General features: G+C 42.8%; 1 protein-coding gene across 30 annotated transcripts; it reads left to right on the plus strand.

Annotated features, from left to right (window-relative positions):
* Positions 1–12,712: 12,712 nt before the first annotated feature.
* Positions 12,713–231,129, plus strand: BBX (BBX high mobility group box domain containing). 30 transcript variants are annotated; one of them, XM_053311680.1, is made up of 20 exons: positions 12,714–12,810; positions 16,181–16,253; positions 16,890–16,961; positions 84,117–84,175; positions 100,702–100,798; positions 115,452–115,531; positions 135,227–135,397; positions 136,562–136,804; positions 160,683–160,881; positions 168,880–168,947; positions 175,275–175,352; positions 177,262–177,342; positions 188,026–188,085; positions 190,862–190,942; positions 196,000–196,915; positions 203,286–203,424; positions 206,110–206,258; positions 208,894–209,013; positions 211,491–211,683; positions 226,199–231,129. In XM_053311680.1, exons 6-20 carry the CDS (start codon positions 115,508–115,510, stop codon positions 226,284–226,286), a joined length of 2,610 nt encoding a protein of 869 aa, XP_053167655.1. In that variant the 5' UTR covers positions 12,714–12,810; positions 16,181–16,253; positions 16,890–16,961; positions 84,117–84,175; positions 100,702–100,798; positions 115,452–115,507; the 3' UTR covers positions 226,287–231,129. The 30 variants fall into 30 exon arrangements, with proteins under 30 accessions (XP_053167671.1, XP_053167676.1, XP_053167678.1 ...); XM_053311682.1 differs by lacking the exon at positions 12,714–12,810 and adding an exon at positions 13,834–13,984; XM_053311687.1 differs by lacking the exon at positions 12,714–12,810 and adding an exon at positions 15,027–15,198.
* Positions 231,130–288,358: the final 57,229 nt, after the last annotated feature.

Consider the following 288,358-nt stretch of genomic DNA (forward strand, 5'->3'; position numbering starts at 1 on the left):
AACTATAATAATTCAGGTGTTATAGTAAGTGCGGAGGCTGTACCCTGGTACAGCCCTGGGACAGCCCTGGGACCCTGGTACAGCCTCCACAAGAGCATGCTAGCAAGCTCTCCCACACACCAGGCTCACTTGCAAGACCAATTTTGTTTGCTTCAGTGCACCCCACAAACCTGAAACATTGCCACTGTCTTAGCCTGCTCAGAAGAGCAGCTTTACCTGGCTGCATTCAATAAATTACAGTTCGTTCTGATAAGGTGTTTTCCTGGTGTCCCCAAATCATTGCAAGATTGCAAATGGACTAGAGAGATACTCTTCTGATCATACAGTATCTGAGCATATGCAGAGATTCAGGTACAAATCAGAGGTACAAAAGAGACAAAAGGCGATGGGATGCTGGCTTCCTTCCTCCACAATGAGCCTTTGCTGATAAGGAGACCTCAAAGATGATTTTCTCAGTATCATTTATGCTCCCCTTTTCCATTAACAAGATTTGGTGAGATACCAGAGAGAGAGACATTCTTCCCTCCCATTTCTATTCAGAGTGCTACTTTCAGCAATCAACCTGCAAAATGATTCCTTTGTTTATGGAGCACACAGGAAGCAACATCCAGGACGATGTTCAAGCTGCTCAGGGCAGACTGTGTTCTTCACAATGACACTGACTGTGGTGGTCAGGCATGGGGGAGGACGTGGTCAGGAACTACAGTCTCAACGGGAATGGGCTTGATGTGAGTCTCTGCCTCCTAATGGCCGGAGTGGATGGCCTAATTTGTGTCAATATCGGGAAATTCATACTTTATATGGATCAAGCATTCCAAAACACTTTAGTTTTCCAAACCATATCAATTGTCCCCCAAGGGACTAAAATCATGCCTTCAGGTTATCTTTTTGACTATAAAAGCTGCTCCCAAGAGAGCATCTCTCTCTTGCACTCTTGCACCCTCACTATTAAGGACGTGCAGAATGTTCTGAGCTCAGAATGTTCTCACTCGAAATGGGCCATTATGGGTGGTCTGTTCTGAAATTGAGTGCCAGGGCTCATTGAGTTGAAACACCAGCTCAATGGAATGTTCCAGGCATTTGTATTCCACAGAAATGCCTGAAATTTTCTGTCAGAACAACCAGTTGAATGGGACCTTCATTTGAAGGATGTTCCGTTTCGGAACAGAACACTCACAATGGCCTGTTTCAAGTTAGAATGTTCTGAGCTTGGGACGTTCTGCACATCCCTATTCACTATACCTTGGCACACTACTCCTGTGCACTCCTGTACCTCATAGTTGCCACATGCTTAGTGAACTGAAGAGAAGGACCCCATCCAGGTAGATATGAAAAACATCTTTGCCCTTGCTCTTTCCCTCTTCCACCCCTAAATCTCTATCACCCTTCCTAGTGCTATGCCATGGTGTAACCCAAGCAATCTCCAGAGAGTATTAGGAGTAACCCAAGCAATCTCCAGAGAATCTGCCAACCCCTTAGACAAAGACTGTTTTTGGCAAGCTTGCTAGGTGCTGATTTCTGCTTAAATACCCTCTTTTCACTTCTATACCCCTATTACCCTCAATAAATCAACTCTTTGTTTTCAAGGCACATCTACACTCTTTGTCTTTTGTCTACATGCCTACACCATGATCAACTTTTCCAGATACTTTAAGACACCCATTTGAAGCTAATTTTCCCCACTTTGAGCCAAGCACAGTTACCAAGGGTGGTAACTACCACACTTCAGAGCAGATCTGCTAACACCCCGCCCCCCAATGCATTCATTAGAGTCCAAGCAAGACTCATGAGACAAACACTATACACAGGGAGAAATTTTTCTTGTGATAAGGAGAGATTCAGGGACAGACTCTTTCTGTGATGTTTCCCAGCATTCCACATCACAGAGAGAATCTCTCATGGAGTAAAGTGTTTGTCTCCTGAGTTTGTCTTGTCAGACAAACACGGTACTTGGGTGTTGGGGAGAGGGGCTAACAAGCATGTTGAAATGGGGGCAGGGCTAACAAGTATGCTTTTTTGGGAAGTTGATTAGGGGATAGAGCTTAATGAAATTGAATGGCAGTAGATTCAGAACAGACAAAAGAAAGTACTTGACAGAACTCATAACCAACTTATGGAATTTCCTACCTCAGGATGTAGTAGATGGAGGCCACTAGCTTTGATGGCTTCAAAAGGGGATCAAACTAGTTCACAGAAGATAGGTCTATCAGCAGCTATTAGTCATGACAGCTAAATGGAACCTCCAGGTTCAGACACAGTATGCTTCTAAATACCAGCTACAAACAGTGGGGGGGGGGGACCTTATGACCTGCTTATAGGCTTGCAAGAACCAGCTGGCTGGCTACTGTGGGAAATGCTCTACTAGGTGGTTCCTGGGGTGATTCAGCAGAAATCTTCCTATGTTATATATAACCATTGCCAATAAAACTTTTATTTAAAATAATAATAATAATAACAATAACAACAACAATAATGTCACCTTTTCTTATTTGGCTGACATAATTTGATCTGTTTTACTGACACCTCCCCCACCCCCGTATTTTACAACTTTTGTACAGAATGTTGTTAATTATCAACGTGTTGGTGTCGGAATGAAATGTTGTGTACTCTAACACACTAGTAAGTCACCTGGTTTCAGTGTAAAAAATTCCATGTTCATTCTCTAATATTTGCAATTAAATGATCTCTTGTAGCAAGTCTAGCAAACAGTTCTCACTGAAGCCTTTGAGAGCCATGGCTAGTCAAGGTTGATATGGCTGGGCAAGATGGATCATTGGTCTGTTTGGTAAAAGGCAGATTTGTATATTCTAAAATTATGACATTAAGATGTGCAGATGTGTTTTTTTGGATTCTATGGAAATGTCTGAAGTTAATGTTTCAGAAATTATTTGGCCGGGCATGTCACCAATCCCCATGGAGATGGCTCATTTATTTCACTTGCTCATTATCATAATATGAACCTTTTCCTGAACACTAGAAAAATACACCCTTTTCTTCTGTCAGATGTCAGAGTCTATGTGAAATGGCATGTCCACTTACATTAAGAACTATAGTCTGAGATTCTGATTCTTCTCATGGGCAGATGCCTCTTAATAGTCAGGGTCCACCTAACGCAGCAATATGCCTCACAGCCCATAAAGATCACAGTGGAGTATTTGGAACTTAATAATAAAAAATGATCTATCAACAAATCAGTACATTGTATATGCTTGTAGCCATTACAGTCAAGGATCCAACTGAAAAATAAAATACATATGCCATTAGAGAGGAGAGCTGGTCTTGTGGTAGCAAGCCTGACTTGCTCCCTTAGCTAAGCAGGATCCACCCTGGTTGCATATGAATGGGAGACTTGCTATTTGAGCACTGTAAGATATTCCCTTAGGGGATGGAGCTGCTTTGGGAAGAGCAGAAGGTTCCAAGTTCCCTCCCTGGCATCTCCAAGATAGGCCTGAGAGAGATTTCTGCCTGCGACCTTGGAGAAGCCACTGCCAGTCTGTGTAGAAAATACTGAGCCAGATGGACCTATGGTCTGACTCAGTATATGGCAGCTTCCTATGTTCCTATGCACTAGACATTAAAAGAAAGCACTGTACCAGTTACTGTTTCCAAAGTTTATAGAAATCAATTAAAAACATAAGAATTTAGTAACAATACAAATAATTTAAAAAGAGAAAATAAAAAAATGCAATATGGCCCATACATACAAAGAACTATGACTAAGTATTTCAAGAGTGATTAACAATTTTAGGGTGTCTCAATATCTGAATATTCGACTTGAAATTCCTATGTTGGTTTGGTTTTCAAAATGAAGTTGTTAAGTTCTTTTAGTACTTATGAAAGTCAAGATTATATTAAACTTACAGCTGATACACACGGTACTTATTGATTGATTGATTGATTGATTGAATGAACACATTTTTATACCTCCCAAAATGCAAGTTCTCTGGGCAGTTTGCAGCATACAACATATGCTGGTAACCTCCAGGCTTGAGTACCATAATGCACTCTATGTGGGGCTGCATTTATGTATGTATGTATGTATGTATTACATTTATATCCCGCTCTTCTTCCAAGGAGCCCAGAGCGGTGTACTACATACTTGAGTTGCTCCTCACAACAACCATGTGAAGTAGGTTAGGCTGAGAGAGGACCCAGCTAGTATCATGGCTGAATGGGGATTTGAACTGGTGTCTCCCCGGTCCTAGTCCAGCACTCTAACCACTACACCACGCTGGCTTTGTATGTAGTACAGAAACTACAATTGGTACAGAATGTGACAGACAGATTGGTCTCCAGGACAACATGAAGGGACTACATAACACTGGTTTTAAAAGAACTACACTGGGTGCCGATATATTTGGGGGCGAAATACTAAGTGTTGGTTATTACCTATAAAGCTCTTAATGGCTTGGGCCCAGAGTTTTTAAGAGAGCACCTTCTTTGTCATGAACCTGCCGCCTGTTATGATCTTCTGGAGAGGTCCGGTTACTGTTGTCGCTGGCTTGTCTGGTGGCGAAACAGGACCGGGCTTTCTCTGTGGCTGCCCCAGAGAAATATGCTTTGGAATATGCTCCCGCTGAAATAAGAGCATCTTCTTCTCTGTTTGTTTTCAGGAAGACCCTCAAGACTCACCTGTTCTCACAGGCTTTTAATTAGAATTAATTTTATTTATTTATTTATTTAAAAGATTTCTATACCGCCCAAAACTTGCATCTCTGGGTGGTTTACAATTAAAATTTTAATAATTTGTTTTAATAACTGTTTTATGCTATTGTTTTATTGTGTTTTGTGGATTTTAATCTGTGACTTTTTATACTGTTTTAAATTTTCTACACTGCCTAGAGATGTATATATTAGGCAGTACAAGAATAAGAATATAAAATAAATGAATAGCATGGTGTAGTGGTTAGAGTGCTGGACTAGGATCGGGGAGACCCAAGTTCAAATCCCCATTCAGCCATGATACTTGCTGGGTGACTCTGAGCCAGTCACTTCTCTCTCAGCCTAACTTACTTCACAAGATTGTTGTGAGGAGAAACTTAAGTATGTAGTACACTGCTCTGGGTTCCTTGGAGGAAGAGCGGGATATAAAATGTAAATAAATAAATAAATAAGAACTTTTTGCATTGTGTCCTGTGAGATGAAGCCAGAGTAAAGGCCTGGTTGAAGTTCACTTCTAAAACAAAATACATTAAAAATTGATGTATAAGCTATTGTGAGGTTTGGTAAAATATTAGTGTATTTAAAACTAAAAGAGCAATTTATATACTCTGATTAACAAGCCTGAAGATTATAAAAAGAGACAATGAGGACTAGTATCACACTCGACATATATGCATATAATAAGCATTTTCGCAAATCCCATTATGCACACCCACCCACAATAAACGTAGCAAATTCTATTGAATTATTAGAACATTGGGGGGATATAACATTGAGTTCAAATGTGTTTAGTTTTTCAATGATCAGAATTATACCCCAGGCCAAAACCACTGATCTTGAGAAATTTCCAAATATAGATAGATAGATAGATAGATAGATAGATAGATAGATAGATATAGATAGATAGATAGATAGATAGACACACACACACACACACACACACTCACATTTATATCCCGCTCTTCCTCCGAGGAGCTCAGAGAGGTGTATATGGTTATTTTTAAATGGGCAGCCATGTTAGTTTGTTGCCAAAAAAAGAGAAAGAGAAAGACTTAAGGCAGAAAGAAGAAATTCAAAGACAAAGACACTTCTAGATGTGTTCCTTGTAGTGCCATCATTTTTCCACTTGCAGTCACATGTGGAATTGCAACATTCCTGCCATATGGCAATGGATGATAGCTGTTTGGGGGCATTTACATTACACTACGTTCTAACTACACAAGAGGGGGTAAATAGCAGACCATCACTGGGACACAGTTGATTGACCCTCTTTTTACCACCCTTCTCAGAAAAAGGTGGACCTGTTGCACTAACAGTCTACACGTGAGGACACTGTGCTGCTGTACTGGATTAATAAATGCAACGATAAAGGTGTAGGGAAAATGCAGGTGAACAACAGATCGATAACACAGTAATGTGAACAAAGTGTTTTTATCACAGACTAAATATTCTGTATGGAAGTGCCCTAAGAGATTTATTGTGGTATACACTTTTGTGGGCCAATGCCCACTTTTAAGTCTTTTAAAGATGTCACAAGACTCTGTTGTTTTGACTGATAAAAATGCATGTATAGACATGGAAGGTGTGCACTCCTTGGACAGTGTCTATGCAGATGGAATTGCCATGCGAGAAGTTTTGCATAAGTATATATGAAGGGAAAATACTGTGATAAATATGAGGACCCAGAATAGTCTTTTTACTATTTTTACTGGTCTTCTCCCCAACACACAGACATTTAGCAGATTACGTTTTCCCCACCACCTTGCTAGGGAGAACCTCACCTGCTAAATTTCTGTGTACCCTTATGCTTTAAGTTTATTGTTTTTATATTGCCATTAGTGCACTTCATATTACCACTCCCAAAACCAAAGGACAAAAACCACTCCTTGCCCAAACCACTTTTAATTGAAACAGCTCTGTTATATAAGACACCCTTGTTAAAATGGTAGCTCATAGGTCTTAATCAGCTTTAATGTGACATGGCCTTAGCTGTAATCTCTTTCTCTCCCTATCTCCCTGTGGCCCTCATTGTTATGTTGATATAAGAGGGAAATAGGCTGGCCATTTAAAAGCAAATGGACTGGGTGAGCTTTCCATTGGCCAGAGGGATAGGCTCAAAATGTCCATCTTTCAAAATAAGAAGAGCTTCTGTCCCTTTAGGAACACCAAGAGAGACAAGTTCTATACATTGAGCTTCTCTCGTACAGTTCTGCTGGACACATTAAAGTGTACTTTTAAAGAGTAAACCTAACGATTTAGGCCAAGATCCAAAGGGCTGCCTTAGACTCACCCAAGGAATACTCAGTTAGGTTTTTTACTTCCCTCCCTTTAAATAGCGACCCCCTGTGATCACAGCAATCACAAACTGCTTTTGGAAGTCCCCTTAGTTTCAGCAGCAGTTTGCCAGCTTGTATGGGAATTTCTTTTCAAGAAACAAACAGAAGTCCTTTGTTGTGCAGTTCTTTGGATTCAGCAACAGACATGTACATGTGACAAATGCATGTTTTTAAGCTTGTGTACCATACAGGTATACAAGCTAGAGAGCTGGGATGAGATCAACTCCTCAGTGAATGAGTATATACACAGGGGCAAATGATTGTTTGTTGGCACACAGTTTGTGAAGTGGCTCACAGTGCTGCAGTGATGACAATGAATGTTAGGCTTTTAGGTATAAGCTGCTCCCTCTAGCTTCTAGGCTCTGTCTTCTTATCCTTAGTTGCCTATTCCCATCTGTTACTACTTTTTCCATTTGCCTGTTGAAGGGTGGCATGTCGAAGGTGGCATAACCCCTGCTAACTTCGCAAAGAGGCACCTTTTAATGTGGTGATTCTCTTTATTTAGCAGAGGGAGAGTAACTGGCCCTATTCACCCCCAGCACAGTACCTCCAGTGACTGTTGCTGGTATCTATCGTATGTTTCTTTTTAGATTGTGAGCCCTTTGGGGACAGGGATCCATTTTATTTGTTATTTCTCTGGGTAAACCGCCCTGGGCCATTTTTGGAAAGGCGGTATAGAAATGGAATTAATAATAACTAGCTGACCCTGCACAGAGCACCTGTGTGGTTGTGCACTGAGCCTGTGGCATCCCCGCCCCCAATAACACTCTCGCCCCCCCCAACTCTCTCTCTTGCTCTCGCCGCTCCCCAACTCTCTCGCTGCACCACACAACGATCTGCCCCTCCACAACTCTCACTCACTCTCGCCCTCAACTCTCTCATTCGTTCTCAATGCCCCTCAACGCTCTCATCGCCCCCCAACACTCTCACTTGCTCTCGCTGCCCCAATGCTCTCGCTCACTCTCGCTGCCCCCCACAACACTCTTGCTGCCCCCACAACGCTCTTGCTCACTCACGCCTCCAACTCTCTTGCTCGCTCTCACCGCTCTCCACAACTCTCACACTCGCTCTCACCACCCCCAATGCTCTCGCTCGCCCCACAACTCTTGCTCTCGCACCCCCACAACTTTCACGCTTGCTCTTGCCCCCTCACAACACTCGCACTCGCTCATCCCTTCCGCAACTCTCACGCTCACTCTTCCCCTGCAACTCTCTCACTTGCTCTCCCCTTGCACCTTGCTTGCTCTCTCCCCCCCACAACTCTCTCACTCGCTCTCTCCCTCCCACAACTCTCTCTCTCACTCGCTCTCTCCCCACCACAACTCTCTCGCTCGTGCTCTCCCCCCCAACTCTCTTGCTCACTCTCCCCACAGCCCCCTCCTCCATCTTTCTATCTCTGTCTCACAGTCCTTGCTTCCCTCTGCCACTGCCAGGGACTGTCGCCCGTTCGCCTGACAGCCTCCGAGCTCCCTGCCACTTCACGGTGCAGCTCAGCCAACCATCTGCCACCCGCAGCCCCCAGAGCCAACTGTCCAGCCCCTGAAGCTGCCCCCAGCCTTCAAGCTCCCTGCTGCTTCACGGTGCCCACGAGCCAACTGTCAAACTGCTTTCCAGACACCCCACAAAACTCCCTGCTGCTCCAGAACTCTCTCCCCCTCTGTCAGCCAATCACCTCCTCCTATTCTGACAGCTAATCACCTCCTTTCTGCCACGTCCCCATGCATGGCCCATCTTGGAGAATTAATAATATAGATCATCATCATCATCATCATCATCATCATCATCATCATCATCATCATCATCCCAGTGGTAATTGACACCCTAGGTGCAATTCCAAAACAACCTGAAGAGCACCTCAACACCATAGGGGCCACAGAAATCGCCATCAGCCGATTACAAAAAGCAACTTTACTAGGAACAGCCTATATTTTGTGACAATATCTATAATAACCAACAGTATTGATGATAAAATTCAGCCATCCTAGGTCCTTGGGAAAGACTCAATGTCTGGATAAAACAAACCAGTCAATAACACCTGTCTGACTGTATAAACAAGAAATAATAGTAATAATGTTGGGGGATAGAAACTTCAACACAAAATTCCATATTCCGAAGAAGTACCCTAAAACAAAATTTTGTTATTTAGAATATTTATATTTCACTTTTCAGCAAAATACATATACTAATAAAAAGTCTCAAAATAGCAAAAAGAATGAGAAGATAGTTTCTTCTTCCAAAGAAGTTGGAGTGACCAGCAAAGTGGCTAAATTTACTGATGACACTAAACTATTTAGGGTAGTGAAATCCACAGTGGATTGTGAGGAACTCCAAAAAGATCTCTCCAAACTTGGAGACTGGGCAACAAAATGGCATATGCAGTTTAATGTAAGCAAGTGTAAAGTGATGCACACTGAAGCAAAAAAACACCAACTTTACATATACTCAGAGGGGAGGGATCTGAGCTGTTGGTGACTGACTAGGAGAGAGATCTTGGGGTCGTGGTGGACAGCTCATTGAAAGTGTTGTCTCAGTGCACGGCAGCTGTGAAAAAAGCTAATTTCATGTTAAGAATTATTAGGAGGGGGGTTGAAAATAAAAATGCTAATATTATAATGCCCTTATACAAATCTATGGTTCGGCCACATCTGGAGTACTGCATACAGCTTTGGTCACCGTATCTTAAGAAGAATATTGCAGAACTGGAAAAGGTGCAGAAGAGGGCAACCAAAATGATCAGGGGCCTGGAGCACCTTCCTTATGAGACTAGGCTACAGCATCTGGGGAGACAACTTATTAAGGTGAGACATGATCGAGGTGTATAAAATTATGCATGAGTAGAGAGGATAGACGGAGAGAAATTTTTCTCCCTCTCTCACAACACTAGAATCAGGGGTCACCCCATGAAACTGAAGGTTAGGAAATTTAGGACTGACAAGTGGAACTACTTTCTCACACAGCACATAATTAATCCATGGAATTCCTTGACATGGGATGTGGTGATGACCACAAGCTTAGATGGCTTTAAAAGGGGTTTAGACAGATTCATGGAGGACAGGTCTATCAATGGCTACTAATCTGATGGCTGTGGGCCATCTCCAGCCTCAGAGGCACGATGCCTCTCAATACCAGTTGCAGGGGAGCCACAACATGGGAGAGGGCATGCACATACCTCTTGTCTGTGGGGTAGCCAGAGGCATCTGGTGGGCCACTGTGTGAAACAGGATGCTGGACTAGATGGGCCTTGTGCCTGATCCAGCAGGTCTGTTCTTATGTAAAAAGACTGCTATTCTCCCTGCTAAATATAAAAGACTTAGTACTTTAAAATGTCTCTTTTGGCTCACTTAGCAGGGGTTAGCAAATGTTGCGACTAGGCAAATCTTGTAAGGAAATAAAATTAAGTATATAAATACCAAGCTGCAGTGCACAATTTACACAATTCATTCCAGTTGAAGAATAAGTTCTGTGTGACTGAAGAACTGAGGAATTTTATCATGGAGGTTGCTTCTCATATAAATTTTTTAATGCACTTTGGTAAGTTGAAGGTATGGGAAGTTGAAAGGGAAGAACCAGTGTCCAAGAATATATTTACAAAGAAAACCTGTGCACTTGAGAGTTGATTCAAAATTTGCTATTTCTAGATCTTCAACTGGTATGTGACACTTTACATTACAATTGCATTACATGTTCCTCCTTTATTTCCATATCCTCAGATAAGGAAACATGAATTTGGAGAGAGTGCACCCCATCTTAAAATGTGATGGGACATAAGGCTCCATGTGTTCGGAACCAGGGCTGTCAACTGATGAAGAACTGGCTGAAGCTCTTCAGTAATAAAATTATATTTAAACAAAAACAGAAACAAAAATGGACCTTGGAAAAGAAGCCTAGTCAAAACTATATGTCAACAGTATTCCCACTGTTAGCTACAATTGTACTGGCAAGCAGAGGTGCACTTAGGTAATTTTAGAGTCTGGATCTAAAGGCCTTTAGAAACCACCCCCCCCCCGGCTGCAGCCCCCTCGCCAAGTTAAGCATAATCCCCCTACACACACACACACACACACACACACACACACACACACACACACAGGCATAACTACTATTAGGCAAGGCGAGGTGGCTGCCTGGGGGCCCCCACGCCTCGAGGGGCCCCCCAGAGGCAAGTCACATGTGAAGTGTGTGTATCAGCGAGGGGCCCATTTTAGAATTTTGTCTCTGGGCCCACTCCAGCCTTGTTACGCGCACACACACACACACACACACACACACACTATATTTAACATGTAGGTTCTTGAGGGCACAAACAGCAACTGAACTCACAATAATGAAAGAATATACAACAGGTATATTTATGCAAATATGCAATAGCAGAAACAGTTCAATACGCAACTTAACATATTCCCATCCCACATTTTTCTTTCCCCACTCCCCCGTCTCTAAAGCTCCCAGCACAGGTCATAATCACATTCGGCCACCGGGCACAGTGTGGGCCAGCAGCAACCACACCACCCAGGTCAGACTAAAGAAGATTTGGGGGACCCCAGGTGGTGTGGAGTTCCTGGACTTTGCAGCCCCCCACCACGAAGTCCAGGGGTAAGAGCACTATTGCTGGCAAGATTACTGTTATAGCATCTGCATGTCAGGTATAAATAAAGATAAACAAATGTATTCTTCAGACACACATCCATGCAACTTGCATAATGTCAAGCAATTTAACAGAACACCAAAACATGCGAAGGAACAGATCATAAGAATGGTTCATACTGTCACTATCTCATGGTGGTAATCATGAAATATTACTGTATTTTATTACAGTCAGCCAGCCATTTTAGTAATAACTTAATCAAGGGAGCGTTTATTTTAAGATAATATTGGCTTTTTAAGTGTGCTGTAGCTCCATGTTCTGGTTCACCAGTCCTTCCTGCAAACATTTTGCAGTGGTGCTGACGGATAAGCTTTTGACACATCAGCGAGTAAATCAGTATTTCAGGAGTGCTCAGCCTTCATCTCCGCCTCCCCCGCCCAGTCTGGAGTCAGTGGCCTGACTTTTCTGTAGGTAAGGATTCAGTTCTTCTCAGCTAGGCAGTGTCCCTACTGAAGCGTTTCAGGCTTTCTGAACTTCTCCGTTTCGTATTCTTGGCCTCTCCGTGGAATCAGTCCGAATAACCACCAGATCAGCAGCAGCCACTGAACTTCTGCCCCGTGGTAATTGTTCACCAGCTCCCCCCGGCAAGTTGTCACACAAAGCCCTGTTTTTCCGCGGGGCACTACACAGCGGCAACCAAATACCCCACTTCTGTGTCCAGTGGAGTTGGAGTTTATTGCCACAGAGCCCTCCCATGTCAGCCAATGGACACCAGTTTCGAGCATTTTTGCACTAGCGAGGACCTGCCTTTCTCTTTGCAACTTGAGTTTGCCCCTTCCTTCCACCTGCCCTGCCAAGCTACCCGCGGCTCCTGAAACACCGATTTCAAGATACGCGATGATATTTATTTGTGTGTATGAGTGTGAGTGTGCACGCACGCGCGTGTAAGTGTCCGCTTGCGCCTCTGTGTGTGAGTGTGGTTGCGTGCGTTTCTCTTTGGGTGTAACGGGCGAGCTGTATGGCTGGCCAACCTGTCCCTCAGCCCGCGAGCCAATGGCAGACTGCCTTATATAAAAATGAATGTTTTCAGTCTCTCCGGCTTGCATGTACTGTATGTGGAACAGTGTACAGTGGGCTCTGCTGAGAGCTTCTCTCCGCACTTTCACATAAAGAAACACTGACTGGCCACTGCTGCCAACACACACGCACACACACACACAGTGGGAGGTAAGTGCCCAGCCACCAGCCATCCCTCTTCCTGAGCGAGGCAGCAGAAGGGCTCCCCTTCCCAATACTTCCCTTCCTATTATTACTCACTTAAAAGCATTGGGGCAGCCCCCAAGGACTCCTCCAGCAGCAGTAGCGGCAGCCGCCTCAACCGGCAGGGTGGACTAAGAGGAAGGCGCAGACCTTTCGACGTCCCCTCTTGCCTGCCTGCCGCCGCTGCTGCTGCCACAATTCCCATTCACTTTTCCTGCCTCCGCGTTCGCCTGAAACTTTGGATGGGGGAAAAGAGAGAAGGTCAGTGGGCTTCTTCCACCTTCTGGGAGTGGAGCTAGTGGGCAGGGGTAGGGCGCGGGGAGCGGGGGGGGGAGGCGGAGGGAAGAGGTGAGTTCCCATGCAATGCAATGCATTAAAGCGCGGGGGGGGGGGGGCGGGGGAGAGAAGAGAGAGAGAGAAGCACCAACCCAAGGGTAGGCCAGCCAGTGCCAGGCTGCCTTTGAAACCAGCACCTCTCACCACACAGAGGCAAGAGCAGCGGCAGCAGCAACAACAACGAAGCCGGGGGTGGGGGAGAAAAGCCTGGAGCACCCAGGAGGCACGAAAACAACAAGCCAGACCCCCGCGTGTGTGTCTTGACAGGGGCAGCGAGAAACGAAACTTCATTGTAAGAGGGGACGGGGGAGGGGGAAGATGTGTTAGTGCGTTGATTTATTTGTGTTGCGCGGCTTGTTTTGTGTGTCACACGGTGGGCAGGGGGAAGGCAAGGGAGAGAGGTGTGTGTGGCGGCGCGGGTTGGAGGCTGGGGGTTGGGGAGGGAAAGCCCTCCAACGGGCTCCGTGGTTCGGCTTGAGAGTTGGGAATCGGCATTTTCCGGTAGAGAATCATGTCTTGCGAGGCACTTTCCCTCCCTGCCCCCTCCACACAAACAACCACCACCACACACAAAAATGTGCCATTCTTAGAGAGGTCGGGGAGAAAAGTGGTGATAGTGCAAGCCGGGAGGAAGGAAGAATAAAAGAGGAGGGGGGGAAGGGACGGAGGAGGAGAGAGGCTGTGTCAGGATTTTGCATGAATGTGGGATTATGTTGTGTCAATAAGTTTAAGGTGGAGAGAGAGCGAGAGCGAGGCTGGGGTGGGGGGAGGAAGGCCTTGGCAGTTTAAAGTCCTATTTCTGAAGGTAAGTTGTGACATTGGGTGGTCGCGATGACAGAAAACTTGCAGCTCATTTGCCCTGGGAGGGGGATGTGTGTCTTTCGGGGGGGTTACTGAGTCCCCAGCAAGCAGATGGGTGTTAAACTGTTATTTGCTGCTGCGAGATCGGGTCGCTGGTAAATTACAGAAATCAGACTCTCCTCCTGCTCCTCTTCCTCTAACCCTCCCCTCGCTCTCTTCCTCCTCTCTGTTTTATTTGCAAATGTATGAAACTTACATGGCTGGATCCGGCATAGCGGCTTTTTAAAATTTTTTAAAAAAATAATTTTGCTAGGGAGGGCGACAGAGAGAGAATGCTCATTAATCCTGAGATCTGGAAAGCAGTAGGTTTGTGTTAGGAATATATCTGTAACAATCCGCTGCCGCTGAATGAGGAAGGTAAAATGAAACGATGCAAAAAGAAGCTGAGACAACATGTACGACAGAGAGCGGGGGGTGGAGAGAGAGAAAGAGGCATAGACTATCTATTTTTTCCCCTTTCCTTTTCTGTCGGGGAAAAAAAAAAAAGAAAGTGGGGAGGTTAAGCAAATGCCCGGGTTGCGGCCACTCTTGTTGCGATCTGTGTCTGGTTTCTTGATATATATATATTTTTTCCTCTGAAAAGTGTGAGGGGCAAATTAGCGACTTCTCGCCGGTGGATCTTGTTGGAAAGTTTGTCAGAGGGAGGCTAGTGTGGGGAAGAAGCGTGGGGGGAAAGACCAGGCTGCTGAGGATGGTCACTTGGCCTGGGGCTTTGAAACCATTGCCTGTCCTGCTTATGACACGTTCAGATCCCCGGGTCCGTGCACATGCGAGATAGAGGGGAGAGCTTGCTACCCACCCAGACACCCACTTTCTTCGGTTCGGGCGTTTTATTTTGTTTCCCCCCCAAACGCTAGAGATGGAGCAGCCACAAGGATTCTGGGCTTCCATGTGGCTCCAGCAGCAGCAGCAGCAGCACCTCCTCCTCCTCCCCGGTGGCAGCAGCAGCAGCCGCGGGATCATCGCTCGGGCCCGCGGGGAGGAGGAGGGGAACAGCGGCAGTAGGGAGGTGTTTGCTGCCAGTCTGATTCACCAAATCTCGCTGGGGAGGCAAAGGGTGTGGAGGAGGAGGAGAGGGGCAGATCTCGCATCCCCCCTTCCGTGCCCCCTCCCCGTTTCTCCTTGACTGCCTTCTCCTGCTCTCGGCTCTCCTACAAGGTGTTGTGCAGACTTTTCACTCGGGGAGGTTGAGATTTGTATATTATATTATTGCTCTTCTCCTCCCACTAACGCCCCCCCACCCCAAGCAAGATGGACTCTCTCTCTCACTCCCTCTCTCTCTCTCTCTCTCCCTGTGTCTTGTCAGCCTTTAAGATCGACATTTTGTAACTAAGATGCAAACTTGATGGTGACCAGAAGGCAAAAGCAAAAGCTCTGGGCTTATCTTCCTAGCTGCTGCACTCCATGTTTAATAACCTTCGCTTTCACCCCCCAGACCCCGGTGGCCCTGCCTACACTTTGCATCGTGGGGTAGGTGGCTGGCCGGGTGGGGGTGGCTTGCAAGCGATTGCGCTTGCTTCCCCCTGTACTGGAGGGAGTCAGGTCTATCTAATATTTCTCTCTCTTTGGATTGCGATGGCGGGGGGGGGGAGGGGGATCTTAACCAGGAAGGATCGGCAAATGGGGATTACCTGAAAGTATGCTACAAGGTTTCACTCTCTCGTGTAGACCTTTATCTGCAGTCTGGGATAATTTAATTTGGAGGAGGAGGATGTTGCTTAAATTTGTCCAGGCAACTGATTGACCGATTACATGTGCACATCCTGTTTTGAGTCCCATTTGCAATTTGAGTTCAACTTTCTGTGTATTTGCCATCTTGGGTGCATTTTCTATATGGAGAAAGGGAGAAACCCACCCTGCTGATGCACCCTCCTATGATTTGTTGCACTTGCTCAGTCCCAATGCCCATTTTAAACATGGTGCTGCTTTCATTTGGTGTTTCAACTTTACAGTTTTTTGTTTTGTATTTTTAAGGCACAACCTTACTCAGATTTTAGTAAGAATTTACTGGGTAGCTAGTAGGAGAGAGGCAAAATTAAGTTGCAAGTTTGGAATTTCTCCAGCTTTGCAGTTGTGGGCCAGTTGCAATATTGTAAAATCATGGTGTGCTGATGATATGCCTTTATTTGATACTTTATAGGTCACTATCACATGACAAAGGCTTGGAGACAGCTTCATTTTCCTCTGCCTGTAATTTCCATTTGCCTTCCTGGGTAAGTATGTAAACACACAGGAAAAGAGGGTCATTGTTGTTAATAAGGGTAAAGGCTGTGTGGTTTTTCCTTTTCAGATGGAGGATGCTTCATTCATATGGCCCTCCAAGAAGTATGTCTCCTTTTGGTGCTATCAACAAATGTGACAGCCTGCATTTTTTCTTTTCTTTTGAGGAGGGCTGCAGCCCTATAGAGAAGTGGGGTTTGTTAATTCAGAAATATGAAGGTTCACAAATGTAGAGAACTTGCTTACAACATTTAAGCAAGCAAGAAAGAAAAATGTGGTCATATTTTATAACAGAATCTAGAGCTAGGTGCAGCAGAGTTTGAAGTATGTGAAACACTGAAGCTTTAGTTAGGTGAAAATTTTGAGAATAATCTAAGAATTATGTATTTTTAAATCAGTGGATAACTCTAGAGGAATATTCCAGAAGAATGTTGATTTAACAACAATGTTGTTAAACTTTAAAGTTTAATGTTGATTTAACTTTAAAGTTTAAAATACATAATGTTTCATCAGTTTCCCTTGAAAATTCCCCTTTCATATTTATTTTGCTGCAAATAGTTAATGTAAATCAAACAATAATAAAGATTTAAGTATTTTTATAGACATTTATAATAATATATATGTTTTAGGAGAATTTTGAACCATGGGGAAGTTCTCTGTTCAAAAACAGGCTATAACCTAGGACATGAAACTTCAGAATAGTGAGTGATCGTCCAGAGGCTATTCTCTTTGAACCTAATGATTATGCTTATTTAGTTGAACCTAATGATTATGCTTATGTTTTTAGTCATCAGTGGTGCAAAGCAAATAGAACTATCTATCCAGTCTTATGATTGTAACATGCAACTCCTAAGAAAAATGATGTTATGGCTCATGTTTCATATCCACTGCTCATAAAAAATAGTGATTAGCTACAATTGTTGCCCAGAACTTGTGGTCCTTTTGAGATTTATGGAACTCCTCCAAATGATCTTGTCTGTTAAGTTCCCCAACATGAGGACATGGAATGGGTATGGTGTCATACTGAGGCTATTGCAACCTCTGTGTGTTGACATTTCAATCATAGAATACTACGCTGCATACCTTGTTAAAAATTAGGGAAAGGACTGTCCCCCTTACTCCACTTTCTTACGCTTCACATTTTTCGGGAAGGATAGATCTCCACATCTCAAATTTTAAGCTGTTGAATTCACAAGGATATGAGTTGCATCTTGTGTCCTAACTTTCACTTTTGACAAAGCTGTCTTAGTAGAAAATTACTTCATATATTACAAGCAGTTGTCTCAGAAGTATAAGTCTCGAAAAATAGGTAGAGTTTGTAGTTCTAATATGAAGACACATTAGAGACCTAGAAGCTTGCTCGTCAGAATCAGGGGGAATTGAGGAATTTAGGCTAGTAGGGCAAGAATTTAATTTGTACCTACACAGGTAGAACTCTGTATGATGTATGTGGTGAATTATGAATCAGGAGATGCCTTATCCAAATATATCCCCTACCATTAACTTACTAGGTAACTTTTGGCAACCCACTATCACTTAGCCTGAGCCCCTGTTCTGCAGTATGAGAATGATGAGGCTAGCCTGTTGTACAACGTTGTTGTAAGAAACAATATAATGTATGTGAAGTGCTTTGAATACCCTAAAATGCTATAAAACACCAATTATTGATGTGATTACTATCCACAACAAATTGAATTGTCATTTTCCCTTAAAACTACTTTGACTATAGAATTCTGAAATAAATTTCAAATAATTATCCAGTATGAAATTGATTCCAGATGCTATGCTTGGGATCTGCAAGGGTGCTAACACTGAAGATGGGGTTTTCCTTTTTATTATCCTTGTATTAGTACAGAAGGCTGAGCATTAAAAACGTTATTGTAGGAAATGCAGTTGTAGACTGCAGTAGTAAAGGGATACATAGACTTCTGATTATTATGTAGCATAAACAACATTCTATTCATGTCTCCGTAAAGCCTGACAAAGGGGGAACATTTTCAGTTTGTGTGTCAAAGTAGAGTGAGTCTAAGGCCAGCTTAGTTCTAAAAAATACTAAAAAATACTAAAAGTACTAAAGTGGCACTGGTGTGTACAAATGAAGAAGCAACATGTTTGACACAAAATTAAAATGTCCTATTGAAAGAAAGGAGTAATTAAATTCTTAAAAGAAAGCACTAAGGGAATTTGCCTTGAAACTGAAAAAGTTATAGAAATGTGATCAAAAATGGTGTTCCCTTCAACTTTGATTCTGTTCAGTGGTTTTTGTATTCTCTATATAACTTTTTTGGTGTTAGGTTAAGAATTGCATTTAGTTTTTCCATAGATTTATTTGTCTAATAAATGTGGTGTTAAATAGACTTTAATAGCACAACTTTCAGATAAAGAAGAGCATCTAAGTTCCAAGTTCCCTCCCTGGCATCTCCAAGATAGGGCTGAGAGAGATTCCTGCCTGCACCCTTGGAGAAGCCGCTGCCAGTCTGTGAAGACAATACTGAGCTAGATGGACCTATGTTCTGACTCAGTATATGGCAGCTTCCTATGTTCCTATAAATCCCAGAGCTGGCTTTCATCCTGACAACTTTTACATGCTGTTCTAGTTGAATAAATGGACATTAATTTGTAGGCTTGAAGCCACTGGAATCCGTCTAGAGAAAGTTAGACATACTTACTGAAATTAGTGGGCTTTGAGAACATAGTCCAGAGATGTTTTCCACATTGATAGTCCATAGATGTTTTCCACATAGTCTACATTGATTTCATTTCAATTTATTTATTGATTCCTGAAATTTGCAGACAGCCCCAAACTTCCATCTCTGGGCGGTTAACTTAACTTAATGCTAGCTAAGTATACATAGGATTACAGCCTTTAAGTACTGGCTCCTTCCTCCTGTTCTGATGTATCCTCTTCTTCAAGAGAGGCACAGTCACCCAGAGACACAAGTTTTGGGCGAGATAAAAATATGTTAAATAAATAAATGTAAGGTCTCCCAGTCCCTTTGAATATGTTTTGAATTTGAAAATCCCTCCTTTTGTGTTCCCCCTTCCTACCTACCTCCCCCCAGCCAATGGGGGAATAGTTGCCCATGACAACACTTGATTTGTATGATAACAAGCCAACCTAGCAGCAAGGAGATTGCAAGCCAATCGGATTCTGCTGCTGGAAAACCAATCAGCAAGGGAAAAACCATTTCGATCGAAATGGGGGTTCTCCTCTAAGCTCGAAACAGGCCCTTTATTTAAAGGGTGTTCAGTTTCAACCTTGAAACACACAAAACAGCCTTTTTTTGATTGAAACATTTCACCGGTGAAATGTTCTGCACATCCCTATTAAATAATCAAGCAAATTTAAAGAACCAAGCAAGCAATATGCAGTGATTTTCTAAAATCCTGGGAAGAAAACATCCACTAGTCTCAATGGCCAGAGGAGAAAAAGTTTTAGGTTCAACCTAAAGGGAAGGCCTACCTAGAGAAGGGCTCAAGTAAAGTAGAAAAGTGATTATTAATCAGGTTTTCATATTCACCTTGCCTCATCCAAATTCAGTAGGGCTCTAGCTAAATGCCTATCTTCCTTCTCTCATCTAGGACTCTATCCTAACTTAACAAAAAGGAAACCTTTAACTTACCTCAGGATGAATGGTATGGAAACAGTAAAAGCAATTTGCTGACCCTTTGGAGCATCAGAGTCTAATGAGGCCTCAGTATTTGAGCATCAGACTCCCCGTCTTAGACTCTGCCTGCTAATCTCTACTGCCCCTTGTCTTCTTTTCAGATGACTTACTGAGAAGTATAATTTCCTTCATATATAACTGGAACAAAGGGGAGCCCTCAGCACTCCTTGACAAAGAATCTCTGAGTGCCCAATTATTGGACCACTTTTTCTGAACTGGCTACCACTTTTTTTGTTTAGGGTTTGTGTTCCAGTTCGGGTTCAAGTCAACCTTGAGAGTTCAGATTAAGGTTCAGTTCCAGTTCACTGAAATATCCTCTCTGAACTGGTTTTTCGGATTCATTTTAGCTCCCAGCAAGTTACAGTACTGTGCAATGCACCAATTCTACAACCGAGAGACATATTTGGGAATAGGAGAAAGCAAATATTTGGGAAATTTAGGAAGTAACTGTGCTTGTCTTTAATGAAAGGGAAATTGTTTTTAGATATCATGGAACTTCTTCTGAACAATTCCTTATTTAGACAAATTTAGGATAATTTTCCAGATATCTGAAAGTGGGTTTAGAGACTAAGTTTGAAAACTGAGGCCTTTATCTACCTGTATTAAGGTTTGTCAAGAATAAAATGGAGCAATGCACTTTATCTGTTGTATTACATGGCTCACTGGGGCATTATTATAAAACTGAATGTTTATAATGCCTAAATGAAGTGAATTATTAAAATAGATCATATCATGCTCTGTGAAAACTGTGTAAAAATTCTTAATCGTCCTGTTTTCATTCATTGTGTCTCTATAGTGCACTGTATAGTACAGTAATTCTTGATAATATATAAAGGCTTCTCATGAGCAGCTTAACCCAGGCTAGGGCAGTCCAGCCTGCTTGTGTGTAGTCCTGGGATTTGCGTGGATCCTGGTGTTGCCTGCCCACCTAACCCCACTTCGAAGCCTGACCTTTAGCCGAGGCAAACACCCTTAACCCTGGCACCAGTATCATGTGTGTACTCAGGCTGCTTGCCTGAGTACATACAGAGATAGGCACCTAGAGCGCCCATCTCATGGGGGTATTCCCCAATGCACCACACTTGTCATGCGGTACGTTGAGGGATATCTAGAGGCCGGGAAACAGGATATCTAGAGGCCAGCTTTAAATGATCCACATTACACAGAGCAGTAAGACTCAACAAAGGATTGTCTGGGGAGAAGGTAGGTGAAATCCTGCCTCCCCCTCCTGCCACCCTCCCCTTCTGAACGGTATCATGTGATGGCCTCATAATTTTCTGAATTCCTCATAAATATATAACTTTTGCTACTTAAATATGCCACTTAGCTTGATTCAAACAAAATAATTGCATTACATATTTGATAACCTGAGTATAAAAGCGAAACATTTTCATTTAAAATACTGTATATTGCTTATATTTTTATTGCTATGGTATTTTTCTTCTACTTCATTTTAAAAAGTAAAATATTAACAGATACAATGGTTTATTAGGTCCTTAGTAGCAATAAAATCTCCAATCTCATTTGATGTATTGAATAAACAAATAATTAAAAAGACCTCCATCTCATAATTAACATAGTCACACTCAATATTGGTCCCAATAAACACCAATATTGGTAAGAATTAAAGCATTATTTTGCTGAACAGATAAAAAGCATCAAAACAACATTGCAGGCTGCCAGTCAGATATCCCAGAATGATTCTTATACTTTATTCCTAAAACATTTGCACAAACAAATGCAAGAACAATACCAGTGTACCATCACTGATCTGTTTGATGAAACAACTTTATCTCTTTCTTCTCCCTACTGCACCATTGTCCCCATCAAAGTTTATTCAAGGTGTGATTAAAAAATGGTTGCCAGTCTACTTTTAAGGAAAAGTTGATTGGACTGTTCAGCCTCAAACAAATTGCCTGGAGAACAGAGTAGTCTTCAAGAATGCAGAAGTTTGCCATCTCTGTTCTAGTTTAGCTGGTATGAATATCCTAAGAGTGTGTGTACAGAAAGGTGTTGTTTTTTTTTTTTTTTTTTTGGAGTGGTTCCCTGTCTGGTTGCCTGGAGGTGATTCTTACATGCCACTGGTGACCAACAAAGTGGTTGTTTGTCATCCTGTAACAGTTATATGACATTCTCAGTATACAAAGTGCTTCCAATTCTAATTCATCTTCATAATAACTAAATGAGTTGTATTCTTAGTGTTCACATTTTGCTAATGAGGAATTGTGATTGAGAAGTTGTGACCAGGTTTTCCATATGATCTCACTGAGCTGACATTTGAATCCAGGCCCAAGCAGTCTGCCCACAGGTCTCCTGTAACAGACTGGCCAATCATTCAGTAACAAAATGCTATGCAGTTTTGATATGCTTTTCTCTACCATTTTAAGTTGAATATATATATATATATTTTATAAAATGTATGTGCATGGGTTTTCAATTACTTTTGTAAGGTAGAGTTTTGAGGTTAAAAACTATATGGATCGCATTAACATGTATGAATGTGATTCTGTAAGTATGCCTCTCTTACTGGATTTTTACATGCATGTTTTAAACATTAAATTACAAAGTGTGTTATTGTGAAATACTTAGGCTGAACAAAAAATTATCAATTAAAATAATTTGCAGAATTAGAATGAATGCAACATAAAACTTTATAATTAACTAGTTGGGCTGGCGCAGAGGATCTGCATGCTAGTTCTCCGGCCAGTCTGCTCGCCCTGCCTTCTCCCCTCCACCTTAACCCATCCCCTGCCATTTGTATAATCACGCAGAGCATAATATGTAATTCTCACATTATTACGTTTGATATTTGTAAACTTGGCTACAGAATAGAAATCAACAAAGTAATCAGTATACTTTGGTGGGATTTTTAGCCTACTTTCTAGTAGGCTTATGAGATCACCCAGCATTCCATGTGTATGTCCATATGTGTGTCCCCTGCTATCAACTTCGCAATGCCTGGACCAATATGAACCAAATTGGGTACAGTTGTAGGGACACATAGGGACACCTCAGTGGCATAGTTTGTGATGATGTCATCGACCCCAGTTCAAGATGGCGGACGCGTAAACGTTTGAGGCACAAGTGGGCTAACTTGTAGACTGTCTAACGGATTTGAACCAAATTTGGTACAGTTTTGGTGAGTAACACATAGAAAGAGCTCAGTGGTGTAATTTGTAATGATGTCATGCAACCCGATCAAAGATGGTGGACGTGTGAACGTAATTGGGCTAACTTGTGAATCACCTGAGTGATTTGAACCAATGTTTCTACAGATGTAGGGACACATATGGACACCTCAAGAGCATAGTTTGTAATGGTGTCATCAACCCTGATTCAAGATGGTGGACACATGAACGTTTGAGCTGCAAATGGGAACTTTACCAAATTTTGTACAGTTGTAGGGACACATATGTACACCTCAAACACATAGTTTATGATGATATCAGCCACCCCAGTTCAAGATGGCAGACATGTAAACATTTGAGACACAAGTGGGCTAACTTGTGAACTGCCTAACTGATTTCGAACAAATTTAGTCCAGTTGTGGGAATAGTGAAATGTAGGCAGATTAGTTCTTACTAGAACAACTTGTTCAACATTATGACTTTTTCTGTGGAAAAATATGCATGATATAAGGGCATGTACATTTTATGAATAAAATCTTTAGTAATAATGCCTGTATCAACATAATGATTTAGGATATATCTGCCCACCAAAACAAAAATCCAGTGCAACTAAAATTCTGTAACACGCAAGATAAAGAAAGCTCACTCACTTTTGTAGAGTAGGCTTAAACGAATCATTCTGAACATTACTCAGAAACAAACGCCAGTTTGCTATCAAGTATGTGCTCAACTGGCAGCACCAATGCTGCCATTGGTGTACCTGTTTGATATACATGTTTTGAAACAACAGTGTGTTGCATTCACCCTTTAAATTTCCTAATTGCTTACCTAAACGTTTAATGTGCAAATGGGTCCTTTACAATAGTTGCTTGGAAAAATATATATATGCCTGATTTAGACATTACAGAAAACTATGATTTCCAGCTAAGAGAATTACCCTAAGGGAGCCATGGGCTAGCACATTCCTCTTTCCCTTCTACTTTTTTGAACGCAAGTAGAAGAGAGTGAATGTATTTGCTTTTGGTTTGAAGTAAATCTCAGTTCCTAACTGTGTATGAACTTGGGGAACTGAGGTTTGTTAGGTAACAAATAAGGATCTGAAATTATGGTTTGATTCTGGTTTGTTTAATCCAAGTTCTGTTTACTTCAAATGGAAAGCAAAAGCTTCATTTGTACACAAAAGGGTAGGGGGATTGCATTCTCTTAGTGAAAAACCATGGTTTCTTGTTACCTCTGAACCCAGTCATAGGTTTATTGGTCTTATACTCATCAAACTAAACCTCTGTTTCTTTTTAATGGAAAAATAATTTCTTCGATGTGGTCTCTGTCTTTTACACTAAGCGGGGGGGGGGGGGGCGCTATGCGCTTTGGGCGGGAACCCTGCCCCCAGTCACTAAATGTGGCTGCGCCACTCCTCATCCCCTCAGTCTTTCTTCATTCGTGCTTCAGTGAACATCGTGGAGTCTGCAGCTCGACAGTGAGTAGGATCTATCTATCCCCTTGTGTTTTCTCTCGGCTTCTTCATTTTCTTTCTTAATTTCTTCGCGCAGTAGTGTTTTTTTCTTGGCGTTTTGGTTTTTACAGTCTTTCCCCTTTTTGGAGCTCCAATCCTGGTTGGAACGGAACATGATGGCTGGCTGGCCTTTGGTGTTTATGCTGGGCACAACAAACTTCAAAAATTGTGTTCGGTGTGGATCTAAAATTCCCTTCCCCCGAGACTCATACCGAGTGTCTCTTGTGTCTGGGGGAATCCAACATTGTCGAGACCTGTCTTGACTGTCAGAAGTTCACGAAGCAGGCTTGCAATAATAGGGCTGCTTGCCTGCGCACAGCCCTGTGGGACCTGTCTCTTCGTTCGTTGGAAGCCTTATCGTTGAAGTGATCCGTGAAAATGGCTTCATCGATGACATCGGACCGGGTCTAACGATCAGTGAGACCCAGTTTTAACCTGTGAGCGGGAAGAGCGGACTAAGCCCGCTCTCCCTGCTCACGAGCGGGCAGGGAGCCCTGGGTGGCCGGATCGGCCGCCCACACGATGGCCGGCCCCGAGATGGAGCCAGCGGGGGGTGGGGGGAGCGGGGGCTGCGCGGCCCCCGCAAGCCCCAATATGCCCTGCGTGAGCGCGCAGGGCATACTGGGGAGACCCCCGAGCTGGGAGGTGGCTTTTCGCCTCCCGGCCAGGGGTCTACTTGTGAGTAGGCGTGGCGTGAAGCCGCGCCGTGGCTACTCACGATGGTAAAAAGCAGGTTTGCTGGAGCGCTCGCTCCGCAAACCTGCTTTTTACCAGGGGTTCTCGAGCGGGTTTGCCACTCAAGAACTACCGGGCTCGGCTGCGAGCCCGGTGGTTTTTATGGTCACCGAAAATCGGGCTAGCCTCTGCTAGCCCGATTTTTGCTGTTCGTGAGAAGCCCCCCATCGGAGTGTTCTGTCTCTTCTCCTATAGAGGCCGAGAACCTGAGCTCGGTACCAGTATCGACGCCCCCTAAGGTTGTCCCTTCAACGACGTTGAGTGAGCCAGCGTGCTCAGAAGACCCTCTGCAGCATTCGGCTTCCGTGATACCGAAATCATCCTTGATTTCTGTGTCTTTGGTACCTAAGGTGAAGAAGAAGAAGCTGAAGTTGCATCGTGACTTGCCAGTGGGTTGACACCTCCCTCCTATACCCAAGAGGAAGAAAACAGTAAGTTCCTGCGTCGGAGTCCCCTGCAGCTAAGAAGACTACAGTAGCCTTGGATCGTCCTATACAGAAGTTGTCAGTGTCAACACAGCCTAGCCTGCCTGTGGTTGCGGAGTTGTTGGACTTGGCCCACAATCAGGCTAGATCGAATAGAGAACTTTTGGTGGCAACGGAAGAAGCGGAGTATGCTTCATTGGAGGAGGAGGAGGCCTATTCTGCACCCAAGCCTGCAGAAGATGCATTCTGGCTGCCTAGGCATTGGTTGCCCCCTCAAAGGCAACAGGAGCATATCCCCCTGAGGGACCGTGGTGCTCATTGGGAATCAGAAGAACGCTCCTCGACTTACAGATGGGATCGGTCCTGGGGTCGTCGTGATCAATAATATCTGGATCTATACCAAGCAGCAGAATATCACTCCTCGAGTGAAGTTGAGCCTTCTTATGGTGCTTGGCGCCAGGACTCTGAGTCATGCAATTGATACCAGGTGGATTATCGGTCTGACTAGTCGGACTATGTTTGGCCCTGCTGTAGGTCCCGTTACTAGGATGGTCGCACGTATGGGAAGCCCGTAACAATGAGGGGTTGGCGTGAACCCCCCTCACACTCGTAAGGGAGGCCGCGTTCCCACTCACTGCAGCACTCCTCAAGGGATTGAAACGAGCGCCACGATCCGCCACCTTCGGCCCCAGTGATACAACAGGCTACTGTGCCTATCCAAGTTTTGCCGGCAGTACTTTCCACTTTGGTATCAGACAATCTGGATAGCAAACTGGGCTCCTCTTCAGGTTCAACGCCCATTGCACAAGATCCTTTGGTTCCCCCTGAGCACAAGTATGAGAGCGATTCTAGCTCCCAAGACTCTGAAGTTGTTTCCCTGGGCTCGTCCCCACTCGACATACAGTCAGACTCGAAGCCTGTCTCCCCATCGGAGGACTTCAAGCTGTACTCTGCTTACGTGACCCGAATGGCTTCAACCTTGGGAGTGAGGCTTGGTACTGAGCTAAAGGGAGAACTAGACCCGTTATTCAGCCTTATTGATTCGGAGGCCTAGGTACCGGCCGCTTTGCCCCTGAACCCAGCGTTGTTGAGGGTCATGTGGGGTCAGTGGAAGAAGCCAGCGACGCTTTTCCAGCCTAACAGGCATTTTTATTTCTTTTTTACACAGTCAGACAGGTGTTATTGACTGGTTTGTTTTATCCAGACATCGAGTCCTTCCCAAGGACCTGGGATGCCAGAATTTTATTGTCAATGTTGTTGCTGCTGTTATAGATATCGTCGCAGAATATAGGCTGTTCCCAGTAAAACTGCTTTTTGTAATTGGCTGATGGTGATTTCTGTGGCCCCTATGGTGTTGAGGTGCTCTTCAAGGTCTTTTGGAACTGCACCCAGGGTGCCAATGACCACTGGGATTATTTTGGTCTTTTTCTGCCACAGCCTTTCCATTTCAATTTGTAGATCTTTGTATTTGGTGATTTTTTCTATTTCTTTTTCTTCTATTCTGCTATCCCCTGGTATTGCTATGTCGATTATTTTGACTTGTTTTTCTTTCTTCTCGACTACAGTTATGCCTAACAGGCATTATTATTATTATTATTATTATTATTATTATTATTAATTCAATTTCTTATACCGCCCTTCCAAAAATGGCTCAGGGTGGTTTACACAGAGAAATAATATATAAATAAAATGGATGGATTTAGAGAATTTCTACAGGGTGCAATTGCAGGATGATATGACCTTTTTGAAAAATCATCCCACCCCAGATTCGATTGTCGTGGAGGCGTCCTTGCAAAGGACCAGAGGTCAGAGCCAGTCAGCACCGAGAGACAGAGAGGGTAGAAATTTGGACTCCTTCAGGTGAAGGCTTTATTCGGCTTCAGCCTTCCACCTGAGGGTGACCAATTATCAGGCTTATAACGCCCAATATAACCACTTTTTGTGGGAAAAGGTGGGTCCTCTCCTGGATCTCCTCCCACAAGACAAGAGGGAACTGGCAAAAGCATTTTTCCGCAAGGTTATACAAGTGGCGAAGCAGGAACTTTATTCGGCCTGCCATTAGGTGGAATGTTTGGCTAAGGTGATGGCCATATCCATGGTGCTCAGACAACACTCTTGGCTGCGTTTGGCTGGACTGAACTATGAGGCCCATGCTAGGGTTGAGGACCTGCCCTTTGAGGTCTCTAGCTTTTTCTCTGAGCAAACTGATGACACACTCCACCAGACAGTTCAGAAGTTGAGGAGCACAGCGTGATCCATGTCATACGCTTCATCGGCTACCAAACCGCAGACAACTGCCAAGTGGTCACCTTATCAACCACAGAGGGATCCTTCCCAGCAGCAGTCACCTTCGGAACAGCCCTTTCATGGCAACCAATCCCAGTCAAGATACAAGTCGGGCACCCAGCCCGGTAAGCCGGCCTTTCAAAAACTGTGCCCGAATACCTTCCAAAAGAAGCAATGACTTGGGGCGCTTCAGGACTCACCTGGCCCCATACTTGGCAAGCTGGGACAAAATGACTGTGGACCAGTGGGTTCTTATAATCATACTTTTGGGCTATGCCCTAGAGTTTTACGGAACGCGGCCGGTGTCCGGAATTGTGGTGATGCCATGCACCCCGGAGTTGGAGGAGGTCGCTGCTCTCCTGTCAAAATATGCGACCGAGAAGGTCACCAATCCCACGACCCCCGAATTCTATTCCTGGTACTTTCTCGTACCAAAACCAGATGGTGGTCAGCGCCCCATACTGGACCTCCAGGCCCTGAACAAACATCTGGTCTACAAAGGATTCCGAATTCTGTCAGTACCGACCATTATGACCATCCTGGAAAAGAACATGTGGATGGTTTTCCTAGACTTAAAAGATCCCCTATCAATTCAAGGCCTTGCCGTTTGGTCTCACAATGGCACTGTGGGTTTTTATGAAATGCCTGGCCCCAGTGGTGGCTTTACTGCAGGAGCAAGGGTTGCAAGTTCTACTGTATTTAGATGATTGGCTCATTGTGGCGAGCACCAGATGTGTGGTCCTGGATGCCCTCATGATCATAGTAGATACTCTGCAGGTTCTGAATTTCCAAATAAATTTCAAAAAGTCTCAGTTGGAACCTACCCAAAGGATTCAGTTCATTGGGCTGATATTCGATATAACCTTGGAAAAGATCTTCCTTCCAATAGGCCACATAGGTACTCTCTGGAAGCTGGTGGCCACTGTTCGCCGGAGGCCCGCAGACTATGCGCTCAGTGCAGCGCCTGTTGGGTCATATGGCGGCTACTACATATGTGCAGCCTCAAGCACGTCTTTGAATGTGCATCATCCGTAGATGGTTTCTAGACGTGTTCTATCCCCTTCAGGATCCGGGCCATCTAGAATGCACGCCCCCCTCAACGGGTATGGGTGACGGTGGACTGGTGAATGGAGTTGTGGCACCTGAGTGTCGATGCTTCCTTTCAGGCCTCTCGATCCCATTGGGTGGTTATGATAGACGCCTCCACGCTTGATTGGGCTCCAACCTAGAAGGGTTTCATCTGGTCCCTCAAGGACAGGACTTCACACATCAATTATATGGAGCTGTTGGCCATTATCAATGCTCTCAAGGGCTTCCTGCCCATGATTGGGTTCATTCAGTAACAATACAAACAGACAATACGACAGCAAAAGCCTACGTCAATCGACAGGGCAGCATGTTCTCGAGGAGCCTTCTGTTTCTTTCTCTGGGCCTTTGGCATTGGTGTGTGGCACATGTGGTGTCGCCTCAGGCGATTCATATACAAGGTTTACTAGATGTCCAAGCGGACACACTGAGCAGAATGACGGTGGTCTCCCACCAGTGGGCATTGCATTGGGGTGTTCTCAGGGACATATTTGCAAATTGGGGGGTCCAACTCTGGACCTATTTGCTTCCTGGGACAATGCACAATGCACCCTCTATTGCTCCAGGAGAGCAGAGGGCGAGGGTTATCTAGGCGAAGGAATCTGGTTTAAAGCTTCCATCCCTTAAGGTGTATTTGGCTGCTGTTTTGGCACGTTCCCCCGCTAACTGGGCCTCATGGTTTAAAGATCCAGTAGTAAAAAATTTTCTAAAAGGTTTAACACATTTGTTCCCAGACGATCCTGTCATGTCACCAAGCTGGGACTTATCAGTGGTATTGGCTAGTCTGCTTGCTACGACCGCCATTTGAGCCTTTGGCTTCAATTGATCCCCGTCTCCTGACTTGGAAGGTCACCTTTTTGGTGGCCATTACCTCCGCCAGGAGGGTAAGTGATTTAAGGGCCCTGAGGGTTGACCAACCGTACCTTCAGTTCCATAAGGACAAGGTCGTACTCAGGACAAATGTCCAGTTCCTGCCCAAGGTGGTGTCTGTGTTTCATCGTTCATCCCCGCTCACTTTGCCCGTGTTTTTTCTGAATCCATCATCAGATGCGCAGAGAAGGTTACATCTTCTGGACCTTAGAAGGGTGTTATTCTTCTACGTTCAGAGGTCTGCTGAATGGAAAAAAAGTCTGCCTTGTTTGTTCTGTACGATGGGCCACATAAAGGTCTCTAAGTGTCGGCCCAGTCAATGTCCAGGTGGGTAGTTTCCACAATTGAGCTTCATCATCAGTTGGCTCATAAACAGTTACCTGCAATGGTTAAGGTGGATAGGTGGATGTCCAGGTGGATAGTGGATAGTTCTGGCTATTCGCTCCTCGGTCTCCATCACAGCTTTTAGAAAGAATGTTAAATCGTGGCTTTTTACCTAGACTTTTATTTGATTGTCTCTGCTGCTGCTCTTTGTACTCTGTATTGCTTTTATGCTTGTGTTTTAAATTTTTAATCAGATTTATTTTATATTTTTAGCTTAATATTTTAATTTTGTCTTTTTAAAAAAGTTGTTTTTAAATTTTGCTGTAAACTGCCTTGGGATTGTTTTAATGAAAGGCGGTATATAAATTTAACAATAAACAAATAAACAATAAAATAAAATAGTTTCCACAATTGAGCTTTGTTATCAATTGGCTCATATACAGTTGCCTGTGACGGTTAAGGCACACTCTGTTAGGTGTGTGGCGGCCTCTGTGGCCTTTGATTGTCCGGTCCCATTGGACTCTGTATGTCAGGCAGCTACCTGGGCTTCGCCCCATTCATTTACCCGTCACTATGCAATTGATGCCAGGACATGGAATGATGATGTATTTGGCAGGAGTGTCCTGCAATCCATTTTTGGTTGATGTACTTGTTCTGAAATAAAATTCTTCTGGCAGATTAAATATTGTTTCTGTCTTCCCTCCTCGGTGAGTGCTAGCTTCTTATGCGCCCATTAGTGTAAAAGACAGAGACCATGTTGAAGAACTACAGGTTACTCACCTGTAACTTTGGTTCTTCTAGTGGTCATTACTTTTGCACTAATGGGGGGGGGGGCTATGTGCCTGAGCAGAGACCTCATCGGAATCTAACAAGCTCAGTTCTCCTGCTTTGGGTAGGAACCACGCCCCCAGCCACTATATGCAGCTGCGCCACTCCTCATCCCCTCAGTGACAGAGTCCAGGTTCAGTGAACCCCGTGGGGAGGACAGGAGGGTGTATAAAAGACAGATGACCACTAGAAGAACCAAAGTTAGAGGTGACTAACCTGTAGTTACCATATAATTCTACATAGGTATAAGTTACTTTAAAAGTCAGAAATAATTATATGACATTTAAAGACAATGAATAAATACCTCTGGCCTAGAGTTTAGAGCTTGACTGAGATGTTTAAAATCTTACTTTTTTTCTTTTACACAAAGCCAATCTTACCTATTCAGTTATTTCCTTATTGCTCTTATGTGGGAAACAGGTTTCCCATGCAGTTTTGTGTATATGTGGTTTGTGTCTTTGCTTTAAGTTAGTGTGGCTGGCTAGAAGTAGCAGGACTTGCTTGAGAACGGTTTCAGAACTGTACTGCACTGAAATGCCAATTAGGACTATGCTGTATTCAGGGTGCTAAAAGATCAGTCAACTTCCATTTTGTTTCCTGTCTTGTTTATGAACAAGGAAACCTGTTTGTGACCTTGGATGGAATCTGACAGTGTCTTCATTTCTGATAAACAGCATGAAGATCTGTTGGAATCAGGAGGTTGCAGATAATTTGCACTTTTTGATGTAGATATAATTCATATAACCTTCATACTCTTTGCTGACAGTAGATTGTAAAGGTATTCACATGCGCAGCCTAACCCAGGCTAGGGCAGCCCAGCCTGGGCTAGGCTGTGCATATGAAGTGCTGGGAGTGAGGTTGCTTCTGGCACTGCGTCAGCACCAAGCCCCACTTTCAAATCCGGCATTTAACCAAGGTTATGTCAACCTGTGGTTCACTTAACTGCTGTTGGTGATTGTCTGTGTGATTGCCAACGGATTAAATGGCTTTCACCTGGCCCGCTGCCATTTCTGGAAGCAAGCCGGGTTAAGGAGTGGATGCTCTTAGCACGGTGGCTGCTCTAACAAGAGTAGCCACCGAGCTTGTGCCGTGGGGTACTCTGGGATGTGGGAGGGGGAAGTCCTCCTGCTCCCAGCATCTCACTAAGCTGTGCCGCCACTTGTGTGGGTGTGTGATGTGGTGGTGGTTGGGGGAAACAGCCACTTGTCTACTGGAGAAAGCAGGTGAACTCTGCAGCCTACCCCCCTACCCCCGGTGAGGTTGTGTGCACAACCTTGTTGTGTAGATGTCAAGGCACAATTTACAGGCATGTTTTATATTTACAGAGACACCTGAGCCATACAATTTTAAAATTGAAAAGTTTCACTTTGGGAAACAATTGGAGGCATTTTGAGATTTCCATTTAATTGAAGAGACCAATCAGACTGACATCACTAGTCCTAAGTTTTCAGTGTCATGAAGGCAGTTCCTCAGAATTCCGAACATAAAAAACATGAAGCTGTTCTTACGAGCAGCCAAGCCTGGGCATGGCTGCCCATGAGAATTGCCAGGATCTGTGCGGATCCCAGCGGTGTTGTGTTGCCAAACCCAGCGCCGTACCCCAGCTCTTAGCCGAGGTTTACTTCGCCCTGAGATTGTGTGTCAGCTTGCGCTGACACAGAAATGAGCACCTAGAGTATCCATTCCCTGGGAGAATCCCCCAGTGCACTGCACTCGGGAGAGACACCCCGCTCCCAAATCTAGCATTCTCAATATTCCCACAAGATTTCCCTTCATGGTTGAGCCACTGACATGAAGTCTGCAGACCATGTTCTTCTTACTACTTCTTTGGAAGAAAAATATGCCTACTAGAAGGGTTGAGATACTTGCTAGCAAAGTTGAGGCATAGCTTATTTCCCATAAAAAGAAAAGCCAGCAAATTATTCTGTTTTTCAAAATTTCTTTACTTTTTCCAGCCATCATTTTGTTGGGCATGTATGATAAAGAAAATTTTATTAATTCATAAAGCAGCCTTTGCTTTATGCAGGCCACGTCCTGTCAGGGTGCAGTTTGCTTGTGGTGGCAAACTTATTTGCAGACAAGATGATGGCCAGTACTAAATTGGTACCCTGACAATGGAATATCTTCCAAAACATGTTGGCCTGGCAACCACTTTACTTTCTTTTAGGTACCAGGTAAAAGCTGTTTTTGTTGTTCAAGCTTTTAATGGAATATAATTGTTTGTGTGGCTTATGTGGATGCTCTTCTGCTGTGGATTTTAGTTGATTTAATTAGTTTGTATTTTATTCTTGTATTGCTTTAATCTGTAGTAAACCACCTTGGAGATAATTTAATAAAATGCTGGGTATGCGTCTTTGAATAAATAAGTGAAATGCTTCTCAAATGTTACTTTATGGGTAAGGTCCTATTATAAGCAGATTTTGATAGAATTGCTTAGCTGTTGCATATATGCTCTGTGGGCTCCTTCCTATTCCCGTCCCTCTTGAGCATGAATTTCTTCAATTGTCCTATATCTGTCCTATTGTTAACCAAGGTTTATCTGAGGAATGTAAATAATAAGTTCTTTACACTGTTGAAAATATATTGTTTAACCATTAGTGTCACCCACCCCTATCTGTGCCGGAATGGTAGGATGTCTGGTGGGGAAATTTCCCATTTCCCATGAAACTGAAGGAAATGTTGGCTACTTCCTTGTTTCTGTGGCAATGGGGACATGTGACAAAGCACTTCCTGTTGGCTCAGCATCCCCCGGGTCCTGCTGCCCACTGTTTTGTTCCCTCATCTCATTTTCCAAACCTTTTAAAAACATGTAATACTTTAAGGCATTTTCTTACCAGTAAGACAGATCCTAACAGCTAATTTAAATGTTTAGTATTTTACATTCCTAGTTAATGCAAAGCAGGGGCTCCTTTTCTCTTAGAATCTTTAACTAGCTTCAGTTCCTGTAGCCTTCTTCCAAGTCCTTAACCATAGGTAAGGGCTGACTTGTGTTATATCTGCACTAGCCTTCAAATGCATGGAATAACCCTTGTTCTTTGTGATTGCATCTTTATAACTTGTCTACTTGGAATCAAAGAGGTCATTCACACAATCAAAACTGTGTTCTTTCCAGGTTTAGGAGCTGCATGTGCTCCCAGTTTTCGGTTATGTGGAGGCAAGGTAGGAAAACATGGGTAGAAGTGATTGTGTGGAAGCAAGGTAGGGCTATCCAGATTTTCCTCCTACCTTGCTTCCACACAATCACTTCTACTCAGGTTTTCCTCCTACCTTGCTTCCACACAACTGAAAATTGGAAGCACGCACAGCTCCCAAACCCAGGTAGAACACCGTTTTTAATTGTGTGAATGGCCTCAGTCCTTTTGATTCTAACCTCCTGATTAACCCCATTCATAAAACCATGAATTCCACACTCCATATCTCCCTTTAATCTTCAAGAATATTGAAATACTTCTTTCTCTAATACCTCCCGCACATTAGTTTCTCTGTGCAAGGGCCCTTGGATATGGCACTTCTAAACCTATTTTCTTCTTTTTGGTGTCTCTAGATTGCCATTTCCTTCTCATATTGTTGGCCATATCTGTCTATATCTTTTCTGAACTCTTTTGCTTATGCGTGAGTTTTAGTTGAATGATCTGTGTACATTTAATGATCACTACTGATCAGATTTGATGGCTCCTGCTGAAAATTTTAAAGGTTCCCCTTAGCATTGCAGTACAGAGCATTATCTGCAATATGAAATACACTCCCTCAGTAGGTGGAAGATATTTGGTGGCTAATATGAATCTGGAGCAGAATTATGTTTTGTGTTATGTTTTGTTTTCCTTTCTATACCAGTTATTTTATCTGAAATGCCAGGACTTTGACATCAAGTTTCGTGGGAACATACGTTACTCCAGATTATTTCACATATGTTTTGAAGTGAAAATATGATGGCTTGGATGCAAATTTGCTTCTCTGCTACCAGAATACCTGTTTTGCTCATGGAACAGTTGATTCTGACCTAAGAAAAGTGGCTCCAGATCCAGAGAATCTGGATCCAGAGGATCTTCTGTTTGCACAAGTTCTGAGTGTGACTAACAAGAAGTTTGGGCTAGTTGAAATCTTACTTTATGGAACCGGTTTTTGCATCAGTTCGAACTGAACAGCCAGTTTGTGAAACGATTCAGTTGAATTGATGGGCTATGTTTGTAAAGGGGAATCCAGTGAGGATTCACCTTTACCAGCAAAGGAGAATCTTGCCTTTAAAATGACTTCTAAGGGAGGCTGGAGGGAGCAGTGAGAGGGCACCTTACCTTCAGTAGCAGCTCCTCTAAAGCTCAGCTTTAGTTTAATTAATGGCATGCATGGAGCCATTTGCATGACCATTTGTGGAAGCCATAATTGCGCCATTGCCATGCAGGCCACATTGCTGCGGGGCAGCGCCTGGGCCACTGGTGGTGCCAGCAGTAAGGTGCCCTCTCTGCCCTCCTGGCTGCCTTAGAAGCCTTTTAAAGGTAGGATTCCCCTTTGTGTGTAAAGGGGAATCCTCACTGGATTCCCCTTTACATAGTCTGTCAAACTGGGTTGAACCAGTCCACAATGAACCAGGCCTGGTTTGGTTTGAACCCAGTTCCTACCAGCCACCTTTTTATGAGGCCAGTTCAGTTTGAGTTTGAACTGATTGAATTGGTTCGAATTGAGCTGGTTCTGCACACCCCTAATAGATGTAGCAGTGGTATCTTTTTTCTGTCTCCAGAAATATGTTGTCATTGTTTGCTTCAACCGGAACAATATGGAAGTGGAAATCATATAAAATTAAGAGTTGGGCTTTTGTTCTGCAAATCTCTCGGCTTGTAGTAGCCACAGTGCTGGGAACATAAAATAAATCTTTTTTCCAAATGATATTGGGCAACCAGATCTAATAAATAGATTTAAGATTTGGTGGTAGTGATAGTAGCTGACATCCAGACAAACACTGCACTTGCACAATCATGTTGCACTAGCGCAAGGATGCTGCACTAGCCAGATGTGCTAAGTCAGGCACTTGTGTTTCCAATTGTTTGTACTTGTGCTACAAAGTAGCATGCCTCCTGTAGTGAAAACTCTTCCTCATATGTTTCGCAGGGAACTTTTACTCAAAAGAACATCCCCACAACTTCAAACATTGTCACAACTTCATGTAGATAAACAGCTTTGTTCATTGAGCAAGTGCCATGTTCATCTGGATGTCAGACGTTGCCATTTCTGTCCCACTTAAAACAGCTTCTTACCCTGACAAGTGAGGCAGGACTAGAGATAATGCCCTGTGCAATGGAAATCTTCTAAATGGGTTATTACTTACAGAAGAGCCATGTGCAGTCTCCAGTGCTGTTTTACTTCTAGAATCATAAGTACTCTGGTATCCAGATTAGACTAACCCTGTCCCTAACCCAAACTGGCTCTACTGTCTGGGACTAGGATATACTAAGTACTGGCTCCTTCCATTTATACATGAGTGTACAGGTAAATTGAGTATGTGATAAACATCAGAGGCCTTGCTTCATGCACCCCACCTTCTAAGATAGATGTATATCTCCGGCTATAGATTGCACTCTATAGCCGGAGATAAGATCAGTACTGCAGTGGTGAAGGTTGCTTCAGTGCTGGATTCATGATGGCACCCAGTCTTAACAACCATGTTCTTGGTGAAGCAGTTTCTGTGATGGTTGGCAAGAACTTTAGGAAACAGTGTGATATGCCTTTATCTAGTTTACATAGCAATATTATATTAGCATCACACTATTTTTCAGTATCACAAAGTACAACTGAATTGTGGAATGTCTGCCCCAGGGAAGCCCAATGGGTGCCTACATTGTTGGCCTTATGTCGAATTTTGAATCTTTCCAAGGAAAATTCGAGTTGCATTTGTAGAGTTGCTGCTGCTTGTGTGTTTTTGCAGGTGTGATTTTCTTTTGCATAGGCTATTTGTTTTTGATTGTTTGATTCTTCTGTGTTGTATTTTATGATATTTTCCCTGCTTTGATTATTGTTGACTACCTCTGCAATAGAAAGGTAGGGCAAACCTGTTTTGATTAATAAATAATATATATAGTTTTAGAAATAATAAATAAAATATAGAAAAGGCATCTGTTACCCTGTTCCATATGCACCATGCAAATGCATTTGTGCAGTGATTGCACTCGGTCGTGAGGAATAAATCAGTGGTGAAGGTTGCTTTAGTACTGAATTTGTGGTGGTGGGGTGATAGCACTCTTATGAACCATATAATTGATAGAATAGTTCATATGAAGAATGGTAAAACTGTTAGGAAACAGAATAAAGATTGTCAATGTCTAGTTCGTTTTGAACTATTCAAGGAACATCATACTATTTTTCAGTATCACAACATGCCCTTTAACTTTTGAACTCCACTTGCAGCATGATAGAATACTGATTTGAGACAGGTGTAGAAATTAGTGTTTTAGTGTACATACTAAAATGTAATATTAATTTCTAGCTCTTTTATAGGAAATGGTATTTGATGGGGAAATGATGTCAAGTTTATAAATGGAAAGTGTCCATGATAGGAAAGGAAAATATTGGTGGTTATTACATATGCAACTATTAGTAGGCACATTGCATCTTGGGATTAGCTTCCAGTTCTTTAAAGTCTCTGAAACAATTAAAAGAAAATCTGTACTTACTAAACTTCTCCCTTCGTGCAGTTATTAGAAGCACAGCTGTACTGGCTATGTTGAGACTTGGCAGCCCTGCTTGTCAGTAGGTGCTTCTTGTAGCATATATTTTATTTTATTCAAAAATATAGCAAGAATGCTGCTAGATCAAACGAAGTGTATGTCTAGTCCAACAGTGGCTAGCCAGATGCTTTTGGGAAACTCACAAGCAGATCTTGTGAACAGAAGGATATGAAACCAAAATCTATAATTTTGTCCATCGTACATTCTGTTTGATCCTGCTCTGTTGTTTTTTGCTCTTTGTTTTTGCCAAATGATATTTCCCACATATTATCATATTTGCATAGTTCACATATTATCTGTATCATTTGTCCTCATACAATCTGGTGTGTGTCACTGGTGGGACTCAGAGGCATTGGTTGTAAACATCTCTTATCATGTTTAATGCCAGAGACAGTACAACCGCCGATTGAGCTTCTAGGCAGTTCCCAATGGTCTGATATTGGCACCATGTATATGCTAATACATATGGGCACCTTTATATGTATAGGCACCTTGAAATGTTTATATGGTGTTTATAATTCTGTGATGGAAATAATATATCTGATGAACTTTAAGATGCAACATAACTTATTACAGGTGTCCCTCGTCACACACGATTCCAGCAACCATGGTTTTGCTTATCTGCGGATGGGTCCTAAAGACCCAGTTTCTTTCTCTACAGTGTAAAAATAGGCTAAAATTCACCTATCGGTGTGAATTGGGCCAGCGTGGTGTAGTGGTTAGAGTGCTGGACTAGGACCGGGGAGACCCGAGTTCAAATCCCTATTCAGCCATGAAACTAACTGGGTGACTCTGGGCCAGTCACTTCTCTCTCAGCCTAACCTACTTCACAGGGTTGTTGTGAAAGAGAAACTCAAGTATGTAGTATACTGCTCTGGGCTCCTTGGAGGAAGAGCAGGATATAAATGTAATAATAATAATAATAATAATAATAATAATACTATTAATAATAATAAAGGCTGTGGCAGAAAAAGACCAAAATAATCCCAGTGGTAATTGGCGCCCTGGGTGCAGTTCCAAAAGGCCTTGAAGAGCACCTCAACACCATAGGGGTCACAGAAATCACCATCAGGCAATTACAAAAAGCAGCTTTACTGGGAACAGCCTATATTCTGCGATGATATCTATAGCAATTGACAATAAAATTCTGGCATCCCAGGTCCTTGGGAAGGACTCGATGTCTGGATAAAACAAACCAGTCAATAACACCTGTCTGACTGTGTAAACAAGAAATAATAATAATGTACATAAAGAAAAAGGTAAAGTGTCAAGCCGATTTCGATTCCTGATGCCCAGAGAACCCTGTGATTTTGTTTGGTAGAATACAGGAGGGGTTTACCATTGCCTCCTCCCTCGTAGTATGAAATGATGCCTTTCAGCATCTTCCTATATCGCTGCTGCCCAATATAATACCAGTAATTCGAACCGGCAACCTTCTGCTTGTTAGTCAAGCATTTCTCTGCTGTGCCACTTAAGGTGGACTCCCTAGGTATATAAAGGTATCTTGAGGTGGTTCATAAGCGAAACAGCCAAAAATTTGTCTTGTTAAAACATATTTCAAGTTCTGTAATATCCTGTGAAGTGATCCACCACAGTCAGTCTTGCGTATGATGTATACAGTATTATCATAGATTTTTTACATCATGACAAGGGAAAGATTAGGTAATTCCTTATAAAGACGTAAGTTTTGGGCAGTATCAAAATACGTTGAATAAATAAATAAATATAGTTTTGTGATCAATATTGTTGTTTTACAAATTTGGAGAGATTGTTTAGGATTAAGAATCTGAGGATTTCCCCACTGATTTTTATAATCCGGTAGTTCTGTTCTCTTACACAAACATAATATACTCCCCTGAATCCGAATTTGGAATCATCAGTTGCCCACTGTGACGCTTTTAATGAGTTTTTTGTGGATAAAGTGTCTTGTATTCGGGTAGATCTAGATTTAGACTCCACTGTTTTCGCAGTGTCAGATGCAGAGGTATCCAGCAACTCTTCTTGTGTGGTTAGACTGGATCAATTTCATTTGGGACTCCTGAGGATGTGGACAAGCTGCTCAGAATGGTTTGTCCTACCACCTGTCTGCTTGATCCTTGCCCAATGTGGCTTATACTATCTGGCAATGGGGTTGTTGTGGAGAGCCTGGTGGCAATTATAAATACCTCTCTGAGGGAGGGCAGGATGCCTCCTTGTTTAAAGGAGGCAATTATTAGACCTATTCTTAAGAAGCCTGCCTTGGACCCCTCGGAGTTTAATAGCTACAGGCCTGTCTCCAACCTCCCATGGTTGGGCAAGATGATTGAGAGGGTAGTGGCCTCCCAGCTGTCTTGGAGGAAACTGACTATCTAGACCCACTTCAAACTGGTTTTTGGACAGGCTATGGGGTGGAGACTGTCTTGGTCAACCTGATGAATAATCTCCAATTGGGACTTGACAGAGGAAGTGTGACTCTATTGGTTCTTTTGGCTCTCTCGGCGGCTTTCGATTCTATCGACCATAGTAGCCTTCTGGAACGTCTGGGGGAGTTGGGCGTGGGAGGCACTGCTTTGCAGTGGTTCTGCTCCTACCTTTCTGGCAGATTCCAGATGGTGTCGCTTGGAGACTGTTGCTCTTCAAAATCTGAGCTTCTTTAAGGGGTGCCTCAGGGCTCCATACTGTCTCCAATGCTTTTTAGTATCTACATGAAACTGTTGGGAGAGATCATCTGGAGATTTGATGCTGGGTGTTATCAGTATGCTGATGACACCCAAATCTATTTCTTCATGTCAACATCATCAGTAGAAGGCATATCCTCCCTGAATGCCTGCTTGGAAGCAATAATGGGCTGGATGAGGGATAACAAACTGAGACTGAATCCAGACAAGACAGAGGTACTTATTGTGCGGGGTTGTCACTCGGGAAGCAATATTGATCTCCCTGTTCTAGATGGGGGTCACACTTCCTCAGAAGGACAGGTACGCAGTCTGGGAGTGCTTCTAGATCTACACCTTTCCCTGGTTCCCCAGGTTGGGGCAGTGGCCAAAGCACTTTCTATCAGCTTCGGTTGATACGCCAGCTGAGTCTGTTTATTGAGGTTCATGATCTCAAAACAGTAGTACACTTGCTGGTAACCTCCAGACTTGATTATTGCAATGCGCTCTATGTGGGGCTGCCTTTGTATGTAGTCCGGAAACTACAATTAGTACAAAATGCGGCAGCCAGGTTGGTCTCCGGGTCATCTCGAAGAGACCATATTACTCCTATATTACAGGAGTTGCACTGGCTGCCAATAAGTTTCCGGGCAAAATACAAAGTGCTGGGTATAACCTATAAAGCCCTAAACAGCTTAGGCCCACGGTACTTAAGAGAGCATCTTCTTCTGTATGATCCCCATCGTCCGCTGCGTACATCAGGGGAGGCTTGTCTGTGGCTACCTTCATGTCGTCTGCTGGCCACCCAGTGATGGGCCTTCTCTGTTGTCACCCCGAGACTTTGTAACGCGCTTCCCGTGGGAATAAGAGTCTCCCCATCTCTAGCGGCTTTTAAATAGTATCTAAAGACTCATCCTTTTACCTAGGCCTTTTAGCTTTTTAACTTTTTAAATTTTGGATTATTTATTGATTTGTTTTAAACTGTTTTTAGTATTTAATTGATTTTAATGTTTTGTTTTTGTTTGTTGTGAACTGCCCTGAGACACTGGGTTGGGGCGGTATAAAAATGCACTAAATAAATAATCAATCAATCAAATCAATCAATATGTACCGCATTCAGCAGGCAAAGCAGACTCTTTTCTCATGTGATGAAAACTGTATCTAACACAATTTTTAAAAAACCCTAAAAAATAATGACCCATTTTTTGTTGTAGATGGAATTTATTAAACTGTTTTTTAAAAGTGTTTATGGTTTAATATTTTGCAAAGCACTTTGGGCTAAATTGACCTCTCAGCACTACACTTTGTGGGTGGCTGTACTCTAGACCAGAAATGTGAAAGTGTACATCCTAGCACTTATATACTGTTAGTAGATATAATTCTCAACTATGGTTATCAACAATCTAGTTGAACCCTGTCTCTAGATGCTATTTATAGGGGCAATACCATTAAAACCTGTTAGTTCTCTTGCAAGAAGATAGTGGGTTAAACTGCCTTGACTAAGGTTTGCTTTGTGCAGATGTAACACTTAACCTTAACCAATGAAAGCCATGGTTTATGCTACTCCGAAAAGTACTGTAGCTCTTAATAATCATATCACTAGTTTGGAAACTTAGATCAGTACTATTGCTGTAGTAAGGCAGTGCATAAGGACCCTGCAGTGATAGTTTCTAATCTTGATCTAAATTGAAACAATTTAGGGTTAGCTTAAAACCACATGGCTCTGTGGTCAGCAGGAGTCGACACCGACTCAATGGCACAACCTTCCCTTCCCTTTCTCTCTAACCAAATAGTCAACTGAGGACAGTCTTGCTGCAATTTTTGGGACAGCTCTTGAAGGCATTCTCACAAGCAGCCTAACTCAGGCTAGGACAGCCCAGCCTGGGTTAGGCTGCTCGTGTGCAGTGCCAGGATCAGGGCCGATCCTGATGCTGCTGCCTCGGCTTACGCTACTTTTGACCCCGGCCTTTAGCCAGGGTTTAAGGGTTCGAGCATGCCCTTATCCCTGGTGTTGGGGTCGTGTATATGCTTAAGCTGCATGCAGAGTCGGGCTGCATAGAGTCGGGCACCTAGAGCCTTCAACTCATGGGGGAATCCCTAAGTGCACCAGCTCACACAGTGCATTCTGGGATCCCTGGAGGCTGGGCAGTGTTTCCCTGGCCTCTGAAATGCTGTGTCGTTCACTGCCACGGCAGTAATAATCGGTGTGGTGTGGAATGGTGGATGGATGACTGCGTGGGGGAAGGTAGGTCTACTCCTGCCTTCCCCCCAGCCCTTCCTAGCCACTATTGACTTTGGTCGTGTGCATGACCTGAAAAAAGTTATTAGCAGTCTTAAATAATAGTACATGGCAAATGCCTTAACATCTCATGCTTTCAGTAACTTATAGAGGTTATGCTGACCTAAAGCCTGCTTTATAATTGCTATTCACCTGAACATACCTGCTCATTCCCCAGAATACTTTAATACTAAAAATTATTTTCCTCTTTCTTTTCTCCATGTTGAAGCTCATATTCTAACAGCTTCTGTGATACATTTTGAAATGATGAAACAACAAACCTCAGTCCATCCATGTCAGTCTTCTCAAAGTGAGACAGATTGTTTAAACTGTTAAAAGTTTCCATGATAGAAGTTTTGATGTGCAAAGCAAATTCCAAACCGTGTACCTTTTTTTGGAGGGAAGTTTTTCATGCTATTTAAAAGCTACTTTACCAGCAAAAATCTTCCCGTTTCCTTTTTTCTTCCACAATTACTGTAAAGAAATATTATATGGGTAGTGGTGGGTGAGTTGGAATTGAAATAGGGAATATTGTTAAATGTAGTAGTAGAAGCAGTAAATGAATGCAACAACAATATGCAGATTGCTTGTTTATCATCTTTTTCAATAAAATGTTGACAAAAACAATGACAACAAATGGCTGACATCCAGATTAAGCCAATTGCAGTCACTGAGAAGATAAGAACATAAGAACAGCCCTGCTGGATCAGGCCCAAGGCCCATCCAGTCCAGCACAGTGGCCTACCAGATGCCGCTGGAAGCCACAGGCAGGAGTTGAGGGCGTGCCCTCTCTCCTGCTGTTACTTCCCTGCAATGTGGCTGCACTGCTGAAGGTTTCCAGAGCTCTGCAGCATGGAAAGCACAGGGGGGATTTTTGCCAATCTTTGCTTCCCCCTAACTCCAACCCTCTAAAAATATGTTAGAGGGCTAACATATTTTTGAAGGACACAGGAGAAGCAGAGATCAGCAAAACCATCCCATCCTGTGTGCTCTATGCTGTGCAGCCCTGTAAACCTTCCATACTGCAGGCATATCTTCCCGGCACATTGCCGCTGCCTTTTCAGAATGCAATCCAATGGGTATTAAATCATTCCAAACTTTCTAAATTAGTATTGAATGTAAACACACAAACATACAGATCCCTTCAAGGAACATTCCACGAATATTGCAACTTACAGCTGTAGGCATGTGCAAAGAAATTTATTTCTGTTTACAGAATTAATATAATTCTTGAAAAAGTTGTATTGGTCATGCTTGTTATTGAGGCAACGTCTGTTAATGGCCTGAGCCTGTAGTTGCATAAATTTGGCCAGGCCTTCATTTCTGCATTTGTGGAAGCAGCAGTGGTGGCTAATTAGTGTAGAGACAATAGGTAATCAAGTTTTCAGTAGGTACTCTAATTTCAGATTTAAGGTTCAGTCTGTCTTGGTTTTCTAAGTTCTAGCAAAGTGAATTGGTGGCTCGCTTATAGCAATAGCAATAGCACTTACATTTATATACCGCTTTATAGCCAGAGCTCTTTAAGCGGTTTACAATGATTTAGCATATTGCCCCCAACATTCTGGGTACTCATTTTACCAACCTCGGGAGGATGGAAGGCTGAGTCAACCTTGAGCCCCTGGTCAGGATCGAACTTGTAACCTTCTGGTTACAGGGCAGCAGTTTTACCACTGTGCCACCAGGGGCTATGTTAGTCATAGAGGTGAATCTCATGATCAGTGAGACCCGCCTTGAGAGCGTTAGTGGGGAGAGCAGGCTTCAGCCTTGGGCAGCTGCATCAGCTGCCCACACGACTGCCGGCTCCGTCACGGAGCCGGTGGGGATTGGGGGCCACGTGGGGCATGCTGGCAACTGGGCTTGCCTGTGAGCCTGGTGTTTCTCACGGTCTCCAGAAAGCGGGCTAGGCTCCCTTAGGTCACTTTTTGGCGATCATGAGAACCGCCTCACTGTCTTACTCTTTCCAAAAATCGTAAGCTTACATCTTATACATAGCATTGAATAGGACTTTTCTGTTTGTTGTTTATAATTTTGGAAATATGACTTTGGAAATAGGGAGAGAAAAAATCCGGAGCATAGTGACAAATTATGAAAGAACTTCGATAATATGACTTGAGAATTGCCAGCATAAAATCAGCACAGAGAAAAGGTCGAGGAATTCCTTTGTTTTCAGACATTTTAATGAACTGCTCCAAAAATAAGGTTTTCTTTTAAGACCTCTTTTAGTTAAAGATAACAAATGTGAAAATCTTTTTTAAAGCCTGGATTATTAAAGTTTGGGAATCATCCTGAATATTTGCAAAGCAAATCACTGAACTAAAAAAGTGAAAGGCGTTGGCAGGTCTACTCTGAAGTGTGGTAGTAACCACGCGTCGTAGCTATGATTGGCTCAAAATGGGGAAATTAGCTTGAAATGATTTCAGACCAGCCCAAAGCTGTGTTAACCTTAAAATACCAGGGAAAGTTGACCACTGTATAGATGCACGGGAAGGAGGCAAAGAGAGTACAGACATCAGAGTTGCTTTATTGAGGGGTCAGTACGGAAAGTGAAAAGAGGGTGGTTAAGCAAAAGATTAGTGCCTAGCAAAATTGCTAACAAACCTAAGAGGTTTGGCAGACATTCTAGAGATGGCTTAGGTTACACCTAATACACATTCACCATGTCATAGCACTAGGAAGGAGGAAAGAGATTTAGAGGTGAAGAAAGAAAGAGCTGGAGCAAAAAAATACCTTTCTGATCTAAATGTGGTCCTTCTTTCCAGTTGGGTCAAGCACATGGTGAGGAGTAACGTGCCAGGATATAGTGAGGGTGCAAGAGGTCGGTGAATGAGATCAATGTCCTCTTGGGAACTGTATTTATAATCAAAAGATAGCCTGAAGGCATGATTTTAGTCCCTTGGGGAATAATTGATAGAGTTTCAAAAATTAAAGTGTTTTGGAATGCTTGCTCCATATAAAGTATGCATTTCTAGTATCAATTATGTTATGTCCTGGGTATTGCCTCTTGTGTGCTTCATAACCAAAGGAATCGCTTTTCAGGTTGCTGAAAGCAGCTATCTGAGTAGAAATGGGAGGGGGACAATCTTTTTCCCCTGTGTGGGAGCTCATCAGATAGGGTTGTATACTGAGCATGCTCGAGACAGAACTGCATCATGTGACTTAATTTGCTCCCAAAGGCACCTCCTAGCCCCAGTTCCAGTTTTGTCTTGCTCGAGATAGGATGCTAGTGGAGAGAGCTCTGTCTATCTTTGGCGTTTTTTGGCTGTTTGCTCCCGACTTTCTTCTTCTGCACCTTGGTGCTCTATTTCTCCTCTTCTCTCTATTTAGATTGTCTAAGGGTTGGAGGAGAGCTGTTCTCATTTCGGCTAATCTAAAAGCTTCCAAATTATACCCCCTTTTCCGTTCTAATTCAGCTAATTGGAGCAAGCAAAAGGTTTATTTTTCTTTCTGAGTTTTTTGGACAGAGAATTCTATGGAGCTGGCTCACGCCCAGGAGCTCCTGCAGGGCTCCCTTTCGGAGGGGTCCCAGCTGCTTCATGACCTGGGCAGCTCGGTGCTTATGGCTCCTGCTTGCACACTGCAAGTAGCGTTGGCTTCCTCCGCGCCCACCGTGCCTGAGGAGCAGATTTTCTCTAAGGCTCCCAAGAAGTCTAAGCATTGCAGGGGAGAGACCTCCCCAAAGAAAAAGAAGTGGCACAAGGAGTCAAGTTCTAGAGCTGAAAGCTTACGACTGAGCGAGAGGCTCCTAATTAAGGCAGTCGGCAAGAGATCAAAAATGAAAGCGCGCCATCACAAGCCGCTGCCTCCTGAGGGGGACAACCAGCGCCCTTCAGGCGATCTCCTGGCGTGCTTAGCCTCGCCCAATACGGGCTCAGTGTTTGGGGGGGAACCGGCTGTCCCGTGCATTCCCTCCCCACTGCCCAGGCTATCTTCTCTGCCTGTAGTTCCTTCTGACGTTTCTCCTGCATCTCCATCACCTGTGAGTACTCCAGCCCCTCCCTTCTCCCCGAGGGTTACCCACTGGTTGAGGGAGTTTTTTAAGAGGGAGCTCCTTCCCGATTGCCCTGCCACTGAGCCACCCGCAGCTCTGATTAATGAGCCACCTGCGGCTCCGAATTATCAGCCACATGTGGCTCCGACTAGCCTCTCACTGGTGGGACCATCTCATCAGCCACTTGCCGCACCGATCTCTGTGCTGGCAGCCCCTGCTCCTCTGGCACCTGGCCCTAGCCGACACCGGCTACCCTTTACAAGGGGCAGTGACTGGCTATCCTCCTCCTCCCCAGATTCTAGCCCACACAGGCAAGCCATCCCAATATCAGAACGGGGACTATTCGCGCCAAGGCCATTGCCTCCCAGGCGCAAAAGGAGGCGTAGACATTCCTCCTCCTCTCAGGAAGATAGGAGGCCCAAATGACCTAGGTACTCCCCTACACTTCCCCCTGTACTGGTCCCCATGGTACCTTACCTGCCTCCTTGCTCTCCCCCTGCTTCATCTCTACAACTCCCCTGATCCCTCTGACTGCTGACTGCCCCCCCTCCTGCCCCAGCCAGACTCTCCCACCTCTACCTCTGATTCCTCGCACTTGGAACCAGCAGAACCTGCGGCACCGATTGGCTTCAATAAGGAGGTTGGAGAACTCTCAGGTGAAGAGGTTGTGCCCCATATCCCTAACTCATCTAGGCTTTTTCTCTTCAGCACATTTCAACATTCTTTTATCCAAGGCAAAGAGAACTATTAATGATGTGGCACCTTCTGAATTCACAGAACCATTGGCCACCTTAGATCAAAATGTCTTTCCCTCGAATACCTCCATTTCTATAGCGGTGCCGTTCCCTCCTCTTTTTTGCAAGGTTATGTGTGCTGAGTGGCAACGCCCGGTATCCTCCAGACCAATTGGCAACCTCCTAAAGAAGCACTACCATCTCTCACAAGGGGTGATGACCCTACAGGATACTCCCCAAATAGACCCCCCAGTAGCCCAAGTGTTTCGGGCTCTATCCTGCATATGGAGGGCTAAGAGCAGCTAAAGTCCCAAGAGGATAGGAGGTGTGACACCCTTTTAAGAAAGGTCCACAACGCTGCAGCCACGACCATCAAAGCAGCTACTACTAATTCCATTTTTGCTTGGGCCTCCGTGCTCTGGGCTAAAGAACTTGTGGCCCTGGTTCCACCCGAAAACTCTAAGCTCTGCCAGGACATTAACAAAATGGCCAAAGCCGTGGCCCTTATGGCAGACTCCAGCTTGGACTGTATTCAGCAGTCCTCTAGGGCTATGGTTGCAGGAGTGGCGGTACGCAGGTCCTTGTGGCTCAAAAGTTGGAACATGGACTCTAAGTCCAAACTTGCCTTGACGTCAGCCCCCTTCTCGGGTACTAACCTGTTCGGCCCAGCCATAGACCCTATCCTAGTGGAAACTAAGAACAAAAAGAAGGCCATGCCCTCCAACTGCAGGGACTCACGCAGGTTCTTTCGAGCCTCAACTCACTCCTTTCATCCCAACAGGCAATTCTACAATCAGCCCTACACGCAGTTCCGGGACTATCATCCCCAAAACTCCAGAGGCATTGGCAGGCCACAGTGGCATCAGTGTTCCAGAGGCAACCCGGGGTGGGGGGTGGCAACAGACCCTCCCCCCACATCTGCTTCACATGGGCAATGACTCGATCGCAGTGGGCGGCAGGTTGTCAGAATTCGCAACGACCTGGATGTTCATGTCCACTGACAACTGGGTGATCAACACCGTATCCAATGGCTATGCCCTCAACGTCCTGTCTTACCCTCCCTAGCATTTCCTACCTTCACCACGATCCAACAATCCAGCCAAACATCTTCGGATGCTCCAAGCAGTTCAGCACCCCCAGCACAGTACTTCCAGTGACTATTGCTGGTATCTATCTTATTATACCATTTCATTTAGATTGTGAGCCCTTTGGGGACAGGGATCCATCTTATTTGTTTGTTATTTCTCTGTGTAAACCGCCCTGAGCCATTTTTGGAAGGATGTTATAGAAATAGAATTAATAATAATAATAATAATAATAATAATTATTATTATTATTATTATTATTATTATTATTATTATTATTTAATTAATTTGTTTATTAATTAATTTATTAATAATTTATGAATATAATAATATTAATTAATTAATAATTATAATCACTGCTAAGCACTGTCCGTATATTTAGTAGCGATATAGCAATGGAGTTTGGACTAGACAAGTGTGCTGCATTAATAATGAACAGAGGGAAAATAAGAAAAACAGGAATAGAACTGCCCAATGGAAGCAAGATCAAGAACCTGGAAGAGAAAGAACCTTACAAATACTTGGGCATTCTCCAGGCTGATAACATTGCACACACTGAAGTTAAAAGAAAGATTGGAAGTGAATACATCAGGAGAGTTAGAAAAATCCTCAAGTCCAAACTCAGTGGCGGGAACACCATACAAGCCATAAACACCTGGGCTATACCTGTTATCAGATACACTGCAGGAATAACAGACTGGACCCAGGCTGAGCTAGAGACGCTGGATCGTAAGACCAGGAAAATCATGACCATCAATCATGCTCTGCACCCTCGCAGTGATGTCGATAGGCTATACCTCCCTCGCAGCTCAGGTGGAAGAGGAATGCTGCAAGTCCATCAAACAGTAGAGAAAAGAGGCCTTGAAGAATGGTCAATATTTGCACAATATAAGTGGAAAATCAGACATCACCAAGACCTGGCAATGGCTTAAGAATGGCAACTTGAAGAAAGAAACAGAGGGTTTAATACTGGCTGCACAAGAACAGGCACTAAGAACAAATGCAATAAGAGCAAAAGTCGAAAAATCAACAACAAACAGCAAGTGCCGCCTTTGTAAAGAAGCAGATGAAACAGTGGACCACCTAATTAGCCGTTTTAAAAAGATCGCACAGACTGATTAAAAACAAAGGCATGACAAAGTAGCAGGGATGATACACTGGAACATCTGCAAAAAATACAAGCTACCTGTAGCCAAAAATTGATGGGACCATAAAATTGAAAAAGTTGAAGGAAATGAAGATGTAAAAATATTATGGGACTTCTGACTACAAACAGACAAACATCTGCCACACAATACACCAGATATAACTGTAGTCGAGAAGAAAGAAAAACAAGTCAAAATAATCGACATAGCAATACCAGGGGATACCAGAATAGAAGAAAAAGAAATAGAAAAAAATCACCAAATACAAAGATCTACAAATTGAAATGGAAAGGCTGTGGCAGAAAAAGACCAAAATAATCCCAGTGGTCATTGGCGCCCTGGGTGCAGTTCCAAAAGACCTTGAAGAGCACCTCAACACCATAGGGGCCACAGAAATCACCATCAGCCAATTACAAAAAGCAGCTTTACTGGGAACAGCCTATATTTTCTGACGATATCTATAATAACCAACAGTATTGATGATAAAATTCTGGCATCCCAGGTCCTTGGGAAGGACTCGATGTCTGGATAAAACAAACCAGTCAATAACACCTCTCTGACTGTGTAAACAAGAAATAACAACAACAACAACAACAACAACATCTTCTCCAGATTTGAGCGATAGAATACGTTCCATCTACTCAAATTTCAAGGCATGTACTCTGTCCTCTTCCATGTTCCCAAGAAGGATGGTTCTTGGAGGGCAGTTCTCAACTTGACGTTCCTCAGCTTCTTCATCCAAAAGAAAAAGTTCAGGATGGAATCCCTTCGGACAGTGAAAAAGACCATACACCCGGGGGTCTGCCTCGCCTCAGTAGACCTCTCGGAAGCGTACCTGCACATTCCCATCAGACCAGAGCAGAGAGTACTCCTCCGTTTTGCATACAACGGTCAACATTTCCAATACCACAACCTTCCATTCGGGCTCTCATCTGCACCTGGCGTATTCACGAAGATAATGATTTCTCTTTTTGCACATCTCTGCTTCTGGAGAATACACATCCATCTGTACCTCGACAATATCCTCATCAGATCTTGGTCCCTACATCAAGCCCAGGGGGACACTTCTCTGCCTGCAGAAACATGGCTTCGTGGTGAACACAGAAAAGAGTCACCTCATTCCTTCTTAGTCCCTAGTTCACCTGGGGGCCCTTTTCGACACTTCTCAGGGCTCCATCCTTCTTCCACCAGAAACGAGGGGAAAGATCTCCAACCAATTGCACCCTCTTCTTCACAGGAGCTTGTTGGATTTCATGGAGCTCTCCCAGGCCCTTGGCTCCATGATCACGTGTCTGGAATGCACTCTATGGGCTAGATGGCACTCCTGCCCCCTTCAATGGCTGCTCCTACCCTTTCAGGACATGATCATCGCTTCGACCCACCACGTCATTTCTCTGTCTCTGACACTCAGGCAATCTCTGCAGTGGTGGCTGTCCCTGGCTCTCCTCAGAGGCCTCCTACTCTCAGAACCACACCGCTTCGTGGTGACCACAGATGCCAGCCTCTCTGGCTGGGGAGCCCACTGCCTGGGCCATCTGGTGCAGGCCCCATGGTCACTCAAGGAGTCAAAAAGATCCATAAATTGGCTGGAACTCTGTGCAGCCCTTCTCGCACTCATCCAGTACCAACATCTCCTTGGAGGCCAGCATGTCCTGGTCAGGACAGACAACGTCACTGTCAAGGCACACATCAGTCGACAGGGCAGCACACAGTCCAAGTCACTGATGAAGGAGTCCAAATTCTTATTCCATTGGGTGGAGACCAATCTCAGATCCATAACCGCAGAACACCTCAAGGGGGAAGAAAACACACAAGCAGATTGGCTCAGTCAAAGATCCCTAGACCCAGCAGAATGGTCACTTATCCTGATGTGTTCCTTCAAATCTCTCAAATCTTCGGTCACCCACAGGTAGATTTGTTTGCCGCCTCCTCCAGCCATCTCCTCCCTCGCTTCTTCACGAGGTTCCACTTCCATCAAGCAGAGTCAACGGATGCCCTGAACTCCCCATGGCCGGACACTCTCCGCTACGCCTTTCCCCCCACAGCCATAATCACCAAGGTGCTCAGGAAGCTTGTCCAGGAAAGAGCGGAGATGATTCTCTTCACACTTCATTGGCTGTGCAGACCGTGGTTTTCCGACCTACTCGACCTGTCAGTAAGCCCCCCGTGGTGCCTACCCAGTCACCCAGACGTACTCCACCAGGGTCCTCTGGTCCACCCCGATCCCGAATGGCTTCAGCTCTCCGCATGGAAATTGAGCGCTCAAGGCTGGAGGCTCAAGGTTACTCCAAATCGGTACAAAATACTATTCTAGCCTCTTGAAGACAGTCCACCAAGAGGTTCTACCAAGCTACTTGGGCAGCCTTCCTGTGCTGGGTATGCGCCAACCACAAAGACCTGTTGTCTGCTGGCATTCCAGAAATTCTCGCATTCCTACAGGCCGGCCTAGTACCCTGAGGTGACAAGCTTCGGCACTTGCATTGGTTCTGCAGATCTCCTCTTCTGACGCGGGTTCATCTTCCCTTCATCCACATATATCCAGGTTCCTCAGAGGGGCCTTCAACCTAGCCCCTCCTCTTCTCAAGCGTTTCCCCTCATGGAACCTCAACAAGGTGCTCAGTGCCCTAATCAAATCACCCTTCAAACCCCTTTCTTCTATTCTCCTAAAAACCTTAACGTTCATAGGCACTCTGTTTCAGACAAAAAACTTTGTACCTGCCAATCTGACTCAGTTAACCTTTGGCTTGACCCTACCTTCCTCCTTAAGGTTAACACCGCCTTCCATAGGTCCCAAGTCATTGTCCTGCCTTCCTTTTGCTCTTCCCTGGCCCATCCCAAAGAAAAACTCTGGCACAAATTGGACATGCGTAAAGTATTACACATTTACATTTGGCGCACCAAGGACATTCACAAATCACAATCCCTTTTTGTTTCCTTTCATACACCCAAGTTGGGCAACAGGGTATCCAAGGCCACTCTTACCAATTGGATCAAGTCCTGCAGTCTCCTAGCCTATGCTTCCCTTAACCTCCCTCCCCCTGGAGGGGTAACCGCTCACTCCACCAGAAGTGTGGCCACCTCTGTGGCCTTTTCTGCACACGCACCACTCTCAGAGATTTGCTGGGCGGCTACCTGGTCTTCCATTATACCATTCATTCACCATTACAAGGTGTCATCCTTCTCCACTCCCCAGGCTGCCTTTGGCCACATGGCCCTTCAGCAAGTGGTCTGATACATCCTTCCCTCCCATTTGCCTTTACTCATTAGCTTGGGTACGTCCCTATCTGATAAGCTCCTACACAGGGGGAAAAGGAACATTGGCTTACCATGAAGGGTTCTTTCCCCCTGTGTTAGGAGCTCATCAGCCCCACCTGGATATGCTATTTCTTCTGACATTTTCAGGGAGGGAATTACTCCACAGTCCTTCAGAGGATTGCCTTATCTGATGGGGGAGACTGCTCTAAGGGTTACAGTTGCTAGGCTCCCTTTCCTCTCACCCTTTCTCTCTGCATACCTCTTAAATTATGTTTCTTGAACCTACGTTACCTACTCCTTACCAAGTTTTCTAGCTCTCTCCTTCATACAGATGCCTCCAAATCAGAGCAGCTCTCTCCACTTGACTCCTCTCACTCTTCACAACAGCCCTGGAACTGGCGCTGGGAGGCGCCTTCGGCAGCAAATTAAGTCACATGATCCAGTTCTGTCTCAAGCATGCTCAGTATACAACCCTATCTGATGAGCTCCTAACACAGGGGAAAAGAACCCTTCACAGTAAGCCAATGTTCCTGTCTCTGGCATTACTCTCCAAATCTTGTTAAAATTGAAAATGGGGAGAGAAAAGGGTGCTGAGAAAATCGCCATTGAGAACTTCTTATCAGTGAAGGCTCACAATGGAGGAAGGAAGCCAGCATTCCGTTGCCTCTTATCTCTTTTGTACCTCTGATTTGGTCTGCCCTGAATCTCTGCTTATGCTGAGAGGCAATCAGAAGGGCAGCTTCCTAGTCCCTTTGCAGTCCTGCAATGATTGCAGGCACCAGGAAAATGCCTTATCAGAGCACCCTGTAATTTCTGGAATGCAGCTAGCTTAAGTTTGTCTTCCAGGCTAAGACAATGAGCCTTTTCTCACAACCGGTGAGAAAGGCTCCAGAGCGGGCTCCAGGGAAGGTGGGTTAGATTTACCTTCCCCGCAGATGACCGCTCGTCCTGTGCTGTGCGTGCTCCCACCACACCTAGAAGGTCACCCTTGCGCCCAGGCAGCGAGGAAGCCATGATCCCAGCAGTTCACATGTACGTGCAAAACTGTGCTGGGCTCCCTTAGCCTGGTTTTGCACATGTGTGTGAATAGCCTCAATGGCTATGTTTCTGGTTTCTAGGTTGCATTGAAGCACACAAGAATGGCGAACTGAGCAAGCCTGGTAACAAAGGAGGTGAAGAAAATATTTGTATTAGAAATGACAATGGATTAGGTAATCATTAGTTGATTAATTATCTGCATTTTAACTGATTTAATCAATGAGGTCTCACACAGTCAAAAACTGTGTTCTGCCCAGGGGTCTCACACAATCAAAAACTGTGTTCTGCCCAGGTGTGTGCTTCCAATATTTGGTTGCATGAAAGCAAGGTAGGAGGAAAGCCTGGCTAGAAGTTATTGTGTGGAAGCAAGGTAGAAGGAAAACCTGGGTAGCTTTTCCTCCTAACTTGCTTCCACACAACCAAAAATTGTGGGAGCACACCCGGCTCTCTAACCCAGGTAGAACATAGTTTTTGATTGTGTGAGTGACCTCAATGAACTGCAACTCTTTAGAATTTTATTTTGTATGAAATGCAGCTGAAAGATAATGCTATAGCAATATAAAGGAGTTGAGGTTGAATCTTAATCTTTGAAATCTTTATCGCTGAAGCTACGAAACTGTGAAATCTTTATTGCTGAAGCTACTAAACTTTTATATTGTCTTATCCAAAAACACAGAGCTCTGTCAAATGTACTAAGAGCTTTAATTTTACTGTCTGATGTGTATAAATTTTATACAATAATTTAAAAAATAGACTGTTTTCAAAATTCAGTTAGCCTTTCTTGGATAGATAATTACCAAAATTTTGTCTTTCTATCTGCTGTGGAAGCACCTGAGTGATTTTGATACCTCCATGTGTCAGTCAGGCCTAAGTGGTTTTTATTAGTACTGTCAACCAATTCAAACATTGTAGTTAATTAAAATGACTTTTTAACTGACATTGATTAATCAGTTATGTTTGAAGAAATTGTTGCCAAAACCTCAGTATAGATGCCTTTTTGAGATACTGAAGTATGAGATAGCTTACAGTTATACAGGCAATGGCTATCTCTAGTATTTTCTTTTTAATTTATTATAGTAACTTCAGAACCAAAATAGACTTCTAAAAAACTATGCTTTAACTCATAGCTCTGTCAGTTAACATTTTGTTCGTACTGATTAAAAGTTGTTCCCATCAATATATCTGCTTAAGTTTTAGTTTATTAATATACCTGTTAAACTGACCTATAGTCTAGTCCTGTGAACACTAAATCAGACATCAAATCATCTAGGTTCAGTGGAACTCACATTGCAGTCCTAGACTGTACATTAAACAGTGTGATAGGATAGACATAGGACTTGCTCTGGTTAAAGTTTCTTAAGCTTATTCTTATTCAGTGCGATTAACAGTGCAATTCAAGATCCTTGCCTGAAATACTGGAGAGCCATTGTTTGTTAGTGTAGACCACGGATTCCCAACCTTTTAAAGAACAAGTGTACCCCATTCTGATGCAAACCTTCAGCTTAGATACCACCAAGAGATGGTTTTTTGTGTGTATGTCTGTGTTTACACACACATATTTAAATGTTACAGTTAGAAGACACTGTACTCCAGTCACTGGCTTACAGTCAGACTAAGTTACTCATGAGTACTCCCATTAAAATTAATAGGACAAGTAAACTTGTCCATGAATTTTAATAAGAATACTGTATTTTTGTGAATATGCTCCATGGGAAATACAAATTTTCACATCACGGGGAAGCGTGGGAATTAAGTGAGTGCGGGGTATAGCATATAATTTTTACATAGGAGGGGCTGGATTTAAATCCCCGTTTAAATCTCCATGCTCTGGAGCACTGTTATAAAAAATATCCCTTTATTGCACAGCAAATTGTAAATTGAAATAAAATTTAAATCAAAGTATGATAGGTGCAGGTAATATACAGCTGCAAGCAATAGAAGGGTTTTTTGTTTTTTGTTTTAAAACACAAGCAAGGATCAGCTGCAGGTTATACATGCGCGTGGGTTATACTTGTTTATGAATTATATTCATGATTATGTGGTATTTATGATCCAGATAACATATTTACATCTAGATAATTTAATTTGGATGTAAGCCAGTGGCTGGAGTAGCCCATTGTATAATTGTAATATTTAAATTTCTGTGCGTGTATGCAAAAACATATATACATAAAACACAAATTTTAATTAGGGAGACAGGCTACTCCAGTCACTGGCTCACCTCTACACTTAGACAAGCTCACTTGTCCCATTAATTTCAATGAGAGTACTCAGTGCTTACGACAGCAATGAATGCACCACTGAGAGACCTGAAAGGCCAAGTTGAAGACAGATCATCCTGAAAGGAACCTATCTATGTGGTCGCGAAGAGTCGACACTGACTTGATGGCACTTAATCACTCACTCACTCACTCACTCACTCAGTGCTAATTTTCTGAAGCCTGTCAGTCAGGCTGAGGGGTGGGGTGTGCTGAACGTCAACACTTAGCTAGCAAGTCAGTAGCAGAGGAGGAGGGTGTTCACTGTCTTTCCTCCCTTTCTGCAAATGGATACATGGCTGAGGATGCATTGGCTTCAAATCAGCGATCCTCAGATGGGGAACAAATAGTGTGGCTGAACTGTGGGGATACTGTGGGGAGGCAAGAGGGCTCTGTGAACAATTCTTCTTCAGAGTCCTTTTTATTGATTTGGGAACCTTTTATAAATATAATAAACAAGGTCATTGCTTATTTCCGAGATCTGGTTTTGATCTGTGATTTCTGGTTCCATGATTGTTACGATTTAGTCCAATCAGTGGAAGTTACCTTTTTGTTGTTGTTGTTGTTATTCCTTTTTTTCTATTTACTTTATTCTGGTAATCGATTTCTGGTATAAACAAACTTAGTATGTTTTGATTTCAAGAGATGGATTTATAATAATAAAAAACTTTTAATTAAAAGAGAGAGAGAGAAGGGTCCTGGGAGCCTTTCAGGTACCCCTAGGAATACTAATATCCCCTGCTGGGAATGCCTGGTGTAGGCAATACTGCCCTAGGTAGATCATTGGTCTGACATAGTAAATAGTGGCTTCATATGTTCATACGTACATGTATCAGGATCATGATGTGTAAGTGTGTATTTGTTAGAACTCTTACATAGTCATTGAGTAGGGGATAACATCTTTCCAAGATAAAAACAAAGATAATTTTCTTGCATTCAGGTATTTAAATAGAGCACTTTTAAAACACCATGTTGAGTATTTGATAAGCTGATTTTAGTTGCATTCTCTCTCACACACACACACACACACACACACACACACACACACACCAGTGTTTAACATAGGCTACATCTGTCTTGTAGCATTATTTTGATTTGTGGAATTGGTAACTAACAGTTTAATAAAAGGTGTGATTTTTGCAGAGAGTCATACTTGAGTATAAAAAAGCCACATTTGGAATGGGTTCACACATAATGGCAGCAAGTAAATAGGAGAAAACCACAGGTTCTCGATGAGCACATGCTTCTGGTATTGCCACCTTGTGTATTGTGTGAACGTGCCAGTTTCAAGCAGAGAATGTTGGGTTCTTCTGTGTGGTCACTGTACTCACTGTACCTCATACAAATGGGCTTCACACACACTCAAAAGCCCAGTTTGGGAACCTACCAAGCTTTGCTACATTTTGGGGGTAGCCCCCGCTGCAGCCTACATGAGATAGAGGCTATCTCCTCTTTCCAGTTCTTCCAGTACACTGCACATTGCCTAAGACTTGGAGAACTTTCCTGACTTGCTAAATTACTGTTTTCTGTCTCTCTTTTTTCTTGTATTCTCAGTTATTGCCAGTTTTTTCTTACTGCCTCTGCCTCCCCCCCACCTCATTCTTTTCTGCCTTTTGCCTTAGCCTTTGTTTTGTCCAGTCCCCCCACCCCCTTTCCCTCAGCCTCTCGTTGATAGTTTCGGCTCGTAAGTTTGTATGGGGCTGAAAGTGTCATTTAAAAAGTGTATTTATTGCGGGGCAAAAATTCCGTCTATCCACAGTCACCAAAGCTGCTTACTTTGCTTTGAGGAGGTGAAAGCGATGGAGCATTGTGCTCACTGCTTGAAATGTACAAAACAGGTGTGCTGTAACAGGGCCTCTCGTCTCCGTGCCCTATTTTGGGAGAAGGCTCTTAGAAGCGGAGACTGTTGGGTTCCCTCCAGTGCCTGACATCTGCCCAACATTTGTAACCAAAATTTGAAGTTGTGTGGAGAATGTCATGTGACTGAATGTATTATTTAAATACATCAGAAGCAGGAAATCTGCCAGAGGGACAGTTGGACTGTTAAATAATAAAGGAGTGAAAGGGATGCTCAAGGAGGTTATGAAGACTGCAGAGAAGCTGAATGAATTCTTTGAATCTGTTTTGACAACACCAGATATCCTTAGGATTGCATCCTTATTTGCGTGGACCATTGCAATGATGTGAATTACACATACACCCAGGTTGGTGCAGCATTGCATCCTAAATGAATATTTGATAGGGATGTACGAATTGATTTAGGTACAAATCTATTTGTACCCAAATCTAGCTGATTCAGACTATTTGGAGACAGAACAAATAGCCCCTGTGGTCCATTGGCAGGATTCAGGTCCAAAGTATCATGCCAGATTTGATTCGCACCGATTCAAGATTCGAATTCCTCCTATCATTTCCCCAGATTTCCAGCTTTCATTTAAAAGATAAAGCGAAGCTCTAGCTCTTGTAGAAGTGGAGTTATGGAGCAAAATGTGTGATCACTATTTTTCAAGTGTTTGGATTCTTTGGTGTTCTCAGTTAATCCCTATGAGGATTCATTACACACCTTCTTTTCTTCTATTCATTTTGACTGTCTTTGGACAGTGCCAACTGTCAGCTCACATGTGCCAACTACACCCCCGACCCACCCGCAAGAGAGTGATGTACTACTCAGTTTATGTTCTCGGAATCTTTTCAAGTGTTTAGACTCTTTGGTGTCTAATAACCTTTCTTCGTAATGAATCCCTATGAGGATTCATTACACAGCAAAGAGTCTAAACACCTCAGAAATCCCTAAATTATAAACTGAGTACCCAGTGGCTTTCAGGTTGTGGGGTTGTTGGCACATGGGATGTCACTAATTCCCCACCCCCACCTACAAAGCAGTGGAGTCAAAATGAACAGAAGACATGAAAGTGTGTAATGAAGACACACATGCCTATAGATTTCTGGGGAAAACACAAAGTGCTAGTTATAATTTATAAAGCCCTAAACGGCTTAGGCCCTGGGTATTTGAGAGAACGTCTTCTTCATTATGAGCCCCACCGTCCATTGTGGTTGTCTATGGAGGTCCGTCTCCAGTTGCCGCCAGTTCGTCTGGTGGCCACATGGAGATGGGCCTTCTCGGTTGCTGCCCCGGGACTATGGAATGTGCTCCCTATTGAGATAGATCCTCCCCATCTCTGAATTTTTTTAAAAAAATACTTAAAAATCCATCTTTTTACTCAGGCTTTTTCAGCTTTTTAATAGGTTTTTAATTCTGTGATTGACTTTTAAATTGTTAGCTTTTAATTGTTTTTAATTGTTTTTATGTGTGTTTTTAACTGTTTTATCATTGTGAACCGCCCAGAGACATGGGTTTGGGGCGGTATAAAAGTGAAATAAATAAATACATACATACATAAATAAGACACCAAAGAACCTAAACACTTCAAAAATTCCTAAAAAATAAATAAACTGAGTCCGTGTGTGTGTGTGTGTGTGTGTGTGTGTGTGTGTGGTAGTTGACACATGGCAGTTGACGGTGACAGTTAAAATGAACAGAAGAAATGAAGACGTATAATGAATCCTCATAGGGATTCATCATGAGGAAAGTTTATTAGACACCAAAGAATCTGAAATATCCCTAAAAAATAAAGTACCCCACTGAGTACCCCACTTCTTTGCAGGTGGTGGTGGAGGGGTGTAGTTGGCACATGGGAGTTGACAGTTGGCACTGTACAATGACAGTCAGAATGAACAGAAGACATGATGAAAGTGTTCAATGAATCCTCATAGGGATTCATTATGAGGAAAAGTTATTATACACCAAAGAATCCAAACACTTGAAAAATAGTGACAGCACATTTTGCTCTATAACTCCACTTCTACAAGGGCTAGAGCTTAGCTTTTATTCTTTTTTAAAAATGAAAGTTGGGGGTCCATGTTAGGGTTAGGATAGGGTGACTTCAAATCCCCATTATTACCTATGGTGGAACTATACAAAATCAGTAAAAACTAAAAAAATAAATAAATCATTAAATATCAACCAAGTGCCCCATTGCCTTGAAATTTGGGTGGTAGGTAGCAACCATGGGGACCTCCACCATCCACATCTTCTGCCCTAGGAGCTTTATAAGTGGTCCAAATTGATCTGAATTGAATTTGATCAAATCCATATAGAATCTGGGGTGACTGGGGGGGGCAGATTTGGACACAAAACAAACCAGGGGTGATTCAATTCAGGCACAAATCAAATTTTTAAAATTGATTTGTGCACATCCCTGATATTTGATCATTTTCAATGTTCTATATGAGTTTTCACTGAGGAGAGGGGGATAAAATTAGTAAAAATTAGTAAAATTAGTAAAAACAGATATCTGGTTAAGGTGTAAAAGGCAGAGAAAATAAGTGGAGATTTTTTGAGTAGGAGTAGTTGAAAGCAGAAATAATCGGTGTTAGATAATGTGTCACATGAAACTCTATTGTTATGCCCATCCTTATTGCTTGGCCCAAGGAAAGGATGTTTGAACTTCTACAAGAAGGATTCTGAAATCTTTGTATCGAGTGCGTTGGTATGTTTGCTTATAGGGACTTATGAAATTGTCATTTTGCCTTCTCTGTTCTTAGGGCTGCTTTAGTGTCCACAAGAATGTTGGATGAAAATGTACAAAAATCTCTTAATATAAATATGGCAAACATAAGAGCCCAGCTGGATTAGGCCCAATGCCTATCTAGTCCAGCATCCTCTTTCATACAGTGGCTTACCAGATCTGAGAAGCCCACTGGCAAGAGATGAGGGTATGCCCTCTCTCTTGCTGTTGATCCCTTGCAACTGGTGTTTGGAGGCATCTTGCCTCTGAGACTGGAAGTGGCCTGTAGCCACCAGACTAGTAGCTCTTTATAAACCTGCCCTCCATGAATTTGTTTAAGGCCCTTGTAAGCATTGTTGAATGTACTGTAAGCTGCAGAAACATACATTTGTAACATCAGCTGTGTATATTATACTGATCAGACACAAATGGCAAATGTGGAAAACCTCGTCTGAATCCAACAAAAATACCAGTTTCTCTAGCTAAAGTTTCTCAGTTTGTACCTTTTAATTTTAACCTGTACAAAATGAGAATAAAGTAGTACTTTTCAACTTTAAAATCTATTTTGATATGAAGCTGCCTTTGAGTGTAAATAAAATGTGAATTGGTAGCTGTTGTTTTCCTTAGCATCATTTATTCAAGGATAAATACTTTCAAAGATAATAACGTGCTTCATTCAGCCTAATGAAGAGACTGCCATACTACATGACACAAATGGTTTATCCGGCTTGATATCCTGTCCAGAACAGCAGCAGGTTCTAAGTGCCCCAGAGAAGGAAACGAGGGCAATTAGGAAATTACTCATGCTCTGTTGTTCACTCCAAGGTTCTAGCAATCAGATGTTTGGGGATACCTTGAGAATGAGAATACAGTCTCTCTTCATAATAACTGATAGCTATTTGTGTCTTCTGGGAATGTGGCTAATCCCTTTTGGGTTTCAGCTATGTTATTAGTCATCACAGTATCCCAGAGCATTGAGTTCCACAAGTTAATTTGTATATTGTGTACAAAAGTAATTTTCTTTCTTTTACACCTGCTGCTTTGCTAATCTCATAAGATATCTGCTCTGTCCCTGTGTATTGGTAGAGGCAATATCAATATATCATCTGTGTTTTGAATTCTAATTTCATTTATTTACTCAGTTTATTTCCTTAAACTAAGGAGGCAATTCTCACGAGCAAGCAAAACTAGGTGAAGGAAGCCCAGCCCAGTTTTGTTTGCTCATGGGAACCACAGGGCTAGCGGGCGAACTTAGAGGCTTCACCATGGCAAGCCCGCCTAAATACCCTCCCCCTTCAATAAAGTTTATGGAGCAAGTGCTTCGTTAACCTCATTTCAGCAATCGTGTGTCAGCCGTGGCTGCTTTCAGCTGCATCAATCACATTCGGGGGAGGGGGACCCAGAAATGCACCACACACTCATGCAGTGCATTACTGGGGCTCCGGGGGCGGGGCGCTGTGTGGTGGTGCTTCCCTTCGACTGCCCCCCGGAGCTGCCAGGCAAGCCGTGGCCACGTGTGGGAGCACCGGAACCAAGCCGCTGCTTGTCTGAGTAGGTGATCTGCCCACCCGAGGAGAGTTGAGTGATCGTCTGGGGAGAGCGAGTCAATCTCGGTCTCCCCACAGAACCCCTTTTGGCTCTGCACACTGATCGTGTGTAGAGCCTTAAGGAGTCTTAATTTTTAAAAACCTCTTCTATGGAAACTGTAAATAGGCCTGTTTTTGTGGTTGTTGTTATCCCAGCTTTTCTTTATCAGTGGTAAATTCAAACCTCTAATAAAAAATAACAAAAACATAATCAAGATAACAAAAATAAACTGTATAAAATGCAAACAAAACAAAAATCTTCAAACAGGAGCATTTTCACTGTTGTTTCCCATTAACTTAGAAAACACCTAGAAGATGTCTAAATTTCTTTTTGAAACTTCTTTACTAAAATTATTATGTAATGTACAGTTCTCACTGATAAGGGGAGTTATAAATCTGAATAACTGTCTCACCCGTCCACCATGCTGCCTTTTCCAGGATGACTAATGAATGTGTTGAAAATTTTCTTGGGGAATTTTACAAAACATCTTTTTGTTATATGGTCCTCTTCTTAAGGAGCATACCTTATTTGAAAGAGTTTTCCTTTATGAATGCCCCATAGGATGTATTCTCCTTATTGTAGTGTATGACTTCTTCAAGGGCTCTATACAAAAGATATCTCGGCTGCACAGTATCCCTTATCTTGATAGTTTGATATAATTATTAAGAATATTTAAATACCACTTTTCAACAACAAGACATTCTCAGAGCATTTGGCACAGAAAAAGGGAATAAGATGGTTTCCTTAATCAAAAGGGCTCACAATCTAAGCAGAAGCACAAGGTCAGCACCAGCAACCGCCACTGCAAAAATGCTGTGCTGTCCTGGGGTTGGGTTGGGGCAGTTGCTCTCCTCCTGCTAAATCTAAGGGAATCACCACTTTAAAAGGTACCTGTTTGCCCAATTATCAGGGCTAGAAAGCCAACTTGTATTGCGAATATTGCTTCTATCGTGGGCAAAATCCAGACTAAGACTTGTATAAGCAGAAGAACTTTTGCTTTTACACTGAGATGTGGGGGAGGGAGGGATGATTTCCACAGATTCCGCCCCCCCTTTCTCTGTAGCCCCTGTACTGCCTCATATTTGTTCCTCAGGGACATATTTTTGGGAGGCACAAGGAGCTGCAGAGGAAAGGAGGGGATTGGCCCATGCCGTGTATAAGTGAGAGTGTTCTGCCACTCAGTCTTAGTCTGGATGCTGCTGAGTATTTTTAAGAAAAGGAGGTCATTGATGGAAAAACATGAATGAATGAATGAAACTAATTTGATTCACAAAGAAGGCCTAAGACTGAATATTTTTGGTATTTAAAGAATGCTAACAATCTTATTTGCCTAAAATAAGTTGTCTATTATGTTAAAATATTCTCATTTCTTTCGATGACTTCGAAGACCCCAGCCATAGACACTCATGCACAGGAGCAGCTGCATGTGTGCACATCTACCAGTGTATCACCTATTAAGAGCAGGAAAAAGGAAGGGAGGAATTGATTGAATAATCACCTCAGTAGGATGATACAATATTTAGGTCAGTTGGGAAAACCCAAATGCCCAGTTACTTTTAATAAATGGCTTTGAACAATATAATGAGTTCTCACGAGCAGCCAAGCCCAGGCTTAGGCTGCCAAGCCTGGGCTTGACTGCCCGTGAGAACCACTGGGATCCATGTGGATCCCAGTCGTACCCTGGTGCCACACCTTTCTCCAAAGTCTGACTCTTAGCCAAGGTTAAGGGTACAAATGCACCCTTAACCCGGCTATCAGAATAGTCTCTCAGCATGAGTTACTTGCAGCTCATTCTGACACAGAGGCAGGCTCCTATAGTTTCTGTCCCATGGTGGAATCCCACAGTCCACTGTGCATGGTGCGTGGTACACTGTGGGATATGCAGAGGCCGAGACAACACATCCGGGTCTCAGAGCGATCCGCCCTGCTCTTTGCTGCATGGAGCAGCAGGAATCATGTGGGAGTGTGCTCTGTGCTACCACCAAGCAAAAAATGATTCTCTGGGTTGAAGGCAAAGTTTGAGAAGCCTTCCCCCCACCTGCCTACCTGGTAGGTCATGTGAATGGCTCCGCTGTCCTTGGTTTCAGGTTCATGTGCTCCCTTCTCCCTTTCATACTCCAATTTCCTTCTTTCCCCTCCCATTCAGTTTTGTGACAATCCATAATTTGCCTCCAGACAGTTCTTGGTTGGAACCAAACTGTGACTTGCCGGATTTAGACAAACTGGCAAACTCTCTACTTTGCTCAAGCCAGGAAAGGAGGGAGGGAATTAGAGCCTACAATGGAAGAAGGAAGCATGCAATCCTGAAGTCTGTTCAATAGAGCCAAACAGTGATTCAGCCTTAGCCTGTCCTATCCCATAGAGTAATGTTTGCCCTCTGTAGCAATTGTTGTATGTGTACATTTTCTCATTCTAGATTGGGGCAAAAACATTTAAGTAGCATCACTTAAATGTTTAACTTAAATGTCCAGCAAGTTATATATGTGACCAGTTACATATTAATAATTAAAACACAATTCTAACCTAACCTACCTCACAGGGAGAAACATAACTGTGTATCTCACTCTGGGCTCCTTAGAGGAAAAATGGAATATAAATCAAAAATAAATAAATAAAATAAATAAATTCTGTTGAATATTACACGATCATGTTTTCTTTGAAATCCACAGGTGTGTCTGGAGACACATAGGCTGACATCCAGACTAACAAGGTGTGCAAGGAGGAGCATATAGTTAGAAGTGTCAATGGGAATAACAAAAATGTATTCTTATTAATATATCAGAAGTAGAAAACCTGCTAGGGAGGCTGTTGGCCCTTAGATGATGTGAGTGTAAAAGGGATTATTAAGGAGAATAAGGAAATTGCGGAGAAGCTGAATGAGTTCTTTGCATCTGTCTTCACGGTGGAGGATACTGATCATATATTCTCTCCAGAATTGAGCTTTTCAGGTTTAGCGGCTGAAGAACTCGGCCAATTTGAGGTGACAAGGGAAGATGTTCTAAATTGTCTTGAAAAACTAAAGATAGAGTTCTGAAGGAACTCAAATGTGAAATTGCTGATCTCCTAGCAAAAATATTTAACTTGTCGCTATAATCAGGCTCTGTACAAGAAGACTGGAAAGTAGCCAATGTGACTCCAATTTTCAAGAATGGATCCAGGAAATTACAGGCTGGTTAGCTTAACTTTGGTGCCGGGTAAATTGATGGAAAGCATACTTAAGGACAAAATGGTTAAACATATAAAAGAAAAGGCCTTGATGAAAAAGAACTTGCATGGCTTCTACAAGGGAAAGTCTTGCCTCACTAACCTTTTGGAGTTCTTTGAAAGTCTCAACAGGCTTGTGGATAAAGATGACCTGGCTGACATAATATACTTGGATTTCCAAAAAGCATTTGACAAAGTTTCCCAACAAATGCTCTTGAGTAAACTTAGCATTCATGGGATAAGGGGATAGGTTCGTGTGTGGATCGGTAACTGGTTGAAGGATAGGAAACAGAGAGTAGGAATAAATGGACAATTTTCACAATGGAGGTAGGTAGGAAGTGGGGTCCCCCAGACATCGTTACTGGGACCAGTGCTCTTCAACTTGTTCATAAATAATCTAGAAGTTGGGGTAAGCAGCAAAGTGGCCAAATTCGCAGATGACACTAAACTATTTAGGGTAGTGAAATCCACAATGGATTGTGAGAAGCTGCAAAATATATCTCCAAACTGGGGGAGTGGGCGACAAAATGGCAAATGCAGTTCAATGCAAGCAAGTGTAAAGTGATGCCCATTGGAACAAAAAAACCACCAAATTCACATATACACAGATGGGATCTGAGCTGTTGGTGAGCGACCAGGAGATAGATCTTGGGGTCGTGGTGCACAGCTCACTGAAAATGTCGGCTCAATGCACGGCAGCTGTGAAAAAGGCTAATTCCATGCTAGGAAGCATTCGGAAAGAGATTGAAAATAGAACTGCTAATATTATAATGCCCTTATACAAATCTATGGTGCAGCCACATCTGAAGTACTGAGTATAGCTTTGGTCACCGTATTTTAAGAAGGATGTTGTAGAACTGGAAAATGTGCAGAAGAGGGCAATCAAGATGATCAGGGGCCTAGAGCACCTTCCTTATGAGGATAGGTTACAGCATCTGGGGCTCTTTACCTCAGAAAAGAGGTAACTAAGGGGAGACAAGATAAAGGTATATAAAATTATGCATGGAGTGGAGAGGATGGACAGAAAAATTTTTCTCCCTCTCTCACAACACTAGGACCACGGGTCACCCCATGAAACTGAAGGTTGGGAAATTTAGGAATGACAAGATAAAGTACTTTTTCACACACCACACAATTAATCTATGAAATTCTTTGCCATGGGATGTGGTGATGTCCACCAGCTTGGATGTCTTTAAAAGGGGCTTAGACAAATTGATGGAGGACAGGTCTATCAATGGCTACTAGTCTGGTGGCTGTGGGCCACCTCTAGCCTCAGAGAAACAATGCCTCTCAATACCAGTTGCAGGAGAGCAACAGTAGGAGAGAGGGCATGCACATACCTCTTTCCTGTGGACTCCCCAGAGGCATCTGGTGGGCCACTTTGTGAAACAGGATGCTGGATTAGATAGGCCTTGGTCCTGACCCAGCAGAGCTGTTCTTATGTAAGGTAAGGGTGCTGAGTTCCTGACTAACACAGCACTGGTGCTTGCATGAGGGAGGCAAATTTCTGTGACTTATGTCCTCGGGGACATATTTCCAAATGGTAAAGAGTGCTTTTGGGGGAAGGGGAGGTAATTGAAATTTGCATATACACATCCCTGGACAATTATCAGTGTTGTGTTAGTTGAAACTATTGACATCACCTGCACTTTCCAAGTGAATGAATGAAACTTTACTCGTATTTTGATCACAGACCAGAGAAAGGAAGTAAAAATAAATAATACTAACATAATGCTAATCTAATACTAATTGAACAGTTTAAGTATAACAACACAGTAAAACATACTCACAAACATTCCAGTCAACTTATCATCTTCTTTCAAATCTTCCCTGCTGTAAAATAAAACTTTGCAATACTTAAAGATAACATATCATTCATATCAGATAAAAGATAACTTACATAAAACATATCAGAATGCCCTTGATACTCTATTTAAAAAGGCAGCAAATAATAACTACAAATATCTTTATGAAAATTGAGGTATAACAAAAAATGAGCTGTTGCAACACTTCCTTTGTTACACAGACATAGATGCTCGCAGGGGTGTAGCTATAATTGAGCGAATGGGTTCAAAGAACCCAGGCCACCCCCAGGTCCACCCCTCCAGATTTTCTTCATTATCTCTCTTACTCCGAGGGGCCACCGAAGAGAGTGGTGAACACGGGCCCCCTCTCCCCTAGCTTCTTAAATCTTCTTAAGTACCTTCTTAAATCTTCCCTTAAACACAGCTGTACACAATGCATCTAAATGGGCTAACGAAAAAGCTTTACAATATTTGGGGGCAGTAATCTGACCAAGGTACCTGGCAGGCTTGATGTTAAAAACTTGCGTTCTTAACCACAGACTAGGGGGTGATTCATACAGTTGCCCTGGGAGGGCATGTGGGCTGGTGGGGAGGCTGCTTTCACCTTACCTTCTCCCCAGACAACCAAGCAGTTCCTCCGTGCAGTTCCGTGAACTACTCAGCAGGGTGGAGGGATCTGGGGCTGGAATTTGTTGCTCTGTCCTCCAGGCATTCCTCAATGTAATGCGCACCACGTGCATTGCATTGGGGATTTGTCCCTCAGATGGGTACTTTATGCGCCCGTCTTTCTGACTTCTTAGACTTCACACAGCCCGAGAAATCACACGACACCCGGTAGCTGGGTTAAGGATGCAAGAGCACCCTTAACCTTGGCTAAAAGCCAGGTTGATTAAGAGGGTTAGCACTAGCACTAGCAATAGCAATAGCACTTACATTTATATACCTCTCTATAGCCGGAGCTCTCTAAGCGGTTTACAATGATTTTAGCATATTGCCCCCAACATTCTGGGTACTCATTTTACCGACCTCGGAAGGATGGAAGGCTGTCTCAGCCTTGAGCCCCTGGTCAGGATCGAACTTGTAACCTTCTGGTTACAGGGTGGCAGTTTTACCACTGCACCACCAGGGGCTCAAACAGGTTAGGTGGGCGTGGAGCGGAGGGATCCGTGAGGACAGCTCAGGCAGGGTTAAGGTGGTCATGAGAACAGCCTCTTGGTCACATGGCTGAATTCTATTTTCCGTTCCATATCATCCACTCACTGTTTAATAGTTAATCTAGCCCTTTCATAGCACATTGACACAATAAAGGTTTCCAGCAAGATGAAAATTTATCTAGCAATACCAAGGGAGCTAGGCCAGTAGGATGTAATTTTAACTTTCACCACAATTCTGAAATACTAAGCCACTGACCCACTTCTGCTTTTGTGACACCCACTTCCAAGTAGAGTCTTGAATTTGTGTCACAATGGGGCTATTCACACAGGCATGCAAACCTGGGCTAGGAAATCCCAACCTGGTTTTACCAACGTATGTGAGCTGCCAGGAGCTGCATGGCTTCTGGCAGCAAACCCTGTTAGGCGCCTTAGCTGTTATCCAGCGTTTAGGGTGCAAGCACACCTGAAACCTGAGATAACAGATCGTGTATCGGTGCTGCGTGACTCCACAAGGCACCTACACATGAGTAGCCTCCTCGCCGGTGTCGGGAGACTCCCCATAATGCACTGTGCACATGCAAGGTTCATTATGGAAGTTCCAGGGGTCTCCCAGCCCCCTAAACCCTTTGCTGCCTCCCATCTAGCCATTGTCTGGCTGAGCAATCCGCCCAGGGATTGCAAGGGACAGCGGATTGTCTGCGGGGTAGGTAAGCATTTCAAGGCTTCCTCCCCTTGCCCCTTTTGAGCCCCTTTTCTGATCATGAGAAAGGGCTCGATGTGGTGGCTGCAATAAGCTCTTCAAGAATTTTGACTGTTGAGCTTCAAGCTTTACAGGATTTGTATATGGGCCCCCTCCCAACTGTTTACCGAACTTGGCTAAATATAATTTAGCTGCCACCGGGACAAATTGAGCACCCTTGGATTGATAGAATGTTTGAGCAGCCCTTTTAGACCCCTGGGCATTTTGAAGAACTTCATTTAAATGTGCTGTTCTACTGCCTGATGCTTGCAAAATATTTCAAGCAGGTAACCTGCTCCAACCTATGATTATTCAACAATCATTTTCTTATTTTAGGTCTTTCCCCAAATGCCATTATTTTTGTTTTATTTTTATTTCTAATGCCTGCTGATTACAATGCAAAGAAATAGCTTGCAAGACTCACTTGAAACCAGGGTCTGGGAAAGTGGAATAGCATCATCCAAATAAAGCAGAGTTGGTAAATGCCTATCAGCCAGCTTTGGTGGATGGTACCTCAAATCCTCCAGTTGGAAACAAGATAATTAATATAAAAATTAAATGGTATTGGTGCCAGTATACAGCCTGGTCTGACTCCTCTCTTGGTTGAAATTTCTTTTGTAAGATGTCATTGGCTTGCAGTGCTATCCAAAGGCACTGTATGAGGGCCATTTTGTATGTTACATTCCATATGTACCTTGTTACACATGCTAAAACATAAAAGTGTGTGTTCCAGAATATGTAAAATATGTTTTGTATGTACACATGTAAAGCATGTAATGTGGATTCTCGTCATAGCTAATTCTTGATTGGCTGTGACTCCCTATGGAATGTGCCCATATGGGAAGCATGTGCCTTTGACATAATATATGAAGTGTCCCTAAGATTTGTAAGAAATAAAACAATGTTTAACAACCAGTGATTCACAAGTCAACTTACTATATCCTATTTTCAGGTACAAATGTAATAGTGATATCATCCAAAGCAAATGTTTATTCAGGTGTGAGAAACCTCAAGTGAAATTATTCTCTGAAGGTGAAATGACCTGATTTTTAAAGTGAGGGCAGAGCTAATAAATGAATATACAAAATTATTCAGGTTTCTACTTTATTTCTAAGATTAAAAAAAATAAGGTGGACAGGTTTTCCAGATTACACCTGTACTATGAAGGAAACAAAAATGTAGACCACTATGTACTGAGAAAGCTACTGAATTTAGTTGTTCCTTAATTTTAGAAATTAGGTCCTTCTACTAAAATGACTAAAAACTGATAATTTAAAATAATCTGGGAACGACTAGGGAAGAAATCAGTGAGCAATCTTGTATTGATCTAAGAAAGGTCTTTGATTCATCCTCTATGATTCATGTAATTTGTATTTTGCTTGTCTTCCTGATTCCTTCCTGTCTTACTTTACATGTACTACTCTATGGAGAAGAAATAGAAGTGATAATTTACCACCAAGGCTTCCTAGTAACTTCTTAACCCACATTTTTAGTATTTAACAAGTAGTTGTATGTACAATTAATGGAGCCTATGTTCCATATATTTTAATATGGTGACTTGTACCTAGGACTCAGTCCCATGTGTTGTGAATTTGGCTTGTATCCAAAAACATATAGATTACAAATTGATGTTTTTTATAACTTGAAACAATATGGCAGATCAGCAGAAAAATAACCCACTTGTGTTCCCCTAGGATTTGGTTTGTATCTAATGGTAAATGCAAAAGTTATTGGAGACAAACACACAGATACCTGCAGAGACATGGTGATCATAGGAACATAGGAAGCTGCATTAATATACCACGTCAGAGCATTGGTTCATCTGGCTCAGGATTGTCTGCACTGACTGGCATCAGCTCTCTAATGTTCCAGACAGGAGTCTCTCTCAGCCCTACATGGAGACACCAGGGATTGAACCCAGGACCTTCTGTGTGGAAAGCAGATGCTCTGCCACTGAGCTTCAGCCCCATTCCCTATCTTATAATTTTATTATGATCTCACAAGCCTTCTTCCTTTTGGAAAGTAGGCTAAAAATCTTGTTAACCTTTTGATGGTACAGAGTAATATTTTTAACTGAAATGTCAAAGCTCTGCTTTAATTCTTCATAAAGTATGCTGTACAGTTTCAGAATGCAAGTGGATGCAAAGGTAGGTCATTTTGTAGATATCAATGATTCTTCAATGTGGTCTCTGTCTTTTACACTAATGGGCTATGTGCCTGTGCAGAGACCTCGTCGGAACCTAACAAGCTCAATTCTCCTGCTTTGGGCGGGAACCCCGCCCCCAGCTGCTATATGCGGCTGCGCCACTCCTCATCCCTTCAGTCTTTTGTTGTCCGCTCTTCAGTGAACATCATGGAGTCTGCAGCACAACAATGAGTAGGATCTGTCTGTCCCCTTGTTGTTTTTCTCCCTGCTTTTTCCTTTCTCTCCCTTTATTTTTTATTTCTTCATGTAGTAGCATTTTTTTCTTGGCTTTTTGGTTTTTTACGGGTCTTTCCCTTCTTTGGCGCTCCGGTCCCAGCTGGGATGGAGCGTGGTGGCCAGCCAGTCTTCTGCTTTTATGCCAGGCACAACGAACTTCAAAAAGTGTGTTAGGTGTGGATCTAAGATCCCTTCTCCCAATACTCATACCAAGTGTCTCTCGTGCCTGGGGGAATCCCACATAGTCAAGACCTGTCTTCACTGTCAGAAGTTTACAAAGCAGGCTCATAAGAATAGGGCTTCTCGCCTGCGCATAGCCCTGTGGGATCTGGCTCTCCATTCATCGGAGGCCTTATCGCTGAAGTGATCTATGAAAATGTCTTCATCAGTGACATCAGAGTATTCAGTATCTGCTCCTGTGGAGGCCGAAAATCTGGGCGCAATACTGGTATCGGCACCTCCTACCTGTTCCGTCAATGACTTCACATGAGCTGGCGCACTCAGAAGACCTCAAAAAGCGTTCTACGCCCATAGTACTGAAATCGTCCTTGATCCCTGTGGTTTCAGTACCCAAGAGGAAGAAGAAGAAGTCGCAGGTGCATCGTGATTTGCTGGCGAGTAGACATCTGCCTCCTCTACCAAAGAAAAAGGCGGCCTCGTGGGCTCTCATGTTGGAGGCCCCTGTGGCCAAGAAACCAAAGGTGGATCCAGATCATTCTACACCGAAGTCTTCAGTCTCGGCTAGGCCTTGCTCGGCTGTAGAGGAGGACTTGAACTTGGTCCCTGCTCGGGTTCGCCTGAGTAGAGAATGTTCGGTGGCATCGGATGAACCTGGTTACGCATCATCGGACAGGGAGGCATATTCCCCTAAGCATAGTTCGCCACCTCGGAGGCATCAGGAGCGCATCCCTCTTAGGGACCACAGTGCTCGTTGGGACTCAGAAGAGCGCTCATCAGATTACAGGTAGGATAGGGCCTGAGACCGTCTTGAGTCCACTTACTCAGATCAGCACCGAGCATCGGAGCACCATTCTCCCTTGGTTGAGCCATCCTATAATGCTTGGTGCTGGGACTCTGGATCATATGGTCGATATCAGGTGGACTATCGTTTGGACCATTCTGATTATGGTAGGCCTTGTTATGGCTCTCCTTACATGAAAAGGCTGGCATGAGCCCCCGGCACATTCGGAAGGGAGGCCGAGTTCCCGCTCTCTTCCCTACGGGTTCGACACCCTTGGCTCAGGACTCTCTGGCTCCTCCTGAGTTGGACTATGATTGCGAAACCAGCTCTCAGGAGTCAGAATGTGCTTCTCGAGGGTCGTCTCCACTCGATATACAATCAGGTTCGAAGCCGGTCTCCCCATCGGAGGACATTAAACAATACTCTGCTTATGTGGCACGCATGACTTCGGCCCTTGGTATCAGCCTCGTTACCCAACAAAAAGTGGAACTGGATCCATTGTTCAGCCTGATCAATTCTGAGGTCAAGGTACTGGCAGCTCTGCCCCTTAATTCAGCTTTACTGGGGTCATGAAGGGTCACTGGAAGAAACCGGCGACCCTTTCTCAGCCTAATAGGTGCCTGGAAAAATTTTATAGGTTGTAGTTGCAGGATGATATGGCCTAAAAAATCATCCTGCCCCTAATTCGATCGTTGTAGAGGGCCAGTCGGCACTGGGAGACAGAGTGGGCAGAAAATTGGACTTCTTTGGGAAAAGACTATACCCGACCTCAGCCCTCCACTTAAGGGTAGCTAACTATCAGACATATAACACCCGACATAACCATGGGGGTGGGGGGAGGAGGTGGGTCCATTCTTGGATCTCCTACCACAGGACAAGAGGGATCTAATCAAGGTGTTCCTTAGAGAGGCTATTCAAGTGGCCAAGCAGGAACTCTACTTGGGCAGGCACTCGGTGGAATGCGCAGCCAAGGTGATGGCCACGTCTTAGACGGCATGCTTGGCTACGATCGTCTGGACTGAACTGCGAGGCCTGTGCTAGGGTTGAGGACCTGCCCTTTGAGAGCTCTAGCCTGCTTGCAGAGCAGACAGATGATACGCTTCAAGAAAGTTCAGAAGTTAAGGAGCATGGCGTGTTCGATGTACTTGACCTCGAATACCAAGCCACAGAAAACCTCCAGGTGGTCGCCTTATCAGCCACAAAAAAACCCCTCTCAACAGCAATCTCCATCTGAATGTTCCTTTCGTGGTAACAAGTTCCACCAGAGATACAAGTTGGGCCTCCAGCCTAGTAAGCAGTCCTTTCAGAAACAGCGCCCAAGTACTTTCCAAAAGAAACAATGACTCAGGGCACTTCCGGACTCGCCTGGCTCAATTTTTGGTGAGCTGGGATAGAGTGACTACAGACCTGTGGGTCCTTATGATCATACGTTTGGGCTACGCCCTCGGTTCTGCGGTACGCTGCCTGTGTCCAGGGCCGTGACTACTATGTGCACTCCAGAGTTGGACCAGGAGGTCGCCGCTCTCCTATTAAAGGATACGATTGAGAAGGTCGCCAATCCAGACAGTCCCAGTTTCTACTCCTGGTACTTTATTGCACCAAAACCGGACAGAGGTCAGCATCCTATACTGGATCTCTGGGCCCTAAACAGGCATCTTATGTACAAAAGACTTCAGATTCTATTGATACCTAACATTATGACCATCCTGGAAAAAGACATGTGGATGGTTTGTCTAGCCTTAAAAGATGCGTATTACCATTTCTTGATACATCCCCAACATTGGCGCTTCCAAATCGGGGGGATCCCCTATGAATTCAAAGCCCTGCCGTTCGGTCTCATGACAGCGCTAAGGGTTTTTATGCAATGTCTGGCCCCGGTGGTGGCTTTCCTGTAGGAGAGAGGGATGCAGCTGCTGCCCTCTTTAGACGATTGGCTCATTCTGGCGAGCACCAGGTGGGCGGACCTGGACACCCTACAGGTGGTCATAGACACTCTACGGGGTTTGGGTTTCCAAATCAATTTCAAGAAATCGCAGTTGCAACCGACCTGCAGGATACAGTTCATAGGGCTGATAGTCAACACAACACTGGAAAAGGTTTTCCTTCCGAACGCCCACATATCTACGCTCAGGAGACTGGTCGTAGATTTCTTGGCTGGCAGCCCACAGACTATGCGCTCAGTACAGCGCCTATTGGGTCACATGGCAATGACTACTTACGTACTGCCCTAAGTGTGCCTTTGAATGCGCATTATTCAAAGGTGGTTTGTGGACGTGTTTGATCCCCTTCGGGATCCAGGCCATCTAGAGCGCACACACCCTCGATGGGTACGGGCGACGGTGGAGTGGTGGACCGAGTTTCAACACCTGAACGTAGGTGCCCCTTTCCAGGCTCCCTGATCCCAATGGGTGATCACCACAGACGCTTCGTAGCTTGGTTGTGGAGCAAACCTGGAAGGGTTTTGCCTGAGTGGACATTGGTCCCCCAGGGAGAGGACTTGGCACATCAATTATTTGGAGCTGTTGGCCCTTTTCAATGCTCTCAAGGGCTTCTTGCCCATGATTGGGGGTTGCTCCATGATGATACAGACAGATAATATGATGGCGAAAGCCTATGTCAATCAGTAGGACTTTGAGGAACCTTCTGTGCCTGTCTCTGGACCTTTGGTATTGGTGCATGGTACATGCAGTGTTGCCTCAGGCAATTCATATACAGGGTTCCCTGAATATCCAAGCGGGCACTTTGAGCAGGATGAAGGTGGTCTACCACGAGTGGGCAATGGACCGAGGTGATCTCAGGAACATATTTGAAAAATGGGGAGTCCCGACTCTGGACCTGTTTGCTTCCCAGGAAAATGCTCATTGTGCCTTGCATTGCTCCAGGGGAGGGGAAGGTGAGGACTCTATATGCTATGCCTTCGTTCTTTGTTGGATGGGTCCTCTTCTGTATGTGTTATCCCCGTTTCCCCTCATTTCGAGGGCCCTGCGCAAACTGATGGTGGATCAGACCAGCCCATCCTGATAGCCCCGTGGTTGCCCAGGAAGCCTTGGTTTCTGGTCCCGAGGCCCCTGGTAGTGGATTGGCTGTGCCTGACAGCCCTACAGGACCTGCTGTTGTGGGAGAGGGGACAGGTGCTCCACCCGGATGTTCGGTTCCTTCACCTGACAGCATGGAATATCCTGCCGACTTCCCACTAAGACTTAAGGAAGTTTTGGTTGCTGTCAGGAAGCAGTGCTGCCCGGAAGCAGTCCATGCAAAAGGCATATGATCACAAATGTACTCATTTCTGTACATTCACTTCATTGCACAAATTTGGTGCATTTAATCCATCTGTACAAGATGTATGTAATTATCTGTTGTCCCTTAAGGAGTCTGGTTTAAAACTGTCATCCCTTAATGTATATTTTGCTGCCATTGTGGCACATTCCCCCCAAAACTGGGCTTCATGGTTTAAGGACCCGGTGGTAAAAGGACTCACATGGTTTAAGGACCTGGTGGTAAAAGGACCCACATCCTGAGGATGTGGACAAGATCATGGGCAGTGTGCGGGCGACATCATATGCTCTTGACCCTTGCCCTTCAAGCCATCTTATTTGTTATTTCTCTTTGTAAACCGCCCTGAGCCATTTTTGGAAGGGCGGTATAGAAATATTATTATTATTATTATTATTATTATTATTATTATTATTATTATTATTATTAAAATCTGTCAGGGAGGGTACAGGCAGATGGTTGGAGGTGATTATTAATGCTTCATCAAGGGAGGGCAGGATGCCACCATTCCTCAGGGAGGCGGTGGTAAGACCATTATTAAAAAAAGCCCTCCCTTGATCCCTCCAACCTGGACAACTACCGGTATATTCTGGTCTCTAACCTGCCCAATTTTGGGCAAGGTGATAGAGCGTGTGGTGGCATCCCAGCTGCAGAGGGTCTTGGATGATACGGATTATCTGAACCCTTTTCAATCTGGCTTCTGCCCCGGGTATGGGACTGAGACTGCCTTGGTCACTCTAGTGGATGACCTATGCCGGGAAGTAGACAGAGGGAGTGTGGCCCTGTTGGTTCTGCTGGACCTTTCGGCGGCGTTCGATACCATTGACCATGGTATCCTTCTGGGCCGCCTCTCGAGTATGGGAGATGGAGGTACTGCGTTACAGTGGTTCCTGTCCTTTCTTGAGAGGAGGGTCCAGAAGGTGGTGCTGGGGGACTACTGCTCGGCTCCGTGGCCACTGGCCTGTGGGGTCCCGCAGGGTTTGGTCTTGTCCCCCGTGCTGTTTAACATCTACGTGAAACCGCTGGGAGAGTTCATCCGGGGACTTGGTCATCTGGGGATTTGTTGTTTCTCTTTGTAAACCGCCCTGAGCTATTTTTGGAAGGGCGGTATAGAAATCAAAATAATAATGATGATAATAATAATAATAATAATAATAATAATAATAATAATATGTGGATGACACTCGGCTCTATCTCTCCTTGTCATCTGATCCTAGGGAGTCGGTGGATGTCCTGAATCGGGGGCTGGAGGCTGTGATGGGTTGGATGTGGGCTAATAAACTGAAATTGAATCCGGACAAGACGGAGGTACTGTTGGTCAGTAGGAGAGCCAATCGGGATGAGGAGATTTTACCAGTTCTGGATGGGGTTGCACTCCGCTTGAAGGAGCAAGTATGCAGTTTGGGGGTACTACTGGACCCGGTTCTGCTTTTGGAAGCTCAGGTGGAGGCGGTGGCCAGGGGTGCCTCTGCACGGCTTCGGCTATTGCGCCAGCTGCATCCCTTTCTCAAGAAGGCAGATCTGGTCATGGTTACCCATGCCTTAGTCATGTCACGGCTGGATTACTATAACACACTCTACGTGGGGCTGCCCTTGAAGAATATCCGGAAACTGCAGCTAGTGCAAAACGTGGCAGCTAGGGTTTTATCTGGAGCTGCCCAATGGGAGCACATCACACCCATTCTGAAAGAGTTGCATGGGCTGCCAGTTCGTTTCCGGGTCCAATTCAAGGTGCTGGTTTTGGCCTTTAAAGCCCTTAACGGTTTGGGCCTGGGGTATTTGAGGGACCGCCTGCTCCCAAAGGTTGCTGTCTGCTTGACGAGGTCATCTGAGGGGGCTCTGCTCCGGATGCCGACATTGAGGGAGGCTCGGCTGTCGTGCACTCGGGACAGGGCCTTCTCTGTTGCTGTCCCCAAACTTTGGAATGCTCTCCCAGTGGCCATTCACTCTTCAGACTCCATCACAGTTTTTAGAAAGTTTGTTAAATCTTGGCTTTTTATCCAGGCTTTTACATGATTGTTTTTATTGCTGCTTCTATGTGTTTTTACCCATGTATAGTTTTTATGTTTGTATTTTATAGATTTTAAATTTGGTTTGTTTTTATATTTTTAGCTTAATATTTTTATTGTCATTTTCTTGTATGTTTTTTAACTTTTGTAAACTGCCTTGAGATTGTTTTTAATGAAAGGCAGTATATAAATTCAATAATAAATAAATTCAACAATAAATAAAAAGTTTCCTGAAAAGTTTGTCACACATTTTTCCAGATTATCCTGTCATGTCCCCAGCTTGGGATCTGTCTGTAGTTTTGGCCAGTCTGCTACGGCCCCTCTTTGAGCCCTTGGCTTCAATTGTTTCACATCTCCTGGCATGGAAGGTTGCTTTTTTGGTGGCCGTTACCTCTGCCAGGAAGGTAAGTGAGTTGAGGGCCATGAGGGTTGACCAACCATACCTTCAGTTCCACAAGGACAAGGTTGTATTCAGGACAGATGTCCAGTTCCTGCCCAAAGTGGTTTCCATGTTCCACCATTCATCGCCGCTCACTTTGCCAGTGTTTCCCCCCAAATTCTTCATTGGATGCGGAGAGGAGGCTACATCGTTTGGACGTTAGAAGGGCATTATCATTCTGTGTCCAGTGGTCTGCTGAATGGAGGAAAACTCCTTCCTTGTTCGTTCTGTACGATGGGCCATGTAAAGGTCTCCAAGTTTTGGCACAGTCCATGTCTAGATGGATAGTTTCCACAATTGAACTCTGCTATCAATTGGCTCATGAGCAGTTGCCTGCAACCATTAAGGCACACTCACTTAGGTCCATGGCGGCCTCTATTGCCTTTGATCATCTGGTCCCGTTGGACACGATATGCCAGGCAGCTATCTGGGCTTCGCCCCATTCATTTATCCGTCATTATGCTATTGATGTCAGGGCATGGAATGATGCTGTATTTTGCAGGAGTGTCCTGCAGTCGCTTTTCAAGTTGATGTGTTTGTTCTAAATAAAAGATTCTGGCAGATTACATTTGTTTCTGTCTTCCCTCCTCCTTGGGTGTTAACTTGTTATGCACCCATTAGTGTAAAAGACAGAGACCACGTTGAAGAACTACAGGTTACTCACCTGTAATGTTGGTTCTTCTAGTGGTCATCTGTTCTTTTACACACCCTGCCGCCCTCCCCATGGGGTTCACTGAAGCTGGACTCTGTGACTGAGGGGATGAGGAGTGGCGCGGCCGCATATAGTAGCTGGGGGTGAGGTCTCCCGCCCAAAGCAGGATAATTGAGCTTGCTATGTACTGTTGAGGTCTCTGCGCAGGCACATAGCATAGTGTAAAAGGACAGATGACCACTATAAGAACCAACGTTACAGGTGAGTAACCTGTAGTTTTACGTAGCCTCATGTTTCTTCTTAGGTTGCTTGTGAAAACTAGTTTGCATGTGAAACAAACAGAAAAAACTACCTGAATGCCTATCGTTATGTATCAGATAAAGACACTTGAGCCAAATTTTTTAGTCTGGATATGTGTATCTGTGTATGGCTGTAAGCACATTTCTAGGCTTCGTAATGGTGGATAAAGTTATAAAACATGTCAATTTATGCTGCAGATAGAGGGATGTAGTAAGTTTTTTGGAAGTGGGGTTGGCGTTGTGTTGGCCTCTCTCACTGGCTACTTGTGTGTCTCATATGCTCTTCTAGTTCAGTCTCCATTCCTTTTGCTGTTGTGTCCTTTCCTATCTGTTGCTTTCTGTGACTCCAGCCTTTGCTCACAGATTCCAAAATTCCATATAAATTTATATATTTATTTACTACCCATGGTCAGCTTATTAATCAACTAGAAATAGTAGAATAAAAGAGGTTAACAAGAGGCTAACAGTTGCTAGGAAATAATAAAACATCAATCACATACAGTACCAATCAAAAACTTAACTAGCAATTGCTAACAATAAAATATAAATATAAACTAAAAATTCAGGAAGAACATGTGCATGAAATAAAAAACTGGCATAACCACATAGCATTAGAGCAAAACTTTGCCACCTTATATGTAATAGATCTGCCAGAAGATCAGTAGTAAGATCTTACTCCTACAAGAGATGGAGAGAAGATAAGAAACACAAAAATCTTCTGAGCATCCTGAAAAGGGTTCCAGACAAGGAGAAATCAGGGAGTGTCTTAACTCTCGGTAAAACGGGCAACAGAGCAATACATGTTGGATGGTTTCAATCTCCCTATTACCACAAGGGCAGATTCTATCTTCCCTAGGTATACTCTTTATTCTCCCTGCCAGGACAGCCGACGGGAGCATGTTATACCTTGCTCTAAAGAAAACCCTCAGATAGCACGGGTTCTCTAGGGTATACAGATAAGTAGTGGTACCCCTGATAGCAATGCATAAACCCAGCCTCCTTCTCAAACATTCAGGGATCATGGAAAGCTCGTGTTGATTTTCAGTATCCAGGATTCTCTGCTTCAGAGCCTGTAGAGCTTGGTTATGGCACAACAAAACCAGATAATCCGCGGAGAATCCCATTGAAAGAATTTTAGCATGGATTGCCTGGGCCCAAGAAGATTGAAAACTATCAGCCCAAATTGCCCAAATCCATCCTTGAGGAAAGAAGTTTATCCTAAGCCAAAATGCTAGGATCAACATCCAAGCTCTAGCCTCATTTCTCAGAACACCCAGATCAAATCTCAACATCACAGAAGGAGCACATCTTGGTGCTCTTAGTATTGCCCTAAGAAATTTATTTTGCACAGCTTCCAGGGGTTTATAAGAAGGATAGAGGCCTAACTGCACGCCATACTGGAGATACTACTGACGCCTAGCTTTGGCCGCAAACAGCTTGAGAGGTACTGGGATGATCTCCCCTCCTCCAGTATAAAAAAACCCCCCTCCATATAGCCAGAGAACTTTTCTGAGCCATCAGTGTAACATATTCTATGTGAGCCTTCCAGGTCCCTCTGGCATTCAAAACCACTCCCAGATATTTGATTATCTATTGACTACTGTAATAGTCTGGATCTTCTCACAAAAACCATAACCTTCGACTTCCGATAGTTAATGGAGAGCTGGTTAGTTCTACAATAGAGAGCCAGACGTTTCAAGTCTCTTCTGAGGCCAACTGGCGATCTAGCCATAATGGCATCATCATCCGCATATAATAGTAGAGGCATGCTTACTCCTACAAGAGATGGAGAGTGAAAACTAGAGTCCCGTAAACAATGGGCAAGGTCATTAATAAAAATATTTAAAAGTGTAGGAGCTAAAATGCATCCTTGTCTGACTCTTTTATAGGTAGAAATTGACTGAGATAAAGCTCCTTTAGGATGAGGTCTTATTCTAATATTCGAATTTTCATGAAGCTGTTGTATTAAAAAAAGCAGCTGCTTATCAATGTTGGTTTGCCCCAGCTTCTTCCACAGAAGACATCTAGGTATAGAGTCAAAGACTAACTTAAAAATGATAAAGGCCACAAAAAAAGAGGACCCGGGCTTGCTTCCATATTTTTCAATAATAAATAAATAAATAAATAAAGCCTGACTGCACGTGCGCATGCTACGTCGCTCCCGCGCATATGTCTGACGTACGCAAGCATGCAACGCATAGATGTGACACCTGCATGCGATGTGCGCACGTGCAGTCAGGCTTTATGAAGCCCTTTGCCGAGGAACAGGAGAAGCGGCAGCAGGGAGGTATCCTGCCACCCAAAATGCTTTTTTTTAAAGGCGCCCCGTTGGGGGGAAAGCGGCGAGAGGGGTATGTACACCCTCCCCCCCTTAAAGAGCCCTCCTACCCAGTGCTGGACTGCAGAGGTGTGGTTCTGTGCACACCTCTACATCCAAACTGACCAATCCTGGCTTATTCTAGAAGTGGTTGAAATAAGCCACAATCAGAACCCAAGGTTTGAAGTTGGGTTAGTTTTGAGATTTATTTCAAACATTTGGTTTGAATAAGTGGGGTTAGGTCTGTTCAGAAGTCTCTAACAATTCTGGCTTGTTTCTTGTCACACTCAGAAGTAGAATTCTTTTGACTCTCATGTGGACAGTGGGAGGGTGAGTGTGCGTTCCCAGAGCTGAGTGTGCGCAAAGCCAAGGCTTTAATCTTGGCTCTGTGGGTGTCTGAACCTGCCTACTATGATCTCTTGTTTGAAAATATATTACTGGATGTAAGCTATTCTTAAATGTTCAATGTTGAGAAGACTCAAATGCATACAATTATTAATTATTAATTATTTTTTATTGATTGATTGATTGATTTTATTTTATTTTATTTTATTTTACTTTTATACCGCCCTTCCAAAATGGCTCAGGGCGGTTTACAATTAAACCATTAAAACAGTAAAGAGCTAAAACAAAAGTTTAAAAACAATATAACAACAATTAACTATTTAAAAACATTTTAAGCAACAATTAAACAATCGCAGTAATTAAAAACCCTGAAACCGGGTTAAAATATTAAAACCGATTTAAAAACCCTGGAAAGCCAGGCCGAACAAATACGTTTTAAGGGCTTTCCTGAAGGCTAATAGAGAATTCAAATTATGGATTTCCGCAGGGAGAGCATTCCACAGCCCAGGAACAGCTATAAAGAAGGCCCGCCTCTGAGTCGCCACCAGACAAGCTGGTGGTAACTGGAGACAAACCTCCTCAGATGACCTTAATGTGCGGTGGGAATCACGCAGAAGGCGGCGCTCTTTGAGGTAACTCAGGCCTAAGCTATTCAGGGCTTTGAAGGTAATAAACACCACTTTGTATTTTGCCCAGAAACTTATTGGCAGCCAGTGTAATTGTTTCAAAACAGGCGTAATATGGTCTCTCCAGGTTACCCAAGAGACCAATCTGGCTGTCGCATTCTGAACTAATTGAAGTTTCTGGACTACGTACAAAGGCAGCCCCATATAGAGCACATTGCAATAGTCAAGCCAGGAGGTTACCAGCTGATGCACCACTGTTTTGAGATCCACTTCAAGGAATGGGTGCAGCTGTCAAATCAGCCGAAGCTGATAGAAAGCACTCCTGGCCAGGGCCTCTACCTGAGATACCAGAGTGAGGCCTGGGTCCAGGAGTACTCCCAAGCTGCGCACCTGCTCCTTCTGGGGGAGTGTAAGCCCATCCAGCACAGGAAGATCTAACTCACCCCTCAGATTCTGAGCCCCCACAATGAGCATCTCCGTCTTGCTTGGATTCAGCTTCAGTTTGTTCTCCCTCATCCAGCCCATTACTGCCTGTAGGTAGGCATTTAGAGAATGAGTGCCATTTCCAGAAGAAAAAGGGAGAAGTAGATTTGGGTGTCATCCCCCCTGGAATATTAATGTTTATAAAATGCTGGCTGACATCCTGACTAAGGCTGCATGAATATTTCTAATAACAGTGCACATGCAGTTCTAGCCCCCGAGGTTCCAAAGTGCAGGTGAGATAGCACAAGGGTGCAGCTATTTTCTCCACGCTCCCCATGCACCGTAAGCACTGTGTTACAGTCGAAACATGTCCTTGAGGTCAGGGACATGTTTCTTCTGTAACAGAGCACTTCCTGACTGCAGGGAGAGCACCGAAAATAGTTGTACTCTTGAGCAAGAGTGCCTGTACTTTGGAAGTTTGGGCAGTTAGTGCTGTGTGCATACTATTGGTACAAGCACACACATAGTGTTAGGGAGTCAGTCTCCTTTTCTGCATTTTTGCATACAACAATATTAATGTTTATGTTAGATGTGTTATATGCAATATATAAATATTGTTTGACAATATTGAAAACTCTTTAATTTTTTTAAAGCTTATTTAACCAGCTTATAATAAACAAAACTTTCACGTTTGCAAATTTTCAGCTTAGCTTTAATTTTCAAAAAATTAAGTATTTGTTTTCCATTAATTGTTCTAATCTCTGGTTTTCTACAGCTTTGTAAATATATGGAAATGAATATTAGCTGAAAATGTATATCAGTAAAATATGCTGGTATGCTTAAAAGCAATTATCACTACTTCCCATTACATTTCCAAATGAGTTTTTGCCAAGTTTTTAAATATTATATATGATCTTCTTCCAGAAATAGATTTTAAAGGATATGTTTGAGTCAATGGTGCATTAGAAATAGTTATATTAAAAAAGGATTTTAATGGAAGAACAGAGAGATGTTATTGATTTTTGAATATATTTTTGCAGATTTTAGGAGACGAAATTAAGGATGGGTAGACAGGCTCTGCGAATCTGATGAGTTGATGGTAAGTGATAAAAGGACTGAATGGTAGTGAGGAATTCGTTAAATCTAATAATCAGTTTTGTAGGACCTGATGAAAAAGTTCTTTCCCCTATTAACATACCTGTGTTTTTACCTTTGCACTTTCCCTTTTCTGCTCACGTTATTTGCTTTCCCTTCCTCCCAGTCTCAATCCTTCAGCTGCCAATTTATTTTATGTCACCTTCTCCATTTCACTGTTCATGAAAAGTAGCAGATTAGCATCCTCAGGGGAAGTCAGGCCTGTTAGAATTCTGAATCAACCGGTTTTTACTGTCCCACTTTTGGTATTAAAACTGAAACATTCTTCCAAAAATCTTTGGGAGAAAACCACTGGTCAGCCTTTAATACTCCATCTCTTCACCTTTCCTTTTGCATAGCATACCCTCTGGTGAATATTAGAAGAATAGTGACCTCTAGTTACGTAGTGATAATTTCCCATAATAATATATCCCCAGATAAGGATACAGTTGTATGTCAGTCCACCCAGATGGTGAAGTGATTTTTAAATTACTTACTTCTTCCAAAGATTTCTGATTCGATCGGAATATAAGGTAAAATTCCCCTCAGCGCTTGGATGGACATTGCAAATGATACTTATCCCACACAGGATAAGCTTTTTAAATGTGCATATTCATTTATTTAATTATTTTTTTATCCAGTTTTTAATAAATGAAGCAGCTTATCCATTCAATTCTAAAACAGAAGAATTACAATAAAACATAGAAAATACAGATTAAAAACTGTAAGCCAGGCATCCCCAAACTGCGGCCCTCCAGATGTTGCTGAACTACAACTTCCAGCATACCCAGCCACAAAAAATTGTGTCTAGGCATGCTGGGAGTTGTAGTTCAGCAACATCTGGAGGGCCGCAGTTTGAGGATGCCTGCTGTAAGCAGTCAAAAACACAGTTCAGCTGCTAATTGAGCTGTTTTTGGATGGGCGGTATATAGGAAGAAGGTCTTGCAGAACCATTCTATTTTCAGTTTAAAAAACCAACAGTGAGTGAGGGGGGCATTCAGATCTCTCTTGGAGGAAGTCCCATAACTGTGGGGCCACTACTAGGAATACTATGTCCCTGGCAGGGCCCCCCCCCCCATTTTTGTCTCCTCCTTTTAAACAAACAAATAATGTTTAAATACTTGATTGCTGCTTGCACTTAGGACTGATAAGGCCAAATAAGCTGGCCCTCCTACTTTTTTTGTGCCACACCCTAAATTTGTGGTCTGGGTATAGGCCTGGTCCCTGGTACTTGCCAGTCGCATCTATGCCAAAGGCAGACCAGATTGCCAGATCAGTTGGCAGATCTTGAGGCTATTCCCATGATCAACAAAAAGCGGGCTAAAGGAGCTTAGCCTGCTTTCTGTGGAGTGTGGGAACCACCGGGCTCGTGGGCAAGCCCGGTGCTCCCAAGTGGGCTAGCCTGCCTAGAACACCCTCCCCTTAAATGAGGTTAACAGAGCAAGTGCTCCGTTAACCTAATTTCTTTGCTCATGTGTTGCTGCAGTGCACAGTGACACATGAGTAGACGCCTGGCAAGCTGCCTCCTGGGCTCGGGGGTCTCTCCAGGATGCCCCACGGACCTGTGTGGGGCATCCTGGAACTTCCAGGGGCCATGCAGCCCCCAGTCCCCGCAGCCCACACTGGCTCTCTGATGGAGCCAGCAGCTACAAGTGGCTGCTCTTCTCCGGGGACAGTGGGCCAAGCCTGCTCTCCCCATAGAACCCCGTAGGCACTTCCCACACGTGTTGTGTGAAGTACCTCCTTAGATGATGATGATGATGATGGTGATGATGAAGAATTCGATTTCTATACCGCCCTTCCAAAAATGGATCAGGGCGGTTTACAAAGAGAAATAAAACAAATAAGATGGCTCCCTGTCCCCAAAGGGCTCACATTCTAAAAAGAAACATAGGACACACAGCAGCAACAGTCACTGGAAGTACTGTGCGGGGGGTGGATAGGGCCAGTTACTCTCCCCCTGCTAAATAAAGAGAATCACCATGGTAAAAGGTGCCTCTTTACCCAGTTAGCAGGGGTAAGATGGCTCCCTGTCCCCAAAGGGCTCACATTCTAAAAAGAAACATAGGACACACACCAGCAACAGTCTAGTCTGGAGCCACCGTGGTGTAGTGGTTAGAGTGCTGGACCAGGACCAGGGAGATCCGAGTTCAAACACTCATTCAGCCATGATACTTGCTGGGTGACTCGGGGCCAGTCACTTCTCTCTCAGCCCAACCTACTTCACAGGGTTGTTGTAAGGAGAAACCTAAGTATGTAGTACAGTGCTCTGGGCTCCTTGGAGGAAGAGCGGGATATAAAATGTAATAATAATAATAATACCCCCAGTGAGGCACTACCTTGGCGTGATTGTGGGGCTTGTGTGCTCTGAGGAAGGTGAGAGCTATGCCAGAGGTCCAACCATACTGGACAGGTCTCACCAGAGGAGCCAGACAAAGAGTGCCTCAACAATATGGTGAGATGTAACTTTAATAAATCTATACCGGATCAGTCGTTGCCCGGGTCAACAAGGACCGCGCCAGGTGCTATAGTCCCTGGACATCTGGTGGCAAGTGGGCAACAGGACTCAGGATCTTCAATTGAGCAACCAGGGCTGAAGACAGCAAAGTTACTGGAAGAAACGTCGCTTAACCGAAAAAAATATACGAAAAATGCCAACAAGGAAATAATGATCTGCTATTACAAGTCTAGTCCAACTAGAAGAGGTTATTTAAAAAGAATGTACCAAATTTGGAAAGAGAAGCATCCAGATACAGAAATAACAGAACAAAGGCTAGCAGACCAGAGAAGATACATAATAAGAAATAAAGTATTCACAGGAGTTGAGCTGGAAGAACTGGAAAGAGCAACACAGGCTCAAGATATGGAAGAAGAATTACCACCAATTGAAGAAGTTGCTCAGGCGCAGGTGGAGGAGGTGTTGGAAATAGAGGATGCCACTGTTGCCGAACTGTTTCAAAATCAAAACCAGGCAACCACCCCTTTGCCTTCACCTCAAAAACCCAAATGCCATTTAACAGACAAGGAACAAGAACTAAAGCAAAAAATAACTGAGCACATGAACCAAACAACCACCAGGGTTCGACTTCCAGCTCTAAAAACAGTTGCCAAAAAACAACTTGCTCAGGCATTAAAAGATGTCAGTGCTGCACTTGCAGAAATAACAACCAAGAATTTGCAAGAAAAAAACCAACTAATGTACAGTGCAGCAACAATAACAACACAAGAGCTCGGATAGAAGATCAGTGGACCTGTGAAAAAAGAAAGCAGTACATCACCTAGATGGAAGATTAGATTAGAAAATAAAATCTCCAGGCTTAGATCAGATGCTAGTAAATTGAAAGATATGAAAGTCAAGAAGCTGAAGAATGAAAACACCAAACAGTATCTGATCCGAAAATACCACCTAGATTCAAGGAAAATTAGAGAAGTCCTGGAAATAATAAAGCAGCAAATAACAGCAGTGTCAAAGAAGATTAGCAGGTATGAAGCCAGAATTACACAACACAGGCAGAATCTCCAATTCCAGTCGAATCAGAGATGTTTCTACCAAAGCATAGAAGGAGAAACTGCAAGAAACCTAGAAACACCAAATAAAGAAGAAACAGTGCAATTCTGGGGGAAATTATGGGACAATCCAATAGATTATAATAAAAAAGGCTGGCTGAAAGAGGTCAAAAAATGTAACCAACAAATGCAAGATCTAATAATAACACCAGAATTAATAAGTGAAAGAGCAAAGAAAATTAAAAATTGGACTGCACCAGGCGACGATGAACTGCATGGCTTTTGGCTTGAACACCTAACAAGCCTTCATAAACAACTATCAAAACAGTTCAATCACATGTTGCAAGGAGGTGATATTGAACAATGGCTAACAACTGGGAAAACTCATCTCATAATGAAAGACCCAGCAAAAGGTGCAGTTCCAAGTAATTATAGACCGATAACCTGCCTGCCAACCATGTTCAAATTATTAACTGGAATAATAGCAGATGAAGTAATACAACACTTATTAACTAACAAACAGCTTCCAGTTGAACAGAAAGGAAACACCAGAGGCACAAAAGACCAGCTGCTGATTGACAAAATGACTTTAGAAAACTGCAAGAGAAGAAAAACAAATCTAAGTGTTGCATGGATTGACTACAAGAAAGCCTTCGATTCATTGCCTCACACATGGATACTAAAATGTTTAGAAACAACTGGTGTCAGCAAAAACATTCAGATATTTATTAAAAAAGCAATGAGCATGTGGAGTACACAGTTAACAATCAATGGCGAGGCACTTGGAGAGGTTAGCATTAGAAGAGGCATTTTCCAAAGGGACTCACTATCCCCTCTATTGTTTGTAATCGCCATGACCCCACTTTCACAAATACTAAACAAAACAGGCCTCGGATACCAAACATCTAAAACATCAAGTCAAATCAATCATCTGCTGTACATGGATGATCTGAAGTTGTATGGCAATTCCCAGTCAGAAATCGAATCACTGCTAAGCACTGTCCGTATATTCAGTAGCGATATAGCAATGGAGTTTGGACTAGACAAGTGTGCTGCATTAATAATGAACAGAGGGAAAATAAGAAAAACAGAAGGAATAGAACTGCCCAATGGAAGCAAGATCGAGAACCTGGAAGAGAAAGAACATTACAAATACTTGGGCATTCTCCAGGCTGATAACATCGCACACACTGAAGTTAAAAGAAAAATTGGAAGTGAATACATCAGGAGAGTTAGAAAAATCCTCAAGTCCAAACTCAATGGTGGGAACACCATACATGCCATAAACACCTGGGCTATACTTGTTATCAGATACACTGCAGGAATAATAGACTGGACCCAGGCTGAGCTAGAGACGCTGGATCGTAAGACCAGCAAAATCATGACCATCAATCATGCTCTGCACCCCCGCAGTGATGTCGATAGGCTATACCTCCCTCGCAGCTCAGGTGGAAGAGGAATGCTGCAAGTCCATCAAACAGTAGAGGAGGAGAAAAGAAGCCTTGAAGAATATATCAAGGACAGTGAAGAAGATGCACTTCAAATGGTCAGGAAAGAGATACTATTCAACACCAATGAAACAAAGCAGGCCTACAAGAAAGAACAAGTCAAGAACCGAGCAGAAAAATGGAAAAATAAGCCCCTGCATGGTCAATATTTGAACAATATAAGTGGAAAATCAGACATCACCAAGACCTGGCAATGGCTTAAGAATGGCAACTTGAAGAAAGAAACAGAGGGTTTAATACTGGCTGCGCAAGAACAGGCACTAAGAACAAATGCAGTAAGAGCAAAAGTAGAAAAATCCACCACAAACAGCAAGTGTCGCCTTTGTAAAGAAGCAGATGAAACAGTGGACCACCTAATCAGCTGTTGTAAGAAGATCGCACAGACTGACTACAAACAAAGGCATGACAAGGTAGCAGGGATGATACACTGGAACATCTGCAAAAAATACAAGCTACCTGTAGCCAAAAATTGGTGGAACCATAAATTTGAAAAGGTTGAAGAAAATGAAGATGTAAAAATATTATGGGACTTCCGACTACAAACAGACAAGCATCTGCCACACAATACACCAGATATCACTGTAGTCGAGAAGAAAGAAAAACAAGTGAAAATAATCGACATAGCAATACCAGGGGATAGCAGAATAGAAGAAAAAGAAATAGAAAAAATCACCAAATACAAAGATCTACAAATTGAAATGGAAAGGCTGTGGCAGAAAAAGACCAAAATAATCCCAGTGGTCATTGGTGCCCTGGGTGCAGTTCCAAAAGACCTTGAAGAGCACCTCAACACCATAGGGGCCACAGAAATCACCATCAGCCAATTACAAAAAGCAGCTTTACTGGGAACAGCCTATATTCTGCGACGATATCTATAACAACTGAGAATAAAATTCAGCCATCCCAGGTCCTTGGGAAGGACTCGATGTCTGGATAAAACAAACCAGTCAATAACACCTGTCTGACTGTGTAAACAAGAAATAATAATAATATAATCAATGTATGGATAACTGTTATCTGATCCTAAGGAGGCAGTGGATGTACTGATCCAGGGGTTGTACGTGTTCGGCTGAGATTTAATCCAGACAAGAAGGAGATGCAGCTGGTCAGTAGGAGAGCCAGTTGGGATGAGAGAGTGGTCTGTAGGAGGGATGAGAGAGTGGTCTGTATGAGGAGGCATAAGATAATCTAAACTGCCCTGAGCCTTTTTGGAAGGGCAGTATAAAAAATTAATTAATTAATTAATAAGGCTTTCTTGACAAAGACATCTATGTCATCTTCCAGTCTGACTGCAGATCATGAGACTGGGCTGAAGGCCCCTATGGGAACTCTCTTTTTATTCTGATTTTGGTCGCCCTCCCACAGGGAAAGGGGACGTATCCCTTTCTTACCTTTCTTGGTGAAAAACAGAGTTTAAAAACTTCTAGCCTAGCTGGTTGGTACCCTGAAAGTGCAAGGTCTCTCTCTCTCTCTCTCTCTCTCTCTCTCTCTCTCTCTCTCTCTCTCTCTCTCTCACACACACACACACACAGAAGAATGGTTTGGGAATGAAAAATAGAAAACTCCCAGGAGCAAAGGAAGGAAAGGGGCACTATAAATACCTGTCCGATGTGAAGAGAGTGGAGCCGGGATCTCAGCAGACAAAAATGGAGGGTCCAACAATCCTTAGAATGGGTTCCAAAGACTGCAAATTGGGGATTTTCGACTAAGGATTTTATATGGTAAAAGGCATTTTACCAGGTTAAAGGTTAATGGGGCTGGTATTCAATGAAAAACAGTAGAACAATGGGTTAAAAGGGGCTAGACTGAATAATGGGGTTTTCTGGGAAGCCCAATGTTGAATTTAAGATTTGAAGGCCTTATAGACTCTAAGGCTTAGGCAGATTCAGGAAGAGAACGGAGTGGTTTTAACTCCTTGATTTAAAAATGAGGACATGCTGACAAATGATAGTCATGGTGCCTGGTTTGGAGTCTCAAGAAGAATGCTTCGGTGCCATATGCACAGTTTATTTTGGGCTGACAGGGAGTCTTTTACAAACTGATAGGATGTGATTGCTATTTCTCTTTCCTTGCTGGACTTCCTAGGCTGCCCTTAGCTCTAGTGTTGAACACTGTCCCTTTACTGGACTTTCTTTCACTAACACACGTAAAGCCAGATTAGGCACTTTTGTATGAGTGCCGGGGCGGTGGGTGTACAGACAGTACGATTTCTGGACCCCATAACAACAGATCATTAGCGAAAGAGCTTTGGGACATATCCAAGATTATGTGAGAGGGAATGCAAAATGTTGCGTACTGTGTTATGCGGGAGATTACGCAATGTGTCATGCAAAGCAGAAGTAGAGCAATGTGTTGCGTAATGTATTGTGCAACATATTGTACAGCATGTTGTGCAACAGTTTGCTAGTGCTCCATGTTGTTCTAGAGGTAGCACAATATCTTACACTAGCATGAGAACTAATCTGCAACAGAGATAGAATGTGAAACAGTTGCTTGCCATTGTTAACAATTCCCAGTCCATTATAATGCTAATATGTAACATTCCATGCATTTAAACATTACCTTTGGCTCCATGGATCACCTACATGGGCTAAAGCATTTTGGTGGCAACTGGGGTTAGGGACTATTGTATAAATAATCTCAGGTCAGTTAGCTGTTTTTTACTCCAAGTAAAATGCTCAGCATTTGCTGTTCTGCTGACTTGGGCTGGATTTAAGCATGCACTTAAGCTTAAGCACATCTGAGTGTTTTGTTAAATCATTTCACTAAATGGTTTCGTAATTCCTTCTAATTAAACTCATAAGGATTCAGCTGAGCTTTAGTGTAGATCTACACAGTAACTTTATGGTGCACATGGGAGAAGCCAATGCCTGTTTCTCTGCTTGGATTGCAGAAAGCTTTTATCTGAATACTACTACTACTGTTCCTACTACTACTTATATACCATAAGTATATAATATTAAGAATATTTTTAATCTATGACTGGTGCTGATACAACACTGCTCACTTCCTGTGGGATTGACTGCTGGATATATATCGGAGAGGTATCACCAAGGCATCACCAAGCATCTCTGTGTTTGTGATAGCAGGCTTTGAAAGTGAGTGAAATGTACTTCTGAAGACTTTCAGGGCCTCTGTACTTTTCAGGATGTTGTTGCCAGTAAGACCGGAGTAGGTTTGCTTGACTTTTTCTTGATCTTTTAAAAATATCCATCCAAGCGTATATACAACCAGCTGTTCTTCAAAATGTTAAAGAAGTCAGGGAAGATTACCATTCATTGAGAGTGTGCACTCAATTAGAAATACACACACATATATTAAATGTAAGGAGCACTCTTTGTGTTTGTTCCAGAAGTTTGAAGAAAACAACTGGACAGCCTGATCCTACAAACTATTGGGTTTAAGTAGGTGTGCTTTCCTTCAAATTGATTCTGTTGTCAAGCACTCCTCCCTCCATTTTGGAAATTTAGCTTTCATCTGTGTGACCCACCTCATTGCCAGGAGTCCTTCACATTGCTAGCATAGGTTGTGGTACAAGAATTCAGATCTGGCTGAAACATCTTTGTAGCCAGCTTACTCCCAGAATTCTGCCCCCCCCCCGCTTTCTTGTGCCTTGTCCTTTAAGAAGAAAGACTGATAACAACATCACTTGTGTCCCCTATCTTCTTCACTTTCCATTCCAGAATCTCAGAGTCTCTTGAGATCCATTTCAGATTTCTGGTGGCAAGATCACTTGTTCTCATGTCAAGCAGAAATATAGTTTTTGCTTGATGTGAGTCTCTGCAACCTCTGGATGCGTTCACTAGGAAGACAACACACCTCTTGCTATGATGTGTCTGTGGTGGTGGTTTACACATGTAGTGGTGTTGTCTTCTCCTTCTCAGGGCATTGGTCGGGTTCCTCAAATCCATGGAAGCTTGAGAGTCTTCCTTTCTGATCTGTGGAACCTGAAGTATGAGACAGCCATGAATCACCCTCCATAGGAAGAACCTAGTAATGGTTGCTCAGCTCCAGTGGCACAGAATGTCTCCTGATTTTTCTGCTCCTATGTGTCACATGCTTTTCATATGCCCATCTTGTCTGATGGGATTTCCTCATCCTCTGTGGAAACTATCTCCTTCTGCAGTTCTGCCTGGACTGCTTCTTATACCCTGTCAAAAAAACTCTTCTTCCCTTGTAAGTTACAGTGTAGAAACATATGCCTTAAGCCTTTTCACTTCAACAGGGATACTAGTTCAACAGAGATACTAGTTTGCAGCTTTGGCAGGTATAATTTAATTCATGTTCTCTTAAGGTAGAAAAATAAACAGTATCCTGTAGGAACACCATAACACTATCTTCACTGTCCATGTTGCTTATAGCTCTGGAACTGTATTTTAAACTCCCATGCAGAATTCCCTTTATTCCTGTTTGTTTGCCTAGTGATGAGCTCCCAGACCTGTGTGGATTTCCTAGGAGAGCTGGCCTGATTTTAGATTCCTGTTATAAGAACCGTCTTGGTCAGCAATAAAAGATATTCCGGAGGAAAGAAGGAGCACAAGAACCCATGGCATTCTTCCTGTTTCCTAACCATGGTTGGAAGATTAGGAGTGTTACATATTGGGCCTATAAATCTGCATACAAGATTTAGCTGAAAAATAGTGACTACCAAAGAGTGAACATTAGGAATGAACAGAGATTTTATCCAACTGGCAAAACTAGTCAGTACAAGTAACATTATCTTGGCTTTTTACCACTTAAATCTTTATTTGTTTCCAAAATGTGTCTGAAGAATTAGAAATACAGCACCATGACTCTTAATTTTCACTGGACTCTTGTAATGCTCTCCATTTAAACAGGGATCTGCATTAACATAATCATTACTTAATGTTACAAAGAGCTAAAAGGCAGTAGAACCAGCATTTAAAACAGGGATGGCCAACTGGTGGCCCATGAAACTGTATCTGTGCTGCAGAGCAATTTCATCTGACTCCTGAGCTTGACTGCCTCAGCAAATTTTAATCAAAGAATGGTGGTAAAATTTCCTCACAGTTTTGCCTGTGAGAAATATTGTGAGAGTATTACATCTCACTTTGGTGAATTTCATGTCTAATGCCCATGACTATGCTTGAGCACCTGTGCTCTTATCTGTGAAGTCTTTGTTATAGATCTTTTGAAGATTTATTTTAGAGCCGGACTACAAGTCAAGGAGATGGTTATATGGCAAAATAAACATTTGTTCCATTCTTCTGCCAAAAGAAATTGGCCTCAAAGGATTTTTAAATTTATTTCTTATTTAAAACATGACTAATTTATTCTACCCTTATGAAATCAAATAGTTGATTAAACAGTACTACATTTCTTTTTTTCTTGCACAACTTCATAAGAATGACGTTTTAAAAGCAAAATGAAAATATATTTCTCTGACAAAGGTTTGGGGGTCCCCCAACCATTTTTCCTTGTATCTCCATGTAGCAAGTTGCCATATATGATCAGGACATTGTTCTATCTTGGCCATACTCAAATTTAAATAACTTGTGAGTTATGGATCTTCTCTGATACATACAGGAATAAAGAACTGTATATTATGCAAATCAGAATCAGAACCTGTTCAGTACTCATGATTGTGTGCTTGCTGATAGTGGTGCTAGATGGCATCTATCTATCTATCTGTCTGTCTGTCTGTCTGTCTATAGGTGCAGGGAGGAGCTGTATTTCTGTGACTGCATGCAAATCACAGAGCATGTGATTTGCATGCAGAAGGTCCTACATTCAGTCCCTGGAATCTCCCAGTAGGATACGGAAAGATTCCTGTTTGAAACCTGACAAGCCAATACCAGTAAGTGTAGGTAGTATGGACCTAGATGAGCCAATAGCTTAACTTTGTATAAGATAGCTCTCTATTTTATTTTCCTATTTGTTCCTATAATTAATCATGTCAGATAAAATAACAAGATTGCAAATAAGCTTCAAAGTTACATAGAATTGCTAGTGTTTGACTTGAACTATAAAGTTCTGTTATACAGTGGTTCCTTTTTCACCAAGTTACCTTTGACTTTTATGGTATGCAGTTATCTAGGACGACACTAGTCATTCATCATAAGATGACTGATAAACTAGTGCTGAAACCACTATGGTACCAGGCCAAATTTGTCAATTTCAAAAATTATTTTTTCAACCTGAAGAAGTGTCTTAGAAGTGCTTCTACTTATTCTGAGCAATTCATTCCGTGGCTTGTGTCTCTTATCCTAATCACTTGCTGCTTTTGTGTTTCTATTTCTTTGGTTTCCTGTAGAATTAGTTGATACATCAGTTAGGACTTGAACTACTAAGAGATCTTTACTCTGTTTAATTATAACCAATTGTCAAGAAAACCCCTGTGCAAATAGCTCTTCCATGTATCAAAACATCTGATTAGATTAATGTTTTGTATGATCCACCCTGGCTAATCTTCCTTACATTTTCACAGTTGCCTTGAATTGAAGCACTACTACTTTGCTAAAGAAGCATTCATTTGTTTCCTATAGCCAAATCACAAAATTCTGCTTCTAAACAGTGAGGTTGTTCTCACCCGCAGCCTAACTCAGGCTAGGGAAACCCAGCCTGGGTTAGACTGGGTGTGAGAACTGCCAGGATAACTGCTTAGCCCCGTTTTCAAACTGAGCTCTTAGCCAGGTTTAAGAACCTGGGCTGATCATATGTTCGCTGGGGCATGTTGCACGGTGCATTGTGGGATATCAGGAGGCTAGGACGCGTCTTCCTGGCCTCCAGAGCTCCGCGCTGCAGGGCATGCAGCATGGATCATCTGGGAGCAGCCATCTGGGGGGAAGGTGAGTTAAACCAGCCTTCCCCCTGCCTGCCACCCACATGGTCATGTGAACGACCTCACTGAAGTCATTCACACAATCAACCTACCCAGTTTTGACAGATGTGTGTGCTCCCAGTTTTTGGTTGTGTGGAAGCAGGGTAGGAGGAAACTCTGGGTAGAAGTGATTGTGTAGACACACAGCCCCAAATCTGGGTAGAACACAGTTTTTGATTGTGTGAATTACCTCAGTGAATGGCCAGTTTCATCCAGAAGTTATCTGTAATTCATTGAGATCATGCACACAATGTTGCTGGGGAGGGAGGGTGGGCTGTGGGGCTTACATGCCTTTCCTGACAAGCAGCCGCCAACCTCCCCTCCACCGCATCATGCATCCAGTGCAGTGGAGCTGCAGTGCAGTGGAGAGACTCTCCCCCCACCCCCGGGTGTCCCAGGGCACAAGTATGCCAGCTGCTATCTCCTTCCCCCTGGCTTATTGCTTCCTTGCTGATCTCTCCTTCCCCCAGCTTGCAGCAGGCTGGAAGAAAGCTGTTCATTATTACTAATTTATTAAATTTATACCCCACCCAAACTTAAGTCTCTGGGCAGCTGGCAGCGGCTTAAACCAGCGGTTTAAGCTGGCAGCAGTCACCCAGACAATCAGATTCGCTTAACTTCGGCTAAATGCCAGGTTAAAAACTCAGGCTTGGTGTTGGGGCAGTGCTGGGATTGGGCTCCATCCTGATGCTTCACGCGCACAGCCTAGCCCAGGCTGGGCTACCCTACCTTGAGTTAGGCTGTACGTGTGAATACTCTTATTTTGTTAGTCCAAACAAAATGTATTGTTGAAGACTAAAGAACTGGGGTATTTGGGGAGATATGACACTAACACAAAGCAGTATTAATTTGGGGGAATGCAAGCTATTGTCTGAAACTAAAAATTGAAGTTTCTTAGATAAAGTTGTATGTAGACTAATAGGGAATTTTGCAGGATGATGCGGAGTGCTGGGACAGAACTAATTTTGGTTGTGTGATGCAGTCAAATGGTGTTTCTAGTCTCTATAATCAAAGTGTGATGGGCAGTTTTCTGCTCTATTTTATACATGGCATGGGTGTTTGCAAGATGAAAGGAGAAATTGCAGTCTGCATGGCCAGCGTCTCTGTTAGCTGTTTAAAAATGCCTATGTGGAAAACATACCTGTCTCCTTCAGAGATGTTTATTTGTACTTTAGTTGTATGGCTCATGGCTTGATATGAAAAACTCTGGTTCAAATCCCTGCTTGTCTGTGGATCACACTGAGGGGGCCTTGAGTGATTCGCTGTCTCCCTTGCAGGGTTGTTGTATGCCAAAATGCTGCTCTGAGCTCCTTGGAAGAAGGGTAGGATATAAAAGTAATAAATATATTTTATTGACAAACCCAAAGAATGGGAAGGTGTGCCTTAAGGTAATTTTGGCTGAAGACAGAAAAAGTTATTTCAGAGAACTGAAGATGACATCATAACCCATGCTGTGCATCCTTATTACCCAGAATGTTGGGGGCAATATGCTAAATCATTGTAAACCGCTTAGAGAGCTCCGGCTATAGAGCGGTATATAAATGTAAGTGCTATTGCTATTGCTATTATTTCTTTAATCTCAATTTTTGCTCTGGTCAAAGTTTGCGGGTTTTAAAGAGCTATGCAGCCTGCAAAATCTGTGTACCATTAATGCCTTTTCTTCCTTCCTTTCTTCCTTCTTTCAACTTTCTGAAGCAGCAACCGTCTCTTTCTAGCCACAGGAAAACAAGTGTACAGTACTGGAAAACTACATCTATAGCACAAACTCCTCTCAGTGCAATGAGACCTCCTTCAGTGGGACACTTTAAAATTTGGCTGATGGTCCAGAAGTCTCAAGCCCATATTTTCATGAGCAATAAAAATCCACTGCCATGTGAAAGTCCGGGTGGGTTATTATTGTTTATGTTAGCAGTACTACTGGTATGCGAGTAATGCAGTGCCGTTAGACTGCACAGCTAAGCAGAGACACAAACAACGTGTCTTGTTCCTGCTTCATTCTTCCTCTGCACAATTTCTTCTTGCTCCACCCCATTCTTCTCAGTACTGCTGAGATCACTTTCCTGTGTTTCATGAAAGCTGTTGTCGGAAGCAAATACTCCACCTCTGAAAGATTATTTTCATAGCTCCAGCAACCATTTCTTAGTGTTGGAAAACATCCCTGTTCACCCCACTCCCCAAGAAGTTAATACGATAGGCTAGTAATGTAGTTATGATAATTTTATAGAAAGGAATATCCTAATTACCACATTTGTCACAAGTGTTGCAATCAGGGCTTGGGAATAGTGCACCAAAAATATTTCTAAAAGATGTAAATCTGAAAGATGGACAGTGCATTAAATAATATCAAAATAATGAAAACTGGGAATACTTTTCAGAAAGAGTTGCAACAAATTCATAGACTTAACCTAGTATTAATAAACAGTTAAGCTTCAGGATCTTCAAGTGGGATGTTAAAAGACATTAAGTCAGCTTTGTGGCTGTTTGAATTAATCATGGATGTTGGTTGCACGCAGTGTATGTTAAACTATGTTCTTAAAACTGGATATACACTTAAGTTGGCAATTAGTGGCTTTATGTAATTTATGTAAACATTTTCAACACCCAACACTGCTCTATTAAAATGTAATAATGGTAGTTCACAGTTTGTTGCTTGTATTTCATTTTGTTTTTAATATGATGTTAATTTCTGTTAAGCGTGCATATTCCTGTGGCAACTGTCTGTGACTTGGTAGACTCTGAGGCTATTCACACGGCCTCCCAAAAGTGGGCTAAGGGAGCCCAGCCCACTTTTTGGAGGTCATGTGCTGCAACAGGAGCTGCATGGTTCCCGGCAGCAAACCTCCCAATCGAGGTTAGTGGAGTGAGTGCTCCGCTAACCCCGTTTCCAAGATTGTGAGACACTGCGGTGCATCTCTGTGCCACAGCGACTCACAAGTAGACCCCTGACCAGGAGGCTACAGCAAGCCTCCCGGTACGCACCCCCACCCCCCGGAATGCCCCGAGTGCCGCCCCTACCGGCTCCGTGACAGAGCTGGTAGTCATGTGGGCGGCCGATCCAGCCACCCAGGATGGCTCCCTGCTTGTGTGCAGGTTAAGTCTGCTCTCCCTGCAAACCCCCTTGAGGCACTTCACTTTGCTCGTGTGAACTTCCTCATGGTCACTAATGGCCTTTCACAGATTTGAACCAAGGATTTCTCTGCTCTCTTTGCGGCTGCAAAAAAACAAGAGAGATTTTGGTTAAATTAAAACTAAATTAGTTTTAATGACTGTAGCCATTATTCAAAATAATTGTGGGCATATCTGCAGATGCAGCAGAACTGTAAGCCCCGCCCCCATGCCCTTGTTTGTACAGAGAGGAGGACACTTTTTTTTTGTTTCAGTACTGCACTGCTATGGATGTAAGCTACTTCTTCCATTGAAAGCAGTTTTGTGACAACACCAAAGGGATGTCTGTATATAGGATGGTGATGGTGGATAGGAAAGATCTGCTAGATATGCAGCTCTGTAAATACTTTTCTTTGGGTAATGACCACAGATGTTAAAATGGATTTGGCTAATAATATAACCAAAATCTCCATCAGTGTTGTGTAGTGGCTAAGAGTTTGAGCCTGGAGATCCGTTGATCACATCCAGCCTCCATCATGAACTCACGAAGCAAGCCACTGTTTTTCTCAGCTTCAGTTTCCAGTCCGCAGTATGAAAATAGTAACCCTGGCCTGTTTTCCAGGGTTGTTGGAGTAAAGATTACTGAGGTTACTAAGTGGTCCTTTTACCACTTGAAAAGTGCTATATTACTGCTATTATTATAAGGGAAATGTATTTTTATGGCACGAACAAGTGGAGGGCTAATGAAGTTGCTAAGAAAAAGAAGTGTGCAGTCAGTAAGGTGGTGGGCTAGTTACCCTGAAGTTAGTGCTGGAGTGGAAACAAAAGTAGTTGATGTGATTTTAAAACACTGAAATGTGAATACAGCCTCATTGTGAAGTAGGTAAAGGTTTATAATTATGTAATTACTTTTCTTTGATCCAAGTAATAAATCAGTAACAACTCTAGTATTCTGTGACCTTAGTTAATGGAGATCTTTCCTTTGGCATAAACTGCTACCAACTTCAAAAAGATTTTGGCAAAGTGAATAATTTTAAATATGCAAGTTGGCAGCACAGAGATTAAAACATGATGCATACTTTCTTGCTTAAATGACTCAAATAATAAATGAATGGGTATGATTCAACCAAAATTAAACAATGTAATATTCCATTGATTTCAATGGGAGAGCTAAATGTTTAAATTTCCCCATTGAACCCAATTGAACTTAAAGTGTTTAAGTGGCTGAATCATGCTGCAGAATATTTGTTTTACTGTTTAGTGCTATTTTGAAAGTCTGAAACTACATGTTATAGTTGAGAAGTTTGTTTAAATATATGCAAAATGAGAAAAATATGAGTGTGTTAATGGTTGTGTTTCAAGCTTAAGAGAGGACTAAGAAATTTGGGTTCCAAGATCTAATAGCTTCTTTTGTTAATCTAGTTTTAAAAGACTGGACAAAAATGTAATTGTAAAAAAACTTAGACTGAGATATTAGGTTCAACTTTAATTTTTTATCAAGGACGGATATTAACAGTGAGAACTTTCCAGGGTAGTGAACTGTAATGTTTGGAAGAAGGACACTGAAGGTGAGAGGATACTGCAGTAGAAGAGAGGATAATGGTTGTGATCCCAAATTCATATACCTGTAAGTAAATCATATTATTTTAATTGAAATTTATTGTTTATAAGCAGATAGCCTTAGAACTTGGCATTTGTGTTGTGCACAATGGAAAAGTAACTTTTCTCATTACAGACTTTTAAAAATAGCAAAAGCAATACTGCCACTTTGTGTGTGGGTGTTAAGCAAATACAGTGTATACATAATATTAACATAATAATAATACAATGCCATATATAAGAGGATGGATAGAAACAGGGAGTACTTTTTAGAGTTGCAACAAATGCATTCGTTCAATCTAGAACAAATAATTAGTAAGGTAATGGGACCCTCATCTGGGATGTTAAAAAATGCCATTTCACATGCTCTGCAGGTTTAGAAGAGTGGAACAGGAGCTATGTTCTTGCAAGAGACTGCTTCAGAGCTCAGCCGGAGTGTTGCTGAACACAAGCGGAGGGAAAGGGAGGAGCAATTTGTGCTGATTTCCCTTCCCTCTAAAAGTGTTATTTGGCTGCCAGGAGTATGTCAGGGACATATTCCTGGCAGCCAAATAGTATTTGTAGAAGGAGGAGAGATCAGTGAAAATTGCTTCCCCGCCTCATGCTCAGCATGAGGAATTGCTCAGCAACATTTTGGCGAAGCTCTGAAGCAGCCTCTTCGGGGAATGTAGTTCCTGTTCTGCCCTTCTGTGAAACATGCGAACCACTGATCCAGTTCCGTGGCTGTTAGGATTAGCATGCAAATCGATTCATCATTCATTATTTCTGTTTCTTAAATGTGAGAAGTACTGATTGCACCATTCCAGTAATTGAGGTTAGTGTGGGGCTTCTGGTACACACACACACACACACACACACACACACACACACACACACACACACACACTCATCTTCCCACTACTAGAAGATGTCCGGGGGAGAGGACAGTCCCACATTTGAGCAGGCATCTGCTCGAAGAAAGTTAAATCTGCAGTTCCTACCAGCTCATTTGGAATATACTACCTGCTTGAAATAAGAGCCTTCTCCATCTCTGAAGACTTTTAAGAAGTCTCTAAAAACTTGTTTTTTCATCCACGCTTTTTAACTGTACTGTGGCTTTAAATTGTTTTAAGGTTTCAAATTGTTTTATGTTGTTGTAATCTGTCCAGAAACGGAAATTTGGGGTGCTCTACAAATTTGAAAAATAAATAAATAAAATGTCTGCTTAACTTTCCCATTTGAATCAGTGGAATCTAAGTGCTTAACTTTATCTAGGCTAATTTCCTTCTCACTGTTCAGGCCGTGAGGCTATTCTCACAACCAGATGAAACCAGGCTAAGGGAGCCTAGCCCAGTTTCTCCTGGTCATGTGCTGCAATGGGAGCTGCACGGCTCCTGGCAGCAAGCCTCCCTAAATGCCCGTCCCCTTAAACAGGGTTAGCAGAGCAAGCGTTTCACTAACCCTGTTTACTGGATTGTATGTCGCCGCTGCGCGCCTCTGCACTACGGTGATTCACAAGGAGACCCCTGACCAGGAGGCTACAACAAGTACCCCGGCTTCGGGGGGCTCCGCAGAATGCCCCGTGCACTTGCGTGGGGCACCTTGGGACTTCTGGGGGCTAGGAGGCCCCCAATCCTCGGCCACCCAGGGCTAGCTCCTTGCTTACACCCGCTTTCCCCGTAAACCCCCACACTGCTCGTGTGGGAAGCCTTAGTGGGTTGTACCCTAAGGTGTCATTCCATGAAAAAACATTGGGAGGATAATTTTTACTGATCTTCCTCATGCCATTTTGCATCAGAGAGTCCCTCAGGAACCAACTTTCAGTCCTTGGGAGCCAATTTTCAGGAGGTATAAGGAGCTGCAGAGGAAAAGAGAAATGGTGAAAATCACCACTCCTTCTTATACAAACAAGTTCTTTCCTTTGCAGAATGATATCTTGAGATACAATCCATTATGATTTGAATGTCAATTTTAATTAATGCATTACCCATCATGTTGCTAATGCTAATGTTGTTTTCCAAATCTTAGATTGTTTTCCCTAAGTTTACAACTCCAGCTGCTTGTTAATACATCCACCCCCGTCAGGTTTTGTTTTTTGTTGTTGTTTTTTGCAGATTTGTGTAAAATAAAAATCTACAATTCATATTGTAATGTTCCCATGTTTATTGTAAGCCTCCATGAACAGTTTCTGAGAAAGGCAGTTTTTAAAAAATAAGTAAGTAAGGAATAGGTTAGTGGTTGACATTTTGTCTAAATTACTCTACAACGGGTCCATTAAGATTAATATGACTATCTTGTCCATTAATTTCAGTGCAAGTACCGTTGAGTAATTTAGTCTGTGTGTCAATCAGTGACCAACGCTGGGAGTAGTGGTCCACGGCACTGCTACCATCTGCCAATATGCGGTGCTAGTTTCTGCGCTGGTGTACCTGCTGTCCTCAGCGTGGGCACTTCACAAAAACACAAATACTTTTCAGAACTTGCTCACGCTCCAGAAGTAATCTTTTAGAATGGACCCTCAGCAATATGTTTGAAGTCTAACATAGCACATGAGTGAACTCTGAAAAGTACTTGCACTCTTGCACAAATGCATCTATGCTGTGTGTAGCAGGCATGCCAATTTTAGGTATTAACCGGTTCTAATATGAACCATTCATAATATGAATTCATTCTGGTTCAGCAGTTTGAGTGAAGCACTGGGTGATAGGGATGTGCCCAGAACTGGTTCCGTGCACTCCTGGGAGGCCAGGGGGTTTTCTTTAAGGGGCAGGGGAGGCTCTGCCTACCTGCCAGCCCCCGCCCCGCTGGCGCTCTCATAAAAAGTGGGCGTGTGGGACTGCAGCGTCCCTCTCCGCTCCCCAGTCAGCGTCACCATGGAGGTGGCCAATCTGTGCACATCCCTCTAGGGTGAGGGAGTGAGCAGCACCTTTAAAAGTGAGTAGATCCGGTCCTTACCTGCATGACTACCGCTCCATGCAGCTGCGACACTCTCCCCCCCCCCCCCCGCGCCGCAACCCACGTGCATTACCAGCACACACATGGCCTCCGCAAGAGAACGGGGAGCAGATCCAGCAGCCACAGAAAAAAAATCCCATGAACTATATTCCAATCAAGTGCCAGAAAAAGGTCAGGCAAAGAGAAATAGTTGGACACCTAAAAACTAGTAGTGTAACAGCCCCCCTACCCCAACCCCATAAACAATACTGTGGCAGGTATTCTGAATTCTGAGTGCCACAATGGGAAAAATAATTCATCAGGGTATAGTACAATACCATACCAAGTAGTAGTTTGAAATTGGTTTTTGCATGTCATAATTTTTTAAAAATTTTAATTTTTTAAAAATTAAATTAAGTTAAAAGTAAAATTAATTTTTTTCATTATTTTTTTTAAAAATTATGTTTTCTTGGACAAAAAATCAGATTATGAATTAAGGATGCTTTCATTAAATTATGCATATTACCTGTCTGCCAGAGTTGTAAAATGTAAACATAAAAATTCTATCTAGAGCAGGCTGGGCAATGATAATTGAATAATGTCATATGCTTCAGGGTATAAATCTACATTTTAAATTTAGATGGGTTCTAATAATAATGCTTAATAATTATAGTCAGATAATTAATATATGCTTGTTTTGTACTTAAATGCTATTTTCCCAGTATCCTTTTTTAATCACATAATAGATAAATAGATTTTGCATTTCAAAGAACAGGTAAATGAAGTAAAGAAGAGTTTATGACTCTCTCTCTCCCTACCCAGGCAGCATATATTGTACTCTGTATTTCTTCTGTTTCTCAGCTCTCATTGTTGTGGGGGGCAGGGACCCATTTTTATAACCATGGTTCTTGTAGAATCACTATACAAATGAAACAAATGTTTTAGGTCACTCTGCTCGCATTGGAATTTTGCATATTTTAGGTCTGTAACCTGTAATCACGTGGGTGTATCTACATGCCAATTGTGTGTGAAACAAGACAGGTTTCTAAACTGGTAAAGCAAAAAAAAAAAAAGTTTAAAAAAGCAAATGACATGTATTGCTACATTCAGCTGTCAAACAGAAAATGCTGTGGCACCTTTGAGACTAGGAGATATATTGTGATAATGGATTTCATAGGCTCTGGTTTCTAGGCTCAAGCTTTGACAGGATCAGAAGTTTTTTTTAAAATGTGGCTGCTAGTGTTGTGTTTGGCCACCAGAGGTCTCCTCTACCCTTCTGTAAGAAAATGCAGACCATAATTCAGATTTCATCCCACACAAAAAAGAATGACACAAGTAAAGTGTGATGTCACTATTTCCTGAAAATTCCTATGCAGGCATGCAGCTTTGCCTGAATTACTTGTTCTCTTGCACGTCTTTTTAATCGTGGTTGGAGCACTAATATCTCTCATACCAACTTCCCATCCTGTGTGCCCACTGGATTTCTGGCCTGTATGTGGCCAGGTAAAACTAACTCCAGCAATCCTGCCTTTCTGTAGTAGTCTAGCAGGTTCCCCTTTCTTCTGAAAATATCAGTCTAAAACCTCTCTTGGATGTGACTGTGCAGATCAAATCTAAGAAATTTTTCTGTAATCCTGGATTATTAATGAAGGATGGTGGTGTCATAATGAAAGTAGGTGATGGTAGTCCCTTGGCCTAATATTTCATTCCTCATCGCGGATCCAAATCTTATGTAAGGTATTATTTACTCACATTAGCATTTTGTTATTCTTGGCATTCTCATTTCTCTTTTTCTGCATTACCCTTTCTTTTTTCCATGCCCTCTATTGTGTCCTTCATTTTGCAAATGAGATTGTAAGCTATGTGGGACAGGGACCAGTGTTCTCTCGAATATTTTTCCTTCTGTGTGCAGAATGAGTTTTGTTCTGGGCATCAGTATCAAGGCAGTATATGCGCACATGCATTCAGAGTGGGGCCTTCCTGATTCAAACTGAGCAGAATCTAAAATTAACTGAGCGGACATCAGAAAATGTGTGAGCATGTGCAGATTCACATGCCTTAGAGGGAACATTGACAGGTACCGCTTGTTTTTGGTTACACTATTCTGTAAAGCACTGTGTACATTGAAACTGCTTTATATATAATGAATAATAATGCTGATACTAGCTGGATGTTGAGTAAGTAAGTTAAAATACTCTTCTTCTCCTTTGTCTAAGAGGGATATGCTTTATCATGGCATATACTTTATCAGCAAGTTGTCTGCATGCAGGTGCATCGTTGTACAGGTTTTCTTTCCCTCTTCATATGAAATGGTTATGGTTGTAAACTTGTGCATAGTTAAATGCTATTGCTATTTAAACAGCCTAACTTTAAATTATTGCAGTCTATGAGACCATGGATCTCTCTCTCACCATTAATATTTATTTTTAATATGGTTGCCATGCTTAATCTGGTTAAGCACAATTTTGAAGTATCTAATATAACACTTAAATAGCTAGTAGCTTGCCCAAGGCAATGCACGTCCTTTCTCTAAGCAAGCTGAAGTTTTATTTCAAAATTATTCAGATAATTTCCAATTAGGTACAATCCTATGCACACTTACTACTGAATTTACTAAACTTAACAGGATTTCTGAATAGACATGTGTAGAATTGTGCTGCATAGGTATGTGTATACAGAAATGTTTTGCATTTCTATGAAAAATTGGAAGAGATGAAGAATTTCCTGTCGTGCATTAAAAATGTGACTATGTATCTCATCATCAGCTTTAGTGTAGGCAACCTTACAGTGACACACTCAAGAAGTTTCTAGAAACTGGAATAATCACCAATATCATTTTTTGTAAAGCAGAATGCACTTCCCTCTGCCTATTCTAACATAGCCTATTGATTTTTCTTTTTGAAGGCTGGATTCTTTTTGAAATCCATCAGTATCTTCTCCTTTGGGTGTCGTAAGTTGTGTATAATTTTGTAGTGAACACATGCTAAGAAGAAAAAATGCTTTGCTATTAGTTTTCATCATAGTTCTCCTTAGAAAGGGACATTTCTAGACTTTGTTTTTGTGTTGTTCAGGAGAAGTAGGTTTTGACACAGTTTAAATTGTGATTTGGAGTGGTCTCTGAGGGCATGTACATTACCCATTCTAGGTAATGGTCAGGCATGTTTCAGTGCAGTTGGTTCTATGTGCACCTGGCTGAGAGCCAGGGAAATAGTTAAATGTCTCTATGAGGATCCCCTCCCATATACACAAGGAAGATGAATTCAGTACTAAGCTTTTGGTACTTTCTAATCAGAAATTCCCCCTTCCAATCAGTCAAGACTCTGAATCTAAATTTCTGTCCTTAACGTGGAAGTGTCAACAAGAGTTACCCTTCCCTTGGGAAACCTTACACATTCTACCTTACATATTAAATTTGAGTTTGATAGTATCAGAAGGTATAGCACCTTCTATCTATGGTGAATGGTAAAACTGTGTGCTGTTTGAGTGTGCAAGCAATACAACTCTCTAAAAATTGTGTCTTTTACAGCACTGTGCAATGACAAATGACATTAATATATATCCATCCATGTTTGTATTTATAATAGCATCCATTAGCCAAGCAGCAAAAATTATCTGAGCAGGCTGTCATCCTGACTAAAGAAGCCCCAGTGCAGCAAGACTAACACCACTTCCAGACTACCTGCACTAGCACACTGTGGGGGTGATTTTTGACAACCTCCTCTCCCCCAGGAAGCCCTTTGTACTATCCGAAGTGTGTCCCTGAGGGCTGCACATAACACAGGGACATATGTTTGGGTGGCACAAAAGGCTGCCTGGGGAAGCAAAGGTAATCAAGAATTGCCCATTTCCTGGTACAGTTAGTCTGGAAGTTGCTGTTCTGCACCAGTTCTTCCTTAGTCTGAATGTCAGATACTGTGCTGGACAGTGCAAACTAATAGTACTTTTCAAAAGGCTGCCTGGGGAAGCAAAGGTAATCAAGAATTGCCCATTTCCTGGTGCAGTTAGTCTGGAAGTTGCTGTTCTGCACCAGTTCTTCCTTAGTCTGAATGTCAGATACTGTGCTGGACAGTGCAAACTAATAGTACTTTTCACTTTTTAACCATAACAATTTCTCCTCTCTTTTCAGAGGAGAGTAAAGATTTGACACTTTCTATGTGCCTTCAATGATTAGATCATGCATGTTATTCTTGCTGTGAGTTTAGGGTTTTTGTATTTTCCTTTTTGTTTATTCTGATGCTCTGTTTTGATTGGCTTGCTTTTTCTGCTGCTTGCTATTTCTGTGCTGTTTGAGTGTTGTGTTTTGGACATTTTTGTCTGAATTGAGTTGTGTTAAATGGGAATTTTAAAATTTGTTTGCACTGTAAGCTGTCTTGGGAGTTATTGCGGCTCAAATGTGCTCTATAAACAGTAAACAAATAATGCTTTGATGTGTTCTTGAAGGCAAGTTTGCGCCAAGCTTATCAAGTTCAAAATCCATTGTTAAAAATACACTCATGGACAAATGTGTTGGTACCCCTCCACACACAAAAAAAGAACCCACAATTGTTTCTGAAATAACTTGAAACTGACAAAAGTAACTGGCACCTATCATTGTTTATTCCACATTTTAACAAAAATCAGACTTTGCTTTAGAGTTTTGATGCAACAGAATATTTCAAATAATAACTCTGTAGAAAAGTCTCTGTGGAGACTTCTGTGGAAAGAACTGAAAAATGCAGTCTGGAGAAGGCACCCTTCAAACCTGACACTGCTGGAGCAGTTTGCTCAGGAAGAGTGGGCCAAACCACCTGTTGATAGGTGCAGAAGTCTCATTGAGAGCTACAGGAATTGCTTATTTGCAGTGATTGCCTCTAAAGGTTGTGCAACAAAATATTAGGTTAAGGGTCCCATCATTTTTGTCCATGCCATTTTCATTTGTGTTATTATTTGAAATATTCTGTTGCATCAAAACTCTAAAGCAAAGTCTGATTTTTGTTAAATGTGGAATAAACAATGTGGAATAAACCAATTACTTTTGTCAGTTTCTGGTTATTTCAGAGACAATTGCGGGTTCTTCTTTTTTCATGGAGCAGTACCAACACATTTGTCCACGTGTGTAGGTACATAGGGAGCTGCCTTATACCAAGTCAGACCATCTAGCTCAGTATTGGCTACTCTGACTGGCAACGGCTCGCCAGGGTTTCAGGTAGGGATTTTCTCCAGCCCTACCTGGAGATGCCAGGGATTGAACCTTTACTGATTGATTAATTAAATAAATTAATTCTCTGTGTAAACCGCTTTGGAAACTTTTGTTGAAAAGCAGTATATAAATATTTGTTGTTGTTCTTAGCTTTTGCATATACAGGAGGACCTTGATATTTGCAGATTTATTATCTGCAGAGTGTGACTAAGGGGGAGCAGCAAAGCATTGTAGGGAGTCGTGCTCCCCGCATTTCCCCCACAATTTTTTGGCGATTTTCCTGATGACCAAGAACCTAACCCCTGTGACCCCACAACCCCCAGTGACTCGATATTCACAGTTTCTGTGTCTGCAGTTGCAGCCACAAATGGAACCCCATGAATATTGAGGTCCTCCTGTATAGCAGATGCTCTACTACTGAGCTGCATCCCCATCCCCTAAGTTACATTGCCATTCCCATAGTATAGTTTTATGTTATATCATAGTGATGCTCAACTGCCTACACTGCTTTGGGAACCTAAGACAACGCCTGCAGTGTTGCCCAAGAGTGCTCTTGTGCTAATACATAAAATCACCCAATTGCACGTGAAGTGTGATTTTATGTAATAGCGCAAGAGCACTTTCGTGCTACACCGAGGGCAGTGGTTTAGACGCCCACGGCAATACAGGTGATTGTGAAATGCACATACTACTCTGTGCAGAATGGCAGCCAATACTTATTAGTTGCATGTGTGTGTGTGTGTGTGTGTGTGTATACACACACACAGAGTTTATATGTATGTGTGTGATGTAGTTCTCAAAATATTTTGATTAATGGTTGAGCAGGAGCTCTTAAGGTTGCAGACTTATGTACTAGTGGAAGAGCACTTTTGGATTCAAGTCTTTGTATTTTGCACAGTGCTTTAAACTACATTTGATTAGACCCACATAATACATTTTACTTGTTTCCTTAATGTTATAAGATATATTCCCCATAATGTAATGAAAGTTCATACTTTAGTACCTAATTAGGTACTAAATCCATTGTATACAAATTGTGTCTCCCCCCCCCCCGGCTGAATTTTGAGGCACATACAAGTAAGTTCATCAGTCTGAACATGAACAAATACATAAAAACATAAGAATAGCCCTACTGGATCAGGCCCAAGGCCCATCTAGTCCAGCATCCTGTTTCACACAGTGGCTCAACAGATGCATCCTGCCTCTGAGGCTGGAGGTGGCCTATAGTCCTCTAGTAGCCGTTGAAGTTATCCATGAAGTTATCCAAACCCCTCTTAAAGCCATCCAGGTTGTTGACTGTCACCAAATATTGTGGCAGAGTTGATTATGCATTGTGTGCAAAAGTGCTTCCTTTTGTTGGTCTTAAATTTCTTGGCAATCAATTTCAGGGGTTGACCCCAGGTTCTAGTGTTATGCAAGAGAGAGAGAAAATTAAACCTTCTCCACACCATGCATGATTTTATAGACCTCTATCATGTCTACCCACAGTTGTCTTTTTTCTGAACTAAAAAGCCCCAGATGTTGTAGCCTTGGCTCATAAGGAAAGTGCTCTAGGCCCCTGATCATCTTGGTTGCCCTTTTCTGCACCTTTTCCAGGTCCCTATCCCCTTCTGTTTTATCTGAATCTTTTACACCCTTACACCTTAAGGGATGGTATTTGCCAAACAGGATACTGCCCAGCTCCTGTCACTATTCCCCAGGTGTCATTTTAAAAGCTGTTCTGTGACCTTTTTATTTTAAGTGCCAGCTTAAATACCTTGTTTCAGGTGCAGCCTGTACCTTTTGTACAGGCTTTGCTTGCCCCCAAATGTATCCCAGTGCCTAACAAATCTAAACCCCTCCTCCCAGTACCAACATCTCATCCACACATTGAAACCCCTCAGCTCTGCCTGTCTACCTGTGCATTGAACAGATAGCATTTCTGAGAATGCCACCTTGGGGATCCTGGACTTCGATACACTACCTTTCAGCCTAAATTTGGCTTCCAGGACCTTCTGAATAAATAAATAATAATAATTTCCCCAACATTATTGGTGCCAATGTGCACCACAACAGCTGGTTCCTTCCAATCACTGCCTAACAGCCTATCTAGACATGTGTGATGTTTTCACCAGGCAGGCAAGTCATCATGCAGTCTACATGTCGGTCTCATCAGACCCATCTCTCTATACCTGATTGAATCACCCACTGCAAGGAGGCCCCCACCCCCCAGAGGAGTATCCCCTGTGCAAGAAGATATGAGCTCATCATCAATGGAAGGGGTCCCTTCTAAAAGAGCATTTCCTTCTTTCTCAGACTGATGTCCTCCCCTGAGACTTTCATTCTCCCTAACAGCAGAGGAGCTATCAGTCTTGGAGTAGGATGCCTCTACCACATCCCTGAAGGTCTCATCCACATACCTCTCTGTCTCTCTGAGCATCTCAAGATCCACCACCCTGGTCTCAAGGGAACAAAATTTTTCTTTGAGAGCCAGGAGCTCCTTGCACCAAGCACACCTCCATGACTTCTGCCCATGGAGCAAGTAGTCATTCATGTGACACTCTGTGCAATACACTGGGAAGTGCCCCTTGCCCTGCTGGCTTTCTATCTTCATAACTGTTTTTGTTAGCTGTTTAGAGTATTTGGAAATTGTTTATTAGAAAGTTAGGTCTTAGCTGTATTGGTAATCTATTTAGCAGTTTAAACTTCCTTTTCCAAGAATATGAAGGAGGGAGTAGGACTTACCTTCTCTTCCCACTGGGCTCCTTGCGATCAAGGGGACTCATCAGGCTCCCCCACACACTTCCCCACCTAACTCCATGCAAAACTCCAGTGCCCTGTATGCTATCCCTGTTCATTAAGCTCTCTGGCCTTCACCTCTTATATAAAGAGTAGGCTTCAAACTGAAACAAGGATGTGACCAGCTGTGACTCACTACATCCCTAGCTGACTCCTCCTTCTGTCCCTCTCCAGGCAACTAAATGCCACAGAGCACACACACACCCCGCCGCCCGCCCGAAGCAATCCCTGGCAAATGCCCTTGCAAAAATAAACAAACACACACACCACTGGGACTTCTCGCTTAAAGAGAAACCAGCCCCGTAAAATCTCGCCTCCTCCTGTTAGTTTGGTTGGAGAAAAAGCGGTTGTTGTTGTTTTGTGTAGAAAAGCTTGCTTACCTCCCCGAATCTGCTTGTGTTCTTCCCAGAGTAGGCTTCAAATCTAAACCAAACTAAGGTTTTAAACTGATATATATTTACCTGGGAGTAAGCCACATTAGAAAGCAATGATACCTACTCCTGAGTAAAAAGAAATAGGATTGAGATGTTATTATTATAAACTGTACAAGGTTTTTGAAAACTGGGACACTAGAGGGCAGGCTAAAACTTAATTTAATAATGTAGGTAGTAAACTAGAATATCGTTAAATTACTATAAGATGTAAAGTGCATTGCTGCATGACTAGAATAAGCAAGGTTTGTATTTTTATGGTTTTAGTTAAAAAAACAAAAGCAAATATGTTTGCCCTCTGTTCATTTCTAAATAAAATAAACCACTGTAAACTGAAGCCATTTAGTTCACTCGCCCCCAGAAAAAAATTCAGGGAGTGTAATTTCACTTGTCAAGAGAGCCTGAACTCATCTGTTTCATGTGGAATGATGCTGTTTGCATGTCAGGTGTCACTCTTCTTAATGAGAAGAAATCATAACAGGAGGTATGATGGGACTTAAGATGCAAACCACTGAAAATGGTGTTAGGGACTTTATTTGCCCTCTGAAATTAATTGAAGGACTTCTTATGTGTTCAGTCAGTTGCCAGATTTAAAAATATGTTATTTTGGGTTGTTCGTTTTGTCATCTTCAACAGCTTGAAATGTTTGGTTTTAATTGTATTTTTGAAATAAATCTAGCCACATCAAAAGCTAAGCCCTTCAAATTCTGAAACCAAAAGTTAAATAAAGATCCAAACATTAATATTAAGCTTTCCGTAGTTTCCAAACCAGTCTCACTACCACTTTTTTGGAATGTTTACAGTTGACAATAATCTAAGCAAAATGATGTTTCTGTCTACATTCTCATTAAAGTGGAAGATGAATAATAACTCAAACTTGTTCTTAGGCTTCCCAAGGCTGTTTATTTGTTTCAAAGTTCTTTTTCCTAAGAACAGACTTATTAATAAAATATGATAATGGAAATTGATCTTCCTACTGTGTCCCAGGATCATAAAAGGAACACTGATTTATTGTATGTTACTTCAGAATATTAAAAGAAGCTGTACAGCTGGTACTTGTGTGTGAAAAGGACTCATTTAGCAAAATTAGACTTATGCAAGGAAACATCTGATTAAACTGATGAATATAACAAATGATTGTACTGGCTTTTGGCATCACTCTGCAACTCAGAAACTATTAGCCAGTTATGACATATTAGGTTCTATTCATAAGAACTCCAGAGTGAACTCTGGAAAGGATACTCTTAATTTAATTTTTGGGAACCCTTCCATAACTATGCTGTATTTGCTCTTCAAATATTTATCTAGTAAGTGTATTTTAATCTTGCTCAGAAACTGACTTGATTGTCCAGATGGATTATGTATACTACTAGAGTATATGGATGGATTACTAGTATACTACTACTGTTGTGTAATCCTCTTGATTTTCCTGGACCTCCTGGTAGCTTTTGATACCATTGAGCTTACTGTCCTTAAGTGGCTATGTGGGGTCATAAAATGTGTTGATTTGACATCTACCAGCCGGGCTGCTTCCAGAAAATGGTGATTGGGGTTTAGTACTTGACATTTATGCTATAGTGGCTCACGGGGATCTATCCTGTTTTGCCTACTTTTATACATTGCACTGAGCCTGGTAGGAGAAATCATCCAGAGGTTTGAGTTGATGGGTCACCAATATGCTGATGACAGTCAGATCTACTTCTCTTCTAACATCTAATTCAGGTGTGGCAGTGGAATTGATGAATTGCTGCCTGGATTCTGTGATGGGCTGGATGAGGGCTAATGAATTGAATCTCAGTCCTAACAAGATTGAAATTCTGTAGGTTGAGTATTCTTTTTTCTAAGAAAATCAGGATCAACCTGCTTTTTTAGATGGTGTTGTGATTCTAATGGTGGGGGGGACACTCATAGTTACGGTGACAAAAGTGGGTAAGAAGACCCTCCCTGGCTCTCTCTCTCTCTCTCTCTCTCTCTCTCTCTCTCTCTCTCTCTCTCTCTCTCACACACACACACACACACACACACTCTCTCTCTCTCTCACACACACACCCTTTAGCCACTTATGGTTCCAGTCGCATTGTGTGAAAAGGGAAGCACTGTAACCATCATGGTAGGTGCTTCCGTGATCAGCAGACTGGAGTTTGGTAGGTTTGCGTGACATGATCTTGACATATCGGAACTTTCACTGGAAGTAGAAGCAGCATGTGTCTGTGGGTTGTGGTACCTTGTACCTACCTGAGATGCCATGTTATGTGTGAATCCTGCCTTTATGTACAGCAAAGAATCCTAGCTTAAGGCAAGCAGAAGCAGCTCTTCCCTGTCTCTAATATGTAAAAAGACATGAAAGGAACCTAACATTACTTCCTGCCTGCAGTAAAGGAGAAGGAGCAGTGACTGATGGGACTAGTAGTCTTCCTCCTTGAAGTCATGGGGAAAGACTACATGTCCTAACAGCCACACTTTTCCTTCTTCATGGATAAGAGGAAGTTAATTTTAGAAGGGAGGTTAAAAAACCCCACTCCTGCCAAGTCTTTTAACACATTAGGGGTGTATCTCCATGGGGACCAGTGCACAATGCCTAGTGGGGGAAGGAATTGCTTAAGGCTGGGGCAAGCTAGCAAAGAGGTTAATTTTCTGAACCTCAGAATTAGCCAATTTCCCCCTGATTTTGGCGGGAAGAAATTGGATTACTTTCAAGCAATTCTGAAAGTAGAAGGGGGCTATCATAATTAATAAGAAAACCCATCATATGTAATAAGAAAATTAGCTCTTTGGTATATACCAGCCTACCCATAGACATGGCCAAGTGATAATAGCTATTTTAGATCTGAATTCATAATTTTAGTAGTGTTTTTATTGTTATTGCTATTACTATTAATAATAATAATGATGATGATGATGATGATATTTCACATGTATTTTTAAATATGTTCCATTGGATAGTAGGAGTAACATTTATAAAATGTTTCATGAACATTTTAAAAAGACTGTACATTATAAAAAGAATGTTTTATGCAAATTATAAAATTATTGAATAATGTTTATATGTGTGTGTGTGTATATGTGTGTGTGTGTGTGTGTGTGTGTGTGTATATATATATATATATATATATATATATATATATATATATATATAGGGACTAACTAAAACCTGCTTTGAAATGTATTAGGTAGAGTTGGTGTGCACACAGTTGTGATCTAGGTTGTTATTTCAGTTGCTATTAATTTAAAAATGGGGGGCAGGTGCTATTGTTTTAAACAAAGCAAAAGTCTTTTTTTATTACTAAACAAGTAGGAAAGTGTTCTAGAACATTGGACTTGAGATATTCTAGATCACAATGTGCAGGGTAGTGAGGGTTCCTGTATGTTTACTTGACTAGATTCCTTCAGACAGCAACAGATCAAGGCCTGCTGATCATGCTTCATCAGTAATGATATGATCTACTCAGGGGCAGATTATGTAAGTTTTAAAACCAATTAAACTGAAATATAAGAGATCAATATACTGTTGTAGCATTAGTATTTCTAGGAGCAATTGAGTATGTCCTTTGGTGAATACTTCCCATCGGAGAGTTGTGACTGGCTATGCTCTTTTTAAGAACAGGGTTGTCAAAAATTCTTAACTACTATAAGTTCTCTGTCTGTCCACTCAAAAGATTCAAACTGAAGATTTAAGACTGTCATATATAAATGTACCAATATGCAATTATATGTATCCATTTCTATGGTGTCATACTGATAATATCATTGGTGTAAATGCCTCCTTCACAAAACTGAGTGGGGAAGAGTACAAAAAGGGTGTCCAGTTTTCCAAAATGTGTATTCAGAACAGTGTAGCTCAAGAGATTTAGAGGTGTATATGTGACAAAGATATTTCAGATGCACAAAATAATTTATATTTGGTTTGAGGATATCTATGTTCAGATTTTGTACATCCTCTTTAGATGGTTTGAGTCTTAGCAAATTTGGTATTCTTTGTAATAATAAATAAGAATTATAATGAGTTCTGCACAATAAGAGGAGCTCAGAAATGATTGCTGCAACTGACAAGTGGATTCTGAGCAGACAAAATTCCATTGGTGAGTCTTCCTAGCACTTAAGATTCATAAATAAAAATTATTTCTACATTGCTGATATAAATTGATGTGTAGTCAAAAAATCCAATCTTTCTTTAAATGGAACCTAGTATAGACATATTAATAGAATGTTTGGTAATCAAAAGCTTCCCATTATGTATTTTATGTCAGTTCAAGTCTTCAATATCACACCTTCATATATAACATTTAAGCTTCTGAAAATGTGAAGTTAGATTGTGTTGCACTTATCTATATATTTATTTCTCCTAGGCGTACCAATTGCTAATGCCATGTGTGGTAGCTCTCGCGAGAGTTCGCGAGCAGCTGCTGGACTAACAATGGGGACGGGAAGAAAACGGCCCCTGGGATAAGGAGGCAGCGGCGGGCCGTCCCAGCCGCCAGGATAAGGAGGCAGCGGTGGGCTGCCCCACCCCAGCCGCCAGGATGAGGTGCCAGCAGGCTGGCCTGGCCGCAGTAGCAGGTGGCGGGCAGGAGGAGGGGATGGACCAGCTTGAAAGCTGGCCAGAAACTGCGACCAGGTGTGGCGGGGAAGCGGGCTGGGCAGGCCGGCAGAGGCGCAGATGCTCTGCACCCGGCCCAGCTAGTAAGTATAATTCCAAGCAGAATTATTCAAGTATAATTATTCAAAGAACTCAGGTGCGCCTTGAAGCATCAATATTTTTTTAGGCAGCAATATTATTATTATTGTTTACAAAGTCAGACAGGTGTTATTGACTGGTTTGTTTTATCCAGACATTGAGTCCTTCCCAAGGACCTGGGATGGCTGAATTTTATTCTCAGTGTTGTTTCTGTTATTATAGATATCGTCGCAGAATATAGGCTGTTCCCAGTAAAGTTGCTTTTTGTAATTGGCTGATGGTGATTTCTGTGGCCCCTATGGTGTTGAGGTGCTCTTCAGGTTGTTTTGGAATTGCACCCAGGGCACCAGTGACCACTGGGATTATTTTGGTCTTTTTCTGCCACAGCCTTTCCATTTCAATTTGTAGATCTTTGTATTTGGTGATTTTTTCTATTGCTTTTTCTTCTATTCTGCTATCCCCTGGTATTGCTATGTCGATTATTTTCACTTGGTTTTCTTTCTTCTCGACTACAGTTATATCTGGTGTATTGTGTGGCAGATGTTTGTTTGTAGTCGGAAGTCCCATAATATTTTTACATCTTCATTTTCTACCACTTTTTCATTTGTATGGTCCCACCAATTTTTGGCTACAGGTAGCTTGTATTTTTTGCAGATGTTCCAGTGTACCATCCCTGCTACTTTGTCATGTCTTTGTTTGTAGTCAGTCTGTGTGATCTTTTCACAACAGCTGATTAGGTGGTCCACTGTTTCATCTGTTGTTGTTGTTGTTGTTGTTATTATTATTCTGCAGTTCAACAAAAAGTTCTCAATGTGGTTTACATAGAAAAATAATAAGGAAAAAATAGTTAATTGTCCCCAAAGGGCTCACGGTCTAAAAAGGGATAGAAGGGTAGACACCACCATCATTGGATGGATGCTGTGCTAGCACTGAAGAGGACCAGTTGCTCTCTCCCTGATAAGAATAAGAGAATCACTACTTTGAAAGATCCCTCCTTGCCTAGTTAGCAGAGTGGGGGGGGGGACAAAAAACAAAACTTCAGCACATAATTTTAGGTTATCAAGTATATTGTTGTACAACCTTTCCCATTCTTTCAGATACAGCAACTGACAAAATGGGCTCCAGCCCACAAAAGTTTACATTTTAACAAATGTTTATGCATTAAAGATGCCACAGGACTCATTTTTCACCCCCACTCCCCCTTCTAAACTAAAACAAACACAATTACCCTGATGGAATTTCAGGTGCACCAATGAAATAGTCTAAAAAATATTCCACAACATTTCTTGCAGTGTTTAAAAGGGGTGTAAGTCTCAGACTACACACACTAGTTGGGACTGTAGAATTGTTTGGACTAGCCTAATATGGTATTGAAATAGGGCCTGATTGGGAATCATGTTTAACACTTGTACTTGTAAATATTTTATACTTTTTTGTAACAGGTGTTGGAAAGGAAAGGTGAAACACTAGTAGCCCTTTACATGGCAGTCCTGATTAAATATATAGGAACCTTCAAGCAACTTTTTTTAGGGATGGTAATGATCTGAAAACTTTCATATCGAATAGTGTTGTTATACTTGTGTATGGATAATTATTATCACAACCAAACTTCGTTGCTTTCATCTAGTTGGCACTTGGCATAGATCGTACTGCTAGTTCTGTCTGCCCATTTGAGCCATTTGAACCTGTGATCAGATGTCTGTACACTCATGTATACACTGTACACTCATACATATTTTTGTATGAATGACTGTATTGTATGAATGAGCTGCATTGTATTAACTTCACAGCAACTTAGTGTCTTACAATAGGATTTATTTCAAAATTGGCAATTCTGTTGGATTCATTTCATTTAATGGGTGTTCCATAGAATTAATTTCAACATGTAAAGATATTCTAACTAAAAATGTGTATTGCTTTGATGCTAGCTTTGGAGTTGCTTGCAACCTGCCAAAGAGGAGGATTGGGGCTGAAAGAATGAGCGAAGTGTGGGTTTATAGAGCCTAAGTTGTAATCAAGCACAATATGTGAGATGTTGCTGCTTATGTAGTATGCAAGTTAAGTTAAGATGGGCGCGTTAATGTACAGTCTCCATGTTTTTTAGAACAAGTGGATGGTAAGAACCTTAATTCTCCTCTAAACCAAAGGGTTTTTGATTCTAGAAAGTCTTAGTCTGCTCTGATGAATCAGGAATGTTCCGTGTTCATTAATGCAGCTTAACATAATAGCATGATATCCTGTACACAGAAAAAGTGCTTTTTGTGGCGGTCATGTGGGTGGATATCAAATGCTGGTTGCTTTCAGTGATTTTGTGCACAGCTTTTCTAGCCTTTATTATCATCACTATTATTATGTTGTCATTTGTGGTTAACAGGGAAATTCACTCTGAGAATTTAATAGCATATTATGTCAAGCTTATTATTAATATTAAGTGTCTACAGTTGCTGTGGAAGTGTCTGTTGGATATTCATTTTCTGGCTGGCAAAAGTTTTTAGAAGACTGATATTGTTTTAGTTGCCTTTGTTAGGTCTGGATTCTGTGAAGCTAAATTAGCTGTATATGTTTCTTACATATGTATCCCACTGTTCAGGCCTTCAGACACTCTCAAGGTAATTTAAAATCAAATAATAAAGCAGAACAGCCATAAGAAAAACTATGTGATAAATTATCTAAAACAGCAATAAAAATGACATATAAAGTCAGCAGAAGGAGATCTTTGTCACTTCATACGTTTAGAAGGCTGGTGACACAGGAACCTTTTCTTCAGCCTTCTGCAAAATTCCAGCAAGCCCAATAAGCTTCCTTTTGGAAGGAATTCCATAGGTGCCGCTACTAAAAAATGCCCTGATCCTTGTGATCATACTTGCTTCTGATTATTTAGATATTCTTGGAGTCAGACCTCACTTGAAGCCCTTAACAAAGTGGTGTTCATATAGAAATAGATGCACCCTAATCTACTTATTATATAATTGATTTTCAATCTAACTTTTATGTGATAACATATTGAAACACCAAAGAAAAAGACAGTATCATATTGATATGGCACCTTGGAGCAATTTCATCCACAGCTACCCCTGTTCCCCAAGGGCTTACAATATTAAGCCTTTGAAACAGATATCCAAAGAAATAAACATTGCAATAGAAATTTAAATTATCCTTTATTCCAAAAATCAACTCATGATTTATTTAGCACATTTGTATACTGCCCCAAACCGACGTTTCTGGGATTCTTCATGCTCTTTGAAATGCTGATCTTGAAACCTTGCAGCAAGTTTCCCCACTGCGCGCGCGCACGCACACACACACACACACAGAGCACCCCACTAAAGTGCCAGTTCAGTTTGGTTTGGTGTCATGATGGTCTGTTTCTTTCTTCTGGAAACAATGGTGCTGATTCTGTCTCTAATAAAATTAATGGTCCCTAGGTAATGAGGATTGCACCTTTAGAAGAAATAAAATGTATCAGAATCCTATGCTTCAGTTGTATGGACCATGATGGGCCTTGTTTCTGAACATGATGGTGCTATACAGCTCATATCCAAGATGGCTGTGCAGAGGAATACATTTACCTATTCTTATACATTTAAAAACCAAGCACATTATCTGAGGGTTTTTATTCAAGGTTAACAAATGCCAGGAGTTGTATAGTTTATTCATTTTGTCATTTTATTATTGTAATTTCTTTTTACAGACCACTAGGTGGCACCTAATAGTCATGCAGTAAAATGAGCCTGCTTTTGCTATGCTTGTTTCTAGTGCACACTGTTAACAAAGGAAATTTGTGTATCTGAAACGTTGTAGGAGAGATATTGCTTTTTAAAAAACAGCATTGCATGTTTTTCAATACTTTCTATAACCAATTTGCAGCTCTGAATTAACAGCATGGAAAATCTGAGTAGATTGATTTGTTGGTTCCTAAAAAAGAAAAAAAGAGGAGAAGTTTCACACACATTCTGCTATTATTTATGTAGTCAAATAATCATTGTTAGAAATTACATTAATATGTCATGCTTAATGAAAGCATGATTGTACGACGTTACTCTTCACTCTTTGTAACTCTCTGGGTGTTCATTGAGAAATGGAATGTAGAGTGAGTGGATTGTCCTTTGACACGGTTTGTTTACAAGGCACCCATTATGTTCATATTCTCTCTCTCTCTCTCTCTCTCTCTCTCTCTCTCTCTCGCTCTCTCGCTCTCTCGCTCTCTCGCTCTCTCGCTCTCGCTCTCTCTCGCTCTTTCTCTCGCTCTCGGTCTCTCTAACACACACTCACTCACTCACTCACTCTTACTTCCTTGATCCCATCAGTGAATGGGCTTCTCTATCACACTACCTGCCTGTGAAAGTATATCTAATTTTGTAAACTGTCCAATTTTTTCTCTCATTGATTCATTTGTATGTTTGTATACACTTATACCTTTTTGCCTTTTAAAAGGCATTCACAGTGATGTACAACAATTCAGTACAGTTGGTACTACATACTCCTTCTCTTTCGTGACACACATCAGGTGCTGTTAGGATTTTGTCTTTCCTTGGTGCCATGTGGCCATGCTCAATTTCTTATATATTCTACCCCATCCTGTCTCCTTCATTCAGCGTTTGGTACATGTGTCATAAAACCTCAGGTATTCAGTTTGGAGGACATGCCAGGGAATGGCTGATACAGCTAGAACTGTTTTTTATAATGTGGTGCTGTGGAAACCTGGGATACGCACAGTGGCTGACATCCTGACTAATGAAGTGCTTGTGGAATGACATCATGCCAGCACAAAGCTGTTGTGTTAGCTACTTACTTACTTAAGCTATTAAAACACAATAACACCAATAAAATAGCTAAAAGCCCTGAATATCAGAGCTGTTGGAAATTCTCTGTGGTGAGAGAATCCCTTTCTCATTATAGCAGAGTGCACAGAGGCACAACACAGCGGATTTAGTTAGGCATGCGTGTATGCTGAGAGTAAAGTAACTTGGAGCCAATTCATAGTTTCAAATCAATATATAAGGCATTTATTAAGGAACTCCATTCTAGATAGGAAAGTGAGGAGTTAGGATCTCTAATCTATCTAGCTGGTTGCAGATGGATTCTGCATCTTCTCTGCACACATGGTGCAGGGAGAGAGGCTTGCCATGTTGCAAGGTAGAAGGGCAGGTAGGGAAGAGAGAGAGAGGAAGGAAGTTAGTCCCTGAGATTAACAATCTACATATCCAAAGGGATAGTGTCAGAGCAGTGGAGAAGGGATGACCAATGTCTTGACCCTCTAGCCCTCTGACTCACTAGTCTGTCCTCCACTGTCTGAGACGAGACAGCGCAAAGTCCTTAACTTCCAACATGGGCAACAATTTAAAACAGTTTAAAACAATTGATCATTTAAAACTCTGGAAGGCCAGGCCAAATAAGTACATTTTAAGGGCTCTCTTGAAGGACAGCAATGATCTCAGATTAAGAATTTCTGCCGGGAGTGCATTCCATAGCCCAGGAGCAGCTACAGAGAAGGCCCGCCTCTGCGTCACCACCAGACGAACTGGTGGCAACTGGAGACATACCTCCTCAGATGACCTTAACATGCGGTGGGGATCATGTAAAAGAAGGCGCTCTCTTAGATAACTCGGACCCATTTATTTTAAAGAGAACTTTTGTGCAGTTGCTCAAATCCCTGTTTTTAGCAGAACTACATAATTTTGCACTAGCACAACGTTGCTCATTATATAAAGCAGAGTATTGTTATACAGAGGCTTGGTGCTTCATTGGAATTAGAGATGTGCTCGGATCACTTTGGTGCCTCTCTGGAGGCTGTTGCTGGCCATGCAAATGGTGTTAGCACCATTTGCACGCTGATGCTGTGCAAGGGCTGCACAGCCCATCGATGCAGCATCCCATCAGAACAGTGCAGCAGTTTAAAGGGGACAGCAGCACAGCTGCTGCTATCAAGTTAGATTTAAAGAATGACAACGCCGTGATGGGCTGGCGGCAGGTGAATGGAGGAGCAGGTCCGGCCTGCCTCCTCCTTTTAAAGGTACCCCTCCCCGCCCCCTGGGATATGCACAAAGCATTTCATGCACATCCCTAGTTGGGATGTCAGCCAATGTAATTTCTCACAAGCTTAAAGTACATTCTTTTCTCTTTGGCTTATTCCTGCCATTTACCCACACTATGCAAACAGAAGAACATATTAATAGAGTGGTTAGGCAATCTGGCCTTCCCCTAATGCTAGGTAACCGTTGGTCCCATTTAGATGGATAGGGAAATTTGTTTCAAAATTCTGTTTGGATGTATCTCCTGAATTTCATTTCAGCTGCCTACCTCTGATCAGGTCAGATAGCCATTCATGTCTGTCTGTGTCTCTTTCAGCTGGCTTTCTCCAGAAATTAACATTAAAAACATCTGTCTTGCTTGTTTTTAATGTTTATAAGATGTTATGTTGTTTTGAATATGCTGTGACGTGCCTTGGGATTTTTTAAAATGAAAGGCGGTATAGAAATTTCACTAATGAACAAATAAATAAATAAATAAATAAATGTCAGCACGAGGTATGTTTGCAGTCATCATGGATCTGATAAGGAGTGACTGCCACAGCCATTGCAAAGCTTAACTGAAGTAGTGAATTCTGTTGAAATTCATAGCATGATTAGATTTGGAAGGCAATATTATTTATGGTAGTAGGTAGTTGTATGTGGGCCTGGAGTCACCTTAAATGGCACAGCAGGGAAATGCTTGACTAAAAAGCAGAAGGTTGCTGGTTCAAATCTCTGCTGGTACACCTGTATCAGGAAGCAGTAATATAGGAAGATGCTGAAAGGCATAATCTCATACTGCACGGGACGAGGCAATGGTAAACCTCTCCTGTATTCTACCAAAAGAAAACCACAGGGCTCTGTGGGCGCCCCAAGTCGAAATCAACTTGACGGCACACTTTACCTTTATGTGGTCCTGGCAACTATCTGGAGTGAAATCTATCTGGCAGTCCCATTATGCTGTTCTGAGCTATTTGGCAGGATGAAAATGAAATGTACATTTCCAAGCTGTTAATTACCTACTTCCTCACTACTTGGCCAAAGCAGCACATTGAGAGTCTAGTAGCAGGCCCCACAATGGAACTATTAGATCACTGATTGAGATCTTGGATCCTTTAAGAAAGCCCTGTTAGAATATCTAATGAACAAACCAATCCTTTTGCCTTTCAATGATTTGTAGGTACAATGATTTGCAATAGGACTTGTACATGGAAATGAGAATCAAGACTTTTACTACATCAGAAAAAATGAAGGAATACTTGATCTTTGGCTATTAGCTGCTTGTGGTGGCACAATTTATCATACATCTCTTCTAGCAAACTGTATTCCATTTGCTCACAGCGTGTTCCCCATTAGACCACTAATTCTGTGAAAGTTAGAAATGCTCATTACTAGGTCTCTACTGTGAAACAGTACAGAATTGATTCATTCTCTGGCCAGTAATTAGTATCAAGTAAATGAGCTTTTTTCTTTCTTTATTACATAGGCTAAAATTCCATAAACCCCGTTATCCTGGACTTAAGAACCCAATTAAAATTCTTAACTATTTTCTAAAGTTTAAATATGTTTCTGTTCACCAGTCCAAACAGTAGAGAAAAACTCCTACATCGGCTCATTATTTCCAACAGCGGTACAGGTCTGAAGGCTTTGTATTTTACCATTGCTTTGTTACTGTCCACCGTTCTTATTCCCACTGACTGACATCTAGACTAGCATTGCGCTGGTGCTAGGATGCTGACATCCAGACCAACAATTTCTTGCCACACAAGGTGTGAAGGAATGATTTCAGCCAATCCCCTGTTCCCTCTGAAGCTCACTGTGCCTCCCCAAAATGTCCAGGGGGCACAGTGGGTTTGAGAGGAAAGGGGAGATGGGCAAAAATTTTCCTTTTCCCCCTTTCGCATAACTGTGAAATGTTAATGTGGATGTCAGCACTGTTGCACCAGTGTTGTGCTAGTCCAGAGATCAGTCACTGAAAACAAAGCTTAAATATGTATATCTGCATTTCTTGTTAAGAGAGGTGGGCAAGCTGGTCTCAGCTTGTGTGAGATTGCCTTGGAAGCAGGCTAAGCTTAAGCTTTTTTTTTTTTTAAGGAAATTAGCTCAGCTTATTTCTGATACAAATCTGAATTTAGTCCACCCCCTGCACAAACTCCTTCCCCTCTGTTCATTTTAAACAAACTTTATCTGTCCTGAATGGCTAACCATGGGAAGAAGGAAGGTCCGGTCTCTGCTTCTCTTCTCCAGCATGCTACATGTGTCATAAAAGAGCCCCTGGTGGCTCAGTGGTAAAACTGCCGCCCTGTAACCAGAAGGTTGCAAGTTCGATCCTGACCAGGGACTCAAGGTTGACTCAACCTTCCATCCTTCCGAGGTCGGTAAAATGAGTACCTAGAATGTTGGGGGCACTATGCTAAATCATTGTAAACCGCTTAGAGAGCTCCAGCTATAGAGCGGTATATAAATGTAAGTGCTATTGCTATTGCTATAAAAAGGACCCCATTGGTTTCTGGTTAATGTAGTTTTCCCAAGAGTTAGTGCCTTTGCAGCTGCCCGTGCCCTGGACAGATGAGTTTTGCTTAAAGGAAAGGAAGGAGAATGGAATTAGAGGGAGGTGGATAACTCAGAAATGATTATCAAATGTTAAATCTGAGGTGCAGAAGAATTTTGTCACTTGGAATACTGACCTTTCCTTTGAACTGCTTAAAGAGCATCAAGTGCTCAAAAATAATTTCTGAGTCTCAGGTGTTCAAAACTCATTTCTGTATCTAAACTTTGCAAAATTCCCCTGCTAACTGAACAAAGGCATTTTTTAAAAAGTGGTGATTCCTTTTATTTAGCAGGGTAGAGCATCTGGCCCTATCTGCCCCCAGCACAGCATCCTTCCAGTGGCTTTTAGGAACATAGGGAGCTGCCATATACTGAGTCAGACCATAGATTCATCTAGCTCAGTATTGTCTACACAGACTGGCAGCAGCTTCTCCAAGGTTGCAGGCAGGAATCTCTCTCAGCCCTATCTTGGGGAAGCCAGGGAGGGAACTTGAAACCTTCTGCTCTTCCCAGAGTGGCTCTATCCCCTGAGGGGAATATCTTACAGTGCTCACATGTGGTCTCCCATTCAAATGCAACCAAGGTAGACCTTGCTTAGCTAAGGGGACAAGTCATGCTTGCTACCACAAGACCAGCTCTCCTCTCCAGAGAGTTGTTGCTGGTGCCTATCTTATGTTTCTTTTTTAGATTGTGAGCCCTTTGGAGAAAGAGAGCTTGCTTGCTTTTCTTTTCTTTTCTTTTCTTTCTTTCTGTCTTTCTGTCTCTTTCTTTCTCCTTCCTTCCTTCCTTCCTTCTTTCTTCCTTTCTTAACCACTTTGGGAATTTGGATTGAAAAGCGATATATAAATATCTGTCGTTCACTGGCATCTCTGCTTGTCATCCTTGCCATATCCCTTCCTCTGGTGTCACCCTATGGAAAAACATTAGTATATAATATCCTTGTCTAGTGTTGAGGGAGAAAGCATAGTAATGCTCACCTAAGTATGTAGCTGGACACTACTAAATGTCCAGTTTCTCATGTATCCATTTTTAAGTGGTTTTGTAATTATGTTGTCTGATAATTGTGTGATTGTGTGATTAATATTGTTCAGGTGCAATCCTATTTAAGTCAAGGGCAAAACTCTCATTTAGTTTTATGGAATTGGATAGTGTATATGTCAGTAGACTAAGCTCAAACACATGCTATATCTGTTTCATTTTCAGTGGTGTAATTTCTGTGCCATGTGTAATCTTGTGTATTTTAAAATAACATGTAAAATAGCACCCAGGGGATACCTTTTTCAATGAATCTAGAATATCTTGTCTGACAAGAATCTGCTGGTTATGTTGCTCTCTCTGTTGGTTTTTTATAATATCTCCTCTTTTTAGTGATATCAGACTATGTAACAACAGTACAAATGACAAAACAGAAAACTAATTTGAAGGAACTTGAATTACATGTTTCTGATATAAGTAATGCAATAGGCTTGAAAATTTAATAAAGCGCACACTGTTTGTTTTGAAGACTTTTATCCATACTTGTTTGGTGGAACAGATTTTGTTTCCATGTTGTATATATTATTTATTGTGTATGCCCTTGACAATGTCTTGATCTTGAATAAGATTCTAAGGGGAAATATGCTGTTTCTAATTTCCTCTTAGTGGGCATATCAAAGTGGTTTATGTATCTGATCAAGTCTTTTCAGACTTCATATTTTGGCCCAAGTGCAGGAATTTTGCTATGGCTATAGCTATGGATATTTTATCTTTCTGTCATTTCCATCCATTATTGTAATCTGTATTTTCATATATTCTAACAGGTTACAATGTATATAAGCTTAGCAAAATGCCTTTGGTTGATGTGCTCACAACCTAGACTTTATACAGAACAGCATTGTAGTACTACTCAGATAGTTTGTGAAATAAAAGCCTCTCACAGACCTAAGTGGGGTGGTGGTGGTTATAATCTTAGGAAGTTGAGGTATAAAGTATTGTTCCCTAAAGCATTAGGTTGGAACAGATGATTCTTTGGATCCCTTATGATTGATTCTGAAGGCAGAGCCCGTGTGGTGTATTGGTTAATGTTGAACTTGGATCGGAGGGTCTGGATTTATACTCCTTACAATCACACTATCTCTCAGCTTAAGATGCCTCACAGGGTTGTTGTGAGGATAAAGTAATGTAACTTTCATGTTTGCTGTTCCCCCTATCCTTGAGAGAAGGGTAATATATACAAGTGAGGCTGTTCACAAGCATGAAGCAATATTGATTATTTATTTATTTACATTTATATCCCACACTTCCTCCAAGAAGCCCAGAGCATGATTATGTTTATCCTCACAACAACCCTGCGAGGTAAGTTAGGCTGAGAGATAAGTTACTGGCCCAAAGTCACCCAGTGAATTTCATGGCTGAGAGAGGATTTGAACTTGAGTCTCTCTCCAGTCCTAATATTAAAATAAATATGAAATATAATCACATTTAACATTTCTATATAACTGTTGGGTGTTTGAAGTATTTCACATACATTATCTCAGTAGTCTTGACAACAACCATGTAAGATACATTGGTATTACTATCCAACAAATCTATTTTGTAAGGACATAACAGCCCTGCTAGATCAGGCCCAAGGCCCATCTAGTCCAGATCCTTTTTCCTACAGCCCACCAGATGCCTCTGAGAAACCCACAGGCAAGAGTTGGCATGCCTGCAACTGGTATTTAGAGGTATCTTGCCTCTGAGGCTGGATGTGGCCCATAGTCAGCAGACTAGTAGCCATTGTTAGATCTGTCCTCCATGAATCTGTCCAAGCCCCCTTTAAAGCCATCCAAGCTATTGGCCATCACCACATCCTGTGGCAGAGAATTCTATTATGTGCTCTGTGATAAAGTACTTCCTTTTATTTGTCCTAAATTTCCTGGCCTTCAGTTTCATAGGATGAGTCCTGGTTCTAATGTTGTGTGCGAGGGAGAAAAAATTCTGTCTGTCCATTCTATCTACTCCATGTATCATTTCATACCCCTCTATCATGTCTCCCCGTAGTTGCCTCTTTTCCAAACTAAAAAGCTCCAGATGCTGTAGCCTTGCCCCATAAGGAAGATGCTTCAGGCCCTCATATATGATGATTAATATAGTCTTGACCCACAATAATTATTCAGCTAGCTCAGTTATAATTATTCAGCTAGCTTGTTTAAATTTTATAGTAAACCACAATTTATTGCAACTTTGAACATTCCAAAGCAATGTATAAATGCAAAGTATCAAATGCTTGACAGTAGTCAAGAAACATATACAGGGAACCCTCGTTTCCCTGTATATGAATTACCGCAGATGCATTATCCGCAGATTTGTATATCTGCGGTTGGAAAAAAGACATCCAATATCAGCATGTGCAGGGAAGGGGGGGCATTGACTTTGCGTATCTGTGGTCGGGGTGGCCATAAATGACCACGGATGTCATTTCCAGTCGCTATTTTGTTTCTTGGAGCCTCAAAATGGCTTCGTCTAAGGTGGGGAAACAAAACAAAACTACCAGCATTTTTTGGCTGATTTTTGGCCAATTTGCGGGCATTCCAGGGCACAGTGCGACTTGGGGGGAGCAGCAAAGCATAGTAAGGAGCTCCCCTCCACCCCGTGTTTGTCTCCAAAATTTGGCTGATTTTCGGTTGTTAGGCATTTTTGAGCTGACCGGGAACCTAACCCTTCCGATACCATAGCCCCCAATGCCTCAGTATTCGCAGTTTCTGTATCCACAACTGCAGCCGGGAATGGAACCCCCGCAAATAACAAGGTCCACCTGTACTGCTACAGTGATCCCCGAGCTAATTTTCATGTCGTTGAAAAGTTTTTACCTGCCTTTCTAAATATCCAATGTCAGTTTCTAAACTGTAATATCTACAATAAAAACAAAATAAAAGGCTCAACGTATCAAACATGCATGACAAATATATGATAGCAATAAAAAAAACACTCCCAGAAAGTTTGGTTGACGTAATTCTTTTTTACTGTTTTTCTTAAAGCTGAGGAAAAGAATGTCATCCAACATATATTACTAGAATGTATATTCCTGAGTCTTGGAACTACTGCAAAGGAGACCCTGCTTTGCCCTGCAGCTTTTCTCATTTCCTTTAGTGAAGGGTTCTTGAGCAAGATTTTTGCTGAGGATCAGAACAAGCAACAGAAGCAGATTGTTAATAGAAGAATGATTCATAAACCATTTTCCCTGTCTGGATTAGTGATGTACTTCATCTTTTTCTTTGTATTATTTTTACAAAGAGGTTATGCCATTCCGTCATAGTTGTAGTGGGAAAAGGATAATCATTCCATATTGAAGGTGTAGCGGATTTAACCCAGCCTTTGTCTTTTTCTTAGAGCAAGCCCATGTTAAGGGAAGAAAAATGCTGAATCTTCCTCTCTTTTGCGTTCACCCACAAAAGCTATTCCTATAAAACTTTCCTCTTTCTTTCTTTCTTTCCTGTTTCTAAGCGCTGCCTCCACCACCCAATTACTACGGAGTTTAACCACCATCCCCTGGATTAGGGTGGAATTCCAGGGAGACTCTCCTCTTTACTATTGGAAAAGTACAAAAACCCTCCATGTGCAGCTTACACGTGGTGAGAAAACGTGGTAGAGTTACTGAGCAATCAAACTTGAGACCTGTTTGCACCAGAGTAAATCCTTTTCCATCCCCACTTTCCTGAGTTAAAAATCCACTCAAGAGGCTGGAATTGCAAAGAAAAAAATAAAAATAAACTTTATTCAAATACTACAGACTGCTTCCGTCTGAGGCTTCCTTAGCTTTTAGTTACAGGTAAAAGGAACACTCAGCAGTTGAAAGAATACTTCAAAAAGCACCCTCAGATGATAGTGGGGTGGTACATTTTTTAAAATCATGGTTACCCAGTTTCAATGTACATAGATGTAGGAAACTACAAAAGCACCCTTTAAAAGCTTGCAGGGTCTCTTACAATGCCCTGTTGGATTAGTGCAGGCTCAGCGTTTCTTAGCTTAGTTACATTCTAGATAGAAAACTTAGAACAATATAAGGGATGCACAATGCACACAAAAGAAAGATAAGTTTCTAATGCCACATCTGACTAACAAACTGTTCCCTAGTCTAAATGCTCCCTGAACCCAAAAACCCTGGCTTCCTTTGCCTTGAACTCATCAAAGCCATGGTAGAGGATTCAAGTTTCCTTCCCTCCTGGCTTCTCTGGATTTGCAGAGAAGTTTTCCTGTTGCCAGACCTCATGGCCACTTCTACTGCCCTCCAGCCAACTCCTTCTTCTTGAGAGAAATCTCCAGACTAGCTTTTAACCATGAGGGAACAAAATTCCATTGCTCCTCATTAAGCCTTTTTGCCCGTGCTTCCCTTACCTCCCACCTAGCTCCTTCTGAACAACGACACGTTTCTCTTCCTGCCTCATGGCCCTCTAGGTTCCACCCACCAGCTGAGTGGCTGATCCCTAGCCTTTCAGTCAGGACAGTGTACACTTCTCGTTCACTCTTCACAGGAAAGGAAAGGCTATTACTGCCTGATCGTTACAGAACAGTATTTAAAACTACGGTTTATTTTAGTATTATAGGCCTTTTGCTTCCTTCTGACCTAGCTTCTTTATTGAAATACTCTGGATATGTGAACCATGAGGGTAAAATAAATCACAATTTTATAAAACTGATTAACTAAATAAACTCCAAGAAACATAATTTGCATATTTTGTCCATTCAGTAAAGTACAGTAAAATATTTGACTCAGTTAATTGGATGATTAAGTGATTAGCATCTCATCAACCTCTAGACAAAATAATAAACAATCATTTGCAAATAAATAAAGACCATGTAAATATCTTCTTTTTGGATTGCAGAATTTCTATTAAAGTTCTGTTTTCACTTGGTTTTAAGAAGCATGTCATTTTGGAAAGTTTGCAAATACAATAGAATGCTTAGAATCATGCTGTGGGATTACTTACTTTCCTTGAAGATTTTCTTAATCCTATTAAAGCTGTGGGGAACAGAATGGTGCCAGTTTTAACTCATTGTGAAATAGTAACAGTTCTACTCTGCCTTTTTGAACATTATTATATACCATTTTGCAAGCATTTTTATTAAAGCCATTTAGTATTCCTCCAAAGTAATTAGATACTTAGAACAACTGCCAAATTAACTGAACAAAAGTAAAATTGAATAGGGCAATAAAACAAGGGATGTGAGCTACTGGCAAATGGCAAGACTGAAACTAGAGTTGGCAGTAATTTGATTGCTTCACCATGTATTAAGATTTGCAGCTCTCATCTTGGAGAGTTTTAGTTTCATGATGAGCCCTCATCCTTCATGGCACATGGTTCTTAAAAAAACACTTTACATGTGATTTGCCAGAATGAGGCATTTACAGTAGCCACTTTTGAGTGGCTAGTCTGGAAAGCACCCTGTCGGTTGATCCAAGAATCGTCACCCACCCCACTTCTGTACCCTTTAGTCAAAGGCATATATGGAATCCAGGAATCCTGTTGAAAAAATAGTTCTTACAAATGTTATATGCATAAAGTTGTGCCTTATGTTTCATAGGGTGAAAAGCACACAGCTTTTTCATAGGGAGAAAAGCACACACTAAGGCTGTGCACACAACCAAAATGGGGTGGGGAGGGCGGCCAGAGGGAAAGCAGGGATGGACCTACCTTGGCTCCATACAATCCAGGCGCCCGACTCTGTGTATGCTTGGGCTGTGTGCAGCCTGAGCATACACATGACCCTGGTGCTGAGGTTGAGGGAGCGGCTGCACCCTTAACCCTGGCTAAAGGCTGAGGCAAAAAGGCGGGGTGGCAGCACTGGGATTGGCCTTGATCCTGGCGCTCCACACAGACTGCCTAATCCAAGCTGGTCTGCTCTAGCTTGGGTTAGGCTGCTTGTGAGAATAGCCTCACTCAATGCCTTTACTTGGAAGTATGGGTATATACTTACACTAGTAATTTTTAGCCCGTTGTAATAACGGGCGCTAGCCTTAAGGGGAAAAGAGATTTATTTACGGTCCTGCCCCCCGAGTGTGGCTGCAAGCGGGCCCAGTCCTTTCCTGTTCGGCCGCCGCGGCTACCGCCACCTCTTGCTGAGGCCGCGGCCGCCATCGGGGCCAGTCGCCCCGCCGCGGCCACCGCTACCTTTGGCCGAGGCGGCGGCTCTGCCGCCGCCTTGGCCGCACTCTCCTCCTGCTGTTGGCAGCGGCCGCTTCTCCTCGGCCCACCGCTTCTGCTCCTCCCGGCCCTCTCGTCGTAACGGCAGCGGCCGCCATCGGAGCCAGTCGCTCCGCCACGGCCACCGCCTGGTCCAACATGGCCGCTCCGTCTCCCGGCTGTATCTTTTTCGCCCGATCTGGGCATGCGCTCTGCGCATGCCCAGAACGGGTGAAAAAGACACGGGCGGCACAGCCGAACGCCCTAGGCTTTTATGGTAGAGGATTGCAAGTGTCAAAAGATGCTTTTTGCACAGCCAAAAGAAAGAAAGAAATCCAATTTTTCCAAATGTCCCACCCAGCTTTCTTCAGTGCAGCCTGATCCTTGGGACTTGACAGAAAAGCATGAAGGGAATCTGCTTCCCACCCACCAGCGCCTTGAAGGCCAACCTGCTACTATCATCCCTTCTTCACTATGCCACAATATGCTTCATTAGGGGCAGCTGGGGTCCCTTTTTGTACTCTGAGGGTTCACTTCTGACCATCATACTGAAGGGAGTTATTGCAGGTTTTTGCTTTCCCTATGGTAGCTTGGCACACAGTTCATCCTGTTAAAGGAGCTACAGCTGCGTACCTGGAATGTGAAAAATAGAGCATCCCAGTTAATATAACATTCCTAACTTTTCAAGATTACTGTGCATTACTGTTAAATTTCAGATCTCATCTTTTTAATATACCTGCACATCTTTTATTATTTTTGAAAATTGCAAAAAACCCACAGCCTTCTAAAAAGAGTATGAGTTGCAGATAATAATTATGTAGTAATATAATGTGAAGCCACTGGGGAAGTAACCTGCCTAGAGAGCAGGAGGCTGTTGGTTCGAATCCCCGCTGGTGTGTCTCCCAGAATATGAAGAACTCCTCTATCGGGCAGCAGCAATATAGGAAGATGCTGAAAGGCATCATCTCTTACTGCATGGGAGATGGCAATGGTAAACCCCTCCTGTATTCTACCAAAGAAAACCACATGGCTCTGTGTATGCCTTGAGTCAACACCAACTTGACGGTACAACTTTAATATAATGTGAACATGTCAAAAGATTTGTATTAAAATTACATAGGCTATTGAATGATTCAAAAATGAAGTCAGTGACATACGTTAAAGGTGCTTCCAAGGGAAAGCAGCCCCGGAGGACTCCCACCCCCAGAGCACTCTGGCAAGCTTTGTCACACTTGTAGCCCCACTCCTACTGACCATGAGTATAGTGTTTGGCCCCGAAGACAAACACTGTACTCCTGACTGGTGGCAGGGACAGGACTATGGAGTGCTTCAGCATGGGGGCCAGTTTGTTTGTTTGTTTTTGTTTTAACATTTATATCCCACTCTTCCTCTAAGGAGCCCAGAGCGGTGTACTACATACTTGAGTTTCTCCTCACAATAGCCCTGTGAAGTAGGTTAGGCTGAGAGAGAAGTGACTGGCCCAGAGTCACCCAGCTAGTCTCATGGCTGAATGGGGATTTGAACTCGGATCTCCCTGGTCCTAGTCCAGCAGTCTAACCACTACACCACGCTGGCTCTCAGTTAGTCAGCACATTTTCGTCTTTCTCCACCCACCCACCCAGGCATGTTTAGACTGAACATGAATAGGGCCAGAATCTTTCAAGTGTTTTCATTGGGGAGTGAAAACTGACATATAAATGCAAATACATAAAAGCACTAGCTTTCCCTCTTCATAGCATGGACATTTTGAAAGCTGCTTCCTCCAGACTGAAACTCTTTTTTCCATCTTCCTTGAGACCTATCACAGGGATCTTTCTTCAGGCATGCCTGTGTTAATTACATGTTTATATTTAGCACTGGAGGCTTTTAATCCTGAAATACCTTGGGCTAGGATTTCCCCATTGCTATTAACAAGTTCAATAGGGAACCGAGGCTTCTTGCTCCATAGGGATGATTTCAACTTAGCCAAGAAAATAATGAGCAATTACAAAATTAACAATCAGCTATATTTACATGTCACCTGTGTTTTTGAATGCTAGAGTGAATAAGTCAGGAGTATCCAATATTAAAACAACTAGTTATTTGCATATTGCTGTTCAGTGTAATAGATCTTTACTGAGGACAAGTTTCCAATTTATGAGTAGCATAATGGTGATATTTAATTGTGCTGTATTTCTCACTTTAAAATTCTTTGGAGTTAGGGAATTCTTATTAACACCAGGGAGTGTTCCCTGTAACAGGAATTCCCAGATGTTGAGTTCCCAAGATACAACTCCCATAATCCCCATCCAAAGGCTGTTGCAGCTGGGGATGCTGAGAGTTATAGTGAATAACATCTGGAAATCCCTGTTAGAGGGAACACTGACGACAGGCACTTAATATCTAGTTCATAGCACCAAATGCCTTTATATGGCAAAAACTACCCCTTGTGTTTTCAACAGCCAGACTTACTATGTTACTTGTGAGTCTGGAGTGGGGAAAGGTCTTTCTCAGAATCATACGTTACCCATGCTAGTAGTAATCTAGTAAAGTACATCTCTGAATTGTACCATATATTTTGCATTTGATTACTCATGCAGAAGTACCACTGAAATTTACAGAACTTAACAATTCATAGAGGAGGAATGCACTTGCTAACATCCTTTGTGTGTAATACTATCTGTACCTTTGCTGTGCAAGCAGATAATCTGTGGAGGACTCAGATTAAAAACCAGCACTCAAAACTTGAAACATTTTTTCAAGAAAATGTGTGTTTTAAATATAATTTTGTATGGTAGGTCACAGTAATGAAAGGCAGCAATAGGAATAAAGACCATTCAACAGACGGAGAGGGGACTGGGAAACGACCAAAGAGAAAGTGTCTTCAGTGGCATCCACTACTTGCAAAAAAAGTCCTTGATTTTTCTGAAGAGGAGGACGAAGAGGAGGACGAAGAAGATATTGATAAGGTAGACCTATGCTATCAAAAAGCAGAAATTTATATGATATCCCTTAGAAATTTGAATTCAGAACAAACCTTCTCATACAGTACATGTTTGCAAGTTCATAGCCTATGAAAGGGTTTTCTTTTCTTTTTCAAAAAATCTCTCAGTACACATGTGTGGTTTGAGATTTTTATTTGAGAATGCAAGAGCCCTTCTGGATCAAACCCCAAAATCATTCTGTTTCCAACTCTGGCCAATCAGGTGCACTCAAGATGTCTGGAAGCAAGGCATGGAGGCAATACCTTCTTACATATTAATAAATTTGCCTCAAAGATACTGCTCTTATTCTCTGTATTGGTATTTGATTTTCTTAAGTAGAATCTATGCTTTATTCCTTTGTTAGTTGATCAGCTGTTCTAGTAAAATAGTGATTTTCTCGAACCTTTCACTAAACTTCATATTTCTCTAAATCAGGGCTGCACAACTTCGACCCTCCTGCAGATATTGGACTATATCTCTCATCATCCCAGGCTATTGGCCATTATGGCCAGGGGTGATGGGAGTCCAACTCACCTGGAAGGCCTAAGTTGTGCAGCCCTGCTCCAAATGAAGGGTATTTCCAGGTTTTATGTAGAATCTTCTCAGTTTATACTTTGAAACTAATAACTAGTGTGTGTAACAAGCGGCACAGGGGACCCTTGTTATCTGCAGTTTTGCGGATCGCGGTTTCATGCATCCGCAGATGGGTCTTAAGGCCAAAGTTTGTTTATCCACAGAATGAAATATAGGCAATTTTTGCCTATACACAGTTCCTGAGTGGCTGGAAATTACTTACAATGTCATTTCTGGCTGCCATTCTGAAGTGCAGAGTCATTTTGTGACATTCTTCTGATATTAAAAAAAAAATAAACAAAAAATAAGAGGATTTGGGAGATGTCACGGGCACTCCTGGAGACCTGGAGAACAAGGTACAAAGCTTTCCTCCACTTATTTCTGTCTCTTCCCTGGTCTTCAGCATTTTTTAATTCTCAAGGGACCTGACCCCCAATCCACATATGGTTAAGGTCTCTTTATTCACGATTTTGTTGTCCATGGAAATAGGCTGGTACGGAACCTCTGCGAATAACAAGGGACACCTGTAATTGTAGATGATATGTGCAAGTACTGTTTCTTTTCTGGGTGAAATAGGTCCATCTTCTTGGTGCTGATGGTCTTGAGCATGATGCTGATGAGACAGAAGATGAGGAATCTTCAGAGCAGCGTGCTCGCAGGCCGATGAATGCATTTCTTCTCTTCTGCAAACGTCACCGCTCTCTTGTGCGGCAAGAACATCCCCGCCTGGACAATCGCGGTGCTACGAAGATACTGGCAGATTGGTGGTCTGTTCTAGACCCTAAAGAAAAGCAGAAATACACAGACATGGCCAAGGAGGTATGTAGTGACCTTCTCTTGATATATTCTTATTGCCTGTTTAGATTGTGAGTCCTTTTGGAACAGGAAACCATCTCATTCATTCATTCATTCATTCATGCGTGCTTCTCTGTATTTTGTGGTTCTGTTGTAAATTTTTCAAAAAAAATTTTTAGATTTGTATTTTTATATTCCAATTTAATATTTTTATTGTGTAACTGTTTTATATTGTTTTAAATATTTTGTAAACCACCTTGAAATTGTTTTAATGAGAGGCGGTATAAAAAAATAACGATAAATATATAACATAACATAACAAGAACAGCCCTGCTGGATCGGGCCCAAGGCCTATCCAGTCCAGCATCCTGTTTCCTACAGTGGCCCACCAGGTTCCTCTGAGAAGTCCACAGGCAAGAGGTGAGTTCATAGCTTCCTTCCTGCTGTTGTTTCCCTGCAACTGGTATTTAGAGGCATCTTACCTCTGAGGCTGGAGGGTGGCCTATAGCAACCAGACTAGTAGCCATTGATAGACCTGTCCACTGTTCACTCTAAGGCGTGTGCACATGCACACGCTCACAAGTTTTTGGATGTCTGCTCAGTTAATTTCCCCATGTGTGCACACACTGCCTTGATACTGCCGCCCAGAACAAAACTCATTCCACACAGAGATTTAAAAAAATTAGAGCGACCACTGCACCTGTCCTCCATGAATTTGTCCAAACCCCTTTTTAAGCCATCCAAGCTATTGGTCATCACCACATCCCATGGTAGAGAATTTCTTAGATAAATTATGTGTTGTGTGGAAAAGTACTTCTTCTAAGTAGTCTCTGCCCATCACACAGATGGGCTTCGCACTGGTGTGAAGAAGTATTCGGAAACCTCACAAGCGCCTAACCTTGTCTCTCTCTCCACACGAGTAGTCAAGCTCTTCCCATCTGTACCTAGGTCACATGCTCTGCATCCTCCTCCTCAGTTCTTTTTTGTCCACCGAAGAAGAATCATTTTCAGATGGACCTTACGAGTTTATAGTTAACCTATTCTACCTTGTTTATTTTTCTACATTTTCTTCTCTTTGTACTTGGTTAAATGTTTCTTTCTCAAAAAAAGAAAGAAAGTGCCAATCGACCAACAAAAGACATAGGAACATAGGAAACTGCCATATACAGTGGTCCCTCTACTTACGAAATTAATCCGTTCCGAATGCACATTTGTAAGTCGAAAAGTTCGTAAGTCGAAAAGCGGTTTCCCATAGGAATGCATTGGGAACTGATTAATGCGTTCCGAAGCCTAGAAAAAAGACCCAGACCCCCAGTAAGGCTTGCAAACTGCACAGGAACATTTCTTTTCAAGAATAAACAGGCAGTAAACAGGCAGGCAAGTCAAGGAAACCGCATGTAAAATTCATAAGTCGAGGAAACCCCATCTAAAAATTTGTAAGTCGAAAAAACCGCATCTAAAACCGGATCTAAAACTGCTGTTTGTAACTCGAAAAATACTCATGTCGAGTAGTTCGTAAGTCGAGGGACCACTGTACTGAGTCAGACCATTGGTCTATCTAGCTCAATATTGTCTTCACAGACCCGGCTCCAACATCTGCTCACGCGCAGAAGGTATCTTCAGGCTCAAAGACAGCCTTGAAGAAACACTATACGCCCTTGATGTGGCCTCACGGAGCAAGCTATTGGACTCAACTATGCTGGCACTCCGCTCCCCAACGCGATGCACTTTCAGAGGGCAGACTAGTTCGACCTTTCTCTTGGGGCATGGACTCAGCAATGGCCCTGAGCCCCCGTCTACCTACCAGGACTGCACGATGTCAGCTGGCAGGTCAGAGTACCGGATCGTACCCAGTGGGGTTCAAGGAGGAGTCAGGGCGATCAGATGACTCTAAAGCCAATAACTACTCCCTTCCTAGAGGCAGAGCTCATGCCTATAGTACATGTTCACCCTACTCCTCTATCAAATACTATCCTTATGTGAATTTAGATGCTTTCTTTTCTAATGCAAGAGGTGATGAAGACAGGGAATATGATAGCTATGATAGAGCAGGTCCATTCCATTCTCCCTACGAACATAAAGGCTATGACCATACTGTAGAGCTCATTCTAGATCTAGATCTAGATCCCCGCATTACAGGTCTCCTGTCTGACCATTCCAACCCTGGATGAGGTCTCATTCACCTACCTGCAGAGCCTACCATTTTAAGGAAAAGGAGACTCCTATGGATAGCAGCAGAAAACCCCAAGACACTGTTCCTGTGAATATTGCTCCCACACCTTTGGTGCCTCTACAGAGTAAGTCTTCGTCTGTAACTCCTGCCGAACCCATGCGGGACATCCTGAAGCCAAACCTCCAGCCAGGTGTAGAAACCCGCCCCATAGCCACCAATTGAGGATGTGACGACTGTACCTCTGGAAAAGATTCTGGAATCCACAGATTCTGTTTCCAACTCTGAGGGGGGAATGAGACAGCACCTCCACTCAGTTGGAGGGTACACAGGACCTGGCAGATACCACAAGGTCTCATAAGAACATAAGAACAGCCCTGCTAGATCAGGCCCAAGGCCCATCTAGTCCAGCATCCTGTTTTGCACAGTGGCCCACCAGATGCCGCTGGAAGCCACAGACAGGAGTTGAGGGGACTCAAATTAGAGTGGATTCATGGTGTTTCATTGAAAATCTCATTAGCTATCATAGAATCCACACTCAGAATACCTCTGAAACAACAGAACCCTGTACCCCATGGGTTAGAAACCCATGGGGGTGGTTGGCACCCTATGTGCACGACACTACCACTCGCTCTGGGCCACCCCAGCACCCCCCAAGTGCAGTTATGGGGCTGCTGAAAGCTCCATGTATACCCTAGGAGGAAAAAGCTTAAAGACGTGTAAACTTTAACAATTCCCCCAAAATCAGCCCTCTGCCCAAATCCTTTGAAAAAATTCAGGTAACTTCCTTGACCCTACCTGGCACTACCACCAATCCCACACTGCTCTAGGCCACCCCTTTGCCCCCCACGTGAAGCTATACATTTGCTGACACCTCAATGCTTCTCTATGGGGGAAAACCTTAAAGACGCGTAAACTTCAACAATCCCCCCAAAATCAGCCCTCTGCCCAATCACTCTGAAATTGGGGTGGTAGCCTCCACCCATTAGGCACTACCACCCCACCCTACTATTTTGCCCCGGGACCCAAAATTCGAGCTGACGTCACATCAGACCTTTTTGCATTCAAATCAATGGAGGCAAAAAGGCGGGAAATTCAAAGAGACGTCATCCTGAATCACCTGAATTTTTCGGACCTGAATCAGGGGTGATTCGGCTCAGCCCCGAAAAATATCGGGGGACATCGGGGGTGATTCGGTTCTGACCCAAATCACCCGAAATTGCTCATTTCGGGCACAGATCGATCTGTGCCCGAAATTTTTTGCACATCCCTACTTGACGGTACCCGTTAGCCATGCTTGCATCCTCCTGGACTTAGTGGTACCTTTCCTCCATCTCCTTCAGAGGACCTAAAGTCTTTTTTAAATTTAATTTACATTTTATATCCTGCTCTTCCTCCAAGGAGCCCAGAGCGGTGTACTACATACTTAAGTTTCTCCTCACAACAACCCTGTGAAGTAAGTTAGGCTGAGGTTTTCAGCCCAGGGACCAAGATGCAGTATCCCTGGGCTTACAGATCCAGGAGAAGGTGGCACAGAAATTAATAGCACTTCCCATGAACCAAGTCTTGCTTGTCATCTTGCAAATTTTCTGGGACAAACCATCATTAGTTCCTCCTATTTTCAGGAAGGTTGAAAACTTCTATAAAGTAAAGACTGAGGACTGCCCTTTTCTTTACAGAAACAACCAGTCCCTAATTCAATTGTATTCAAGACAGCACAGTCCAAATCCAAGAATAGACTGTTGTCCACCCCTATGGACAGAGAAGGCCGCAAGTTAGACTATGGATAAACGCCAGTACTCAAGTTTGACCTTTCAAATTAAGATCACAAACTATCAGGCATGTATGGCTCAATATAATCATCTGTTATGGGAGAAGCCTTCTCAAAACCTGGACACTTTGCCAACAGCAGAAAGGGATGCCATCCTTTCCCTACAACGTGAAGGCTGTAAGCTGAGTAAACAGCTCACACCATTGTACAGACTGTGATGCAAGAACATTGTCAGGGACTTTCTCCCTCCGCTGCCACGCCTGGCTACGCTCTTCCGGTTTGAACCCTGAGGCAAGGTCACGCATAGAGGACTTCCCTTTCGATGGGTCTGCGTTGTTTGGAACCCAAACTGATGAAAAAATTGAACGGGTCCACAAAATGAGGAACACTGCAAGATCCATGGGTTTTTCTTCATCATCCAATTCCTAGATACAATAAACCTTTTCAGCAATAAAGGTCCTTTCCATCTCAACAATCTACATCACCCGTTACTCACACTACAATCCACAGTACAGTATATGAAGCATACATTCTCCAACTCCAAGTCATCTCAGCAGAAGTCTAAGCTTCTTTCAACAAGAGAGCCTGACTGTCCCTGGATCAGAACACCTTTGAGGCCATACATACAGCAATGGGAGCGCATTACTTCGGATGCTTGGGTTCTTACTACCATTCGCCTTAGATATGCAATAGAATTCATGGAACGACCACATTGTTCTGGAAGAAGAATAACACCCTTGGACCCTATCCTACAAGGGGATCAAAACGAGCGTCATGAACCGCCCCCTTCGGCCCCAGTGATACAACAGGCTACCATGCCTATCCAGGTTTTGCCAGCAGGACCTTCCACTTTGGTATCGGACAATCCAGATAGCAATCCGGACTCTCCTTCAGGTTCGACGCCCGTGGCACAAGCTTCAGGACTCTGAAGTGGTTTCCCAGGGCTCATCCCCTCTCAACATACAGTCAGACTCGAAGCCTGTCTCCCCATCCGAGGACTTCAAGCTGTACTCCACTATACCTTAATGGCTTCAGCCTTGGGTGTGAGCCTCGGTACCGAGCTAAAGGGAGAACTAGACCCGTTATTCAGCATTATTGATTCAGAGGCCAGGTACTGGCCGCTTTGCCCCTGAACCCAGCATTGTTGAGGATCATGCAGGATCACTGGAAGAAGCCGGCGACGCTTTCCCAGCCTAACAGGAGTTCAGAGAATTTCTACAGGGTGCAATTGCAGGATGATACAACCTTTTTGGAAAAATCATCCCACCCCGAATTCGACTGTCGTGGAGGCATTCTTGCAACGGACCATAGGTCACAGCCAGTCAACGCTCTCAAGGGCTTCCTGCCCATGATTGGGGGTCACTCAGTAACAATACAAACAGACAATACGGTTTAACTTTTGTAAACTGCCTTGGGGTTGTTTTAAATGAAAGGCGGTATAGAAATTCAACAATAAATAAATTCAACAATAAAAAATACGACAGCAATAGCCTACGTCAATCGACAGGGCGGCACGTCCTTGAGGAGCCGTCTGTGCCTGTCTCTGGACCTTTGGCATTGGTGTGTGTCACATGCGGTGTCGCATCAGGCAGTTCATATACAAGCTTCCCTGAACGTCCAAGTGGACATTCTGAGCAGAATGACGTTGGTCTCCCATGTGTGGGCATTGCACCAGGGTGTTCTCAGGGACATATTTGCGAATTGGGGAGTCCCAACTCTGGACCTATTTGCTTCCCGAGACAATGCGCCCTCTATGGGAAGGGGAGAGCAAGAGTTCTCTAGGTGATGCCTTCATCCTGTCTTCGATGGCCCCTCTTCAGTACGTGCTTTCCCTCTATTCCCTCATTCTGCTGGTCCTGCGCAAACTGAGGGTGGATCAGGCCAGAGCAATCCTGATAGCCCCGTGGTGGCCCAGGAGGCCTTGGTTTCCGGCCCTGAGGCACTTGGCGGTGGATTGGAAATGCCTGACTGCCCTACCAGACCTACTGTCACAGGAAAAGGGACGGGTGCTCCATCCGGATGTTCGGTCCCTCCATCTGACAGCATGGAAGGTCCTGCCAACTTCCCGTTGAGACTTAAGGAAGTTTTGGTTGCTGCCAGAAAGCAGTCCACATAGAAGTCATATGATCACAAATGGACTTGTTTCTGTTCATTCGCTTCCCTGCATGGGTTTGATTCATGTAATCCATCTGTACAAGATATAAGTAATTATCTGTTGTCCCTTAAGGGATCTGGTTGAAAGCTTTCATCCTTTAAGGTGTATTTGGCTGCCGTTGTGGCACATTTCCCCGCTAACCAGGTCTCATGGTTTAAAGTTCCGGTAGTGGAAAGTTTTCTAAAAGGTTTAACACATTTGTTCCCAGACGATCCTGTCATGTCACCAGCCTGGGACCTCAGTGGTATTGGCTGGTCTTCTACAACTGCCATTTGAGCCTGTGGCTTCAATTGATCCCCGTCTCCTGACCTGTAAGGCTGCCTTTTTGGTGGCCATTACCTCCACTAGGAGAGTAAGTGAGTTAAGGGCCCTGAGGGTTGAACGACCATACCTTCAGTTCCATAAGGACAAGGTCGTACTCAGGACAGATGTCCAGTTTCTGCCCAAGGTGGTGTCTATGTTTCACCATTCGTCCCTGCTCACTTTGCCCATGTTTTTTCTGAATCCGTCATCGGATGTGGAGAGAAGGTTACATTGTTTGGCGCAGTGGTAAAACTGCCGCCCTGTAACCAGAAGGTTACAAGTTCGATCCTGACCAGGGGCTCAAGGTTGACTCAGCCTTCCATCCTTCCGAGGTCGGTAAAATGAGTACCCAGAATGTTGGGGGCAATATGCTAAAATCATTGTAAACAGCTTAGAGAGCTCCGGCTATAGAGCGGTATATAAATGTAAGTGCTATTGCTATTGCTATTGCTATTATCCTTCTACATTCAGAGGTCTGCTGAATGGAGGAAATCTCCTTCCTTGTTTGTTCTGTACGATGGGCCATGTAAAGGTCTCCAAGTGTTGGCCGAGTCCATGTCCAGGTGGGTAGTTTCCACAACTGAGCTTTGTTATCCATTGGCTCATAAACAGTTGCCTGCAGTGGTTAAGGTACCCTCTGTTAGGTCCATGGTGGCCTCTGTTCATGCAGTCCAATTGGATGCTATATGTCAGACAGCTACCTGGGTTTCACCCAATTCATTTATCCGTCATTATGCAATTGATGCCAGGGCATGGAATGATGCTGTATTTGGCAGGAGTGTCCTGCAATCCATTTTTGGTTGATGTACTTGTTCTGAAATAAAATTATTCTGGCAGATTACATATTGTTTCTGTCTTCCCTCCTCCATGGGTGCTAACTTGTTATGCGCCCATTAGTGTAAAAGACATAAACCACATTGAAGACCTACATTTTACTCTCCTGTAACTTTGCTTCTTCTAGTGGTCGTCTGTACTTTTACATGCCCTCCCATCCTCCCCGTGGAGTTCACTGAAGCTGGACACTGTGACTGAGGGGATGAGGAGTGGTGCTGCCGCATATAGTGGCTGGGGGCGGGGTTCCCACCCAAAGCAGGAGAATTGAGGTTGTTAAATTCCGACGAGGTCTCTGCCCAGGCGCATAGCCCATTAGTGTAGAAGTACGGATGACTACTAGAAGAACCAAAGTTACAGGTGAATAACCTGTAGTTCTTACAGAAGGGATTTGGTTCGTTTCCATAGATCTGGAGGACACCTATTACCATATATCAATCCATCCTCAGCACTGGAAGTATTTGCATTTCCAGGTCGGCACAAATGCATTGTAATTCAAGGCCATGCCTTTCAGCCTATCTTCAGCCCCGAGGGTATTTACGAAGCACGTGGCCCTAGTAGTGGGGCATTTGCAGGAGAGAGGAATTCAAATCTTTCCCTAATTAGATGACTGGCCCATGATAGCACAATCTCTTGCTCGTCTCCAAAGAGATCTTCAAGATATCATGACTCTCCTATAACAATTGGGTTTAAAGATAAATTACAAAAAGTCCCAACTAATTCCTGCATGCAGGATAAAATTCTTAGGAGTAACTTTCGACTCCACCGCAGCTGTGATGCGTTTATCAGAGGAACATGTACAACAGATCAGGGACCATCTCTGCAGATCATCAACCCACACTGCATGTCATGTTCAGCGTATGCTAGGTCTGATGGCATCCACTATCTTGGTTCTTCCAACAACTAGGCTTCACATGAGGCGATTGCAGTGATGGTTTTTGGACATTTTCCATCCTACCAAGCACAACTCCAGGCTGTTGGACCTCCCAGGCCGGATACAAGCTCTGCTGGATGTTGCATCAGAACCTTCGTCAATCTACACCATTCCATGGAACAGATCCTCAGGCGTGTATTATGGACGCCTCTAAGGACAATTAGGGGGCCCATCTCAAAGGACTGCCTCTGAATGGGCATTGGTCCAAGACAGAAGCAGGCCATCATATCGTATAGAAATCGAATTAATAATAATAATAATAATAATAATATCAGTTACCTAGAACTGATAGCCGTTTTCAAAGCCCTATGGGGGTTTCTACCGGAGGCCTCGGGACGTCGGACTCAAATAATTACTGACAATACCACAACAAAAGCATATATAAATTGACAGGGTGGGACAGGATCACCTTGCTCTAGCACTAGAACTGTGGCATTGGGTGCTGCAACATCATATTAGTCTGTAAGCTGTCCTGTGGAGGACCCCATCTCTGCCACCACATGTAGAGGAAGATCCCTCTATTCCTCCTAGCCTTTTTACCTCCGCCACCAAGTGGACTTTTGGTATGGCTGGGTCCACTACAACAGCCCTTCAAAAAAGAACCTTTAGTAGTGTAGAAAGGCTTATAGGTGTGGGGTGGAGACAATCAACAAGCTTCTACTTTTTTTTAGCACAAAAATTTTCTTTTAGAAAAATTGGTTCAATTAAAACATTACTTTTGCAGCAGAAAACCCCTACAAAAAAAAACCCCAAAATTCAAAACAGTTATTAATAGAGCAGGTCAGGGAAAATAAAAGCTGGGAAAAGGCATCTACTACTTGACTCTATACTAGTCCCTACTCAGAGTCCTCTGTGCTTTCTTGTCAGTTTCTGGCTTGCTGGGTGGTTCTGATTACAGCACAGGTCTGGGGCTCAATCTAGTGTGGCTCTTACTTTTCTTCTTAGTGATTTCAGTTGGATTTCTACCTCCAGCAAACTGACTTCCAGGACTCTCTGTCTTCTTCAGCCTTCAGCTCTGAGTCTCTCCAGAAGACTTGACTTCTCTGGCTTCCAAGACTCTCTGGCAAGACTCTGTTGACTTCCCTCACTTCCCTCTCAAAACACTCTCAATATATATAATTTATCTGGCCGAACATTTTTTTAAGCCATCCTATTAGAACAAACAAAAATTCCCTCCATTTCTTAACCCACCCACCCCCCCCAAAAAAACCTCATCAAAATACTAAACCAAAGGTGAAACAAGAATGAACTTTTGACCCTGCCAGTCTTCTCCATGCACAAGGATTTGCAACCACAAAATCCTATTGACAATAATGAAGTTATTTCAGAAATGAGGGAAGCCCTGCATAGATTTATTGATAAGCGACCAGAATTTTCAATGCCCAGTCTATTACAGCAGAGCAGGAGTGGGAAAGAATTATTCGGGTGATGCTCTTGCGATCACTTGGTCAGGCATGTTTGCTTACCTATTCCCTCCTGTCCCTTCAATACCACGGATTCTTCAGAAGTTGGAGAATGAGGGTGTGGACTGCATGCTCATAGCGTCATGGTAGCCGCGCCATCCCTAGTTTCCACAGCTGTTACACCTATCCATGAGGCTGTTCTTCTGCCTGCCCCAGTTCCCAGCCATCCTATCACAATGAGGGGGAAGCTACTTCATCCGGATGTGCAGAGACTTCTTCTAAAAGCATGGTGGATCTGCCCACCTGGCCTTCAGAACTGAGGGAGATCATCGAGGCAAGTAGGAAGCACTCCACTGTAACGTCCTATATAAAGCACAGTGGAAACACTTCACAGAGTATGTAAAGAGGTTCGGTGATGTTGACCCTGCCATGGTGCCAGTACTGATTATCCTTTCTCACTTGCTGCAGCTTAAGAAATCTGGGCTTGCTTTGTCTTCTGTCAGGGTCCACTTAGCTGCCATATTGGGTTACTTCACCTTCATTTCCTTCCTTGCTCATTCTTTGAGAAGTTAAACAGTTTCTAAAAGGTTTGACCTACTTGCATCCAGACTCGCCTTTAGTGGCCTTGCCATGGGATTTGCCATGTGTTTTGTCAATTGTCACAGGAAAATCCATCAATCCTATGACAACTTGTGATCTCCATCTATTAACTTTAAAGAGTTTTCCTAGTTGCTATGATGTCTGCTCGTAGGGTGGTAGAACTACAGTAAGTGCCTTGTGCTCTGATCCACCCTACTTGATTTTCCAGAAAGAAAAAGTTGTTTTGAGGGTAGATGTTTCCTTCCTACCTAAGCTGGTCATGACTTTTCACAGATCACAGGGCATCTCTTTGCCGGTCTTCCATCTGAGGAGGAACTCAGATGGCATACCATGGATATCAGAAGGGCCTTAGCCTTTTTTATTCACCATACAGCATCCTTCAGCTCTTCCACGGCATTGTTTGTGACTTGCGGTGAACCACGTATGGGCCAAAGAGTGTCTTCACAATCCATTTCAGCCTGGATAGTACACGCAATAAAACTGTCGTATCAGGTAGCTGGGCTTGACCCACCTGCTAAGCTGAGGGCTCATTCTACTAGAGCTGTAGCTACCTCCACAGCCTTTGATTGGGGTCTCCTGCTGGACACCATCTGCCAAGCAGTGACCTGTTTTTCACCTACCACCTTTATAAAACACTACGCTCTGGATGTGCAGGCCTGTAATGACTCAGCTTTTGGAAAATCAGTTTTTCAGGCTCTGCTCCATTAAAGGTTTCTTGTTTCTGCTGTGGCAGTTTTCTCCTTTGAAATAAAGGGTTAATTGATGTCTTTGTTACAGCCTAATCTGTTCAACTTGGACTTTATTTATTATTAATGTCTCGGTTTTTAATACCTTGGTCTAGGGCTCTGCTCCTTCCATCGCTAACAGGAGCTTGAGATGCACCCATCTGTGTGATGGACAGAGACCACTTAGAAGAACTTCAGGTTGCTTATCTGTAACTGGGGTTCTTCTAGTGGTCATCAATCCACCCTCCCAGCCTACACCGCTGCAGAACCTTGTAGCAGTGGACTCAGAACTGAGGAGTAGGGTGTGGAGCACATGACCTAAATACAGAGGCCTGACTACTCTTATGGAGAGAGAGACAAAAGGTTAAGAGCTTGTAAGCTTTCCAGATACTTCTTCACACCAGCGCGAAGCCCATCTGTGTGACTGGACAAATGACCACTAGAAGAACCCCAGTTACAGGTAAGCAACCTGAAGCTACTCTCATTGGTCCTAAATTCCCTGACCTTCAGTTTCATGGGATGATCCCTGGTTCTAATGTTGTGAGAGAGGAAGAAAAATTTCTCTCTGTCCATTCTCTCTACTCCATGCATAATTTGATATACCTCTATCATGTCTCCCTATAGTCACCTCTTTTCCAAACTAAAAAGCCCCAGATGCTGTAGCCTTGCCTCATAAGGAAGGTGCTCCAGGCCATTGATCATCTTGGTTGCCCTCTTCTGCACCTTTTCCAGTTCTACAATGTCCTTCTTAAGATATGGTGACCAGAACTGTACACAATATTCCAAATGTGGCAGCACCATATATTTGTATAGGGGCATTATAATATTAGCATTGTTGTTTCTAATTCCTAATGATCCTTAGCATGGAATTGGCCTTTTCCCCAGCCGGCACACACTGAGTTGACACTTTCAACGAGCTGGCCACCATGACTCCAAGATCTCTCTCCTGGTCAGTCACCAACAGCTCAGATCCCATTAGCGTGTATGTGAAGTTGGGGTTTTTTGCCCCATATGCATCACTTTATACTTGCTTACATTGAACCACATTTGCCATTTGTCACTCATTCAACCAGTTTGGAGGGATCCTTTTGGAACTCCTAACACTCTGTTGTGGATTTCACTACCCTAAATAGTTTAGTGTGATTTGCAAATTTGGCCACTTTACTGCTTACTCCAACTTCTAGATCATTTATGAATAAGTAAAAAAGCACCGGTCTTTAGTACAGATCGCTGAGGGACCCCACTTCTTGCTTCCTTCCATTGTGAAATCTGTCAATTTATTCCTATGCTCATTAATTCATTATTTTCTCTGTAAACTCTGTAAAGATCACTTTGAGAACTTTTGTTTAAAAGTGGTATATAAATATATGTAGTAGTTGTGAGGTAAAATGTGCCGTCAAGTTGATTCCGACTCCTGGTGCCCACAGAGCACTGTGGTTTTATTTTGGTAGAATGCAGGAGGCATTTACCATTGCCTTCTCCCGCGCAGTATGAGATGATGCCTTTCAGCATCTTCCCATATCGCTGCTGCTTGATATAATACCAGCGGGGATTCGAACCGGCAACTTTCTGCTTGTTAGTCAAGCATTTCCCTGCTGCATCACTAGGTGGCTGTAGTAGTTGTACATGACTTTAAATATAATTCATATGCTTTTCAGTTAGCAGCCGCAAGTTCATCACAAGTTTTCTATGACGAACATTTTAAAAACAGCATCATGCTTTCTTGTCTTTGATAGTGTGCAGGGATTTTATAGTGGACCCCCACCCGCACCCCACCCCATTAGAATTACTAAAAGATACAGGAAAATGAATATACCTTACCAAGAAAAAATGTATCGCTTAAGAAAAAAGGGAGGGGGGAGATACTTTTGTCTTGAGCTTATTATCAACTCCAGGATATAACAAAAAGGGATGATTTCTTGATACATTTATCAGTTTAATTCATTATAAATGCTTCTTCTAAAATGTATCAGTTTTCTCATCAAAACTACATGCCAAATCTTGCACTACCAATCTGAAAGCATTGAGGCCTTCAGTTGTTTCCAAGCAACTGCAGTGCAGTTTTTTGCAGGTGCTATCAGATTTATTACTAACTCAACATCTGTATTTTCATTAACATCTTTCAAATAACAAATAATTATTATTATTGGATCTAACAGTATCATATAACCTTTCATTTCCTGTGTTAAACTAATGATCTTGTCATAAGAGACTTGAATTCTTGGGAAGGACCAAAATATGTGAACACAATCGACTTTTGCTGCTGAACACATCCAACTGGTATTCTGTACCACTGGGTAGATACAGTGAAGCCTATGTGGTGTCATGATACACAACTTTCAGCCAACTTCTGAAGGGAAGAAGGCTTAATAGATGTGTGTGTGTCCCTCTAATAACTTGTGTGTTTACAGTCCAATACCAACCAAATTCATAGCACATGGGAGGCGGAACTAGAAGAACCTGGCTCTCCCCCCCCCTTTTTTTCTTTTTTGCTGATGCACCATGAGGTAGCTTCTCAAATTATATGTAAGACCTCTTTCTAACTCTTGTTAGTTTGATACAAACCAAATTAACAGTACTTGGAGGGTAGGACCCCAACAGCTTTTTTTCCTTTTTCTTTTCTGCATGTCTGCCATGTTTGTTCAAGATGGGGATGAGGAGCCACTCAAAGTATGTGCTGACAGTCAGGGAGCCACTCAAAGTGTGTGCTGACAGATACCAACTGAATTCACTACATGAGAGGGGTTCACATGAGAGAGGTTCCTAGGTGACAGTCACCATGCTAAAATAAATGGAAAGTAGGCTCCATTTGTTCTACTTACCTCTTTGTTAAGAAACTCTTCAAATCTGAGGTGATGAGTTTTGGTAACACATTAATAAATATCCATGACCAGTCATTGGCTAGTATAAGGAGACGAAGGATCTATTCTCTCTTCCTTCTAAAAGAATAAGGTGGAACATTTTGGTTCAACAGCAATGTATACATTTTATTTAATAAACTGTACAGTTGGAAATGATAAACAAAATTTTATTGTCAAGTGATATATGTTTTGTTATAAGTGTTGAAATAACACCTTATTTTGAAAATATTGGAGAGAAAGGTAGTGTAAAACCCTCCATTTTTAAAAAATATTGCATCATAAGGAAAAACCTGATATGGGCTGGTCCAGATGATACATTTTCTATTTATGTGAGTAGAATGAGGATGCACCAAGAGCACACCTGTTATGACAATCTAATAGTTTGCAACCCTTCAGTCTAATAGTTAAAATCCTTCTGAACCATGATAAATGTAAAGTATAAGTATTCCATGTCTTTATTGTTTGAAGATCATGTGCAGGGCTTTTTGGAGGAGAGGCACTTAACTTCTTTTTTCTTTTTTCTGTCAACTTGCATGGCTATGGCTATTTGTGCTTTTCTGGGGAGTTTTTCGACCTGTCTGGAATAGCAACTCTTTAGTGGTAAGGGAAGTGGAAGGGAGGGAGTTTGAGAACCAAGTTAGGCTCTTCAATATATATAAGTCATAAAGGGTGGTGGTTGGTGTGTTTTTTTGTTTGTTTTTAAATTCTTTAGTGCTGGCTTGTGGGTTATTGGTTTTTAAAAACATCCAGTAGAAAATTGCAGCATCATCCACTATATATTGTGTTAATTGTCTAAGTCACTAATATATATAATATGCTCACACTTAAATGACCAAAGTTTTAGTTAAGAATATCTTGATATCATCCTTTTTAGGAGACACATCTAAAGAGGATTCATATTCCTGTTTTAAAATCCAAATTGATTGCTAGCTACTAAACTTATTCTCACAAACAGCCTAACCCAGGCTAGGCAGATTCCAGCACTGCCCACCAAACCCTACTTATCCCGGCTTTTAGTCAAGGTTAAGTATGTGCTTGGGTTGCTTCAAGCCCAAGCACGCACAGAGTTGGTTATCTAGAGCACCTGACTCATGGGGATATCCCCCAATGCATTGCACTTGTGTTGCATGGTGCATTATGGGATATCTGGAGGCCAGGACGCATTCTCCCGGCCTCTGGAGATCTGTGCTGCCAGGAGCAATGCAGATTGTGTGGGTGTGTGGCCGCGTGCCGAAGAATGGACCGACATTTAGCTGAGCAGGAGCGACCAGTCAAAGCAGCGCCGTGTGTGTGTTTGTGTGTGTGTGTGGTGGCAGCAAGAGGCACCTCTAAGGAGGTAATAAGCTGATGTTTACCATTGCATGAGCAGCACCTGCAAGCTGCAGCACTCCGCCTGCAATCCTGCGTGGGACGACAGCGCTGCATCCGGTGTGGGCACATCGTGGCCCTGGTCTCTGCGTGTGTGAGGAGGCTCCATGCATGCACAGAGGCTAGGGCTACGCCATGGGGGAAAGTAGGTTTGTCCCTGCTTACCCACCCACCCTCCCACCCTCATGGTTGTGTGTGTAGCCCTAATATATTGCAGCTGGTCCTCAGAAGCAAGAGGCATATCTATTTTACTTTCTAAAAATTTTCCTTTCAAAATTACAGCTGCTGAAATTGATTCAAAGAGTAGATTTATCTTAATTAAGGGTTCTTTTGATTACTCTATGTTAAGTATTTGATTAATATATGTTCTGAATTCTAATAAGCTTTCTTTTATTTATTTATTTTTAAAAACCCTCTTACAGCAACTTGAAACTTTGGTGGAAAGTACCTTTTAGTTGGAGTTGATGTTAACTTGTAATTGATCAGTGGCTTGATAATTCTAGGCCACCAAAGACTAATCTTTCACTAAACTACTTAAGAGTTATGTTCTTATAGATGTATGGAGACAAACATGTTGTACTCTCTACCTGCCCTGCACCCAGTCCATAGAACTCTTTCTCATATAGATGTTCTTTTACCGCCCCCTCCTTTAGCAGACCAAGTCCAGCTTGCTGAAATAAGCACCAGATTTTGGTAGATTGTACCTAGTTCTCTAGCTGTGTAGTTCCTTAGGAATCAGATGGTGAAAGACCTGAGTAGAAACTGAATTAGTCATTCTTGCTTAATAAAGTAATTACAAGTGACCTTGGCTTGGAAATTACCTTTCAAATGTTATTTAATCTTTTTTTTGGTGTTATCTTAGATATAGTATGTGCTGCATTCAAATAAGAGACAAATGTATCAACATAGCTTCTAACTGTAAGAAACAAAGACAGATGATCTGAAAATATAAGCAACATAAAAATTATCAGCACAATTGCAAAAAAGAAATAAAAATCCTTAGTTTATTTCTGAGATAGACAAACCATTTAGCCTTATTAGAAACTGCTAAAACTGAGAACAATATTCTCTTTTTAAAATCATAAAAAGGAAACTTCAACTTAAAGAGGCTAAAATTAGAAAAACACTAAAATTCCTGCGAGGTGTGGGTTGTTGGCTGAGTTTTATTCTTTAAAAAAATATTATGTCAGCCATTAGCAGACTTTATATATTAATATTTGTCTGAGGGGAACCATTCCTACACCTGGTGAGATGCAGGAATTGTAACACGAATCAGGGAGAATTTAGGGGGGGATTAGGGAGTATTATCCTAACAATCATTTTGACCAATCTCCCTTCTAAGCAAAATAATGTGAATATACATTCTCTTTATTAGTGGATTCTCTTTATTTATATTTAATAAATCCAATTAATAAATTAAATCTAATTATATTTAATATACCTAATTCATTCTCTTTATTTAGATTTAACAGTGTTATTGTGGGAGCCTTTGCACTCCCATTTATGCCCGTTGATGGTGAAGTCCTTCTCTGTGGTGGTGTCCACCATATGGAACTGCTTGCCACGGGACATTTGGTTGGCTTCCTTGTTGGTAATGTTTCGATGCAAACTGCTAACTTATTTATTCCAACAATTTTTTTTTAGTCCTGTGGTTTTTACTGTGAATCTCTTTAATTAATTGTTTTATGCTGCTTTTTAAAATTGGTATACTATTTTTATTCTTACATTTTGTTATCTGCCTTGAACATTTTCAGACTGGAAGATAACAGATTACTTTCAGATTGGAAAATAATTTTCAGATTGGAAGATAACTTATTTCAAATAAGTAAACGTCATCCTTTATTGCAAACGTACTAAATTCCATTACTGCTACTGGAAGACATCCTGATTAATGAAGCTGTACTGCAACAGGAGATGCACTGCGATAGCACTAGTGCTTCTGAGGAGTTCCAGAAAAATACTTCATGGAGTTGTTGTGCTGGGTGGGGCAGGATTTTGATCACTTCCTCTTCCCCTGGAAGCCCTCTATGTTAACCCAGAAATATGTCCTTGAGAGTTACATGACTCTTGGGGACATATTTTTGGGTGGCACAAAGTGCATCCTGAGGAGGGTGTTGTCAGAAATTTTCACCACCATTGAGCCAGCAATGGAGTTGAGGTGCTAATACTTTTCAAAAGCACTGGTGCTGCTTCCATTGCACCGGTGCTTCATTAGTCAGGATGTCAAAGAATATATATGCAAAGAATATGTTTGATTTCATAGAGAGCATATATTTAAATATTATCTAAAATATTTGGCTTTGAATTTCTATAGGCAGTCATTTTTAACTACCCACAGGTACAACGAGGCTAACAGTAGCAGAACTAGATTTTTCCTAATTTGGAGGATCAACAGAAATGCCCAGCCTCTCTTTTTTCTGTTTGTGCTCTCAATTTAGCCCATTGCAGAACCTGTTGGAAACACCTTCGATATTAAGGTAGGGTACCTAATGGCACAGAGAGGAAGTAACTTGCCTAGGAAGCAAAAGGTTGCTGCTTCAAATCCCTGCTAGTATGGTTCCCATACTATGGGAAACACCTGTACTGGGCAGCAGCGATATAGGAAGATGCCGAAAGGCATCATCTCATATTGTGTGGGAGATGGCAATGGTAAATCCCTCCTGTATTCTACCAAGGAAAACCACATAGCTATATGGTTGCCAGGAGTCGACACTGACTCGACAGCACAACTTTACTTTACATAAATAACCATCAAAAGATTGAAAAAAATTTCTTTTGCAAATGACCCAATTCTATGTTTAATTGAGTCTGAAATCTCTTTTGCTGTACCACAACTTGAATGTGTAAAGTTTACACATTCTGAGATGTTGCCAGTTAAGTTACCTGCCTGTTCTAAGGATATAGTACAGGTTCAATTTCAATGTAGTCGATGGGGTATTTAGAGTCTATATAATATGCCTGTGTAAGTCAGAAACTTTGGGGTTCAGACGTTAGAATTCCTTGCTCCCACTGCCAGGAGGCAGTAGAGGCAAGTGCTCTAGGTAGCATCCTGGTAATGGTGGCCTTATAATTCGCCACCCAGCACTGGGGTGGATGGGCAGCACAGATATGAGGGCGAGTTTGGGGCAGGCAGGGACCGTGGAACTGCTCCCTGGGAGCACTGAACCGGTTCGGAAGTATGATGTTCAAGCCGGTTCAGAGGTGGGGGGGCTTTAAGGGGCAGGAAGGGTGCCCTTTCCTTCCCTGCCACTTTTCTCCCACCGGTGCTTTCCCAAAAATTGCTGCTGCATGGCTGCAGCATACTTCCCTGCAGCCCCAGTCACCATCATACTGGAAGTGGCCTACGTGTGTGTGCACAGCATGCACACGCGTTGGCCACTTCCAGTATGACATTGACTAAGACTGCCGGGATGTACACTGCCCATGGCAGCAATTTTGGGGAAAGTGCTGGCAGCAGGTAGGTAAGGCACCCTCCTTGCCCCTTAAAGTTCGTGCACATCCCTAGTTCCATTCTCCTGTTCCTGCCCACCCCAAACTTCCTATCATATCTGCACCTCCCCCACACCAGTGCTGGGTGGTGAATTAAAGGACTCTACCGGGAGGACTTGGGGAATGAAAGGACTCTACCTGAGACACTTGCCCCACAGTCTACTGCCTCCTGGTGATGGGGGCAGTGAATTCTGATGTCGGAATTCCAAAATTTCCAGTTTGCACAGGCGTACTATATAACATCTAACACGGATTATGTTATTAAAAATAAACATGAAAGAACCTTTGTTTGGGGCTCAGAAATAGTACAGAGAGCACCAGTTTCCATGTGCAATCCCATACAGCTAGAAATGTGTGTGTGAAAGCTATTTCTACATGTGTATCATTCCTACTTCTCACACAGCATGTAAGAATTACAGAGATAATGTACTTGTCTGTTAAGTGACATACAGGTGAAACTCAGAAAATTAGAATATCGTGCAAAAGTCCATTAATTTCAGTAATGCAAATTAAAAGTTGAAACTGATATATGAGACAGACGCATTACATGCAAAGCGAGATAAGTCAAGCCTTAATTTGTTATAATTGTGATGATCATGGCGTACAGCTCATGAAAACCCCAAATCCACAATCTCAGAAAATTAGAATATTACATGGAACCAAGAAGACAAGGATTGAAGAATAGAACAATATCGGACCTCTGAAAAGTATACAGTGTACTGTGCTTGATTGGCCAGCAAACTCGCCTGACCTGACCCCATAGAGAATCTATGGGGCATTGCCAAGAGAAGGATGAGAGACATGAGACCAAACAATGCAGAATTGCTGAAGGCCGCTAATGAAGCATCCTGGTCTTCCATAATACCTCATCAGTGCCACAGGCTGATAGCATCCATGCCACGCCACATTGAGGCAGTAATTGCTGCAAAAGGGGCCCATACCAAGTACTGAATACATATGCATGCTTATACTTTTCAGAGGTCCGATATTGTTCTATTCTTCAATCCTTGTCTTCTTGGTTCCATGTAATATTCTAATTTTCTGGGATTGTGGATTTGGGGTTTTCATGAGCTGTACGCCATGATCATCACAATTTTAACAAATTAAGGCTTGACTTATCTCGCTTTGCATGTAATGCGTCTGTCCCATATATCAGTTTCACCTTTTAATTTGCATTACTGAAATTAATTGACTTTTGCACGATATTCTAATTTTCCGAGTTTCACCTGTACAAGCGCTGGTAGTGCCCAAAGGTACCTCCTAGGAAGAATATGATGATTGTTGTGATTGTTAATCACAAAGCATTGTACACAGATACGTAGGAGCAAGGACAAAATGCACGGCCTTAGTAAAGCAGGCAGAATAAGTGACTTTATAAACACATGCACACATACACAAAATAAATTTCTGGATTTACACGCTCAGTTTTTAATGCTTTTGCTCAAGGCATAAGCTGTAGAATCCTTTGTGCTATTTCTGATTTTGTTCATTCTGTGAAGAAATCATACTTTAGAATACCAGTTCCAAAAATAACAGAGTCCAATAGTTATCTGGAGACATGGAAAGTTGAATTACTTTCTGTAAGAACTTAGAGGGAGAAGGAAATGTCCCATGGGATATTTAACTTTTCCTTTTGATGAATTAAACCTTTGTTCACAGTGTAAGAAAAAGAATAATTGCATAACACTCCTGTGAAAAGTGACAGATCAGAAACTGGTAACAATAGTGTGCTGAAAACTGCTATTCCTATGGTGATATGACACCCCCCACCCCGGGCTTGGTTCTGAAAGCAAGCCTACATTCTCTATTAAAAAGAAATAACATAGCCAAGTATGTTTAGTGCAGTAACATTCATTCCAAGAATGTGTATGAGACATGCAATTAAGCATATAATTTTTACTTTTCGCGGTTTAGCAGTACAACAGCAGTAATTAGCAACAAAAACTTGCCACTGGGTCCCCTTAACAATTTCATAGTATGGTGGTGATGAAAATACACATAAAAAATGAAGCTTTCATTTTCAATTGTATTTTTCATTTTAGTTATAATTTGGATTTTCTGTGACAGCTGTCTAGACAGGGAAGTAACTTAATGCCTTTCTACACACTGGCAGTGACGATACAATTTAATTTGTCATTATTTATTCTCAACAGGAACGATGTAGTGTACTGGTTACTACTGAGTTCCTGTGTTAATGACTAGAGTTAATTTTATGTGTATTTTTTGTTTGTTTTTGTTTTTCATGTATAGGCAGCTATATTTTTAGCTGTGATTTGGAATGTTAGTGATGCATTTTCTAGATGGCCAGTAGCTGTTGCTGGTCAACATAAACATGTAAAAAGGAAAGGAGGTAGGGACTTGGAATACAGAACTAGCAGCTTTCCTTTCCAGAGGCCTGGTTTTCCATTAGAAACTGGCAGTATTTTAAGAGTAATTAGAGGTAATTCAGCTTTTGAACTGACAGTTTTCTGTAGGAGGATGGAGTGTATGTCAGATCTTAATTTCTAAACTGTTAAATGTCCTGGAAAGTGGAGTGAAGTATGGGTTTTGAAGGGCAAGCAACCAACCCATGGCATACACTTGGAAATTATATATGTTAGAGTATAGGAAAGGGTGCCTTCAACTGCACTCCTATGCATTTATTTTGAAGTAAGTACCACTGATCTGCAGCATGATCTGTTAAATCAATTAGAATGGGTTCTGCGCCTGTGCTGAAGCCTCTTAGTGTGGAGTACCACAGCTCCTTTCGGTGCTTGCGCTCCACCCCACGTGACCACGTGGCTATTTAAGGTGGGAGGTCACACCAGCACTTCATTTGCTTTGCGATTGCCATAGGGATCAGCTCTTCAGTATCTATGGCTTCTTGTTCTGGTTCCTTGCATTTCTGAGTAAGTTCTATAGAACAAGAAATTGGTTTTGATCAGTTAAACTGACCCTTGGACTGTATTCTTGACTAAGATTTCTGATTAAAGGACTATATGTGGCGAAAGATTGGACTGCTATCTTTGTCTAAACAAATTCCCCACTGACTAGTAGAATAAATCCTATGACTTACAAGTTACAAAAGGTACAGCTGCCTAAGTCTATCAAGGCACATTCAACTAGAGCTTACGGTGCCTCAGCAGCTCATTTATCTGGCATATCTTTTCAAGTCATTTGTGGGGCTGCATCCTGGTCCTCAAAACAGCCGTTCGTAAAGCACCTAAAGCATTGACCTGCATTCTGCAGCAGAGGCGAATTTTGGTAGAGGTGTTCTCAAAAAGGTGTTACAGTGACACTACTGCTGCCTCCTCCTAAAGGAGCTAACTAAACACCTGTTCTAATGGATTCAACAGATTACACCCCAGATAAACAGGTTGCTCACCTGTAACTGATGATCTGGTAGTGATCAATTGACACCCATTAAACCCTCTCAAACCTCCCCTCTCCAGTGGTGCGTAAGTCTTCTACATAGAACTGAACTATTTCTTCAAAGAGGTCTTCAAGGAACTGAAGTGCTAGCACTTCCTCCTGCCTTAAATAGCCGTTTGGTCACATGGGGCAGAACACAAGCGCCGAGAGGAGCTGTGGTATTCCACACCCTGAGGCTTCAGTGCAGGCACAGAACCCATTCTAGTGGATGTCAACGGATCACTACTAGATCATCAGTTACAGGTGAACAACCTGTTTTTTTCAATGGAATTTACTCCCAGATAAGTGTGCCTAGGATTTCGGCTTAAATTACTTTGGGGAATTGCTTATGATGGCTTCAGGTTCATTAACTTACTGTTGGGAGAAGCAGAGAGGTAAATGTGCATGAAGGCGAAGTTGTTTTTCTGAAATAGAACATCAGAGTTCTCACTTCCTACTACATGTATGGTAAGTGCAAGAGGCCATCCTTCTGGTTACCCAACACCACATTAAAAATCATAGTTAAGTTTATTCCTCCCCTGTCAGCGAACATAGGGAGCAATATTTTCATAAGTACACCCCACCCAGCCTTAATGTATCCAAGCTATATAATCCCTGGAAAGGAGTATTTTCTAGTGGTTTTACCGAGATTTTCTAGAAAGAGACTAACCTTCTCATTTACTTAGAGAGCACTTAACATTCATTTTCATCTGTTGGTATTCAGTTTTTTAAAAAAGTTTACCCATTATCGCTTGGAGAAATGTTTTTATTTATTTACTTACTTACTTACACACACACACACACACATACATAAAATTTAAGATATTTCTATACCACCCAAAACTTGTATCTCTGGGCAGTTTACAATGAAAATAATTTAAAACATAAAATCAACCAACAATTAAAATCATTTAAAACCCAGTATTAAAATTTTATCATTTGGTTTGATAGTTTCAATGGGTAGCTTATAAAGTGATATATCACAAAGGAATGAAAAGGTAATGAAATGTTACAGCTTCTCTTACAATAACAATATAAAGAAGGTTCACCCTTACAGACAAATTTGTTTAGCATATATTTATTGATTTTGTTTACTGATTCTCTTCGTGAACTTTATCTACACATTACATAGAAGATAAAAAGGAGGCCAAATTGCATAAGTAATAGAGCAAGTAATGCTTTTTATCATATTTTCTTGGTGGATGTGGCTTTTATTTCTCTTTTTGCAGAATATGTAATGTGCTGTGCCTAGTTTACAACAAAACCTGTCCAGAATAGTATTATAGTTACACCTGGGACCAATACAGTTATATACCTGCCAACATGTCCCTATTTTCCCATTCACCTGAATGGTAAAGGAGACAGCATACATTTTTGCATCCTTTCATTCAGGGTTTTTTCATTTAGAACTCTACTTAACCAATTATGTACGACAGCCACAGATGTAAAATGCCACAATGGTGCATTCAGATGTTCCAGACTGTGTAGCAGTTCAGACAAAATATGTGTTACATGCATGAAGTTCAAGTGCTTCCTTTCTTTTCATACACTACAATTTCTTCACTTACTTCCTCGGTCTCAACAACCTATAGTTTGCTGATTTGTCCAAACCAGTCAAATTATGGTTTGCTCAAACCACAGTTTGTCCCCAAACCAGAATCAAGTTATGGTTTGCCAAGAACCAGGAACTAAGTGCTGAAATCATGGTATGCAGAGGGAGGAGGAAGTTGAAAAGGTAGCATGGAAACCCAAGGGTCAAGCCTACAAGTTCATATAATGTCATTCTGTGGTTTGGCATTGCAGCTGAACTGTGTCCCAAGTTTGATTCTTATTTGGACACTTTCTCATGGTTTCATTCCAGTCCGCTGTACCCTTAATAGGAATCATCTTTCTCCTTCATAGTACAAGGATGCATTTATGAAAGCAAACCCTGGCTACAAGTGGTGTCCACCTACAAACAAACCTGTGAAAACCCAGTCATCCACTGTTACTAACCGAAAAAAGCTGTGGGCCTACCCATCAGAATCTGCCAAGGATTTGCCAAGTCCGAAAAAGCTGGTGAAGACTGAAGATATGCCTCAGCTGAACTTTGCAATGGCAGGTGAGTTTTAGATTTCTGGCATCAAACACTAAGTTTCTGGCCTACAGTCTACTCTTTCTGGCGTAACTGTACTTAGTCTAAACTAGATATAGATCTCAGGAGCTGTTTAGATGGATGAGATTAGACTGGACTTTATTAGAACTGAAGGGTGTACATATTGTTTTTATAATACCCATGTAGGAGTGATACCTAAAAACATATTTCAGTAGGATGTTGCAGTGTTATGGAAATGCTGAAGCTGATCTGTTTCATAGGCATGCTACAGATATGTAAAAGTTGGCCTTCTACATACAGCTTCTACTTAGTACATTTATAATTTAATGATGCATAACATAAGATGTCATTGTAACACATTTATGCAAAGGATTATCCATTTGTTTAAAGCTAAGAGGAATCTGTCCCCTTGTTTCCAAAATACAGAAAAGCCCTATGCAGACCTTATGTTGTATGAATGTACAGATGTCTGTACTCGTGTATATGTATTTGTGTGAATGACCGCACCTGTGTTCATTTTAAAATTAAATCTGTGTACAACCCCTCATATGCAGGGTAAAGATAGGAAGTGTTATGCTGAACCTGTGTTCAACATAATATGTGAATAACTGTACTTGTATACAGATCTCTACTGTGTACACTGTTCACTCATTGTGTGAGAGTTGAACATAATAAGGCTGTTCTCACGAGCAGCCTAACCCAAACAAGGGTGGCCCAACCAAGAAGGGGGGAAAAAATCTGTCTGTCTGTCTTTCAGTGCATGATGACCAGTCATCATATTAGATACCAATATATTCAAACCTTGATCACATTGTATTCTCTTATACTTAAAGATCACATAGTACGAAGTACACAATCTCTGTTCAAGTTTAATAAGTTTACAGAATTAAAAGTAAATTAAAATTAAATTAAAAGTAAGAATCAAAAGCATAAATAGTTAAGTATAGCCAAATGCCTGGATAAACAAATGTGTTTTCAAGGTTCTCCTGAAGGCCGACAAGGAAGTAAAACTCTGCATCTTGGTGGGGAGTGTGTTCCAACTCACACAAACAGCTATTGAAAGGTTGATAGCAGTAGGCTGGCTTTATGAGTAGCTTATCTTCTTTCTTATGAGATTATTTGATGGTATCATTTGCAGAGGACACCAAACTGTTTAGGGTAGTGAAAAACACAACACATTGTGAGGAGCTCCAACAGGATCTCTCCAAACTGGGTGAGTGGGTGACAAAATAGCTGATTTTGTAAAGTGATGCATATTGGTGCAAAAAAACCCAACTTCACACATACACTGATGGGTTCTTAGCTGTCAGAGACTTACCAGAAGAGACATCTTGGGGCCATGGTGGACAGACAGGTCATTGAAAGTGTTGACACAATGTGTGCAACTGTGAAAAATGTCAAATCTATGCTTGAAATCATTAGGAAGGGGATTGAAAATAAAACTGCTAATATCATAATGGCCTTATACAAATCTATGGAGCGGCCACAAATGGAGTTCTGTGTACAGTTCTGGTCACCATACCTCAAAAAAGATACCATAGAACTGGTGAAAGTGCAGAAGAGGGCAACTAAGATGATCAGGGGCCTAACACCTTCCTTGCGAGGTAAGGATATAACATCTGGGGCTTTTTTAGTTTAGAAAAAAGATAACTGAAGGGCAACATGACAGAGGTCTATACAGTTATACATGGTGTGGAGAGAAATACTTGTTTTCCCCCTGTACTGAAGTTCCTCAGTGTTGGTTGTATACTGAGTGTTCTCGAGATAGGCCGGAAGCCTGTGAGACTAGTTCTTGCTGCCGGAGGTCACCAATCTGAGTTCCAGTCCTGTCTTGCTCGAGGCTTGCAGGGCTGTAAAAGAGCTCTTCAAAGAGATTGCGATTTACAGGCTAGTTCATCTGTCTTTCAGTGTTTGTTCATCTCCCCTTCTTACCTGAATTCCTAGATTGTGTGAGGGTAGGAAGGGAGCTGCCTTAGGCTTATGTTTTTTGTTCCTACACAATTCTAAAACTTGCTTTTTTATTTATACTATTAGACTGATTGGCTTTGTTACTTTACTTTCATTTTTAGTTGTTTGCTTTTATCGTTACCCAGCTCCCACATGGAGCATGCTCATGCAGAGGAGCTGTTGAGGGGGTTCCCTCTTGGAGGGCCCCCAGTCAGCACAAAAGCTAGAACTGGCTCCAAGTGCCCCATTGAGGGCTAGATCGGCTTTTCCTGCCCCACTTCACTCCGTTCCCTCTCCGGCTGCAGCAGTTACAATGGTGGCAGCTTTACCAGCCAAAAAAGCCTCCAAGAAGACTACACACTGAAAGGAGCAGCCTGGGCTCCCAAAGAGAAAATGAAAGAAGTCTTCAGCCTCCGTACACCTTAGTGAGCACTTAATTATCCAAATGGTCTGCAAAAAGACCAAACTACAGGCGAAGGATGCTCCACTGAGAGAGCTGGCAGGCAAAGGGGAGATGACCTATGCGCTTTGGGCAACACATTGGTGTCTAAAAACATCTCCACCATTGTGGTTGTTGCTGTGGAGGAACTGACTGGCCTGTGCAGTCCCTCTGCACACCACCCGATCATGCCAGGAGCGGAGTTGCCACCAAAAGAGACCCCGGATCCCATGCTCCCGCCAGGCCCAAAGGGCAATGTTCCTCCCCCAGAGAACTGTTTGGGCATTCTTCCTGACACCCCTGGCAATACTCTGGGCAGACCATCTGGACTACCATAAGGTAACACTGTCCCCCACCCCCCAGGGCTGGTACGTCCCTTTCCTCCAGATGTGACTAATTGGCTCGAGGTTTTTTGCAAAGGAATGCCTTCGTTTAATCAATCCTCCACATTTGCCACCTCAAAACTGTCTCCCACCAGGCCAGTGCCACACACACATACACGCACACCCCGGCCCCTCCACCCTAATAGTTGCCTCTCTTAGTTTTCACCTGATTCTAGCCTTGGGAGGAAGGCAATTCCTTTGTATGAGTGGGGGCATTTTGCTCCAAGAAAAGCCAGGCATAAAAGGTACCACCATTCTTCTTCATTGGAATCCTTACCGCCTACACCTAAATACCCCCGTGTGCAACCTACCGTCCTAGTATCTCCTGTATTGCCTCCTGTTCCTCCTATCCTACCTACTCCTCCAGTTTTACCTCCTGTGATACCTCCTCCTATACCCGTTTCTCCGGTCCTGCCTCCACCTGTTCCCATTTTCACTGTTGTTCCTGGTTCCCAAGAAGGATGGTTCCTGGAAAGCGGTACTGGATCCCAAACGCTTCGAAAAGTTCACAAAGAAGAGGAAGTTTAGGATGTAATCCCTGTGGTCCATCAAAGAGGCCATTCTCCCAAATGACTTCCTGGCCTCACTGGATTTGTCGGAAGCCTACCTACACATCCCCATCCTTCCAACTCACAGGAGGTTCCTCAGGTTCACCTACGATGGCCAACACTACCAATACAAGGCCTTCCCACTTGGCTTCTCATCGGCATCTTGGTTATTTACAAAGATCATGGTGTCACTCATAGCACACCTCCGCCTGCAGGGGGTGCACACACACCCCTTTCTGGAGAGCCATCTTTTCAACAAGCCCTGGCGTACGAACATCAGACACTCCAATGTCTGGACAACCATGGCTTCATAGTCAACGTGGAAAAGAGTCACCTTCTACCCTCACAGTATCTGCATCATCTAGGGGCGATGTTTGACACGGCTCAAACTTTGGTGTCGCTACCTCAGGAAAGGAAGGACAAGCTCACTGCAGTGCTCCAACTGCTCCTATACTCCTGCTCTGTGGATCTGATGCTTCTGTCCTAAGTTCTGGGGTCCATGATAGTTTATATGGAATATACCCCTGGTCCATTTGGCATTCCCAGTCTCTTCAATGGCTCCTCCTGCTTTACGAGGACTTGATAATGTCTGGAGTACATCAGCAGATCAGGCTCCCATCAAGTGTCCGCTGATCGTTCCAGTGGTAGAACTCACCAGCTATCAACAAGGGGCATCCATTGACAGACACCCCCCCCCCAAAAAAAGATCAGTATCACCACAGATGCCAGCCTCCAGGGCTGGGGAGCCCACTGCAAGGGGCATCTAGTCCAAGGTCAGTGGTCTGCTGTTGAAGGGGAAAGGAACATCAACTGGCTGGAACTTCGGGCATCCAGAGTAGCTCTCCTGCAATTCCACCACCTTATTCAGGGAAGTCACATGCTAATATGCACAGACAATGTCATGACCAAAGCCCATATAAATCGCATGGGCAGCACATGCTCCAGAGCATTGATGGGGGAATCCAACCTCCTCTTTCAGTGGGCAGAGGACTATCTAGCATTGGTGACTGCAGAACAACTCAGATGCATGGACAATCTTCAGGTGGACTGGCTCAGCCGTCAAATTGTGGATCCAGCAGAATGGGCACTCCACCTGACATCTTTCAGTAGATTACTAAATGCCTAGGCAACCCTCAGGTAGACCTGTTCACCTCACTACTCGAACTGCCAGATTCCCCACTTCTTCTTGAGGTACCACACTCATTGGTGGAAGCAACCAATTCCACATTGGTGGAAGCAACCAATGCATTGACATTACTTTGGCCACGGGTCTTACTATCCACCTTTCCTCCGATAGCCATCATAACGCGATGCACATGGAACAGGCAGAGCTTATTCTGGTAGCCCCTCACTGGCCCAGACGACCCTGTTTTCGGATCTGGTCAACTTCTTGATAAGAGATCCATGGCATCTTCTTCGTCACAGAGATCTTCTCTACCAAGGCCCTCTCACTTACCCTGATCCTGAGTGGCTCCAACTTTATGTTTGGAGGTTGAGCGCTTGAAGCTAGCAATCAAGGGTTATTCCCACCAGGTGCAAAATAACCATTCTGGCCTCCCACCACCCTTCGATGCAGAGTATATATCAAACTACTTGGGCAACATTTTCCAGATGGGCACGTAGACATCATCTGGATACTCTATTGGTGGGGGTTCCCAAAGTCCTGGTTTTCCTACAATCTGGCCTAGACATCAACCTTCGACCCAGCACTCTAAAAAGGCAAGCCTCCACTGTAGCTTCAGTACTTGACATTGTGTCTCCAGGCACTTCAATGCTTCACCCTCACATTTCACTTTTCCTTAGAGGAGCCTCCAAGTTGGCTTCTCTGCCCATTCAATGTTTTCCATCTTGGAACCTGAACAAGGTCCTAAATGCCCTTTCCCTGCCCCCTTTCGAACCTCTCACATTCATATCCCTTAAACTTCTTTCCTACAAGGTTCTCTTCCTAGTAGCCCTCACTTTGGCTCGAAGAGTTTCTGAGTTGGGCACTCTCTCAGTGTGTAAGGAGCTCTGTCTGTTGTAACCGGACTCAGTGGTTCTGAAATTAGGCCCCACCTTTATTCCAAAGGTTAACTCTACCTTTCACCAATCCCAAGTTATTGTTATCGGGATCTTCACCCTCGGAAGCTCGGCCTTCGGCAAACGATAGGGCACGGTCAGAGGAGCTCCCCTCTTACCAGCCTCAGACGGCTTCTGCGATTCCCCCGAATTCACTGGGGGGTAAAGACAAAGAAGAAGAAGTCTAAGACTCAGAAGCACTCCCCAACAAATCAAGATCGAACCCATGCCCCTAGGCTGAAGAGATTGACAGACACCAAGGGATCTTCAGGCCCAACCTATAAGAAGGCCAAGATGGCGTCGCTCCACTCAGTGCAAAAACCCTCAGTATCGATGTGTCCTGCTTTGCCTGTGCCATCGGGGGTTTGGACTTGGTTGCTGTGGAGGAACCCGACTGCACTTCGGTTAAGGAAGAATCCCACGCTCCACCTGAATTCGATCCCAACGCTTCGTGGATTCCTAGTCGTAGATCACCCACATAACAATACCAAGAAGAGCGATCCTCGGTATATCGGCAGGATCTGTCCTGGGCTTATTGGGATATTGTTGCTTTTAATTAGATATTGTTTTAATTGTGTTTTAATGTTTTAAATTTTAATTGTTGAAATATTTAAATCTTTTTATTGGTTGTTTATTGTCTTGCTGTAAACTGCCCAGAGAACCTGCGTTTTGGGCAGTATAGAAATGTGTTAAATAAATAAATAAGCAAGCAAGCTGGATGTTCACCGAGCTCTCTGCATCTACCTCAGACGCACCAAGGAGTTTCGTCAGTCAGACTCGTTCATCTCCTTTCACCCATCCTCTTTAGGGTGCAGGGTCTCTAAAACTACTCTGTCTAGATGGATTCAGGTTTGCATTAGACTGACCTATGAATCACTAAGCTTACCTGTTCCAGCTGAGATTATAGCCCTTTCCACGTGCAGTTCAGCAGCTTTTCCGGCTTTCTACTCCTCCTTCGGCTGAAGGGTGCTACAACAGGTCTGAGTACATCCTTCCCTCCCATAGTATCAAATCACTTGGGCTTGAACTTCAGCACAGGGGGGAAAGGAACATTGGTTCTTACCGTGAAAGGATCTTTTTCCCTGTAGCTATTGCTCACCAGGACTTCCTGGATGTAATGTGTGGGATTTTTTAACTGTATATAGTTAGAGGTTCCTTCATCGCTTTTCAGTGGAATCCGCTCCTGGGACTCAGCTCCTGGGACTCAGGACCGACAAAAGGAAATACTTTTTCACACAATGCAAAATTAACCTAAAGAATTCTCTGCAACAAGATGTGGTGACAGCCACCAGTCTGGATGGCTTTAAGAAGGGCTTAGATTAATTCATAGAGGACAAGCCTATCAATGGCTACTAGTCTGATTGCTATAGCCCACCTCCAGCCTCATAGTTACCATTTGTAGGGGAGCAGCAGCAGGAGAAAGAGCATGCCTCTGTGTGAAGCAGGATGCTGGACTTGATAGGCCTTGGGCCTGATCCAGCTGGACTTCTCTTATGTTCTTATTATCAAGTTTTCCCCTCAGTGGCATGCTTAGTATGCACAATACAAAAAAGTAAGAACAAACTACTGTGCAGGGCAGATAAACTCCTCTATCCCAGTGCATTTCAAGTTATACTCTTTGACAAGGGATGTAGTCTTTAGAGTTGCTCTCATTACTGATTCCCAGTTAGTTTAAGGCAATAGAAACATTTGTGTATAGGTGAACCCCGTTCTCTGCGGGGGTTCCGTTCTCTGCTATAACTGGAAAACGGCATTGTGGCAATGGGGGTGGGGCCGTGGGTTAGGTTCCTGAGTGCTGGGGGAAATGGGCAAAAATGGGGTGGGGAAGTGAGGTAAGGTGCCCTACCGTGGTCCACAGGTCTCTGGATATTGAGCAAGGTCCCCCCAAAATCCAAATTCTTCCTCTCTTTTTTGCAATTTTTCACAGGGAAAATGGTTTTTTTGTACCAAATGCAGAAAATCACATCTGGAATGATATCCAAGGTAATTTCTGGCCATCCCCAAACCACGGATATGTAGGTTTTACCCCCTTTTTAATCCGTGGATATCTAGGTTGGGTGTCAATTATGTCACCGTGGATATGCGGAACCATGAATAGCAGTTAACTAGGTTGACCTGTATTTCTATATACAAGGGTTTATAGGTTTGGCTTGGACTTTGTAGCCAAGCCAAAACTGTGTTTGCTTACCAAATCCCCCACTCCCACCCCAGTTTTGCTTCTCTTTCCTGTACAAGAACAGGAATGGGAGTCACTTTGGAGATGTTCATTTGATCACTAGTCAGCTTATGCGCTCCGGGCACCACAACCAAGAAACAAGTGAGTCACCTTTCCTGCACAAGAGCATGAAAGAAAGGCACAGGCTTCTTCATTTGACACCCTGTGGCCTCGGTGCTCTGGGCCCCTTGGCAACACTGTGAAACAACCCCCAGTTTTCCTCCCAACACCGATGCTGAGGAAAATGCAAGGACTGGCACATAACTGCCCCAACCACTTCTCCATTGTTAAGTATTGGAAAGCAGGAGCTTGACTTGTTCTTCTGATCGTGACATTACAGCCATAACAAGCATGGCATGTGAAAAGGTGACAGCCGCTATATTTTTCTCTTGTTTCTCTCTCTCTCTCTGTCAGATCCTACACAAATGGGAGGCCTCAGTATGCTACTGTTAGCAGGAGAACATGCCTTGACTGCACAGGAGGTAAGCCATTTTCTTTCCACATTGATTCTTTTATCAAGAAAAGGCATGCTAGATGCATGTGGTGTATGGCTTATAACCTATTTCAATAACTATTTGATGGTGCTTTTATCTGGGGTCATCATTCTGCCAGCCAATAGATATAAAACCTGTTGCTTTGTATCAGCTGAGCTACCGGAACCACTTTTGTGCTATAAAGAAGAACAGAATCAAGCTTTTTATAACTAAAGTGTTACCCTATTAGTGAAGAACTGAAGGAAAGAGTCAAACCCTAAGGGGAAGCTGTTCTTAGAATGTAATCGTACTCTGAACACAAAATCCCAGCCCTTCAAAGAAGGAACTGTTTCTTTTGTACAGTGCCTGATGCAGACTTGTTCCATTGGTGATTTAGAATTTGAATACATTGTAGTTAATGATGCTGCAGAATGTTTAGCATTTTTCTTAAGTGCTAAAATCACTTATCCCACCCCCTGACATGTAATTTAGATCAACACTTAGATCAAAGTATTGTCTATACTTTGCTGACAACAAAGTGTTTGCCCAAATGTTGAAAATACCACGAACAAATAACTTGAAATACTATTATTGTCTCCAAAATACATCAGCCTTGCTAAGATGGGCCAGTATTATTATCCAGGGCAGGCGAATGATTAGAAACAGCTATAAATGTACCCATATTACAAGAAAATAGCTGGAAGTTTTAGTGTTCCTTATATATTTTTGATGTCCCCAACATTTTGGTTGTGGATTTTTTCAGTGGCATTACTATAGAAATAAATTATATATAATTTAAAATATGACAGACTAGTAGTGTGCACGGATCGGTTCGGAGGCCATTCTACTGGCCTCCGAACCGGTCCAGACAAGGGGTGGTTTTAGTTCGGGAGGGTTAGGGTGGGGGGGTCCATTAAGGGCGGGGGGGGCTTTACTCACCCCTCCCGCGCTTTGCTGCTTCGGCGCCATAATTACTTTAAAAAATGCGCCGCAGTATCATTTGCCGCTCCGGGGCTCCTTCTTGACTGCAAAATCGGGCGGCAGGATACTTCCCTGCCGCCCCCAAAGCCCCCTCAAGCCATTTGAGCGCTTTAAATCTCGCCCCGGACCGAGTGCTAAAGCGCTCGGGCGGGCGGCGGGGAGATGTCCGTCCGGCCGCCCGCCCCCTTCCCTGCCTTCTGCGAAGTGCAGGGAGCCTTCTGCGCGCGCGCGCGCAGAAGGCTCCCTGCACTTCGCAGAAGGCAGGGAAGGGGGCGGGCGGCCGGACGGACATCTCCCCGCCGCCCGCCCGAGCGCTTTAGCACTCGGTCCGGGGCGAGATTTAAAGCGCTCAAATGGCTTGAGGGGGCTTTGGGGGCGGCAGGGAAGTATCCTGCCGCCCGATTTTGCAGTCAAGAAGGAGCCCCGGAGCGGCAAATGATACTGCGGCGCATTTTTTAAAGTAATTATGGCGCCGAAGCAGCAAAGCGCGGGAGGGGTGAGTAAAGCCCCCCCCCGCCCTTAATGGACCCCCCCACCCCAGTGCCGAGCCGCAGGTCCGCGGTCCGGTGCACACCCCTATGACAGACCAAACAAACCATTATAAATAAAATATCACATGCCAAAACATACAAACTCGCATCATGACTAAATCTAAACCATTAAAATATAAATCACCACAAACTGAATGCTGCCATTTTTTTTCTTGGTAAATTTGTAACAAATTCATGTTTCAGTTATAATTGTTTATATTTATTTCTCCTAGGCATACCTGTCAATAATCCCTTGGGTGGCAGCTCTTGCGAGAGCAGCTGCCTGGGGATAGCGACGGGGACCTGAGACAATGGTGGCGGCAGGCCGGCTTGTACCTGGCCTGGCCCCCGGTTGGCCAGAGGCAGTGGCGGCAGGTGGCCTGGCCCACCCATTGGGTGGAGGAGGCCGGAGGAGGCAGCAGCAGGCCGGCCTGGCTCTGGCCCGGCCGCCGGTTGGCTGGAGGAGGTGATGGTGGACCGGTTTGTCTCGGCCACCCGCCAGGAGGAGGAGGCAGCAGCAGGCCAGCCTGTCCCTGGCCCAGCTGCCGGTTGGCTGGAGGAGGCAGCGGCAGGCTGGGCCTGGCCACCGGGAGGAGGGGGTGGGAGGAGGCCAGAAAGCATGGGGTGGGGAGAGGAAGCCGGCTGTCCCACCAGAAAGCGCAGGGGGGCCCATGAAGCGGGCAGTGGGGGGGGGGAGCAGCCAGCCAGCCAGAAAGCCAAGCATGCCAGCGTGGTGGTGGTGGAGAACAGTGGCAGTGAGTGGGCCGGCCCGAGGCACAGATGCTCTGTTCCCGGACCAGCTAGTTGTTTATATTTCAAGATTTAGTTATAGTGTGAATTTGTATCTTTTGACGTGATATTGTCAGAGTTTCCTAGGGCTGAGATTCTGCTTAAAACTTCCTCTTGTGGTCAGTTGTTGCACTGCAGCAGCTTTTCACTCCCCAGATCCTATGCTGGTCTTTCTCTATGAGACCAGTTGGCTTCCCAGCAGACAGGAAGAGTATAAGAGGCTTCCTGTCTGAAGCAGATCTTGCCTCTGTTTCAAGGTCTCTTTGTTGCTCTGTCTCTGTGTGTGTGTTCATTTCCTTGGCAACTGGCTTTGTTCCCTAAACCCTGACTGGTTGTCTGGCTCTCCTGGTCCTAGCTTAAAGCCTATGCAGCCAATGGCTGCTGCCCATAGTTCAGCCCTGACAGATGTTAAGGCTATGCACACGAACAGCCCTACCCAGGTTAGGAAAGCCCTACCTGGGTAGGGCTGCTCAAGGCTGATCCTGGTGCTGCCTGCCCTGCAAGCTCAAGTTTTGTATCTGGGTTTTTACCTGGGTTAAAGGGCATAAGTGCCCCCTCACCTCAGGTACAGGGCCATGTATACGCTCAGGGTATACACAGCCCAAGCATACACAGAGGTGCCCGATTCCCGGGGAAATCCCCTAATGCACCATGCTCATTGTGTAGTGCATTATGGGATTCCTGGAGATCAATCTATGCTGCACAGAGAAGATCATTTGCATGTGCTATGGTGGAACCCTGCCTTCCCCCTCACCACCCTCCTTGCTGAATAGCCTTATTTTCTTTTGTAATTATCTCTAATACAAATAAACACCTACTCTATCAGGTACTTTCTTGTAATCCATGGCTGACATCCTGACTAATGAAGCATGGATGATCTTAACAGCAGTGCCCATGCTTTGCTAGCCCTCACTCTGCTTCTGAAGCATGGTTAGTATTATACAAGGACACAGATACTGGAGCTTGCCCATGCTCCAGAAAATGCTGTTAGACCAGAAACACATCACTGCGGGACATGCAGCATGCTTCTGGTCTAACAAATAATTTCTGGGGCTTGGGCAAGCTTCAGAAAGTATTTGCACTCTTGCACAAGAGCACAATACCACCAGCGGTTTGGAAGCAGCATGAGCAGCTTGCAAAGCGTGGGTGCTGCTACTAAGAGCACCCATGCTTCATTAGGATGTTAGAAAGTATTTTTACCACAGTGTTACAAAATTGTCCCCATACTGAGGTTGAGAGGGAATGGCAGGCCTTTTTGAGTATATGATCTGGGATATGGAATGGCAGCTCTTGCTTCTAACCATCATATTATCCTAGCTCAGTTGAAAGTACACATGTGCCCATTTATACTTCTTCAGCTCAAACAACAATCAGCATACGGCTGAAATCTAGGTCTGTACTCCAGATATGAAAAGCTTGTAAAACTGTTTATTTGTAGCACAGACACATTGCATTATGCTTATAAAGAGGGAGATGGTGTATCTGCAGTTGAAGAGGAGCATCCTAGGTTCATGTAGATGGATGAAACTTGCATCTTTAATCTAAATATTTGTGCCAGCATATGTGCCCAGAGTGCTAGCATAATGCCATGACCAGAACCATTGTATTTGCATGATGGCAAATACCCCTGCTAACTTGGCAAAGAGTCACCTTTTAAACGTGGTGATTCTCTTTATTTAGCAGGGAGAGAGTAACTGGCCCTATTCACCCCCAGCACGGTACCTCCAGTGACTGTTGCTGGTGTCTGTCTTATGTTTCTTTTTAGATTGTGAGCCCTTTGGGGACAGGGAGCCATCTTATTTATTTGTTAGTTCTCTGTGTAAACCGCCCTGAACCATTTTTGGAAGGGCGGTATAGAAATCAAAATAATAATAATAATACCCCACTTTCATAAATACTAAACAAAATAGGCCTCGGATACCAAACATATAAAACATCAAGTCAAATAAACCATCTGCTGTACATGGACGATCTGAAGTTGTATGGAAAGTCCCAGTCAGAAATCCAATCACTGCTAAACACTGTCTGTATATTCAGTAGCGATATAGCAATGGAGTTTGGACTAGACAAGTGTGCTGCATTAATAATGAACGGAGGAAATATAAGAAAAACAGAAGGAATAGAACTGCCCAATGGAAGCAACATCAAGAACCTGGAAGAGAAAGAACATTACAAATGCTTTGGCATTCTCCGGGCTTATAACATCGCACACACTGAAGTTAAAATAAAAAGTGGAAGTGAATACATCAGGAGAGTTAGAAAAATCCTCAAGTCCAAACTCAATGGCGGGAACACCATACAAGCCATAAACACCTGGGCTATACCTGTTATCAGATACACTGCAGGAATAATAGACTGGACCCAGGCAGAGCTAGAGACGCTAGATCGTAAGACCAGGAAAATCATCACCATCAATCATGCTCTGCACCCCTGCAGTGATGTAGATAGGCTCTACCTCCCTCGCAGCTCAGGTGGAAGAGGAATGCTGCAAGTCCATCAAACAATAGAGGAGGAGAAAAGAGGCCTTGAAGAATATATCAAGGACAGTGAAGAAGATGCACTTCAAATGGTCAATAACACGAAACTATTTAACACCAATGAAACAAAGCAGGCCTACAAGAAAGAACAAGTCAAGAACTGAGCAGAAAAGTGGAAAAATAAGCCCCTGCATGGTCAATATTTGCACAATATAAGTGGAAAATCAGACATCACCAAGACCTGGCAATGGCTTAAGAATGGTTACTTGAAGAAAGAAACAGAGGGTTTAATACTGGCTGCACAAGAACAGGCACTAAGAACAAATGCAATAATTCTATACCACCCTTCCAAAAATGGCTCAGGGTAGCTTGCACAGAGAAATAACAAATAAATAAGATGGATCCCTGTCCCCAAAGGGCTCACAATCTAAAAGAAACATAAGATAGACACCAGCAACAGTCACTGGAGGTACTGTGCTGGGGGTGGATAGGGCCAGTTACTCTCCCCCTGCTAAATAAAGAGAATCGTCACAAAAGATGCCTCTTCACCAAGTTCCTTTTGGAATGTTCTGTTAAAATTAAGATAGTGAGAGGGCAGTGCTGGGGGGAAGTGAGAGGTACTTTTAACATTACATTAATCCAAGAGTTTACAGGTAGCTTTAAGTTAAAGTACCTTTAATCAGAATTCTCTTACAGGAGCATTTAACATTAAAGTCATTGAAACTCTTCTTAGTTACCAGTGGTAACATGCCAGGTTGGCACTGCAAGCCTCTGCCATGGATCTATGGCCAGTATCCCGTGTTGCAGGAGGTCTCCAGACTTCACGTGGCCACCACGCATACAGAGAGGCCATGTGAACTACAAAGACACACCACCACCTCAGGGCTGAAGCACAGTGCTGGATTCCAATGCCAGCCTGGCATGTTACCTCTAGTAATTAAGAAGAGCATCAATGACCTTAATGTTAAGTGTACCTGTAAGAGAGCTTCCATTAATTTAACTTAAAGGTATCTGTAAATGCTTGGATTAATATAATGTTAAATGTACCTTTCACCACAAACACCTTCTCACTATCTTAAATTTTTAAAAAAGCAGAACACTCAAAACATTCCGAACAGAATGGGCTTGTTCCGTTCCGAGCTTGGAACAGGACCCCATTTTTAGGGGTGTTATTTTCCGAGCTCAGAACACTCGGAACAGCCTGTTCTGAGTCGGAATGTTCTGAGCTCAGAACATTCTGCTCATCTCTACTCTGCACACATTTGACTGCTTAGCAACAATCTTGCTGGCAGATGCATGGACAGATCTCCTATTCTGTACTTCTTATGCTTCAGAACATGTGAGCTGTTGAAGTTAAGTAGTCCTGTCAAGTAGCTCCTGAGTAGTACTGTTGAACAATTTAATCTGGATACTGCTCATTGTATTTTTTTAATCTATTTATATCATACTGCCCAGGGAGTTTGTGCTGAAGGGTGACTAACAGATTTATTACATAAATATTTCTTGCATGATATAGAATTCTGTTACTGAATTTGTCTTTCCTGTAATATTTGTTTCAGGTTTCTTCAAGTACATGTCATTCTGATTCATCTAACTCTACCGAATGTCTAAAGTCACCATTGTTTCAGTTCGCTGAGGTGAATTTCTCATAATGATTATCTATATTTTACTGATTAACCTTTCAGATAAACTAAAATAAAATAAGCTAAATTACAGTCTTAAAAATTACAAAAATCCACAACTATTTAGAGAATGGCAGAGGAGATAAAATAGCGTAAGCACTAAAAACAAATAGTAGGACAGTATTAGCAGTTGAAGATTTGGCTGGATAACTGTTATGATCTAGTCAAAATTAAGCATTTTTAAGCACTATTTATTTCAGTAGTAGAGTTAAACTTGCAAGTTTAAGCCACATGGATTTCACTTTGAATGTGACTCATGTGCTTCAGTCTTACCCATTGAAACCAATAGGATGAAAAAGTGTTTGACTTAGAAAGGATCATCATGTTTATGATTTCTTTTGAAACAATTGAGTAAATCATAATCTTCCAAATGCATTTTTTGACTAGACAGTTTTAAGATCGCCATTAAATGTACAGTAAGACAAAATTTCTAGCTAGCATACTGGAACATTTCAGTACTACTGGCCAACCCACACAGAGCATCTGTGCACTCTTTGGGGCCGGCTGTTTCCCCCTCCCTCCTGCCCCACTCTCCCTCCCCCTCCCTCCCTTCTGCCCCACACTCTTGCCCCTCCCCTCCCTCCAGCCCCACTCTCTCTCGCCCTCCCACCCCTCTCTCTCACCCTCCTGCCCCAGTCTCTCTACCCCTGCTCCTCTCTCCTGCCCTTTCCCTCTCCCCCTGTCCCACTTTCTCTTGCCCTCCCCCACTCCCTTACCCTACCCTACCCCACTCTCTCTTGCCCTTGCCCCTCCCCCCTGCCCCACTGTCTCTCCCTTCCCCCCTGCTCTCTTGCCCTCTCTCCTCCACCTTCCCTCCTCCCCCTACATTTTATTTTAATCTGCTTACCGGGCAGCGGGCAGCCAAAAAGTGTTCCGCTGCCGCCCCTCCTCCCGGGAGGCAAACAGGGAAGTCCCGCCACCCAGTTCTCTCCCACAGGTGCCCGGCCTCAGCGCCCGGTCCTGCCACCGCCTGGCCGTGAGCCGCCTCCGCGGCCTGGCCCACTGCCGGGCTGATTGCCGCCTTTGAGGACAGGCCCGCTGCGCCAAGTGCTGCCTCCGCAGCCTGCCAGGGCCGCTGCCGCCACTTGCCGGCCTCTTTGAGGCCGGCTACCTTTCCTCCACCCCCACCTTCTGCCCCAGTCTCCAGGCGGGCATGGGCTCAGGCTGCTGGGCCGAGTGCTGCCACTGCGGCCGCGGCTGGACCCGCTGCCTCGCCTCCAGGGCCAGGCCTGCGGCCACCGTCGCCAGGCCTGGCCTGCCGCCCAGCCAATCAGCTGGGCAGCCGGGATGCACATTCGAAGGCACACCCAGGAGAAATATAGAAATAGATAGATACCACCAAAAAATATTAAGGATTCAGACATACATTTACCTCCTATAAGAAGGTTCCTTTGATATTGGTGGAGTTTACGTCCAAGACCAGCTAAGCATGTTCAGATTAATATCCGCTTATTTTAATTTGGAAATTCTGATTCTATTCTACAATTCATTCAGCAAGCTACTAGAAGGATCATTTTAGAGCTTTGTACACGCTTAAGATTCTAGATTAGATGCTTAATTTGTTTTCTGTCAACACAAGAGATTTGGTTTAGCTGCAAACGGATGTACTTTCTTGCTGTTACGTTAGTGACTCTATTTTCTTTGTCTTATTGATTCTACCAGAGGTTTTAGTATTGCAAATAACGTTGGTGTTTTTCACAGTTTGCCAGTTGCTAGTCCCTGAGGAAAAAGACTTCCCTGTACTGCTTTGTGTCCTGAAGAGCCACAAGTACAAGACACTTTTTTTAACTTCTCAGATGAATACAAAAGACTATATTGGCATATGATAGTCAAATTGTTATATTGGAAATTGTTTTTCCTCCAGATCTCCTCAAGTCCATCACAACCAGATGCTCCTGCAGATGCAAAAGAAAGTGAAGAATCAGCACTATTTCAGTTTTCAGAGGTATTAAAATTCTAATTTTTATTGAAGAGAAGAAATATAGTGTAATGTTACTGGGAAGCTGTTGCAGCAAGGTGTTATGCTGTGGCACATGTCAGCCATGGTCCTTAAACATACAGTAAGAATATTTGAAACATATAAGCAGTAGTTCATGCAAACTATCAGTTCATGCAACTGATTTAGTTTATATAAGAAGCACCCCTACTTCTGGAGCTTGGATATGAGTTTCAGGAGCTCCTAATTCTTGCCTCAGAGAAGGAACTTCAAAGTCTTATTTGGCTTGGATATAAATAGACTTATCCCCCCTGCCCCAATAGATGATGATGATGATGAAATCATTATATCTCATTGCTTTCAGACCTACAGTCAAAACTGTTTTACATAAATTCTACTCCCTTTAAAATAAGGGCTTAAACAATCACCAAAAATGCTAATAAAATCCAATGATAAAAGAAATAAACTTAATTCTCCCCAGAATGGCGAGCTTACAAAACTTCATCAACATTATGATTGAACAAAGACCCTGCTCCCAGTCCCTATTATGAAACCAAAGTGCAACATCCAAGTGCATACTTGGGCAACATATACTTTGGGGTTAATCTCTGGCTACCACTGCTATAGAAAGGGCCCGCCATTTGAAAAAAGCCCAATGATAACCAGTAAATCCCAACCAGAAATAGTTAGACCAATGTTGGCCCAGCTCCCTTGATTATCTTTGGGGTATCAGATGAGTTGTCTCTTTTGGGGGCAGGGGAATCTACATATATCATTAGACGCAAAACTTACTTTCTCTCTCTTCCTCATTTTTCCTAATTTTCCTCTCTATTTTCAACTCCCCCCCCCCTTTTTTGTCTTTTCAGCTTCCCTTTTCTTCTCTCCCCTTCCAAACCCTGCTTTTAATACACTCCTTTTATTTCCTCCCCACCACCACATTCCCATAGCTACATCTGGAAATAAGGCTTAATTTGAACTAGTGCTTCTCACAGCACATCTCTAGAAAATCTTTTAGTGCAGGAGGTCAGCTCTGGAAATATAAAGTGACAAGATCTCTCCTCCTGTTGACTCTTAAAAACAAATTCTATCCCTACTTCAAGCTGATCCTTAGGTTTTGCACACAACAAAACAAAAATCACACCTCTGGTTACTGGATAAATTGAGCAGTGGCCTGGCTCTTCTTGTTATTACTAGTAAATAGGTTGCAGTTTGCAAGCATATTACTGGGGATATTCTCACGATCAGGCAAAATCGGGATAGGGGAGCCTAGCCCAATTTTGCCTAATTTTAGGCGAGCCCAGTGGCTTACTAGTGGCTAGCCCGCTTTTTTACCCCTCCCTGAAGCCCGGGTTTGCGGACCGAGCTCTCCGCAAACCCGGGCTTCCCAATCGTGAGTAGCCGCGGCTCCGCACCATGGTTACTTGTGAGTAGACCCCCGGAGAGGAGGCGAAAAGCTGCCTCCCGGCTCCGGGGGTCTCCCCAGTATGCCCTGCACGCTCGTGCAGGACATACTGGAGCTTCCGGGGGCTGCGTGGCCCCCGAGCTCCCCAGCCGCACCGGCTCCATCACGGAGCCGGCAATCGTGTGGGCAGCCAATCCGGCCACCCAGGGCTCTCTCCCCACTCACTATTTTAAACCAGGTCTTACTGATCGTGAGACCCAACTCAGTGTCTTATCTCACTATGACTAGTCTTTTTCCTGGCTGTATGAGGTCACATTTCCCATGCTGTCCAATGGGAGAGTTTTCCCTCATTTTCTGGGACATTAACACATGGGGGAGTGGGGGCTGGTAATCTGAGCAAGGTCTGGCAAAAATGGTATGTTTCTATCTTTCATGGTTTGGTCAGTGAGTTTCATGTGAGTAAGTGAGGACTTGCATTTTGCAAGCATATTAGCATCTTACCTCACTGTGACTTTTGTCTTTGTCTAGCTCTGTGAGGTCTTATTCACCATGCTTTCCAATGGAATCATTTTTCCCAGTTGTCCAGAGAAGTAATGATTTCCCCTCACCCGTCAAGGGTTTGGGGTTTGTTTGTTTTATGTAGTCCAGGCAAAGTCTGGAACTACCTGAAAAAACAGCATGTTCCTGTCTTTTATAGTTTGGTCCGGGAGTTTCATGTCAGTGAAAGTCAGTCAGTCACTGAGGCCTAAGCAGATTTATATTATTAGAATCAGTATTAGTATTGATATTATGCTTATCACTACATCCTTATATTGTGGCCAAAGACTTCTGTAGGACATCTTTTTGATAATGGCAGAAATATTATTCTTGAGAAAAGGAACAGTGATTTTGCTTGTCTGTGAAACGGGAAGTCTTGTGGATTAGGAAGGAATCATCCTTGTAGGTTGTCCTTCATCTTTTGTGTAGACTTGAGGCTCTGCACAACAGCCCTGTAGCTTTCTCTTTTCTGCTAGCTGAATCCTAACATTTCAGTCAAGCTAAGGGGAATGAAATGTCGAGACAGCTTAATCTTTTATATGGTTTTCATTCCCCTTAGCTTGACTATATAATGTAGCTATTTAGGACACATATATCTTTGGTGTGGGGGAAAAGGTAATTCTAGGATGAACATATATCTGAATAGCAATACCTCAGTAAAAGATAAGTAGCCTTACAGTGCTTTGGGTGTCTGTCAATGCCTATGAATTCTGTTAGAGAGCATCTGTCTCTATTACTGAGAATTGCTGCAGCAGAGACAGCAAAAGAAGTTCTACCAGCACACAGATATCACTACTTTGTAACATGATCCATGAATCTAGAGGCTGCAAATCTGCATTCACAGCACAGTCTTGCAGTACAGTGTGCAACCCCATACCAAGGCAGACTCTCAAGCCCTGGTGCTGAATGTATGCAAATAAATTCACCCAGTATTCCCCTGTATCAGCCCGAAAGTTAAACTAATGCAGCATTGCTACAGACGCTGCTCTACTGATGGGACTGATTTTAACATAGTACCTTGGCATTATGGGAGTCTCTTCTGCCTACCCTAGTCCCAAACACATGTAAATAAGTGCCATGTGGGTGGATAGGATGACCTAGTTACCTCCTATCACATTTCCATGATTTAACTTGCCATGTTCACAATTGCACCACCATCTGGCCAACATAATGAGCTTCAGTCTTCCAACCTTGGAGCAGGAGAAATGGATGGGGATTGGGCAATGTCCCTACCCATTCCTCAACTCCAATCTTGGGGGGAAAGGCTGGGGGTTGTTGGGAACATTGCCAAGGTGTGTAGAGTGCTTTGGTTATGAAGGGCCAAACAAAAAAAAAGCTCCCTGCCTTTCTTTTCTGCTCAAGAACAAAGGAAAGGGAGACACTCAACTGCAATACTCCAGATCTCATCAGCTGAGCAGCATCCAAAAGGGCTCATGCCTCATTTCCCATTCTTGCAAAAAAACAGGAACAAGATGAGAGCTTCTTTGGTTGTGGCGCTCCAGAATATAATTGAGCAATCAGTGGCCAATCTGGCACATGTACACAAATACCATGTGCACCTCCTGTGCCTGAGCAGCAACAGGAGACGTGCAAGGGTGACACAAAGTTAAAGACAGAATTGTTGACCCGGTTTCCTACACTAGACCCCACTCACCTCATTTTTAAGTAGGGCCTAAAGGCAAAACTGCACATGATCTTACCTCAAAAGACACTGCTAACTTGGCAAAGAGGCACCTTTTAATGTGGTGATTCTCTTTATTTAGCAGGGGGAGAGTAACTGGCCCTATCCACCCCCAGTACAGTACCTCCAGTGACTGTTGCTGGTGTTTATCTTGTGTTTCTTTTTATATTGTGAGCCATTTGGGGACAGGGTTCCATCTTATTTATTTATTATTTCTCTGTGTAAACCGCCCTGAGCCATATTTGGAAGGGCGGTATAGAAATTGAATTAATAATAATAATCATGTATTCCCAACCTCATGTTTATCCAAGTAATGCAAATCTTGGGGGGGGGAAACTAAAAAATAACAAATCGCCATGGACAGATGGCATCCACCCTAGAGCTCTGAAGGAACTGAAATTGCTGAATTCTGTACCAGAGGACTGGAAAGTAGCGAATTTTACTCCAATTTCCAAAAAGGGATCTGGGGAGATCCAGGAAATTACAAGCCAGTTAGCTTACCTTCTGTGCCAAGCATACTTAAGAACAAAATTGTTAAACATATAGAACAACGGGCCTTGCTGAACAAAAACCAGCATGGCTTCTGCAAGGGCAAGTCTTGCCTCACTAAACTTTTGGAGTTCTTTGAGAGTGGGGGACAGGTTCACGTGTGGATTGGTAACTGGTTGAAGGACAGAACACAGAGGGTAGGGATAAATGGACAGTTTTCACAGTGGAGGGAAGTAAGAAGGGGGGCTGCCAAGGAACTGTACTAGGACCAGTGTTCTTTAACTTGTTCACAAATGATCTAGATATTGGGGTAAGCAGCGAAGTAGCCAAATTTGCAGACAAAACTAAACTATTTAAGGTAATGAAATCCAAAACAGATTTTGAGGAACTCCAAAAAGATCTCTCCAAACTGGGGGAGTGGACAACAAAATGGAAAATGTGGTTCAGTGTAAGCAAGTGTAAAGTGATGCATATTTGGGCAAAAACACCAGTTTCACTGATGAAAACTGAGCTATTAGTGAGAGAGACCTTGAATTCGTGGTGGACAGCTCGTTGAAAGTGTTGACTCAGTATGCGGCAGCTGTGAAAAATACCGATTCCATGCTAGGGATCATTATTAGGAAGGGGATTGGAAATAAAAATGCTAATATTATTATGCCCTTATACAAATCTATGGTGCAGCCACATTTGGAGTACTGCGTGCAGTCCTGGTCACCGTATCTTAAAGAGGACATTATAGAACTGGAAAAGGTGCAGAAGAGGGCAACCAAGGTGATCAAGGGCCTGGAGCACCTTCCTTATGAGGCAAGGCTACAGCATCTGGGGCTTTTTAATTTGTTAAAGAGGCCACAACAGGAAGACGTGATAGAGGTGTATCAAATTATTTTTTTAAAAAAATATCAAATTATGCAGGGAGTAGAGAGACAAAGAAAACGAGAAATGGATGACTTTAAAAGCGGTATAGCCAAATTCATGGAGACCGGTCTATCAGTGGCTACTAGTCTGGAGGCTATAGGCCACCTCCATCCTCAGAGGCAAGATGTCTGAATACCAGTTGCAGGGGAGCAACATCAAGAGCCCTCACCATTTGCCTGTGAGTTTCTGAGGCATCTGTTGTGCCACTGTGTGAAACAGGATGCTAGACTGGATGGGCCTTGGGCCTGATCCAGCAGGGTTGTTCTTATGTTCTAAATATGGGACTGAGAGGCTGCAGGTGTGAGAAGATGCTTAGTCCTTTCTGTTCCTACTGATACTCCCTTGCAAATTCCCTCTCAGGTAGCTTTCCTCTCAGGCAGACTTATATCAAGACCTTGGAGCCTGGTAGAAATAAAAACAAATAGGAGACATTTTGCAAGGGAATGTTGACAGGTGGATGAAGAAGTAAGCACCCCCCCCACACACCAGTTTCTGCCCTGAAAATGCCCACCCCCTCAGACCTGTTTTCAGTGTGTTACAGCAAACCTGAGGTGGTGCAACCAGTGTTTGCTTTATATTTAGTTCCATCCTGAGTCAGCAGCTGTCTTGAACTGATGTTAAGAGTAGCTCAGCAGCTGCAGCCCTCTACAGACACTCAAAAGATTAAGTGGATAACCACAATTTACTAATAAAAACATCTGTCTATTTTATCCCATAACTGATATGTACAGTTAATTCACCTTTTGAGAGTCTGGAATTACAAACTGTGCACTCTTAAAACTGCTGTCTTTATAGCCTAGCACAACGTTTCTCATTCTTCACAGTAGTGATCCTCCCTAAGCTAGATACATTATTGAGCCTCTTCAATGTTAATTAATAACACAGTGAAGATGAGTAGTCCAGCTGCTGGCACAAATTTTGTCTTTGAGAAGGCAGAATGAAAACAAGAGTGGGAGGGAAGCCATCATGTTCAGCAGAATACTCTAAGGTATGGAAGGGAAATAGAGGTGCATGTATATTTGAATGAAAGGGAGACATCTACAAAGCTGCAAAAAGAAAAAAGAAATTGAAAATACTGCATTGGACGTTGCGAATGGTGTGAAATGTCTGATTCAATGCAGAATTTTAAAGCTGCTGTAATTCAGCCATTCATCATCAGAATTTTATGAAATTTGGTCAGATTATGCCAAATAAGATAGATTCTGCATATAAAATTTTCCTATGGGTAGAAAAAATTGAGGGTGATAATCGGAGTGGTAAGACTTCCCCCCTCCTACATCCCAGGGTGCCCCAGGGCATGAGCATGGTACAGCTACTCACCCTCACCCAGGCTTGCTGCTGAAAATGGTGTTGGGACAGGGGGAAGCTGTTTAACCTGGTGGCAGTCACCCAGACGATTGCCAGCTGAGTTAAGTGAACCATAGGTCCACTTAACCTTGGCTAAATGCCAGGTTAGAAACTCGGGCTTGGTGCGGGAGCAGTGCCGGGATTAGGCTCGATCCCGGCACTTCATGTGTGCAGCCTAGCCTGGGTTAGGCTGTGCATGTGAATACTCTTTAGGGATAATTCAGATTGTAGTGGTACATAGCATGCTGCAATGCCCTGTCTTCCTTTTTTCACCCACCTAATGGAAGGTCTTCACCACCACAACAGGGACCTCCATCCCAGCAGAAGCCTGCTTTCTGTTCCTCCCATCAGTCCCTCTTCTTCATCCCAGCCACTGTTCCCCTTTCAGCCTCCCCACCACCCTCCTCTTTCTCTGCTCTCACTCTGGTTTTCTGTTGAAAAACATCTGGGGAATTGAGCAGAAGGAAGTGGTTTGAGAGGATGGAAAGCAGAGTGCTGACGTAGAGCATCTCCACAGAGACATTCTAGTTCAGTGCTCTAGTCTCCATCTTCTTCAAAACCCTTCTTTCTTTCCCTGTTGCTGCATTTTCAAAAGAAATCCAGAGCTGAGGAGGAAGACAGTGGCAGCAGCTAGGTGGTACCCTACCACCCATCCAGATATACACCTTTGTTCCTGCCATTTTACTGTGCTCCTTGGGGCAGTTGCACTCATCATCTCTTCACTTCAGAGGGGTATGTGAAGTGAAATTTTGAGACAGAAGAACACACTTGAAAATTGATGCTGGAAACTGCTGTATAGAATCTTCAGGCTTTCTTCTGAGTGAATTCTAAGAAACCCACTCACCTTTATTCATTCATTCATTCTTAAATTTCTATACTGTCTTTCAATAAAATAATCTCAAGGCGATTTGCAAAACATTCAACAATATAAAACCATAAAAATTACACAATAGGAATTAAAATTGAATATAAAAATACAAATCTAATTAAAAGTTTAAAAACCATGTACAATATCACCATAAGATACAAAGCAGCAGCAAACAAAACACTCCTTTAAAAGCCTGGGTAAAAAGCCAATATTTTACTTGCTTTCTAAAAACTGTGAGCCGGGGCTCACCGGAAGAGCATCCAAAGTCTGGGGGCAATGACTGAGAAGGCCCTGTTCCATGTATATGACAGGCGAGCCTTCCTCATTCTCAGCACACGAAGCAGGGCTCCTTCTGATTACCTTGTCAAGCAGGCAGAAGCCCTTGGGAGCAGGCGGTCCCTCAGGTATCCAGGGCCCAAACTGTTTAGAGCTTTAAAGGTCAAAACCAGCACCTTGAATTGGACCTGGAAACAGATTGGCAGCCAATGTAGCTCTTTCAAAATGGGGGTAATATGGTCCCAGCAGGCAGTTCCAGATAACATCCTAACTGCCACATTTTGCACTAGCTGCAGTTTCCAAATATTCTTCAGGGGCAGCACCACATAGATCACATTACAATAATCCAGCCGTGACGTGACTAAGGTGTGGGTAATAGTGGCCAGATCTGCCTTCTCGAGAAAGGGACGCAGCTGGTGCACTAGCCGAAGCCGTGCAAAGGAACCCCTGGTCACTGTCTCCACCTGAGCTTCCAAAAGCAGAGCCAGGTCCACCAGTACCCCCCAAGTTGCTCACTTGCGCTTTCAAGGGGAGTGCAACCCATCCAGGACTGGTCAAATCTCCTCAGCCCAATTGGCTCTCCTACTGACCAGCAGTACCCCCTTGCCTGGATTCAATCTCCTTTAACTATGCAGGCACTCCCATGCCTGTATAATAACTTCCACATGCAAAACTGTGTGTTTCTTTTGTGTAACCAAATTAAGTGAAAACTAATTTTCACTTTTAAAAATTCAGTGTAACCAGCTGCTAAGAAGAGCATAGATGCAGATTTACTTAGACACATTCAAATATAGCCCCCAAGAAGGCCTAATATATACTTTCAATGCCATGGACCTAGAGCAGTAGTTTTTAAATTTACTACCTACATTGATTTGCTTGCCAAGAAATTCCTGCACATACTACATAGAACCTGTTTTCATTGCAGAGTGTTTGGGGGCTTGGTCTAGTATTGCCTCTTGGCAAGCCCAGGATGCCAGGCAGGTCTGTTGACCTACTATTACCCTACACAACCTGAGAGTGTTGTCTCAAACGTGTCAAGCACTCCTCTGAGGCTGTGCATTGCAGAAGATCGGTCATAATGAGCAAGCTGTCTTTCGGCTGCCCACCATTACTTAACTTCTGATCAAGGAACCCATAATAGTTTTTCCAGGGAAGACTGAGAACACATTTTCTTGGGAACACAGCCCAAAAGCCTCTGACCTATTGCAAACAGCACTTTAAAAAAAACATGTTTATTATAGATGAGAAAGTGTTAGAGCAGCATTTCCCAACCAGCATGCCACACACTGTCCAGTGTTTAAACATGCCTCCTAGTTATCTTATGCACCAGGAGGGATGTGTCCTTCCTGGACTGTTATGGGGCGAACTGGTGCCAAAAGCAGAGGGTTTAAACTCCCTGCTTTTGGAGCCAATTCACTACATAATACACTGGGAAGGACACATAATAGAGCTAGCTGGCTCCAAAATAAATTAGATAGATAGATAGATAGATTTAGCAGTGCAGAAAAGAGAAGGGCCAGATTTGGAGTGGGGGGCAGCGCTGCAACAAATTGTTTTGTTGTTTTAGTGTGCCACCAGAAGGATGAACACTGAGAAACACTGAGGTCATTCACACAGTCAAAAGCTGTGTTCTGCCTGGGTTTGGCAGCTGTGTGTGCTCCCAGTTTTCAGTTGTGTGGAAGCAAAGTAAGAGGAAAACCTGGGAAAAGGTGATTGTATGGAAGCCAAGTAGGAGGAAAACCTGGGTAGTTTTTTCTCCTACTTTACACCCACACAATCACTTCTACCCAGGTTTTCCTCTTAACTTGCTTCCACACAACTTAAAATTGGGAGCACACACACAGCTCCCAAACCTGGGTACAACACAGTTTTTGATTGTGTAAATGACCTCACTGTGTTAGAGTACAGAAGAAAAGTTTATCAAATTGTTTTGATAGTTTAATTGGTTTTTTTAGATGTTTTTAAATTGGTGTTTATATTTGTATTTCTGTTTTAATTGTTTTAAATGATTTCTGTTTTTTGATTGTAAACCGCCCTGAGCTAGCTCGGAAGGGTGGTATAAAAATTGAATGAATGAATGAATGAATAAATAAATAAATAAAGACCTACCAAAGCTGGGATAGTTCTCTCCGAACTCTGGAAATATGCAAAGAACAGAAATAAGTGCAGCTGTGCACTTGCTGGTGAGAACTAGGACTGTATTTTGTATCTCAGAAGATAATGTTGGAATGTTGAGGGTATGAGCCATTCTCTGCTGTTCAGCTCTCCAGAGCTATTTGGTAATGTAAGAGAATCCTTTTGGTGCCAAGCTGAACTCTTGTTGGAAGTACATAATTTTCCTCAGATGAGGGAGTTTGGAGAGAGTGATACTTAAGCACTCGAAAATATCTTGAGCTTATTTACCAGGGTTATTCCCCTGTGTCAAGCCAAGCACCAGTAAGCACAATGACTTGCATCTTTCTTTATCAGAGAAAAGATGGTTTTTATCCTGAAGATGGCAGTTTATCCCAAAGAGAAACACATGTCATCCTTCAGTATCTTAGATCTTTATTTTGGGTACTGATGCTCATGCTTCTTTTATTAGTACAAAGCTACTATTCCCTCAGAACATCTTTTGGCACATTTCTGCATGCCAAAATTGTTGGTTCCCCCCCCCTTTTTTTTGGTACTACTCTTTACAGATTTCCCATCGAGGAAAGTATTGCTACATTTTGAAGGAGGTATGCGTTCGATAGCAGATTGCAGTGAAAACTGCACAGTGCCTGTAAACATGCAAAGTCCAGTAGTACAACAGTCTTATACAATAACACTAGTTGCACTGGGGTCCAGGGTGCCTGGGGATTTTTGGCAGCCATCCCAGACAGCTTTTTTGTTCAGTCTGGGTGTTCTTCATATGTTCCCTTTCTCATTATTCCTTTCACAGCAGGAGAGAATAATACTGACTCTTTGTGAAAGGAATGATACCATCAAGTGTGCATGTCATTCATAATGGACAGCCTTTAGCCCAGGAATAAAAGTCCCCTGTCAGTAATACACAATTCATTATAGAGCATGACACTCTTCACTGTAGTCAGAGTATGTTTATCACCTCTTTGTTTACCCAGTGGCTACACTTTTTCCCCCCAATTAAAACTAATGATGACAAGGCTAATAAGGAAGGTGTCCTTTTTTCCACAGCTGGGGAGTCCTGAACCTATAAAGCACTGTCGGAAGTCAGCACTCTTCCAGTTGGCCGAGGTAAGGCCCATGTTGGAGTCAAAATATGTACTTTTATTAGTAGTCATTTGCAAGTATTATGCACAAAGTTGGCACCAAAAGTGTCTTCTGCAGTGAGGTGTTTGAACATCTGTTGAGCAAAACATGGAGCTGTTCCAAATAGTTATCTAGCAAATCATGGAACTGTTCCAAATATTTATCTTTTGTAACTTTTTAAATGCAATAGATACATTCTCTGGAGCAAAATTAAATGTGCATGAGGAATGCCTCACACCTTACAGGGAAAAGCCAGATTCCCACGTTTTTACAGTATGTCAACCCAGTCTTTTCTGTAAGGTGAAAGGGGAGACACTTGGGGAAAAATAGGCACTCGGGTGTCTTTGTCTCATCACAGCTCCAAGGCAAGTGTTTTCTTTATTTTGGTATATATGCCTCTCTGCAACATGTGAAGGACTCCCATGTCTCATGAGTTACACAGGACAAGTACACTTAACCTCTTCAGTACTGTGCCCTCTAGTCTTAGAAACCAAAGAGGAAAAATAATACTGCAGCTCCGAACAGCTATTTTAATACAGCAGACATTCTGAAGCATTTGTCTTCCTGTCAAGATTTATTGCAATATTTATTTGTCTTGTACTAAATGAAACATTGATTGATGTTTGATTGTAAACATAGCTATGAGACCCTTGGATGTTAGCTGCTTCTCTGCTAGGACAAGGTTGAAGGAATTGTTAACCATTTCCTACCCACTGCATTTCACCACCTTCATCACAGTACTTTTTCTGAAGCTAAGGAAGATGTATATTTGCCTTGTCAGCTGGGGGAAAGTGGCTGGGGAGAGTTTTCAGGGGAAAGGCAGCAAATGGTGACAATTATTTAGTTATGTATTTGTTACATTTATATACCAGCTTTTTGTCAAGGCAACCAAAGCAGGGTACAATTTAAATACTAACACAACAAAAACCAAAATAAATATTACAAAAGATTTATTTATTTATTTAACATATATACCGCCCAAAACTTGTGTCTCTGGGCAGTTTACAGTAAAAACAGTACAAATTAGAACATTAACACATTAAAACAATTTAACACAGGGTTAAAATTGTTAAAAACTGTAACTCTAATTTAAAGCCTGGGTGAACAGATATGTCTTCACTGCCTTTTAAAAAGTTGTCAGAAATGGGTAGGCTCTTATTTCAACAGGGAGCACATTCCAAAGCCTCGGGGCAGCAACGGAGAGGGCCCATCCCTGAGTAGCCACCAGACAAACCGGGGGCCATTGTAAATGAATCTCTCCGGATGATCTCAGAGGGCGGTGGGGATCGTGACAAAGAAGATGTCCTCTTAAATACCCAGGACCTAAGTTGTTTAGGGCTTTATAGGTTATAACCAACACCTGGCTGCTGCTAAGTTTGCCTGGAAACTTATTGGCAGCCACTGTAGCTCTTTCAACACAGGAGTAGTATGGTCTCTCCGAGATGACCCAGAGACCAATCTGGCTGCCGCATTCTGTACAACTGCAATTTCTGGACTATGTACAATGGCAGTCCCACATAGAGTGCATTGCAGTAGTCAAGTCTGGAGGTAAATAAAAGAGCAGTGCCATGACCCAGACTGCTACTGGTCCCTTCAAGAGCCAATGATGTGAGCTCGTCTGGCTTCAGTTTGTTCCTTCTCTAAGGGTACACAGATCTTAAGCAGCCCCTAGAAAAGTGGAGGAAGAGCTGTCCCAATTATGCAGCCCGGGCCATCACTGCTCCCTGTAATTACATCTGTGCAGTGGAGAAGCAGTAGCCAGAGTTCCTAGCTCATGTTTGCTGCCAAATGTACTTTCTGCCTTCAAAGCAACTGAAACATTGTTTGAATCTTTTGGTCTGTATGCAGACACCATGTGTAGAAGACATATGAGCCTTTTTCATTGTATAAGACTTCGTAAATTATTCCATGTTATTTTGTATAGCAAAAATATTTTAGAGCTGTTACATACATTATGTCTATATTTCACAAAGACTTCAGTTTGCATGTATGTGTGTTCATTTGGCAGGAAACCTGTATGTGTGTTCATTTGTCTGGAAGCCCATCTTCCTGCCACAAAAACCTGAATGGTACATGTGATGCTAAACTTGTTGGTCATGTAAAGACCCTGCAGCTTAGCATGTGCATGTTAAATGTTTCATTTATACCCACTAAAACTAAAGTTGCTCTTGGACCAGCTCATATTTTGGTAAACATTAGTTAAGAAAAACAATAATTGTTTTGATAGCAATAAAGTGTGTCCTTATTGCTCATCAAACAATTGTTATGTTTTTCACCATGTTTCAAATTAACACTAGTAGATACGTCATTTATTTTTCATTTAGCCTGCCCTTCAGTTACAAAAGAGATAATCTAAACTGAATGCCCTACAAAGGAGTATGGACTTAGTTTTCAATTGAGTAAAATGACACAACTCCTTTAACTTGTGCAGTTCATAAGATATATCTGTTTACACCAGAGGAAACACTTGTCCTATATTTTTAAAGTCTCCTTAGTGATGGCCTAATTCATTAATGACCCTAGAAACTAAATGCCTTGAAAGCATTTCTCTGGCTCTCTTCAGGAGAATGTGGTTTATTGAATGTTTCCTTATAGAATATTTGTCTGTTTGGCTACTCAGCAAATGAATTGTTCTCCTAAATGTGATTGTAGAATTTAAAATCTCATTTGACATTTTATATTGAGCATGAAGGCACAACTTTATCACTGACATTGTGATATTATCTCATCCCACCCCTGACTTTCTTTGTTTCTACTTTAGATTTCGTCAAGTACATCCCATTCAGGTCCTTCTGAATTAACAAAGCAATGTGGGACATCGGCATTGTTTCAGTTGGCAGAGGTAGTATTAAAATCCTGTGGCTTAATTACTACTGATACATTTGAGGAAGAGAAGCTGAATGATACTGGTTGCCAAGGTCTGGGAAGCAGAGCTGCACTGCAGTCATAATTAGCATTGTTGTTTATAGAAGCATAAATTACCCCTTTGATGCCAAGAATGAAGATATATCTTGTCTAACCATTAGGCACACAGTCTTTGTAAGACCAAACCAGCAAATGAGGAACTGCTAGCTTCCAGATACAGAAGAATAAAACACCAAAGAGATAAAACATTTCTTTAAAATTATGTTTCAGATTTTTTTAAAAAATGTTTTATATCTTCAGTGGTAAAGTTCACAAAATAATGTGTGCATGAGTGGCGAAATGGCAGTGTTTGTTACAAGTGACAGTAAGTCTCCAGTAGGTACCCATGATGCTCACCCGACCACAGTCCTCACATCTTTAATCATCTATATCAGTGATTCTCAAACTTGGGTCCTCAGGTGTTATTGGACTTCAACTCCCATAATCCCCAACCAAAGGCCACTGAGGCTGGGGATTATGGGAGTTGAAGTCCAATAACACCTGAGGACCCAAGTTTGAGAATCCCTGATCTATATGAAGAAAGCCAGTTCTCAGCATTCTATCACACTCTAGATTGATCAACACACACACCATAACCTAGGATGCAGAAGGGTAGGCTTAATTCTCAGTGACCAGGAATCACTGCACCTTCATTAGATACCCAGACACACCTCCATCCTTCCACCCATCTGGCATTTTTCTGCTATTTAATTGACCTAGGGGATGTGCTTTTATAATATCTGGAAATGTAGAGATGAGTTTTATTGAACTGAAACCGCTTAGAATGGTCTCTTTGCAAGATTCCCTTAATTGTACATTCTTGTTCACTTGTTAGTTACAAAGGGTATTATCTGCATGGCAGAATGGTCTTGTAAAAGTTACTTTGAAGTTCTGGAGATAACATGAGCACATTTAAAAACAAAATAGTGCCTTGAACAAAATAGTTCAGATAGTACTTTTATTACCCTTCCAAGTACTTCTCTTTTAACTGTTGTGACATTGGGACTTTCAAAATTGTTAAAGGGAACAATATTGTGCCCACAATTCAGCACAGACTCAAGGGTGCTTCAGCCCATTGAAATCAATGGGGTCAAGAACATTTAACCCTGCATTGAGTTGTGGCCTTTACCTACATTTGCAGTAGTGCCACTATTTATATATTCCACTTGTGCCTAATGGATGAATGAGTCAGAAGTACTTTATGAATGGCAGAAGGAAAGACATAGCCATTTTTCTGTTTTCAAGGCTGAATAACTGCAGAAAATTATATAGCTAGCAGTGGCATTTTTTAAAAAAATGGAATAAAAGTAAAGTGATATATTGAAATAGTAAACTGAGAGTGGCAATAGTGCATATATTTCTGTTTTTCAGCCTTTAAAACAAAACAAAACTGGATGTTCATCCAGCAATGCAATAGCACACTGGAGGAATTCACAACTACCAAGGAGATAAATTGTTATACATCATTGTAGCGAATTTAAGCCCAGCCTTTGACTCAGAGCAAGCCCACATGAAGGGAAAAATGCTGCATCATTCCCTCCATGTTTGCTCATCAAAGGCTGTTCCTTTAAAACTTAAACTGTTCCTTCAGTACTCACTGTCACCATGCCCACTTTTTAATAGAGTTTAATCCCTTCCTGGTGTGGGCAAAATTCCAGGGAACTCTCCTTCTCGTTTACCAATGGAAAATTACAAAAACATTCCTCCACGTGCAGCCTACATGTGAAGGGAACTCTTGATAGTGAGTTGCTGAGCAATTAACAGTGAGGCATGTTTGCACCAGAGTAAAACCCCTTTTCCTGAGTTAAAAATCCACTCAGATGCAGGTAAAATATAAAGAACAAAAAGAGAAAACAGTCTGCTTCAGTCTGAGGCTTTCTTAGCTTTTAGTTACAGGTAACAGAAACATTCAGTAGTTGCAAGAATACTTCCAAGGACCACTCCAGCTGGTATTTGGAGTGGCACACTTTAAAAATTGTGGTTACTCAGTTGCAAGGTCAATTCAAAAACCACCTTTAAAGGTTACAGAGACTTTTGCAACACCCTTGTTAGAAAGAAATGGCATCGGCTCAGTTTCTCTTTGTTACGTTACAAATAAAAACACAATAAACCAGTTGTAAAGATTTGCAAAGCACAAAAAGAAAGAAATCTAACGTAAATTAACTAACAAACTGTTTCCTCACTAAATCCTTCAGAAGCCCTGGCTTCCTTCCCCCTTGAAACTCACCCCAAACTCCAGGAGAGATTTCAAGCTTCCTGTAATCCTGTCTCTCAAGGATCTGCAGATGTGCTTCCATGAGAGAATTCTTCAGGCTAGCTTTTGACCATGAGTCAGCAAAAGCTCCCCACTAAGCCTTCTGCCCATCCTCTCTCATCCCCCCTCCTTGCTCCTTCTGAGAGAAAAGACATACTTCTCTTCCTGCTGCATGACCCTCAACATCCTGCCCACCTTGTGCTGAGTGGCTGTTCCCTAGCCTCTCAGTCAGGACAGGGTTCACTTCCGGTTCACTCTTTAGGGTAAGAGAGGGCCAATTGCTACAATCATACATTTTGAAGAATTAGTTTTGCTTTTGCAAAATAAAGTCATACTTCCCTGTGACCTACAGATACCAAATTTTGCATATACAATCCTGTCACTTAAATTAGCTGAATGCACTACTTTTTACAATATAATATGTTTGGGGAAAGATGTGATTTATTTATTTTCAAAATTGTGAATATAATCATATTTTAACTGTTATTGTTTTCAACAGATTTTTAACACTCAGTAATCAAATTAATAATTCCAAAATGATGATATGCTCAAGAAAAACAGATGATCTTTCTCAGATTCAAATTTACTATGATTTAAATGACCCATATATGGTCATTATTCAATACAATGAATAATGTTTGACGCTGAAATACTATAATTTCAAACTGTTATTTTACTTCCCATTGGCAAGCACACTAATAAAAATATTACTGCATGTATTTAATTTCTTGAACTTTCCTATAAGTGAAATCTGGGCAAAAATGACTTTGCCCAGTCAATGACAGGTCCCACCTAACCAGTTTAAAATAATGGCTGGCAGCCAGACTAAATTATTTGTGAGTAATCCCACTAAAATTAATGGGACCGAGTAGTTGTGTGAATAATTTAGTCTGGCTGGCAGCCAATTATTTTGCATCCCCTGTTACATCAGTGCTTCATTAATCAGGATGTCAGCCAGTGTTGACAGTATTCAGCTAGATGGGCCAATGGTCTGATTCAGAGAGGACATTTACACAATCACAGAAGTGATTGTGTGGAAGCAAGGTAGGAGGAAAACCTGCATAGCTTTCCCTCCTACCTTGCTTCCACACAATCGCTCCTACCCAGGATTTCCTCTTACCTTTCTTCCACACAAGCGAAAATTGGGAGCTCACACAGCTCCCAAACGCAGGTAGAACACAGTTTCTGATTGTGTGAATGGCTTCAGTAAATGGCAGCTTCCTTTGTTAAGATATATTTAAAGAGAGAGTTAAATTTGTGATACATTTTCTTATTTTCTCAAAAGCTCATAGAACATAGTTGGGACTGTGCTAAAATGTGGAGATTTTCCTTCACATTTTAGCAGACACACAGAGGTCGTTCACCCAGAGGGGAAGGCTGGTTGAACTCACCTTCCCCCCCATATGAGCACTTGACTGTTTCTGGGAGTGTGGCCTGCACTCCCAGATGATCCACACTGCATGATGCAGCACAGAGCTTTGGATGCCAGGACATAGGAAACTGCCATATACTGAATCAGACCATTGGTCTATCTAGCTCAGTATTGTCTTCACAGACTGGCAGTGGCTTTTCCAAGGTTGCAGGCAGGAATCTCTCTCAGCCCTATCTTGGAGAAGCCAGGGAGGGAACTTGAAACCTTCTGCTTTTCCCAGAGTGGCTTCATCCCCTGAGGGGAATATCTTGCAGTGCTCACACATCAAGTCTCCCATTCAGATGCAACCAGGGCAGACCCTGCTTAGCTATGGGGACAAGTCGTGCTTGCTACCACAAGACCAGCTCTGGGACGATGCATCCCAGCCTCCAGATATCCCACAATGCACCGTGCGACATGCAAGATTCATTGGGGGATTCTCCTTGGAGACGGGCACTCTAAGCTCCTGTCTCTGTATTCACTGGTATATGTGTATATCTCTGTGTTCACTGGTCATAACCCCAGCAAACACACTTGCTCGAGCCCTTAACCCTGGCTAATAGCCGAGTTTCAAAGCTGGGTTAGGCTGTGTGTGAGAACCACTTGGATCAGGCCTGATCCCAGCACATCTCACACACAGCCTAACCCAGTCTGGGCTTCCCTAGCCTGGGTTAGGGTATGCGTGAGAACAGCCTCATAATGTACTTCAGAACAGTGCAAACACTGTTGTCCACAGTTTATTCATGCGTACACAACCCAGTTCTGTGTGTATTTATTTCTGCAATGTGCCTTCCTACATTTTATCAATCATATTTATATCCTCTTCATTCAAAGAAATCAAGGCTGTGTGTATTGGCATTCTGACTGGGCTAAGAACTAACAATTTTTTAAATTGTTGGTTCTCATATATTTAGGAGGGGGCAAGCGACTCTCTCTCGGATCAGCTCAACACCACATCTCTCCAGTGACTACTGCTGGGGCCTTCTTTGGGGTGTGTTTGTTTGTTTTTGTTTTTTGTTTTAGAATGTGAACCTTTTGGGACAGGAAACATTTTATTTTGCTTTCAAAACACTTGTTGTTTTGAAAAGCTGAATATAAATTATTTTTAATAACAATAATGAGAGTCAACACGTTTTAGTAAAGATCCTACACTTAAGCAAATATGCATAGGATTTCAGCCTGTCCCATGGTCTCTAGTAGCACTGCAGTGATGGATCATGAAATGCAGAGCGAGGATGCTTTCCTTCAATAGCTCACAGAGCTCTTATGCAATATTGCCCTTTCTAGCATTAAATAGGAAAGTGAAATTATTATTTTACACTTCTTTCAGATGTGCCTTGCATCAGAGGAAGAGAAAGTGAGGGAACCTGGGAAAGCAAAACTAGAAGCATCCAGGATTATCAAAGCCTTGGAAGCACCTGAGGAGATGAAAGTTGAAGAACCAGAGAAGGCAAAAGTAAAAACTGAAAAACCTCAGAAGGTAAAGGGCCAAGAACATGAAAAGACAAAAACTGGCGTTTTGGAGGAGGTGACAGGATGTAGTCATGTTGCAGATCCTGTTTTGGACAGTACAGTGTTGGTTGGACCTGATAGCACCAATGCAAATGATCCTGCATGCCATTCCTCAGAACTGACAGTGGCCAACATCAGCACCTTAGGATTAAACAAGCCAGAAAAGCTAAAGAAGAAGAAGAAGAGAAATAAGCTGGACCGGCAAGCACTTGAAAAATGTACCCCTAAGAAGGCTTGCAAAAAGAGGCAGTCGTCTGAGTCAGACATTGAGAGTGTCATTTATACTATTGAAGCAGTTGCAAAAGGGGACTGGGGAGCAGAGAGACTCCTGGAAGTGCCCCGAAAGAAAGTCCGCCCTTCCTCAACTATGAAGGGGAGCATATTGGACACAAAGTCACCAAAGAAAAAAGTGAAGTCAAAAGAGAAAAGAGCGCTGAAGGAGAAATGCTCAGAGACCACCAAAGAATCAAAGCCTCCTGATTTTTTTAACATTATAGACAACAAAGAGCTGCCATGTGAGGTACCTGAAATTATCAAATCAGAACCGCTGACCCCAACAGAGGAGGTGATGCTGCAAAGCTTACCAGAACAGGTCAAAAATGAAGACAGTGACTGTAACAAAAAGGCAGAGACCTGTGGCTCAAGAAAATCTGAGCGAGCTTGCAAAGGTGCTCTGTATAAAACTCTGGTGTCGGAGGGCATGCTCACATCCCTGCGTGCCAACGTTGACAGAGGTATGTGAGGTTTTACCCGCTTTCATCTCCAAACTCTCCCAAGGACAATGAGAGAGTAAATGACCATTTTTGATGAGAGAACTTGTAATTTAATGGTTGCTATCTTTTCAGAACTGATTATTAGATTCAGGTGGCAAATACATACATGTCCAACATACAATTAAAAGTGGTTTCTTTTCTAAAATTGTCCTGTTTTTCAAATTATTCAAATTTTCAGACACATACAACCATGGACAGTTGATAGAATGTAAAATGAAGTCCCAAAAGTGTAACCTTAAACGTATGAGTACTAAAAATTGATTATCTAGATAACTGATTATCTAGATCCATTTCAAACTGGATTTAGGGTGGGCTATTGGGTTGAGATGGGCTTGGTCAGCCTGATAGATAACCTTCACCAGGGAATTGACAGAGGGAGTGTAACTCTGCTGGTCCTTTTGGATCTCTCAGCAGCTTTTGATACCATTGACCATGGAATCCTCCTGAATCACCTCAAGAATTTGGGGATAGGGGGCACTGTTTTACAAGGGTTCTGCTCCTATATCTTGGGTAGATTTCAGATGGTGGCGCTTGGTAACAGTTGCTCTTCAGACAGGAGCTGCTATATGGAGTCCCTCAGGGCTCCATTCTGTCACCAGTGCTTTTTAACATCTACCTGAAACCATTGGGTGAGGTCATCAGGGGATTTGGTGCTGGATGTTATCAGTATACTGATAACACCCAAATCTATTCTTCCTGGTGTCAGGAAATGGCATTAGCCCTTTAAATGCCTACCTACTGGCAGTAATAGGCTGGATGAGAGATAATAAACTGAAGCTTAATCCAAGCAAGACGGAGGTGCTCATTGTTGGGAGTCGCTATCTCCAAAATGGGTTAGAATTTCCTGTTCTGGATGGGGTTACACTCCCCCCAAAAGTACAGGTCTGTAGATTGGGAGTGCTATTGGATCCGGGTCTCACCCTGGTGTCTCCGGTTGAGGCTGTGGCCAGGAACGCTTTTTACCAGCTGTGATTGATTCAACAACTTTGCCTGCTCCTTGAGGAGAATGACCTGAAAACAGCACCAGCTGGCAACTTCCAGATTTGACTACTGCAATGCACTCGATGTAGGGCTGCCTTTGTGAGTAAAGTTCAGCTAGTTCAAAATGTGGCAGCCAGATTTGTCTCTGGGGTATCCCAGAGAGATCACATTATGCCTGTTCTTAAACAGTTGCACTGGCTGCCAATATGTATCTGGGCAAAGTACAGAGTGCTGGTTATTAAGCCTTAAATGGTCTAGGTCCGGGTTACCTGAGAGAGCACCTTTCTCTACAAGATCCCCACCACTCATTAAGTTCATCAGGAGGGATCCATCTTTGGGGGCCACAAGCTTATCTGGGGGCAACCTGGGATCGGGCCTTCTCAGCTGCCACCCCTAGGTTGTGGAATGTGTTTCCCATGGCTATAAGAGGACTGTCTTGCTTGGAGGCCTTCAGGATTGTCTTAAGGACCCATCTCTTCAGCCTGGCTTTTAATGATATCTAGTTTTAACCTTAATTTTAATGAGATTTAATCTTGTCTAAATGTTTCTTGATTTTTATTGTTTTATTCTGTGTTTTTAATTTTAATTTAAACTGCCCTGAGCAACTTCAGGAAGGGCAGTATATAAATTGAATTATTTATCTTTATCTTTATTTATTTATTTATTTGTTGTTGTTGTTGTTGTTATCATCATCAACAACAAAAGTTAAGATGGTTGAATTTATTTGTTTAAATCTGATATTTTCCCTTGTTTTCATTGGTTTCTGCTTAGCAGATTCTTTACCTTAACAAAGTGAAGTTCTTTTTAAGATTTGGAATTTCCTTCTAATATCTAAAGAGATCTGGGGCATGATCCATTGAGCTCCATTAGAATGGGTTCTGTGCCTGCGTGGAAGCCTCTCGGTGTGGATTGCCACAGCTCCTCATGGCCTTTCTGCCCTTCCCCACGTGGGATGAATTCCAGCAGTCCAGTTCCTTTTTAACTGCCATAGTGATTGGTTACTTGGTGGCTGTGGTTCCTCGATCTGGTTCCTTTTCTTGTGAGTTCTACAAAGAAAACAACAGATATTTACTGTGTGATTTCCCTGGTATTTCAACCTTCTAAAAAGAAAGACCAAAAAATGGACCAAAAAAACTTCAAATGCTGTGGAAGATGTAAGGTGAAATTGCCCTCTCAGGGCGGGCATGATCTCTGTTTAATTTGCCTTGGGGAGGGCAAAAATACATCATCATGCAAAATATGCATGTCATTTTCCAAACGAACGTGAAGGAATAGGGTGCTCCATCTGTGTGCAGCTTTGTATGACGATGTCCCTAGCCCCCTGACTCGATCAACATCAGTGAAAGGGGTGGCTGTGTCTTCTACCTCCCCTGGCCCGAGGACTGAAGCCCATACTCAGTCTAAATCCTTGGTGCCTTCCTTTAAATCTCCACATCCTCTGGAGAAAAGACCGAGAGAAAAGGGGTCTGAGGCAGAGGCTGGAGAGCCCGCCAAAAAGAAGCACAAGGCTCCGAGGCCGGAGAGGACAACATCTCCCTCAGGTCTCCAAGATGTGATTATCACCTTGGTCTTGAGACCCTCGATGCCGAGATTGCAAGCACATGTTTTCCCCTCGACTGCAGAGCACCCATTGAAGTCGAGACATCTCTCGGCATCGACAGACCACCATGTATCCTTGACACCAGATGCGTCGGGATCAGCACCAGCTGGTTCAGCTTTGGCGTTGAACCTGGAAAGCACGAAGCCCTTGACAATGAGTGCTCCAACACCAATGCTGATGCCTACAGCTATGACATCTACACTGACAGCAAATGTGTCTGCGTCAACGCCTGTGCAGGCCTCAGCATCGAGGGTCAGTTCCATTTCCCCAGCCACAACACCAATTAGATCTCCTTCAACACTGATAGGTAAGGACACGCCTTCGGCATTGAATACTCCTGTCTTGCTGGAGTCCCCGTGTTTTCATCAAGTGCATGGCAGTGATAGTGGTACATCTCAGGACCAGAGGCATGGCAATATGCCCATTTCTGGATGATTGGCTGCTGGCTTCAAGAAACAGAAAAGAGTTACTTTCTCAGATAGAGTATCTATTGCACCTGCTTTGAGACCTTGGAATTGAGGTGAACTGGAAGAAATCTCACTTAGAACCGGTGAGGGCAATTCCCTACATAGGGGCGATCCTGGACACCGAAACAGGGAGAGCTTACTTACCACAAGAAAGATTCCAAGCCATCTCGGACTTCATCCATCTATTTGTGTTTCAGCCATTACAGCCTGTGCGGCAAATCCAACATCTCCATGGTTTCATGGCATCCTGCAAAGCAAGAGTACATTACACCTGTTTAAAGATGAGGAAACTCCAATTGTGGTTCCTCTCAGTCTTCCATCTGAACATTGACAACCTGATGAAAAGGCTTGTCCCCACCCGCCGATCATTCGCTCTATGAACTGTCTGGAAAACCTCCGGCAAGGGATGCCTTTTCATTCTCCTCTCCCCGCAGTATGGATGACAACAGATGCTTCCATATCCGGTGGGGGCAGGGGGCATTGCAGTGGGAAGAAGAGCCAGGGGCAGTGGAATGCTCACCAAAGGACCCTACACATCAGTTTCCTAGAATTCTGGGCAGTTTTTCAAGCAATGAAAGTTTTCCTGCCTATGCTCAAGGGCAACACGGTGCAGCTCCGTGTTTACATGAATCGGCAAGGTGGGGGGACTGTGTCCAGATCTCTCTGTGCCTTAATCATCCAGATTTGGCAGTGGTGCATTCAGAATCACATCCAACCCCAAGCCATACACATCAGAGGTGTGGACAGTGTACTAGAGCAGTGTTTCTCAACCACCGGTCCGAGGACCGATGCCAGTCCGCAAGGTGTTGGGTACTGATCCGTGAGGCATCACTAATAAAAATCATCCCCCCAAAAAACAATTTCAGGCCAGCGGGGGTTCTCTGTAGCTCATTTCCAGGAAGCCCTCACTTCTGGATAACGTTCATTTCTCTTCCTTGAAATTAACATTATCTGGCTGCAAGGGCTGCCCAGAAATGAACTCCAGAGAGCAAATTGTTTTTTGGGGGGTGCCTGGTGGTGGGGTTGGGAGTGAGGGGGGGTAACCCCCTTACTAATTGCTGGTCTGCGAAACTGCACACAAATAACGTACCGGTCCATGACTCCAAAAATGAAAAACACTGTACTAGAGGATGACCTGAGTTGGTCTTTCACCTAGGCAAGCCAACACGAGTGCATAATCCCAATCTTCCAGGTCTGGAGCCAACCAAAGATAGATCTATTTGCTTCTTCACTCAACGTGAAGTGCAAGAAATTCTGCTCGAGGGTGGATCACAACCCTCCATCCCTGGGGGATGCATTCCAGATAGACTGGACTTGAGAACCCTCTTCTACCTCTCATATGGAGGGTACTAGTGAAGCTTCTGCTCTGTCAAACAACATGCATCTTGATAACACCATGGTGGCCAAGGCAGTCTTGGTTTCCACTGCTTCTCAGACCATCAAGACAGACTTACAGAAGACTTCCTTATTTCCCAGCTCTCCTAATGCAGGAAGACGGCCAAGTGCTACACCCAGATTTAGCCCTGCTGAGACTAACAGCCTGGAGGATAAGCTATTAGACAACATCATGTTAAACCAGAGAAAGCTTTCCACTAGAACATGCCTGCTCAACTTAGGCCCCCCAGCTGTTTTTGTTCTACAACTCCCATAATCCCCAGTCACAGTGGCCAATAGCCAGGGATTATGGGAGTTGTAGGCCAACATCTGCAGGAGGTGAGCAGCCCTGCACTAGAAGAAACTACACTAGCAAGTGGAAGCAGTTCAGATATTACACATCTTTGAAAGGGTTCCGCCCTCTAAAAGCATCAGTCAGACAAGTACTATTATACCTAGCCTCTCTAAAGTCAGCAGGCTTATCCAACATTTCAGTCAAAGTACACTTGGCTGCTATCTCAGCTAGACATCTGGGTTGGGATGAGAAGTCTGTCTTTTCCCACCCCAGCTGTAAGAGCTTCCTAAAAGATCTGGCAATCTATACTTGCCTATACGTCAACTTATCGAACCCTGGAGCATTTCACTAGTGTTCTCTGCCTTGTCAGAGGCCTTGTTCGAACCAATGGCCTCTGCAGATATAAAACTAGTTTCCCTAAAGATAGCATTCCTGGTGGCAATCACAACTGCCCGCAGAGCTGATGGCACTATGTGTGGATCAACCCTACACGAGATTCTACCCTGAAAAAGTGCTTCTGCAGACACTTGCATCTTTCCTGCCTAAGGTGGTAACGGACTTTCACCTGAACCACAACATCATGCTGCCTACCTTATTCAGGTCTCCATCCTTGCTCCTTGAAGAAAGCTCTGCATTCACTAGATGTCAGAAGAGCTCTCTTGTACTATTTGGAAAGGTCCAAGCCCATAAGAAAATCTAAAAGACTGTTCATTTCATATGAAGGGCAGTCTCAGGGCCACTGCATTTTGAGGCAACGTTTTTCTCACTCATTGGTGGAGCTGATCCTTCTAACATACACATCAGAAAGTGGACCCTGCTAAGTCCATCAGGGCACATTCTACAAGAGGCTATGCAATATCAGCTGCCCATGTGTCTGGCATTTCCTTCAAGGACATCTGCAAGGCAGCAACCTGGTCCTCAGAGTTGCCCTTTGTTAGACATTATGCCATTGACTTGTGCTCTGCAGTGGAGGCTGAGTTTGGGAGAGGTGTTCTTAAAAGGGTGTTATAATAACAACTACTGTTCCTTTTCCTGAATGAGCTAACTAAACATCCATTCTAATGGAGCTCAACGGACCATGCCCCAGATAAACAGGTTGCTTACCTGTAACTGGTGATCTGGTAGTGATCCGTTGACATGCATTGGACCCTCTTGAATCTCCACACTGCAGTAGTTCAAGTCTGTTATAGAACTCACCTATGGATAACTGCAAGGATGCTTGACTGCTCCAGCGGTCATCCAGGAACTGGATCACTGGCATTCTTCCCGCTTTAAATAGCAACCACGTGGGGTGGGGCAGAAACGCCACAAGGAGCTGTGGCACTCCACACAGAGAAGCTTCCACGCAAGCGCAGAACCCATTCTGATGGATGTCAACAGATCACTACCAGATCATCAGTTACAGGTAAGCAATCTGTTTTTGCTTGGCAATTGCAATAACTGTTTTTCATATACAGGGGTCTTGCAAGTCCAGCCAAGTTGCACTTCTTCCTTAAAACCCCTAATCTACCTACCTGCCTTCCTACCAGCCCTTCAAGTCCCAAGGTATTGCAGTATAACATTTATGCAAAAAGCCAAAACTTTTCTCTGCCTTCTTCCTCATATCTTTCCTAGGGAAACGAAGCTCAGGAAAAGGTGGAAACTCTGATCACGAAGGATGCTGGAATGAAGAACATTGGGCATTTTCTCCAGGTGGGACAAGTGGGAATAAAAAGCTTAAGAAACCTAAGCCAAAGGAAGAAATTGTTTTGGGGTAAGTGGTGTAGCATGCAGGTACTCCGTTATGAGTATATGATCCCTTTCAAACTGTTTTATAAGGTTTATAGAAATGAACTTACTTTCGTAATATATGTGTATGTTTATGTCCATCTGAGGAAAAAAGTTGTCTTCTGATTGGAGAATAAACAGTAAAATCTAGAAATGTTAGATGTCATTCTGCTCACTTTCTGTGAGAATATGGATTTCCTGCTTTTAAAAAAGTATGCAGAAAGCTGCACAACACTTAGTAAACACTTTGCCTACTAGTATACAGCTAACTGCATGATGAATCCCTGTAGGATTATTCAGAGGGTTGCACATGTATTACTGTTAGTACAGTCTTTTCTCCCCTGCATATCTGGCAAAGCAAAATACTTGTTTCCAAACTCAAATTGCAGTTGTTGCCTCCTGATGCACTGTTGCACTCCACAAAATTACATGGAAATTATCTGAACACACTTCACACACACATGGAATTTTTATGTTAAAGTACATAGGAACATAGGAAGCTGCCTGATACCATGTCAAACCTTTGGTCCATCTAGCTCAGAATTGTCTACACCAACTGACCACTTAGGGATGTGCACAAAACGCATTTTGTGTTCTGTTCCAAGGTCAGAACAGAACGCAAAATGAATGAAACATTCTTTCAGAACTACCAGTTGAACCAGTTGTTCCAACGGGACAATCTCAGAACACTTGAAATGTTCTGAATCCAAAATGGCACTTGGAACAGTCAGAACGTTCCAACTCAGGGCGGGTTCATTCCATTCTGAGTTCAGAACAGGTGAAGGTCATTCTGTTCTGAACTCGGAACACTCAGAACAGCCCATTTTGAGGCGGAACATTCCGACTGCGGAATGTTCTGCACATCCCTATGACAGCAGCTCTCCAAGGATTCAGAGAAGAGTTTCCCCCAGCTCTACCCAGAGATGCCAGGACTAAACCTGGGATCTTCTGCATGGAAAGCAGATTCTCTACCACTTAGCTGTGGGTGGTATTTAAATCATAACGGTATTCATACAAGCAGCCTAATCCAGATTAGAACAGCCCAGCCTGGGTTAGATCTGAGTGGATCCTGGTGCTGCCCGCCTGCCTAACCCAGCTTTTTACCCCAGCCTTTAGCTGAGTTTAAAGAGGCAAGCACACCCTTAATCTAGGCACCAGGGACATGTGTGTGCTCGGGCTGCTTGCAGCCCGAGCGAACACAGAGACAGGAGCTTGGAACAGTTACAGAGATGGGTGCTCAGAACAGAACACTTTTCACATGATGCATTGTGGGATATGTGGAGGCATATATCCCACAATCATCCCAGTCTCTGGAGATGCGCGCTACATGCAGCAGTGTAGATTGTGTGGGAGCATAGTCTGCGCTTCCCACCACTGTGGGACAATCGTCTGGGGGAAGGTAAGTTTTGCTCAGCCTTCTGCCCACCTTACCCGCCTCCTGGTTGTGTGAATAGCCTTTATGTCTGAGAGCCAGTTTTAACAGCCCACGCTACCACATACAATTCTGTGAAGTGGAACAGCACATGGGAAAGGGGAATGGGTTATGTGAGCTTATGCCCCTCATCATATAGTGTTGTGTGAACTATACCAGCATCTAGTGTTTAAGGTAAAATTCCACGGTGAAAGCAAAATGCCAGACCAGACCTCCAAATCTATCTGTACACCTCTTCCTTAACCAACCAGAAGAGGAAGTCTAAAAACAAAACATATTCACTTGCATACATGATAAGTTTGCTTAGGCCTAATTGACATCTTACCATATAGCATGGCAACTTCTAGAAAGTGGAACTGTGTGGGCACATGTGGAAAATTGTTTGTGTAAAGGGGCTTCCTGCATTATCTTGCCTGAGGTTCCTTTACTTTGATTTGCAAAATTCAAGGCTGAACCTCATGACAAACAAGGAGAGAAAAGTCTACTGATATATATCGTTACAGCAGGAGCCCTGTAATCTTGTGTATGCAGCTCCATAAACACACAAAGACGTGCACATAGTAGCAGATCCTGAAAGGGCAGAATGGAGTCCTTAGCTCCCATCACTCACTGGCCCTCATCCACACATGCATAATGCCAGCAGATTACAATATGTCCAGCCATTGTTTGCAGTAAGAATGCCAGTTAGCACTTCTGTAGTGAAATACAGTGGCTCTGTTTGTTTTCCCAGGCAGTGTACAGAGGTTATTCATACTCCAGATATCCTTGTGCTGCAGAGAACAGGGCTGCAGGTTCTCATTGCAGTGGGCCTCCTTCCCATTCAGCCAGTGGTGGCTCTGAGCCATTCACTTATTTCTCAGCCTAACCTACCTCACAGGGTTATTGTGAGGATAAACATAACCATGAACACCACTTCTGGCTCCTTGAAGGAAGAGTGAGATATAAACGAGAAGGAAGAAGTTGCACTGCAGTGTTCTGGGTGCAGGTACAACTAGCTAAGGGCCAGAGGAAAATTAAAACTCTCTACTGAATTCTGTGGGTATCTCTTCTTGTGTGCATGTAAGTTGCTTTCAAATTCTGCATACAAGGGAAGATTTGGACCGTGTTTCTTTTGCAGAGATCTAGTACCATAAGGTCATAAATTGTATACATAGTATTTTATGAAGGCTATCACCATTACTGCATGTTAAAATCCATTTTAATCTACTCTATGTTGATTTTCTACTTTCCCTTCTGTAGCTTAGCAAAGCTAGAAGAAGAATTTGAGAAAAAATTCAACAGCCTCCCTCAGTACAGTCCTGTCACATTTGACCGGAAAAGTGTATCTGTACCAAGAAAAAAGAAGAAGGTTGGTAGCTGTTCAGCAGATCAACTAAAATCTAACAAAGGTAAAAGTCCTTCTGTTGTGCATTCCTGATTCATAGCAGCTGCTGTACTAGGTCAAAAGCTGTTACAATCGCGCTTAAGTTAATATATGCATGTATAAAGGTAGGTGCAGAGTGACTTCTTTCTTTTCGGAGCTTGTCAGAATTTTCACACATTCTGTTCATTGCTTTTCCATTGGCGTAGGTGGGGAACAACAAGAAGACATGTTATATCTCTGAAAAGCATGGCTGTTTTATTAAATATACTTTGTTTTGCTGATTTTAAAATCTCCATTGCAGAAACAGCCAAGAGCATCAATTTCTATTCCTTTCATTAGTGCATCTTGTAAAGATGTTATTCTTTCCTTTCCTAGTGTGAGGCCTATTGGTAGCCTTAAATAAGCTTGTATCTCTCATCCTAAGACCTCATTTGTGAAATATAAACACATTCAGATCTGTGTCACATGGTTGATATGAGAATTATGAGATAAAACTAAAGCGTTTGGGTGCTAAAAATGCATATACATTAAAATCATACACTGGGCACAATCCAGCAAAAGCTAATCATAACTAAATTGTCACCACTAGAGGTTGCAGTCACAGGGATGTGCACGGAACTGGTTCGGAAGCCCTTTATGGGCCTCCGAACCAGTTCGAATGGCAGGTGTTCCCAGCTCTTTGAAGGCAGGGGGTGCATCTTTAAGGGTGGGGGAGAGTACACTTACCCCTCCCTCCGCTTTCCTCCAGCCGGTGCTCTGTTTTCTTAAAGTCCATCAGGGCGGTGCCACCTTGTTGCCCCCTTTACCAGAAGTATCCGACACGCCTGCACACACTGGTCATGGGCGCATGCACGTCACAGGCGCACGCGCACACGGCAGATACATGATGGGCGCACACCAGTGCCCCATGTGTGCAGGCATGCCAGATACTTCCCGTAAAGGGGGCAATGGGGCAGCAGGGAGGTACACTGCCACCCCAATTGACTTTAAGAAAACGGAGCACTAATGGGGGGAAAGCAGAGGGAGGGGTAAGTGCACTCTCTCCTGCCCTTAAGGATGCACCCCTGCCTTTGAACCACCACCGCCCGGTTCCATGCACATCCCTAGTCACAGTAGGGCCCTTCAATACTGGCAGGACATTGCTTTTTTGCCTGTCAGATAGAAGTGGAATTAAAATGAAGATTTCACTGATACTTCATATAGTACCCTGTTATCTGGCAATGGCTGTCCCCACAACCAAGATCTTTCTATCATATTTATTCAGCAAATTTATTTATTTATTTGACATATTTTTATACTGCCTAAACATATGTCTCATACACATGTCTAAGCTGTAAACCCGTTTTTTCCTTCATTGTGGGCCAGGGGGCCGGGGGACAGTAATTAAAGCTTCTCTTCCACCACTGTAGAGAACAGGAACAAATTAAGGGCTGATTCATCAGTTCATGCTAAACAGGAAATAATTAGATGCCACAAGGAAGAATCTTCTAATCAAAGACATGATAACTCTGAAAAGCTTCAGTAGCACTTTGCCAGCCCACAATGGACAGGATGGCACTGCAGTTGCATTTTAAGAGTGGGGGGTGGGGCCGATTGTAGCAGATCAGATCTGAAAAAAGACAGGAGGACAAACAGCAAACACTGGATTCCAGCTGTTTGGCAACTACATCATCTGGATTTCCTTAGTAGAAAATCCAGTGAACAAACAATTTGAATTCCAGACTGAATACTAGTGTGGTAAAACCCTGTATTCATCATGGCTAAGTCTCTTTAACTTGATTTCAGTGAGTCATGACTAACTTTTGTTGGAGTGTGCTCATTATTTTTAAAAAGTCACTTACAGAATAACAGTAGTAAATCAGTCAAGGGAGCCTCACACTCTGCAGTTGCAGCATGTGGAGTCAGCTACTTTGCTCCAGTGAGAGAAATGATCAACAGACTAAAACAGGTTTGTCTGTGTACGATCTGCTGTACTGTAATTAATCACAAAGGGAAGTCCAGCTTGTGGGGTGCTCCTCCACATCAGGTTTTGATAATCTCAAAACCTGACAGATTGTCAGTCCTCTCAGCTGCAATGCTACCAGTTATCTGTTAGAGAAAGGGGAAAGCAGGCAACAGGCTTAGCCCAGATGCCTCTTGATCCTATGCACTGACTGCCTAGCAAGTGATCTATCAGGTTTGACAGTATTTATTGCTGGAGACAGGGGAAACAGTTGTAGCCATGCAGCCTACACAAAATATATGATGGTTGTTGCCATTCAAAATTCCTGTTTGAAGTCTGGCTCTGATTTGCTCCTGTCCTAAACGCAGGTTGGGTGGGGGGGAGCCAAATACATGAGGCTTCATCATACCTAAAAGGTCAGAATCACATCTGACTTTTCTGACAGAATGAAGACTTGCCTCTTTGGCTCTTTTTCATCTTCCTTTGTGTTAAAGTCTTCTAGATATGAGTCCAAGAAAATAATATTGGAATTGTCTCTGAGAAGGGCGCTTTTATTACCTTCACACATCCCTAGTGGTATGTGCCAAAGGACATATATTGCATTTATTGCTAGCAACTCAAGTGGCTTGTTCTATTTCAGCCATATTCTCAGGAGACAAAAGGCACAATGAGCCAGCATGGAAGAATAAAAATTCTGTGTGTTTCCTAAATACTTCAGGGTCTGCGGTAATGCAAGAACCTTTGGTTGGCAGCCAGAAAAGAAAAGCAAGGAAAACCAAGATCACGCATCTGGTCCGGACTGCAGATGGCCGAGTCTCACCAGCAGGAGGGGTTTTGGGTAAGAATAGGACTAGCTTTCTGTAGGCTGTTCTGGGAATTCAGCCAATGATGAGAAACACTTGTTTTAAAAGGAGCATGGTTGTGTGTGAAAAAACCATTAAGCAAAGCTAGAATTCAGCAGGTTCCAGGTTGTGATACAGACTGTGCATCTTCCTTGCACAAAACCCAGCAACATGTTGAATGAAATCAGCTGGTACAAATGCATCTTGTTGCTGACTTTTGGAATTGTGGGGTCAGGTACTTAATCCTTACCATGTTTGGAAAATAATGAGCTTTTCACCATATGAGTTAAAATTTATTTGAATTCTGTCTTGGTTTGAAAACAAGCTTAGAATCATTCTGAGTTGCTCCTGCCCCTTCCCCTTCTCCCAAAATTTCCTTCTAATGGCAGTGAGAGAGCTGTTTCTAGGGCCTTCCTTAGACCCCAAAACCTTTTCAACGAGAAGTTCCGTTCAAGGATCCCCCTGGGAACTGGAGTTTGCCACAGCTTCTGAACTCTTAGTAAGTCAGTGCATTTCCTGAAAATTCTTTGAAAATGTCAAAAGCAACATAACAAGCCCATTCCAAAGCTAGATCGGGGGGAGGTTGGCTCAACCAGTTGCGATGCAAACAAAGAGTCTTGTCACAAGTATTTAAATAAAGAGAATAAAGAAGGTCATCATGATGTAGAATACATTAAAATGCTTTTGTAGTTGATATTTTCTGTGCTACTTTGTAATTATTATTTATGTTATTTTAATGAATGCATTTATTTTTTGGCTAAAATGCTCTTAAACCAACATAATATTTTCATTAAAATGTATTAAAAGCTAAGGAACATCACTCAAAATACACCATATAAAAAACCTACACTTACAGTATATATGTTTTTAAAAAGCAGCCACATCAAGGTCAGTATTACTAGCCAGGCAAACCTCATATTTTAACAAAAGGTTCACCAGCCAGTCAGTAGAGAGATGGTAAATGGCTGGGCAGATGTCTGTGGACTAGAAAGTGAATATTCCAACAAAGGAAATTTGCTCTATCCTAGAACATGCAGCAATAGAACATGTTTTAAGTGAACTGTTGTGGTTGTCATTGGAATAAGATTACCTTCCTCTGAGAAAAACAATCGTGCACATTTCACATTCATATCAATTTAAGGCTTTGTCACTCTTTGGGATTTTTATTCCTATTCTGTGCTCCTAAGGAGTTTCATTTCTGAGTAGTGTTAATGGAACTGCTCCGGGTGATTGGCAAACACCCCTAAATGCATCCGGGCTTGTGTGGGGGAATCAGTGAGCTAGAGTGGAGCAGTTCAAGTCAGAATAGTCTTTGTGCAAATCCGATCCCAGGGAAATGAACTGACAGAGAGGTTGAAGTTCAAAAATAAAGTAAGATTTTATTTGACAGTTTTAGGGGTACAGGGGAATAAGAGAGTTGATTAGAGCAATATAACAACTAATAAAAATACATTACAGAGATTGAACAGATAATTTTCAAAGAGACCATTTAGCTTGGAGTCTGAATTAAATAACTTCCCGGCTGGCTAGAGAAAAAAAAGCTGTAGAGAAACAGGTTGATTTAAGAAAGAGCAGGGATAGGAAGAGCCCAGAGGGGCACAGTGATTATCACACAACCTCATCCTTCCATTTAGGGGCAATTGGACCCTCATTGCTCAGGCACCACTGAAGAGATGTCTCTCCTCAGGCACGGACCAAGAACTGGGAGATAGTAGCAGAGAACCAAATGCCGCTCAGGGGTTAGGCAGCAGAGGTAAATCCAGAAGGTGTCCGTTCTCAGGTAGCCAGCTTCTCGTAGCAGCGAGGTGAGCTGGGTAGGTTGGGCCAGCATGGAAGGCCAATCTGGATGCCGAGAGCGAGAATGGCACAAAGACCAAGACACGGCCTGAGGTGGTAAATTCCAGTAGTCCAGAAACTACATACTGGATACTGGACTATATACAAATTGTTACGGAATGCAGCAGACTAATCTCTGGGACAACCCAAAGAGACCATATAACACTGATTTTAAAAGAACTGCACTGGCTGCCGTTATACTTCTGAGCAAAATACAAAGTATTTTGTATACTTTATACATACAAAGTAAATACAAAGTGCTGGTTATTACCTATAAAGCCCTTAATGGCTTGGATCCAGGGTTGAGTCATCAACCATGTTGCCCATTAAGATCATCTGGGGAGGTCTAGTTATGGTTGCCACCAGTTTGTTTGGTGGCAACTTGGGACCAAGCCTTCTCTATGGTTGCCCCAGGGTTTTGAAATGCAATTACTGTCAAAATAAGAGTTTCTCCATCTCTGGCTGCCTTTAAAAAGGCACACCTGTTTTCTTAGGCTTTTAGTTTAAAATATTACTAAACTGTTTAAATTACCATTACTCTGTGAAACTGTTTTAATTGTTTTTATATGGCTCCAGTTATTTCACTTTAGGAGTCCACTGAGTTGTTAAAATTTACTTTCCCCCCCTTCCCTTTTAGAAGAGAAACCAAAGGAGCAATTGGAGATTAGTCTCCAGAAAGCGTCAAGTACAGGGACAAACTTCAGTGAGGAATCCTTGCAAAACACTGGATCTGAGGAAGGTCATAGTATTACAACAGGCATGCCATCTGTATCTGCATTCTTTAGCCTAGCTGCTCTGGCAGAGGTGGCAGCAATGGAAAATGCGCACAGGTCAGTCAGTATGTATTTTCTTTCTCCTTGCATCTAAAAAGAACTCATTGCAGTATTGCATCACATTTTCCTGAAATAAGTATCCAATTAAGCAGCATTTTTGAGCCATCTAGAGATGTTTTAGCTAAAAAAAAAAGTATTCAATTCCTACAGGTACATATTATTTGCTAACACTGTCTCTTTCTACATACTATATTTTTTTAATTTTGTTTTAATTTATTCATTGTAATACGTCTATACTACCTTCCTACCTTTACAGACACTCAGAGCAGTACTTAGCCAGGCAAAATGAGAGTTTGGGGCATTGCTTGCCTGTTCATCACGGTTTGTTTGTAATAATCAGTCTTGAACAAAGATATCAGAATGATATTTGTTCTATACATTCAGCCCACAACTGTTCTGTCTTAAAAGGTCAAACACCAGCTCAAATCCTGTGCCTTGTTCAGAATTAAAAAGAAAATACCAACTCTTGGTATACTTTAAGGGTATTCACACAACCGGGAAGCGAGGGGGGCAGGGGCTGGCTGTGCAAAATTTACCTTCTCCCCAGACAGTCGTGCAAGGGTGGTGGAAAGTGTGGATTGTGCTCACACACAATTTGCGCTGATGCACACAGCATGGATCTCCGTAGACCAAGATGATGTGTCCCGGCCTCCACGTATCCTACAATGTGCGGCACAATGAGCACGGTTCATTGGGGGATACCCCCATGTGACAGATGCTCCAGGTGCCCATCTCTGTGTCTGCTAGAGCTGCAAGCAGCCTGAGAAGACACACTACCCCAGTGTCAGGGTTTAGGGTACACTTGCGCCCTTAACCTCAGCCAAAAGCTGGGTCAGGCAGGTAGGCAGCACTGGGATCCACGTGGATCCCAGCACTTCACATACGCAGCCTAACCCAGGCTGGGCTGCCGTAGCCTGGGTTAGGCTGCACATGTGAGTATCCTTATTATCTGCCTTGAAGGTTGAAATGCTGTAATGAGCGTTTGTGTGCACATTCAGGACAAAATATACATTTTTATATTAAGAATAGACATGTATTCTTGCACCGGTTTGCAAGACAATCAGGAGATATTGTACAGCTAGTCTTTAGGAAACAAAGAGGAAAGACCATTGTTCTTTCTGACAACAGTGGGAACTTGTAATCTAAGAGCGTTGTAATGTGTTGTATATTCCTTGAGCTCTAAGACAGGGGTCCCCAACCTGTAGTAATCCAGATGTTGATGAGCATTCTAATTCAATATCTGGAGTACCACATGTTGGGAACCCCCTTACCAAGATATAACAATGAAATTTAATGTTTGTATATAGCATAATTCTCTGTTTTGAAATGTGAACATAAGCTAAGATGTTCACAACCATCTTATGAAGGCAAAGGAGAGAGAAAAGAGATGGAGAGTACATTACCATAGAGTGTTTTAAATGAGGCTTCTCAAATACTGTGCTTTACTAGTATGCATGATGGCAGCTGTAATTTACTGGTTGACCGAAGTGAGATCTTTGTATTAACTAAGGCCATTCAGCATTCCATGTGTTCTTTTGCTTTTTGTAATGTGTTGACTGGCTTGAATATTGAGGTAACGGATTGGAATTTGGCACATACATTCAGGATACAGATTTTGGTGGAAGTATGAATACTGGTTCAACCCCCATGCTTGTCATCAAGGGAGATGGGGAAGGTGTGTGTGGCACCACAATGCAATATTTGCCTTGAAGGGCAAGATTTTGGAATGGAAATTGATGTGCATTTCCAGTAAACAATTCAGTGCTTCATGTGTGGACCCCATTTTAACCCGCACACCTATATTCAGCAGGAAGAGGAAAGATGCAAAACATATTGTAATCAGATATTTGAAGCAAGGCCTCTCCCTTGAACACTGAGATTTCAAAATGAAATATGATTGTTAATAAAATGGTGGAAATCCTGCTTCAGTGTACAGTCCCTAGACAAAATGATCAACATCATTTCCTTTCCAGGTCCTTCCATTACTCTGAGTAAATTTCCTTAATATTTATTTATTGAAAATATTCCTCTCCTGCCCTTCTAGTACAATAGTGCTTGGGGTGGCTCACAAAGAGCATAAAATAATAATACAAAATTATCTGAATACGACATTCAGTTAAAAACTAAACTGAGTTAAAATCAGATTTACAGATTAAAAACTTACTGGAACAGAATGAAAAACCAAAAAGCCTCTCTAAAAATATGGATTTTCAACTGTTCCTTAAAAACTCAGAAAACACATTCTTACTGCAATATTCTGCCAGTGCTGGTGAAATGTAAATATTTGCATTTTTTAAGGTTTTAAACAACTTTGAGAATATAAGACCTCTTTAAAATAGACGTAGAAGTATCCTAATACTAATTGCCAAAGCAGCTTACTTGGAATCAAGGTTACTATTCAGGCTAGCATACGCTTCTGATGGGTTCTCTTAATTCAGTACTGACCTTTTTCAGTATTATTTGCATGTATTACATATGTTCAGATTACAGCCGGTGCCTTCCAAATCTGTACATGATTGACAAGCATGAAAGATTTTTGTGGATTGTCTCAAAATATATTTTCATACCCTTAGAATTTAGACCAGCCATAAGCTGTTCAGCTAGCCAAGGAATGTGGAAATCCCCAGTCTAGAAAATACACCACTACGTGATTTTTTCAGCAGGTTATTGTAATCTATCTATCTATACCTATGTCTATCTATCTATACAAATATAATTTCATTGTATATATATTATATATATATGAATATATGAGAAAGCTTCTACAAAAATACTAGTTTACTTAGTACAGCATATATAGACTGTAAACAAAAATAAAGCATAAGCCCTCAAAATATAGTTGATTACAAAGGGCTTTACATGAAAGGTTATTTCAGTGAGCATAGTTCTTTAATTCAAGAATGTCATCACTCTTAATTCTTGGTCATATGTACAAACTGCCGAGAGAGTCAGTTGAGGTGCTAAAAAGCAACCTAACATCCATCTGAATTTACAGCCTTTTTATTCTAAGGTTTCTCATAAGCAAGTAGAAAATCCCAAGAGAAGTGCATCAACATTACTATCCTCTCCTAGTAGAAAACTGCTTGTCACAAAGACATCTTCCATTGTTCTTTTGTTACTTGGTTTGTGAAAGCCTTTACAACATGCATGTGCACATAGGGGAAGGAACTGGAGAAACAGACTGGGACAGTGATGGGAACACATCTGCTGAAAAAGTCTTGGGGGCTTCACCTATGCATTCAGACAGGGGAGCAGAGCTGAACTGTTTGCACACCAGAAGCTCTCCTTTTCCTAAGAGTTCAGCAATCTCAGCAATTACTTAAGAGACTTTGCTGCCAACACAGTTTGTTTAAAGCAGGAGTACTGTAGTCTCTGGATTCCCCCACCCACCCCCACACACACTTTTCATTTCAGAGGCAGGTGGTGGGTGAGAACATTGTGTTCAGAGCTGCATATATTCCCCAGAACTGGCAAACATGTGGAACCTTCCCTTGACTTAAATCAAGTTGCTGGCTTCCCACAATATATGAAGCTGCAACGCAGGGAATACTTCACTTTTAAATTCCACTCCCCTTCGACTCTGTCCAAACTTTTATGCTTAAAAAGAGGTATTTCCTTTTTCATCAGAGCTTAAATAAAAGATTAATCAGTTCTCTCTTCTGCATCCAAAGACAGAACATGAGTCACTAGAGTAAATAGCAAAAAGAGGAAAGAGAATATTGTCATAAAAGTAAAGTGAAATCACAAATCATTCTGTAGAAAACAAAGAAGGAAGGCCTCAGTCTTCTATAACTACAGTGGAACATAGGAAGCTGCCTTATACTGACTATTGGTCTGTCTAGCTCTTCGTTGTCTACACTGACTGGCAGCAGCTTTCCAAGATTTCATGCAAGAGTCTTTATCAGCCCTACCTGGAGATGCTGCCAGGGATTGAACCTGGGACCTTCTGCATGCAAAGCAGAGGCTTTACTATTGAGCTACGCCCCAATCCCCTTACATTTTCATACCTCAAAAGCCATTTCTGATAAACAGCACAGGCCCCTCAGCCATCCAGTTTCAAGAAAACAGCAAGAGCCTTGGACAGCCCTCTTGCTCATAAATATTTGAAAGGGAAATGAAGAGGGAAAGGAAAGTGAAGGTGCCCCATTACTCAAGCCTCAGTTACTCAAACCCACTTATGCACCATATGCTATTATGTTTGTTTGTTTATTTATAGCAGGATTTCTATTCTACCTTTCCATTTGAATAGTAAAGTAAGAACATAAGAACAGCCCTGCTGGATCAGGCCCAAGGCCCATCTAGTCCAGCATCCTGTTTTGCACAGTGGCCCACCAGATGCCACTGGAAGCCACAGACAGGAGTTGAGGGTGTGCCCTCTCACCTGCCGTTACTCCCCTGCAACTGGTACTCAGAGGCATCCTGCCTTTGAGGCTGGAGGTGGCCCACAGCCCTCCTACTAGTAGCCATTGATAGACCTCTCCTCCATGAAGTCATCCAAACCCCTCTTAAAGCCATCCAGGTTGTTGGCTGTCACCACATCCTATGCCAGAGAGTTCCACAAGTGGATCACGCGTTGTGTGAAAAAGTACTTCTGTTTGTTGGTCCTAGACCTCCTGGCAATCAATTTCATGGAGTGACCCCTGGTTCTCGTGTTGTGTGAGAGGGAAAAGAACTTTTCTCTCTCCACGTTCTCCACACCATGCATGATTTTATAGACCTCTATCATGTCTCCCCGCAGTCGTCTTTTTTCTAAACTAAAAAGCCCCAGGTGTTGTAGTCTTGCCTCATAAGAAAGGTGCTCTAGGCCCCTGATCATCTTGGTTGTCCTCTTCTGTACCTTCTCCAGTTCAACAATGTCCTCTTTAAGATGTGGTGACCAGAACTGTACAGAGTACTCCAAGTGTGGTCGCACCTTAGTTTTGTATAAGGGCATTATAATGTTAGCCTTTTTATTTCCAATCCCCTTTCTAATGATCCCTAGCATGGAATTGGCCCTTTTCACAGCTGCCGCACATTGAATCGACACTTTCAATGAGCTGTCCACCACAACCCCAATTTCCCTCTCCTGGTCAGTCACCGACAGCTTGGATCCCATCAGCATATACTTGAAGTTGGGGTTTTTCGTCCCATATGCATCACTTTATACTTGCTAACATCGAACCGCATTTGCCATTTTGTCGCCCACTCCCCGAGTTTGGAGAGATCCTTTTGGAGCTGCTCACAATCCGTTTTGGATTTCACTACCCGGAAGAGTTTGGTATCATCTGCAAATTTGGCCACATCGCTGCTTACCCCTGCTTCTAGATCATTTATGAATAAATTAAAAAGCACCGGTCCCAGTACAGATCCCTGGGGGACCCCACTTCTTACTTCCCTCCATTGTGAAAACTCTCCATTTATACCTACCCTCTGTTTCCTGTCTTTCAACCAGTACTCAAAGCAGATAATATGAAATTTCTTCCAAAAGAAATATGTGCAATAAAGCAATTTTAACAATAAATAAATAAATAAATAAATTTAGAGCACGATAAAAATCAGCAAAACCATGTTTCCGGGGAAACAAAAAAACTTCCTAACAGCATAAGGCCTGTCCAAACAGCCTTAACAAGCAATTTTTAAAAAAATCTGAAGAAGGAGCTCGGTGAATGTCTCAGGGCAGTACTTCCACACCTTGGGAACTGCAACAGAAAAGGTCCTTTCCCTCACCCCCCCGCCCAAGCCTCATTTCTGGGTAGAGAGATGGACACAGCAGGACCTTTTCAGCTGAATCCAATGGATGATTAGGACATACAGGAAGAGACGATTAATCAGCACTTTCAGTGGCTCCTGAAAACAGACTGGCACTACAGACTAAAGAAGAGGAGTTGCTAGCTCCAAAAAAAGGGCTTAAGTCAAGAGTTCTGCTGCTCTGATTTGAATCAACTGAAGTTTCTGAATACTGTCTAATGGCAGCTCCATGCAGAATTGGTGCACAAGCTTCAGTTTCTTGGTGCACCTGGTTCACCACTGCCACCTGGGAATCAGAGAGCAAAACAGGATCTAGGAGTAACCCCAGTCTGTGAACTTGATTTTTTAAAGGGAATACAACTTTATCCAAAATATCATTCCTACTGACCAAAGGTTCTGTCTTGTCTGGGTTCTGTCCGGTATATTACTGATTTCAGACATTTGTGCAGAACCACATACTATTCACCCCCTAGCACAGTACCTCCAGTGACTGTTGCTGGTGTCTATCTTATGTTTCATTCATTCATTCATTCATTCATTCATTCATTCATTCATTTTTATCTTTATTTAAAGAATAGTAAGAGGAAAAGATATGTGTTTCTTTTAGACTGTGAGCCCCTTGGGGACAGGGATCCATCTTATTTATTTATTATTTGTCTGTGTAAACTGCCCTGAGCCATTTTTGGAAGGGTGATATAGAAATCTAATAAATAATAATAATATCACCCGCATACCAATGACAGCAAACTCGAAAACTTCAGTCTCCCCTAGCACTTTCATGTAGATGTTAAAAGTGAATCATGTAGATGTTAAAACAGGATATAGGACAGAATGGAACCCTGTGGAACACTAAAGTCTTGTGGTAGCAAGCATGAATTGTTCCCTTTGCTAAGCAGGGTCTGTTCTGGTTTGCATTTGAAAGGGAGGCTACATGTGAGCACTAAGATATTCCACTTAGGGAATGGGGCCGCTCTGGGAAGAACATCTGTATGCTTGCATGCAGGTTCCCTGGCATCTCTAGGGATAGGGATGAGAGAGTCTAACCTTGGAGAAGCTGCTGCTAGGGATGTGCACGGAACCAGTGGTTCCGCCAGTTCAAAGTCAGCGGAGGTGCCACTTTAAGAGCGGGGGAGGGTGCACATACCCCTCCCACCGCTTCCCTCCCGCCGGCATCCTTTGTTAAGAAAGCTGATCGGTGCAGTAGTGTACCTCCCTGCTGCCCTGTTGCCCTTGTTGGCTGGATATGGCCAGAAGTCCCCGATGCGCCTGCGCACACAGGCAACATGCGGTGTGCCAGTGCACTCAGGTGCATCGGAGACTTCTGGTCATATTGGGGACTTCGGCCATAACGGGGGCAATGGAGCAGCAGGGAGGTACGCTGCCGCCTTGATCAGCTTTCTTAACAGAGGACGCCAGCAGGGGGAAAGCGGCGGGAGGGGTAAGTGCACCCTCCCCCACTCTTAAAGTGGCACCCCGCCACCTTCGAACCACCCCACCGCAGTTCCATGCACATCCCTAGCTGCTGCCAGTCTGTGTAGATAATACTTAGCTAGATGGAACAATGATCTGACTCAGTATAAAGCAGCTTCCTATGTTCATATGCCAAGGTGGTGAGCAGAATTCCCATCACGACATCAACATATCCTCCAGGCAGGACCAGAACCATAATAAGATGTAACCTCCCAGCCCCATCCCAGCCAGTCAATTCAGAAAGCTACTATGGTAAATGAAATTTACACCTGATTTTCCCCTTTAACAAAATCCATAATTATATCCTGATTAGATATAATCTCTACTGATTAATCTCCCATTTAATCTCTACTGCCTGAAATTGCAGTACATTTTGAGTAATGCTGTTTGAGTGCAGTACACACACAGCTTCCTCTGTACCTCTCATGCTTTCCCTACTCTTAAGCCATGACCATGCTCAATAATCATAATTATTTTTCAAATTTAGTTTATTATCAATAACGGCACCTCCATATTATAGGCCTGCCCAAGACTCAAAGGCCCTCATTTGGATTCTTACTGTCATGAATACACTAGGTAGGTACCCATGAGAGAGCTTTTCTGGCCATGGAGCTCAGGATCTGGAGTGGCCTCTGAATGGAGGTACACCTAGCACCCCACCCCCCAGTGCCTGCTTTTAGGTGGACAGTGAAGACTGTTTTATTCAGGTGGGCCTTCTCAGATCATTGATTTTTAATTTGGATGTACTGCTGCTGTTAGTTTCTGCTGTGTCTTTGTTGCTGTGCATTTCATTTGCTGACATTCAGACTAGTGTTATGCCAGCCCAACAAGAGAAGTTGCATGCACTTAAGAAGTTTTCAGAGCTTTCTGAAGTTGTGGAGTTTTGTGATGCTGTGCAGCTGCTAGAGGAAGATCCTCTACAGGACACATTCAAGGTTGGGCAAGCTGTTGTTTTACACATTGTGCGGTGTATCAACATCTTCTGCTAGCACAAGAACTAGTCTGGAAGAGACCTCTGAACCTGTCACTCTTTCTCCTCTCTTGGATCTTCTTTGCGCAACATCATTGTGCAGCAACCTTTCCCAAGCACAATAAATAGCATTATACTAGTGCAATACTAGTCTGAATGTAGGCCAATGATATCATTGTAAATTAATTTTTTTAATTGATATGTTCCAGAAATGCTATGAGCCACCTTATGTACTTTTGATAGTGTTGGACTCATAGCAGGTGGACTGGGTTCAGTTTCCCGCACAAACATGAATTTTACTGGGTGACCTTGGACCAATCACCATCTCTCAGCCTTAATCTGTCATGTACACTGGCTTGGGGTATTGGGGTTGGTTCTCTTTGGAGAAAGAGCAGGATAAAAATATAATAGGAACATAGGAAGCTGTCTTCTACCAATCAGTCTGCTTCCAGTGTGAAAATTCTGAATACCATTGACAAAGAATCCTCAGCATTTCTTAGTTCCAGTTACTTCTGCTTTCCCAGTGCACATGTGCTCAGGAGTGAAGCTGATCATTGAAAAATTCTGCACTCAGCAAAACTGCTGCATGAAGCAGCTGCTGTAATCTGTGTCTTTCTAAAACCAGTCCTGAGTATCAGCACAAATAAACAATTTGCTGTTACCTGTAGATTTGGTTGTTTGATAATATTCTGAAGGAAGGTAATTGGGGAAGGAAAGTGTTCAGTTTTAGAGCTGCGGTTTTAAATCTTCCTGCCTCCAGGGAACCTTTACCATATCCAAGCATCTACCAAAGAATACCACAGGATACACCCAACACAGCTGTGTGGGTGTTCTCCTATTTCCACTTGTCCCTCCCCACATGGGCAGAGCCTCTCCCTATAGGGAGTCCCTCTATATCTGCCCTCTAAGAGGTCTGAAGGCAGGGCACTGCATCTTGCCAGGATAAAAACCCTTCTTAGGTTGTTGTACTTTCCTTTTCTACAGTGGAATCGGATACACTAGGGTGGATAAAATAATTTAAAATGGATTTTAATCTAAAGTGGATTTTTTTATTTTACTCAGTTTTTTTTATTTTTTTTTAGCCTACCTTCCAGTAGGCTTATGAGATCACCCGGCATTCCGTGTGTCCCTGCCATCAACTTAGCAACGCCAGGACCAATATGAACCAAATCGGGTACAGTTGTGGAGACACATAGCGACACCTCAACAGAGTAGTTTGTGATGATGTCATCCACCCCAATTCAAGATGGCAAACGTGTAAACATTTGAGGCGCAAGTGGGCTAACTTCTGAATAGCCTAACCGATTTGAACCCAATTTTCTACTGCTGTAGGGACACATAGGGATGCCCCAATGGCATAGTTTGTGATGATGTAATCCTCCCCAATTCAAGATGGTGGACATGTAAACTTTGAGGCACAAGTGGGCTAACTTGTGAACCTAACCAGTTTGAACCAAATTTGCTATAGCTGTAGGGACGCATAGGGATGTCCCAATGGTGTAGTTTGTGATGATGTCATCCACCCCAATTCAAGATGGCGGATGCATGAACCTTTGAGGTGCAAGTTGACTAACTTGTGGACTGTCTAACCGATCTGAACCAAATTATGTACAGTTGCAGTGAGTGACACACATGGAAACCTCAATGACGTAGTTTGTGATGATGTCGTCCACCCAGATTCAAGATGGCGGATGCATAAACCTTTGAGGCGCAAGTGGGCTAACTTGTTAACTGTCTAACCAATTTGAACCAAATTTGTTAAAGCTCTAGGGACACATAGGAATGCCCCAGTGGCATAGCTTGTGCTTTTGTCATCTACCCCAATCCAAGATGGCAGATGCATGAACGTTTGAGGCGCAAGTGGGCTAACTTGTGAACCTAACCAGTTTGAACCAAATTTGCTATAGCTGTAGGGACACATAGGGGTGCCCCAATGGTGTAGTTTGTGATTACAGTCTTGGGTTTTCCCAATCACAGATCTGAGTATCTGCAACTGGGAAATTTTGACCACCCTCGCCAACCATGACCTGAGTTAGGGGGTAATTTCAGGGGTCAGGGTGTCATTTCTGGGGGTCAGTGGTGACTTGGGTGGGTCCAGGGGTGATTATGGGGGATTTGGGGGTCATTTCTGGGGGTCAGAGGGTCATTATCAGGGGGTGATTCTTTCAATTTCTTACCTTGTTTTCACGACCGTGATTCCCCTAACCCCATTTGCCGTTGAAACCAATGGCTTGTCTACTGCGAATTTGCCAACCGTGGGGGTTTCCAGGAATGGAACCCTTGCGGTTGGCAAGGGATGACTGTAGGTCATCCACCCCAATCCAAAATGATGGATGTGTGAACTTTTGAGGCACAAATGCGTTAACTTGTGGACTATCTTAAATGAGTTAACTTGTGGATTTGAACCAAATTAGGTACAATTGTAGTGAGTGACACACAGGGACACCTCAGTAGTGCAGTGTGTCATGCTGGTAACCTCCAGATTGTATTACTGCAATGCACTCTATGTGGGGCTGCCTTTGTAAGTAGTCCAGAAACTACAGTTGTTCCAGAATGCGGCAGCCAGTTTGGTTTCTAGGTCATCTTGGAGAGACCATATTACTCCTGTGTTGAAAGAGCTACACTGGCTGCTGATAAGTTTCTGGGCAAACTGCAAGGTACTAATTATCTATATATATAATTCACTTATGGATGACCAAGTTGAGGACTATGTCCGGAGGCGTCCAGAGCCGTGTGGATGCCTGAAGCCATGATTGCCTTGGGAAGGGAGGGGCAGCGAGCTAGGGACGGCAGGCGGAATCAGCAGACTCAGGAGAAAGAAGAAGAAAGGAGGAAAGGCAGAGGGGAAAGGAGGAACCATTGCCTGGGGAGGGAGCAGCAGCAAGGGAGTTGGGAATCAGCAGACTTGGGGAAAGGAAAGGAAAGGAGTAGGAAACCGACCACAGAGAGGGGGAGGCTGACCACAGAGAGAGGCATGGGGGGGGGAGACAGAGCGAGCGAGAGAGGCGCGGATGGAGGAGAGACAGAGAGAGCGAGAGAGGCGCGGGGAGGAGAGAGAGCGAGAGAGGCGCGGGGGGAGACAGAGCGAGAGAGGTGTGGGGAAGAGAGCGAGAGAGGCGGGGGGAGACAGAGAAAGCGAGAGAGGCGCGGGAGAGAGAGCGAGAGAGGCGCAGGGAGAGTCAGAGAGAGCGAGAGAGGCGCGGGGGGAGACAGAGAGCGAGAGAGGCACGGGGAGGAGAGACAGAGAGAGCGAGAGAGGCACGGGGAGGAGAGACAGAGAGAGCGAGAGAGGCACGCGGGGGAGAGAGCGAGCGAGAGAGGCACGCGGGGGAGAGAGCGAGCGAGAGAGGCGCGGGGAGGAGAGAGCGCGCGAGAGAGGCGCGGGGAGGAGAGAGCGAGAGAGGCGCGGGGGGAGACAGAGAGAGCGAGAGAGGCGTGGGGGAGACAGAGCGAGAGAGGCGTGGGGAGGGGAGACAGAGAGAGCGAGAGAGGCACGTGGGGGAGACAGAGCGAGCGAGAGAGGCATGCAGGGGAGAGAGCGAGCGAAATAGGCGCGCGGGAGGAGAGAGAGAGAGGCGCGCGGGGGGAGAGACAGAGCGAGAGAGAGAGGCGCTCAGGGGAGAGACAGAGCGAGAGAGGTGCACGGGGAGAGACAGAGCGAGAGAGAGGCTCGCGGGGGGAGAGAGGCGCACGAGGGGAGAGACAGAGCGAGCGAGAGAGGCGCGGGGGAGACACAGAGAGAGTGAGAAAGGCACGGGGGGAGACAGAGAGAGCGAGAGAGGCACAGAGAGTGCGAGAGGCGCGGGGAGGAGAGAGCGAGAGAGGTGCGGGGAGGAGAGCGAAAGAGAGGCACGGGGTGAGAGACCGAGTGAGAGAGGCACGCAGGAGGAGAGACAGAGCGAGCGAGAGAGGCGCGCGGTGGGAGAGACAGAGTGAGAGAGGCGCGGGGGGGAGAGACAGAGAGAGCGAGGGTGGCGCACAGAGACAGAGAGAGCGAGGGAGGCGCGGGGGAGACAGAGAGAGCGAGGGAGGCCTGGGGGAGAGACAGAGAGAACGAGAGAGGCCCGGGGAGGAGAGCGAGCGAGAGAGGTGTGCGGGGGAGAGAGAGAGAGAGGCGTGCGGGGGGGGGAGACAGAGCAAGCAAGAGAGGCGCGCGGGGGAGAGACAGAGTGAACACGAGAGGCGTGTAGGAGGGGAGACAGTGAGCGAGGGAGGCGCGCGGCGGAGAGACAGAGAGAGCGAGGGAGGCACGGGGGGAGAGACAGAGAGAGCGAGGGAGGCGCGGGGGGAGACAGAGAGAGCGAGGGAGGCACGGGGGAGACAGAGAGAGCGAGGGAGGCCTTGGGGAGAGACAGAGAGAGCGAGAGAGGCCCGGGGAGGAGAGCGAGCGAGAGAGGTGTGCGGGGGAGAGAGAGAGAGAGCGAGAGAGGCCCGGGGAGGAGAGCGAGCGAGAGAGGTGTGCGGGGGAGAGACAGAGTGAACACGAGAGGCGTGTAGGAGGGGAGACAGTGAGCGAGGGAGGCGCGCGGCGAAGAGACAGCGAGAGCGAGGGAGGCACGGGGGGAGAGACAGAGAGAGCGAGGGAGGCGCGGGGGGGAGACAGAGAGACCGAGGGAGGCGCGCGGGGGGCGGAGAGACAGAGCGAGTGAGAGAGCTGTGAGAGGACCAGCCAAACGAATTCTCCCATCTAAATCCAAAAAGGAAGTAAACTACCACACAGATGCTCTGTGCGGGTTCAGCTAGTAACCTATAAAGCCTAAATGGCATGGGCCCTGGGTTTTTAAGGGAATGTATTCTTCGTCATGAACCCCACCGCCCATTTAGAAAATCAGGAGAGGTCCATTTGCAGTTGCCATTGGCTCATCTGGTGGCTACTCGGGGACAGGCCTTTGCTCCTGCCCTGAAACTTTGGAATACACTCCCTGCAATCACCATGTTTAAAAGGTGCCTCTTTGCCTAGTTAGCAGGGGAGCAGCTTTGTTGTCATTGATTTTGTTTTAACTAATATTTAACTTTTCAGTTGTCATTTATTTTGTTTTAAATGTTTCAACTTTTTTGTTTTGTTTTGTTGTAAACCCCAGAGACGTACATTTTGGGCAGTATAAAAATAAGTTAAATCAATAAAAATAATGATGTCATCCACCGCGATCCAAGATGGTAGGCATATGAACATTTGAAGCGCAAGAGGTCTAACTTGTGGTCCTTGATTTGAACCAAATTTAGTCCAGGTGTAGGATAGTGAAAGGAAAGTAGGCGGATTAGTTCTTACTAGAACAACTTGTTGAAAGTAGACAAAATACTAAATTTCTCATTTAAAAAATAATGTGGTTAAAATTAAATCTCATCACAAAAATGCTATACTTACACTTATGAAATTTAATGGTGTGGAACAGAAACTTAGAGCTAAGCTGCACATTACACGTGGTTAGCACCAATATACTAGTTTCTTCTCTAAATATCAGCTACAAAAGAAAGGGTCCAGAGCAGAATATGACATGGGGCTTTTCCCCCGCTTCTGTCAGAGCAGGCGTCCCTAAAAGCTGCTGCTTACCTTGGGAGAAAAGCTTTCCATTGGCATCAGTGGGAGATTCCCTTCTGACGCAAATATTAAACAATGGGGCTATTCTGACGATCAGCAAAAACCAGGCTAGCCTCTGCTAGCCCGATTTTTGCTGATTGTCAGAACCACCGGGCTCACAGCCGAGTCCGGTGGTTCTGGAGCTGCTAACCCGCTCCTGTAGCTCGCCCCTTAGCCTGGGTTTGCGGAGCAAGTGCTCCTCAAAGCCGGGCTATCTGCTTGTGAGTAGCCGTGGTGCGGTTCTGTGCTGCAGCTACTCACGAGTAGACCCCTGACCGGGAGGGGAAAAGCCACCTTCTGGCTCCGGGGGTCTCCCCAGTATGCCCTGCATGCTCACGCAGGGCATACTGGGGCTTCTGGGGGGCCACACGACCCCTAAGCTCCGCAGCCCCCGCTGGCTCCATCTCGGAGCCAGCAATCGTGTGGGCGGCCGATCTGGCCGCCCAGGGGTCCCTTTCCGCTCACAGCCCCAAACCGGGTCTCAAGGATCGTGAGACCCGGTCCGTTATTCAGTCAAACACATTACAATAAGTGTAATCTGTCTTCTGTTCATTGTGGTTCTGTTTTAATTATGGTTTTATTGTATTTTAATTAGCTTATTTACTGTATATAAGCCATTTGAGAACAGATAGGTGGTATAGATTATTAGTGGTGGTGGTGGTTGTATAAATTATTTCCCATCTATTATTAAGTCTCTTTATAGGCTTGGGAGTGTAACTGTTTTCAAATGAATTCTGGGTTAGTATTAATCTGTTCTTTCTTTGCAGAAATCCGAGGACGGCGCCTCTCCCATGTGATGGACAGCCAAAAGAAATGTCTCAGGCTCCAGTGCTCATTTCCTGCGCTGACCAGTGAAGCTCTACCCTATTGTAAAACATTGTGCTTTACCTAATATCCTAGCCTTGTCTTTACCAACGGATGCTAGTCAGTCCATGTGATGGATGAACCCATAGACTGAAAATGAGTGGTTTGTGTTCAGTGTGGCACAGATTTCACTTGTAGCCTGGGCCAGGTCCCCTCCGGTTTGGGGCCCAAAGTCTATTAGAGTGATGTTATTTCTCTGTTAAGGAACAGAAATGAAATGATCCTGGAGCTTTGCTTTCTATTGAAGGTTTTTAAAATGGTAAATGCATAATTACATGGAGGAGGCAGACTTTTCTGTAGCTCACACAGCATCTGTTCTATCAACCAGAGTATGGAAAGTAGTTTCATATAATAACTAGCTACTCTAAACAAACATACAAAAGAGGAGAAAAAGAAAAAAACTGACGCACTGCACTAGTTACTAGATATTCTTAGTCCTTTTTGTACATGAAGATTTAAGTTCTGAGATGGTTTATATAATAGGTTATGCCTACATTTATATTTTAGAATGAATTTGAGAACCTGTTTGGGAGAATCCAAGAAAGCATGGGCAGATGTACCATTGTTAGTAGTGTATGCGCGGCCATGTGGTCCAGACGTTCTGCACTTTTGTATTTGCCACCAGGGTGGTAGAGTTTATTGGCAAAAAATTGTTGACAGGCTGTATTTTGCTTGTTGTTGTTTTTTTAAATTAAGTGTGGAATAATGAGGATGATTTGCATTTGAAGCAAAGGTTTGGCATATTGATAAGAACATTTCTGCAGATTACTGATTTGTCTTTAAACATGCCTTGGAGGATTCATTTATTTTTGGATAGAGGTCTAAAGTGACTGTGTGGAAACTAAAGCAGTGAAACAGGAAAAGAAAATACTATAAATACATTGTTCAGAAGTGACCTTAGTATTACTTCACTCTTTCAAAAACGGGGGGAAAAAACCTTTTCAATTAACATGCACACTGGTGTACATATTTTATATTTTACAGACACTGGAATTGTCATATTTACTATGCACAGTCTAAATTGGCTTCATAAATTGTATGAAGTGCCAATACTAGCTTGGGGTGGTAAAGTGCTGAGTGTTGTGCAAGTAAGTAGCGACTGAGAAATAATGTTACTGAATTTAGGCTGTCAAACAGATCACTTTCCAGTTCATATTCTTTATCTTCATTCTCTGTTGTATCTTACTCTCTTGCACACATCTTACACCAGTGCAAAGTCCAGCTGTTTTATTTGTTCTTTCTGTTTCTTCATCACTTCATGTAGACCAGTTGCCTATGATCCAATACAGCATGCATGGAGCAGCCAAAGCTTCATGTGTGGAGCTCTTTTGAGAAAGCTAAAGTCCTATGAAAGAAGAGCAGGGAAATGTCAGTCCAGCCCCCAAACACAGACAGACACACACACTCCACGTCCAGGACAGCTGATTGGTGGGATTTTAGCTTTTTTTGAAAAGACTCCGCAGGGACATCCTCAGCTGTTGGATCATGGAGGGGAACTGTGCGTGCTACACCCATTTGCACAAAGATCATCCAACTAGAGATACACAAGCGGAAGTCTGCTTCTGCTCCCATATAACCCTGGCTGGATCGGGGCAATGTTGTTCCTAGCAGCAAAAGATTAATTCTTCTTAGAAATTGACACGAAACTACACGTTCAACACAGGGTACTTCTTCCACAGCACAAGATGTTTCCCTACATATTTTGCATCATAGCACAAAAGACTTAACCAAATGCTACTGACCAGACCCCAGCAATAATTTTCTATGAGTCTTCTTCTCTCTGGTGGAATTTTGTGATAGTGTTAAGTTCAGCGAGACCCTTTTTTATTGATTAGGTCTCAAAATGACGAGAGTTTACACACTTTTATCAGGCTTTCTTAATTTATACTTGACAGAATTGATAAAGGATGTGTTTTGGGATTATTATTATTTTATTTTTTTTGTAATTGGATTTAATAGCCATATGAAAAGTGACTCTTAAAACTTGCTTGGCTTAGCCTTTAATTGTTATAATCAATGCATGTATTTCAGTGTCTGTCTCAGAAACCACCTCAAACTGATCACACACATTGTAACAAGTGATGATCAAAAAGAAAGTGTCACTTCAGCCCATGTAGAAATCAGACTCCCTCAAAGATGCAAATGTTGAGAAAGTGGAAGGATATACCCAACTTCAACAGGAATAAGAAAGTTAAGAGCTTTTTAGAAAATTAAGATAGAAGAATCTTCAGCATGAGGCGCTATTTTTAATAGTTGGATTTTGTTAACATTTTCTAAATTATTTTAACAAAACAAAAAATGCTGCCATCATGCCAAACTGCTGGGTATATATTGTGGCTTTGGGAGTGTAAGGCCATGTACTAGCTGGTTCAAACATTGTAAGTAGCTGAAATCCAAATATCTTATGGTGCAGCCTCTTCGCCGTGACAGTAGTACTAACATACAAACGCTATCAAACTCCATCAGAATAGATACATTTTAGCTGGAGTACCACCATCTTTTTGCCATTTAAATTTCAATATTCTTCCTTAAATATTTCTTTATATGAATGGTACCTTTATAAAAGAAGCATACAATTAGCCTTTTTCTATGTGAATTAATACCTTGATTCCCTTTCTTTCCTAAACCTCAATGACTATCCCTTAGACAGGGGACTGGATTGGGTCAATTTACTAAATATGAGTGTTTTCTGATGCTTATAAACCTTTCTGTAGATATGCTTAATTTTTAAGCGATTAGGCACTGAGAGTAGCAGAAATCCTGCAAAGCTTTATAGTTCATTAGAGACACAATCCACTTGGAGCTTCTCCTGTACAAGCCCTGTTGGAATGAGCACTACTGTGTACTTGTGTGGCTTCCATTTGTAACAGTAAAAGGTTTGGGCAAGAGAATTTTCAGGTGGAGTGTGCTCTGTGGCTTCTTTTTTTCTTGGTTCTCTGAATGATGTCTTGATTTCAATAGAGATATTTGCTGTAGCCTCAAATTTGTTAGAATGGGTATCCCCAATTTCAGGTAGAAATAAACATTGTTAGCACAAAAAAATTCAAACCAACAATGTACTCTTTGTGTTTTTAATTTCCATTATTTTGTTTGTTTTTTAAATTAAATTGTTGTGGCATGTATTGTATACCAGTGATGTCACCCATCAGCGTATGAATTCATCTAGAGACAGAAATGTTGCACCTTAATTATTTCAAATGAACCAAAATATTATGTTCTCTTGTTTTGATGTTTATTCCAATTACTGTTGTATTATAGTTTATCAAACCCATTCTAACTTAGCAAAAGCTATCAGTATTTATGCATTTAACCATATTCTCTAGATTTGAACCTGTGTATGTTTTTTTTTTACAAAAATTTAAACAAGATAAACAAATTATTCTTACCCTTCTCTATGGTTTCTTAATGAAAGTGAGGGTGTATTTCTTGAGTGTAAAATTTAGCACTGTCCCATTTTCTTTGTTTTTGTCTATTTATTTAGTGACTTTTGATATTTCATATAGTTTTGAGGTATACGCGTAGTAGCTGAAGCTACAAGCATAGAATCAGCTGGGAGAAGGATACTGTAATGTCATTTTCATGTAATTGTGTTAGTACTGTATTACAGAGTGGGGGAGGGAATTCTGCAAAGTATTGAAATTGTACGTTTGATTTTGATTCTCCTATTAGGGTGTTTTCCAGATACAAGACCAAAACTGATGTAAAATCTCGTGGAGCTTATATCATGCTGTTGTACTTATGACAGTATTTTTCCCTGGATTGTTCTGTGATTTCAGAAATAGGATATATTTATTTAAGAAGATATAGTGTGCTTTTTTCTTTTCGTTTTTTACTAATACAATATCCCAAAGTTATGAGCAAAGGACTTCTTCTTTTTGTCTCACTTTCCACTATGGTTCAGCCCATTACTTTCGGAACTCATTTTTAAAGTGTTGTGGATATGGGATGGGCAGCAGGTGCTCTCTAAGTTCTATCTTCTTGTTTGGCAGTGAAATTTGCTACTTTTCCTAATAGCATGTAGCATAAATGTAGCTGCTAGTCACTTGATAGTTTCTGGCTCTGTATTCACTTGTAAACCCACAAGAATTGTACATTGTGCCACAACAAGGGGAACATACAGGGGTAGATAATATCTGTCTTTAAAAAAAAAAAAAAAAAGGTATGTTCCTAAGGGTGGATTCAACCAACCTTTTAAAAAGCCAGCAAATGTATGGCCATCTTACCTTTACCCAGAAATCTGCAAGAGAAATGGTTCTCAAGTGCTCTTTACCACCCACAGCAAGAGGAGCAAAGGGAGAACATGCACTGAACTCGGGGAGAGAGACAGAGAGAGAGAGTCTACAAATGCAGCAATAATTGTATTTTTGTTGCTACATTTGCAGGCATCTGGATCAGAGCCAGAACAGCACACATAACCCAGGCTACTATGAGTAGAAGCAGTCCACATGCATGTGGGTAAATAGGGGCATTGTCACCCATTGGAAAGAGGGGAGAGACTGGTTTGTTTGAATCCACCTTTAGTATGAAGCATTACTCTGAAACAATTGCTCAAGGGTGCTCTGTGTTTAGCAACTGTATGGGAAGTTTATGCGCTGAGGGAAATGGCTAGGGAACTGGGTCAGTGGGCGGGAAAGGGCATTATTCTTGTGTGATGTCAGTATGGCAAAGGGGAGTATACTTTTTTCCTTATTCTCTGAATGAAAAGATGTGGTTGATACTATGATTGTTGGGTTTGCCTTGTACTATTGTGTATTTATGCCTCTCATCTGCACTCTGTTCTACAACTAATTCTAATAATGCTACCTCTATTAAAGGCTACTGCAGTTGACTTCCATTTCCTTTCAAGATTCCTCATGTCTTTTCAAATTAGGGGTATCTGTTTTGGATTGCAGTCTGTTCTGTTCTGTTTTCTAAAAACGGCAGTTTTGTAGAGAGAACAAAGTAAATCTCAAAATCTGTAGTATTCATACCATTGCTATTTGTGCATTTGTATGATTTTGTAAGACATCATCATTTTTGCTCTGTTCATTATTTGTCTCATAAATGCTGCAATCCAATACATTATAGATATCATGTACAGGTACTTCCCTTCCAATCAGAAGAGACAAGCTCTTCACAGAAAGTTTTCCACTTTCTGAGTTTTGTTTCTCTCAGTTAAGACATTAGGGTAATCCCTGAACATGCAGAATTGAACAGATGTAACTGGACCATTGTTTATGATTGTGGCAACAGAATATGAGATCATTTCCATGGAAAATGATCATTAAATGTTCCTTTTATTACTATGATACTTGCTACATAAATTGTACAAAAAACATACTTTAAATTAGACACTCCTTATTTTTTGTTTTTTGCGGGAATTGCTAAATCGTAGCACTCTTAAATAATCTTGATGTAACATTTGTTTTATCTGCCATGCTCTAAGTACAAATAAACATCTGCTAATATTGCAACATTCAGACATTTCACAGATAAGGCAATTGCAAACTAAGTTAATAAGGGAGGTTCATGCGTCTCAGTTGTGCCCAAACATCAGCAAGGTTGCAATTGTACTAAGGTTTTGTTCTTTCAATGATTGCATAGCACCCACAACTTATCTTTTTTTCCCTTTTTCTTTTTTGCAAATGCTTTCCTCCTGGATCTAGAAGGCACTTCAACTTACTAATGCAAATTGTAAATTGTTCAGATGCATTGACTGTGCTCTTCTGAATAAGAATAAATAGAAGCCTCAGTTCATACAGGATTGTCAAACACTGATAGTTTTTGTTTTTCCAAAGATTTTCTGTTTCTCCAAAGGTTCTCTCAGTGTCTTTATTGTGTTTTATTATAAAATAACTAACGTACACATAGATGAGTTAAAAATGGTGGTCCATGTGTTGCACAAGGCAATGCTGGCATTCCTAGTTGGCTGGTGCTGCTGTGCACATAAAAGATAGCCCTTGTGGTGTTGAGCAAGAGTGGAACCTATGTGGTTTCCAACATAACTAGTACTGGGCTAGTACAGGTGCACTATTTTAAGTAGTTGTGCAACAGTGCTCTTGGAATACCACCAGGGCTGGCTTCCATGTGTGCAGCAGAGCCGGCTAGTTGGGAACACCAACATTGCCTTGCACTCATGTAGGCCAGTAAGTCTTACCTTCTTGGCCTATAAGATAAATTATCTGGTGTATTATGTTTTCTAAATAAAGATCTAATCTTTGCATTTCAGCCCACATACTTGGAGCAAATTCTTTTCATTGCATTGTCAGCATGAAAAGCTTTGAAGATGACAAGGGTACACAAGTACATTTCAGTTCATTGCAGCATTTACTGTCTACTTTTTTCCACTCTCCTACTTTGAGACTTTTTAAAAAAATGTCAGTCTGGATTGTATTAAGATAGAGCACAATCAGCCTGAAATTTGGCTTGTGCAGCCCCCTGTTGAAATGGGCACAGCTGTGTTCTTTCACACCACTTCGTATGTTCAGTGAGAAGTGCTTGTGGATTGTGCTCCTTTGCTCCAGTCATCTCTTTAGATAATCAGAACCTTCATAGGCTTTATCATTCCACCAGTGTTTATCATGTGCCTGAATGTTTCTTATGGGTTGACTTGGTCTTTTTATCCAATTGCTTGCAGGTAAGCCCATTAGATTCTGACCCAGAACTTGGACTAATTTCTCTTAAATCTTTGGTGTAAAACATGCTTTGTAATAAACTCACTCCCTTCAGTGGTACAATGGACTTATTGCATTCTTAGTTTGGTGTAGTGCAGTTGATAACTTCATGTAAAATGCCATTACTTTTTCTTACATACTTTATACCTAACAATAAGCAGATAAATAGCTATATTAAAATTACACATGTCATGTGTACTGCTGTGTACATGACAGTAGTCATGTATATACCATGCTGAAGAATACTGTGATACTGAGTCTGAAAAAAATGTTTAATGAAAGATAAGAGTTTTTTTAAAAAAGCTTTCAAACAGATTGCCTTAATGCTTCCATTGTTCACTATCTTGTGTGTTCTGGAAAATACCTCCATTTCATAACAGTATTGCAAATATTATAAGTAAAAGGAGCTTATATTCTGCTATTCAAAGGTGATAATTAGGTTGAATCAGTTGATCATAAGTACACAGTTGAATTCATTCCAATTAATTCCATACAGCTTAAAAAGGGGTCACACAAACAGCACCAGCATCTCCACTTCTGAAGCATGGGTGTTCACATGCAGCAGGGGACAATTTTCACCAATTCTACCCACCCACCCCAGTTCCCTGGAAGTGCTCTATATGACTTGGAAGTAAGTTTGTAAGGGCTATGTGGCCCACACAATACTTCCAGAGGAAGGGGGCTTGGTGAGAATCCTGTGTGTGGGTACTTTCATTTCAGAAGTGGAGATGGTAGTGCTGCTGCATGCTGGCATTTGTAGTTGCTTGCGTACAGCGTAGTCAGGAGTCCACCACTGAGATTTAATGGCACCTAATTTTTTTATGTATTGTGCCTATGGGCTGTAATCCTGTAAAGCATTCTCAAATACATGGTATTAAGTCTTGTCCAAATCACATAACCTATTTGCAACATCACTGTCTTGGGCTGAGACCCAGCCAGAGTTAGCCACAACTATATACTCACTCTCTCTCTCTCTCTCTCTCTCTCACACACACACACACACACACACACACACACCAGCATGGAAACTATTTTCCTCTTTCACTGTTTTGACCTTTCCACTGACTGGCACTCAACCAAGAGCAAGGGTGGGAGTTTTGTAGGATAACTGCTGCTGCTGGCTTAAGAAACTGTTAAAAGGCATTCTATAAACACCTAAATAAAACTGGCTGCATCAACATGCTTGCAGAATTCATAAATATACTACATGTGTGCATCATGGGAAAGTGGTTGGGGAATTAATGTCAAATTAATTGAAAGTCAATGGGGAATTAATGGAACCACTCAAAGTCAATTTAGATATTCCCAACTTGTTACTGAAAAAATAATCTTTTGAACTTAAATTGGCCCATACAGTGAAAGGTAGAAGTTTCTGTTCTGTTTCAATGTCCTCAAAAATCCTGTCTTCCTTTTGAATATAAGCTTTTGGTGCTGAAGCCCCAGAGGCCAAGGAATCATTTCTCTGTCAACCTATTGAGAATCTCTGTCATTGAACAGTCTTGGAATGCTGCATCATCTAATTGGCAAATAGTATGGAGAGCAGTGACAGAAGTGCCAACATATTGTTTGTTACTGCTGCCTGTGTTGTGTCAGTGCCATGAGCCACCTCTGATCCTACAGGCAGCAGAATAGTGTAGGTCAGCGATGCTGTGCTGGTAACAGCCAGCAACATGCAATATGTTACTTTGGCATAAAGCTGTTATGCAGAACAGAAATGAGTAGAAAGGGGGTGTTGTAGACTAAAAGTGGGATTGCTCACCTAAAAGAAGCCATTCTGGCTTCACAAAGCAAACTATTTCAGTACCACCCTCTACACCCGATATTTGATAGCAACACACCAGAGTGATGTAAATTAACCACTTTTCACATAGGCACACATTACTGCTGCTGCATTGGTTATGGTGTCAAGCCTTTTCTTTAGGATTTGACGTTGCAAAAGGGCAACTTGCTTCTCCACTCTTTTTGTGCTGTTCTATTTTACAGCAAGTTTAAAATAATCTGCCATTTAGATTATCATCAGATTTAAATATTCTTTTTTAATTTATGTTCACTGATTGGAATTCCGAATCCTTACACTAGAAGAAGTATATCAAAAGGTCCTGACAGCCTGACAAGTTGCAGATGATGGGCTGCAACACAAAGTTGCAGATGATGGGCTAATCATCATTTGCATTCATTTCCTTTTCTTGTCTTCATTCAGTTGATTGGATGGTGGCATATTCATAGACCCACAGAGCTGGAATAGCTGATAGCTGGACCCTTTGCCAATCTGCTGATGTGATGACCTTTGTAATAATCAAAAAGTGATGATCTTTGTTCCCACAACTGTTCTGAGAACAGAAGATATTCAGAATTTTAAACTTCAAAGAAAATGTTTTGAACAATTAGCCTGAAATCGAAGTGCAAAAAAATAATTCTGTAACCCAGTGGTTCCCAAACTGGGAGTCTCCAGATGTTGCTGGACTACAACACCCATCAGCCCCAGCTACAATTTATTGTAAATTGTACAGTATTGTACTTCAGCAACATCTGGAGGCTCCCAGTTTGGGAACCACTGCTGTAACCAATCTTTAACCAAAGGTGATGTGGTGCAAATTTACCCAGTGGCAATGTCACTGTTTTGTGGCAGTGTCACAGGGCCTCTTTGCCACTGCATTTGTATATTGTCATCCACATGGACTGAACATGGAACCAGTTGGAGGATGGTTGAAAACCATTTTGGCTGCACCTAAATGTGGATCTAACCTCTAGATTTCTACTTGTTATGTTAGGATGTACCTATAGTGGTATTTTCACATGCTGTTACGGACCAGGCCTGATTCATACACCAAATATGCTCATTAGCTAGTATACAAAATAGGTCTGGACCAAGTTCTTTTATATTAGTGACCACGTTTGATCTGGATGCAAGCAAGAAAGGAGATCAAACCACTCAAAGATTCAATGGGCTTTATTGAGTATAAAAGACTTAATCTAGTAAGGCAAAAAGCAGAACCCTCTATCAATATTAGCAACAGTAATTAAACAGAACATCCTAACCAGTACCAATATTCACCGTGTGCCTAACTAACTTATGTGTGGGTAATTAAATCTTCCTAGATTTTAATACATTTCAGATACAGGCAGAAAAGAGGGGGGTGGGTTTGAGAGAGGTTGAGGGCAGGCATGGTTTGGAGTTAGTATAGGAATGGAAGGGGAGAAGGAGAAGGGAGCAGTAAAAGGATGGAGGAGATTCCAAGCTTGTAGGAGCAGCATATTTACCAGGAACAGAGGCTTGAGAGAGAAGAATCACTTCAGCTGAAGGGGTGAGGCGCTTGGCGGAGACAGGAGTTGTTGCAGTGCCCAGATCATGGCTGATAGCCGGAGCCTCATGGCTTGGGGAGTCTTGGCTTTCTCACTGCGCAGTAGAAGTCACAGACAGCCTCTGACCATGGCAGAGTTCCTGCTTTGCCCCGCGGCTTAGCAGCAAAACCCTGGGATTCTCGTGAGCAGCTTTTGCTGTAGCAAAAGATTGCTGTAGGCAAAAGATTGCTAAACTCTCTGTCTCAAAAGCCTCATTCTTATAGTGATTTTCTCTTTGATCCTTGAATAGAACCTATTCAAAGATCTCCTCTTTTCCTGTGTGTCCAAGAGGTGATAATTCGCTGCTACCTTCTGAACAAAATCTTAATTATTCAGGATATCAGCTAGTCCAGAGAGATCTCTGAATCTCATCTTCTGTAAACTCTGTGCGCTCAGGAAGGGGGGGGGGATCTGCATCCAAGATGCTGCAAATTTCATCTTTCCCCAAAAGGTGTTAAAATTCAGAGTTAGTAAGGGGATTCGGGATATTCTGTGTGAGACAGCTTGTGTACCTCTACCCAGTGTTTCTCTTGTAATTGAAACAAGAGAATATTTACAGTAACATGCATGTGTGAGGCATTCAATACATTTTGACTAGGACAGAAGCATCAGTGAGGTAGAAAATAAAGTCCACAGGCATTTTCTCTGTATCCATTTGGCTATGTTGAACTTCCACGGAGAACAATACAGTTAATCACTGATAAGGATTCAACACTAACAAGAAGGGGGGGAATCAGTCCCCTGGCTCCTTCCACAGACACTTGGTAGTCAGTGGTATTAGCATATGGATTTCAGCATTCAGACCTGGCTTCATTGTGTTTCCTTGCATATCCATTTTAACAACACAATGCCGGATTCCTTCTGCTCCAGAGAGCAGTTTGACCTGGGTGCCAGTTCACCTCGAGTTCAGGTATCATTTCTTAATAAACTGAAATCAGACACAGGCCTATATTTCACCACACTTCTGAGTTGGCATCTCTGGTTCCGACATGCCATAGACCGTTCATAACAATGCCCTACTTCTGATCATTGGGCAAAGAGAAGGCATAGTTCACACCACATCTACCATGGTGTGAACTGAATCAAAGACAACCCTGAATTTAAGACAACCCCCCTTACAAAATATTTGTTAAATATAGATGATACTACTTACCACAAAGGAAGAGGACCCTATATTCAAGACAACCCCCTAATTTCTAACAGCAAAGAACTTGGGAAAAACCTAGTCTTTGATTCAGGTAAATACAGTACTACCTTTGATCTTGATTAGCACTCCAGTTGCAAGAACAAGCATTTCTGTGATTGGATTGGGCTGAAGTCTCAAACTAACCCCTTTTCTAGCCATTGTACCATCCCTTTTACTCTATCATCAGAGAGTGTAAGGCTATTCTCACAACCAGCAAAAAGAGGGCATGAGGACTGAAGGCAGGGTTAATGCTCCCATGTGAACCATTGGCAAGCCCTCTAGCTGTGCTCTTTCAGAATAGGGTCGCCCAATTCCTAGCCCCACTTCTTAAATGAGGTTTAGCAGACAGAGGAGTTTGCCTAATGTCTCCCAGGGTTTGTGTGGCACCACAGGGCACTGCTTAAGCTCTGACACCAGCTCTCTTCTTTACAAAGCTACCATAGAGTCTGGATACCAGAATGGACTGGGGGCTGCCCAACAACAGATGATATCACCAGCACTGAGCATATGCTCAAAAACTCTTAAAGTGGCAGGCACCCTGAAAATGGGCCCAAGAGCAAAGAGGAACATAGGAAGCAGCTTTCTACTGTGGCTACTGTTGTGAACTACACCTGGTTTTGCACTCTGTACATGCTCAGAGGGAAAGAGGCGAAGTCACATCATACACAAACTGAATTGGTTCTTGGAGATGGTGACCATGTAGGATCTGGGCACGCAAACAGAGATAGAGAGACACACACTCAGAAAGTTCAATGGGCTTTATTATAAAAAGTTGCTCATCAGGACAGAATAAAAACATGTTTCCAATTCAAAGTGTAGTGTAATGTGCCTAACTAACATATGTGTGTGCAATCAGTAATTACAGCTATCTAACAAATCCTAAATTAAACATTTAGAGAGAAGCAAAGAAAGAAGGAGGAGGAAGGGGGTAGCAGTGATTAGTAAGGAGGAGGAAAGTAGGGATCCAAGGCTTGTGAAGGGAGCATATTACCAGGATCAGAGGCTTGAGAACGGTGGATCTTTCAGCTGAAAGAGAGAAGCTTTTGGCTGGAGACAGGAGCTCTTGGATCAAGCATGCAGTTTGCTCAGAGCACGGCTGAGAGTCAAAGCACCATGGCTGGGGAAGTCTTGACTTCTCACTGCGCAGTGGAAGTCACAGACAGTTCCTGTCCATGGACAGAGTTCCTGCTTGTTGCCCTGTGGCTTAGCAGCAAACTCTGGGATCACTCGTGAGCAGATCTTGCTTATAGGCACAAGATTGCATGTAGGCACAAGACTGCTAGCTCTCTGTCCAGTAAGTTCTTTGATCTCTCATAGAGTCTATTCACATCTCCTCATCTTTTCCTGGGTCCCCAAAATGGTGAGAATGCTGTTACCTTCTGGATAATGTCTTTTAATTATTCAGGCTGTTGGCCAGTCCAGAGAGATCTGAATCTCATCTTCTGTAAACTGTGTGATTAGAAGGGGGGGAGACATTGCCCAAAGCAAATCTGCATCTCTGAGCTGCAAATGGGCATCTTCTCTTGTCCCAGATTTGCTAGCCTCATCCCAAAAAGGTGTTAAAGTGTTAGTAAAGTAAGAATTAAAGTCTATAGGTGTTTTCTTTGTATGCATCTACCTATGTTGAATTTCTATAGAGAGCAATTGAGTCAGTCATTGACAAGGATTAACATGGACTTCTTGCAACAGGAGAGGGGAGATCAGCCTCTGGCCTCTTCCACAGACATTATCTGATAGTGAGTCACATTTTAGCATTTGGATTGTTCTGGCCTGGCTTTTGTATTCCCTTGAGTACCCATTTCACAATACAATGCTGGATCACCTCTTCCCTCACAGACCAGTTGAGATCTGGGGTGTCAATTCAGCCTGAGTCCAGGCATTAATTCATTTCTTAATATAAAAATGAAATCAGACACAGGCATGAATTCTATATACTTCTGAGTTGGTACCTCTGGATCTTATGTTGGGGTGCCCAACACTACCTGCTCTGAAATCAAGCCCTTAATGGTTACCATCTGTCCTGCAGGCTCCCTGTTGAGGTCTAACCATGTGCTTGTGTGTTTGCTGTGAGGTGTGTGAGAGGGTTACAGCAGGGCTCCTAGGGTTACCCTGTTTGCTGCTCCTGAGAATAGCCTCTATGAGAGAGAATATTTGCACATTCTACCCATTCACCTAAACAAAGAACCTTGCTAATTTGATCTGCTAATGTCTTCAGGCACAAGCTAGACCTGGTAACTTTACAGTCCTACCACTTCTTCATAACCATGTTTTAATAAACACTCTTCCCTTGTGTAAGCACGTTTATGTCACATAAGATCTAATTTAGCAGAAGTTATATGGATACAATTTTGCAAGTTTGTGTCATGTCTGACATCATGATTTATGTGTAATAAAAGGAAGTCTAAATCTTTGTGCTTCGTGTAGTGTGCACCAAACACTGTGTCAGCCTTTTTTTATTATTTAGTGAAATAAAGGAAGAAGCATTTCTATGCATGAGGAATTAGCAAGTGTAAGCATCAGGAGAGAATGGAATGGAATGGTGTGAAATATGGCAAAGAATGCTGGATAAATAGGCAACAATTCTACTACTAATAGTAGTGATGATAATATTTGTTAAAGGCCTAAAAAAGAATTATGGTGTATAAGACTAAAAAGATGAAGCAGAAGCTCAGTGAAAGAGCACTAGCTTTGCATGCAGAATGTTCTAGGTTTAAGCCCTGGCATACAGATAGAGCTGGTGGGAAAATCCTATCAAACTCTGGCAATCCACTGCCAGTTAATATAGACAATATTGAGTTAGATGGACCAAGAGTCTGATTCATTATAAGCCAGCTTATGTTTATAAGTGCCCTGCCCACAGATTTACCAGCCAAGAAAAGGATAAATAATAATTATTATTATTATTATTAATAATAATAATAATAATCCTTTTCTTGTCTGGTAAATAATAATCAAGTCAAGTTTTATTTACGGTCCTAGACCAAACAATATTATTATTATTATTATTATTATTATTATTATTATTATTATTATTTATTTGATTCAATTTCTATAAATGAGAAGAACATAAGAACAGCCCTGCTGGATCAGGCCCAAGGCCCATCTAGTCCATCATCCTGTTTCACACAGTGGCCCACCAGATGCCGCTAGAAGCCTACAGGCAGGAGTTGAGGGCATGCCTTCTCTCCTACTGTTACTTCCCTGCAACTGGTACTCAGAGGTACCCTGCCTTTGAAGCTGCAGGTGGCCTGTAGCCCTCCAACTAGTAGCCTGTAGTCCTCCAACTAGTAGCCGTTGATAGACCTCTCCTCCATGAAGTTATCCAAACCCCTCCTAAAGCCATCCAGGTTGTTGGCTGTCACCACATCTTGTGGCAGAGAATCCACAAGTTGAATAAGCGTTGTGTGAAAAAGTACCTCCATTTGCTGATCCTAAATTTCCTGGCAATCAATTTCATGGGATGACCCCTGTTTCTAGAGTTTTGTGAAAGGGAGAAGAATTTCTCTCTATCCACTTTCTCCACACCATGCATGATTTTATAGACATCTATCATGTCTCCCCACAATCATTTTTTTTTCTAAACTAAATAGCTCCAGGTGTTGTAGCCTTGCCTCGTAAGAAAGGTGCTCTAGGCCCCTGATCATCTTGGTTGCCCTCTTCTGCACCTCTTCCAGTTCTACAATGTCCTTCTTTAGATGTGGTGACCAGAATTGTACACAGTACTCCAGGTGTGGCTGCACCATAGTTTGTATAAGGGCATTATAATAATAGCAGTTTTATATTCAATCCCCTTCCTAATGATCTCTAGCATGGAATTGGCCTTTTTCAAGCTGCCGCACATTGAGTTGATACTTTCAACAAGCTGGCCACCACCACCCCAAGATCCCTCTTCTGGTCAGTCACCGACAGTTCAGATCCCATCAATGTATACTTGAAAGTTGGGGTTTTTCGTCCCAATGTGCATCACTTTACACACTTTTTGATCACTTGCCAACATTGAATCGCTTTTTAAAAAAAACATTTTATATCCCACTCTTCCTCCAAAGAGCCCAGAGTACTACATACTTAGGTTTCTCATGACAACAACCTTGTGAAGTAGGTTAGGCTGGGAGAGAAGTGACTGGTCCAGAGTCACCCAGTTAGTATGGCTGAATGGGGATTTGAACTCAGGTCTCCCCAGTCCTAGTCCAGCACTCTAGCCACTACGCCACACTGGCTGCCATTTTGTCGCCCAGTCACCTAGTTTGGAAAGATCCTTTTGGAGCTCCTCACAATCCATTTTGGATTTCACTACCTGAAAGAGTTTGGTATGTGCAAATTTGGCCACCTCACTGCTTAGCCCTACTTCTAGATCATTTATGAATAAATTAAAAAGCACCAGTCCCAGTACAGATCCCTGGGGGACCTCACTTCTTACTTCCCTCCATTGTGAAAACTCGCCATTTATCCCTACCCTCTGTTTCCTGTCTTTCAACCAGTTAACAATCCCCATATGTACTTGTCCCCTTATCCCATGACTGCTAAGTTTTCTCAGGGGTTTTTGATATGGAACTTTGTCGAACGCTTTTTGGAAGTCCAGGTATACTATGTCAACTGGATCACCTTGATCCACGCACTTGTTGACACTCTCAAAGAACTCCCAAAGGTTGGTGAGGCAAGATTTACCTTTGCAGAAGCCATTCTGGTTCTCTCCCACCAGGGCCTGTTCTTGAGAACATAAGAACAGCCCTGCTGGATCAGGCCCAAGGCCCATCTAGTCCAGCATCCTGTTTCGCACAGTGGCCCACCAGATGCCGCTGGAAGCCACAGGCAGGAGTTGAGGGCGTGCCCTCTCACTTGCCATTACTCCCCTGCAACTGGTACTCAGAGGCGTCCTGCCTTTGAGGCTGGAGGTGGCCCACAGCCCTCCAACTGGTAGTCATTGATAGATCTCTCCTCCATGAAGTCATCCAAACCCCTCTTAAAGCCATCAAGGCTGTTGGCTGTCACCACATCCTGTGGCAGAGAGTTCCACAGGGGGATCACACGTTGTGTGAAAAAGTACTTCCGTTTGTTGGTCCTAGACCTGGCAATCAATTTCATGTGCTTTACAATTTTATCCTTGAGAATGTTTTCCATCAAGTTGACTGGAACAGATGTTAAGCTAACCGGCCTGTAATTTCCCGGATGGCCCCTGGATCTCTTTTTGAAAATCAGTGTTACATTTGCTACTTTCCAGTCCTCTGGTACAGAGCCTGATTACAGAGATAAGTTATATATTTTAGCAAGGAGGTTGGCAATTTCACATTTGAATTTTTTGAGGATTCTTGGATGGATGCCATCTGGCCCTGGTGATTTGCCGGTTTTCAGTTTTTCCAGAAAGTTTAGAATATCATTTCTAATTCTCTTGTCATTTCTATCTGACTCAGTTCCTTAGTTTCCATCCCCAAAAAGCCTGCTTCAGGAACAGGTATATGTTCAGTATCCTCTGCTGTGAAGATGGACTCAAAGAACTCATTTAGCTTTTTTGCTACCATCATATCCTCCTTAATAATCCCTTTCACTCCCTCATTGTCTAAAGGTCCAACTGCCTCTCTGGCAGGTGTCCTGCATCTGATGTATTTAAAGAAGTATTATTTTTATGATGTATTTTTGTTATCCCCCTTGATGCTTTTTACTAAATGTTCCTCAAACTCTCTTTTTGCCTCCCTTATTGTCACTTTGCATTTCTTTTGCCAGAGTTTGTGTTATTTTCTGTTCTCTTCATTTGGGCAGGCCTTCCAATTTCAGAAGGAAGTCCAAAAGAGAAAGAAGATGGGAGGTGCCTGATCCAGCTCAAATTGTATGCAAGGAGTAGAGTGTGGGTGGTCTGCATGTGGATCAGAATGCTCCTTCAGCTGACGTTCATGGCTCCTAATCTAACAAGTGATCTGTATCTGGAAGGCAGTTTATATGTGTGTACCTCCTTTACTTTAATAGGGTGCATAGAAATAGCCATGAGTTCAAAATGCTGTCGCTTGTATATTAGTTCATACAGAATGCACATTTATTTATATCTAGAATATTTTGTAATTGATTAAATACTGCAATTCAATGGGAATTCTCCAAACATGGATTTAAATAAGGCTATCGTCGAATATGATCCTATGTTGGTTTTGTTAAACCAGGGTTTCCCAACCTGTGGTACTCCAGATTGCTGAACTACAGCTACAATTTATTGAGTACCACAGTCTGGGAACCACTGTGTTAATTGGTGCAGAACGCATTTTGCTAATTATACATTCAAAATACCCCATGGAATTAAATACAATTTTTGATGTTCCACCTTGATTCATGGAAAGAATGTCTTCCCAAGTACTTAATGAAATTTCTAAAGTATTTCACAGCACAAATTCCATGTAATTCTACATATAAATTACTTGGCTATTCAAAAACAAATATTCTTGGTCTTCATAGTAAGAAAGATCCCATAGTTGAAAGAGACAGAAAACATATCTTGCTACAAATTCTTCTTGGGGACAAGTCCCACATGTGGACCTTGCGAGCACATAGATCATGGCCTACTGGCATTTTCCAACCTGGTCCCCATTTTGGTTTACTAAAGTGGTGAAAGAGGCTGATTCTGCATTTGATGCCTCACATCAGCAGGTCTGCATGCTCTTTCTGTTGTGTAAAGCAGCAGTTACCATATACTGTAGTTTGTAAAGTGAACCATGAACATTGTCTAAGGCCCTTTGGATTGCAGAAATATTCTGTTGCTAACGTTTGTATGCGTCCTTTCCACTCTTAAAGTGGTGGAAGACTAGCAGAAAGGGAGTGAAACGAACCTTCTTGGGGATTTCCAGAGTGGAAGTGCAACAGAGAAGGCTGTTTCTCATGTCCCACCCAAATGCAACTCAAATATTGGTGGGGCACAGAGGAAGATCTCCCCAGCAGATCTCAACACACAGGCAGGTTCATACAGGAGAAGACAGCCCTTCAGGTATCCTATCCTAAGCTTTTTAAAGCCTTAAAGATCAAGACCAACAACAAACTGGCAGCGAATGTAGCTGCTGTATTAATGCAGTTATATTCTCCCAACACCCAGCGCCAGTCAGCAGTCTGGCTACTGTAGACCTGAAGTCTTATAATGGGATCCCCTGCTCTCAGACAGGCTTCCTCATAATCCAGTGCTGCAAAGATTAGCCTAGGATAGCAAGGTTAGAGTACGCCACAAGCTGAGATGAAAAATAAGTGACATACCCTGTTTCCCCGAAAATAAGACATACCCATAAAATAAGCCGTAGCAGGATTTCTAAGCAGTTGTGCAATATAAGCCATACCCCGAAAATAAGACATAGTGGTGATCTCTCCTGGCTCAGTAGTAGGCTGCTTGCTGAAGCTTTTCCCCTATCCCCCTGGTGTGTGTGTATGGGGTGAGAGAGACCCACAGACAGGGGCGTAACGATACCGGTAGGGGTGGCAGGCTGCAAGCTGAGGCATACGGTAGAGGGAAGTACGGTAAAAAATCTCCTCAGAAAATCTCCTTCTCAATCTCCCCTCCTCCTGGCACGGTGGTGCGGGAGGCGGCAAGAGTACGCTGGGAAGCGACGCCGGGCCTCGGCGTCGCTCTGTGCACTGGCGGGCGGGAGTGCGCAGAGCGACGCCGAGGCCTGCCGTCTGGCCTGGTGTCACTTCCCAGTGTACTCTCGCCGCCTCCCGCCACCGCCACGCTTACTCTCGCCGCTGCCCGCCACCGCCAGGAGGAGGGGAGATTTTTGAGGAGGAGATTTTCTGAGGAGATTTTTACCGTACTTCCCTCTACCGTATGCCTCAGCTTGCAGCCTGCCACCCCTACCAGTATCGTTACACCCCTGACTGTGAGTCTCTCTCACCCCACACACACACCAGTAAAGCTGCTGCTCCCCAACACTGACCAGCAACAGTCTGTGGGTCTTATATGGATCATATGAGAGTTATGCAGGGCTGGACTGGGGGCACCGAGAGGGCGCCGGAATGTATGTGGGGAGGGTGCCAGGTTTTGAGCAGAATAGGTAATTAAGGGTGAGAGTTGGGGCGCAGGGGCACCGCATGGGTAGGGCACACCGGGAATATGCCCTGTTGACCTATGGGCCAGTCCGAGCCTGGAGTTATGACGATGTTCCAGAAGAAGATGACTTAACTATAATTGAATAAATGTAGATTGTTGTACCACACTTAATAAAAATAAGACATCCCCTGAAAATAAGCCATAGTGTGTCTCCTTGAGGAAAAATAAATATAAGACAGTGTCTTATTTTCGGGGAAACACGGTATATCAAGGCAGATGTCCCTATATGTTTGGAAATACACATCCAGACGCCTGCCTCAAGCAATCACACTGACAAGCATGTGGATTCCTCCCGCCTTGAATGCCCCCCATGATCAGAGTCAGTGTAATTACAGCTAAATGAGCTCATTTTCACATTGCCTTGTAAGGTGCATAATAAGAAGAATTATGGTTTGATGTGGCCAGACCTTAGTAAATGTCAACTTTCAGGATGAAAATTAAATCTCCAAGTATTGTTGCATGAAACCTCTCTATTGCAGTGAAACAGAGTCCTGCATGTCCTATTGAATGTGCCCTATTGAATGAGCGTGTCCAATATCTGAGGTGCATTTGGCTTGGACACAAGAGAGGGCCTTCTCTCTATCACGCTTTCAACGAGCATAGCTTAGCAGGTAGTCCCATGTTTACTGAGTTCTAAAATACTCCCTGGAACAAAAACATTGAGCAAATAGTTCTTAGTCATAGTTCCTAATTCTATTAAAATGCACATCAAACTAGAGACCTGTGCACCAGTTGTTCTAGCCTATCAATATGAGAACTTTGACCTTCCGCACCTCTTGAACTTTGCCTTCTGCCCATTCACTCGGTTTTCCTCCCCGCTCAGATTCCTCTCTCTGGCCTGCCTCCCTCATTCATCTAGACCAGGGGTTCCTAACCTGTGCTACTTGAGATGATGCTGAAATACAACTCTCATCATCCTCAGCCACAAGTGGTGGCTCTTGTGTAGGGGCAAAGTGGGCACAGCCCTCCCTAAAGATCTGCAGCTGCTATTAAGGATGTGCCCGAAATGTTTCAGAGGCCATTATAGAAGCCTCTGAAATGTTTCGGCCACTCGGGCCGTTTCAGATTTTGGAGGCAGCAGGGGTGCTCCCTTAAGGGTGGGGGAGGGTGCACTCTCATGCATGCACAGCAGATGGGCACACGCGACAGGCACACACATGCCTGGTACTTCTGGCCACTTCCACCTGCGGATGGCAATGGGGAGGCAGGGAGGTACACTGCCACCTCGAGGGGCTTTGATATAACGGAGCACTGGTGGGGGAAATGTGGTTGGAGGGGTGAGTGCACCCTCCCCCGCCCCTAAGGGAGCATTGCCGCCACTTCCGAAACACGGAGGAGCGGTTCTGTGCACATCCCTAGCTGCTATGTTACCCACTTAACTATAAGTTGCATGCATCTTGAATTCAGTAAACATATTCATCCTCTCTATCTCCCAAGACACTGCAGTTTGGACCTGCAGTTTGTGGGCTCCAGGCCCTTGATGAACAATATTAGCATAAGAATTTCCTCCCCAATTTTACTATTGGCTAGAAAACCTTCTAGCCAATAATCAGCTTTGTTTGTTGTCACAAGGTGGACTAGTCCTCCAGGAGCCTCAGCCAATAAGGAAAGGCTCAACTATAATTGATATACCAGACTGCTAATCAGGAACACCTGGAGGCAGGCACAGTTTTTGAAAGAAACAGCCCCATTTTGAATAGGGCTGGAAGGAAGAGGGAGCACATTTTGTTGATTTTCTATCTTTTGTGAAAGATGTTGTTTGTGCCATATGTGGGCACTCAGTCTGCAAGCAAATGGATTTCAGAAAAGGTAGGAGCCCAACCAAGCCCTCAGAAGGCATTTGCTCAGAGCTTTTCCCTTTCCCTTTTTTCTGTTTTAAAATTTCAATAGCAGATTTCACTAGCAACCCCTGCTAACTTGGTAAAGAGGCACCTTTTAACGTAGTGATTCTCTTTATTTAGCAGGGGGAGAGTAACTGGCCCTATCCACCCTCAGCACAGTATCTCCAGTGACTGTTGCTGGTGTCTATCATATGTTTATTTTTAGATTGTGAGCCCTTTGGGGACAAGGAGCCATCTTATTTATTTATTATTTCTCCGTGTAAACCACCTTGAGCCATTTTTGGAAGGGCGGTATAGAAATCAATCAATCAATCAAATCTTAGTAACATTCAGAGATCTGGAAAATGGAGTGGGAAAGGCATGGGATATGGTGGACTGACACTTCCTCTGGGGAGTTATTTTCATAACAAAGAGCCACCTACCTCCTTTCCCCCCCTTGTTCTGGAACTTTAAGGAAAGACTGTTACTAGCTCCCACATCTTTCCCTTATTCTCTCACTTCTCTGGAGGGAGGGAGGGAGGGTTGTGGTATTTTACCATGTAACATGGTATTTTAACTGAAATAACTAATTGGACAATTTCAAACTTATCCAATCTGAAATGTGTCTTTAATAAAGTAATATTTGTTTTTTTATATATTTTTAAAGAATTCTATTATTATTGCCTTATATTAATTAAGCTAACAAAGCACAGCTTGGAAAGCAGAGAGTTTTTCACACCTGGCTTTTAGTTCGCATCTCCTCCAGAATGGAGGTGTACATTTACATATCTGCCAAATTTACTCCAAAGTCCCTGCAAGCTATCAGGGAGCACTTCACACACAATTTGGGTTTTTCATTGCACATTAGAGTGTATCCCAATTTAAATGCGTGGTGAAAAAAATCCACTTTTGTGTGGGGGACAACCTTGAACTTGCAGTAAACCCACAGAGTTCTCCACACAGCAGGGTTTACCACAAATTTTCTGTGAGGTTTTACTGTGAACTTAAAGTTATCCCAAAAACCCAATGCAGAAAGTAGATTTTTTTACTCTGGATTTAAACCGGGCTGCACTCTAACATGAAGTGAAAAACCTGAATTGTTTGCTAAGTGCTCCCCCATAGCTTGCAGGGACTTCGGGGTAAATCTGCCCTCCAGATGCAAGCTAAGGGCTTTTAAAGCCCTGTGTGAAAAACCTACAGGCAAGCTCAAAATGGTCAAGTAGCTTCACCTCTCTCTATAGTCCTTATACCAATTTTTGTTTGCTGTTCGTTGGTTATTTTGTTGTTTTAAATTTTTTGTAAGTAGTAGTAACATTGAAAGGAGAGATCTTCATCATGAATTCTTTGGTCAGGTCTGTGATCTATGTGGCTTAATTTTCTAATCTGATAAAGTAAACGTTGCACAGAATTGCAGTCACTTCTATACAGTTTCCAAGTAAAGCCTTAATGAACTCACGGTGGGCAGGGGGAGGGCTTACTCCCAAGTAACTGTTGTGTGCATAAGATTGCAGCCTAAGGACATATCCCAGAAATGTTTATATTGTGAGAGAGGGAGAAAAAAGGCTTGCATTTATTTAATTTTTAAAGTATTCATGTGCGTATTTGTGAGAAGCAAGGAAACTGGTGGGCTCTGTGTGTAAGGGTGGTGGCAAGGGCGTAGCAAGGTTGGAGTGGGCCCAGAGACAAGATTTTAAAATGGCCCCCACCCCTCACTGAAGCTCAGCTCATGAAGTAAAGAAATCTTAAATGAGGCTGAATTATTTGTTAAAGGTTTTGTAAATTGTGGGCAATGCAAATCATTTAATGGTGCTAGAGAAAGACATGCTGTTCTGGTAGCTCCAGGTCTTAACACTCACATCAATTTCGGAGGATGAATACAGCTGAAAGAAGCCGGGGTGGGTGCACAGCTGGGGGAGTCAGTCATGTGACTTGCCTTTGGGGCCCCCCAAGGCAGTCAGCCCCCAGACAACTGTCTCCCCTTGCCCTATTATAGTTACATCCCTGGGTGGTGGCAAATACCCTGTAGTATTTTCAAGCAATGTGAAACTTGAAAATGCAGTGAAACTGCAAATAGGTCCTCAGTAATACAACATACCATCCCACTCCAGGTGGCAGCCTAGTCCTGCATAGGGAGGAGAGGGCTGAGATTGCAAGGAGGGGGAGAAATGGAGGCACTGCTGATAGCAGAGGTGGAGCTACTGAGGGGAAGAAGAGGCATGGGAACAGTGTTCCCTGTAACAGGGACCCCCAAGGGCTGTTGACTACAATTCCCATAATTCCCAGCCAAAAGCCATTACAGCTGGGGATGCTGGGAGTTATAGTCAGCAACCTCTGGTAATCCCTGTTACAGGGAATATTGCATGGGGACTTTAGAAAGAGGGGGCAGTGCTATTTTCACACTGACACCTACAGTTAACCAGTCTAAGGCCATGATTACTTGCAGCCAACCAAGGTACAAATTTAGCACCAAATCACCAACTGCCAAGTGCTGGTATGAATTATGGAGATTTTGGTTGAGACAAGTATACTACTTTACAGACTGGAGAAAACTATGGGCTGGCGATTGCCTTTCCATTTCTTTTTAACTTGCCTGGAGGTTGGACTTGCTTACTCTTAGTTATGGTTACCTCTAGTTCCCCACCCCCAGCCCAACAGTCAGTAGCCACCACTGCCAGCCACACAGGGGCGGATCCAGCAGAAAATTACAGGGGGTGCCACAGGAATTCTCCCACCCCCAATAACATATTTTTTTCATATATAAAAATATTGAGGCTTGGGTTTTCTTTCTCTTGCAAATGCACTATGCCAGGGGTTTCAAACTCAAATCTGGTGGTGGGCCAGATCAGATTCCGATGCACCTCTGGGGGGGTCACACATAGTCTTGTGCTGCCTTCTAGGGATGTGCAGAACCAGTACGACGGTTCAGTTCAGGGGTTCGTGGGTTTGTGATCAAACAGAACACACACACCCCAATTCCATCCGGACCGGAACCGAACCACTGGTCCAGTCCGGCAGGTCCATGAACTTTATATATATATATATATATATATATATATATATATATATATATATATATATATATATATATATATATAAAATTAAACAAAAAGTAACTACCTGTAGCCCCTTTGGGTGGCTTGCTGTAGCTGCGGGGGAGAGGGGGTCCGCGAGGGTTCCCTCTCCCCCCACTGGTCTCCCTCATCACTGCTGCGGCTGGGTAAATGTAGGTTTTTTTGTCCCTTTTGGACCTCTGTAAAGGCGAGCTGCGGCCATTTTGGCCACCGCTGCACATGCGCAAATGCCCTCTGTGAGGCCTGGCATGGCCTACAGCCTCACAGAGGGCATTTGCACATGTGTGGCAGTGGCCAAAATGGCTGCCGCTTGCCTTTACGGAGGCCCAAAAGGGCCAAAAAGACTACATTTACCCGGCCGTGGCGGTAATGAAGGAGGCCGGTGGGGGGAAAGGGAACCCTCGCAGATACACAAACACACACCCCGCAGCTACAGCAAGCCCTCCGAAGGGGCTACAGGTAGTTACTTTTCATTAAAAAAATTTTTTTAAAGCGTTTGCAGACCTGCCAGACCAGACCAGACTGGGTGGGGTTCAATGGAGCCAGACCGAACTGGCCTGGTTCCAGACCAGATAGTTCCATGCACAAAAGGTTTCGTGCACACCCTTACTGCCTTCCGTTGCCTTGGGCTCACCTCACACCACACCACTTTCCTCTCCCTTTCCCTCATTCCCTTTCCCCCACCCTGCTCTGCCACTTACATTAGCTGAATGCACTACTTTTTGCACTAAAATATACTCAGGGAAAGTCTGGATTTTTTTTTTTTTTTTTTGAGGGAGGGTATTTTTAGAAGAAATTATGGACATACCTGCCAATACCAGAATTTGCATGGACAATCCTGCCATTCTCCACTCTTCCTCTCTCCCTTGCAAAGGTGTTGCTAGGTACTTAAAAGATCCAGGGCTTGGGTCTATAGGGCTAGGCTGAGGCGCACAGCCTCCCCATATTTTGATAATTAAATTATTTCATGCTCTCTAAAGGTATCCAACACTCTCCTTCCCACTAGTTTGCTTCACTGCTAAAAATGAATCTCCTTTTTCTCTTGCATCAGATTTATCCTGCAATCAATACCCACACAGTTGAGAACCAGTGTGGTGTAGTGATTAGAGTGTTAAGACTAGGATTTGGGGACTTGTGTTCCCCATTCTGTCATTAAGCTCACTATGGGTCTTCAGGTGAGCTCTCTCCTCCAAACCTGCCTCACAAGATTGCTGTGAGGATAAAAGTGGGGAGTAAGAACAGGATATGTGTCATAAGAAAATATATGTATATGTATCTATAACATACATATTTATGTTGACTTTTAGCCACATGCACTCCAATCCTAAACATGTAAACTCAGAAGCAAATTCAAATAGCTTTTTTACACCTATCACAGTAGCAAGCAGCCCAGTATGTTCCCTTCTGTGAACTACATTAAAGCAAAAAGCATACTCAACTATAGTGTATGTCTATACACTACGGAAAGAAAACCCACCAATTTGATTTTAAACAGGACAGCAGAATGTCATATATGGAGTTACCCCAATTTCTTAGGATTTAATTCAAGCAAGCATTTCAAGGGAAAGAGAGCTTTAAAATGAGTTTCCTGTGATTTGATCTGCAAAGTCTTATTTTGAAGGAAGTGTATAAAAATAGATTTTTGGTGGGGCAGGGGAAATGCTTAATGTTAATTTTAGGAATTTGTGAAGCTACTTTCAAGAAGTTGGGGGCAGAGGTATTAGTCCATTACAAGCTTATTAAAAAGACAATATGTAAGTTATTTATATATGAGCTGCTTTTACAAGCACGAAGCAAAAATAAAATCGTAATAAACATGTTGAGAGAACCATTTTCTCATTTTTTGCTATTTAAGCCATTTTGAGAATGTTGTTGCTAAAAAAAGCAACATATAAATACTTTTAATGAGAAAAATACAGAGAGCAAGAGAGAGAGAGACCAGATTAGAGCTATAAGCAGTTTAGTATCTTCAAACCCAACAGCCAGCACATGGTAAATCAAGAGGCAGCAACAAAAACATATCCATTTTGTTAGAGTATTTTTTATTCTTCCCTCTTATTCTTTTTAGAGCTTTTAATACTTTTGTATGGACTAATTTCCTCACAAGAAGGTATATTGTTAGGATGGGGAGGGTTTTTCATACAAGTTTGTACTAGAACAGTTTTGGCTTATACTTGGCACCTTGCTGTACCATTTTGAAAATGATTTTTGTTGTTGTTTAAATCTCTCTCTCTCTCTCTCTCACACACACACACACACACACACACACACACACACACACACACTTACTTACTTCCGACCCAGGGAGAGAAGGAGATGGGGAATAAACACAAGCAAACTGGCTTTCAAATGCACACAGGAACATACAAGTTTTCAAGCTGGAAGGGAAGAAACACATACATACAAAAGGAGGTTTTCATGCCTGGGCGGGACTTCACTCACATGTGTGTGCACATGGTTCATACAGTGGGGGGAAGAGAAAGACAATGGCTTAAGTAAGGGGAACAAACCACACACAGACAAACAGATATGGGTTGGGGGGGTTGTTTGACTTTCCTTGATGGAGACAAACCCAACAGTCGGCTTCCACCTCCCATTCAGCTCCTCCTTGTGGCTTCTTCACTCTGCAATTATATTCAGATGCTGAGTGGGGGAGGAGCACAAGACTGCAGACAAATCAATCAGGCATCTGCTGGGGGAGGGCAGGACTAGCAGCAGGAAGGGAAGTTAAAAATGACTCTGCTACTGCTGATGGCAGTGGTGGCAAGGGGTACTTCTTGGCAGGAGCAGCAGCAAATAGAGAGGAATGCTTTCATTTGATGAGCATCGCTGCTGGGGCAGGGGGCAACAAACACATGGTGCTGTTTTCACAGGGGATGCAAGAGCACCTTTGCGCACATACACTTAGATCCTCCCCTGCAGCCACCATAAACTGTAGCTGAGGATGATGGGAGTACTTCAGCAACATCTGGAGTACCTCAGGCTGGGAACCCCAGATCTAGACTACACTTTCAACTTTCCTATCCTATGCTCTTCTCTGTCATGCCAGTAGGGTGGCAGAAGTCTGGTATTTTACTGGACACATGACTTTTTTTCAGGGTCCAGACAACTACTTTTCTGTGGGCAGCCCCGGCTGGATTTCTGGGAGCAGTTCCCCCCCCCCCACTTTTCTTTAAATACCTTTTCATCTTTGCTTGGCTCATGAGAAGCTTCCCTTCCTCCTCCTCCCACCACTCCAGATTCCTAGCAGCCAATGGGGAAGCTGGAGGAGAGCTCATTGTGCCCTTAGGGACATATTCCTGCAAACAGAAAGGTCTCTTAGAGGGAGGGGAGAGAAGCAAAAAACCCTCACCCCTCCACTTGGCTGTGCAAAGAGCCTTCATGTCTCTAAAGGCTTCCATGAGTGCTTCTGCCAACTTACTGCTGTAGTGCACGTGGGTCACTGTTTTTTCTTCTCTCTGTAGATCATTATATGCTGCATGATCGGAATCAACAGATTCCAACCTGTATTTCCCCCACCCCCAAGGTCTCCCCCCCCCCGAAAACTCAAAGGGGAAATCTCAAAGGAATAGTCATGATCTGTCCCAGCCAAATGATACAAGCATATAGTCTAGAAACAGCTGCTGCGGTTTTGTTTCCATGCCTGAGGAAATAATCTCCATCAGAAAGAATGCATCACACACAGAAGTGCAGTGCATATTCTAAGATACACTGTAGCTTCAGGATTAAATATGTATCTGACTCATTGAGTTATTGCAGTTAACAAATGCATTTGTTTGCTTATTTCATAAACAAATCAAGTGCTTACTGTGGTTTTAAATACAGCCTAAGCAAATTATATACAGCCAGCTTCTGAAAATGTGCTGTGTTTTCTTGGCAGATGGTTCCCGACTTGAAATGCATGAGGTACATACATGTGCCATTTTTTATTGGTCTCCAATTAGAACTTGGCTCGCAACAATGGAGATCAAAGTGCAGCAGGGCGCGTGTACGTTGCCCAAAAAGAAAGTGGAGTTGCCAGAGTTAGAAGGTGTATTAATACATTCTGATGTTTCCGCATGACATGGAAGCATGACAAAAGAAACCTGAATATATTTAGAGCATGGGTTTGCTAAAGACTCTAATGGATAGTGGTAGAACATTCAGAATCAATTGCAGGTCTTTTCAGTTTTGATATCCTTTGACTTGGTGGCAACTTCTCCTTTGCCGTTAACCACCCTTGTGTTAGGTGAGTTTAGAATACTAGTTTTCAACAAAGAAGTTCTCAGAACAATTTACATAGCAAAAAGAATGAAAAAATTGTTCCCTGTCCCAAGAAAACAATTCTAAAACAATTCTCATAATCTAAAAAGAGACACTAGCAAAAGCCACTGGAAGAGACACTGTGCTAAGATGAATAGGGACAGTTGCAGTCCATCAGTATGGACACTGAGGGAAAACCACACATTACATAGAACTGTGCCCCCAAATGGCAGCCCAGAGCCAAAAGTTTGCCTTAACCCAGGATTTCTTAACCTTGGGGCCCCAGATGTTGTTGGACTACAACTCCCAGAATCCCCAGACATGGCCTTTGTGGCTGGGGATTCTGAGAGTTTTAGTCCAACAACATCTGGGGGCCCAAGGTTAAGAAACCCTGTCTTAACCTATTACAGGTTAACATATCCCATGTGCTGATGTTGTTATGCTTTCTCATCACCATTTCACAGCCCTGGCTGGAGGGGTCGGGGAACCACTCAGCAATATTTGCTGATACCAGGATGCAGGCATGCTGAATAACATGGTATGGAGAAAGAGGGAGGATTCAACCAGAGGCGTAACTAGGGAAAACGGCGCCCGGGGCAAGCACTGAAATGGCGCCCCCCGCGCCCCCCAACATACTACATTATACTTAGGTTTTTCCTCACAAGCGCCCGCCGCCGCCGCCGCCAAGCCAGGCCACTGACTGGCCGCCAGGCGCCAGCAAAGCAATGGGGGGGGGGAGCGGCGCGGAAGGGACTGCTCATGGGGGAGGGGGCGCCGACGCGCTCCCTTGACTGCTGCAGCGCTGCTGCACTGAGCAGGAAACATTTGTATTAACAAAAAAAATTTAAAAAAAATTAAAAAAACATTTTTTTGTCATGGCGGCGCCCCCCCATGTGACCAGAAAAGATGGCGCCCGAGGCACGTGCCCCCCCGCCCCCCTATAGTTACGCCTCTGGATTCAACAGGGGTTGCCATGTTTATATGAACGTGTCACTCTTCCCTAATCAGAACAATACTCCAGAATGCAGTGTACCATTTACAATGGAAGGAATCCCCAACTATAACATGTGAACAAGCACAGAGTTAACTTTTGAAAAGGCAGCCTTGGCAGGAGTGAAATTATTAATGCTAGCAATATGCCATCATTGCAGACCTATAGCCCTCTAATTCTTTAAATGGTCCATCCAATTCCCAGCTTTTCATTAGGGACCAAGTATACAACTTACATTATGCAGGCATAGGCACATTCCTGAGTGCCATGGGTGTTTGCCCTTTCCCCCATTCTGAAGATATTTGAGGCACATAAAGGGCCAGTTCTATGCATGACTGGCCTCTCCCAATTTTAGCCTTACTTTCCTGGCTGCTATCCCCAAGGGAATGGGCAGTAGCTCAGTGGTGGAGCACTTGTTTTGCATGCAGAGGGTCCGATTTTCCTTTTGTGGCATCTCCAGGTAGGGCTGGGAAAGACCCCTGTTGAGTAACCTGGAGAGACAAATACTCTGTTTTAGAATGGAAATTCTTACTACTTTGTGTACAGATGACATCTTTGACCCTCATGCAATTTTGCAGCGTCATCTGCTGACCATTTGCTGTCAATCTGTGATGAGAATTGAGTTTTCTGAGACTACTTCATCTCATGATCTTCACAAATTGGCAGCAGATAGCCAGCAGATGGTGCTGTAAAAATGTGTGATGGCCAAGGATGTTGTCTGGAAGCTGAGAAGAAAAGCAGTAAGAACTTAGGTTCTAAGATGGAGTATTTCTTTGTCTGGAAATACACTCAGTACAGAGCAGTTTTATCTATATAGCTGGCTTTTTGAAAACCTGCTTCCAAAAGCTTCAGGCTCCCTTTTGGATGAAATGACAGTTAATTACCACCATTCACTATATAGCAAAGTATTCACTGGAAATGTCTGTGTCTTTTATTAAGCAAAAGACAAATAATGGCAAAAGACAAATAATGGCAAAAGACAAATAATGGCAAAAGACAAATAATGGCAATTGTGTTTTGACAGAAAGCATACATTTTTGAAAGGTCAGTCTTTCTACTCAAAGTGGGGAGGAAGAGACCTCAGTCATGCAAAATAATATATATTTGGCAATGATTTTGATAAAAACTGCTTCACTTCAGATTTCAATCACTTGGGTGGTGAATGACATTTTAAGGTGCTTTTTTCCTCCGGAATATTTGTTTTTTGTGGAATGATGTCTATTCCTCGGAGTTTTGCCCACACTACACAGTAGTATTTTGATCTATGCTTCTTTTTTAGTGTTCACACAAAAACTGAACTTGCTTTGTTTTGGAAGACCACTGATTTCAGTGGAAGAAGCATGGAAATAACTCCTTCCCCCACTAAAATATTTTTTCTTCCCATACAACAATGAAAAAAGAACATCAAAATCCAGAAGTTTTGTTGTTGTTTCCCCAAACAACAGCATCTGTCCAACGTGGTGGGATTTCATGTCTGAATAGACCCCTGTATAGGAAAAATCCCTATATAGAGAGAGGTAGTTTGTCAGAAAACTAGGCTAGAATCCTTCTCCTAATGGGTGTGTTTTTTAAAAAAAAAAAAATCTGGGGAAGTTTCAGGCTCCCTCTGCAGTCTGAAATTGTACAGTCCAAGCTGGTTTACCATGTATTTTGATGTGTAGGTAGATTGGGCCTTAAATATTTTAATTAATATGAAGTCATTTTAAGTGAACAAAAGCAGTCCATTTGGCATACAGAATTCCCACTGCTATAAATGGAAGCTAAATTTCAATTTGTGCCCCATAGGAGGCTGGTTGTATTCACCTTGTAATAATAGTGTTTCTATGTTTATCAAACCACTCTTTCTTTCAAACAATTCAGTATAGAGAGAAAAAACATGTGGCAATTGCAGAACCCAAAGGTTATCAGCTGGGATTTACAAGGGAGCCTAACAGATCTGGCAGTCCAACCCATACATGTTAGTGCTGGTATATCTGCTTGTGGCATCATGCCATTACTCCATGTTTTTAAAAAGTTAAGCTTGTATGTCTGGGGATCTTATTTGGAGCACCCATATGCTGGTGCAAACTCTCTCAGAATCAGGCCATTGGGTCAGCACCCATAAATCATTTTAGGTGCCTTGCAGGCATTGCTGGTGAATCTCAGTCAAGATGAAGCTTTTAAATTGGGATTGTACACTGTTTCCTGGTTATATTTGCATTGAAGGCAAGTTGTAGGCCTAGAGAGTCTGCACTCTGCTGGCTTCAGACCACTTTCTTCTGCTTCCTTGGCCTCAGGTAGGGATGTGCACGAACCTGTTCGGTGTTCTATTCTTAGAAATCTGAACAGGTTCAGAACCCCCAGGATTGAAGTTGGGGGCGGGTGCGCTCCCCTACCCCCACCACGCTTCTCCCTCCAGCACTCTGAGTACAAATAGTCTGGCAGGGCAGCAGCATACCTCCTTGCCGCCCCATTGTTTCTGTGACCAGAAGTACCATGCACATGTTGCAGGCAGGCATGTGCACGTTGTGTATGCATGTGACATGCATGCATGCCCACGACGTGCGTACAGCTCTTCTGGTCACGGAAACAGCAGGGCAGCAAGGAGGTACGCTGCTGCCCCACCAGTCTATTTGTACTCAGGGTGCTGGAGGGGAAAGCGTAGTGGGGGGGATAAGTGCATCCTCCCCCATCCTTAAAGCCACCCCTTCCCCACCATCAGCTTGAAGGGAGCTGGTTCTGTGCACATCCCTAGCCTTAGGGTGCAACTAGGTGATTTTAGAACCTGGAGCTAGGTGATTTTAGAACCCTGGTAATTTCAACCCATTGGTTCTAGTCCTGCCCTCAGGAGCAACAGAAAAGTCCATTCCTTCTGGATGCACACAAGTGCGCACACAGACACACAGAGATGGCTTTCTAAACTTGGGCCAAATTCTTGTTGCATCATGCCAATGAATTCAAAAATTAAAAACACAACATATACCCCTTGATCATAGTCCTCATGCAGACCTTCTGGATCACAAACCAAGTGCATTTGTCAGGGGAGGAAATGTTATTTGTTTATTTGGATGTTAATAGTTCCACTTTCACTAGGCGTAAAGTATGCTACAGTTAGAAACAACTCTTTCTGGCCGCTTTACCATATCAGAAGGGAAAATCAATAAAAGCACAGGATTGACTAATTTCTTTGAAATAAAAAACACAAGTGTCCTGCCATCGTGTCTGTCATCTGTGCCCAATTTCAAAGCCATATGCCCAGCCATTCCAGGATATTTAAAGGTGAGGACAGAAAATTGAGTCCTTTACTCTTTTCTATGAAGGTAAAGGGCAGGTTTCTCCACATGAAGGTGGAAGGATGGTCTAGGGGGAAGGATGGTCTAGGGGGAGAGCTTCAGTTCCAGATGTTTTCCACCATGAAACAAGCCACTTATAGAATGTTTTAAAAGGGTTTTTTAAAAAATAAAATAAAATCCTTTAAAATCAATGGATTGACCAATCTGCTTCAAAATAAATACACAGTCCTGCCATCCTGTCTTACATTTGTTTTAGATTGTGAGCCCTTTGGGGACAGGGATCCATCTTATTTATTTATTATTTCTCTATGTAAACTGCTTTGGAAACCTTTGTTGAAAAGCAGTATATAAATGTTATATATGTACCCAATTTCAAAGCCTTATGACAAGCCATTCCTGGAGAGCTAAAGGGTTGAGTATAAAAGTGGGGTGCTTTACCCTTTTTTTAATGATTGATTGATTGATTGATTTCTATACTGCCCTTCCAAAAATGGCTCAGGGAGGTTTACACAGAGGAATAATAAATAAATAAGATGGATCCCTGTCCCAAAAGGGCTCACAATCTAAAAAGAAACATAAGATAGACACCAGCAACAGTCATTGGAGGTACTGTGCTGAGGGTGGATAGGGCCAGTTACTCTCCCCCTGCTCAATAAAGAGAATCACCACATTAAAAGGTGCCTCTTTGCCAAGTTAGCAGGGTTATGAAGGAAAAGGGAAGATTCCTCCAGATGGGTGTGGAATGATGGTCGCGGGGTGGGGCTTCAGTACCAAGAGTTTTGGTAATTTTGTGCCTTGAAACAAGCCAGTTTATAGGACTTGTTTGAATTTTTAAAAATTAAAAAAAAATCATTAAAAATCAGCAAATCCACTGATCCATTTCAAATCCAATACAACAAACCCTGCCACCCTGCCCTATATATGTACCCCATTCCAAAGCCCTATGCCAAGCCATTCTGGAAATATACAAAGGTGGGGGGGGAATAAATCACACAAGCCCTATAGCCCCCACACTTGCATTCTCCAGGGCTTCATGGCTCTTCAAGCAGGCACAAGCCACTAAGGAGACAACAGAAGGGCAGAGGGTGTGCACTGGGCAGTTCAGGCCTCTCTGCCTCCAGCTCTGCTGCTGTAGCGCTTCCCAGGGAGGCAAGGAGAGAGCACAGTGCTCCACCTCCGGAAGCCCCACCTACCTGCTGAACAGCTGATGGTTGGGTGGCGGGAGGAGCAGTAGCCTGCCTGCAGGCCCTGGCAATCCTCCCTGGGCTGTTCAACAATATTTATTTCTATGCACACAGAATTGCCACATAAGGCAGTCTATATTAGTTTGAGCTATATTAGTTCCTCTATTTATGTTACTTTAAAAAGTATTTTGTTATTTAAAATAAATTCCATACCCCTGTGGAATTCTTATTTGAAATCATTCATTTAAAAAAGCAATGCTGTATTTTTGCAGTATTTTTTTTTCATTCCTCGCATAAGCTTACTGCTGTATACATTTAAGACAGGTGTATTTAGTGAGCCTTTGTATCCTTGTTGTAGACATGATTGACAATATGATCCGCAACATTTGTACTGATGGGTCTGCCTGCAATATCAGCACAACATGACTCATGTCATGTTTTGAAATTTTGCTGTAGTGCAGATGTCAGCATGGCCTATTCTGATGAGTGCTGGTCTATTGGACTGTAAAACTACAGCAGCTTTAATAGCCATGGGGTGGCAGGAGAGAAATAGCCAAGCAAGATATGAATACTAAATTAACAACATCTGCATTCTATTCAGGTTTTAATAGCCTTTTCAGTGTTGTTTACATAGTTTGAAGTAACTAATATTCGAGTTCCAGAATACTATAAGAGTTGCTTTATATAGATAGATATAGGGAGAGACTGACTTGCCTAGGGAGCAAGAGGCTGCTGGTTCGAATCCCTGCTGGTATGTTTCCCAGACTATGGGAAACACCTATATTGGCCAGCAGCGATATAGGAAGATGCTGAAAGGCGTCATCTCACACTGTGTGGGAGGAGGCAATGGTGAACCCCTCCTGTATTCTACCAAAGACAACCACAGGGTCGACGCCCACTCAATGGCACAACTTTACAGTTAGAGAGCTGTAGTTCAATAACAGCCAGAGAGCCAAGCTTGCTTACCCTCCCTAATTTAAAGGATTACTTCCATGAAGCCTTAGGCTATCATGCCTTCATCCTAATCCCCAGAGAAACAAAGTCTAGAGCTGCAATCCTAAACTCGCTCTCTAGACCCATTGACTTACATGCAGTGTAACATCCTGCTGATCAAAGAGCAGGGCTCACATGCTATCTTTGTGTAAATCCAAACTGCATCCTCACTTTCTGAGAAAGTGAGCTCACAGAGCCTCCTGAACACACAGAGCTTCCTTGGCTGCTAATAATTGCATCATTGCTGTAGTGACAACCCCCCACCCCCACCCATTGGGAATAATCAGTGGTGCTTTTTGGACTGGACTTGTGGCCAGACCTGAGGGTGGGGGGAAGGCTACAAATGCAGGCCAGGAGGCCCTCTTAAGTGCTGAGCATAGCAAAATGAGCATGCAAAATCATGTATCTCTGCAAGTCAGTGGGAAGTATCTTATTCAGAATATCTTCTAAAAATAAAGAGTTTCCAGCTTTCCCTGAGCATGTTCTGGTGTAAAAAACAGTGCATTGCAGCTTATCGGGTGGCAGTGGCGGCGATGGTAGTGGGGGGGGGGTGCCCTTAGGTCCAGGCTCCAAAATTACCTAGATTCACCTCTGGGGATGATGAATAATGATGCAATCATTAGTAGCAATGGAGCTTCCACAAGTTTGGGAGGACATGGTTTGGACTCACAAGGAGCCAGCATGCATGCCCCACTCTTGAATCAGTGGTGCACTGCCATGTATGCAAGCCAATGGGATTTAATTCTATGTAAACATGCATAGAACTGTGCTGCACATATGTGTAACTTGGATCTGCTCATCTCCAATTCTTATGGCCCTTATGTTTCTTTCTATGACATGTGTTGATCTCCCCATTATATCCCCAAAATCTTTGTAGAGGTAAATTGACTTTTCCTTATGCTACTCTGTAAAGTGCCCTGCCCAATGAGGGTGCTATATTAAGAAATCTTTATAATCTGACATCCTTATGCTAATGGTGTGAGCATATCTTCCCACAATGCCATCATGTACGTACAGACTTAGCATCAGATTCCTAGTGAAGTTGCACTCATTTAGTTGTCATCACACCCCATCCCTAAATACTGATGTGCTAGCACAAGAAGTATTATGCAGTCTGCAGCATAATTATCTAATAGTATGTTTAATTGGCATTAGTTACCTTATTTCCAAGTTATCAGGTTTAAGACTGGTACGTCAGAAAATTAGACTGATCAACAATTAGCTAGTGCCTTGCTTTTTGATCCAGAGATATCTGTCATGCAAAATCAGATGAATCACTGTGGCTGTTTTAAGAAATTCAGTTTCCTAAATCTTTTTGTTTCTTTCATATCTTTTTCATTCTTATCCTACTCTGACTGTAAAAAGAAGACTAGATTTTCAGTCATTCCACAGAGGACCAAGACTGTAAGAAGAAAGACTTAATTCAATCATTAGCAGCATATTTTTTAAAACCAACATTTTGGTGGCATGCAGAGGGATGGGATATCTGTTTTCTGATACTTGTAAAGTTTTTCTTATAATTTCATTTTCATTCTTCTTCTTATAAGGAATGAATAATTCAAGTAAATTACTGATTGGGAAAACAATTCATGTTTAATGAACTCCCACCCTAAATATTTGTGCGTGTATAACATCCCTAGAAGGCCAGTGTAACATCATAGGCCAGGATCCAAAGAGCATGGTCTTGAATGAGCACAATGAAATCTCTGACTCCATTGGGCTCATTTCCCCCCAAAGACATTTTCTTTGATCATCAAAGAATTCCCCCCCCCCACTTGAGCTGCAGCTCCCCTGTGCCATGTCACCAAGTACTTTGAAAGTCCCCTTGGTTTCTAAGGCTGTTTACCATGGGTTGTGGGCTGTTTCTCAGTAACCACAGGATCAGTGTTTCCTTGGTAGGACAGACCTAGTTGGATGGTTCATTGGATCCTGCTCTTTGGTCTGTTAAGCTGAGCCATGATGACTAGTAGGTTCATTTAAAGCAATATTTGTTGAATCAGTCTTGTGATCGGGCTATTAGGATCAGATGCAATCCAGCTATTAGGATTGGATGTGATCCAGTACTTGCCTAAAGAAATGCACTCATACTTTTAAAAAATGGGACAAAACTACTCCAAGTAGAAATGTGCAGATCTAATTCCAATTGTGTTAGGTCGATCTATTCCTAGTACTTAAACAAGAGCTGGGCCATTGACTGCAGTACAGTCATTAGTGCTCTCACAAATTATGTAGCCTGTACAGTGCAGTTAAGTATTAAGATTGCCTTATACCTATTAGATATTAAGGATTAGATATAATCTAATACTGCAAATAACTCAAGGACATAATCAAGGGATGAATTTTCAACATTCTTAGATCATTGTGCTCTTCTGCTAAATTACTGTGCCCATGTTGTTAAAACTCCACAGTCTATAATAATGCAAACAGCTGCACTGTACTGCATGTTCTTCAACATATGTATGTGTGTAACTGGGATGGCTGAATTCATGGAAGATAAAACAAATGATAAGATTATAAAGTGCTTATGCATTGGTTAGGATATGAGCACCATAAATGAAAGTAAATATTGCTTCACTTCTAGGAAGCTTGGAAGAGTTAGTGTGTGTAGAGCAGGTGAATTACATATACATTTAAGAAATGGGTGCAATTTGGAGAACATTAGGTGCACATAAAAAAATCCTTTAACCGTTTTTTTTGTAATTCATTTTTTTATTTAAACATGAAAGGAAAGACATAAATGATTACATAGTCATGTCTCAAGTTTCCAGATACAGTAATTATAAACAACTTGATACAATAATCATCCATAGTTCCCCCTCAACCCTTCTTCCAGCTCTGCCTTAAAACAAAAGTTACAAACCAGTATAAGTAATAAGTAAGCCAACATTCCATGTTAAAAAAGCGAACCTAGGGTGTGGATGCAAACCTTGTGCTATGTTAAAGTTTATAAAAGGCTCCCAAGCTGTTACAAATGTTTCTAACGAGCTATTCCACAGGTAAGCTGTCACCTTAGCCATTGAAGCATATTCCCATAATTTTAATAGCCAATCATCTAAAGTCGGAATGATCTGTAATCACCAATTGGCAGCATAAAGAATCCTAGCAGCAGTAATCATGTACAAGGATATCTCAGTATATTTAGTAGGTATACTGGGTTTAGTCATCTTTAACAAAAAGAGTTCAGATGAATAAAGAAAATTTATGTTCAGAATTTGCTGCAACTTATAGTGGATTTCCCCCCCCAGAATTATTGTGTTTTTGTGCAGGTCCACCACATGTGGTAAAATGTCCCTGGATGCTGCTTACATTTCCAACAATTTCCTGTATATTTACTGTTGATCTTACTGATTGTTATGGGAGTTATATAATATACCAACAGAAATACATCTTGTAACAGTTTTCTCTTAAAAGACTATTTGCTGTAAATTCAATATTCACTTTCCACTGGTATTCCCAATTTTTCATATCAATTGTTTTATTTAAGTTTCACATCCATTTAATCATACATTCTTTAACGTTCTGTTTCTGTGTCATATTTCAGCAACAACTTATATATTAATCCCAATAAATAATCAGCACGTTTGGGTATCAATATTTCAAATTCTGTTAAACCTCTGAGCTTTCCTCCTTGTTTTTTAATCTCTGTCTGCATAGTCGAGCTAATTTGTAAGTATTGGAACCATGAAAGTTCCTCCAGCCATTCTTGCAAAAGAATTTGGATTTATTTAGGTTTGATATTTCCAATGGTTAAATTTTGCAAGCTATATGCTTTCTCTTTCCAGAAGTCATATTTATTCAGTTTTTCTCCATGAAAGAAAATATTCAGAATAGATGCCAGTGGTGATATATTCAGACTAATCCTTTTCTTATATTTATCCCAAACGTTCAACAGGCTGTTTCTGATTGAATAGGATTTTATCTCTTTAATAATTTAAACAAGCAACACGCTCAGGCGGCTGATCTTCATGACCATGTTGTTGTCTATGGTTGGCTGCATTTCGGCATCCCTACAACCACTCTTTCACCCTGTAGTCCAGTCCCTACATGCAGGAATTTCAGAGTGGATGAGGTTTCTCACTGAATCATGTAATGACATGCCTAAATGAAAGAAAAAAGATTTGGGTAGACATCTGGCAATTGGCGCAAAAGTTTGCTACAATGCCAGGTTGGTTTTGACCAATGCATATTGGACCATACTTTTTCCCCCATTAAGGCGATAACAAATATGATATGTTCATTAAATTCCTCATAAAATCTTCTATCAATAAGAACTAGTTTCATTCTTTTATCTGGATTTCAGGCCAAATGACACACTTTTCTTCTTTAAAACTGAGAGTTTTAAGTAATAAAGTATGTACTAAGTGTGATACAAGCTGTAAGTGGTTTGAGTGAACAAAATTCTTTAACCTGGTTAGCAGCACATACCATTGTCTCAAAAGCTGATGTTCCTCTCCAGCAGGTTGGTTTTCTTCCAATATTGCCATATCCAGTTACCTCCTCCTATGATAGTGTCTACTCAGCTATGAAAAGCTTTCAAAGGCTGCTGAGCAGTCTTCAGCAAGCAGCACTACCTGTTACCTGTGATGGAGTATACCACATTGCAGCAGAAATACAGATATCCAGTGGTGAATTAACCAACATCATGCTGTTAATGGGTTCCTTCCAGGTAAGATACTTCTAGCATGCACAGGGAAGTATATTGAAGGCAGCGGACTAGAAAGCATTTTTATTGAGAACTCTGTGTTTGGACCAAAAGTGGCTGAAAGTGTCCTAAGAGGAAGTAATTACATACGATCAGTTAAGGTCATGTTTATGCTGGTTGAGGTTATAGAAAGGCTCAAGTGGAAGGCATTCATCACTGAAGTTGAAAATATCTCTAGTGTGACTGATCAAGTACATCATTTAGTTGGTAATATGTGCAGCAGACAGAGAGAAGGCCCACAGTTACAGTTTGAAGAACTCTCCAAAAAATCAGAAGACATGATCAGAGAACTTGACAAATTCACTGAAAAAAATGTTGAGTGGTCAGACCAGTGCAGCTATCGGGAAGTTTCCTTTATCTACTTTTATATTTGTATGCCGCCCAAAACTCAGAGACATGAGTTTTGGGTGGTATAAAAATATGTTAAATACAATAAATAAATAAATCTAGTTTATCTCCTGAAATGTCTTATCAGAGCTGACAGAGAGGGAAACTGGGTCCATCTAAACACTGTGCAACAGCTCCTACCATTTTCAGGTGTTTGACAGGATTAACTACTTGAGGTGGTGCTCTTTGTATATTGAACAAATGAGAGGTCTAGAGACGTGGCAACTGCAAATTTATGAATAATTTATGGCTAGCCATTTTGTGATTCGGAGAACATTGGGAAAGTTTAACGGAGAAGGAGTAGACTTGGCTGTTGAACAGACAATAAATAGATCTAAGAAGGCACCTGGCAGCATCATAGGCCAAACAAACAGGAAGGAGTGCATTGCTGAGTGGGAACTGACTGGTATATCATGAAGTTCTTGCCATTCAGAATGTCTTCCAAGCTTTGCTGAACATCACACAAGTAGATTACAATCTTAGAATTCACCATGAGCTGAATGGATCATTCAGAAATGAAATGGAGATGAATATCAAACAGATGTTTGAGTATGTACAAGCCAGAGAGAACCCTTACTTCAGTGGAGGTGAAGTCAGGCTTCACAACCTACTTACTAATGCATGTGTTCCACCATCTGTAGCCCAAAGACTGCTTGGATTTTGTATAGAAGGGGAAGAAGAGTACAGAAAGCTCCAATTAAGAAGCAGAAGCTCTCCAATTTCAAAACTTTTGGATATTTCAACAAACATCCACATGAATCATCCCATGCTGGCTCATCAAATCAGATTAAAGAACTAGCCCACGCTCAAAGGATCCTCGACATAGCTAGAGAAAGAGAAGTGATGATGTCAGAAATATTACGCTATGATCTAACTTTACGGCCTTCCCTGCTGGACCATTGCGGTGCTACTATCAAGCCTTTCAGGTATGAACTTAGTTCAGAATTAATTAAGCTGAAAGCATTGAGTTCAACATTTATTTATTTTTTAAAAAACCAGCCTGTCAACTTCTGTCGTCGTTGATGTGATGAATATAGTATGGAGAATCCCAACAAAAGACATTTTCACATTTAGAGATTTGTTTGATGCAATACTTAGTCATGTAAACAGTGTCTGCACATTCAGACATGTCAGCTACGTGTTTAATAGTTACCTGACCTTATTAGTAAAAAATGCAGAGTGAGAGAGTAAAACTTCTACCAGTAACACCAATAACTCCAAGCACAAAACTTCCTTTACAGATGGATCAATTTTGGGCATCCATTGATAATAAAAGATTGCTTCAGGATGCTCTAAAACACTTTGTCCAGGAGCAGTCTGTAAACATGGCCAGTGAAACATACTTGAGTGGCCTTCTCCATGAAAATGGACCTTCTCCAGCTCTGAAAGTCTATGGTGGACAGGCAAGCCATGGTGAAAATGACTTACAAGGACCCATTGAAGAGGCAGACCTACGCTTGCTTCCACACATCCTTCACTCACTGAAGCATGGAATAAGACGTGTATTTGTCCTGTCTAATTAGAACGGATGTTCTAATACTGTTGATCCACTTATTCAAATTCTTTCATGAAAATGGACTTGTCGAGCTGTGGTTAAGAAAGTCAGCTTCAGATGTTATCCCTGTTCATACACTATCAAGAAAAATGGGCTCATCTCTTTGCGAAGTTGTTCTTGCTACTCACTTCCTCACAGGATCTGATGTTACAAGCAAAATTGGTACAAAAGCAGCTTCTTTAAAAGCTAGCTAACCCAGAAAAGTATCTGAAGCATTTTGGTCAATTTCTTCCACCAAGCACTCATTCATTTCAGCAGGCTGAAGAATACCTGGTTCATGTTCTTAAACGAGGAACAAAGTGCACAACTTTTGATCAGCTAAGGTTTGAAATAATGACCCAAGGAAAAGCACCAAACTTATTAAATGTTCCATGTACAAGTTCAGCATTACATGGGCATCTAAGACGATCCTTTTACATGGCATACACATGTGCATCAGTTCTCACTATAATCCTCTTTAGTTCCAAAGGAGTATGGATGGGTCATGAGCGAAGAAGATTCTCTGATATCAGATAGCAGAGCCCTATGCTAATTAACTTCCAGACGATTTGCTCACAACTTATGGATGTAAAAAGTGTGTTGGAAGATGGTGCCAGTGCTGTAGGCATGGCTTCAACTGTGTGTCTTTTTGTAAATGTTGAGCAGATTGTGAAAACAGTAAAGAAACTGAGGGTTAATTTCAGTGACAAGTTACTGATATTTTTTAAAATATAAAATTAAGTATAATTTTTGAGAATTTATCAAAAAACGTTCTAACACTTTTTTAATGTATACAAATGTAACACAAACTACTATTTTTGTATTAATAAATAGAATTTGAAAGAGATACTTGTGTCCCCGACCCTGACTTACTCACTTAATTCCAGTATAGAAAATCACATTACTTGGCCAAAGATTCAGATAAAAGAATGAAACTAGTGCCTATTGATAGAAGATTATGAGGAATCCAGTGAACACATTATATTTGGTATCGCCTTAAAGGGGGGCACCACAGTATGGTTTAATACGCGTTGGTCAAAACCAATATGGCGTCATAGCAAACTTTCACACCAGTTGCCAGATGTCTACCCAATTTTTTTCTCCTTCATTTAGACATGTCCTTACAGGATCCAGTGAAAAACCTCGTCCACTCTGAAATTCCTACAGGTCCTATGGCCAGGGACAGTACTACTGGTCCAGATGAGTTTTTCTGCCTTTTCCGGATGGAAACCCCACTAACAGAGCAAACAGATACCTTTTAATGTTGTTTAATGTTTAGCAGGAGGAGAGCAACTGTCTCTCTTCAGACCAGCACAGCAGCCCGTGTGTGTGTGTGTGTGTGTGTGTGTGTGTGTGTGTGTGTGTGTGTTAGATTGTAAGCCCTTTTGAAACACTGAACCATTTTCTCAAATGTTTTGCTATGTAAACCACTTTGAGAAATTATTTTTTCTGAAAAGCAGTATCTATTTTTAAAAATAAATTGATAATATTTATGAATCTGTATATTGTTGTTTATTATAGAAATCGAATTAATAATATAAGACCCTGCCAGAGGCGGCTGGTGAGGGCGGTCCTGGGGGACAGCAAGAGGTACCTTTAAAAAGTGATTACCCAGGCAGATGGCCTCTGTGCATGCACGGTGAGTGCCGCAGCCACAACGCTGGTTGCTGAGTGGGGCGCCACTGCTCATGGAGGCTTGCAGGTGCCAGCAGTACCACCGGCAATCACTTTCTAAAGGAACCTCTCGCTACCCTCCACCCCGCTTCACCCTCTCTGGCCACCACTGGACCCTGCCTAAGGGTCGTATAACAGATAGTAGGATCAGATATTAGTTTGGTGCATCACAGTTAAAGCAACTTCTTGAAGTGCTTGAAGTAGTGGCACACTAAACTGTGATCTGACCAATGGAGGTCACGTGCAAAATGGAGAAGTAGGTTGAGGGAAATATAACCCAGTATGAGCAAACCAGTCGTGAACATTAGCCATTACATCCTCTCTTTTGTGTCCACTGTTTCTTCTTTTTTATCTTCCATAGAAAAGCTGTATCTTTGAAAAGCTCTCTTTGAATCACACAACTCCACAAAAGTCCAAGGCCAGCCTTTGAATTCATCTCTTTGATACCTTATGAAATCTAATCTTAAGGAGATGGAACTGAGGGAGTCAGATTTTCCATCTGTGTGGTGCTACTATTACATCACTGCAGTACATGAACTGGCCATCTGGCTAGCTGCAGTCCAGCAAAATAATTCATTATTTTGTAGCAGATAAAAATACAGTACAACAGAAGAGAAAATATTTTCATTTGCAAAGTATGGATGATCACACGCAATGCTATTCAAAGTTCAATGTGTGAAGTATTTGTTAGGGATGATTCACAGACAGAACACTTCAATACTGCTGCATCAAGCAAAGTGGTCAATGAATCATTCCTTTAGCAACATATTTCCTCTAGAGTGAGTCTTCTGTAGAATGCTATGGATAAGATACATTATGCAAGTATATTGCTTTGAATGAGTTAGAGTTTAAATAAATTTCTGCATGCATGTACAGGATACCTCTCCATAAAGCTGTCAGACTTTGAAAATCCATGTTATTGCAATATTGTGGGGAGCTGTGGAGTTTAGCCACTGGCAATGATGGCAACATCCATAGCAATCTGAATGCCTGGAAACATCATTATTGGTGTGGTTCAGGGTCAGTTTGAGGCTATGAGGGGCCTAAGGCTAATGGGAAAGAAGGGTTGTAATAGAGGGCCTACAATTTCAGGATTTAGGGCCACAAGTAGGGCCTAATAATATGAGGCCCTCAAGCAGCCGCCTTATTAGCCTATGGGTTAATCTGGCCCAGAGTGGTTGGCAAACTATAGCAGTAAAACTATATTTGAAATGGAAATATCAACTACTTTGTATGCTAGTCAGGGTCTATTGGACTGTTTATATGCTTGTTTTCCAACATAATTTAATTTTTAATAGAATTCCTCAAGCAACACTTCAGAAAGGTAGACTGCCTCTTTAAAACAGCATAGGAACTACAAGTAGTTCATTATTATTTTTAAATTATACATATATTAAAAAGTGTATGTTCACATAAAATTGACCAGCCTGCATTATGAAAAGGCTGGTGCTAACATTCTAAGCAAATATTGTATTACAGTCCAGGGTGGGTGGGTTGGTTTTGTAGATCCCTCCATAGATCATTCTGTTTTTGCTCCTCAGACGGTGCCTCTGTAATATAGTTCATTTGTATTGCTTTCTGCAGAATCCCTTATATATTTGTTATAAGAATAAATGCTGTGTAGAATATGAAATACAAAGATTTTACTACTGACAATTAATCCAATAATGCTACTAGCAAAATAAAGGCTGGGTTTTGGTTTTTTTGTTTTATTTTGTAATGCTGTATTTCTCTCATATTGCCTGATAAATTGTAATGTCGTATTTCTTCTCTTTGCCTCTTCTACTATAATGTTTATTCTTCACTATGATTAATTAGCAGACAATAAAGTCTTTTTTGTGTTTGTGTTTTTGAAGCCAAATTGTATACTAAGTTTTTTAATTCTCTGTTGCTTGGGGTAAAATACTAGCATCACATTCCAGATGTCAATATGCATTTATGGAATTTCCATCATTCACCACAGTGGAAGATATAAGTACTAAAAATTGAGTATGTGGCACTGATTGATTGGTTCCTGCACAGCTTAGTAGCATGTATTTCAGCTACATTTCATAATAATATTTATGAATTTTGTTACTGACCCTAACTTAGGAAACAAAATAGATTTATTTGTATAATCAACCTATATGATGAATACGACAAATATTTCTTTATCGCTTTCCAACAAAAGTTCCCAAAGTGGTTTACATAGATATAAATAAATAAGATGGTTCCCCATCCCCAAAGGGCTCACAGTCTAAAGAGAAATGTAAAATAGACACCAGCAACAGCCACTGGTGGGATGTCGAGCTGTCGATGGATACAGCCAGTTGCTCTCCCCCAGCTAAATAAAGAGAATCATTACTTTTAAAAGATGCCTCTTTAGCATGGGACTATTCCAGGGAACCCTTGTCAGCTGTGGAATTGTGTCCTAATTGACTTGGATGGAAATTACACCAGCTATAACCTTTCAACCATCTTCAAATCCAGCATCAAAGAAAATGCATTAGTGTTTGTTAGATTTCAGCATTGTAAAGGCACAATGGTCCCTAGATACAAATCAGAGAGAAAATATCACAGCTTTCTCATAAAATGAAGTTTGTGAAACATTTGCTTAGTACTTAACCCCACAACCTATAATTTCAGACACAGCAGCCTAAGGATACAAGTGTGTAAAACTAGGAGACACCCTACCAAACCACCCCTACCCTGGACCCTGTCAACACCCCCCACCTTGAACCCTTCCAAGGATGGAAGTCCCAACCTACACCCAGTCAAGGACAGAGACACACAATAACCAGGTTACCATCCTTTCTACTGCATTCTGGCTTGGTCATATGTACTGCTACACATATGATGCAATATTTTTCTGTTGTACATTCTCATTTTATAAATTGGTGGGGATGGGCTGCAAAAAAAATGAGGTTTCCTCACATTGTCCACATCACTCGATGTTTGTATGTGGTAGTAATAATCCATGGCTGATGAGGTTCGTTGCAGAAGGTGTTCTCCCAGTCTAGAAATGCATGGCTAAAAGTTGTCTTTTAGGAATAGCCTGGGGGTTTTTTTAGTTCATAGTTTTCAGATTTCACGATGCCAGTATTCTTTATTTAATACTATTTAAATACTTGCCATTTTCATGAGGTAATTTTTGTTTTGATGTTCACTCCCCCGCTGAATAATCATAGACTTTAAGCTCCAAATGTGAAGTATGTGTGTGTATAAGCAATTAATCTTATTTTCAATGGCTGATATCCAGATCAGCAAAGCACTTGTGCAGCTAAGATGCACCACCCACTTTGCGGGAGGGACAGTTGATCTCCCCTTCCCTCCAAGCCAGATGTATCCCCTTATTATATGTCCCCAATGGTTGTGCAGTCCTCAGGGGCATATTTTCAGGTGTCACCATCCGTTTCAGAGGGAAGAACAGATCAATGAAAATTGCTCTTCCACAGATGGTGTGTTGAGTGTTCACTACACTAGTACTTAGTCTGGATGTTAGCCAATGTACATGTTGTGTGGGGTTTGTTTGTTTTTTTTTTTTTACAATCTAAATATTGTAAGACTAACAATCTAAATATTTTTTAAAGAAACAAAAAAATAAGACACACTCCCTATGTGTGTAAAGAATGTCTATGGATAATTACAATCACAATAGGTGCTTGTTTTAATCTCTTCTCCACAACTTTTGCAGGCATTCAGGCAATGCTGTTTGGTACAGAAACAGGTTTTTTTAAGCCACACACCCCCCCCCCCCCGCCCAAGCTCTATTTAAAAGCAACAATTCCCTCAGAAAACACAGAATTTTTTTAAAAAAAATACTACATATATACAGTACTTGAAAATCAATCAAACGTAATTAGGATAAACTAACACTTCAAGAATGCTGGACCAATGCAGTGTAGGGGTAAGAGGGCCGGACCAGGCCTTGGGAAACCCAAGTCCTAAACCCACTCAGTTGTGATTCATGAAGCTTACTGGATGACCATGGGCCAATCACAATCTCACGGTGTAACCTTTTTCTCAGGTTTAATGTTGGCGGTGGGTGGGGTTCAAGAAAGTGGTATGCTACCATGAGTTTCTTGGAGGACAGGCAGGATAAAAATGAAACAATTTCCTTCCATCAACAAAGAACCAGGATAAAAATACTGCAGCAATGCATGGAGGGATTGGTAGAACAACTGTCTTCTTTCCAGGGCAGTTCAGATGATATTGGCTGCATCTATCATGTTGTTACAAATGAGGCTGTGCGTGTTCCATGCCATACTCACACCTGGTATACCGTTCTACTCTGCATACACGTGAAGAGTGCAACATCCAAACCAGCCAAAATTGTGTGGTTCTAATACTACTTTAAAGTAGTAAACAACTGACCCTACTAAGCCCAGCATAGTCTCTCTCCAACGTTGCCGATGCTGTGTGTGTGTGGCTGCGTGTGTGAGTGTATTTTAAACTGTGAGCCCTTTGGGGACAAGGAACCATATTCTTTCTATCTTTTGCTATGTAAACCACTTTGAGAATTTTTTTTTGGTTTAAAAGTAATATAAATATTGATCGATGTGTAACTCAGTCAGGTCTAAGCAGCCTGCATTGCTGCAGACTCCTAAGGCACCACCAGCATTCTTGCACAAGAGCACAAATACCTAACGCAGTGCACCTGCTCTTCAGGAAGGCTACTTATGTTGGAAATAATAGCTCTCTTAAGACATTATTCCCTGAAGCCCCACTCACAGTTTCAGCTTGGAAAGCAGCGAGGAAGCCCTGCCCCGGTGGTCACTTACTCCCTCCAGCTGACTGCTCACGGTTACGGGGATGTTTGTGTGACGCGCCATAACCATGAAGGCTGATGCTTCCATGAATGGCAGCCTCGGGTGATCCAGGTTGCGGCTCACAGAAGCACCAGAGTCACAGTGCTTCCCCACTGCCACCACCAAGGGACTCAGTAGCACTCCTTCTTGATAGCACTCCTTCTTCTACCCTCCCCATCAGCCAATGAGCTTTCTCCAAGAGCCCTTTATCATCACAAGAACCTTGGGAGGTTGTTCCTATTTGTAGATGGGGAGGCTGTCGGGAGAAGGCAGCATCGAGAGACCCAGCAGCAGCAGCAGCACTGTCTTCTTCCCATCTGCAAATGGGAACCCAAGGGGGGTCATTCCTTTTTACAGATGAGGTTGAGCTGGTGGGAGAAGACAGTGTAAGCATGGCTCTCTCAGCAGAGAGACTTTGAACCAATGCTGCTACCCCCCCCCCTTCTCAAATGGTAACATCCCCCAGAGGACATTATCATTTATAGATGGAGATCTGGCTGCGAGAAGGTGGCAGCACATGCCTGTGCTGCTATTGCCTTTTCCTGGCACCCTCCATATCGGATCCTCGGGGAGCAGGCATGGGTCCTCAGGGGGCGGGGCTGCAGGCATGGGCCCATTTATAGTGCTGGGCCCTTGGGCCAATATCTGGAATCAGCCATGCTTAAAGGTAACACTTTGCTGTGGAAGCTAGACAAGACCATCGTTATTGTTTTCTCAGTGTTACTAGGTGAAGAGAATCAAGGAGGGATGTGAAGATACTGAGGCTATTCTCACGCAGGGTGGAAACTGGGCTAAGGGAGCCCAGCTATGTGGCTCTCAGTAACATGCCCAGTTAACTGCAGCCCCCAAACAAGATTAGTGGAATGCGCTCTGCTAACACCTTTTGATCGTGTGTCACCCCAGTGCGGCTCCGTGCCATGACCACTCATAAGTAGCCCCCCAAATGGGAGGCTTCAACAAGCCTCCTGAAATCAGGGGGCTCTCCAGAATTCCCCGCGCACTTGTGTAGGGCATACTGGGACCTCCGGGGGCCAGGAGGCCCCCGATCCCCACCACTCAAACCAGCTCCGTGAAGGAGCTGGTAATCGTGTGGGTGGCCAATCCAACCACCCAGGGCAAGCTGCCTGATTGTCTGTAGGGAGAGCGAGTCCCCGCAGAACCTTCTTAGGCTCTCCACACTGCTCATGTGAAGGGCCTTACTGAATACAGAGTCTTCTCCCAAATTCCAACGTAGTTGACCCTGAAAACCAACAACAGCAAGATGGCTCAGTGGGGGTGTAGAACTTGTATGTGACTGAAGGGTTTCTTTGGATCATCAGTTGCTTGCACAGGTGCTTCAGAATTCTCCCAAGGATTTTGTTAACCATTATAAAGAAGAGCATCTAGTCAACCTAAAATGGGGGAAGATCCTCTTGGTTGTATGGCTCCATGGTTTCAAAGATGTGAGAAAAGCTCTGAAGAAAGTCTTTGTCATGACAATGGGATGAATTATTAATGCCCTCACAATACTAGGTGGAGAAAGATCTTTTCACATCCTCTGACACCCAGAAATATAATGAGTCTTTCTGACAAGTAGTCATAGCAAAGCAATAGCACACATTACAACCGCATATAAATAATACATGCCTATTAAAACTAAAACATGCGGCAAACAGCACAGGATAGATACTACCAGTGAGATTATGGTAAAACCTTATTCATCCAGACCTCGCATTTGTGAAACCTTTGATGCAGAAGGCCTGCCTTGTACTCCCGAATAGCAGCGGGAAAGTAACCTTTCTGTGTATTGTCTGCATTAATTGTGTTAATTGTGAAGCTTTACACATTTCTCTCTGTTTCTGCTTTCAGTGGCAATTCTGTTTTCTGGAGGTTTCTAGATTGTCCCATTTAAAGTGAGTTTTGGCTCATTTCTGCAAATGGAATCTTGTCCATTAATAAGCCTGAAGAGGTTCTCTGGATTGTTGCCAGCTTATTACAGTATGTGTTTGTATCCTGTTTCCTTTATGAATACTGTTAGAGGGAGCAATTAAGAAATAATGTGGTCCATATTATAGGTGACAGAACTAGAACAACTGCCTTGTATCCATGAAGACCTCTGAAAATAGAAGCTCCAGGCAGAGTTAGAGCAAACCTGCCAAGATTTAATTTAGGTGTATTTTTTTAACTCCACCTTTTGACTTAAAAAGCCCTCAAGGCAGCTTACAAAACAAAACTGTATAAATTTTGCTGCTTCCTTCAGCCATCAATATCTGGAAAAAATGTCATCTGACTCTTCTCCAAGAACTGTATCTGTCAGAAGCCTTTCCATCTGGCTGTCTCCCGCCAGGTGGAACGGCTTCAGACAGATACAGTTCTTGGAGGGGAGGAGTCAGGTGACTGTTGATCTCAGTCAGCCCTGTAGAACTCAGTTGCCTGGTTCTCCATCCTCCCTTGCTTGCAGATGCACACAGTTCTTGAAGTGGGGAGCTAGATGGCAGTTGGTCCCAACCTTGTAATGGAGAGGACTGGTTCTCCAACTTCTTCTTCTGTTACAGATGGACACTATTCCTGGAGAGCAGGAGTCAGAGGGCAGTTTATTCTAGTTCTCCTTCACACAAATAGGTTCTTTTTGGTTCTGATTACTTAGTGTGAATAAGAAATCAAAGGCCCACATTTTCTGCAGCTTTCCAAGGGTGGAGCACAAGCTCCATCCTTGCAGGGAGCAAAGACACTAGCTGCATTGCAGTGTTGCTCTGCAGCCTAGTGCAAAGGGTAGGAGAACGGCAAGTGCTCTCCCTGGAAAAGCCCTGTTCGTTGCCAGGGTTATGATCCTGAGGGTCACACAGAGCTTTTGCAGAAAGGGGAGAGAAGCAAAAATGTCTTCCTGATCCCCCTCCCCATGTGCTAGGCTGTGGAGCAACACTGCAACATATCCTGTGTCCTAGCTCCCTGTGAGGGCAGAGCTTTTGCACTCCTAAAGCTGTAGATAATGTGGGCCACTATTACCTTAATCTGAGAAGAGAACTGGTCTTATGGTAGCAAGCATAACTTGTCCCCTTAGCTAAGTAGGATCCACCTTGGTTGCATATGAATGGGAGATTTCATATGTGAGCACTGTAAAATATTCCCCTTAGGGGATGGAGCCACTCTGGAAAGAGCATCTAGGTTCCAAGTTCCCTCCCTGGCATCTCCAAGATAGGGCTGAGAAAACAGATATTTCCCTCCCTCTTTTCTCCCCCGCCTATTGTTTATCTAGTGGGAAGGAATTTGAAAACTGCTGAGACAGTCAGTCTGTATTGGCAACTGAAGATGGTGTATTTTACACTGAAACTGTTTTGCTTTTAACCTGTAACATCTGGTGAATGACTTTTTTTTTTTTTTTTTTTGCACGAAGAGGTCTGGGTGGAAAGAACTATTTGGAAGTTATCAATAACAATACCTGTTCCTTCCAATAATGGAAACAAAGGCCATCATGTGGACCAAAGGCCATCATGTGACTTTGCCTCTCATAGAATCAAGCATACACAGCTACACAAATTGATATCTATACTGTCCAGAAAATGCCTGGGAAGAAATGTTATGCACACCCTGGTCTTACCGACTGAATTTTAGAATGAATTATTTGAAAGGATGAGAGTTTGATAGAGCAGGAACATTTAAGTCAAATAAGGAGACCAAAGGATTTTGGCAGATCGGTTAAGAGAAGATGATCTAACGAGATGTTCATTAAAACTACTAAAACAGTTTGAGCTGACAGAATGGAAGTGAAAGGGTGTAGTGATACCTTAGCTTAACTGACAATATTCTCTGAGGGGATCGTCTTTCAAAATACACATTCAGCCTCTTCCAAAATCAACTGCATTTCCTACCAGCCTCAGGCATGCTGCTGAAATATATATCCTAATCATCATGTATCCACCTCTGAAGGAGGCAGAGGTGAAACCAAACTACCTGTGTGATGGAATATGTTGCTCAAGGTCTATCCCTTGAGCAATATGTGCACATTTAATATGCCATATAATTAACTTTGGCTTTCATAAGCTCACTGATACACCTTTCTTTAAGCATCAGGCCCACTGCCGTAACTGTCAAACTAGCCTTGTTTTCAAAGATGATGGACTTCCTACAGCTGCTACAGTAGCAGTAGCACTTCATACACCAGGACTTGGTGTCTCACATGCTTTCCATTCCACATCTGTGACTTCATACCAACCCAGAGTGGGCTGTTCAAGCAATGCCTTACCAGCCCACACAATTAGAAAGGGGATGCACTGAAAGAGCACTAGTTATGACATCCTTCGTATACACTCCGATATCCTTCCGGTAGGTCCCTATATCACACATGTGTGTCCAAATGGTCACTCTACACAAACACTCCAAATACTAGTTCAGTGTTTGGAGTGCACATAGAGCTTGGTTACACATCTCAGCACACCCTCTTTCTAATCTGGTGGACTGGTAAGGTATTGTCCAAACTGACCCAGTACTGGGCAACTAAGAAAGATGAGAGAGGTTCCTTCTCAAGAACCTGAAGACTACCAGTCAGGTGAGACCATATTAAGTCATCAATTATATAATTGGCCTAACTCAGCATGCAACTGTATATTACATCATCTTCCAAGATTCTCCTGAACCCAGGGCTCTTCAGAGAACAGTAGAATCCTGCATTCTTACCTTCCTAATATACAATTTTGGTGTATGTTGCTAATTAGCTGTTGTTGTCTACAAGGTATACATCTGTGTCGTAGTAATATATGTAGCAATCTATAGTAATGTGAACCAGCAATATGGGTTCTATGGTTGTATTACTAGTCCCTCACTGATATTGGCAGCAATAACTCTGGTCGTTTGAAATGTGCATTCTGTACACAGTTGTTTATATCGCAGGGAGTCTTGTTAGGAATGGCTGAACTATGAAGCATGCCTCTACATGAGAACAATGCATTATTATCAATCTATTCACATTGTCTGGAATCGGATCAATTTGAGTCTGTCACTAATGACAAAATGAGGCAAGACTATTGTTTGTGTGGAGATCAGGAAAAAGGGAGAGGAACTGCACATGCAGAGCTGGGCTAAACAACAATTTTTATTTGACACAAAAGTTTATTAGGTAACAATGTGAGGGCAGAAACTCAGGCAAAATGATGGAAAATAAGATAAATGCTTGAGAGAATATTATGGGAAGACATGGCATGAGGCAGAAGTGAATTTGGATGTATTATCCTTGCCTGGTAGCACCAATGACGGTTTCTGTCCTGGAGCAAACAACGCCCACAGGGGCCCCAATCCAGAATATTGTCTTCTGGTGCAGCAAAAAGTGCAGTAGACTCTCTTTAGTGCCTGAAAAATGGCAGCGCACCCCCATGACCCCACCCCTGTGTGTACACCTATGTTATATTCCAGAGGTTCTCAAATTTGATTTTGTGGGAGTACAACTCCCATAATCCCCAGCCACAACAGCCTTTCGAAGTTGTCATCCAACAACATCTGGGGATGCAAGTCTAAGAACCCCTTTGTTATTCCCTTCTATATCTCCACTGCGCTATATCCTCCCTCCTCCCACCACTTCTCAGGCTTGGAAAGTGCACTAAGTATATTTTTATTCTCCTTTGCCCTGAGTGGCATCCTCTCCCGGATCCCTCCTTAATATTCATATCAGATCTTGGCTTCTGTTTTTCCTCTCTCACAACATTGCCACCCTTCTCCTTGGTAACCAGAGGTAATTTGGGAACCTGGACCTAAAGGCCTTTGGAGCCCACCCACCGCTCCACTGGAGCCCCCCCCCCGCTGCAAATTAAACATCCTCCCCCTACACCTACACACACACACACACACACACACACACACACCATGACACAGTATTTTTAACATGGGTTATATTTTATTTTATTTTATTTTATTCTATCTATCTATCTATCTATCTATCTATCTATCTATCACATTTATATACTGCCTAAACTTTCGTCTCTGGGTGGTTAATATAAAACAATTAAAACACACATAAAAAGTTAAAAGAATTCAACAATTTAAAATCAATCACAAAATTAAAACCGACAAATTCATGCAAATATGCCGTAGCAGAAACACTTTACATATGCCCATCCCACATTTTTCTTACCTCCCTCCCCCATCTCTAAAGCACTCGGCACAGGTCATAATCACACCCGGCCGCCTGGCACAGTGCACACCAGCAGCGACCACACCACCAGGGACAGTCTGAAGAGGATTTGGGGGCCGCCAGGGGGAATCGGGGCCCTGGACTTCAGCCCCGAAGTCCAGGGGTAAGAGCACCACTGTTGGTAACTTTAAAAATCACGTGGAAAGGTTTTCTGACCCAGCTGCCGTTTGCCTTTGATCCCTTGGGCCTCCGTCTTTGCACTGGCTCACCCATTCACAGCTGCAGGCAATCTCCTGACTAAGAACTCCTTTCCATGTGACTCTCTGCTGCAGTATTTCCTATGTGACCTGCACCTTGCCTCTTTCAGTACTGCACACATCCTGCCTGTGTTAATTTGCTCTGCCTCATGCTTTTTCCATGCTCTGCAGGCCATTGATGTGGTGGCTTTCTCAGAAGTGTTCCCCCTTTATCTTCCTCCTCGTTCTTCCCACGTACTGCACTTCTGCCTTCAAGTCATCTCTGACCCTGACCTCATCCTTGATTCATTTGTCCCACTAAAACTCAGCCCTGCCTCACACCTTCTCTTTATCGTTTCATTTCATGTTCTCATGCAGCTTTATGTCATGATCTTAAGCATATAAGAATTATCTGGATCATGGAGCAGATGAAGGCCCATGTTTCCAACAGAAACAGAACCCCCTATATAAAAATGATTACTATGCTCTGAAGAGATGCTCACACTTCCCCTTCTGGCCAAAGATAATAAGGTGGGCTTCAACATAAGACCAAAGTCTTATAACTAAATTGGAACTTCAGTTTGTTAAAATGTCAGTTATAATTAGCAACGTATCAGTTCAACATTTGTAAGCGTGATTTTTACACATTTAAAACATGCTGGAGCAAAGCCCGGTGTTATTTCTCCAGATTCAGTGCCACATCAGAGAGCTTTGCAGTGGGAGAGAAGTTACAGACAGGCACAATGCAGCACCCACAACAAATCCAGGAGGATGACTGCACCACAATCTGTACGCTGTTTGATCATTAGCCAAAGTCTGCTTTCAGAGCTCGTGTCAAAGGCAGTACGTGGGCTCTGAAATTAGACAGGCAGAATGTTGTCTTCCACTGTGCTGCGACGTGCAGTGACACCAGCTTCTGTTCCTTGTAATACTGAAACCGGTAGCTGCTAACAAGGAGGGGATTAAGAGCAGAAAATGGGGAATCAGATCCCCGACCAGAATTCTCATCTGGGTTGGTGCTTGACCCAAATGAGTCATAATCAAAGGGGCTTTTGAGAAGAAGTGAAAACATTTGCCATGAGAACATAGTAGGGCCCATAGAAAAATCACTTCATGGAGAAGAGCAGGGAGTATTGTCCCTTTAAAGGTGCTAACCTCAAACTAGTCCTAATAGTGCAATTTCTTCCTCCATATAACAGATGATAAATGATCGTGCTAAGGGATATAACCACAGTCCTATTCAGTTTTCTTTGTTGGGTGTGCTGTTGATTGGAACACTGGAAACGGGCAGCTTGAAGAAAGAGCTTCCCACAAGCAAAGAGCAATGAAAAGGTCACTACATGTTGGAAGGCCTCTCTCTCTCTCTCTCTCTCTCTCTCTCTGTGGTAACATTGTTATTGCTTGCAACCATCATTTGTCTGTTCGTTCACAAAGTTGGCGGAGAACTAGTAAGAATGGTGAAGTAGGGGAGACCTCAGCATCTTAACAGGAGTGTCCCAAGGTACTGTAGTGCCTAGGGATGTGCAGGGACAGGGAGAGGTTCCTTTAAGAAGCAGGAAAGCAGGTCCTTACCTGCTCTGCTGCTGCCCTGCTGCTTTTCCGGACGTAGCACTCACTCTACCAAAGGCTGTGTGCAGGCTCCAAGGAACAGTGCCGCAGCCACACACGGCCTTTGGTAGAGCAAGCACCGTGCCCATAAACGTGGGAGGGCAGCAGTGGAGCAGGTAAGGGCCTGCTTTTTACCACTCTCCACCCCGCCCATGCCTGCACGAGCCATTCATGAACATCCCTGACAACCCTAGCAGTGCCTGAGGAGAAGCACGAAATGTTGCCTCACCCCATGCCCCTGCTGCCTTTCAAAACCAACCCTTGCAAGCTTTGAGAGTGGCACGGGGGTCAGGGAGAAGGAAAGGATGCCAGCAGCCTCCTCTCCTCATGCTTCTTGCAAGCTTTGCGTGTGAGGAGAGGTGTGCCTTGCAAGCCTGCAATGATCAGAGTGGCCCCATAGAGCTGCTCTGATGGCAGTGGCTGCTGCCCCAGTAATCTGCTGCCAGAGACCACTGCCTCACCTCGCCTCATCAAAGGGCTGTCCCTGCATCTTAAGAGCAAATAAATACAATGACATTTAAAATTGTTTCAAAGTACACAACACTGAACCAGGCTTGAAGAGGAGAAGTTGTGTGATGGGCCCTTGGTGATGTCACAGGTGCTAGTCAACAGGTATCTGTGGCATTTGTATAACCACATTCCATGAAACTAAAACTGATTGACTTCTGGGGGGCGGGGTGTATGAAGGAGTTGTGTGAGTGCATATTCCCCACAAGCAAATATAACAGTTCAAACAGGAAGCAGCAGATTTCAGTCCCCCTGCTTTGTGGGGATATATCATCTGACTCATGTTCAATTGCTGCTTATTCCCTGCATGAAAACCAGTGTCTGGAGAGGCCATAATTACTTTATAGGCATATAAAATCTTGGCAGGTTTCTTTCAGTCTTCCCCACTCACCACCCTCCATCACATATTCACAGACCTCACACAAATCTGGGTCAAATGTAGCTCTGGAGCACCACACAAAGAAGTTATTCACACAATCAAAAACTGTTTTCTACCCAGGTTTGGGAACTGTGTGTGCTCCCAATTTTCAATTTGTATGGAAGCAAGGTAGGAGGAAAAGCTACCCTCAAAGAATTACAAAAATCACAATGATACCCATCCTGATCCAGCAAGGGAGATCTACTCCAGTATTCAAAGCACAGGCTCTTACCATTTGTGATGGCCTCCTTAGCTATTGCTTTTTAAAAGTTACAGGAGCCATGTGCCAAGGGAGGAGGGGGAACCCAGCTTGAGGATTTTCATTAAGGGCCCTCTCCCTCTCCCTCTGCAAGTTGAGCCCTGATCTGATGCAGATTTACTGCTCTTATACTCTACTCTTCCTCTGCAGAACTCAAGGTAGCTTACAGGTTTCCCAGGTGATCTCCCATCCAGGTACCTTGTAGGGCCAGACTTGCTTAACTTCAGCAGCAGAATTTATGTGGTGTGCCTTCAGACCAATCTTTGGGCCTCTGAACTTAGCAAATGAACCTCAGATGAACCTCTCAGAGGCTCATTGGCTTGAATCCACACCATGGAAATTCTGCTTTGAAGCTAAGCAGGTCTGGGCCTGTAAGTTATTTGGATGGGAGACCACCTGGGAAACATATGTAAGGTGCAATGATATGGTTGGAGATGTGCATCCCCATCTGGGCCATATGCAATACATGCATCTAGAGAGCTATATTGTAGCAATTATTAATGAATTTTTTGCTCTTTGTCTTAGCATTCAATATCCCCCTCTTTGCAGGACTATACAACACAATTCTGGCTACTTGGGGTTATTAAATAGCCATCAAGCAATTACATTTTAAATTAAAAAAAAAACAAAAAACACCTGTTCAGGCAAACTTAGCATGTGACTAAGACTATTTTATTTAAACTTCGACATATCATTTCATTCTGATGCTATATATTACCCTATTTCCATGGTAACCATGTAGTGAATTGCCATGACACATCTAGCAGATTCTAATGAAGAGGTAGCTGCATTTCTTCTGTTGATATAAAGACCTTCCCTGTGTGATGCAGCTTACCATTACTTTATGAAGTGCACCAAGACACACATCACACAATGAAAGCTGCTGAAATAGCCCTGCCTACATACTTGCCTTTATGAACATCACCCATGCTGTTTGCTTTCCTTATTGTTTACTGTAATGGGTTCTGTATGGAATTGCCTTTGACAAGTGTCCAGAATTGTCTGCTGGACCATTTGCTTCATATTGCCTGCTCTGACTGGCTGCAGGTTTCCAAGGTTTCAGGCAGCAATCTTGCCGAGCCCTATCAGGAGATGCCAGAGACCAAAGCTGGAATCTTCTGCATGCAAAGCAGATACTCTTCCACTGAGCTAGTGCTCAAGGAGAAGGGCTTTTTGGAAGAACAATGGTTCCATAGGAAGCTGTCTTATACTGAATCAGCCCATTTTATTTATTTATGTATTATTAAAACTTTTATACCGCCCTTCCAAAAGGCTCAGGGCGGTTTACATTAAAACACCATTAAAATCAGTTAATAATTAAAACAAAAATTATAAAACATAAAACAATGATTAACCGTTAAAAACATCATAAAACAACAATTAAATAATCAGAACAATTTAAAAACAAGTTTTAAAAAGCTGAGAAAGCCTGGTTGAAGAGATGTGTTTTCAGGTGTTTTCTGAAAATTGCCAGAGATGGGGAGGATCGTATCTCAGCAGGGAGCGCATTCCACAATCTCGGGGCAGCAGCCGAGAAGGCCCATCTCTGCGTAGCCACCAAACGAGTTGGCGGCAACTGGAGACGGACCTCCTCAAGTGACCTCAACGGCCGGTGGGGCTCATAGCGAAGAAGACGCTCTCTTAAATACCCAGGGCCTAAGCCGTTTAGGGCTTTATAAGTTATAACTAGCACTTTGTATTTTGCCCAGAAAACTATTGGCAGCCAGTGTAACTCCATCAACAAAGGAGTAATGTGGTCTCTCCGAGATGACCCAGAGACCAACCTGGCTGCCACACTCTGAACCAACTGAAGTTTCCGGACTACGTACAAAGGCAGCCCCACATAGAGAGCATTACAGAAGTCCAGTCTGGAGGTTACCAACAGATGTACCACCGTTTTGAGGTCATTGATCTCGAGAAATGGGCGCAGCTGGCGTATCAGCCGGAGCTGATAGAAAACACCCCTGGCCACCGCCTCAACCTGAGAAACCAAGGAGAGACATTGATCCAGAAGTACTCCCAGACTGCAAACCTGTTCCTTTTGGGGAAGTGTGACCCTGTCTAGAACAGGCAGATCAAAATCGTCTCTAGAGTTCCGACCCCGCACAATAAGTACCTCCGTCTTATCTGGATTCAGTTTCAGTTTATTCTCCCTCATCCATCCCATTACTGCTTCCAGGCAGGCATTTAGGGAGGATATGCCAACTCCTGAGGAAGTTGACATGGAGAAGTAGAAGGATCTTCTAACTCAGTACTATCAGCAGTGATGGACAGCAGATCTTCATATCAGGGGCATAGCTATAATTGAGTGAATGGGTTCAAAGAACCCAGGCCCCCAAGCTCCTGAGGCCCCCCCCCCCAGCTCCACCCCTCCCTATTTGATTCATTATCTCACTCACTTGGAGGGGCCACCGGGGAGAGGGGTGAACACAGGCCCCCTCTCCCCTAGCTACGCCCCTGCTTCAGATGGATGTACCCCAGTCTTATCAGGAGATGCCAGGGATTGAACCTGGGACCGATGCAAAGCAGATGCTCTTCCAGTGAGCTATGATCCTTCTTTTGACCACAGCTAGTTTTCAGGAGCATGTGAATTCCCTTTTAAATTGGTTTCATTGGCTGGTGGTCTGTTTCTAGGCTCAATTCAAAGCCCTGGTTATTATCTTTAAACCAGGGGCGTAACTATAATAGGGCAAGGGGAGACAGTTGCTGGGGGCCCACAGCCTTGGGGGGGGCAGAGGCAAGTCACATGACTGACTCCCCCAGCCACGCACCCGCCCAGGCTTCCTTCAGTTGTATTCATCCTCCAAAATTTATGTGGGTATTAAGTCCTGGAGCTACCAGAACAGCATGTCTTTCTCTAGTACAATTAAATGACTTGCATCATCCACAATTTACAAAGAGAGAGAGAGAGAGAGAGAGAGAGAGATTATTGGGTGCCTTCCCCATCACTACCTCTTATTTTTGTGTGTGTGTGTGTGTGTATAATTTTACTATGCTTTTTGTTACCACTATTCAGCCTCATTTAAGATTTCTTTACTTCATAAGCTGAGTTTTGGGGGGGGGGCATTTTAAAATCTTGTCTCTGGGCCCACTCCAACCTTGCTACGCCCCTGCTTTAAACCCTCAAGATCAGGAGACAAAAGAATTGTCTCCTTCCACAGGAGCCTGACTGGCCATTGAGATCAGCCATGAAGGCCCTCCTGTGTGTCCTGCCACCATCTGGTGGTACAGAATAAAGCATCCTCTGTGGCTGCTCCAGAGCTGTGGAACTCTCTGCCCAGGGATATCCATCTGGTCGCTCCCTTTATGACATTCCCAATGACATCTAAAGACCTTTTCATTCTGGAAGGCCTTTGGCTTGTCATTTATCTCATATTTTATTATGCTGGTTCTTTGTTTGGCTTTAACTTAGGTTGTATGCTGATCTGCGAATTTTGTTGATTTTTATGGTTGTTTTATTATGGATAGTACTTTTAAATATAATTATAATTTAACTAATTAAATAGATTATAAATATAAATATAATTTATAAATATGTTATAATTTAACAGATTTATGAAGGCAGGATATACATGTACAGAATATTCTGCACCGTGGGTGCTGCTGCAGCTTCCTAACAGCAGTTGTGAAAGTGCACACTTGCAGAAACTTTGAAATTGGACAAAGGAGTTACATGATCGCATAGCCATTGGAAATAGTGGCCATGTAATCACATAACTCCCTTGCACTGTTTCAGCATTTGCACACGTGTGTGCTTTCCTAACATACTAACTTTCTGTTTTTTTTAAAAAAAATTGCTTATCAGGGTCGTGGCTTGGAAACGGACCATCCCTGCTTGAATGCAGTGGTTTGGAGACAGAGCAAGGATTCACCAGTTCCGTACGAGAGCAGCCAAACAGAACTTCCCAACTAACTGCAATTTTTGACTCCTCCCCTTTTCCAAGAACCCCTCTGTACCACCCCAAAATATGTCCCCCCTGAGAGCTGTGCAACCCTCATGGACATATTTTTGGGTGACACAGAAGGCTTCCTGGGCAATGGGAGAGGGTCAGAAATGGTCTCTTCCCTGCTGCTCCAGTGTAGTTAGTTGGGAAGTTCCATTAGGCTGCTGTCTTGATACACTGGCACATCCTTGCTCTGTCAGCCAGTGCACATGCTGTGATGGGGAAAATGGGACTTCAGGACTCACGTATAATTTCTCATTACATGTTTTGGAATGAATGAAAATTTCCTTTTTAAAACACTAGGCATTCCCAGCTAAGTAATTGAGGCTCTCCACATGAGCAGTGTGGAGAGCCTGCAGGGCTTCTGCGGGGAGAGCGGGCTTGACCCACTCTCCCCACAGATGAGCACGGAGCCCACCCAGGGCGGCTGGATCAGCCGCCCAAGCGATAACTGGCTCTGTCACGGAGCCGGTTGGGGCTGCGGTGATCGGGAGCCATCTGGCCTCTGGAAGTCCCAGAATGCCCCCAAGGCCAGGAGGCTTGTTGTAGCCTCCTGGTTGGGGGTCTCCTCACAAGTTGCCATGGTGCAAAGCACTTGTGGTGACTTGTGAAAAGGGTAACAGGGTTAGTGGAGTGCTTGCTCTGCTAAGCTCATTTAAGGGAGGGGAAATTAGCTGGGCTATCCACCAGGCTCGTCCGTGGTTCTGACGACTGCTGACGACTGCTGGAAGCGGGTTGGGCTCCCTTAACCCACTTTCCAGCAGTCATGAGAATAGCCTCATTGTGTCCACCTTTGAAAGATGGTTTGCAGCATCCCATAATTAAGAGAAAATCTTTTCTACATATGGAAAGGCTGGAAAGCAGTAACTGACCAAATCAAGTGGGGGGAAAGAAACAATGAGGTATGTGGTCTCATGGGAGGAAAGACTCAAGAGAGAAGGGGGAAAGGGGAGACCAAGATGTGTGGTTGAGAGGGAGGAGTATATCTGTTGTAACAGACATGTTCTCCCTTTATTGTTGTGCATTCCCCAGTTTTCCAAGCAGTAAGACATTCCAGTGGTAGTGCTACCCATGTTGGTTTCCTC

This window comes from Hemicordylus capensis, chromosome 3, assembly GCF_027244095.1.
Source record: "Hemicordylus capensis ecotype Gifberg chromosome 3, rHemCap1.1.pri, whole genome shotgun sequence".
NCBI classification, from domain to species: Eukaryota; Metazoa; Chordata; class Lepidosauria; order Squamata; family Cordylidae; genus Hemicordylus; species Hemicordylus capensis.

What these genes read in the sequence shown, in the direction of transcription:
- BBX (XM_053311680.1), top strand. Translation starts at nt 115,508, where the DNA reads ATGATCTACTCAGGGGCAGATTAT. An exon ending in AAGGAAGAAATTGTTTTGGG is followed by an intron (nt 203,425 to 206,109) that starts GTAAGTGGTGTA and finishes TCCCTTCTGTAG; the next exon opens with CTTAGCAAAGCTAGAAGAAG. An exon ending in ACCAGCAGGAGGGGTTTTGG is followed by an intron (nt 209,014 to 211,490) that starts GTAAGAATAGGA and finishes CTTCCCTTTTAG; the next exon opens with AAGAGAAACCAAAGGAGCAA.